Here is a 243,793-nt window from a genome sequence, read left to right as displayed (position 1 = left end):
GGTTAGTATGAGGCCAGAGCAATGCTCGACACACGGCACAGAACTTGGTTGCGATAACCATGGGCGTAATTATAGGGGGGCAGGAGGTTTTGTCCCCCCCAACTTCTCTGGCATGCCTTTTTGTCCCCCCCCATCTTTTGGAGGGAGGGCAGGGGGGGCCCAATCATCAATTATGTAATTGGACAGCGCAAGCCCGGTTGGGGTGCTCAGCAAGGCTTGCGCTGTCTCATTACATAGTTCTTAGATGCCTGGCGCTGCAACACAATCATGGCTGAGATGCCCTGCATGGCTCAGTCCCTCACCCTGGCTGGCCTGACTCAAAGTCAGCAGCCAGGGGGCTGAACTGGGTGTTTCAGGGCCTGGCACCTGTGCTATCACGCTAGCAGCAGCACTTCCGGGGGCCAGCGGCACAGAGCATCGCTTTCCGGCTTTGTGTTTGTGCAACACACAGACAGGAACTACAAAGTTCATTCAGCTTCCTGGTTGTGCGAAGAGGTTAGGTTGGAGTAACATGAGACGTGGCCCGGACAGGATTTGAAAGCAGAGCAGAGGTACTTTTTATTTTTACATCATTTTTTATTGTGTTTGTGTAGGTTTGTTAGGGAGCTCTGTCCAAGCCCTCGGAGTCAAACTACATGCAAACTTCCGAATTAGCATATGGATTGCACCAACAGAAGTGACTTCACAGAAAAGGACCTTGCAAGGCGCATCATCAGTCTTTGATACTTGGAGGCACCATGGAAGTGACTTTAGAATAAGTTGCCATAAATAAGTCAAGTGACAAATAACTTTGTGGTGCAAAATACCTAAATTGCACTATGTTCCTGACCTATTTACTGAGTGGTGAGTAAGATAGATGGATGACCTTGGAGACGATATGTACACAGGAATCGATATTCAGCCTCCAATTCCATCTCCCCCGAGTACAAGACTCAGGCTTCCCTCAAGAGAGGGGCTCTTCTTTACAACGTACCTCTCTGCTGTTTCTATTGGAACAGGCAGAGATGTCAGTTGAATAAAAGAGCGGCTAGAACACACACTGCCAATACCAAAGCTGCAAAGGAATACAAAGATATTAGACAGTGCTGAGAAAATAAGTAAGCAATCAAGCACAGTATGGGATCGGAAATACCTATGCAGGGATTGGAGTGGAACTTTCCCCGGAATGGACCTACAAGTAAAGAAGTAAACCCAAATGAGTGAATTAATCTAATGGATTCTTCCTATAGAGAGTTTTAGCGAAAACTACAGACCTGAATTGTGGGACTCTCAAGGGTTAACGATTTCCAGATTGGAGAAAACGACAGGAAAAAATAATAAACAGGTAGGTTAGTACAGGGAAGTAAACCCGGGCGGCACGAGGGTCGCGCTAGAGCCGGGTTGGTGCAGGATCAGGAGAGCATCAATATGCACTTTAAAAATAAGTTAATGGAGTGTTGCAGTTCAATGAATGTCCCAAATCCAGTAGGTAAGAAGATACAATAGTCAAAGATGGCGCCGGCAGCAATAGAAGAAAATAAACACAGTTGGTTACCTGAAACACACGCTTCCCAAATGAGGGTTGGAGCAACTGAAGTGTTCCGAGTAACTGCTGACGAATGAGTTGCAAAGACAGCAGGAGCAGGGAAGGACAATCCAAGTAACGTTCTGTGTCAAATACGACAATGATAAGGGCATAGAGAAGGCAGTCCAGGGGCAGTCCAGGTCGATACCGTAGTGGTCAATGAAGTGCCAATAGAATAGGAGACGTAACAATCCAAAAGTTCGGGCGAGGGTCGGAACCAGGAGATCAAGTTGGGATTTCGTGACAAGATTTCACGAAGGAAAATGGACGTAACCGCAAATAGTAAAAAACACTAATTAGCAGCAACAAGCCTGCTGGAAGATGGTAGTTTTAAACCCGTAAGGGGGGGCGTGCCTTGTTGTACGTCCTTCACATACGAGACGTGTCAGCTGACATGGGTTCCGCCATAGCTTGTACAGACGCCATGGCAACCTGTATCTGCTCCACAAAGAAGCCTGTGAATGGGACGTACACCGCAGGGAAGTTTTTCTCTGCCGAAGTGTAACACACTATAGTTATATGTGGAGCAACTCTATAATCATTGGGCTTTTCCATTATAATAACATGATACATAAACATAAGCTTTGAAGTGAATCAGAATCACTTACACAGCTGTAGATAAGGCACAATGTGATTAAATAATTTGCTCAGGATCACACACTTGGTTAAATGGTGAAACTGGGATGTAGACAATTTAAATGACCGTGCACATCTTTACAGGCTTAGTTGATATAGATATTTATTAAGGTTTTGCTTTACATTTCATGTGCTTATTATCTATATAATACATCTAACATATAATTATTTATAGCAATGCATTGGAAGCAAACCACATTGCATAATAAACGTGCCTTTCATTGTAAACTAACCATACACTATATACATTGTCATAAAAAATGTTGAGCAATGGGAGTATGGCTTTATTTTCATTCTCCCCATTCTTCATGCAAAGTCACAATAGCATCATGCAGATTAATGTGAGCCTACCAAATTCTGCTTGGGTTTTAAAGCCAAAGCCATAGTCTATATTTCATAAAGCATGCAACAATATGCACCCTTCTCACTTCTGATCGCTCCGTCCCATTCAAAAGTCCCTGCTAACAGTAACACCCCCCTCCCCCTCCCTCCCATCAGTGCCTAATGGCTCACATTGTGATACAGAGCAACGTGAGGACCCTCTGCTGCCCCGCGCTCCTTGGGACATTGTTCTGGCAGCAGAACACTGCTACCATTCGGTAAAGGTAAGGTGTCCTGCTGCCAGGAATTTGCTCAGCACACATTGGGCCTCATTATGATATTGGTGGTAGCCGTGTAAAGCCGTCACGGCTGCCGCTGGTATCATTTTCTTTCCGGCACCCACAAATGGGCATTAGCCATGTCATTATGTCAGTCTAGAAAAATGGATACCACTACTTTGTGACCACAAATGTATTTTGGTGGCCGTGGGCCAACCATCTCATGCACGATATGACAGAATATAGGTTTTCGAGTTTACCAATGAACGGCCATTTTGATGTAACAAGAATCGCCACTTTGTTTTCTAACCATTGCTCATTGCTTTCTGTTCCTATTGCTTAGCAGTATATTTTCTGCTTATACTGCTCGGCTGTAAAACATTGTTGACTGCACGTAAAAAGGACAAGGCCGCAGGGCCGTGAGGATAACAAGAGTTTTTTGAAACGCAACGTAGGCAGCGCCAGGAAGAATGCCCGGCTCCCTCCCGAATGTAGCCTTGAAGCTGAGCGCCAATAGATAGCAAGGTCTGGAATGCAACTCTTCCCCCCGCCTCCCCGTATGTAGCTCGCTTCCAAGAACAGAAGCGCTGTGTTCTATTCAACAACTGAAAGATGCCTCCGCACTCACAAATTGCAAATTGTTACTAGATTAGATGTTTGAAGGTGTCATAGTTGTCGGAGATGTCCATCATCACACCAAGTTCAAAGAAACACAATAAAGGGGGGTGTTAAACATGTCATAGCTGATTGTTGGATATGCATTTTGTATATATGTAACTGATGTACGTAATTCGTCCTCTTGCGTCCCTCGAGGTCTAGAGATACACGTTGCAGGGCGTGAGACTGAGTTGGCCAACTTGGACTTTTGCTTTGCAATAAACCCTTGCTTTGGGAATACAACCTCGCGTCTGGCGTATCTATCGTGTGTGGTGACTTGCCTTGTTTCCATAGACGTTAGGGACCCCTTTCAATTATGGCCTTGCCAGACCTTGTAATTGCCCATTCATGGGTGCTGAAAAATATTCTTCCCCATTCACATTTGAGCCCCTGTGGGGCTCAAATGTGAATGGGGAAGTCGGATGCACCGGCACCATTCGCGAATGGTGCCGGTGCATCTGACATGCTCTGCTTGCAGTTACTGGTAAGGCACCCACGAGCAGAACTTGTAGTTTGCCGGTCCGGTAGTCACAGCGCCGGTAGCTTACCGGAGCCGTGACTACCAAACCGGCAAACTTATAAGGAGGCCCCTTGTCCTGCCAGCGGGACACTTTTGCCATTGGGAACCCTCTTTGAGGTGCAGAATGGGAGAGGTGTCCCAATGACAAATGTCCCGGTCTGGCTCTTAAAAGAGCTACGGGGAGGGGCAGGTTGACCACCCCCTTGTCACTCTCTCGCTCGGTACTCCACTGCTTGGAGCCATTTAAACACAGGAAAACATACCTTAATTTATATCAGTCAGAATCTTGTAGAAAAATCTATCAGCACGTCGACATATAAGGTGCTGTGCAGAACCTAAGTTTGGAGATAAACATCATTTAAAAATCTATACCAATTATACTTGGTTACCCACTGCACTGCATTAACCAATGGTTTATGCTTTTGAATGAAAGGAAAAGAAATCAGGAAATGTGCTGACATTCCAGTGAATCTGCTCCTTTCGGCCATGGCTTTATAGTTCAGCTGTTAGGAAAACCCAAAGGTCTTACTGGAGGTATTGGAAATTGCATCATCCCTATTACCTAAAACAGAAACCAAGATGGTGCCTATTTGGTTCCCTTTTTGTGAACCAGCAGTGCAGGTCTAGTTCTCTTCAAGATGGCGACCTCCTCTCTCCCAGTACCATATCTTTCCAGCACGGGAGCAGGTAGGTGCCTTGCTACTCGCTCCACACCTTGTGCAGCTACTTGCATCACACTCGCTTGCTAAACAATTCACTTTTACCTTTCTTTCATTCTGACTTCGGTCTTTCTAATTCTATATCTCTGTTATATCCACCTTTTCATTCTTTCTCCCTCCAGGCTGCTATTCTTAGCTTGCCTTATCTACCATTCCTCTGGACGCCTTGCCTATTTGTTACCTCTCGAGCACCGCCTCTCTGGGACCGGCTTATTCGCCTCTGGCGTCTTCCTTGCGGTACTGCTCCTGTCTCCCGGAGCCTTCCTGTTACGGCAGACTCAGCCCCTTGCCGTGCTCTTCTTCACTGTCAAAAGCCTCCTGAATACAGGGTCCTGGTTCCAATTGCTGCGGAGCTTGAATTATCTCCTGAACACCTGCAAGAACGCCAACATCGGGTTTTATTCCCCGGAGGGTTTCCCCGAGGGTGCCGCCCACGAGGCGCTGGGAGCCCAGACACTGGTCTCTTCAGCGCTTTCTGGGAGGCATACCATTACTTCAAACAGAAGACAGGAAAAGAAATTCCAGTGGAGGAAGAGACAGCCCCGTGAGTACCAATTGTTGTGCTATTGTTAAGATCAGCTAGGCCAAGTCAACATATCCCAAAATTTCAGGTATCAGGGGGTGATAAAGTCTGGTCTGCTCAATGGACGTTGTGCCACTCTTTCCATGTGTTATTCTAAAAGTACATATACATTTTGTGTGCACAGTGTATGTCAGTGGAGGTGCTGGGTGCATTTTGTGTGTGAGTGAGTGTGTGTGCAAGAATATGTGTGTTGACTTTTGAGTCTGAATGAATGATAAATAATGCATTGTTTGTATGCTCTAGTGGAATTAATTTTGTGAATGTTATGTTGTGTCACTGCTGCTGTAGTAGTTTAATGTTATACCTCAGGGATTTAGGTTGTTTGACCGACGTACAAAAACATGGCAGAATTAAATGTAGTTATTTTCGCTGTGAATACGTTTTAACCTCGGAACAAAAAACCAAACCCATGTCCCCTCAAACTGCCAGTACACCCATAAACCCCCCCACTTACCCTTTCTCCATCCGCTGCCTCTCCTGAAATCTGCAGCGTCAGATCCATCCCTTTAATGCGTGTCGGATCTGATGCTGCAGCATCCCTTTTCTTTTTTGGGTCCCCACCACCAATGCTGAGGAAGCGATGGACACCCCCGCAGCCGAAGCTGGGTTTACAGTTCCATTGTCAGCATAAAGCTTGCACGTACCTGCCTGTGTAAAGTTATCTTTGGTCCAGTTACTGCTAACAATGTGGGGATTAGGCTCAGGGTAAATTCACCGGCCAGCACCACATTTCCCCCAGGAAAAATTGGCAGGGCCGATTACAGCTTTCCCTTTTCAGCTGCATGGTTCACAAAACAGGTTTCAAAGAAAAGCCCACTGTTTGCAATAATTGCACAGTATCTGTGCCTTCCACGCCTGCAACTTATGGTGTAAAAATTAAATAAAAGCTGTTGGGTTTGTTAGGAACTTAACTATATGTGTTCTGTTGATGTTAAGTTTCAATTCATATATTTCAACAGGTCAGAAATGGGCCATTTACTGGTGTGTGTGTGTCTGTGTCCCTCTCTCTCTCTCGTCTGGACCAAGATCATAGTCCATGTTTGGATGCAAAAGTTTTGGATATGTGTGTATGTTTTTCCAGATATACAAATCCACACCATTGAACCCACTGCTACCAAAGTTTGCATGGATTCCTCATTTGTCTGCAGTAAGATTCAAGTCTATGTTTGGATGCAAAACATTCACTCTGTAGACACCCTCATTTACTGATGCTCACCCAGATTCACTACAATAGGTACTAGAAGGAGGCAACATTTTGAAAAGTGTCTGAAGCAATATGTTCAAAGTGTTGGTTATTCCTTTAAAATGTATTACTACTGTATACAGTTCGAAAGTGTTTATTAAAGCATTTTTAAAGGGAATAAAAAAGGAATGTACATTTTTTTTATCATGCCACTCCAAATATGGGAAATGGCAAGGTTACTTAAGTTCCTTCACAAGAAGAGAGCACAATCAATCAATCTTTCTTGGACATTTTTTCAAATGTGCTGAAGCCATTGAGTGACAAACATCCCTCACAAAAAACGAACATCACTTGTAAAAGCTCCATCTGATGCAAAGCAAAAATCAATATCAAGAGCTTCTGAAACACAACAACAAACAGCAGCACAACCTGCCGACCAGAGGACAAGAGCAACGTTCTCCAGGGCAAATGAGATGCCAGAGCAAACTGAAGCAAGACTTGCTGACATGAGGACAAGAGCAACATCCTCCAGGGCACATGAGACACCACTCTAGTTACTGATACAAGCTGGCAACATTCCTAATATAATGACCACCTTGTCCTCAAAGGAGACAATCATCTAGCCATGAGCTACTTTTAAGAGTGAAGGGAATAAACTGGGTTAAGACATTTCTGGTTAAATAGAATCGTGTTGACCCAACCCAAAGGGACACCTTGAGGTGGGTGAAAGGCAATGGTAATGAAACCGGCAATCTCTAAAAAAACATGACAAACATCTTTGGTGGCTGGCTATTGCTTAATCCCTTTTTCTTTATACCAGAACTAGAACTTAGTGATGCCCCCGCTTTGAGGCCCAAAGCAGGACTTGGAATGTCCATAACCGTTGTCCTCCAGTAACAGCTTTAAAATAAATATGTTGGGCATGTGTTTGTCTCTGGGGATAAAGCCGTTGCAAGTGACAACAATCTTCTCAGGCTTTTCTGTTTGGATTTGTGAGTGAGACTTAAAGCTTGCCTTGGCCGGTGATGTCGTAACAGCAAATTATTTAAGTTTAATATAAAGCTATGCGCAAAAACAGCTGAATACTTTGTTTTCCCACTCTGGTGCAAGGGAGTAACATTGCACTGAGGAGGAGAGCAAAATTCACAATCTGTCTCTTCAACATCCAGAAATATAAGAAGTGTATAAGTAGTTTGAGCTAAAACAAGCTGTTTGTGCAGAAGGTTTAGTGAACAAGGGTGTCCATATTTCTTGTTGCATCCTATTAAGGCTTCTCATCTGCACCTGGTCACACGATTCTGTCCCAAATGAGGACAACATGCCTGGGAGGGACCAAAGTCTTCTTCAGCAAGGTCCTTTACCCAGTGTTTGACTGACATTGAGATCTGCTTGATGCATCCCGTAGTAAGCGGATAGCTGTATAGACCACACTTCCCTTCAGGAGGGTGGACTGAAAAATCATACATGTCGTTCAGTACTCTTAAAACAGTATCAGTATGTAAAAACCAAAATTAATTATGAAGATTCAATTATAGATTTACATTCATCCTAACCGAACATATGAGCAGCGATTATTTCACATTCGGACACCAGCTTAAGCAGTGCACTACTGCAGTGAAATAAAAAGAACATAAATGCAACCAACAGATATAGTGCTTATTTATTTCCAATATTCAGTATCCATACTTTTATGTACCTAATTCACCAAGCATAGAAAGCAATTGTCTAATCAAATTCAAATATTTCATCAACAAATGATCTGTTTGAATGTTTAGCTGTACGCTTATGTGATGATGTAAGAGGAGGCCATGTTTGTAAGTCTTCAAATATAGGGTTAGTTCATACCCTTTGGCCAATTTGCGTTTCAACATAGTCTCTGAAATTGAGCTCATTGCAAATATTCTGACTTGAGCATTAGCCTGACAAGCAGCACAGAAACCATTGTCTTCAGCTGTGCAAAATGTATAAAGGAACATGGGCAGTTAAATTCCACAAATTAGCAAACAACAAAGAAACAAACATTTTTTTACCACTATTAAAAATGCTTTCCTTTAGAGTTGTGCAATTGGCTTTCTATTCCCCAGTAGGGGTCCTTTTGCTTCGGATGATACATTTGTGGCGGGTAATTATCAGGTGATAAAGGCTCCTCCTTCAGTCTATAAGATTTAAATCCATTGTTGGTAAATATTGCCAGAGAGATTATGAAGACAATGATGCCTGTGAGGTAATCGAAAGGTCTAGGTTCAGGGTGCTGGCATAATGTGCCACGGTGGGTAACGTTCTGCCCATGCCTAGGCCTGGCTGAGGTATCGCTTCATGGGGTTCTCCTTCCACTCAGGCAGGGTAGACAACTTCTTGCAGACCTCATCTGTAAGTGGGTATGACCAAGTCTTGAAGAAAGGTGCCAGGTTCATTTTCACCTTCAAGGAGAACGTCTCTGCCCAGAGGTTCATCTTGAAGGGGTTCTCATTCTTGATGTTCGTCATGGTCTGGTAGTCGGAGAAGACCTGTATGAGCGTTTCTCATCCAAAGCATTCCTGCAACTGGGGAGTGAGGGGAAAAAAGAAAAACATTTTATACAAATATGTTTTAGAGGCCTCAACATTTTTAATTAGTCTGATTTTCATAATCACCATTTTCTACCCCTTTCCCACACTCGACGGCCTGAGTAAGTGAGGACACTATTAAATGACACCAAGATTGACATCACCTGTATAGAATAGTGTAGTCTGTGACTTTGGTGATAAGAATTAGATTAGCAGATTTCGAGCAGAGTCGAGCAGTCTTTGCAGGAGACACCCAGGCTGCCTCTCTCTCTCTGCTCAATTCTACAGCCACCATTTTGTGGGAGGACCTACAAAAACTTACCCAGCACCGCGGAGCGGCTTACCCAGCACCGCGGAGCGGTCGCGGAGTTCGAGCTGAGTTGAGCAGTCTTTGCAGTCCTTGTCGGGGCTGAAAGGCTGTCAGGCTGCAAAAGAAATGAACCCAGAACCCGCGTACCCCCCGCATTCTTTGCGGGGGAGACCAACAACAGAGGTTGAAGAACCGGAAAAAAGATATCTGAGGAGTACGGCCCGGCTCCATCAATACTTCAAACTTCTCAACCAATAAACCAACTAGCTACAAAACAAGCACCTTAAGCACGCTAACCAGTTCAAGCAAATCCTGGCCCTAAATCCCCCCGCCCCCACACTCAACCACCCCAAGCGGGACCCCCAGCGGACGCTCAAACTGCATCTTTAACCCTGCAGCACCAAAAAAAGCCACATCACTGGCTAAAGACTTTCAAAGCATTCAGCCGTCGTCTGCGACCGAAGCCTGCGTGACAACGCATCACAATTCGGCCTCTCGGCCGCAAATCCCAAAAAAAACAAATGCGGACGAAGACCCGACCTCGCGCCAACTCCCTACCGCCGCATGTCGGAGGACAGGCTGCGAGGGGTTTTGCCCCAGCGGGGGGAGCAACCGCGGATGAGTCCGCTCACAACAATAACACGAGCGCCGCAGGAAACCGAGAAATCTCACCGGCTCCCAGCACCACCTGTGAAGGATTAGCACACAGGCTCTTGACCAGGTCGCCGGCGGCTCCAGCTCCCGCAGAGAGACCGGCTCGCAGCACTGTTGTAGCTATGGTTCACGTGTCAGAGACCGCGGAGGAAGCAGCAGAAGCTGAGGGCTGGGAGAATTACAGCACGGCTCCTCGCTCTAACGCTCCCACAGTCTGGAAGAGCACCCCTAGTGGTGATCGACGGAACTCAACCAAACAGTGTTTGGGAAGAGTTCGCTCCAGGCAAAAAAGTCACACCTGAAACAGACTCAGCACCCGGCACAGAAACTAACAAGACAAAAAAAGGTCCGACACAGCCTGCACAAAAAACACAGAAAACTAAGCAGGCTAATGGCAGCCAGACAAAAAGAAAAACTAACAAAAACCGCAATCAGCAAAAAACAAAAAAAGGGAAACAGGACCCCTCAAATGAAGCACTACTAAAAATCACCTTCTGCAATTCCCTGAAAGACTTTCTCCAGACAGGAGAAGCGTAAACACGATATTCTCAACGAATTAACTGACAACGAGATACTGGAGGCTCTAATAGACCCAGTGCCGGCACCAAAAGCCTGCAAAACGATCCCCAAGGTCCTAGAGTCAGAGGGAAAAATGTTAGACATCGCCAAGCAAGGAGACCAGCCTAGTCAAAACTCAAACAACATAACACAGGACCCAACAACTCCAATTGGCAAACTCATGGACAAACTCCCACCAAAAGCGGCAATCATAGAGGAACACCCACAGTACTCTATCGACCCTCTGCCTCAAAAGGAAACCAAGTCGCAGCTGGACAAAGATGCACCCTCCCTAGCCAACGGAACCCACTCAGAAGCAGAAACAATCATTGGCTCCCAAAACAAGCTGCCGGAATCCCAAACTACCAAAACAGCAACACACAAAATCAAAGAAAAAAGACAAGCCCCATCAGCTCCAGCAGTCGGAGCGGACTGGGAAATTTTGCTAACGCCCAGACCCATGAGAACAAGCACCCTCCTAACGAGGGACCAAAGAGCAAGTTATCTGCCACACAACCAGACACAAGAAAGATCAAGATCTGAGCAGCCCCAAACATCACCGGCTAGACCTGCCAGAATAAGCCTCCCTCAAACAACAGAAACTCTGTCGAGGAAACCAGACATGATGACCATAATGTCAGCGATAACCATAGCTCTAGCTCCTTTCGGAAAACTTTACGAGACCCTGAATGACACGCTAAAAGACAATACAACCTTAATTGCTCTCATGCATACGAAATTAATTTTTCTAGAAGGCTTCATCACGGCCAATGAACAAGAAATAAAAAATAAAGACCATACTCCGAGAGCTGAAAAGGGAGAACAAAAACATTACTCGACTGCAGAAACCCAAACAGAGCAACCATTATGCTCCCAGATCTTCAGTTTCCGAAGCACACTACTAGAAGAGCCCAAAGTAAAGAAAATTCTGGGAACCAAAGGAAAAGAAACGCGCAAGAAGAATCAGTCACCCAACAAACTCTATACAACAACAGATCCATCTACTCGAATCTCAGAAAAGAACACATTGGCAGAAAACCGCACAATGACCAAAGATTCAATTACTGATCGTGGCAGACCAGAAAAAAACACCTCTTCCCAAACAAACTACTTTCAATAATCAGCAACCAAAATCACCCCCCACTCATCAACTGGGACAACAATCTATTCAAAAATCGCCAAGAACAACGGAAGACTTCTTGGCGGATACAAACTTAATGAACCTGTCCATACATTTAACGTCAGATCAAGATGCTGAAGAGGTCTCAACAATCAGCATCGACTCGACCCCACCAAAGCAACAAGCAAAAAGAAGACGAAACAGCGTAACACCACATCGCTACACCCCCAGAGTGAGTTTAAGATATCCGAAAGGACCGAATTTCACCTCCCAACCAAAGCCAACCCTGCCAGTATCCCAAAAAAGTCCAGCCCTATTCTTGGATGAAAGACGCAACGTCAACAATAAAGACACCCACCACCTTGAAAGAAATAAAACCAGGAGGTCAAAAGGAAAGAACCCCTCGACGCAGACCAACAAGCCGATCCCGATCAGAAAAAAAGGCCCCTTGGAATAAGCCCAGAAAGGAATGGACCTCCCGCGCATTAAAGAAAAAGAATGATGAAAACCACCAGACAATAATCCTCAAAATGGAACAAACAGATCACAACTCTGAAGCAGTAACTCTAAATAGAGGAACGATAATGAACATTTTCAGAAACATCAAGTCCCTTAGACACCGTATACCAGAAGACATCCCTCTAGTAGAACCATACCACAAAGCCCGCAAAGCCCGCAAAGCAAAAGCATACATACACAAAAAAGAACGCAGGAATCACCCTGTCTAAAGAAACTGACACAGATCTACGACAAAAAGGCTAACTTCTGACGGAACACTGGGCCGACAATCAAACACCCAACCAGCAGAGCCGGTCCAGCCCGGACAACTTCCAGTTGCACCGCCTCAGAGCTAACAGAAAAGGTGATAACATCACCGGAAACACCCCGCAAAAAACTTGTCATCCGATGCTGAAAACCAGTCGATAAGGCAAGAAAGAAATACCCCATCAACTGAAACAGAGAATACCCAGAAAGAAACAACCACGCTGGCAACGAAACGACAGCAGAAAAGCTCCCAACACCAAGAATGAACCTTAAAGACAAAGAACAGAAAAAGACAACCAGACTCTCCCTTGGACCGATAAAACAGCTATGGGCCTGGTTTCCCAAAACAACCCCAAACAGGTCAACTAAATAGCAATGACCAACGAGAGCAGAGAAAGATTCACCCTAAGGAAAAGCAACAAACCTGCTCTCAACGACAACTCTGAAAATGGCATCGTGGAACACCCGAGGATTCAAACACCTGATGAAAACAGGAAAAACAAATCTAGGAGACTTCGATATTCTAGCACTACAAGAAACCTGGCTCACAAGCTCGCCAGCTTTAGATGGCTACGAATTGACAACCTCAAAAGCTGTAAGAGGAAAAACGGGCCGCCCATCTGCAGGCCTCCTGACCGCAGTTCGAACAGGCAACGGTCTGGAAATAGATAAAGAGCTATCTTCCTCACAGAACCATCTATCAATTAAGGTGTAGTGGACCCGACAAAACACTATCACGAACAAAAGCTGGGAAACCCTGATCATAATAACAAAAACATACTGGAACCCAGACAAAATCTCAGATGACGATTTTCTTCGTACAATCGAAACAGAAATAGACGAGACACAAATAAACTCCGAAACCACCAAATTAATTATCTGTGGCGACCTGAACGCTAAATGTCCCCACAAAAGTTCTCACCCAACAGCACCCAACAGCGAGACAAGAGGAGACTCAAGAGGCAAAAAATGGCTAAAATTAATGAACTCCAGAAACCTCCACAACACGGCACTGCTGTCAACAACAAAACCCCAAATTCCAACCTGGAAAGAGCATCTCAAGCGGGAACAATTGACTATATATTCGCTTCAGAAGGCATGCTAGAACTCATAACCTCATTTGAGGTTCTACGCACAGAGGAAAGCGATCATAACATCCTCCAAATATTAAAATATTATGGACCACACAACGCCCAGTCAAACACTTAATGTCGGAAGAGGTGGAAGTAACAACCCAAGGCAATCGCCTAAGACTGAACGCTGAAAGGATAAAAGATCTGGCACAAAACTACAAAAAGAAACTTGCCAAAGAGCCTAACAGGTGCAAAACGGAACCAGACTACCAACCCCTGTTAATTCAGTACCAGATAAACCCCACAACGGGCCAGAAAAAAGACAAACCCAAGGACACCACAAGTACGACAAACTTTTGGTACTCGGGCGCCGTGCACTAAGGAAACTCAAACGCCTTGCAGCAAAATCAAAATCGATACTTATGGAAAAAAAACTAAGAAGAAACAGCAAAATACAAAGCTTGGTTAAAATCTTACTGCATCCTACTATACCAACAAGACTCAGAAGAAATGCTCAAAAAGGTAATGGGAAGAAATTCCAGCGACTTCTGGTCACTCATAAAAAAGATAGACAGCAACCAGGCCAACAACCTAGCCAACACAGTGAGTGAAGAAAGATGGACAACCCACTTTACCACCCTATTCCAAAGCCCCAACGGATCACAAATCATAAACACCGCTAATGATAATTCAAATTGGGAAGATATCTCCGACACTGAAGATATAGAAGATGCAATCCGCAAACTAAAGCTAAGTCGTGCGCCCGGACCAGATGGAATAACAAATGTAGACTTGAAAAAACAACCCAAAAGAATGGGCCGAGTTTATAAGTCGTGTTTTCGAAATGGTAACAACCTCAAAATCGATACCAGGCTCATGGACAAAGGCCACGGTGGTACCGATCTTTAAAAAGGGCGACAGAACTGAACCCACTAACTACCACCCAATCGCACTACTAGATACCATCGGGAACATTTTTGGCTCATTGTTGCTAAAAGGCTTGCAAAGGTGGGCTTCAACCTCACCCAGCCGGGATCCCCTCCAATCAGGCTTTACGAAGAACACTGGAACACAAGTAAACATGATACTCAACATCATAAAGAACAAAACTCAAGCACAGCAATGTAAGGTCTTCATAGCCTTTGTGGATTTAACACAGGCCTTTAACAAAATTGACCGAAGCAGGCTATGGGCCAAACTAGAACAATGAAAATGCCCACCCCAATTACTAGAGCCTATAAAAGGCACTTCATCAAGACACATCAATGAGGGTAAAACTAAACCACGCTGGAACTCTATCAAAAGAAATTGCAATCAACAGAGGCGTAAAGCAAGGATGCCCGTTCGCTCCAGCACTTTTTACAGCTTTCATTGGGGATTACAAAGACTCCGGTAAAGATCTCAGAACCTTCGCCCCAAAACTGGGTGACAAACTCCAAGGCTTCTCTATGCAGACAATATTATACTCCTTCATCAAACCACTGTTGGGCTGCAACGCCAACTAAACTACTTAGTAAACTACATCTCAGAAAACAACCTCAAAATAAACAAGGAGAAAACAAAAATTCTGATCCTCGAGAAATCAACTGCTAGAAAGAAAAACATTCCACTAATCAATCGAGAACACCAAAATTGAAGTGGTAAAAGAGTTCAAATATCTTGGAGTACTAATTGACAGCTCAGGCAACGAAGTAAGAATGCAACACAATCTTTGGGAAAAGACCAGAAAACTTACAGCTCAGGGTCGAACAATGGACAGGAAATTTGGCTGCTTCTCTTTGCTCCCAATCAAAGTTCTTCAAGGGCAAAGTGGTCCCAGCCCTGACATATGGAGGGGAAGCCTTCCTGACAATCCCAAAAACCATCTGGGACAAGTTGGAGGGCTACTATTGGCGAGAAGTAATGCAATTCCCAAAATCAACAGCGATAGCGGCAATCAGAAGAGAACTAGGACTAACTTCATTGAAAGCGATAGTGGATGCAAATGAAATTTTGTTATACAGGAAAATAATCATGCCAGACGCTCCAAGTCAGTACAAATTGATCAATCAAGAAATTGAAAGAGGAAACTGAAAATCGTTATCCGCCTGGGTGACAAACAAGGAAAATACTCTGATAGAATTTGGTTTCACCAAAGAAGAACTTTTCCTCACCCCCAACAAAATCAAAAAGAAAATGGATCTACAAGACTGGATACTTACGCAAGAAAAAGCAGCAACAAATAAACTACTCGCCCATTTGCCGCAACACACAAATAAAATAAACGATCACCCACTAATCGTGAGAAGATTTCCTGACAAAACAACAAGACAACTGTTAAGGGCACGACTAAACCTCTTACCAACAAATGAAATTAGACCATTGATAGGTCTGTCCAACGTGAGTACTTGCAGACTGTGCAAAGATCCCACACAAACCGAAACAATACGCCATCTTTTAATATCCTGCACAAAAACAATCGACCCAAGGCAAGCCTTTTTACTCCCGCTACTAGAGCCCTCTGATTTATGAGAAGAAGAAGTCTGGTGGAACCGACTCATAAGTGGAAACAAAACCTCTTGGACGATTGCAGCAGCAAAGATCAAAGACTTATCCTTAGCAAAATGCCTCAAAGAAGATAACCTTCAGGAAAATTGTCAAGGAAACTTAACAGATGACCGACTTCAAACCAACAGACAGCATCTGTAAACCAAATGTTTATACTCGCAGAGTAACTCACTCCCAACACAAAAGAAGAAGATCTTTCCTGTACAGACCTAGCAGCATTTTGTATAATCAAAGAAATTTGATAAACACAAAATAAAAAAAATAAATAAAAAAGAAAAAAAATAGTGTAGTCCTGTACCGATGCAGACTTTCCCAGCCAGGATTGTAGATGCATTCAATGTTCTTTGGGCATTAATGAAGGTATCAGTTGAGCTCAGACAACTCCCTATTGCACCTCCTACTTTGTATGGCTTTTTAGTATCCAAGCATCGATTTGTGTTCTTTGTTAGATTACTTAAACCAAAATGGCTGCACCAAGGTTCGGATTAAGGGAGGGACTGGATTCAAGATCCTCATCTTTTTCACTGTCAAATTAAATAAAGCGAACGACAATAGGCTAAATTATTGAGTAATAACGTTTGTCTGCAGTATTGGCAGGTCAAGCATTTAGTCAATTGGTTCCACAAAAGAGTAAAGTAGATGATGAAGCCCCCAGGTGGATTTGAAAAGATTATTCATATTGTGATAAAGGCTCTGTTGGATCTCACACAAGCCGATCTTACCACTGTGCGGGTATGAGTAAATTAAAAGTCTTACATTCCTTGATTAGCTTTAAGTTTAAGAAAACAGCCTTTTATGGTAATCGCTTTCTTAAAGCCACGTGCTCTTCTTGGTGGTGGATTGTGCCTGACAGTGTGACTGATCATGGAGAACTTGCCCTCGAGTCTGATCCCCCTGCTTGAGTCAGTGAACCACTGCATGGCCAGGTTTATGCATCCTTCATTGCACCCAACTGGTCCTGAGGTGAACAACAAACACTAATTTACATGGACTGCGGATTGGTCTACCTGACATAGGAACACAAGACACAAGTTGAGGACATGCACATATTCTTCAAAGCTTAGAATGGCAATCTCAGCCTCACTCATTGCCTGCACAGGTGCAGGCAACCTTTGGGGCTGTAAGGAATCCAAATTTGCTGATCTGCAGAAAACTATGTTTTACACTCATTTTCTTTGCATCCACCCTCATCTAAATGAAAAGCCCCCTGTTATTTTAAAATGGCTCTTGACAAATACACCGCCCCCTCCCCCCCTTTGAGATCTCATAAAAGGGAGTAGTTTCTTACCTGTAACTCCATTTCTCCAGCGTTGGTATCTTTCATGGATTCACATGCTGTGAATATTCCCCGCCGTCAGGCTGGGAACCTCGGTCAATTTAACCTAGCGTTGTCCTATGGAAAACGTCAACACTTTACTGTCCTATCAACGTCCTTTTTGGGTGCTTTAGTCCCCACTAATAGGTACGTAGGGTATGAATAGCCCCCTCCCGTGGCTTCCCTTCAGATTATAACCTCCAAAGTAGAGGGAACCCGAACCAGGTTTGCCTACAGGGGCGGCCGGTGGGCACATGTGAATCCATGAAAGATACCAACGCTCGAGAAATGGAGTTACAAGTAAGGAACTACTCCCTTCTCCAGCATTGGATCTTTCATGGATTCACATGCTGTGAATAGAACACATAGCAGTACCAATCATGCATGGCAGAGTGTAAAAGGCAAACCAATGAACAACACAATCACATATATGAGACAACAAAGCCATCAAGTGACAAAGCTCAAAATAAACACCCTGAAGCTGCAGGGCTTACCTTATTGGAACAGGCGCTGCAGGACTGCATGTCCCACCTGTACATCATCACCATGCTGCTGCCCCAGACAGTAATGCCGGATAAAGGTATGCAGCACCGCCCAGGAGGCCACCTGGCAAATGTCAACCAGTGGAATCTCCGACCATAACGTTGCCGACGAAGCCGTGCACCTCGTCGAGTGAGCCTTAGGAACCGTCCTCAAAGGCTTCCCAGCTTTAGAGTGGCACAATGAAATAGTAGAAGACACCCAACGGGAGAGGCCTTGTTTAGAGATAGCCTGTCGCTTGCTGGACGGACCATACGCCACAAACCGCTGCCTCGACTTCCTGAAGTCCTGAGTTAGATTCAAATAAAACTTTAACGTCCTCTTAATGTCCAGAGAATGCAGGACTCGTTGTGCAGGTGTGGATGCTGAAGCAAAAAACGAGGGTAAAACAATAGAAGAGTTTGTGGAATGCTGTAGGCAGTTTGGGGATAAAGTGCGGGTTAGTGGCCAGAATAACCTTATCCTTCAGAAATCTTAAGTATGGAAGATCAACGACCAATGCCTGCAACTCCGATATCTGCCTGGCCGGCGTAATAGCCACTAAAAAAAGCCACCTTCCACGACAGAAACTTCAAAGAAGTCATCAACATCGGCTCAAAGGGAGGTTTTATCAGAACCGAAAGTACCACATTAAGGTTCCATACCGGTGCAAACTTCTTCATAGGAGGAAAAGTTTGAAATAACCGCTTCAAAAAAGGCTTTACTAACCGGTCACTCAACAGAGGAGCCGCATGACGCCTCAGAGTAAACCTTGATATCGCTGCCAAATGCACCTTAATGGAGGACAATGCCAGGCCCTCTTCGCCCAAATGCAACAGGTACGGGAGAACCTGCTCCAGGGAAATGTTCACAGGGTCCATCCCAGGCTGGGTCTGACACCACACGCAAAACCTTTTCCATTTCCGTCTGTATGAGATATTTGTAGACTGTGCCCTTACTGCCTCCAAAATTCGTCTAAAGTTCTGGGAAATACCTAAATGGCCGAACTCTGAGTAGTCAGGAGCCAAGCCGTCAGGCTGAAAGAGCCCGGATCATGATGGCACACTCTGCCCTCGTCCTGCGACAGGAGATCCGGAGCCGCCCCCAACCGATCGGCTCTTCCATCGACAAATGAAGGAGAACGGAGAACCACGTCTGCCTGGGCTAAAACGTAGCCACCACAATCACACGACATTGCTATCTCCGAATCCACTGGAGGGTCTGCCGAATGAGCGGAAATGGGTGAAAAGCATACGCGAACCGGCCCGTCTGCGGTAACGAAAACGCATCCCCTCATAGACTCTAGATAAGCCCTTCTGCCGGTGAACTCCCGGCACTTCTTGTTTTCAACGGTTGCAAAAAGATCGAAAGGGGGATGCCCCCATTTCCAGAAGATCATTGAAACCTGTTGCTCCTTCAGCTTTCACTCGTGGAGCTGGCCGGCGTCCCTGCTGAGCGCATCTGCCTGCACATTCAACACGCCCGGCAGATGGTAGGGTCATGATCTCTGCTTCCAAAAGATCAGGACTTGCCCGACTCCCTTGGAAGCAGACCCATAACCCCGGTTCCGAGTGCCAGCCAGTCCCAATTGGGACCTTTTGGACCCTGTCCTGGCGCCAGTGGCACTAGGCTCATAAAGATGCCCAGTCCCAGCGCTGGAAGCGCCAGGCTCATAATGCTTGGGTGGACTTACCTGCAGCAGACCATGCTGCTTACTTACCTGCCAGTTGAACCCCTGATCCTCTTCTGTTTGGGACTACTTTTCCTGTTGGGTGGGGCAGGAGCCACTCCCTAGGTTCAGAACACTGGAACTCTTCTGGAAAGCAGGAACTCTTTTCTTACCTAGGCGTGGCTGTGGAAGGAGATACCTAAGCACTACAGGAGGCTATTTAAACCACACCCGATGGATGAATCTTGCTTTGCGTTATTCTGCATTCTCTGCAGCAGAACGCTCATCGTGTCTTCTGCTTCTGATCCTGGGCCTAAGGGAACAAAGGCTTACCATCCTGGAATCCAGTCTTCAGCAGCACCTGTAAAGAACAAAGAAAGAACAGGTTAGCACTACGGTCTTCAGTGGCAGCGCATCTCTTACCTGGTCCATCGGCTGTCACCAACGCCTCGCGCTGCACTCCGGCATCTGAAAGACAAAGGCTTACCTACTCTTCGCATGCTCCGGAGGTCTTCGCACTGCATTCCGACATCTGAAAGACAAAAGCTTACCAGCTCTTCGCACTCTCCGGAGGCCTTCGGCGCTGCATCCCGCATCTGAAAGACAAAAGAATGTGCGTTTAAAGACATTGGGCAACTTTATTACTCACGTGCCATTACTCCTTCCCACACCGGATCCAGTGGGTATTCCAGCACCCTTCAGCTTCTCTAAAGCTTCGAACTTGTACCTGCAAGATAAAAGGGACAGTTAGTGCGCATCGTGAAGCAGGCTACAAGCGCTTACTTAAGTGCTTCCAGGCGCTTCTATTCCTCACGCGGGTTCGATCCTCAACTCTCATCAGCCCGCCATCCGCCATCGCCGGAACCCTGCAAAACAAGAGATATCATTACAAAAGACTTTTAAGACATTTGAAGTGCCCAGAACTTACCGTCCGTGCAGTTAACGACGGACAGCAGTCCTCTGAGGCCAAGAGGCCTGCACCCTTATCCAGTGAAGAAACTGGTTACGGCACCCTGCCCCGAGGCAGATGGAGAGCTCGGCGTTCACTTACCTAAGGTGAGGGCGTTAACCTTTGGGGTTCTACAGGAGAAGAGAAAGGGAAGAGGAGAGAGGCACCCAATAACCCCAGTTCATTAATCCCATATTTTCTATCTGCAGACATCTTACTCTTCTAGTCAGACATACAGTGCACAGAGGTCCAGCCCAAAGAGCCAACCGTGTGTTACACATCACCTTTGAAGATACGGCATTCACCCAGTCAAGACCGGCGCCTCTGCGGGAATCAGGTGAGCGTTACAGGTAGGCCATAATGCTGATCTCGTGAGCCTGTTCCCAATGTCAAATGTCCTGCGCCCCCTTCGACAGGACTCTTGAATGTTTGCCCCCCCAACCCCTGTTTCCTTAAATAAAGCATTGTGGTGAAATTGTCCGTCAACACCCTCTTCACCGAACCGCGTATGCGCGGTAGAAATGACTTGATTGCCCAGTGTACTGCTCTCAACTCTAGCACATTGATGTGGAACAGATTCCATCCGAGACCACAGTCCTTGCACCTGTGAATCACCGAGATGAGCACCCCCCATCCCGTCTGAGAGGCGTCTATCACAATTGTACATTGGAACTCTCGCTCCAGCAACGGCATGCCCCTTACCAGATTGGCCGTGCATGTCCACCAGCGAAGATCTTCCACCAGACTTCCTTTGACCACCAATTTGTCGGACCAAGATCTGCTACTCTGTGCCCACTGTTCCGCTAGGAACTCTCACATCGGCCTCATGAAGAGACAACAGTTTGGCAGCAATGGAATACACAAAGAAATGGCCCCCAACCGCGATATGTAGCCTCGAACCGACACCCTTGTGCCATCCTTCCATTCTACTTCCCTTTGCAGCAACATCATGACACGCTCGCTGGAGGGTTTCACCAGATTGTGATGAGTGAGAAACTCTGCCCCCAGAAACACCAATTCCTTGGACGGCATCAGAAACAATTTCTCGAAGATGATGGCGAATCCCAGTCGTTGCAACAGCTGCATGGTAGCTCCGATACTGTCTTGCGCCCTCCCTGGTGATGAACCGCTCACCAACCAGTCGTCGAGGTAGGGGTATACATGAGGACCTTCTAGTCGGAGAAACGATGCCACTGGGGCCAGACACTTTGTGAACGTGCTGGGAGACAACTTCAAGCCAAACGGGAAGACCCGAAACTGTTAGTGTTCCTCGCCGACTTCAAACCGCAGAAACTTTTGGTGCCGTCGATGCATAGAAATGTGAAAATATGCATCCTGTAGGTTCAATGACGCCAGAAACTCGTCTGGTTGTACCGACCGGATGACCTCCTGAAGAGTGAGCATCTTGAACTTCAGGCGTTGCAGAGTCTTGTTCAACGCCCGAAGATACAGAATGGGTTGCCACTTGCCGTTGGGCTTCTTCACCACAAAGTAGCGGGAATAAACCCCTTGGCCCCTCTCTGCCACTGGCACCGGTTCTATAGCCCCTTTCTCCAGCATAAGAACCACTTCGTGCTGCAGGATTAGAAGATGTAGCTGCACGACAAACACCAGTGGATTGGGAGCTGGGGGACACTTGAACTCCAACGAATGGCCTAGATGCACCGTGTCCAACACACAGCGGTCCAATGTTATTTTCCCCCACTCGTCCATGTGCATAGCCACCCTGCCCCCCCCCCAGTCGATTGCCCTGAAGGTAGTCATTGTTGCTGCTTACTCTGCCTCCCTTTAGAAGCGGAGGACTGCGAACCCTGCTTCCGCTGATCCTGGAAGTCCTGACTCTTCTGCGCCGACTGGGCCGACTGTCGATACCCTTGCGAGGGTAAACTGGAACGACTGTAACCACGGTCCCTCGTGGAAGCAAACCGGGCATTACCTGAAGCACCCCGGAATGGGCGAAAGGAGCGAAAAGAGCGCCCACTCAGGAAGGCACATAAGGACTGAGCTGTTTCCGTGTCCTCCTTCATCCCTTTCAGGGCCTCATCGATCTGTTCCCCAAACAAGTGGTCCCCTTCACAGGGCATGTCAATGACTTTGTATTTTACTTCCGGCCAAAAGTCAGTGCATTTGAGCCAGGCCTGTTGTCGAAGCACCACCTCATTATTAATCTGTTTAAACACAGACTCTGCCAGGTCCACGGCAATATTTATGGTTTGGTTGGAGGCCTCTTCCCCCTCACGCACCAACAGCATGGCGTCCTTGAGCTGCTGCTCTGGCAGATATTCCAGAATAGGCGCCAGCCTATGCCACATTTCGCGTTCATAACGGGCCAAGATCGCCAATGAATTTGACGCCTTAACCATCATCGCCCCAACGGTCAAAACCTTCTTCCCAAAGGCATCCTGTCTCCTGGCCTCACTATCCAGAGGAGTAACACTTGTGTTGACTTCTGGCCTTACAGCTGGCAACCGCCGACACCACTGATTCAAGTGTGGGCTTTGACATCAAGCATTTTGGGGTAGACTCCGGGGCCTTGAACTTCTTCTCAAGCCGACCTTCGACAGCCGACTCCGAAAATGGATGGGCCATCGTGCATAGTCCCTCCTACCACACATGGTCCAGAATAGGCACAGAGAAGACAGCATTTCTTCTCTTGCCCATATGAACAGGAAGCAATCCTCCCGCTCCTCCTCTGGTGCCAATCCAAACTGCACACACGCCTTAGACATCATGGCGTGGAACGCCCCAATATAATCTGATGGGGATGGTTGCGCCGGACTCCGAGGCAGTTCCACCTCCACGTCTGTATCCATGCGTCGTCCCTCGTCGGCGAAGACGAAACCGTAGACAAGGTATCCTGTGGAACACTCTCTGGCTCAGACTCGGGTAGTTCGCCCTCTTCTGGATACAACAGCAGATGACCTTCCCTCGCTGGCAACGGCACTGGCAACCGTGCCAAAGGAGAGTTCCTCGGAGGGGCCCCAGGAACCTCAACCACTGGCACCACTGGGTCCACATTCGGAGGAGGCAACCTTGCATCCAGCTGACCTAACAATGACTGCAGCATGGACAGTACTTGGAGGGACAAAAGAGACTGGGTTAACCAGCAGATAACCTGCCAGACCAGCGCCCATTCCACTGGACATCGAAGGCCCCAAAACTTTGAAGGCCCAAAGCAGATGGCCCTGTTATATCCACCCTACGTCCCGCAGCGCGGTGACGTAGGGCCTCTCAATAAAAGCCCCGCCCCCGACAGTGGGAGGCAGTTCCGGGCGAACCCAGCACAGCGTGTGGGTGTCTCCTTTTGTTCGTGCTGCTGCCGTTGCCGCGCCCCAGGCCACGCGGCCTCCTGGACCGGTGCCAGCCCCACGTGCGGGGCCTCCCGAGCACCGGCATTTAACAATGGCGACGAGGAAGTGAGCGAGCAACCACGCGCTCCACATCACCTCACACGCGGACGCCACACGGACGTCCCGCACACATTTTTGGACACCCGGTGGGGGGCCACCGAGACTACGTGACCCCCACCCCAAAAAAAAAAAAAAAAAAAATTTTTTCCTCTCGTTTGCTCCCTATCCAAAAGGGGCCGAGAATTTTTTTTCTGTCTTCGTGTGTTTCTACTCCTGCTTGGCGCACATGCTACAAGGCGCCCATCGGTCGGCGCACAAGTGCCAGGGGGCACATTCACCGCGAAAGAACACTCCTCAATGCAATGTGCGGATGAACTGATGAGGCAGGACGACATCAGGCCAGCACGACAGCATAATCAACAGACCGAGGGTACGTGACACCATGGCGGCTGGGTCATCAACTCCTGGACCTTCCACGCCGTCCAGGATCGCGGCAAACCTGTCGATGGCGTCGCCACAACCCCGCTCGCTGGGCAGTTCGTCGACGTTGGTTCAACCGTTCGACCCATTCACCGACCGTCGTCCAGTGGACCCAGATGGCAGTTATGGCTACAAAAGTTCGAGATGGCCATGGAATGCAAGGACATCACGTCATCCAGAAAGATGAAAGCTCATCTGCTCCTCAGTGTGGGAGACGAGGTGCTACGCATCTTCAACTCCCTGAATGTTGATGATGGCCAGGACGCGTACCTGAGTGCGAAGGACGCCTTAACGGTGCATTTCCTCCCGCAACTAAATCCAGACTATGAGACTTTCATTTTTTGCACGACCATCCAGGCCACTGATGAAACTCTAGACGCCTACCACACGAGGTTGAGGAAACTGGCCATGTCGTGTGAGTTCACGAACACTGAGAGGGAGATCAGACGACAAATCATAAATGGCATACATCCGGAGAAGCTGAGGCGTCTCGTACTCAGTGAGAAAGGAATCCCTCTACAACGCATCCTGGAACTGGGTCGACAGAGGGAGCTTGCCCACTCCAGGGCCGCCAACATGGAAGCGACACTACAGAAACGGCAGCCGCCACTCTCAACAGCGATGGTCGGCCAGATCTCCGTAAGACCATTTACGAGAGGTGAAAGCGGCGGCAACCACACCCAGAACAGGTGGCAACCTCGAGTACCAGGACCCACGGAATGTGGGTGGGTTGGTGGTCAAAGACACAGAAGGTGAAACTGCCCGGCGCAAGTCACCACGTGCGGAGCGTGCGGCAGGAAGGATCACTACGCGAAAGTGTGCAGATCAGCGAACACGCCACTGCAGCCCCCACAAGACACTCAGGATAAGGGGTCCCAGAAAAAAAAGAAGCAAGCCAGCGCAAGGAGGGTCACGGTAGTCAACTCCTCGACGGAAGAGGAAGGCGATGATCTCTCAGCCCTACGGCAGACGGCAGGCATGGAGAGCGAAGGAAAGGGCCGAAAGGCATACCTGGTATCCGCACTGAACCATGGGCCAGTACCGCCGAAAAGAACCTCCAAGCGACGAAAATGCACGGTATCCATCCAAGGCCAGTACGTACAGATGACCATTGATACAGGAGCCTCGGTAAACGTCATGCCAACCAGTGTCTTCCAAACTCTTACACCACCACCTGAGCTCAAATCTACAGACACTCGTCTATTTGCCTACGGCAGCCGGAGACCCCTGCCAGTCATCGGGAGGTTCCGCACCATGCTGGAACATGGCGAACAGAAGGTGTGGTCAAAGATATATGTCGTGAAGGTGGGGATCGAAAGCCTACTGAGCGGAGATGCGGTTGAAGACTTGGGCGTGGTCAAATTCATCTGCCACATTGACTACGCAGCCGAAGTCGAGAACTTTCTCAGGCAACACCCCAAGCTACAGAAGGGGATAGGCTGTCTCAAGGGAAAGACTATCAAACTACACATTGATCAATCAGTGCAACCACGTGCGGTGAGACACCGGAGGACACCGTTCCACATGAGGGAACAGGTAGAGAAAGAGTTAAAGTCACTGGAAGCTGCCGGAATCATTGAAGAAGTCACAGGACCAACACCGTGGGTCTCCCCGATGGTGGTCACTAGGAAGCCCAAACAGCCCGGAAAAGTCCGGATCTGCATTGACATGCGTTTGCCTAATGCGGCCATAAAAAGGGAACGACACAACACCAATAATCGATGAAATCATCACCGACCTCACGGGGTCATGTGTGTTCTCGCAGGTAGACCTAAAAGCGGGGTACCACCAACTCAAGCTCCACAGAGAGTCGCGCTACATTACCACGTTCTCAACCCACCTGGGCCTGAGGAGGTACAAGCGCCTGAGCTTCGGCATCTCCTCGGCCGTGGAAGTTTTTCAACAGACCATCCAGGAGGTCATCAGAGGCATACCAGGGGTATTGAACGTGAGCGATGATATCCTAATACATGCACCTGACACCAAGGAACACATCACGAGCCTGAAGACACTCCTGGGCAGGTTGGAAGAAGCCGGACTCACAATCCATCGAGAGAAGTGCGAGTTCCTCAAATCGGAAATAACCTTTTTCGGGTACAAGTTTGACCGCACTGGCATCTCACCTGACCCCCAAAAAGTGGCGGACATCCAAGCTGCTAGTCCCCCAGCGACCCCCACCGAAGTACGCAGTTTTCTGAGAATGGCCACCTACTGTGGCAGATTCATTCGAAACCTAGCGACCTTGTCTGAACCACTACGGGAACTCACAAAGGTCAGCACCAAGTGGGTCTGGGGGCAGGAATGCCAGGAAGCTTTCGAGAGCATTAAAGACTCCCTGTCGACTGATACCAAGATGGCCTACTACGACACGGACCTACCGACAGAACTATTTGTGGATGCCAGCCCAGTAGGACTTGGAGCAATCCTGATGCAAGTCACGAAAGAGCGCGAAAAAAGACCGATCGCATATGCATCCAGGGCACTCACAGCTTCGGAACAAAGGTACTCCCACATAGAGAAGGAGGCCATTGCCGTACTATGGGGGTGTCGACATTTCCACATGTACCTGTATGGGCGTAAGTTCACAGCAGTCACTGACCACAAGCCCCTACTACCAATTTTCACCGGGTCATCGGCGCACCCACCAACCAGAATCACCAAGTGGCTGCTACACCTCCAGCAATATGATTTCGAACTCGTCTATCAGCCGGGCAGTAGCAACCCGGCGGACTTCCTTTCGAGCACCCACGTCCAGCCACTCAGCAGGAAGTTCTGATCGCCGAAGATACGGAGGAACACATTTGTCAGGTGGTTTGCACCATGAGGCCCAAAGCGGTGAACATTGAGGACATTGCAACTGAAACCCTAAATGACCCCTGTTGCGACCTGGTAAAAGATACCATCATGTCAGGCAACTGGAAGGAATTCATGACGCACACCCACAACAGAACCGAGGAGGCTAGGGAGTTCCTGGCCGGCATGTTCACGGTTCGACAAGACCTCTCAATCACCGAAGGAGGGCTCCTGCTGAGGGGAGATCGTATCATCATACCCCCAAATTTTCAAGACAGGATAGTAGCCCTAGCCCATGAGGGACACCAGGGTCTCGCAAGAACAAAGGCCCGGGTCAGACACAGGGTGTGGTTCCCGCACATCGATGATCGGGTCGAAAGCCTAGTGAACACCTGTTTACCCTGCCAAATAACGGGTAGGCCCCCCAGATCTAGAACCGATTCTGTCGGCCGAGCGCGGCCGGGCACGATGGGAAGCGATCAGCATTGACTTTTGCAAAATCAGAGAGGGTCTACATCTACTGGTGGCAATCGACGATCACTCACGCTACCCAGAGGCCGAGATACTGGAGTCCACCGCCGCGGAGGTGGTCATCCCGGTGATAGAAAAGATGTTTGCCACGCATGGTCTGCCCACAACCATTAGAAGTGACAATGGACCCCCGTTCACAGGGGAAGAGTTCAAGCAATACTTACAGGAATTGGGAATCAAATACCACCACATCATGCCGAGGTGGCCACAAGCCAATGGGGACGTCGAGCGGTTTATGAGGACCATCAATAAGGTGCTCCGAGTGTCAAGGGCAAACGCCAGCCCGTGGAAGGTCGACCTGTACCGTTTCCTGCGGAACTATCGGGTCACCCCACACAGCACCACGGGCATACCACCTGCTGACCTCATGTTTGGAACCATCATCAAATCGTCGATTCCCCATCACCCAAGCAGGACCCCCGATGACGTCGACAATGCCCGCCTGGAGATGAGGAGAACACGTGCCAATGCTCACATGAGTGCCAAACGAAGAGCAAGACCGTCCGACCATCGGGTGGGTGACCAAGTCATCATGTTACGAAACCCCACAAAGTCCAAGCTAGACACCAGGTACGAGGAACTGCCATGGACTGTCAGTAAGCGGCGCGGAACCATGATAACAGTGACCAGGGGGCGTCGGAAAGTGACAAGGAATGCCTCCTGGTTCAAGCCCGTGCCCTGCACTCTCTGGACGGACGGCGAGGGAACTCAAGACGACGACAACCTACAACAAGACAGCGAAGAGCTGGCGCAAGACTCAGAGGAAGAAGCCGCATGGGACCGCAGCTGGCAACCAGAGAGCCTGGCCGGCAGTGGGGATGCCTGCAGTGAAGGTGAGCAGATTCACGAGCCGAGCGGGGACAGCTTCCAGATGAAGCGGTATAGTCTGAGAGCCAACACGAGGCCGCCCGCGAGGCTGAATGACTATGTATGCTGAGCAGACACCGTCGCCAAGCATCCCAACACAAGAGGGAGCTGGCACAGGGTGTAAAGAGAACTGTGTCAGGCGTTTGAAGTTGAGTATGTTGATTGTGTTATTGTTAAGTTTATTTGAAATAAAGGAGGAATGTTATATCCGCCCTACGTCCCGCAGCGCGGTGACGTAGGGCCTCTCAATAAAAGCCCCGCCCCCGACAGTGGGAGGCAGTTCCGGGCGAACCCAGCACAGCGTGTGGGTGTGTCCTGTTGTCCGCGCTGCTGCCTATGCCGCGCCCCAGGCCACGCGGCCTCCTGGACCGGTGCCAGCCCCACGTGCGGGGCCTCCCGAGCACCAGCATTTAACAGGCCCCAGCACAGGATCCTGGTCGTCAACCTCCGAAGACACTGAAAAAGTCTCTGGATCTTGATGCATAATGTTGTCAGGCACGAGTGAATCAAAGGTGGAAGACTGCCACGCCCCACTCGTCGACAACAATCCGTCCGTTTCCACTCGCGTGGACGAGAACACCATCGGCACACTGTTAACCACAGACGTCGCCTGAACTGACGACACCACTGTCGACAACAGAAGTGTAGCCTGTAGTACAACCGTCGACAACCGGCCCACAGTCGACGAGGTCATCGTCATCACTGCCTCCCTCGGCGTTCACTTCACCGGAGACCCGGCCTTCTTGGCATCACTGGACCGGTGTTTAGAAGACTCCCTGCTTGAGGATGGCCGGTGATGGTCCCTGGAAGATGAGCGCTTCGATGACGATTACTTTGGCTTGGACAAGCCCTTCTCCTGCGCCGCCAACTCCTCGGGTCTACTACCAAACCCCCGGGAATGGTCAGACTGACCACGCTTGGACGAAGACGTACCCTTCAACAGCTGCTCACTAGAAGATGATCTACTGCTCTTCCCCACCTCCGACACTGGCACAGCAGAACAATGTTTCTTGCCCGGAGGTTCGGCCGCCGATGCCGCATGGCGATGTTCTGCAGACTTCACAGGCCGCTGCGAGGACAGGCTTCGGACCGACCCCGCCTACGGGGCCGGGCCCTCATTGAGCCAACAGATAAGCCGCCGATTGCGGTCCAACAGTCTTCTGCGAGAACCCTTGACAAATCTTGTAAGTGTCTGCCGAGTGATGGGGTGAAGGCAGTAGAGGCAATCCATATGGCCGTCATCTTCATACACCTTCTTCAACCCACAAGTAGCACAGGGCCGGAAAATAGACTTCTTCGGAGCCCCTGAAGTCATCTCAATTCTCAAGTATCAAGACTCGTATGCAAAACACGAAGTACACGAGGTAATCCCAACAGTTTGGAGACAGTTGAAATCTGAAGGGAAGCCAGGGGGGCGGGGCTATTTATACCCTACGTCCTATTGGTGGGGACTGAAGCACCCAAAAAGGACGTTGATGGGACACTAAAGTGTCGAAGTTTTCCATAGGAAAACACTAGGTTAAAGTGACCGAGGTTCGCAGCCCGACGGGGAATATTCACAGCATGTGAATCCATGAAAGATCCAAATGTTCCCCGATGCGGTTGTAAACCATGCATGTTTTGGGTGCCCAAAATCCCTTTGTGTATGACTGTAGTAGTGGGTTACAGCCTGCTGTACCCGAACATCTTCCTATTGGGAACCCCTGTGCAAAATAAAGTATGGTGGCCAACAGTGAGTGAGATACAGATGTTGCCATATATGGTTAATGAAGCTGCCTGCCTTGTACAGAGAGAACTGCAGTTGCAGTACCAGATATAGCTGGATGCTTCAATTATGTTTGACTCTGAATCCACTCTCGCATCAATAAGATTCATGGGGAAATTCCAATGGGTGTAGTGACTAATTCAGGGAATTCCTCCCTTTTCCCTCGGGAGAAGGGACACATTCCTAGGATTTGTCACATAGCCCTTGTGCTGGCTTTGGGTTCCCTTCTACATGGGTTGCCACCCTGGTTATAAGTAACCTATCATATCATAGCACATCCCTGTGAACACAGGTTATTCTTTCAGCCCCTTCTAATTCTAGATTGATTCCAGCAGCAAGAAAACAGCCATCCACTAGGATCTAGTCAATCAAAACAATCAAGGCATTGGTCCAGGTTTGATTCAGACCGTTTCTCTAGTTTAGAAGACACTGGTAGTGCAGTGGAAAATATCTGCTTCCTCCGTTTTGTTCCTGTTTTCCTCCCATTTATTCCATTCCTCTATCCCTAACCAACTTAGTTCCATGGGTTCTTTGGGCAAGCTCTAGTGAAATGCCCTTTTTTTGCCACAGGAGAAACAGTCTGGGGTTATAGGAGGACTAGGCTTAGTTCTAGCCATAGCCTCTTTGGTTATCCCACAGGGTTTAGAAAGGGGTAGGGCTGCTTGCCTCGTTATTTCGTCTTCCTTTTTTTTGGATGAATGAGGATGGAATTGCTCAACCCTTGACAAGGGGAAGATGAGGGTCTTTGGGAGGGGGTTTAATGTCTCTTTTGTGCTCAAATGGGTTTTCTAGGATGATTTTTTATAAATTGGAAAGACTGAGTGGCCTGGGCAATCTGGATGGCCTTCTCTAGAGAGGATTGGGGGTGTCGTGAGATGACGCTCTAGAGTTGGAGAGGCAAGGAATTGTCAAATTACTCTAGAGTTAATGTCTCCAGGACCTCAGGTAAGATTTTCTTCCCCAACCATTGATTGATTAGGTTTTGGATTCTCCTGGCTGATTCCATAGGAGTCCTGTTGGGGAGTAATTGGATGTTCTGGAGTTTCCATTGGAAGAAAGACTGTCCTATTTTGCCAGGATGGCTTGATTTATTTCACTGAAAGGAGTAGCCCCGCTGGCATCAATGACTTGATACGACAGTTGTATTTCCCTCTTAAATATAGGTGCTATGTAACACGCTTTAAGGGTGTCGTCCCAATGAAACTGGGTGGCCAGCATCTCAAAACGGACAAAAAAATCATCCAAGCCTTCCCCTTCCAGATATGCTTGTAGCCCTACATGGGGGAGTTCTGAATTTCTTGGGACCCCACTTAGTCGAGTTTCTCTTGGTGCCACTGATCTGCTCTCAAATGACTAGCAATGATCCTCTCTAATAGAGAGTCTAGAGGGTTGCCAGACAGTCCTTGTTCGAGGGGCTCTACACAACTGTCACTAGTGGATGAAATAATTTCGGGGCCCGAGGACCCAAGCTCTTCCTCGTCCTCCGAGCTAATGTGGAGTACACTGGTTAGGGGAGTATCGGGAGGGACTAGCGAGTGCTCTTCCATAATTAAGGAAGGTTGCTTTCTGGTTGTCCTAGGGAGGGATGAATCCCCCACCGTCTTATCGGGACTAGCTCAGCAATCAGCCTGGACACGTAGTTGTTGGTCAGGTGTGACTCTGACAAGTTTTTTAAACCAATTGTACAGGGAACACCTAGACGGACTGTGAGAAATTGATCACCAAGACGGGGTGTGAGAAGCAGGACCCCAAGTGAATAAAAAAAAGCCTACCAAACTGTCAGAAAGAATGAATACTCCAAAAAGTGGCGACAGACAATTTTATGCAGGAAGGAGAATCTACAGGCCATCGAAACAGAGACTGGCACCCAAGCAGAGAATATAGAGACATTGGGCAAACCTGAAGTATGAACTGTACAAGCAGGCAGATGTTCTGCAAAAAGATATAAAGACATTTGGGTGGGGGGCAGAAACCATCTTCCGTTGCCAACAGTAGCGGGAAATCCCTTTCTGAATGAGTTTGTTATATTAGTATAATAGTGGTAGGGTCAGAATATAAGTAGATTAGGCTTTTGGACAGAGGACTGGTTTTGATTGGAAGACATCTTGGCAAGCACCTTTTTATTGTTTTCATTAAATAGGGCAAAGATCCCCTGTAGAAGTAGGGATGGATCAGGTGTTACTTTCTTTATTACAATAAAATCCCACTTACAAATATGATCTCTTCTCCATCTCCTGAATCTGATCTCACCACAGGGTAAAAGAAAAAAGAACCAAACAATGAATTGTGTAGACGTTCAGCTTGCTGCCTCCTTCAAAGTCTGCTTCTGATGGCAAAGCTCTGCCAGTAATTCAAAGATCAGCTTTTTTTCCACCTTGCCCGGAGAGTGGCTTGGCATAGTACTCTTGTTCTTTAACCCAAAAAGCACAGCCGAGTAGCCCGAATAAAGGACATTTACTTTCAGAGAGATCTGCTGCTATCACAGTGCAGATCCTTCACGAAGAGGTGGAGGCATCAGGACTCCAAGCATTGCTAACGGCAACCTCTGGAGCGGGTTTGTTACTAAAAAAAAGAACCATCACTAAACTGGTTCGTCTTGGATCTAGTGCCTTCCAGAAGCCTTTGTGCTTGCCCTGGTGATGAAGAGCTGAGCACACCTGCACAAAAGACGTACAGAACTTCTGCAGATTGCAGTTGCAAAACACATCATGGCTGATTTAACCGTATTTGTATGTTTTTATTATATTTTTTAGGCCCTTCACACCTAAGCAGTTCAAATAAAGAACAAACGGTACAAAAAGGGGATGAATATTTCAAACAATGAAACCAATAGCTCAGTGAAAAAGCAGATGGATTGTAATATGGGTTTTGAAGAGGTGAAAGGGCGATAGAGAACGTAAAGAAAGGGGGCAGGGAGTTCCAGTGTTGAGGTGCGAGCAAGGTAAAGGTACGGAACTGAGGAGACTATGGGGGAATGGGGAACAGTTAAGAGGAAAAGAGATTGTGAGAGAAGTGAACGAGATGGGGAATAGGAGAAGATCAGGGGTGAAAAAAGGACAGAGCAAGGCCATGGAGACATTTAAAAACAATGCATATAAAGTTGAAAAGAAGTCGAGCTTAAAAAGATAGCCATTGTAAAGAAAGAAAAGCAGAAGTGATAGCATCCTGAGGGGACAGACTACAAAGAACATGACTAGAAAAATGGTAAACTGAACGAAGATGAGCAAGGTGAGAAGAAGGAAGACTGAAGAAAATGGTAAAAGAATAGTCTGGAGAAGACAAGAGGGGAGATACTGAGTTTAGAAGCAGAAAAGGTAAGGCGCTGAGAGGCCTTACGGATATTAAGCAGACAATAGCACAGGAATGGGTGACAGAAGAAATGCGAGAGGAAAAGGAAAGTGAGGAGTCAAGAATGACATCAAGATTATGAGCAGACATGGAAATAGAAAGAGAGGGTGAGTGAAGGGGGAAGGATACAAGAACCTCTGTTTTAGCGGGGTTAAGGTGCAAATAATGGGAAGATATCTATGTATAGCAAGAAGACAGGCGACAAAAAAGAATGGATACAATCAAAGAAAGAGGTAAAGGACAGGAAGATTTGTAAGTTATCAGGGTAAAGGTAGGAGACATCAAAAGAAGAGAATAGGAGGCAAGAGTGGAGGTTTAATGAGGGAAGAGGAGAGGGCCAAGGACTGAGCCTTGGGGACACTGTGAGAGTGGCATGGTAGGAGAGGGGTGACCAGCCTCTGAGACTGAAAAAGGGAAACCCAAGAGATAAGAGTGGAACCAATTGAGGACAGAGTCATGAAAATCAACTTCAGCAAGAGATGAAAGACAAATAGTATGGTTGACCAAATCGAATGTGGCCAACAGATGTAGAAGAATAAAAAGAGTAAAGTTTAGAGTAGCGAGACATAAAGAGCAAATTCGTGACAGCCAGAAGAGCAGTTTCGGTGGAGTGACACATCGTAAAGCCGGATGGGAAAGGAGGCAAAAGTGAGTGTAAATTTATCAAAGAAGAGACCTGAGAATAAACAAAATGCTCTAAAAGTTTGGCGAGGAATGGGTGAAGAGAGATAGGATGAAAATTAGAAGACTAAGAAGGATCAAAGCAAGGGTTTTGTCAGAATGGAGAGGGTTGAAGTGTGTTTGATAGAAAGGGGAACAGAAGAAGAAGAAAGAAAGGAGTTAAAAAGCCACTGAGATAGGGAAGAAGAGTGGAGTAAATAGGCAGTATTTGCAAGGAAGGAAGAGGATCACTAGGAGAAGAGGTAGGATGAGCCTTAATAAGAGCAGAAGAGATATCAAAGTCAGTGAGTGGATGAAAAGATGACATCACGTGGGGGGGGGGGGTGGCAGGCTTAGAAGAAGAAGAGGGAGAGGAAGAAGAAGTGGAAATGGACGAGTGGGGGGAGAGACATGTTGGATACGAAATAGCTAGCAAAATGAAATGCAGAAAGCAGGGAAGATGCAGGAGGGCCGGAAAGGAAGCAAAAGCAATTCAGATGTTTTTAAAAGTTGACGAGAATGGAAGGCAAGTGAAGTGAATAGAGTGTTGGAATATTGCTGTTTAGCAGAAAGAAGCAGTCTCATAAGTGGCATGAAGAGAGGACAAGAAATTGAGGTCAGGCTCAGTTCTGGACTTGCGCCAGCAGCGCTCAACATGTCGTAGAGAACGTTGGGTGAATCAGAGAGTCAGCGACATCCAAGGCTGAGAAGGTCGATGAGGTGGAGAAAATGGAGCAGAAGAATAAAGATCATCAAGAGAGTCTGCCAGACATATAGAAAGGAGAAGGAAAGCAGAGACAACGGAAAGTGAGGAAAAAGATGAAAGTGAAGGGAGAGTAGAAACAATAGAGGAAAAGGAAGCGATATTAAAGGATCAAAGCTCTTGATGGGAAAAGGTAGAAGAGGATCAAGGAGGATGGCAGGGAGAAGGGGAAAACAGAAACTGACGCCAAGATTGGAACAATAGAGGAATTAAGGTCGAGGGTGGAGCCTGAGATGTCACAAGGTGGCATTAGATTTGATGAAGGGAGTCCGAGTTGAGAATAGAAAAAAGGGGTACAGTGGCATAGGTGGAAGAGAGATGGAGATTAAAGTCGTCTAGAAAAACGAAGGGCAAGAGGGTGGAGAGCAGAAGGTCAAGATCATCACAGAATGTGGAAGCAGTATGTGGGGGTGACAAATGACAAAGGTGGAGTTCCGGGCAGAGTTCCAGTTTGCTCCTGCTCGCATCGCGTGAGGACGTGTTTGGAGTTTCTTCTGCTTCGGCTTCTGCTGTCAGGAAAAACAAGCCCAACCTCCATGAAAACCCTACTTCCACGCGGAGCGCGCGCAGAGTTCCGGGCAGAGTTCCGGGCAGAGTTCCGGGCAGAGTTCCGGGCAGAGTTCCGGGCAGAGTTCCGGGCAGAGTTCCGGGCAGAGTTCCGGGCAGAGTTCCGGGCAGAGTTCCGGGCAGAGTTCCGGGCAGAGTTCCGGGCAGAGTTCCGGGCAGAGTTCCAGTCTGCTCCAGTCCGCTCCGGGAGCTGGGGGCTGACTGGCTGACCGCCGCACCAAGGGAATTCCAAGGATACAGAGGTAGGCGCTCATTGCCCTCATTGTCCAGCGGCACCCCTCTTCGACCTGCATTTCTGCCTCTCTGTATTTCCTTTCTGAACTGAACTGAGAACTGAAAAATTGGGGACTAAAAGTGAACTTTGAGCCCTCCTTGGTCGTCCCAAGCCGTCTGATCCCTGTTATCTGGCGGCGACGCTCCGAAACTCTGCCTCGGTCGCCGCCTGTTCTTGCCTTCTCTGTCCCTTCCTTACCCTCCGTTCCTCTACCTCTGTCTCCCTATCCTGCTCCGCCCCACCTGCTCCCACCCTTCCCTCCCGGTCCTTCGCCCTCCCCTCCTTCCTCCCTCTTCCTCCCCCGTCCCCTCTCCATCCTCCACCTGAGATGGAGGAAGATCCAGATCAGCGTCTACTAAGGAGCCACACGAAAAGGACCCCACTTACCTCGAGTCAGCCCGCATCTCTCAACTACAAGGTCTTCTCAGTTAAAAGCCACAGACTTCTCCCAGGCCAACGACAAGGTCCGGCAGCATCACCCGGTGATGGCCGCCCCCTCACCGCTTCGGCGAGTGATCCATCCTGTGCGGGAGCCGGAGGGCCCCTGCCAGGGGGTCTGAGGGTGGCCACATCGGCGACGGCAGCCGCTCACGAAGCTCATCTTCCCACGTCCCCGGCTATCACCCCAGAGCCGGCTACCTCTGATGCGTCCAACACCCAAGTAGGAACGGGGGGATTTGCACCGGCCCAGCTTTCTCCGGAGGCCTTGAGCTCCGCCCAGCCTAACACCAATCTACTCGTCCTGGAACAACACCGCAACTGGCAGAAGAGCCCGACCCACCAGACCACCACGGCCCTGATTCACCCGGCTCTGGAGGACCAACTGGGCAGACCCGGCCTGGTCGGTGCAGCTCACTCACGGAACCTCTACACCCAGTGCAACTGACGAGGCCACCTTCTACCCGACACCCAGCTTGCCCGTGTCGCCTTTGATGGTAGAGGCCACAGTGCCTCCCTCAGACTTAAATGGAACCCTGGAAAACAGGGCATGTGCTGTCACGCCCTCAGATATCCATAACCAACCCTCGCCTACGAATCCCCTGCAAGAGGAGAGTCGTGATTCAGATTCCGACAACTCCTCTGCTACATCGGATAATCTCAGTTGCAAACTTTCTTCTAACCAAAACAAAAAAAGACCAATATACAGGAAAAAAGGCAAACTGGCACTTAAGCCCACGGCTGCAGCAGCCACAAACACCAAAGTGGCTGTCTCTACAAAAAAACAGCAAAACCCAGCGGCTAGCCTTCCAAAAACTAACAGTCAGATTAAAAAGGTCGCCCCACAACAAGCCCAAAGAAAGAAGGGCTATGTAAAACTTGCCCTCTCCACCCCGCTTTTGTCAACTGCATTGATGAACTATTTTAAGACACAAGGCAAAAGAAAATTATCCAATGAGTCCGAACTTTCAGACGCGGAAATCCTGGAAGCTCTTGACGAGACCCCTCCAGCGCCTAAATCCAGAAAAACTACGGGTGCTATCGGGACTCAACTACCCTCAGTCGGGCAAGCTCCGCCACTGATCACTCCCCTCCTCGGACTCTCACCGGATGCGCCAGCCCCGCCCCAATCGGGCTCTGGTCGCCCGCCTAACAACATTCCAACTTCACCTTCAGACTCTCAGGCGAGCCCCACCACCACCCACCCCCCGAGCGGGTGGTCTCCTCAAATGCTGATCCAATTAACACCACTCGACCGCCACATCAGGGTCTTTCAGACATTCTCGACCTACTGCAACCAATAGCCGGGCCACAAAGAGAAATGCCCCCCCCATCCGCGGGTAAAGACCCACTTAACTCCTTCCATGCTCGCGGCAAACCAGCAAGTCCCTGCATCCCAGTCGTCATGTTGGGACGATCTCAATTCCCAAATGAGAGTAGCAGCACCAAGGCCTCCCACCTCGCTTGACATTGGAGGCTCCAACCACACGCGCAGGCATTCATTGGCGAACCCTTCATCTCTAGGACCAAGAGATACGCCACTGAAGAGTGGAAGAAGATGGGACTTCCCCTCACCTCCCCACAAAGAGTCCCCTAACAATAGAAAGGACCTGACCACAATCATGTCAGCCATAACCATCGCTATGGCCCCATTTTGCAAACTTTATGAAACGCTAAGTGACGTCTCAAAGGACAACACAGCCATTTTAGCGAACATACAGTCAAAGCTTACCTTCTTAGAAGGATATATAACAGCCATCGACCTGAAGTATGACCTTCCGCACACAGCAAGACAGGAGGCAGTCTTTGCGTCGGCCGCGGCTCCCTCTTTTTCCAAAAAAGGTTCTTCATCAGACACATCAACGCACAAGTCAACTCAGACCTCCCAGCTCAAAAACCTTAACGAATTTGCCACAATATTCGCAAATAAGCCACAACCATCGCCAAGTGTAAACATGACTACATGCAAGACAGTTCTAAAACTAGCTACGAATGATCAACCACCAGACTCGGCTTGCCAATCAACCCAACGCAAGCTTGAATCTGGGGTACTGACGCCTAACCATTACACCGCTCTCGGAACTGCAGCCCAGGGTCCCATTCGAGCGGGCTCCGTGACGGACCTGACCAAGTCCCCCGTCTTATCAGAAGAATGCCTAAACTCAAGTCTCATACTGTCTGCGTCGCCTCATAACGCTCAAGTATCGCCTGAGAAAGGTCCCTCTAAAGGCAATCCCCCACCAACATCTCCTTCTACCTCCAACTTCAAACCTACAGCGGACCCTCTACTCCAGTCATCGGTGGTCCTGAGTCCTCACAAGTCCACCCAGGGCCTTCGCAATAACGACCCTCCAAGACCTGCGCCTGGCCTACACAGGAGATGAAGACCAAGAACCAGATCAACAAGATCTCCTACGCCAGGGGCACGCACAATCTGACACCAAACAGAAAAACACGCTGACCACACGAGGGACAACCCCACCCGTCTTTTCAAAATAGAGCAAATTTCCAGCAAAGACAAATATGTCATCTTGGACAGAAGAACTGTGTTAAAGATAACATCGTCTCTACCCTCCCTAAAGAACCTAAATTCGGCAGATTTTAAGTGGGTCGAGCCTTACCACAGAGATAACAAGGCTAAAGCCTACCTTCACATCTACTCCTCCGCAATACAAGACATATGTCGCCAAGCCGGTGAAGACTTAAAAGCACAAGGCTTGCTGCTTTCTGAACTAACAACTCTGGATCTCAAGAACCCCCATCAGGGAAACATATCCTAAAAAAGGAAGAATCCGCGACCACAGCCCATCTCAACGACATGCCGATCGAAGAAATGAACTGAAATCTTACTTTACAGCTCCATCCGGACTCCGAAAACGCACCCAGACGCTCCTGCCCGCCCACCACGCCCAGCACGTGACTATTCTGATCTGAATCGAATATCACTGAAAATTCACCATCCTAGCAATGGCAGACAAGAAGCATCTAAGAATCGCCCACCCCATTCTCAAATCCACAGATCCCGTCCAGATCAAAGAAAGCAAAGCTGGAGAGATCAGTCCCCGCGAAGAGACCCGCTCAACTATAGATCCCGGACGCAATTCAAATCATCCCCGCCGATCGCCATGAAAAACTCGACAACTCCATCCGGCCCATGGGAATGGATAAAGGGTGCCCTATCCTCAAAACACCTTAGATAGCAACTACCAAAAGAAGCCGACACTCAATTTCATCAAAAGTCCTTATCGTTGGCCTCTTGGAACACTAGAGGAGACACCCATCTAACTGACCACAATACCGTCGACCTGGGTCAATTTGACATATTTTGTCTCCAGGAAACATGGCTCCAGGAAAAACCGTCAATGGACGGATACAACATTGTGATCTCGCCAGCTGTCAAAGGTCTCCTAGGCCTCCCCTCAGCAGACCTTCTGATTGGAATTCGGTCAGATCAAAACTTTAAACTCATCAAAACAACGGCAAGATCCTATGAGGTGTTGGCGGTTTTAATTGAATGGAACCCTGCGCCTGAATTCCCGAAACAACATGCAAAGCAGTCCTCAGCACTACCACTCGCTTTGGTCACTACTTATTGGAATCCTCAAAGGTCATCGACACTACTCTTCTGTCAAACTATGGCTGAGGCAATCGACGAGATTGTTACTGAATGGAACACTCCTTTCCTACTTATTTGCGGGGACCTCAACGCGAAATACACACAACCGCAAAACATCCCCTTAAATCCCACCGTCACCACAGCAGCGGAGCTCAGGGGTCAAGCTTGGATGACCCTTATGACATCCAGGAACCTGCACAATGCCACCTGGATTCTGGAAGGGCAGTCCCACCTACCGACCTGGGAGAGAGGCCGGTCTTCAGCTACTCTATACTACATCTTCGCCTCCCCAGCACTGTGTGCAGTAATCCAAGATTTTCATGTAGTCAAAACTCTACCAAGCGACCACAACATGTTAACGGTATCATGGCCCTCTACCGGCCTCATTCCATCTCGCTACCCTGCATCGGTCGAAACGAAATCCCAACAAACTCGCCTTCGTTTGACATCGGCCAACATCAGACTGATCACTCAACAGTACGTCTCGTAAATTGAGTCGGAACTGGTTCTTGATCCACCACCAAGGCCGAACTATCTGCCCATGCTTCTCAAGTACAAGCACCACGCGACACCTGGTCTGGCGACCCCAAAAGCCTATAATGACCAGTATGACAAACAAATAGCATTGAAAAAAAAACCCATTAAAACAGCTCAGAAGACGCGCTAAGGCTGACAACACCATTGCTGCATGGGACTGCTGGAAAGATGAAAACAAAATCTACAAACCATGGATCAGAGCGCGCCGAGCCATTTTATACCAACATGACGCTGAATCAATGATGAGAGTCTTAACGACAAAGAAAACAGCGGACTTCTGGTCCCTGATAAACGCCTCTCAAGGAATCACAGCCTCAAGCATGATTAACTCAGTCCCGGAACAAGTCTCGGTCACTTTTTTCACTGATCTCTTCGCCAGTCCGATCCCTGCAACAAATACGTCTTTCGATACCACTGCTGCCCCTTGGATTGACTTGTCAGCCCCAGCAGACATAAGTGCAGCTATTCAAAAACTAAAAGCGTCAAGAGCCCCAGGCCCAGACGGCCTGACGAATATAGACTTAAAGAAACATCTCACTGAATGGGCCACCTTCATCGGCATTCTATTTGACCATTGCAGAACCACCAGAAAGATTCCATCATCGTGGTATAAAGCAACCATCATTCCAATTTTCAAACAAGGAAGCAGGGAAGCGCCCGCAAACTATCGTCCAATCGCCCTACTGGACCTCATGGGCAAACTTTTTGCGACTCTTCTCTTGGACCACTTCAACCGATGGGCAAAATCGGCCCCTTGCAGTGACCCATTCCAACTAGGCTTCAAGAGAAATGGTGGTACTGCACTAAACATCCTCATACTTACCATCTTGAAAGCCAAAATAAAACAAGGGTCCCCCACAGTCTACGTGGCGTTTATCGACCTCTCACAGGCCTTCGACAAAGTCGAGAGGTCAAGACTGTGGAGAAAGCTGGAAAATTGGAATTGCCCGAACGATGTCCTACAACCAATAATAGCCCTTCACACCAACACTACACTCAACGTCCGGTTGAACAGACAAAGCGCACTGTCCAAAGAAATCCAAGCACACAGAGGAGTAAAGCAAGGCTGCCCCCTAGCCCCGGCGCTCTTCGTGGCTTTTTTGGGGGACTACAAAGACTCGGAAGCCCAGGTCCGAAGCTTTCCGCCGAACTTTGGCAACTGCACCCTCTCCCGTCTTCTCTATACTGACGACTTGATTTTGTTTGACCAAACCCCGATCGGCCTCCAGCGGCAGCTGGATAACCTGGCAGTCTATATGAACACCAACAACCTCCAGATCAATCAGACAAAAACGAAAATCATGATCCTCTCTAGATCGGGCCGCTTCCAGACAAAAACCCAATCTTGGTCAGTGTGTAAAACCAATATCGAAGTGGTCCAGCACTTCAAATATCTAGGAGTGATCATTGACGGGACTTCGCAGGAACTTAAAATGCAACAACGTCTGTGGGCCAAAACCAAACAACTGACCTCCCAACTAAGAGCGATGGATAGAAAGTATGGCAAATTTTCGCTAGCGCCGGCCATTAATTTCTATAAAGGAAAAATGGTTCCGGCCCTGACTTACGGCATGGACGCCATGTTCACTGTACCGTCCAAACTATGGAGGACACTGGAGGGCTACATCTGGAAATCCCTCCTAGGCCTACCCAGCGCCATTCCAATCGAAGCCATCAGAAGAGACCTGGGCCTTCTATCATTAAGTGCCACCGTCAGCAGGTCCTCACTTGCCCTCTTCAGGAAGACTCTTATCAAAGACGGCTTGCCAATTCTCAACATCATTTGACAGGAACTCGAATCAACGAACTGTAAGGCTGTTCAAAAATGGATACACCTCCAAAAAACCAAACTGGAGGACCTGCAATGTACACTAAACGACCTGATCACGAACCCGCAAAGAGTCAGTGAAAAACTGAAATCGCAAGACTGGATCAACACTATCGACAAAGCGGTTGCAACCAAGTTCCTAAACCATCTTCCACCAACTTACAATAAATTGAAACACCCCATGGCGTACTGTCTGAGATTCCCGGATAAAAAGCTATGCTCTACATTTCTAAGAGCGCGCTTAAACTTGCTCCACACTCGAGAAATCTTAGTGATGAGAAGACTGTCCACCGTCACCACGTGCAGACTGTGTAAAATTCCGGACTCTACTGAGACCATTCGCCACCTTCTCCTAAACTGCCCTGCTTTAACTCAAGTTCGTACAGCTTTTCTCACTCCCCTATGGCTCGACTCGGTACTGATCGATGAGCAAACGTGGTGCTTGATATCTGGCGAAAAATCCCGCTGGGCTGCCGCCACGGCCAAAATAATGGAAGCTGCCTTCATCAAAATCAACGCTGCTACCTAGACGTCTCTCTGGCCATTGAACTTCAGTGCCCAGGCACCCAGTAACTGATGACCGCGCCATAGACAAACTTTGAGATCGCTATTGCACTCGACACGCCTTGACTCAGGCTCTACAAACTTTAAGCTGTCCTCACTTCAAAGGACGCATCCTTGTAAAAATCACTCCCTGTGATTATACACAAGTGAATAAAATAAAAAAAAGAATGACAAAGGCATGTGGGGAAGGACAAGAAAATTAAGAATCTTGGTATTCAAAAGATGAGAATTGAGAGAGATTAGTAGAAAGAGAAGTTGAGACTGAGGGCACAGAAGAAAGAATACCGACACTGCTGCCACGTCCAGATGGGAGAAAGAAGACTGGGTAGAGGAAGGTGCAGCTGGAATGGCTGTGTTGGAAAGACAGCCATGTTTCTGAAAAACAGAGAACGTGAAAACAGAGCCGAGAACAGAATTCCAGGGCAGAGTGGGCCTTATTGTTGAGGGAACAAGAATTCCAAACTGCAATATTAAAAGCATGGGACAGATCAACAATGGGAGGGTAAATAAGATTAACACAGGGGAGCCGACTTATGAATTTCCCGGGGGGTGCACAAATATAAGAAGTGACATCACCAACAGTTAAATGACCGCATTTACATGTAGTCGCCAACTTGGTGCGATGGGTTGGGGGGAGGGTGCAGAACAGTGGAAACATTGGCTAGCATGTTCTGCATATACACAAGTCATGTAAGAAGGAGGTTTAAGCATTCCAGTTGCATTCCAGTAGGCCAGCACTGCCCCTACTCCACCCCTCTATAATCATCCAGGTTGTAGTAGCCCTAAAAAGGCAGAGCAACAGAACTAGGATGGAAGAACGAAATGCCATCCCATCCTGTGAGTGTGTCAAACCTCAGAGCAAAGACTGTGCGTGTGTCTCCTACCTTGGAGCACAATCTCACTAATTTGGTGCAAATCTATCAAGTGGGTGCATCGGAATCCCATGCGTGTGTGTGGGCTGCAGACCCCGGATCACATTCTCACTTCTTCAGTGTGAAACTCTGGCCATGGCTCTTTGGGCAAGCATTCAGGATGGGTCTCACACCTTTAAACAGTGTGATATATTGAGTGGTAACCTCACTCCTTGGCGCGTAGTATACAGTTGCTGGTAATCTCACAACTGAACGTATAGTTTCACTCTTGGTCATCTCAGTAACCCCATGTATATTAATGGAGTCAGTCTCCCATCTGGGAAGACAGTTCTATTTCTGTTAAAACACTCTGAATTCTCACTCCAGTTTTCTCGATCTATAGATCCATACCATGTTCATTGTGTGTGCAGGGGTGATTACTTATGTCTGAGAGAGCTCATTCTTTCATTCAGGAAAGATAAAGGGGTATCATAACAACCCCCTGTATGTGGGATCAGGCTCATTTTGCCCCATGGCCCCTCGCTCCAGAATGAGTGAGCAGGTTTTAAGACCCTGCTGATTCTATTATCCTACAAACTCGAGCCTTCTATCCCATACCCCATCACAGCTTCCAACATCCGGAGCGGCAGCTTATGTACAGCAGGCAGCTCGAGACATGCCTGTTGCCAATGGAATGTAGCCAGATCTACTATTTAGACACTGGGAGAGTGCCATGAACCCACATTGATGGTGAAGAAGCACTCAACATACAGAATATAATGGTATAGTGTTGCAGTCCTGCTGAGAAATGACAATTCGGTTTGTTTAAATGTAAAGCAGAGTGGCTGAGAAGTACACGCACTGTGCCATTAAAAATAAAGCAGCTGTGGTGGGTGGAAGTGCTGCTTCGGTGGCATCAAGAGTATGCAATTCCCTGCGGGTCGTTTTGGTAATTTCCTGTTGACGTATAGCAGCCCTATTGAGAAGTGCCATTAAAGGTGAAGCTGTCCAGTGGGCTGCATCAGTGCTGCCCATAAAAGGCGTAGAAGCCTCTGTGAGAAGTGGCAGTAATGTCCCAATGGTGGGAAGTGTAGTATTTTCACATTAACTGTGCTTAAGCACTTTGGGTCATTTAACAGTGCTGCTACATTCTGAGTAATTCCATCCCTTTAAACATTTTAGCTCTTGTATAACCACAACAGTGTTGAGTTATTCTGATGATTAGGATGATGTTAGACTTGCTCAATAGTTCTGGTTCTGTATCATTAAATGTACTTCAGATCTTCAGAGGATAGCTCAGGGGCAACGTGCTCGCCTTGGAAGCAAGACGACATGGAGCAACACAGGTTCGATCCCTCAGTCCGCGCTTAGAAACCTCTGGGGATTATGCGCATTATAAATTACCAATTAAAATAAAAACAAATAAATCTGCTGAGAAGTGCTGGGGCCTTGTCAATAAGAGTGTAGCAGCTCAACTGAGAAGTGCTGATGTTGTCCCATCAAAAGTATAGCAGCCCCACTAAGATGAACTCGCATTGCCTCAACAAAAGCATAGTATTACAATTATAGAAGCCCTGTTTAGCAAGCTAACTGAGGAGTAGCTGCATTGCCCCATTTCAAATATGGCAGCTCTAGTAGAAAAGAGATTACACAGCCCTGCTGAGAAGTGCTGTTACTGTCTATATAGAAGCCCATTAGCTCTGCACCATTAGGCCGTGCAAGTACTGTCCCATTGAATACTATTACACTGAACAAGGTCAACAGTATGGCATGGTCCATACTGGATTCTATGAGATAATTCTGCATTTTGAAGAACAAATACAAAAAAGACCAATTTATTTCAGCCGATTTGTGTGGTCTTCAAAAGGCCGAATTATCACATTCTACTGCCCACCCTGCTAAACCCTCCCCCCCACACAAGAAGGTGATCCCACCTCACCCCACACTCCCACCCTCTCCCACGCTGTTACCTTCCTTAGAACTCAGGGGAATTACCTCCCTCAACGCTGCCATTCCCTGGCCATAGCATAGCATTCACTCTCACCACGCACACACTCGGAGACATGCAAACAGTCTCATTTGCCCTCTCCCTGCCACCTCCGTCCGCAGATGCAATGCAAGAGGGGTGCACAGATGTACAAATACATCCAACCCAAAAAGATTTTTAGAAATTGAGGGACAGACTTGCTTTGCATCTGTGCCTCCATTTCTAAAAATCGTTTTGGGTTGGGTGTACCTCTACATCTGTGCACCCCTCTTTCTAAGAGGGGTGCACAGGGTTTCCTAGGGTAAGGTTTTGTCTAAATTGCAGCGAGATGCTTCATGTCAAGGGAAATTAAGATTTGATAGCGCTACAAGAGTCAAGTCTGGAGTTGCTGATTTGGTTTCAGGAAATGAAAATAGGGAAGAGAAATTAATATTAATTGTTTTAAATAAAAATGGAGTAATGGGTGTTCATGTTTAGTGTTATCTAAAGTGATGTAACAGTTTTGTGGTTAAAACTCAGGTTTGACATTAAGATGAAATGTGTGAGGATGTTTGATGTGTTGCGCTTGTAACCTTTAGTTATGGGCCGCAACGGTGTGTTGTGCTGATGCCCATTAGAACGTTCCTATTTCTGTGCGGTGGGCACTTGTATCGTTTGTTTGGGCCATGGGGACCAGCTGAGTCATCTGCAAGTTAAAATATGGTGTTGGCCAAAGGGACCTGGCCTTAGGCAAAATGTGTATCACTGTGTGACATGCTAATAGATGTGATGTCATTACGCTCTGGCCATAGGGGCGGAATGCGTGGCCAAAGGGGCCTGCCGTCAGGCAATATTGTGAGCATATGCTAAGCCCAAAGGGGGCGTTATGGTTTGTGTTATGTCCAAAGGGGTGGTCATAGATTTTATTATTTAGCTAAAACATGCTTATCTTCAGATAAAATCATCATTTCCATCTTCCCACTCTCCTGTCCCCCCCATTTCCCCCCCACTCACCCTGTTCCAGCTTAGGCCTCTGGCCGCCTCCATCGCTTTATCACTTCCACCGTTTTTTCTCTGTAACTGCTCACCCGTCTGGCAAAATGTTCAATGTAACCAAGAACCACAGACAGGTGCCCATGTCTCTTTCTCTCTGTAACTAAGTAAGCACTGCTGTAACAGCGCCACGATGCCCCAGGGCCGCTTTGTGCGCTTTAATAAATCCAAATAAATAAATAAAAGGGGGCAGTTTTGTGGCAAGCTGAAAGTGGGCATCGTGACTCCTGTGCAAAAAAGTGGGCGTCCTAAGAGTTATCAGTTGCGTTATGCGGCATGATGCTAGAAGCCAAGGGGGCTCATTCTAGTTGTGTATGCTTTCATTGGCATGAGTTGGCTGTGCGCTCTGCGGAGCAGCAGTTGGGGAGAGAATGTTTTTGCTCTCTTCGTACTTTGGAAATGGTTAGGGTTTCCTTGGCTGAGCGGTCTGCAGGTATTACGGCAGTCGGGTTGGTGACCTGCGGGTTTCTTCTGCTAATTCAGATGGACTTGCACTTTCAGTGCGCTAAGTGTAGCGGCTGTTGGGGTGAGTGATTTCTGTTTGGCACAGCTTCATGTGTGGTGTGACCAAGTCGTTTAGTGACCAGGTTGGCTTTTGAGAAATTGCATTGTTTTTGCAGGATTTGTTTTACTGCATGGTTGCGGGCACTATTTAGGGTGTTGTGTCATGGATGCTGGGTTGGTTTTTAGTAGTGACATCCATGTTTTCTATTGAGTTTTTCTTGTTGATTTTGAAGGTAGTGAGTGGTGTGTACCTTGGGGTCCTAAGTTCCGGATCGCAGCGTCTTTTACTGTGAAGGCTACACATTGTGTGCCTGTTGCATGTGCATAGTTGGGGATTTTGTATCCTTGTGTTCTAGGTCTTAGTGTTGCGGTTTGAGTGCTGCGCACGGTGTGCCTGTTGCATACCTATAGGTTAGGGATTCCAGAATGTAGAATGTTGCTATTTGACTCTGGCTTAGAGTGTACCGGCAGTTTAGAGTGTGGAATGATGTTGAAAAGAAAACATAACTACACTATTGTATGTAATTGCTGTTAGGAATGTAGTGAGGTGTGTAGCAATGTCTCCTGTTCTTGTTAAGTGTGTGAATTTATTGGGTCAACCGTACATTACTTTTCAGTGCAGTGGGGGAGTGAGTTCACAATGTACCATGTTAAAGCTACAGCAAGTTGTACTGAGTATTTGTACGGTCTTGTGATGATATTTCGCTGTTATTGTGGCACTCTTTCTCCTTCCGTGGTATAAAGGGTAAGGCGGAAGGAGTGTAGTGGTCACTACCTGCCCCGGTGATGCCATGGATGGTTTGAGATTAAGTGCTCCATTCGGGGACAGTTACGGAGAGGCTGAGAGAGAGTCAAGACCGGCCTAGGTGGTGGCGTGCCGGTCTCCAGGATTGTATCTAGTATCCTGTATTTACAACTGACTGCACACTGATGATTAGAAGACACTAAAGTAGACCAGCTTTGCACCCATTTGAAGTCTCTTTATCCGCCATCTTAGTCACAACAAACTATACTCTTGCTCAAAACTATTCATTCGCATGTCCTCCCTCACTCCCACTCATTCACCAATCTTCATATTCATTCACCCTCCACCAATCTTGCACCTTCTCTCTAGTCTCTCTCTCTGCTTTTCCTTCAACATATTCCCCATGTGCCTAAGTGCGTCTGTGTGAGCTTAAACTATTGTCATCATGCAACAGCTAAAACTATTGGTTTTGTCCATTCTTGGTTTACCCTATGTGCACATGTTTAAACAGCTATCTTTCTCATGTCTCGGGCTAAATGAACAGATGGCTTGCTCCCTGTTGTCCGTCTGCGATTTATTTTCCTTACACTTTTTCAAATTTTAAATGTTATGTTATGTTATTGGGCATTTGAATGCCGCCTTTTATAGAAGTGTCTTCCAGAGTCTTGGTGTGACAGTATTATCGTGCCAATCTGGAAGAGAGACCGTGCCAACCCAGGAAACTATTGCCTGTTGGCAATGCTCGACCCATCCTCTAAGCTTTTTACGGACATAATTCTCGCTGGGCTGTGGTCCCAAACGTTTAATCAAACCAGTTCTCAAAAGGGCTTGAGCACTACCACAAACTGCCTTGCCCTTCAAAAGGTTATTTAGCAGGCTTGGTTTTCGTGCAGTTGTACTGTATACACTGCGTTTATCGACTACAGCGCAGCGTTTGACCCAGTCAACCGCAACAAGCTTTGGGCTAAACTATCTGCCTGGAACATCCCTGCAGGACTGTTGGCCATTCTTGTTTACCTTTATTCTGGCACACGGGTTAAAGTCAGACTGGAAAAATCCGGCAGCACCACCGCATGGATTCCAACGACCTGTTGTCTGAAACAAGGGTGTAGATTAGCTCCCCTCTTGTTTAATTTATATCTGGCAAATATAGTTGAGGCCTTGTCTAACCTTGTGTCGATTCCTCCAAGGTTGGGCATATCCCCACTTCAATGGATGGGATACGCGGATGACATCATCTTGCTGGACATGACTCCCTTTGGTATGCACGCTGCCCTGGAGTCAGTGAAGCAATACTCGGACTCCTTGGAACTTTCGATTAATATCCAGAAAACCAATGTTTTGCTGTTTCACCCCCCCCCCCCCCCCAAGGCCAGCAAAAGGTCATCATCCCATGGCATTTGGGAGGTGAAACCCTCGAGGTGGTAAGGGAGTATATCTTGGGTATCTTATTTGACAAGGCCTTACGTGGTGGATCCCATTGTGATCACATTAAAGTGAGGTGCTCCTAGGCCATCTGACCTATGTAAAAAGTCCAGAATTGGAGAAGGTTATTCTCTTGGGATTCTTGCTAAATAATTTCAAGCTAAGATTAGTACCATTATAATGTATGGGGCAGTGCTTTGGCACCTGGGCAATTTGGCAGCAAACTCCAAATTGGAGGCCTTCCTCCTTCAACGGTTGTTTCGGCTCCCTACACGCCCCCCTGTCCACTCCATCCAGCTTGAACTCAGCATTGTCTCATCCGCAGCAAGGCTGAAACTTTCATTTTGAATATTCTATGGCAACTTACCCACACTGCGGCTGGTACTTTGAACTCCCTTATCTTAAACGTTGGTCTGACCAAGGTTCATCGTATGCAGGGCACTGCCATACATCATGTCCTTCCAGCTGGCGAAGGATGGCCGTCTCTGGATTTAGATGATGCTTTACACTGGCTTCACTCGCAATTTCCAGTGTCTGTGAAAAGGGGTGTCCACAGCTTTTATCCCGAGCAATACGTTATGCAACTGGGAGCAATGTCAAAAAGGGCCTTGTTTACTGGTTATATTCTTGCACGTGGAGGGCTACCCAGATATATCGACCTCTTTGTGGGCAACTCATTGGTATGGGATTACCTAAAAATCAAACTCAAAGCTGTTAAGACCTTTGAAATCACAGGGCCTGGTTTAACATCGCAAGGCCTACCCGCACGTGTCGTATTTGTGGTGATGGTGTTCTTGAGTCTGCTCAGTACTCGTTTTACTGTATGTCATTGCAACCCTTCAGGAATTTCGCACTTATTGCGGCTGGGCTGAGCACGCAACTCGCCCCCGAGGAGCTTTGGGACACATCCATGGGGGGAAAATCACAAAGCTTGCATCATATACTTCACCACCTTTTGGAAGCAAATTGTGCCCATTTTTGAGAACATTCCATAATTGTGTGTTGGTGGGAAGATGAGAGCTCGGAAACCGTTTCCTTTTTATCCTGTGTGTCAAAAAAAGCTGTTATAATATACTGCTATATGACTTGAAATAAAACAATTAAAAAGAATAGCACCTTTTACAATTGATATGATTCAAAGTGCTGTGGGTTGAACGCTCTCGCAGACCGTAGTCCAGGTCAGTGGCGAGAGTAGTGTAGTAAAAAGTGCTTGGGTGCACTCAGTATGTGTGCAACTAGAGCGGATTAAGTGGTGTGTAGCTACATTCTAGTGGCAGTCATGGTCCGGTGGTCATGTGAGATCAGTAGAATGTGTGCAGCAAGGCCAATTGGACTTGGGTAGCTGCATTCTGGCATATGTGGAGTTTGCTAATGGGATTATGTGTGCAGCTAGGCCAAATTAATCAAGGGGTATAGCTGCATTCTATTGTTTGTTGGTACAGAGGAAAGAGTTTGCATATTGTTGTGTTTGAGTGTCTATGTGGATTCGAGGGGACCCTGTTTCTGATGAGCTTCCAGTGCCTGTCGAGGGGATGGTATCTCCCTTTGGAGTTCAGGGCTGTTAGGGTAAGGTCCTCCCCGTGTCTGGTTGGGTCTGCAATTACTTATTGGGGTTGTCTGTTGGACGATGATAGCCAGATCTGGCCCAAATCATATTGTTTCAGTATAGTTGCTAGAGAGGCCCTTGGTCAGTAGATCTGCTAAATACATTCCCAGATAGGTAGGATTTGCAAAGATATAACTCTGTATGTAGTTCTACCCAAAGATTTCCAGATGAGTACGATTAGCAAGGTATCTCCTGGACTGAGAACGTAGTGCATATTTGGAGGAAGAAATTATCAAAGTCATTGCGTTAGTACATAGGTGCCATTCGTGCTAGCGTTATGAGTCTAGCACAGTTGATCCAGATATTTGGAGATGGACATCTCTTGGCATCAGAGCATAGTGTATACCCGATGAAGGAAACATGATTCAACTCAGTCATGGCGTAGGTACATAAGTGCTCCCACGATTTAGGTTTCAAGTCTAGGGCAATTGCTCCAGATAGTTGGAGATAGATATCTCCTGGACTAAGAGCCTATTAAATAGTGAATTCTGCGATGTGTAACCTTTGAAATGTGTCTTTTCACTTCTTAAATATGGTGTTAAAATAAAGTTTAACTATACTCAAACTGCAAATTTCGTTTTTATTCTCTTCATTTTTAGTGAACGTTAATTTCCAACTACTAGTTATAGTCTAACTGTGTACATTTAGTCTAGAAGAGAGGGTCCCGCAAATGCCCCTCAACACCCCCAGATTCATGTCAAGACGAAGAGCAATGCTTGCAGCCACCCATCTTATTTTGGACGAATCCAGAGTGCACCAATTATTGCCAAGTACACAGAAAGGTATCCTCTCAGCCAGCCATACACCAAATCCTGTACACATCTTCACAGATATAGGAGAAGAAACTGAAATCGTGGATGGAAATACCCTTATGGACAGTCTCGACTAAAGCGCCAAGAAGCCACAATGCTGACATCATTAGTGACACCATGACATAGCAGCGTTAGACATGAAGCACATTCACGGTCCTGCACCATCATACAAACACACATTCGCATACATGAAGAACATGCTTACCCAGTTCTATAGCTAGAGGACCCAAATATACTGTCAATGCTTTATTATTTTGTGCACTAACCAAATGCAGGAATGCAGAAGAGCAAGGCACACAAGATCCTGAACAAGCTTGCAGACGCTTAACGCGAACAACCCTATTGGACTACAGGGACATATGTATATGGAACCTGATAGGACCATGTGTGACTAACGTATAGAGTACTTAAAATAACATGAACATGTAGACTTTATATTATACGTCTAAGGAAAATTACAGAACGCCCTAAAACCACAGAGTCTGAGACGAGGAGAGTTGATTCAGATGGCACAGAGCATGAAGCAGGCTCACAGCCAAGGTCAGAGATATGCAGACACATTCCAATGTCCCGACGACAAGAGGACCAGCTACAGAGAAACAGAATAAATCCTCATAAAAGCTGAAGAGCTCAATTTTGTGGTCATTAAGCATGTGGTACAGCCAAACGAGACAATGGACAGTCACCCATGGTCGGAAAGCAGAGCTGATCCCAGCAAGTCAGCCGCAGGCGGCAACAAGTGTTGCAACATAAGGAGCGCACTCTTATAGGCAACAGTGGCGCACAAGTTACAATGCAGACACAATCATTCACATAACCTTGAAGAGCTGCACAGAGGGATGAACCTAATCGAGTCCCAGGTCAGGGGAGATCAGCTCTAACCAATCATAGGTTAGAAAGCCAGGGGTGGATGGCAAACGGTACGAACGAATGGTAAGCCCATTACTCTGCAACAATGTAATAGATAGTTGCTTGGGGACGGGACAGGCCAGCCACCTGACATCAAGGACCAATACAATAACCTCTATAGGGCTCTCCTATAGGTAATAGTACTCTCAATACCCAATCCTCTTAAATGATAGGTTTTTTTTGGGTAAGGGACCAGGTAACGACGACCTTCTTGTACAAAACTGTACCGCACACCATGGAGAGCTGAGATGTACAGGAGAATTCTCATAGTCTTGTAATGATCTCTGTTGGTTTTATTTACAATAAACTGCAGTTCTGACTTGCTGTTGACCGAGTCCTCTGTCTATTGTGGGGAAGGGTGTTGGGGCCCTTGAGAGTCAGGCAACCCCCAGACCTCTGACATGCCACGGGAGAGATCTCCCCCAGCAGTCTGATTAACCCACCAGTAAACTTTCTGTCATATTTTATTTTTAAATTACATTTTTGTTTCTTTTAAAGTTGCGTTTGAGATCGTTTACAAGACTATTTTCTACCAAATTATTAATAATGTGCTGTAGTCAAGTTGGAGTCTGGTTAGATAAATAGTGTCATTTGCATATGAGAGTATTCCAGTATCATGCCTGTGTAGTATAGGAGAATATTCCAGACTCTCAATAGATACGAAGGTAACTCCATTATATCAAGATTAAAAAGGAGGGAGAAGGTGGTGGCTAGGCCGGCTCTACATCACTATTTGTTTTAATGCAGCATGATCACTTGTTATTGCTATAATGGTATATTCTCACCAAAGTCCCAGAGTGAAAGGCCATATTCATTTTAGTCATTTGAATAGATGTGCAGAAATAACCAAAATGTTACATTGTTGCCATTGACGACTTCTTGTCACAATGTGGAATGCTGTCGAATATTCACTAAAACAATGATCCCCGAACAAAAAATCTTAGGTAGCAAGGAGAATGTTTTGGCAGAACCCAAAATCAGAAAGGAAACATTTAGCGAGTTCCACATGAAGAGAAGAGGGTGAAGTGTGAGCCCCGGATCAGGGGGCAATGTAGTGGATTGAACCTGAGAGCAAGTGTGAGAAGAGCGGAAACCCATCATAAGCATTATCCTCTCTGTCCATGTGGCTTCCCCCTCCCCCATTACATATGCTGCAAATGTGCCATGTTTACCTGTAGGTAGGTAGGTAGGTCTCAAGGCAGGTCCACACCGACCAGTCCTTCAGCTGGGAACCGTTCTTCAGGAATTGCCCAGTACCTTCTCATGGACTTACACAGACCACAAGTTGCAGGTGGCCTCGGTGGAGTTGGGAGAGATTTCGCAGTACCACTTCTGCTGGTTGGGTCTCAGCTCGTGGATGGGTCCCCACAAGCCAACCTTCTGGATCTGTTTGGCATCAGTGATATGCTTTGCGGATTGCAAGTGGCCCATTATGGGATAGCCAGAGTGCATCGACCCTGCAAAAAAGAAGATATGTTCGGTGAACAATAGCGCACCTTCCGGGCACGCATTCTTCCTTACTTTAAAAAACACAAATCATAGTTCACTACATAGGGTCAGATTGTCCAAAACTATGGCAAAAAAAACAAAATCTGCAGTGCAGAGGAGACCCTTTTTTTAAATTTATGGTTGTTGGAGAAATTCACAGGTCCCTTTATACTCAAGTGACCTGTGTTTTTCGGCGAGGGCTGTGCTGTAGTGCAAAATACGTGCTGTCTAGGCCCTTTGCATAGATAAGTGACAGGATCGTGCTCCAAACACGAATGTATTACAGGATTCTAGCACCCATGTGTGTTGTGGGAACACTTTCACAGTGACAAACGCGTAATGGTCTTGTAATTGTGAAATGCAACAAACAGATTTTTTTTTTAATCTAGCATTGAAGATTATAAATGTACTGATTAATTATCCCTCAAAAGACGGATGGACCTACCCACAGGAAAAGGGCGCGGTCCGGGACTGGAGAGGGCGAGTCAGGTGTCAGGACTGCGCCGATGAAGAGATTGAATAAGTATAATAAGCATTACCATTAAGTAATCAGAACAGTACTAACGTCTTCTCTTCCCCGTACCAGTCCATACATAAGAGTTATACGAAAGCGCTAACTTGAATCAATCTTTTCATGAAAGAATACAGACCCATTATATGCCGCATCAGCAGATACACCTTTAATTAGCCAAGAAGCAGAGAAGGGTCTCAAGGAAGCGCAGCCCGTAGTACAGCAGAAGCGTAGTCCTGATGGACCTTGCCTGGCAGATGGATCAAAAGATGGTGCATGAATGCACTCGGGGTAGCACAGAGAGAGGCCCAACAGATATCGAGAAAATCCCCCTACGCTAAGAGGACATCATCCCCCATAGTGGATCTTCACGCAGTGGCTCCAATGAGGGAGAGGAGCATACAAGGGAAACAGTGGGCATCATTGCAAGTATGGCAGTCTGGAAATAAGGGTGCCGGTAGCAACGTACTTGTAATGTCCAGTTTGCACCGGGATCTCAGGCAGCGGAAAAGGTGTTATGAGTCTGGCGGCAACGCGCCGGTAGCACCAGCGGGTTATCGCCGGACTTGTAATGAGGCCCCGTGTCCCTAAGCCAGTGACTGATGGGGATGGAGGAAGCATTTTGACTCCCCCCTAATCCCCCTGAAAGGTATGAACAAGCTGTTGGAGGAAGAGAAGGGAACAGTCTGATCCAAACAAATTAATCAAGTGGAGCAGACCGCCAGAGGGGCCAGGAGTTCACCCTCCACATGAGAAAGATCTACAAGGAGAGCAGGGAAGACAAGGTTCTGTCAGAGGTGGAAGGTGGAGACCACCTTTGACCTACAGGTGGATCACATATGAGAGCAACCACCTTGGGGTTGCTACCGGGTAGGGTGGATTATAAATAAAATCACCCAGCTCGCCCATTCTCCTGGCCAAAGTAATTGCTGCCAGAATGAACGTTTTTAGTTAGGTAGCTGTGGAAGACGAAAGCTTGAAGTTGAAGACTTGGAAAGCCCGGAGTAGTAGAGGAGGGCCACAGAGAGCAGTGAGGGACTTGATCCTAGGGTGAGGGAGAGAAAAACTCCCAAGTAGCCCGGAGATGGTGTCATCTTCTGGATCAACATTACCAAGGGACCTTCAGGAATTGTGAATAGCTGTCCATTGAGCCCTCAGGTAGGAGCATGCAAGACCCAAATTGGAACCATTCTAGAGAAACTCACCAATGCCAGGAGTACCACACGCCAGAGGAAATAAATGATTCTGACTGCACCAAGCTACAAAAAGCTCCAGGGCTAGGCATAGGATCATAGAGTGGAAGGCCGCCTTGACCCCTGATGGCTAAAATAAGGGAGATTCAGAGATCCTGTCGCTGAAGGTCCTCCCTTTCAATGACCAAACCCCCTAATTCTGTCTACTGGTTTGCTCCAAGGAAGAAAACTGTAGCCAGGCATCTGGAAAAAGAGGAGGATCATCAGAGAGCAGCTGCAGCAACAGGAGTACCACAACCTCCTGGCCCAGTAAGGTGCTATCAGGATGGTCTGGAAGCTGTTCTCCCTGATCCACTTCAGGACCCTGGGGATCAGGCTAATCAGATGGAAGGTGTACAGCAAGTCCATCAGATAGATGCAGGCTAGAGCATTGCTTCCCCAGGCACCCATCTCTAGATCTCTTGAATAGAACAGGGGAACCATGTGAAGGAGGGAAAGAATTTGAAAGAGGGAGGGGTGATCCTCAGTGTCACATGCAGGAGAAAGGTCTAGAAGAATGAGAACGGAGGAGTACTAGGAGTGGTGGGCCATGGTAAGAGAATTGGTGACACAGATGAGTGCAGTTTCAGTGGAGTGCTTCGACCGGAACACAGATGAGAGGGTCAAGAAGTGAATATTCTCGAGATAGTTGAATATACGGTTGAAGACAACCCTCTCCAGTATTCTATCGTGGTTGGGAAAGGAGAAAGACAGGCCTGACTTTTAAGGGGTTGTTGGGGTCAGCACTTGGTTTCTTTAAACGAGGTATGCCTGTGGCTGTTTTTTACAGGAGGTGAAGATACCAGACGAGGGAGCTAGATTGAATAATTAAGAGAGTTAAACAGAGGTGCTGCAAGTTTCTTAAGAATGTGTGGGGCAAAATGATCAACTGTAGCACAGGAAAGGGTTGACAGAGCAAAGAATGAGGGTATCAGGTGATATTATCCCCATATATATGGTCGCCATAAATAATATCACGGAGAAAAGGTTGCAGCGATATTATATGGGTGACCATTTATATGGGGACAGGGGCAAAAAAAAAAAAAAGAAAAAAAAAGTTTGGGGGTTGCGGGGTTGTCCCCCACATGTTCCATGCAAGAATGACGCCACAAAAAACGGCCATTTTTCGGCGATATTTCTGCATGGCGAGATTTTTGTGGCGACATTATTACATGGAACCAGAATGAGTTGATGTTTAGTGTGAGAGGTGGGGTTGAATAATGATAGAGATGAGAATGAGGGGAAGATGGAAATATTGGGGAATGAGGGAGAGAGTGGGCGAGGTAGTATGGTGGATGGGCACTATTATTCTGGTGATTTTAATGGAGAAAGTGGAGGTCAAGTTATTGACAGAGAGAGAGGTGGAAGTTGTATTCATTCATTATTTGTTGATTGTCTTTCTTTGTGTTGTCTTTCTTTGTGTACATTTGACCAGTTTAGGTTTTCCTGTCCTTTTTTTTAAATATTGGTATAGTTCCCTTTGTCTCCTGTTACAAAGTTCCTCTGCATAGCCTAGCTGATGGGTTCCTAGAGAACCTGGGGGCCGCTTACTGCACTATGGTGCTAGCCCTGGAGTCTGTATATTGGGGAACCCTCCAGGTCTTTACCCCATCACTGGCCATTTGGGCTGACACACACATAGGGACCAAGAACCTTACTCATGGGTTCAAACCATAAGTTGTAGTATACATCTAATTGGCAGAAAAGTACTTGACCCGAGAACACTGGCTCACAAGCCTCTGTTCGCTGCACACCATGAGCCTCATGGTGTACCCATTTGGTGACATGTAACAAGTGTGTAAACTTGGCTCACACAGCAACCCATACAGCTTCCCAGCTACAGCAGAGTGTATCTCAAAATGCATGCCAGGGGTCAGTGAGCCACACAGAGAGAGGCAATGCAATGATATCAAATGGCACCACCATCAGATGTTTGGGTGGCCATCAAGACCAGGGCACCTAGGTCCAAGATGGCGGGCCAGCCTTTTGAGCCTTTGGCCCATGGAGTTGGCTTGATTCACAGAAGAGGAAGTACGGCAAACAATCTGGATCCACTCAGACAGTCAGGTTTACCACAAGATTCAGGTGCACCCAATCAAGCTCTTAGTTCTATAATCATGGAACTTAAAGAGAAGGGGGATGGAGAGTGAAGAGGGAGAGAGAAGGAAACATGGGGGGAGTAAAATCGTCGAGAAAGAGGGGCAAGATGGAATAGGAGAAACACTTAGAGACAGATGGGGAATTTGAAGGCAGTTTGAGGGACAGCGAGAGGAAAGTGTAAAAGAGGGATGAGGGGAAGAAAGGTGGTAAAGTGATAAACTTTGCCAGAACGGTGCTCCGGAGCTCATGGAGCAGGGTGCAGCACAAAGGCAAGCAACAAGTAAAATATAGAGAGTGGCACAGAGGAAGATTAGTGGACCCCTAGGAGTAGAGGGGCTGCAGAAAGCCGTACTTACCAGGGGAACATGAACGTGTTATGGGGTCCAGCTTTTGTTGAGGTGTCTGATGACTGAGCTCCATCGGACAGCCCAAGTAGGCCATGGTGTTGGTGCCTTGGTTGACAGAGTCCAGGAGGACCAAAAAGATATCTTGATGAGTCATGTGTCAGCAAAGCAAGACACTAACCAAGAAAAAAGTGCTTGTCAGCATTTTAAAATCCCAGAGAATGAGTGACTATTTGATCTAACCAGGGCATCAACCGTGAGCCAAAGAAGAGAAACACAGACTCAAATGTGCAGTCCTAACAAAGCTAGAAAGCTCAGTAGAGGCACCTACAATTGGTCTTTTTACGCAAAGGCCAAGCTCTGATTGCCTTAGCAATGCCTCGATTAGTTCACCCATAAGGAATCATCCATTAGCCCACAACCGTTGCCATTATGAGTAGAGAAATAAAGTAATTAAGATACCTCTGACTGCTTAGGTGTCCCCTGTTGATACCTTGACAATAAACACCCCTCATGAAATGTGTTTTTTACAGTGAATTTGAGTTTAGTTGGGGGTCATTGCCCAAAATGGCTCAATTTTATTGTCTTGTACCCATGGCCTCCTTTCTAATGTTCAACGTGCAAACAGTTTTGTAAGTCCCAGGTGTGGGCACTCATTTTGTCATGTCGCCTATGATGTACACCTTAAGGTCTAGTCTTGCAGACTGCCTCTTGATTCCACAGCTCTTAAGGTGTGAATGGGCGAATGATTTGCAAGTTGTCCATTTTTCTTTTCAAATTAAACTCATTCTTTCCATTTGTTTCTTAATTTGTCTGTGGTTCTAGGATTTAGTTTCGTTGACTTTGCTTGAACTCTTTCAGCTCTGTTGCTCTCTGTGGTAAATTGCCATGTGGCAATGGTGTGAAAGCCCTAATTTTTTATTTGTGTTAAACAATAACATAATACTGGTAATTCCATCTTTGAAAGGGAAATCTGCTGACCGGATTACCGTTTCATAAGCTCCATGTCAAAAGCATAGCAAGTACTTGTACCCTGCTGCACCAGGATCCCAATTCGCAGCACCTGCTCTACCAGTGGCACAGAGCAGGTTCAGAGGTAACAGGTGTCCTCTTAGCAGCAGTGACAGCTGTTAGGCAGAATCACCTGCAGTACCCTTTGGGAACACTACAGGTATTAGCACAATTTCACCTTTGGTACAAGCCTGTACTACACAGTAAAGTGGATAGCGATGGCTGAGCAGCCAGACTTACCTCAAGCGTTTAAGCGAGCAGTAGAACAAGTTACACAAAGGACCAACCAATACAGTGATTCAAGTAAACACTTACTCAAGGTTTCTCAGTAAAAGAATATACATTTATTTACTCCATCATTTATAAAACATTACACTAGCATAAGCACCTCAATATCAACAATAATACACCACAAAAATCCAACCGGTAAGTAACCAAACAAGTTTAGCTCAAAAATGAAGTGTGAGCAAAATGGCACTTTAGATACTTCGAAAAGGAGGGAAAAGACACGATTATAAGAATAGACAGCCCAAATAAAATCATAGGCAAGGAAAAGGGTTCAAGTTAAATACAACCAGCAATTCTTCTCAATGGGGCTGGGCCAAAGTAAATGGTTCAGAGTCTCTGGTATAGGATAGCACAGTTCTGGTATGTAACGGTTAAGTCTTTGCCACCGATTTTTAAAGGATTTGGCTAGGCGAAAGGTTTGACGAATGTTTAGGGAAGGACAAGCCTTCGTAGTTGAGGAAAGTTTCACACACTTTCTCAATGGCCGAAAAGATTTCCAGACCGCGTTTACACAGTACCTTTTAAATGAAGAAAGCTGTAGCTGAGACAGTTGTTCCTGGCAGTTTGAGCAGATCTTGCTGTTCCTGTGCTTCAGTCATGGGGACAAGAAGGAGTACGTCGGGAGGTTCCTGCACTACCCAGGGAAGAGGCCAAAAGCTGGAGAAAGACGTCGGTTTAAGGTGCGAGTGCCTTAAAGTCCCCCTGGTTTCCTTCCCTCTGGCTATCCGGTTTATAACAGCACTGTGATAAAATTCGACCAGAATAGGATGGTGCCCAGGTGGCTTGCGAGTTGGTTGTTCCCACCAAACTCAAGGGAAGAAGTTAACCTTGAAGGGCTTCTCTGTCATCGGAGTTTCAGGCAATTCAGACCTGCAGCAGGGCATCACTGGTCATCCAGGAGTTGCAGCAGTCCTCTTCCTTCCTCTCCTCTTCGGTTCTTTCGTTCCAGTGGTCGACTCTGCTTTCCAAGTCCCAGAGACGTGCTTTTAAACAGTTTTCCCCCCATTCAATCAGCATGGCTGTCACTCACACAGCAGGGTTGCTGTCCTTGCCGGACAGCCAGCCAGCCAATCACACCAGAGTGCATTCAGGTCTCCTAGGAGACTAAGCACAGGGAGTTTCGGGCTCCTCCCTCACATCCTGTCCACCCCAGACACTCTGGCACCAGAGGAGGGCTTCAGCACAGAAGCCTGCCAAAGGGCACGAACAAAGGGACCAAACCTGGTGTGGCGCGCAGAGACAAACACAAGAAGGACTTTTCCTAAAAGAAATGGCGAAAAAAGATGACTGGAGTCTGTTTTTACAGTTAGGTCTGGGGCGCCATATTGAAAAACATGGCTACCCCTGATAGCGGTCGTGCAAAATCACGGTAGTTGATCTAAACCACTGGCACCAGCCATTTAAAATAGGAAAAGGTACCATTTTACTGTTACATGAGTGTTCTGACTCAGGGGAAGCTAAGCAACCCCTCCAACACTCTTATAGTAAGATAGGGTGTGCTGGGTCAGTAAATTTAAAAAGACTAGTAAAGTCAATTTAACTTTACTTATCCTAAGAGACAGTAGTCATTCTCAGGGAAGGTAGTTAAACCTTTGGGAATCTGAAAGGACACTCCTGTGCCAATGCACTGAAGGTGCTGTGTGACACACAGAAAAAAAACTCCATAACCAAAGAACACAAAAGTAAAACACATCCAAAATACATGAAAGAATGGGGAAAAAGGCTCACACTCTTTCCAGGTAAAAAAATAAATCTTAGAAATCCAGCAAAGTTGCCGGGGGTCTCAAAAGGTAAGGGAAATAAGCTCATTTGGAGAATTCTCCCTAACAGCCAAGTTTCTTCTGGACAGATACTGCATTTAAGATATGCAGCCCTGTTCCAAACTGTAAACTGGTGAACTGTAAAACTAAGCTATACCCAAGTTAGGGTAGGGTGGCCAACATCTCTGATAGTTATCCCTGCCACATTAAATTTATATCACATCTGTGTTAGCCTTTTGGTGCCATTTAAACTGTGGAAGTATTATGTGTATTCATTCCAGGCAAGGCTCCCCCCTGCTCACCGGCAGGGGGGAGCGTTAGGGGATTGCTTCTCTCTGTTCCTTTGTTAGGGCAGGTAATGCCCTTTCCCCAGAAACAGCAAGTCCACAGGAAGCTAGCCTAGGAAGAGGAATTAAAGGGCACACCCATTCATCAAAGGCTAGGCCTCACAACAGGGTGCTGCATATCTAAAGGCCTTTGATTCCATTGAGAAGGAAAGGGACGGCGGTGAGTGTAGACAGAGTGATCTCCAGAGTTTTGGGATAGTAATGGCATCTTGATTCAGTCTGCCTCGCTTTCCTGTCCCTTCTGCTTACTGTAGCACAAAGCACTTTGAGTGTGATGTCAGAAGGGCATGGTCCACTCATTTAAAGGGCAGGGATTGGACGCCTATAGCAGGCTAGATTTAGTCCAATCACCTGTGGACATTTTCTTTTAAAAGAAGATTATTTACACCACTTCTTTGAACACTCCTTTGGACTCCAATCTTTAAAGAAGATTTCATTGGACCCTGCTGAGAGAACCATCCTTTCCAAAGCCCTCCAGTTGTGAGGCAGGTGTTCCAAGGCAAAGGTGAGCTATGTCCTGTTTCCTAACCATCCCCAGGGACCATTTGTGGTGAGCTTTGCTGCTGGACCAAGACCTCGCCTCTTCCAGCCATCCTGCTGCCTGGGACCTCACCATGTTGCGGGACCCTTGAAGGAGTGTGCTAGCCTCCCCCATGTTGGTGAGCAAGAGAAAAGGACTAATCTCGGCCCATGAGACCCGATAGTGTGACTCGCAGCACTTCGAAGCCAGAACAGCCAAGACTCCTGTTGTCAACGCCGACCCACTGCAAGTCGTGACTCGAGCGCATTCGACACCAAGCCAGCTATCAAGACACTTCGATGCTGCCTTTGGCATTCATTGTTCTTCGAACCGCCACTTGCCTGTTCAACTCTGTTCACAGCCGAACCACACCAGCTGAAGCGTGTTGTTGCTTCGGCTTACACCAACAAATAACCGCTGCCTTGCATTGCCCGAGGCTCAATCCTGGTGTTTCCCGAACAGCATCCTCCAAGCTGCTACATAAAATCACCTTGCCTCTGCATCCTAATACGAGCTCACCACTGTCAAACTTGGTTGTCAACCGAACCTGGTGACTGCCTTATCTGCATAGCACAAGTAGATGATTCGAGGCTGCAGCCACTTTCCATTCAACCCAGACACCTTCCATTCAACCAGACTCGAGAGCAGCTTGCCGCTGGACCACCGCACCTGCTCAATTGTCGAATAAAGAAATCGCAAACAATGCTGAGAAGTCTGATTCAACACTGTCAAGCCGCCAATATCTTTGCAAAGGTGTTATTGACGGATATCTGCCACCATGCTCCACCTTGGGCCCCTAGAGACTGGATAGTTCATTTATATCCCTTTTAATCTCAAGAACATATCATATGAACATTTCAGTCTTTAATTGACCTTTACGCCCCTATCTCATTACCCAGAGTCCTGCATCTATTCTATCTCTGCATATTCAGTGTTCTTACATGATTGATTAAAATACATATTTGTATAGAACCTTGACTGTAGATTACTTTATTTTGGAGTGTTATACTTCATTGTTTGGGTTGTTACTGAACCACATTCACACCTCTTAAGAGTGTAGCCTTCCCTCGGCCCACGTTACCACAAAAAGGTGAAGGAGGTATATCTCTTAACTGTGCCCGTTTTACCTTTGTGATTGTGTTGGCTCTTGGTTTGTAGAAGCATCAGGGCTGAATGGGTGTTTTGCCTCTACTCATCCTTGTACTCCTGAAGTGCAGAAGTCAATTTGTCACACTCTTATACATATGTGGTTGATATTTGGGACCATTTCCAATAGGAATGTTTGGACCTTTCCCAGTTTCTTGCTTATTTCATTCGTAGTTTCCATATTTGGTTCTTAGATGATTCTGCCTTAAACATGTTTCACCTTCATAACTGATTTTGATGGCTTCTCGCCGTTTGTAGCCATTGAATCGTCACCTGGTCCTCCGAAATGAAAGTGAGTGGCATTCAGCCACCACGTGCTGAATGTGGGCCCTCGGCTCATGTCTCTCGCTTGGCTGCCAAATCATTTCTTTCTAGCTCTGGTCCACCCTCCCTACTTAAGCCTATGCACCTTTCATGTACTGCTCTATGAATCCTGCTCCAGGAGGGTACTGTGTTCACAGTGTGAAGGCAGAATGAAGCAAGACAGACAACATATTCAAAGTTCAAAATGGTTTATTATATCAAATGTCGGGATGGTAGAAGGCCTAACTTGCCCCATGCTAAGGTGGGATTTTCCACCTGAACAAAACTAAGGAAAGTCTGAGTCAAAGAGTTCAACTTAAAAGTCTGTGTCCAAGACTTATCCTTGACCTCACAACTAAAGCTAAAAAATGTGTAGGGATGTGTTGGGCAGCATACATCAGGAAGACACCAGGAAAAAAATATAAGAGTATTTATTAAGATACACAAGTAAGGACCCCAGCTGCCAACATGCAGCCTAATCCCTCTTAAGAATAGATCAACTGACAACATTAGAACTCTTCAAAGGTAAACACACCTCATTCTAAGCAGATGGAATCCTCCTGTAACATCATTCCATCCGATGACATCACTGAGCTCACAGCATCTGGAGCCACATCATAACAGGATGTCAATAATTAAAGAAGTGACGACCAACACAAAGTTCTTAGCTTCCTTTTCAACTCCCCTTCCCCAAGTTCAAGAAAGTTCCACAAAAGTATCAAGACTACCTTTCCCAAGGTCAGGTCAATACAGTTCCACACAATCTTTGGGGTTCCCTTCCCCAAGTGTCAGGTAACGCAGTTCAAAAGAAAAGGGTATTGAGGCTCCATCCGCAAGACAGCATTTGTAGTTCATCATGGCCCAGGGTTTCCTTACTCAAGACTTCAACGTAGCAACTGGTATTTGTTTCAGTCTTTCAAAGTTCAACACAACTCTACGTCAACCTGACTCGCCTTCTTAAAATGCTTCTTCTCAGTTGCTTCCACAGTGTCTTTGGTTTTCACACTTTAGGGCTCAAGGCACAGTTATCAGACCACACAGTCCACCCAACACAGGTCACACAACTAGGACCCCCCAGGCTATTCATCCCCCACAGGTTCTTCTATATCTGCCCCTGTGTAAAGATTCACATTCACTTAGCTTCTCTTTGTCGGCCTCTTGGCTTTATGTGTAGCTTCACACACTCCTGGTTTCTCCCGATTAGCCTCTTGGCTTTGTCATAACATGTCACACATCTCTTGCCAGTCTTTGGCCTTGCCACACTATCTATTCATGAGGTTCACTTTGTGGTGGTCTCGTTAATTCCCCACCTTTCTGTCACACTCTTTCACACTTGCGCTTTTTTCCGTAGGTTGCTTTCAATAGGGCCCTTTCCCTTTTGGCTTTCAACAGCTATTCGCTTTGCCCGTAAAGCTTTATTCAGTTCAGTGTTTTATTTGTTTAATTACAAGTTTTTATTCAGTTCGGTATTCAATATAATTCATACAGCACTTAGTCACTCAAAGCTGGGGTGCTCCTAGAAGGCTGCGCATAAATCACATTCTCTGACTCACTGGTTCTCAGTGTTTCTCTCCGGCGGTTCCTGCTGCTTCCTTTCTGCTACTCGGGCTGGTGGGCCAGCCTCTGCAAGCCTCGCTCAGACTCCGGGTGCTCTCCTGCCGGCAAGCAGCGCTTCTTCTGCATGGATGCAGACGACGTCCTTTCTTCGTTCTTGCTCGCTCACAGCGCCAGCTGCTCTCTCCCCAACACGGAGGCTCCAACACCTGTGGCAGCCTAACGTGCCAACTTGCCTTGGGCTCCACAGGTCCTCTGGGACATATGCCAGCGTCCTGGATTCCTCTCAGGCCTCACCAAGGCTGCTTCTTCACGAGAAGGGTCCCCTCCTGGTCTCTCCCAAACAGGCCTCCCTGTTGCCCTCCTTGCTGCTCCACTGGCCTCCCTTCGTACACCTTCAAGCACTTGACAGTTTTCAGGTGTGGACTCACATTTGGACTTGCCTGACCATAGTTAAAGGGACATGCCTGACCCTTGCAGTACTCTGCAGACATCCTCCTCGTCCCAGGACTAGAGTGCTGAAATTAGGTTTTAGTGTTCATTACTCTGTCGCCTCTTCCTCATCCCGGTACTGTCAGAGGTCAAATGTGGGAAAATTAGGGGAGCTGTTTTACAGTAGCCTATAAAAGGACAGGGAAGGGTTATGTTGGACTTCAATAGGAAAAGGTGGATACCATGTCTCACCTGTGGGCACCCCAATCTCGCAATCACCAAGGACCCTCCACCCAGGTGATCCTCCCTTGCTTCTCCACCCACAGGGTCAGGATCTAAACGTGATGACCTTTCCCTGGCCACCTGAAAAAGAGGATCCAGGTGGAGTAGAAGTGGGGATACCCTCAGGTTTCTCACACAAGTCAGAATTGTCTAAAATGCTCTCAGATAAAATGACAGAGGATCATTATTCTTGACCATATTCAAATGGTATACTCCTTAAAAATCTACTAATAGATTAGGATGTACAGAAAGTCAGTCTTGCTGATGAGCATTATTGGAATTAATAAAAAACTACTTTATTAAACAGTGCTTATTGTGTTTTATCTTTATCAGCAAAGTATATTATCAGACCAGAAGTCCTTCTCGATATCATTGAAAGCCAATGTGTTGCCCCGGATTCTCGACAAGCCTTTTTTGTTCATATAATCTAAATTCATTTCTAATCAATTACCTACATAAAAATTAGAATTCTCGTCTCTTAGCAATTATGATTTGTTATTTGGTTGGTTTTCCAGTTATCCAGCGTTTTGAAACTATAGTTTACATGCCAGATTTCCATGTCTCTAGTGGATCAAACTAGGGAATCTTCTTTATGTTATTGTGTAAGCAGACTTAAGAGAACCAGAACCTCACCACAATCAATTTGAATGGGGAAGAACATGAGCTTTCCTTTTCTTTGTATGGTACTTACCCACTAGTTGACCTAGATACTTGCTGGATATCCACCGTGGATAGAAGCTCAATGTGTTTCCATTCAGAGTGGCGAACCAGTTATTTGGTGTATGGTGTATTTTTATAGGTTCAGTGGCAGCCCCTTCACTGTCATCTTGCTCCTCCACAGATAGGATAGTGATGTCAGGGACTTATGTGTTTTGAAAATGAGATTACACCTGGTCTGGATGCATTTCAATTAGGTGAGAAGTACTTCTTAAACTGACATAATTAGTGCTTCATTGAAAGTCTTCAACGTAAAACATTCCCCAATAAGACAGAGGTGCTCTGAGGAGACACAACTATTACTTGATTGGTGAGTATGTGTTGCCCTATTTGGATTTCCAATTTGGTTTTCCCAGCTATTTAAATTGCCTCCTCCTCAAAGATGTGTCGTTCTCCAAGGACGAGTGTGGGGTAAAACTGAGAATGTATAATTTAACTTCTATGGCCAAATGACTCAGGGTTTTTGTTATCTTTAGATGTGACAGGAACTAGAGTCCCTGAGGTCTGACCCATCTGTAAAATATACCCCCATTACTCATATGGTGTGGTAGTATTGACCGTGACCATGATGCAGGTGCAAGACTTGGCCATGGGGAGATCCACTATAAGGTCTGTTGTGATGTGGCTCCAAGGACGAGATGGAAGAGGTCCTTGTTCCAACAGACAGATTGGTTTTCTGGTTGTGTTTACACTCATGGCACAGGTGGGGCATGATCTTGTATACGCTTCCACGTCCCTCCTTAAGTTAGGCCAGTAAAAGGAGCGATGGACCAGGTCGAGGGTACCCGACTGTCTTCTATGACATGCAGTCTTGTTGTTTTGACAACCAAGGATCGTCCTGCGAAGCGGTTTCGTGGGTATAAACAGGCAGTGGCCCCGAAACAGCAGACCCTCTTTGTCTTCCAAAAAGGCAGCCGATTCCCTGGGAATAAAAGGTCGTTCGAGGATGGTGGCTTCTTTAACCTGCTGCAGGAAGGTAGTTAGGTGTGCTACTATCCTGTTTCTGGGAAACAGTCGTTCTGGAGGGTGGATAACAATCTCGTCTGAGGACCACTTGAGGGAGAGAGCATCAGCCAGGGTATTCTGGCTTCGAGGCAAGTATGTAATGTGAAAGTTGTATTGCGCCAAAAAAGTGCCCACCTGGCTTGGCGAGAGTTCCATGGACTGCAGGACTTGGAGTTTCTTCTAGTCGGTCTGGATCAAAAAAGGGTGAGCACCCCCGTGGAGAAGGTGGCGCCATTCCTTGCAGGCCAGTTTCATGGCCAGAAGCTCCTTTTCTAACACTGAATAATTGCGCTGGCTGGCCGGCTGTAAGGGTCAGAGAAAGGTAGGCAATGGGATGTTCTACCCCGTTGTCTTCTTGAAAAAGGACTGCACCTATGGCGGCAGCTGATGCATCGTATTCCACTACGAAATGCCGGTCTTGATCAGGGTGTCTTAAAATCGGAGATGAGCAGAATAGGCCTTTCAAGTGTTATTGGTGATGGAACCTGAAGTAAGAGGACTTCCGTCTACACCTTCCACCTTCTGTCCCTCCTTGCGCTCGAGTCTCCGGAGGCCTACCTTGTCTGCCCAGATGGTGTTGATGAAGTTTCCTGTTGCCCCATAATCCAGGAGAGCTAGGGAATCAATCTTGTATTGATTGATGCAGACTTGGACTGCTACCACCTGAGAGGGGAATCCTCCTGAGTGTCGGCCGAGGAGACAGAAAAAGAAACGTAGGGACTGACACGAATCGTACCCTCGGTAACCTGCCCCTCCTAGGACCGAGGTCGTCCGTTTCCTGTACAGCGGTGAATCACTTATGGACAGTCTCAGAGTAGGTGCCTATCTGAACCACAATAGGTGCAAAGACACTTCTCTCTGCAACGTTTCCGTTCCTCTGGCGTGAGGGGAGAGCGAGCTGCACCTATCTGCATGGGCACTTCAGGAGAAGGATGGTGAGGAGGGAGCAGAAGAGGGGTTGCTGAAAGTAGTTGCCCCGGTATCTTCTCCTTTTGATTCTTCCTTTATGTGGGCGGAATTCTATTTGTAGAGCAGGGGACAGTAAATCAGAGAAGGTCGAAGGTCTTGGTGAGCGTGCCAACTTGTCTTTGATGTCTTCTCTTAATCCACACCGGAAGATGGCATACTGGGCTTGCTCGGGCCAGTCTGCTTTGGTGGCTTGTCTCTTGAATGTGGTAATGTAGGACACCATGTCCGTACAGCCTTGGCGCACATCTAACAATTCTTCGCAAGCTGTACAAGTAATTTCAGGTTGCTCGAAGGTCTGCTTAAGCAGGGCTAGAAAGCCCCGGATGTCGTGCAGTATCGGGTTGGCGTTGATAACAAGAGGCATAGCCCAGGCCAATGCATTGCCTGTCATGTTGGATTTCATGTATCCAATGCGCGCATGGTCTGAAGTAAAAGTGGTTGCTCTGAAAGTAAAGTAGACCATACAAGCATCCAGGAATTCCTTCAATTTCTTTGGTGTCCCGTCCAACTTGCCCGAAGGTAGGGCCATACGTGGCAAGTCGGTTGGGTGGTGATCGCGTGCTGTTACTAGCTGATGTAACACGGTATTCTTGGTCTTTAGGTTTTGGACTTCCTGGGACAATCCCTGGACTGTGGCCAGGAGCTCTTGAGCCTGTTTGGCCATGGCCATACTTGCTTCTCGGCGTTGCAAACTGTGAATTCCCTTTTCTTCCTCCCCTGACCCACTGTATTCCAACACCTCCTCACCTGATTCACTGGTGTCTGGACTCAAGTGCCGTCTTGAACAATAGTCCTTTTTGTGAAGATAGGACCTTCCTCGAGAGGAAGCCAATGTGGCCGCCTGTCGACAGCAGCCCTGTGGGCCCTCTCCTGAGGAAGACCAAACACGGGGAAAAACCCTGATAGGCACAAAAAACCCTGGTATAGGAGATGACTTGCGGCGGTGAGGTGTCTTGGAAAGTTCGATGTCTGCCTGCTAAACAGCGCAGGCTTTAAGCGGTTCACCGAAAGGAAAGCCCACAACTGTGTAGGACAAAACGTGCATACTGTGAGTGAGGGCTTTTGCAGTACGGACAGGTCCGCAGAGGTGCAAATATAGTAGCAGCAACGAGGAAATCCAAAGAAGGTCGGCTCAGGTCAGAGAGCAAAGGAGGAGTGAGCCGACCGGGCGAGGGCAGAAAAAACCCCTATGCGGCCATAGAGAATGGTAAGAGCACGTCTCCAAGAGAGACGGAACAGAAAGAGAGACCAGACAATGGGAAACAGCGAAGCCCGGGGAGATGGGAGAGTGTGTAGATGCCGAGCTTAAACAGAGAAAGAAGGATAGAGGGAGACCGAGAGGTAAAGGAAAAGAAATAAGGGAAGACCGGAGCAGAGAGCCCCCGAGTAAGGGTCAAAGGGAGAGAGAGCGGTAAAGCAGGGGCGAAACCCGCGAACAAAGAAGCCGGCAAAGGGAGACCGGCAAAAGCCAGGAGTGGCTGCGAAAAAAGGATAGGACGTTCCAAGAATAGGAACAAAGAGGAAAACTCACAGCGTATCGCAGCAACAAAGGACAACGGAACAAAGCGGTTCTAATGCTCCGGCTGCCAGGAGTTAGTGGGCTAAGAACCTCCCGGCAGCGGTCATGTTGGAAAAAGACAGACCGTAACCAGGGGACTGTGGAAAGCGTAATGGAACAAATCAATTGCGGCCCAATATCCATTCGTGCCATATGCAGCAAAGCCCTGGGCGCATGACTCTTAAAATCCAGTGCTTCCTGAATCCTGCAGGCTTATTTTCATGCTGTCCTTGCAGTTTACCTCTCATCTCCCTTGGATTATTTCCTATGCTGTCTCCTCTGCTGTCTTGCTTTTAGGCTTTGTTGTTATTCAGGCTGTCCTTGCTTAGGCCTGACTATGTTCCTCTATTGCTTACTCTGTAATCCTCTACCAAATAGCCTTTTTTCTCTCATGAATCCATGTATTTGTTGTGTTGACGGTTTCCTCCTGTGATTCTCTGTGACGTGTACTCAATGTTCCCACCAGTAACTCAGTGTGTCTTGCATTTACTGTTTCCTCCAGTTATTACTCCCTGTGCCGTGAACTCTGTGTCCTCAAGTGTCTGTTAGTTATTCACCATCTTAGCAGCGACTTAGTTTGTGCTGAAATCTGAACGATTCTCTTACGCCTTCCTACCCTTACCCGTACCCTTGAATTCTCTGAGGCTTTTTGAGACAAGCATTGTTTGACTTCTTGGTGTATGCTTGTATCTTCCATGTTTTCTAACTGCAGTTTAGTATTACTTGGTGGCAGTGCTCATCTTCACACAGTGTCTAGTTTCTACAATTCAGTCCTTGATTTCTTTTTTTCGCGCGCACTGAGCTAATCTCTCCAGTCCTCTTTTCCGAATCAGTCACCTGTTGTTGAGTGTGCTCCATATCCATAAACAGTGGAACTTTTGAGTTGGTCTCAGCTCCACAGAGGCATGGCCATATTGTGCTTCTGCAGTGTTAGGCAGAATCCTGTGCAGTGACCTTAGGGACCACTACACACAATTAAGACTACAGGTGGCAATACAAGTTTTACCTTTGGTACAAGCCTGTACTACTGTGTCAGAGTGGTAGCAGTGGTGGAGCAGCCAGGCTTATCTCAAGAGTATATGAGCAGTAGCAGAGATTACATAAAGGGACCACAATTACTGTGACTCAAGCAAACACTGACTCAAGGTTTCAGGTAGAAAAATATAAGTACATTTATTTTTAAACCATTTGTTATGAACACGACACTTCTATTAAATTCAAAAACCCACACGTAAAATATACAACTAACCAATTCACTTTGTACAGTATGTCTCAAGGTAAGTACCCGGTGTTTGAATGGACCGGTGTTACGAACAAAACACGTTACCGTGAATACGATTACGATCACTTTTTGACAGTTCGGTCTACTAAGTAAACGCTTATCCGTGACATGAAATGCTACCGGGGCAAACACACACTTAGCGCCTGAGATACCCAGAGGGAGTTGGAGGCAAAAATCACAGGCAATATTTTGGTTAGGTAGACAGAATCGAGAAACACTCAAAGTCAGGAGTTCAAGAGTCAAATGGCCGGAGCCAGGGTCAAGTGACACCGGGGGCCTGTTGTCGAAGATCACACAGTCAGATATTTCACGATTCAACGTAGCCAAGAACACTTCGATATTGTCAATGTTCGGAAGCAAAAGTTATAAGAAGGAGGGAAGACAAGGGCAAGCCTTGAAGAAGAAAAGGGGTTCACCCCGTTTCCTCAAGCAGAACACAGAACCTTATTCCAATGGTGTAGCTGGCGCCCTGGCAGTTGTTCCTGTTGGTTTCCCGCAGACCCACGGTTCCTGGAGCTTCGAGGTGAAGGACGACGTCTGAAGGGGGTCTGCACCACACAGGGATGAGGCCAGCAGCAGCGACAATGAATAAAAGGTGCGCTTCTTAAAAACAGGAGAGGCTCTTCAGGTGGCTATCCGGACCACTACAGCAGTGTGCAGCGATTTCGACCAAGAAAGAGGATCCTCTGGCTGTGGAAGATGAGCTGGTTATCCCCACCAGGCTCAAGGGAAGAAGACTTCGGACTGGATCTTCTCTAGTCATCTAAGGGTAGATAGCTCAGGACTGCAGCAGGGCTTCACCGGGAAGGGGTAGTTGCAGCAGTCGTCGTTCTCTCCGCTTCTCTTCGGTTCCTTGTAGTTCCAGTGGTGACTCTCTGCCTTCTAGCCAAAGAGACCTGCCTTTTATGCGCAAAACCCCCATTCACACAGCCTGGCTGTCAATCACCCAGCAGGGGGGTTGTCCAGCCTGGACAACCACCTCAGCCAATCATGGCAAAGTGCAACTTGGGTTTCCTAGGATACCCTGTGCAGGGGTGCAGGGGGTGACTACACCCCTCCCTCACATTCAGCCCACCTAGACACCCAGGCGCCTGGTGGAGGGCTTCTGAGCAGAAGCACGCCAAAAGACGGTGAACAAAGAAGGCGAACCTAGTTTGCCGCGCAAAGTAAAACACAAGAAGGACTTTAACAAAAAGAAATGGCGATTAAACCCAACCGGAGCCATCAGAAAGACAATTTGGTCAAGCGGGTTTATGTACAAGGCTAATATAATAGCCTAAAACAATACCACGTTTATCTAATATAATCGCGGTACAAAAGTTAGGGTAGGTACTACTGCCAGCCAAGTCTAAATGTTAAAAGAGCGAAACAATGCTCTACGAGGTACAGATACAAAGGGATACTAAGTAACCCTTTCCAGTACTCCATGGAAGATGGGGTGTACTGGATCTGTGGTAGATTGACTAAGTAAAGTTAATGGCAACTTTACCCTTTTCTAGGGGACGGTAGTCAGCCTCAGAAATGGAGTCGGTGGGAAGTCTCAAAGACAACCCTGTGCTACTGCACTGAAGGTGCTGTGTGACACACAAAAGAGGGCTACTGAAGTGGTGTACTCCAGAGTCCACAATCACAAAAACAGAGAAATACACATGGCAAAACACAGGTAAGAGTGGGGGAACAGCTCACACTCTTACCAAGTGGAAAAAAGTAAACTCCAGAAGTCCAGCAAAGCTGCTCTGCTGGTGGACTCACTAGGTGAGGGAAACTAGCCATCAATGAGAATCCTCCCTAACATGCAGTTAGTGTGTTGTTAAATGTAATCTGCTTACTTTGAGCCCAACACAATCGCTTACTACTGGAAATCTCTTATTTTACCTGTGGACCCATGATCAAACTTTGTTTTCTAATATGTAGGTTTATTTTCTGTTCCCTTATTCATTTACTGACAGCCAGCTTGAGACACTGGCAGCTCACATGATCTCTTCTCGCTTCCAGATGCCAATCTAACATGTACTCTTGCTTTTCCAAAGTCTTTGACATTGGAAACCCTTTGATATTTATGAGCAGAAGGAACCACGATTCTCCTCTCTGTAGATTTGATAAGTATACTCAGATAGAACCATGCCCTCCCCCTAAACCCTTGATATTTGTCAATGCACACATTACTAACAACTGTGGTGATTTCACTGGGACGGACCACAAGTACCATTTTTAGAATCCCGTTCAATCCCAAAAAGAGAATATAGAAAGGGTGGGAAATTATTTCCCTTCATAATATTAGAGGTATTCAAATCATCCCAACCATATTTTGGAATAGATTAGTGATATTAGAGCATGGACAGATAATGTTAGATTACATCGTATTACGCCCTCAACCTTTCCCCGCAGCTGCATCATACCAGTGAAGCGGACACCCACCGGCTGATATCTGAACATCGGTCACAATTCTCTCAGGCCTGGGGAAGCGAGGTGGGATTGCTGCCAGCTCAGCAACGGCACTCATCATTTGGTCCCAAAGAGCCAGCAGAGCATCGGGGTCCTCCAGCGAGCGAATGGAGTCAGCGGGGAGTTTTAGGATGATGTTTTCAGCAGCCAGCTCTGCCCAAGGTGCAGGATAGTGCCGGATGGTATACAGCCAGGCAGATTGACTGGTTTCCCCTAAAATGAGAAATATTCATGAAATAGGTTGGACGGGAGTTTGACAAGTCAAGGGGACCATGAACAATTGCCATTCTAATCCAGAGCAAACGAGTTGTGAAACCTACCCCGCCGAAAAAAGGGTGCTTGTACTGCACCCTCCGCTGAGAGGGGGATTTTGCCGAGCTGACATCCTGTGGGCACCACAAGGTAAAGCAGCCCTCCACACAGGGAGGAGACAGAGACTTTCTCTTCTTTCACATTATATCTCCTGAGCACCTTTGGGGCGCAACAGAACTGCGCAGCATTACTGGAGGTCATCCGAGTGGCATCCAATCTGCAACTGAAAAAGTAGGTGTTTCGTCAGTCCACTTTGTCTCGGAGGATCCCTGATAGATGGCTCTTATTGAGAGGAGAGGATATTTCTGTGAAATTGCCAATTTAGAACATTATCTGTCAACTAAGATCAATAAAGGACAAACACAAGAACTAGCAAATTACCTTTACATGTAAGAGAAATCATCGTCAGTAATGGGAACAATAACACATTGAACATCTAATGTAAAATGCGTCTTAAAAATACACATGCCTGTAATTTATTTATACAAAAATAAAGAGTTAAGTGCTCATCCAGGGAGCATTCACCAACTTGAAGCCCACGAATAATCCATGGAACTCTCAACCTTCAAATATAGATTTCTGTAATATCAATAACCCATTGATAAATGAATGATAGATTATTTGTATAGTGCCATAGTGCCTATACGCACGTGTTTGAAAGTGCTTCATGGCAAGGGATGGAGCAAGGAAAAATACGACGACATTCTTACAAGGCCTTGCGACATTAAGAATGTGAAAAAAGAACAAGTTACTCTCTTACCTGGTAACGTTCTTTCGATGGGATGGTCCGAAGACGTATTCCAGATCTATGACAGTAATCACCACAGCTGTGCTGCTTCGGAAAATCTTTCGGCGTCTGCGTCCTACGTCGATGACGTCGATACGCCGCTCTCGAGGACCTCCTCCGACGGCCGACGTCACTGGATGTTATAAGTAGGACGCACAACGCCCGTAGCCTCAGTTGTAGTTTTTTCCCAGAACGTGTGGCACCAGTCTTCTGCCAGTCTGACCACACAAAGCCTTGCGGAAACGTAAGCTGCAATCGCATAAGAAATTCTGTAGCGGGGAAGGCAGGGAGGGAGCGATATGGAATACGTTGTCGGACCATCCCATCGAAAGAACGTTACCAGGTAAGAGAGTATCTTGTTCTTCGAGGGGATTGGGTCCTCCGACGTATTCCATATCTGTGACAGACTCCCAAAGCAGTACCAATGCAAGGAGGTGGGAAAAGAATTTAGAATACAGAAATTTAGAATGCCCAATCAAATTGCGGAGCAAAGGACCGCCCTGCCAAAGGCGAGATCCTGCCCACGGATGGAATCGAGGGAGTAGTGACGTACAAAAGTATGGACCGAATGCCCAGGTGGCTGCATCACAGATGTTATGAATAGGAACACCCCTTTGAAAGGCCGGAGGGGCAGCCATCTCCCTGGTAGAATGGGCCCGCAAGCCGACCGGTGGGTCCTTACCCGCCCAGCGGTAACATTCAGAAATTGCCAGAATAATCCAGCGAGACAAAGTCTGCTTAGACACAGCTTGTCCCAAACGCTTTCCAGCGCAACCAATGAAGAGTTGATCGTCCACTCTGACCCGGGATATGCATGAAATATAAAAGCTTAAAGCTCTCCTAGGATGGAGGCTATGGAGCCTCTCCTCTTCCTTACCAGGATGCGGAGGAGGATAAAATGCCAGAGGAATAACCTTCTGGCCTAAATTAAATTCCGACACCACCTTCGGAAGAAAGGAAGGACTAACTCTAAGGACAACCCTGTCCTCATGAAATACAGTGAAGGTTGGCTTAACTGAAAGTGCCTGTAACTCACTCACTCTGCGAGTGGAAGTGACCGCAACCAAAAATACAGTTTTAAGAGTTAACAGTCTCAAAGGGCACAAATGCAAAGGCTCAAACGGAGCACCCATCAGAAACCTGAGGACAAGGTTCAAATCCCAACCGGGCACCTGGAAAGGTGACGCAGAGAACACATTAGCGAGCCCTTTTAGAAACTGAGAAATTAAAGGGATTTTAAAATAAGAACACTCTTCAGACTAGCGCTTAAATATGGACAGCGCCGCTAGGTAACCTTTAACGGTACCCACTTGCAAGCCCCTGTGGGCTAAAGAAAGCAAAAAAGACAGAACCACAGGAATGTCACATGAAAACGGATCCACATTCTTAACCCTGCACCAGTCGCAGAACTTTCTCCAACGGCACCGGTACAGGGACTTTGTTGCGGGCCTTCTGGCCAAAAGCAACACCTCCATCACGTCTTCAGGGAGGTCCCAATCCTTATACCTCAACCTTTCAGAAACCAAGCGTGAAGGTTGAGGGATCTGACCTCTGGATGGAGAACCTGACCCCCTCTCGTGAGAGCAGACTTTCTCGGTAGGGAAGACTACGTGGAGGGCAGATGGACAAGTCGAGAAGGTCCGGGTACCACATCCTCCAGGCCCATGCCGGAGCAATGAGGATCATCCGGGAACCGAACCTTCGCAACCTCCACAGCACTTGTGGGATGATGGGGACTGGAGGAAACGTGTACAGCAGTGGGAATGACCACTCCACCACGAACGCGTCTCCTAATGCTCCTTTTGGAGGAAAATCCCGCGAGCAGAACCTTTCGCACTTCCGGTTGACACTGGAGGCTAAGAGATCCACTTGAGGGGTCCCCCAAAGGGCGAAGATCTCCAGGAGAATCTCCTGAGTCAACTCCCACTCGTGAGAGATCGCGCTCTGCCTGCTCAGAGCGTCCGCCGTCTCATTTTCGTCTCCCGCCAGATGAACTGCTGAGAACGAAACTTCCTGCTGGATTGCCCAGAACCAGAGCTGCATCGCCTCCCTGCAGAGAGGAAGTGACCCTGCCCCCCCTTTTTGTTGAGGTAGTTCATGGCCACTGTGTTGTCTGTCAGGATCAGGACATTCTTTCCTCGCACAGTCGGCAGAAAAGCCTTCAGGGCAAGCCTGACGGCCCTCAGCTCCAACAGATTGATATGGAGTCTGGACTCTGACGGAGACCAACGACCGCTGACTGTGAACTCGTTGGCATGAGCTCCCCATCCGATGAGGGATGCGTCCATCACGATCGTCGCCTCCGGCCAGGGTAGCCAAAATGGAGCCCCCTTCATCAGATTGCCTTCGACGGCCCACCACAGAAGGTCCTGGGCGACCGAGGACGGCACCTGAACAGGGTCCGACAACCTGCCGGAGGACTGAGACCACTGGAGCTTGAGTGCCCATTGCAAAGATCTCATCCACAACCTGGCCTCTGGCACCAGAAGAATGCAGGATGCCATGAGGCCGAGCCATCTCAAGAACTCGAAAGCTGGGATACTCTGGGCATGCTGAAACTTGTGCACCATCTGCTGAATGTGATGAGCCCTCACCTGGGGAGGAAAACACTGCCCCAGGGACGTGTCGAGCACTGCTCCGATGTACTGGAGCCTCTGAGTTGGCGTCAAGTGGGACTTCTTTAAGTTGAGGGAGGAGCCCAGCTTGTGGAGGGAGTGGCAGGTGACGGACAGATGATCCAGGACTTGCTCGGGAGAGCGCGCCCTGATCAACCAATCGTCCAGGTAAGGGTAGACGTGAATCCCCCTTTCCTGAGATGCGCTGCCACCACTACCATAAGCTTGGTGAAGACCCTCGGGGCGGAGGTCAATCCGAACGGCAGGACCCAAAACTGAAAGTGCGAGTCTCCAACCGTGAACCTCAGGTACTTCTTGTGCTTTGGATGGATCGGCACACGAAAATAAGCGTCCTTGAGGTCGAGAGACACCAACAAGTCCTGAGGTTGAAGGGCCTGGAGGACTTGAGAAAGAGTAACCATCTTGAACTTGTCCTTCCTGAGGAGTTTGTTCAAACCGCGCAAGTCCATGATGGGTCTCAATCCCCTGTCTTTCTTGGAAATCAAAAATAAGGGGAATAACATCCCTTGTTCCTCTCCGCTACAGGCACCAGTTCTATGGTGCCTTTATCCAGCAGGGCTGACCCTCCTGCACAAGGAGCGGATCCGGACTCTGCAACGAGAGATTCCCCGGTGGATTGTCGTGAGGCCTCTGCCGAAAGGGAAGACAGTAGCTGTGGGCTATGATCTCCAGAACCCACACATCTGAAGTAATGGCACGCCATTCGACAAGATGCTGCGCCAGCCTTCAACAACCAGCGAACCATGGGACATGGCCTCATAACTGAGCTGAAGCGGCTGCGGCGTTGCCTGAGGGCAAAGAGGCAACGGCCCAAGCAGCCTTGGCACCTCGAGTACCCTGCTTTCCACCTCTGGCACTCCTACGGGGCCCCTTTGACTGGCAGCTCCTCTCACTTTACCAAAGGATGAGTAATAACGTAAGGAACCTCCCCTCCATTGCTGTCCCCTAGGACGAAAAGGTGGAGGTTGGCGAACTGCAGCGCCCAATGATTTTGCTGCAGCTTTGGGGGTCTGCAACCTCTGAAGGCTCTCGTCAGCCTTGCTGCCAAAAAGATGTTCACCGTCAAAGGGCATGTTGAGGAGCCGGGCCTGCACATCAGGAGCAAACCCAGACTTCCGCAACCACGCAAACCTGCGTATTACAGTGCTAGACGCCAAGGACTGGCTGATGCAATCTGCCATGTCCAAATCTGAACGGCCTCACACATGGCGTCCTTGCCCTCCTGGACCATAGCAAGAAAACCATCCCGTTTGTCCCCTTCGGGAATATGTTCAGCCGCTAAGGAAACAGTTCCACAGAGTGTGCGTGAAATGTGACAAGGCACATACGGAGTTGGCCACCTGAAAGAGCCCTACCCCCTGAAGAAAACACTTTCTTCGCCCAACCATCAAAACGCTTGTCATCCCTATCAGGAGGGATGGTAGGATACGATGCCTGCTTTGCTGGGGCCGTAGCCGTCTGCATCACCAAACTCGCCGGAGTGGGGTGCTTGGTCAAGTAGCAGGGGTCGCTACTGGCTGGGCAGTATTTTCGCGGCAAAGGCTTGCAAACTGCCGGGAGACTCTCTGGAGCAGTCGAAGCCGCCGCCACCCTCCTCTGTAGAGCCATATGGAATGGCAGTACCGGGTCAGTTGGTGGACCTTGGAAGAGGATATCCGCGAGGTCATCCTGAAAAAAAATCCCCTGGGGGAGGAGACCACCCAAGTACTCGGAGACCCTAGACATAAGGCGCCGGTACGAGGAGTCAGCATGGGTGCCAGGCTCCAGACCACTGGCGTCATGCAGGGAATGAAGCAGGTCCTCAATCTGGCTATGGCCCGAGAGAATCTCATCTGGCACCATATCAGGAACCAGGCCATCATCAGAGCCCTCAGCCACCTCCGAAATGTACTCAAGATGGCGGAAAGTGGGCACAGAATGGGGAACAAAGCCATGCTTGACCTTGGCCAGAGCCTTTCTAGGGGGTTCCACCGTGCCCCGGGATACCCCCATCGAAACAGCCTTGAAAGGCGTTGAGGGCGTCGAGTGAATCGGCGTCGACGCCAAACGCGGCGGCGACAGCATCGACGGCGTCGACACAGGCCTCGAGGGCGGAGCCCCGAGGGTGTCCCTCGACATCCTGGGCGCCGATGGCGTCAACGACTTCCTCGGAGGCGGAGCCTCGAGAGAGTCCCTAGACGACCTCGGCGCCACAGGCGTCGACGTCTTCCTCGAAGACATCATAGGCTCACACGGTCTCGAGCTAGTCTAGGACCGGGACCTGGAACGGGCATGACTAGAACGATTCCCCTTGTCCGAGTGGGACCGCTCCCGTGAATCGTGCCGACCACCCGAGCCCGAAGGCGTACGAGCAGTGTCTCTAGTCCGATCACGACCGACCCCACTTGGAGGCGCGGACGGACCAGTGCCCTGCGATTCGAGAATCGCTAGCATTTTCTTACCGAAGGAAGCCCATTCCTCTGGCGTCTCATGCTTGGTGGGATAAGCGACCCGCCGACGGGCGGAGTCCTCAGACGAGGACGGGGAAAGTGACCGATAAAGGCGCTTCCAGGAGTGCCTCAAAGAGGCAGAGGGGTGGTGGGACCCACTCCGGGACCGAGACCCACTGGACTTCCGACGATGATGCGGAAAGTAGCCCCTCGAATCGTCCGTCGAAAGCCCCGTGGACCTTGACTTTCGGGGCTTGGACACTTTACCGACTGACAGTTTCTTCTTGCGCTCCTGCAAGGCTTTGGACGTAAGCGACTGGCAGTCGACACGATCATCCGTGTCACGGGCCTCCCCGAGGCAGCAGAGGCAGGCGTCGTGCGAGTCCGTCACCGACATCTTGGACCCGCAGTCCCGCACTTCTTGAAGCCCGTACGCGGGGTGGAAGAAGAGGTAGACATCTCAAAGGTTTTTTACTACACAAACGAACAGGTTTGAAGAACCAAAAGAACAGACTCCAAAGAGTCGAGGAGCGCCGAGATCTCCGAAGCAAACACGTTCGCGGAAAAAACGGAACTGAGGCTACAGGCGTCGTGCGTCCTACTTATAGCATCCAGTGACGTCGGCCGTCGGAGGTCGTCCTCGAGGGCGGCGTATCGACGTCATCGACGCAGGACACAGACGCTGAAAGATTTTCCGAAGCAGCACAGCTGTGATGATTACTGTCATAGATATGGAATACGTCGGAGGACCCAATCCCCTCGAAACTAACGTACTAGGCCTGGCGACATTTCAGATAGTGCAAGAGCTTTGACAATGATAAGGGAGCGAGGGGGGTAGGAGATGAGAACACACAAGCGACTATCGTACTAGGCCTGACATTTCTGGTAGTGTCAGAGATTGACAAGAAGTGAGGCGGGATGAGGGGTGGTTGACTCAGGAACCCATAGAATACACAGCATCCCGCACACCAAATAATATCTCATTGACCAACCGTTTACCCATTGGCCCCTCAATAACCCATGCACAGCTAATCCTGAGAGCACATCATAAAGAATTCATCACTTATTAACCCATCTCCCCAAATAAGCCACAAACAGTTCAATAATCCGTAGACCAATTAACTACCCAGAGACGGTTTACCCACGCACCTTTGAATTACTCTCAGACATGCATTTGCTTTTCTTTACAAGTTATGTCCAACCACTTTCTGCGTTCATCAAAGCATAGTGCTGTATAAATGACATCTGTAACGAATATGTGCCCCAACATATACCCTTAACCCAAACCCCCCACCTATTATTTACCACACATGTACTAAAATACCTACTATTTTCAGTCATATAAATTCAGTAATTTCTCATTCTTTTTTTGTATTAGGTTATTTGTACGGATTCGATCTGTAACAATGTCACTCAAATTAAGTAAAGCTCTTGGATGATGTCTATAGTTCTGGCACACATTTCCTCCCTGTCCATCTGGTGATGAACCCCAGGAAGACCAAAGTAATTATTGTTTGCTCCTAATCTAATCTGTAGTCCTCAGCATGTTAATAAACATCTACGCCACTGCTCCCAGCCAGTAGATGCAAAGAGAACATTTTGCATTTCTCTGGGCTCCGATATTTCCTGCCTCAGATGATTGATGCACTTACCTGCACTGGTTTCACTTTAGAACACTCCGGTTTACTACCATAGTTGTGTTGCTTTCAAAATGTAAATGGTTTTACTTTCATCTAGGCGCAATTCCACTAACAGCATGTATTTGGACCTTCTTCATTACACAGTGAATAGGCCTTGAAGGTTTCAGAATGTGGGTGCCAGTGCGTTTCTGAATCCTACTTAGGCGGGGTGTAAAACTCTCCCCCTGTAGTTCTAAAGAGGGCTTCCATACACAGCAGAGTGCAGATTAAAACAAGCAGAAGATCCCATCCATAGCTACAAGATGGAATCCTACATGCCAAAGTGTCAACTTGGAACCTCTATCATATCCCTCCTTTTGGTTACAGTATTCAGGTGTGCCAGCATCGGATGTTGTGCTTACTCTGTACACGCGGCCCGTGAATTGCGCTGCCTCTCTATTATCAGGTCTGTTTATTATCATTGGAAGGTTTGCAGGACTATAATGACCACCTGCTATCCAAATATTGTCTTATGAATGTTTACTTGGGGCTTGTCCATTGCTGATGAAAGCTTTCAACATCAATGAGCACCAAGAGGACTCGTAAATGAGGATCTACGGACAGAATAAATCGATCGTAAAAATAACAGATGGACCATTAAATAAGTCAAAGGTATTTGACTAACCTGTGAAGCATTTAAAGAACTGAGAAGTACTAAACAACTTATTGAACTACAAAGCAGGCAATAACCCATTGGCAATACAAGCATTGACATTCAGTACTCGAAAATACATGGATTTCAGAATATTATTTTACTCCCAAAGCCCACCAACTGAAATTTAGCAACTTTCAAGAGGGTCAGCAAGGGTTGGAGTGCATTGTAGAAACTGTACCTGAATCAGAAACACCTTTTACAATTTCTTTTATTTATATAAACCTACATACAAGGAAAAAGAAAGTACTCGTGTTCACAAAGGAGCATACAAAGGTAAAATCGTATATCAACATGAAGTGAGCCTATTATAGTGGGGGGAGTTTGAGTGACGTAATGACCAGGTTTGAGAAGGGGTATATTGAACAGGGATATATTGAACAGATATCGGGAAAAATGGGAGGGAGGGGGACTTGCAGAATATCCACAGGAAGAGGAGTGAGTTGGGAGGTGGTGTTGTTTCAGGAAACAGATTTGACAAGGCGCCAGGTAGGACTCAATCCAGGCTAGGGCTTGATCAAAAATCTGCAGCAGAGAGGAGTTTTGAGGAGATCAGAGTGATCGACTATCAAAAGCAGCAGACAAGTCAAGGAGGAGAAGGACAGAGGGTAAATTGGAATGTCCAGCAGAGGCAATGAAGTTAGCGACATTCATGGGAGCAGTTTAAGTGGAGTGGCAGGAGCAGAGGCCAGCGTGGAGGGGGTCATGAAGGTTGTGTATGTCAAGACACTTCGTAAGGTGGTTGAATACAACTCTTTCGAACACCTTAGGGTATTGAGAAAGAAGTGACAGCGGCCGACAATTGGTTGGCAGGTTTGGATCTGCCCCTTGATTTTTCAGGAGAGGGATGGCCAGGGCCATTTTGAAAGTAGAGACAAAGCAGTCTATGGACAGGTTGAAGAGATTAGCGAGATGAGAGGCTACTTGTGGGGAATTAGGTTTGAGAAGTTGAGACACAAGAGGATCTGATGGGGCGCAGGAGGTGTTAGCCTTCATCAAGAATAGGGAGTGGAGAGAAATCCTGATTTTGGAAGCAAAGTATTCAGCAAGGTCACCAGCTGAGAGAGTTCAATTAATAGTTGCTGGCTGAGGTGAAGTAATGAGTGACTTCAGCGTGCTTTGGAGTCGGTGGGGATGGCTGGAGTGTGTCTCGATGATTGAAAGGTTGAAACCCCTTTTAGCACTATCAAGAGAAGACTTGAGATATATGGCTGCAGGTCCCATGAGAGTGCCTCGATCTGCACAGTGGGGAACGCGTATGAATGGAGTGACACAAGGTTGAGGACACTGGGGAGGACACTGGGATTTAGCGTGAAAGCTAGCAGTGAGAAGTAAGAAGAGAGCGAGCGGAAGTTGGCAAAAGCAGTGTCAGTGGAGGAGGGGGGCGGAAAGGAGGAGGAGAGTGACAGCCGAAGGCGAGAGAGGAAAGGAGGAATAGCAGAGGTGTTACATTTTCTTTTAGACATGGGAGTGGTCGGTGGGGAGGAAAGGTAAAAGTGGTGGAAACAATTGAGTGGTCCGAAAGAGATGGCTTGACAGTAGTGTTAGTTGCTGAGAGAGAGTTGGTGATGAACAGGAGAGTTGCCCACACTGTGAGTGGGAAGTTTATGGATAGAGTGGATAGATTGGCCATTGAGAACAGATTAAAGGTCAGATTTTTGCAGCGTGTTAATAGAAGGAAGGTTGAAGTCGTCTGGGTGCGGTGATGTGACGGGGAGAGTGAGCCAGGAAGCTGCCAGAGTTCCTCGTAGAATGATCCAGTGGGACCAGGAGGGTGACAGATAGAAATGAATGGAGTAGGGCGGGATGTGGATTTGGGGGTGCTTGAAATGTTAAGGCAGGAGTGAAAACAGTGCAATGTTCTGTTGCTGTGGCAGGGAGGAGTAGAGGAGTTTAGTGTCAGAGTGGGAGAGGAGGAGTAGGTAGGTGATAGGAGAGAAGCAGTCTGTTGGCATTTGTGAGATGGGGGATATAGTATCGAGATGGTGTAATGACAGTGGCGAGATGTGAGTTTAATGATAGGGATAGGAAAGGTGAAGGATGTGTCGTTGTTGGAGAGAGAATAGGTAGAGAATGGCAGGTTGAGGATAAGAAGGATGAGGAGAGAAAGTATTCTAGTTCAGTAGTAGCTTGCGGTAGCAGGCAATGTCTTGGGTGGGTTTTAGGTACTACCAAGTGCAAAGGAGTTGACATAAGGGCTCATTGGTGAAGAGGCAAAGACGCTGGGAGTAAAGGCTGGGAGATTGCCCTGAGCAGGGCAGGTTGGGAGATGTAGTCCTGGGCCTGCCACCCTGTCCCTGGCTCTCAGAGCCAGATGGATGGTGCAGTGGTCAGAGTGAGTCAGATGTTGGAGCATGCTCACTGTCAAGAGCCCACGAGAACCTGGGCTGTGGAGGGGCACAAAGAGTGACAAAGCCCTACCTCGGGATGATGAGTAGGTCTGGGAGAGGCCCACGAAGCAAGCAACAGAGTGTCCAATCTAGGGAGGCAGGACCAGCAGACAGCAGGGCAAGCTGGGATAGGTAGACATGGGCTGGCTGCCCTGTCCCTGGCTCACTGATTTTACAATGCCGTTAACGAAGCATAAAGTGCACAATTATATGACCATTTCTCACAATCATTTCACCTTTAAATTAAGAACAAAGGATGTGTTGCAAGTAACGAAGCAGTTAAATCACCTAACCATTAGTAGAATGATGTCCCCCACCTGGGAGGTAACACAAATGGTAAGGGGGTGAGGAAAATTACCTCTCAGTTCTGGAAAGTGGGTTCCCTTATCTCATCTCAATTGAGAGGTCACAACCACAGGAAGCAATAGTGCAGAGTAGAGTAAATGGTTCTAACCCAGGACCCAAAAGTTGATCCCAGCCACCCCAGGAAATATCCGGATGAAGGGAGGGTAGGTAGGCCTTAGATGTCCAAAGCCCATGCTCCTTTTTGGCTGCAAAGGACCAAGGGCATCGGTCACATGCACTCGCTCGGATAGACCACCTGTCGCTAGGGATCGCATGTTTTTTAAAGGTCCTATTTCAGATTTATGTACAGCATCATTTAGTTATCTTAATCTATTATATTAATGCACTTGAGTTTTATGTATACTTGCATTAAAAGGACTATTGTTAAATGGATCTATTTTGGATGTATTTTGTAATTGCAAACGTGAATGAATAATGCATGTTTTATTGTTGGTTTTGCAGCTGCTACATATCCGAAATACATTTTTCTTGACCTGCTGAAGCCATCCTTAGGAGGAAGGCAGGGGTCAGACGCAGTACTGGGCAGGGTGCACCATGTTTTCAAACATTCCCAACCCCCTCTACGCCTGCATTAGGAGGCAGGAATCAGGTGCTCTGCTGAAGAGGGTGCACCCCTCGTCAGGCACTGGGTTAGTGTAAAGACTGGAGGGGGTTATCTGTACTCCTGCCCTCTGTATGGCAGAGTAGAAGCAACTGCTGACAGTTTCAAATGGCATACAAATCAATAGCAATAAGGTATCAACCATAGACTTGGGAGGAAAACAAGTTGGTTAAACAAATGGCAGAATAATGGGTCCCTACCGCAAGACAGTTCTGTGTGAGGATCCCTTCCCCCACCTGGGCAACTTGTAAATAAGATATTGAGAAGCCCAGTCCATATATTGTTTAGCAGAGTCTTATTTCCTTCTACAAATGTTCTACCTTGAAACACCTGGTTTAGTAGAATTCGACAACTGGTCACTTAAGAAGGATCCATCGACAAACTCCTTTTAAGGCAGGAGCCACGGATCGTCGCGATCCCTTGAAGAAAAGGGTGACACAATGGCGTGGAGGCAGCAGTTTCGGTCCTGGCGGTGCTCGTCGATGATCGGTCGTGGACGTCCTGCAAAGAAGAGGCGTGTGGTGCATCTCGACGATAGTTTGTTGCCGTAAAGAGTCAAAGAATGTAGGCCCAGCAAAGGCGTCGGGTCGTCAGCGTTTTTGCATCGGCAATCGGGACTCAACCACAGCTAGCTTTTGGATCTTTGTTGGCGTCTTGGAGGACTTCCGGTAGTGGTAAACCCACCGGGGGATTTTCCTCGGTACGCCAGCGACCTTGACTTTCTCTGGCGGTACAAAGCGGTTGATGGTGATGAGCAAGGGAGTCCTTGACTCAAATGTTTTAGGCAATGGAGCGTTGCAGCTCCGGTCGATGATGGTCGTCGATTGCGATGGACTTCAATGTCCAGGCACTTCACTTCAGATTCCTCAGCGGTCCCAGTCTCTGGTCGGCAGCCTTTCGATGACTGACTTCCAGGGAGCCTTGGTAAAGGTTAGCTGTAGCTTGAGAAGAGGTCTCCTAGCCAGGTCCTCTCTTGGATAAGTTTCTTGAAGGCATGGCAGCTTTCAGATTGCCTCAAAGGGAAACAGCAGTAAACCTCCTCCTTCCGGCTCGGCTTTGAGATCAAGCATCAAGTTTCGGCTTGAGCTACTGAACAATTTCCATCAGCGAGAGGTCTGCAGATATACTGTTTGGTCTCTCATTCATTCTGCTGGGTCACACTCAAGCAACCAATCAATCAGAAGGGCATTCATGCAGGCGGGCAGCCAATCAGGCTCACAGTGCATTCTGGCCATTCTTCTCCCTCCAGACACTCAACACAGAATGTGGATTGGGACAAGCACCCAGCCAATCAGCACTCCACACTGCACTGCATTCATACCAGTTTCAGGCAGGGCTGTCTCAGTCATTGTGTCACAAACCAGACACCCATAACATGAAATGTATATTTATCACACACTGCATTCACACAGCTCCCACCCCAAGGGCATACTCACAACATACAGTTACTGGGAAGGGACCAGCTAGTCTGGCCTGGACTTCCCCACAATACCATATATAGAACTTCCACCGAACAGCCAGTCAGGGAAAGGGACAGAGTCGGGGCTTCGTAGGACTTTGGGAAAACAAGGTAACGGGTAATAGAAAGCAACAGGCCACAGGAGCCATCTCGTCTCTTATCAGGAATCAACGGATTCCAATGGCAAGGCCTGGGTATCGCAAAATGGAGGATATTCAAAGCACCTGACAAATGTAGCATGGAGCTACTTCCAGCCCATACCCTGCTCTGTGGACCATGCACAGGTGCCTAAAAACATACATTAGGGGTACAGGGTTCTACCCCCACCCATGGGTGCCATAAGGGTATCCCATGGGTCTGTTCACCAAACCAAAAAGAGAAAGAGCTGCACTGCCTGGAGTCCCACATGGACTCCTGTGCAGAAAATAACACAGAACACATATGATAAAAGGATTACAGGACATGGACATGGAGGCCCTGTCCCTCCAATGCTTTCCAGCATCACAGTTAGCAGAGGTTTTCATGTGCTGACCGGCACAAGCAGGGGTGGACTGTCCTCCAGGGAACTCCAGTGTTTTCCGTGTAGGTCTCTGCACCCTGTGCCTCTTTTGTGTGGTAACCTATTTTATTTCCAATTTCTCTCATAGGAAAAGGGTAGGGGTTGATGAAAATGGGCCCTCTTTGAAATGATTTCCAGGGTTCATTTTGGTTCCCAGTCCATTTCTGGTTACAGGCTTAAGACACCAGGCTGGAATGCACACTGCTGAACTGAAGCACTACCGCGCTGCTGCGCTCAAAACCGAATTTGCAGACCTGCAGTGATGAGGTTTCAGAGAAGTCTTTACAGGTGGGCAGATGGGAGCCATGCACCATGGACGTCATTTTGTGGTAGCCGGCAAAAATTGGTGTTTTACGGGTTTCACTGTGTTAACATGGCGGCAGGCTAGTATATATATTTGACCATATATAGGAGTAAGTGTTGTGGGTTTAAGAAGCCACATTGTATATGCATGAGTGCATGTTATGGTGCGTAGTCACCATGTCAGGTGATGGCTGCGTCATGGTTGGAAAAAAAAGGGGAAGTCTGCCCTTGCACGGGGTCAGACTCTCCCCGTAATGCAAAGACAACTGGCATCTTCATTTTACAGGCAATACTACCGGTGATAGAACAGCACGCCTTACAGCAACTGGCAACAAGGTGGGTAGGAGACGTTCCACACCTCCATCCGTCAGCGCATCCGATAGCTGCGTGTCGGAGTGGGCAGCGACAGGTTCTCATCTTGTTTAGCAGTGTTGGGTGGGAGTAGACCTACTGCTGCTCCTGCAATCCCCTGCAGGCACGGAGTCAGCGCGCAGCACAGCGACCCTACAGCTGCTGATTCCGGCTGCAAGGGGAGAGGAACGGTGCTCTCATTCCTGTGAAGCACTCTCAGTGCTCTCAGCTCCCCGGCAAGCAGCCCCATGAAGGGGTGCTCGTGCTGCCAGGGGGCACCTGGTACTCTGTCTGCTGTGTCGATCTGTGCAGCTCTCTGCTGGCCCTCAAACTGCACCTCTGCCAAAGTGAGTCTCTTTGGCTTACCCGGGCACCCTGGCTTGCGGCCTCCTCGCCAAGGGAGGAGGTGCTTGTGCAGCCAGAGGGTGGGGTTTGCGCTGGGGGATAGTCTGCTGCATCACTGCACTGGGTAGCCCGACAGAGCTTTGGACAAACTGCTAGGATGGTGGATGTCAACCTGGAGTAGGACCTTTACACATCTGTGTCCACAAAAGCCCTGCTGTCCGCGTCCCTTGGGTATGCGGGAAGGGGTAACAGCACCCGCAGGGCACCACTAGAGGATTCATAGGATGAGCAGTGCCTGAATTCAAGGACACGGGACACCAATGGGACATGTGGGACAAAAGGCTTGAAATGTTCTTCGACACCACCAAAGAGACTGATGACAAAGTCATGAAAACTATGCTGCTCTTTTACGCAGACAGTGAGGTGCATCAAATATTCAAGACGCTGCAGCCCAACGACAACTTGTATGATGCAGCGAAAGGGGCACTCCAGGAGCACTTCAGGCTGCTGGTGAACCGGGACTATGAGCGGTTTTGCCTGCGTCAAGCTCATCAGGAAATAAGGGTGAAGATCATACAGCACTGCTCCTCAGCTGTGCTACGAAGGCAGATTCTGAAGGAACTAGAGGATACTTGAGCTGTGTCACACACAGGAACTCTCAGCATCCAGAGCAGCACAGATGGAAGAGGCTTCCAAAGGAGGAAGGCCATAGATGATACAAGAAGTCTCGGCAAGAGGGTCATCTAGAGCCAGAGGCAGGTTTAACAAGCAGGCGATGTCCGGCCAACAGAAAGAGCCAGAAGAGCATCAGAAGCACTGACACCTGTGGAGGCGAGTTACTGCATGATCAAGCTTGTCCCGCAGCCAGAGGTCCTTGTGGCCCGTGTGGCAAACCAATTCACTATTCCCGGATGTGTAGACCCCCCTGGCCAGTGGCTCAGTCATCTTGTCCTCCCCTGATGCCACCAAGGCCAAAACATCGGCAGGTAGCAGCAGTGGACGAAGCTGGAAGGTGCTGTTGACATTGAGAAAGCGTTTTTTGTGTCAGCCATTTGTCTGGGTGGCTCAGGGCACCATAGGAAGCCACACTGCTCAGTATCTTTCCTGGACCTGGACATATCCATTCTCATGGACAAAGGGGCATCCATGAGCGTCATGCCGGCGACACAGATCCGGAAGTTCTGCCTGACCCTGACCTTGCGAGCCCACAAGATTCAAATCTTCATGCATGGAGAAGCGTTGCCATTACCTCTGGAGGGGGCGTTTAGCACTAAAGTGCGCCATGATGGGGAGATGCGTACATGTGAGAAAGATGACTCAGGCTAAATGATGACGGGGGGAAGTAAAACCACCTATGTGGGTTGGCCACCATCTACAGTGCCTTGGAGTGTGGAGAATAAATAAAGGCGGCACCCATGGAAGAACTTCGATTCAAGAGCATTGGGCAGGTCTGGGATATCTGATTAGGAGTGGCACTATTCCAGAGCTCCAAAATCATCTGGCTCATGTAGAAAGGGGAGATTGCACACACGAAGGCTGGTAGTTGGACATTTCATCTATAGAACCCACGTATTGGCGCTTGTTTTACTTCTTGAGATCATTAACACTCAAAAACGACATTTTACGTTAAAAAAAAATGTCTGTTGTTTAAATACACCTTAGATCATGGAGATTCCTTATTCCTTCACAAGAAGGTTCTATGGAATTCTCCGTCCGAAATAAGACTTAGCCAGCACTGACCAGTGGTGGAGAAAATCACAGGAGGTAAATGTACTGTGCAGATAGGATGGGTACAGATCCTCAGGGCAGTAGGCAGGCAAACCCGCATTTGGGTCTAAAGCCAGGTTTGGTATAATTCCCTCTCTCCCATACCACCATCGCCTCAGTCAGAAGGAGTCTGCTCAGAGATGGCCATATTTCAGCTATGGTCGCTCTGACTTGCAGGAGTAGGTCGTTGAACTTCTGGTTCAGAACAGTACAATTGTGTGTTATTCTGTGCTGCTGTGTGCCATCGAGCACGTTGTGCACTTGCTTGGGCGAGAAGGTTGGCGAAGTTGTGGGCAACTGAATGCATTATTTGTATGTGCTACTTAGTGCAGTGTTATGGCACCCACTGTACCTTTGATCTGTTCTGGAAAGTGTGTGCTACTCAGCACAATTATCTATCACGCAGTATAGTTGTGTGCCACTCATTGCCAGCTAGGTGCCCAACTATTACAGTTGTCTGTGCTACTTGGTGCAGTTATGTGCCACCCAAGTCTGTGTAGCACTCTGTGAAGTTTTTGGCTTCTCTGTGAATTATTCCACTCAATGCAGTTGCATTTGCACTCGATACAGTTGTGTTGGACTGGGGGCAGTCACGTGCCCCGTCCAAAAGCTTTTCTTTGTCTTATCTAACTTCAAAGTATTATCTAGTATTATTGGATGAATGTTCACACTTTGGATTAGCAGTATAGCTACATGTTAGCACAGTACTTCCAAGTGAGTATAAGCAGTATAGCATGCAATATTAATGCTTGAAAGCACAACAAGATGCATGCATTCATATGATATAGTTATGTGACGTCTAAATTTGCTGTGGGCTCTAGCCCCGGATCTTTTACAAACCTACCAACGCCCCTGCTGCTCCTCATATCCTAAATGTCCAGGGTGGGCTCTTACCTGGCTGGCCAATGAGAAGGTCTGTCCACTCATGCCTGTCAAAAGTAAACATCTCTCACGTACACAGGCACACCAGAAATTCTGGCACCAGTAGTGTGTATTGGGACCAGACAGTCCCAGCCCACAACCTAGGTACCCACACAATTGACATGCATTAGTCCACAAAAAGTACCGGCTTTCGCGGGAGAATGCATTCCCAAATTTGGACTCTCCGGGTCCCAAAGAGCAAGGGAATCGCCAAAGGACAAAATGGCCAAAGGAGAAGACAAAAGATGTCGTGCCACGGCCATGACGGACACTAGGCACAGTCATGCGGTAAGCGTGGTATTGCTCGGTAAAAGTTAATAAAAATACACAAAAAAGCTTCTACTGCCACAAATCTACACCTAGGCACATTGTCCAGATACCAAAATGTCCAGTGCCCAAAAACACAAGGACCCCAGTGCGCAGTACGGTAATGTACTTTGTGCACTGAAATACAGTTGCCAAAAGTGGGAACAAAGTCATAAGACTAAGGGAAACAATGTTTCCCAGTACAGACTGTCAGAAGGATAGGTCAGTTTTTCCATAACAATGAGCGAAAGCCCAGTGAAGTGCAGCTGAAGGATGTGCTTCACTGGCAGAAAGTCAGGACAGGAGCCTGAAACAAAAGCAAAACGTTGAGGGGGGGGGTCCACAAATATAGAGGTAAGTGAACTTTTACCTAACAGACCACAGAAGGGACACCGGAGCAGAGGAAGAGCAGATTTCACCTGCAGGCTCCGAGTTGGTCCTGTGCTCACACACCCTGTTTGGCTGTCGCAGCTGGAAGAAACAGGCAGCCTTTCCAGGTGCGCCTAAATGCTGTGAATGCATAGCTGAAGTTGTGCATCCAGCCAAGACCTGTATGTAGAAGCAAGCTGAGGGAAGCTGGAGAGGGGAAGACTCTCCCTTGGTCAGACTGGATCACTGGTGCCATAAAGGGGTGTGGATCCCAAGAGTGCCTGTAGCAGTAGCACTAGAAGAAACCAAGCCAGTAAGCAGAAGCAGCCCGCAGTCGTCGTGATTGAGGAATCAGAAAAGGGAAGCGCTGTACTCCAAATCAACAGAAACACCTTTCTGGTAATTGTAGCAAGCTTTATTCATACACTTGTATACCTCAAAGAGAGTATACGTTTTTTGCAGAAGTGTTAAGGCTTTATAACAAGGGAAATAGGGAAATTTAACATGCGCTTATGCTAACAAAACTGAAGTACCTGCGCGTAATGAAAGTATCACTATTGCCCATTGTTAGAAGTAACTTGTTGCCGAGCTGTCGCATGGCTCCTTTTAATGAGGCGAACGCTGCCGGTAAACTTTTTAAAGCAGAATGGACTATGCCGAAATGTTACAAAGCACAAATGTTACATGCACAATTTTATGTCCGAAGAGGTTGCACATAAAACGATGTTTCCCCAATAGCTTGGAAGCGTAATGCTGACAGAAAGGTGGGAACGTGCATGTGGCAGTTCACGGTTAAAATGAAATCGCATGTGCCCAATTTCATTTCCATTAAGAGACTTATCTTGTAACATACTGAACAATAAAGTAGAAGTTTTAGAAGTGGCTGAAGCGGAAAAAAGAACAAGTATTACCCAAGCCAGCAGACCAAACCTTGCTAAAGTGAATCCAGCTCATTTAAGAACTGCACCCCATTATTTTAGAGTTGCTGAAGCGGTTGTTAACCAAGAGTCCTCCAGTATAAGGGGGAAAAAGTTGTAACGCTCACCTGACTCCCACGGAGGCGCTGGCCTGGTTCGCGCTGCTGTGACCTCTTCTAAGGTGATGCGCAGGGTTCGGAAGACGGACTGGACCGGGCCCCCAAATCTGGCTTGTCTGGCTCGCAGAAGTATCCTTCTGTAGGCGAAAATAGGGGATTAACTGTCTGCGGGGTAATGCAATCAGCCTCCCACTTTCCCCTCTCACCCTCCTCGAAACCCTTCTGTGATTCCTCGTAGCGTCTCACCTTAGGGTCTGGAAGGACGAGCTCTCCATCCTGCTTCTGATGCAGGGGCGTGTTGGTATCCAGTTACTTCACTGGATTTTCGGATTGGTGAGAACCAAACTTGCTTGGCTTCCAGGTCAGTTTTTTGATAAGAGGTTCCCCTTGTGTCCATGCATTAATGTACTAATGCGAGTGTCTTTTTCCCCATAGGGGCCGGGGTACGGAATGCCGGGGAACAGGCACCGACCCGAGATGAGAGGTGAAATCCTTGTAGAAATCAGGTAAGTCTTTAATGAGCGTTTTTTGGTAATGTCTTTTCATTCGCTCATTAACGCTGATGTCTCTTTTTCCACTTAGGGGCCGGGGTCCGGAAATGCCAGGATGCGGCACGGACCCGAAATGAAGAGGGAATGAATCAACAGGTAAGTCTTAACATGGAGATTTAGCTTTCCTTATTCCCTTCTCTCTCTCACCTTTTGTTCTGGTCTTTTCCTCCCTAGGCGCTGGGGCGTGACTGCGAATCCGGATGATCACTGCTGAACATGGAGGCGCCCTGTAAAGGTGAGTGGAATGCGGCGCTGCAGCGATCGACGCGATGAGCTTTTAAATAAAAGTCTTCCTTTTCAGGATTGTCGGCGAGATGTCTCCGGGATGCGGATTTAGCAGGTAAGGACTTTTCCTTCTTCTGTTCTCTTCTTCTCTTCCTTTGCAGGTGATCCAGGATGCTGGCAGGCGTGGCAGAAGTCAGGATGCAGGAGCAGACACGGTGAGCGTCCAGCTGTTAGATGCAGAACAACGCGAAGCACGTGTGGCTGTTCGGGTGGGGTTTAAATAGCCTTGGAAGAAGTTCCAGGTATGTATCCTTCCTCCAATCAGGTATGTATCCTTCCCCGACCACGCCCAGATGGTAAATTAGTCCCACAGGTAAAGTAGTTCCTTTCAGGCCTCAAGGAGGCCGGGATCCTGCAGCATGGTCTGCATCAGGTAAGTGCACCCAAGCACTTCCATAATGAGCCTGGCGCCTATGGCGCTAGAACTGATGTCTTTTATGAGCCTGGCACCATAGGTGCCAGGACACTGTCCAAAGGTCCCCTATATGGGGTTGCTGGGTCCTTCCTTGGGGACTGGATGTCCGCTTTCGGAGACGCAGGGCTTGAACTGGCCCCCCGGGAGCGGGCATCATGACAGCCCCCCCCCCCCCAAGGCCCCTCCCAAGGTTGTTCCCTCCGGGGGTTTTGGTTTGTCTGGGAAGAGTCGGTGGAATTTCCTGACTAATCGAGGTGCATGCACATGGTCGCTGGGTTTTCCCACGACCTCTCCTGAGGTCCGTACCCCTTCCAATCAATTAGGTAGAACAGTTTTGACCTAAACATTTTTGAGTCTAAAATGTTCTTCACTTCGAATTCAGGCTCCCCATCTATTAGAATAGGTTCTGGAGGTTTGAGTAGTCGGGTTCCGGGTACCACTGGTTTCAGAAGTGACACATGAAAAACAGGGTGAATTTGCATACTAGCTGGTAAATCAAGTTTAACAGCCACTGGGTTAATTATTGCCGTAATAGAATAAGTTCCCAGATATTTTGGGTTAAAAGTTCGAGGCCCTTTGAGTGGTAAATGTCTGGTAGCTAACCACACTTGATCCCCAATCTGATACGGAGGTGCTTCACTCCGATGTAGATCAGCATTCTCCTTGTATCTTCTCTTGGCTTGTTGTAAATGCGTAGTTGCCTCTTTGAAGGCTTGGGTAATTGTAGAATGCAGATGTTCTACTGCAGGCATTCCGAGGTTCTGAGGTGAGTCAAGGTTTGAGGCTCGAGGGTGATGCCCAAACAAAGTATAAAAAGGACTGTGGCCAGTTCCAGAGTGTACCGAATTATTATATGCGTATTCGGCTATCCAAAGAATGTCTTTCCAGTTGCTTTCAGATTGCTGTAACATACACCGTAAGTATTGATCGAGGGTCTGATTTGTCCTCTCGGTCTGACCATCGGTCTGAGGGTGGTGACTGGTCGATAATCTTACGTCGATCTGCGCCATTTGACAACATTTGCGACAGAAGTGAGAAATGAATTGGCTTCCCCGGTCAGAGATTAGTATAGATGGGAATCCATGTAGCCGAACAATATTTTCGAGGAATTCTTTGGCTAGGACAGAAGCTGAAGGTAAACCTTTCAAAGGAATAAAGTGGGCCATTTTGAAAAACAAATCCACAATTACCAGAATAGTATTGTACCCCGAACAAGGAGGCAGTTCCATAATAAAATCCAATGATAGGGTGTGCCAGGGTGCTGGCGGTATGTCTAGAGGTTGAAGGAGACCGGCTGGTCTTTTCTTTTGACTTTTATTTTGGGCGCAAACACCACAGGACATGACAAAAGATTTAACATCTTTTCGCCAAGAGGGCCACCAAAATTGTCGTTTCACCTTTTCCTCTGTCTTGGCAATACCGGGGTGTCCCTCTATTAATGCATCATGATAACCGGAAATAACTAGTTTGTGTAATTTCTTATGTGGCAGGAATAAGCGTCCTTGGAAATAAGGTAAACCATTATCTATGGTAAAGTCTGATCCCTTTTGTATCCAATCCTGTAAGGTTGTAGGGTCCAGGAGTTGTTTCACTCTGGCTTGAATGTCTTCAAGCGTCTGTAACGAAGTCATGCCTAGAATCCTCTGTTCGGGAATTATTGGAACTGGTTCTGAGTTTGTATCAGATTCTCCCATTCCAATTCGGGATAAGGCGTCTGCTTTGCCATTCTTGCAGCCAGGTCGATAGGTAATCACGAAATCAAATTCAGCGAAAAACAAAGCCCATCGGAGCTGCCGTGATGACTGAGCCTTGGCGGTTTTCAAATACTGTAAATTCCGGTGATCAGTGATCACTGTGATGGCATGTCGAGCGCCAAGCAGATAATGCCGCCAGGCTTTAAAAGCGGACTTAATGGCTAACAGTTCTTTGTCCACGATTGCATAATTAATCTCGGGTGCCGAGAATTTTCTGGACCAAAATGCTACGGGATGCAGTTGGTTGGTTTCGGATCTCTTTGGGACAGGACAGCTCCCATGGCTAGGCTGGATGCATCAGTCTCGACGACATAAGGGAGATCTGGACGCGGATGTTTCAATATAGGTGCGGAGGTAAACTTAGCTTTTAAATCCTGAAAGGCCTGCTCGGCTTCTTCAGACCATTCAAAACGTTTATTTTTCCTCAAGAGTGCAGTAATGGGTTGTACCACGCGTGAAAATTCCGGGATAAACCTGCGATAGAAATTGGCAAAGCCGAGCATGCTTTGAACCCCTTTTACAGAGCTAGGTGATGGCCATTTGAGGATGGCATCCACTTTTCTTGAGTCCATTCGGAATCCTTTGGGTGTCAAGATGAAACCTAGAAACTCGACTTCTGTGGTATGGAAAACACATTTCTCCAATTTAGCAAATAGTTTGTGTTGGCGCAGTTTTTCAAGTACTGCCCTGACGTGTTTTCTGTGATCAGATTCCAAAGAGGAGTACACCAGAATGTCATCGATATATACGACAACACAAACATCGATGAGTTCCCGAAGGACATAATTCATGAAGTATTGGAAGGCAGCCGGCGCGTTACACAATCCGAAAGGCATCACCTAGTACTCGAATAATCCGTATTTAGTACGGAAGGCAGTTCTCCATTCGTCGCCTTCTTTAACTCATACCAGATGATAAGCCCCCCGGAGATCTAACTTGGTGTATATGCAAGCGTCCTTCACCTGGTCAAGGAGTTCAGGGATCAGAGGCAGAGGATAACGGTTTTTAACCGTTATCTGGTTCAATGCGTGGTAATCGATACAAGTTCTAAGGTCGCCTTCTTTTTTGGGCATGAAGAACAAAGCCGAGGATGCCGGGGACTTTGACGGGCGAATAAAACCATTAGCTAGGTATTGATCCAAATATTGTCTCAAATGCAGATTCTCAGGTTCGGTAAGGGCATAAATCCTGCTACAAGGGGGTTGTGCACCGGGCACCAGATCGATTTGGCAATCGTACGATCTGAGAGGAGGTAACGTGTTGGCCTGTTCCTTTTGGAAGACGTCCTGAAAGTCTTGGTATTCCGGAGGTAGTTGCATGGAGGCAGAGGTTACAGATGCTAGATTAATCTTCATGTTTTCTGGGTAGCAGGTTTGTGTACAATCCGGGAAGGTTATTCTCTTAGCTCGCCAATCAATTCGAGGATTATGTGTCTCTAACCAAGGGATTCCAAGAATAACCTGAAACTGTGGAGCCTTGATTACATCAAACACAACACCCTCCCGATGGCCGTCGGGACCAATAAGAGTCACCTCAGTAGTGGAATGTGTTACCGGTCCAGAGGCAATTTCAGTTCCATCGACTGTGGTGATGACATCTTTGCTGGTTTTAGGACGGAGAGGGAGGTTAATCCTAGAGACCAATTCACGATCCACATAGTTTCCAATAGCCCCACTATCGATGTATGCCTTTATTGCATGCAACCGCTTAGGCTTTTCTGGATCTACGAGAACCATTGGCACAATGAAATGCGAGGTCTGAGAGTTAGTTTTCAAGCTCGGCAAGCGGACCCCTACACTTGTCGGGCGGAGTCGTTTCCCGAAACAGAGTCTTCATGGTTATCATCAGCGGCTCCGACTGCCTTTCGGGGCGGTTTTGCCGGGCAATCTCGTAGAAAGGGTCCAGAATTCCCACAATAAAGACATAATTTTAACTGCTGCCTCCTTTCACGTTCCTTTTGAGTTAAGGGTCCTTTAACCCCTCCAATTTGCATAACTCAGAGACATCAACTCCCTTGGGATTAGCATGGGTCTTGACCAACACCCGGGTCTCAAACCTGGACCGATCTGCTTTTCTGTTTTGAAGTCTGTGATCCAATTGGACCACTAAGTCTATATACTCTGTGCATTCTTGGGGCGGATTTACAACTTGGGCCAAGACATCTTTAAGTTCTCCGCGTAGGCCTCAATAAAACAACGTGACTCTTTTATCCTCTGGCCATCCCGTTTCCACAATTAGTCTATTAAATGTTGCAATATAGGATAGGAGGTCCTGATTGCCCTGTCGCAGGGATAGAAGTTCGTCATCCAGAGCCTGCCCCTGAGAGTGTCGAGCAAATAAACTTTCCATGCTTGCTTGAAACCTTTGAAAATCACGGAGAATCGGGTCATCTTGAGTAACCAGTGGAACTGACCAATCGGCAGCGCAGCCGCTGATATGACAATACAAAGGCTACCTTGGTCTGATCATTAGGGAAGGCCCCAGGTCTGAATAGGAAGTGCAAACGACACTGATTCATGAATACGGCGAATCGTTTGGGGTCCCTAGCAAAGCGTTCGGGTGGGGCCAGCGGCATGTTTCCAGTAGATTAATCTGCACAGGGTTACTGGAAACCACAGGAGCGGGGTTCCCTCCGGGACCGGGTAGAGGAGTTTGCCCAGCTTGACCTTGCAAAAGCTGTCTGGCCAGGTCATCAGTTCTTTCCTTTGATATTATTAATTCTCTCCTGAGGGCATTAGTCTCTTGACGAGCGGCATGTACTTCGGCCCGTAATTCCCCCAGTAATTGGGCCAACTGATCAGTCTCAGACTTTCCATAGCGCCTGGGTGGGAATTTGTAGGAAGGCTTCACATTCTGTAACGCTCACCTGACTCCCACGGAGGCGCTGGCCTGGTTCGCGCTGCTGTGACCTCTTCTAAGGTGATGCGCAGGGTTCGGAAGACGGACTGGACCGGGCCCCCAAATCTGGCTTGTCTGGCTCGCAGAAGTATCCTTCTGTAGGCGAAAATAGGGGATTAACTGTCTGCGGGGTAATGCAATCAGCCTCCCACTTTCCCCTCTCACCCTCCTCGAAACCCTTCTGTGATTCCTCGTAGCGTCTCACCTTAGGGTCTGGAAGGACGAGCTCTCCATCCTGCTTCTGATGCAGGGGCGTGTTGGTATCCAGTTACTTCACTGGATTTTCGGATTGGTGAGAACCAAACTTGCTTGGCTTCCAGGTAAGTTTTTTGATAAGAGGTTCCCCTTGTGTCCATGCATTAATGTACTAATGCTAGTGTCTTTTTCTCCATAGGGGCCGGGGTACAGAATGCCGGGGAACAGGCACCGACCCGAGATGAGAGGTGAAATCCTTGTAGAAATCAGGTAAGTCTTTAATGAGCGTTTTTTGGTAATGTCTTTTCATTCGCTCATTAACGCTGATGTCTCTTTTTCCCCTTAGGGGCCGGGGTCCGGAAATGCCAGGATGCGGCGCGGACCCGAAATGAAGAGGGAATGAATCAACAGGTAAGTCTTAACATGGAGAATTAGCTTTCCTTATTCCCTTCTCTCTCTCACCTTTTGTTCTGGTCTTTTCCACCCTAGGCGCTGGGGCGTGACTGCGAATCCGGATGATCGCTGCTGAACATGGAGGCGCCCTGTAAAGGTGAGTGGAATGCAGCGCTGCAGTGATTGACGCGATGAGCTTTTAAATAAAAGTCTTCCTTTTCAGGATTGTCGGCGAGATGTCTCCGGGATGCGGGTTTAGCAGGTAAGGACTTTTCCTTCTGTTCTCTTCTTCTCTTCCTTTGCAGGTGATCCAGGATGCTGGCAGGTGTGGCAGAAGTCAGGATGCAGGAGCAGACACGGTGAGCGTCCAGCTGCTAGATGCAGAACAACGCGAAGCACGTGTGGCTGTTCGGGTGGGGTTTAAATAGCCTTGGAAGAAGTTCCAGGTATGTAACCAACCTCCAATCAGGTATGTATCCTTCCCTGACCACGCCCGGATGGTAAATTAGTCCCACAGGTAAAGTAGTTCCTTTCAGGCCTCAAGGAGGCCGGGAACGTGCAGCATGGTCTGCATCATGTAAGTGCACCCAAGCACTTCCATAATGAGCCTGGCGCCTATGGCGCCAGGACTGATGTCTTTTATGAGCCCGGCGCCATAGTACACTGTCCAAAGGGCCCCTATATGGGGTTGCTGGGTCCTTCCTTGGGGACTGGATGTCCGCTTTCAGGGATGCAGGGCTTGAACCGGCCCCCCGGGAGCGGGCATCATGACAAAACTTATCCAAGGCTCAAAGAGTGACATTACAGTTTTGGAGTAACTACTGGAGGAAAAGGTTTGTATGAACCTAGGGAAGGGAGTTGGGGACTTGTTCAAATGTCTATTGTTAGGCAGAATCCTGTGCAGTTCCCTTGGGGAACACTGCAAAAAGATTAAGACTACAGGAGTAAGCAGTAAACCCAATTGGTAGCAGTCTGTACCACCCAGATTTACCTGGTAGCTGTGGCTGAGCAGTCAGACTTCTCGCAAGAAGAGTAGGGCAGTATGTAGAGTATACACAATAGGGCTAAAACACAGTAGAGCAGACAAACACTGACCAGAGCTTTGTATAAAAAGTATATATGTATTTATTTAAAACACACATTATGGCATATACTAGCACTCTCAATCAAAAGCAAGTTAAAACACAGTCAGGTAAAGTATACACGCCTCCCTTAATAGTTATCAGACAAGTCAGGGTTAAAACACTACTATTTGTTAGAACAGATGTGAGCGCTTACCCAAGATGGCACTCTGATAAGGTAGTTAAAGGGAAAGAAAAAGGCAGAGCATAAGAATAAAACACTTTCCAACACTTAAGAGTTCAGAGCAAGGGGAGAAAGGCAGGTTATACTGTAGAGCCAAAGTCCATAGGCCAGGCCCACTTTAAATGGAGCAAAGCGAAATGTGCCCAGGATCACACGGTTTAAAGTGCACTGAAAGTCTTTGCAGAGTGTTCGAAAGAGGTTGGGGTGATTCAAAAGATATAGAACACCTGGAGCCAACCCAGTTTAGAAGCCAAGGATTTAAGGGTCACCTTTAGCAATCTGTAGAAAGGGAGGCCAGGTAAGACACAGTACCTTAAAGAGAAAGGAAGCTCCAGCGGGGGCAGTTGTTCCTGGCAGTGGTTGAAGTTCATGGTTCCGACCAGGGGAAGAGAAGATCTCGTTGAGGAAGAAATGTTGAGTCGTTGCACTGCACAGGGATGAAACCAGCCGCGGAGTTCCCGATTAAAAGGTGCAATCCTTTTATTCGCGGTCAAAAGTGGTGAGCTTGGCTTTCCGGCCGCCGGGGTGCTTGGCACGGGCGATTCGACCAAGAGACGTCTTTGGAATGCGAAAAGGGCGAACTGGTTGATCCCACCAGCGCAGGGGAAGAAGACTCGTCCAGCGGAAGATCTTCTCTTGTCGTCGGGAAAGTGGTGAGGTAGTTGCAGCAGGGCTTCACCGGTGGTGTCATCGTTGCAGATGATTCGGCTTCTTCCCTCTTTGGATTCTTAGGTCCTGTGGCGACTTCTGAAGTTCCAGTCCCAAAGGCCCTGCTTTTATGCAGAAAAACCCCCATTCATCAGCCTAGCTGTCAATCACACATGCTAAGTGGTGAGCCGGGCGGCTCACCACTGGGCCAATCAGAGTAGTGTGACTTGGGTCGCTAAGGCAACGCAGTCCAGGGTGCCAATTCCCCCCTCCACCCTTACTGTGGAACCCAGACAGAGTGGAACCATTTGGAGGGCTTCTGTGGAGAAGCCCGCCAAAATAGTGGAACAAAGGGCTCGACCTTGGTCAGAGTTACAGAGACGGACACAAACACCATTTTTATAATCGAGTTTTGACAAAAATACCCAACCAGTGATTTAATATTAAATAAATAAACCGGCGGTATTTTTAACATTGCACCAAAAGGTGGTGCGTTTAAAATCAATGGGAAAATCCCATAGAGAATAGTCTTGTGGAATATTTTGCGTGGTAACCACTGCCACCAGCCACAAACTCGACAAGGGGGGACTGGAAAGTTCCCTCTTGAAAACAGACCCAGGGGCAATCGAATTACCCCTTACCAGTACTTCCACAATATGATAGTTTGTACTGGTTCTGTTCACAATTTTGGACTAGTAAAGCCAATGGTGACTTTACATGCCCTGGGAGACAGTAGTCAGTCCCAGGGTATGTTGTCTATGTTTGGGGGTCACTGTGGCACCCATGTGGTACTGCACTGAGGGTGCGGTGTACCACACATACAGAAAAACAGATGATACCCTATGGAGTAAAAAGAAACCCCATAGCCCATAAGCACATAACAAGTCAAAGACATACCTCAAATCATGCCTAAGAGTGGGAGTAAAAGAGTCTCACTCTTAGCAGGAGAAACCCCCCCCATCAAAATTACAGCAAAGCTGCTGGGGAACTCACTAGGTTTGGGAAATTAGCCTTATAAGAGAATTCTCCCTAACATGTATTTAAAATTTGTAGAGCTGAAACTATTCCAGTGGAGAAGAAATAGTATGGAGGCTAAAGACAGATTTTGTGGTAGCTACAAGACAGAAGAAAAGGCAAAGAGGCTGTTCTTTCTTACCATACAAGAGGGAAGAGTGCCTTACCAACCTGTAGAGGTTGGCAAAGTCTTGTTGAAGTTGCCATAGCGAAGTTGCAGAAGTAAAACTGTGGTTGTCAACATGCATGTCAGAACTTGTAGCAGTTAAATGCAGTAGAAACAGAAGTCAACTGTGGGGCAAAGGTGCCCGCTCGCACAGTATCAATAGTAGAAGGGAGTTGCAGGAGAGAGAGCAAATCCAAAGCAGAAGCATCCTGACAAACAAACAGTAGTGGTACTTTTGTCTTCAACTTTATCCATCTTTTCCTGGGAATCTTTTCATTAAGCGAAGAAGGAACTGTTACCAGTGGATTTTTATTTGTGTGAAATTTTGTTTCTTTGGAACTTTTCAAGATGTTATTCAAGACTTTTTTTTTTCCATGGACGCGGTTGACTTTGCTGGGGGTGCAATATCTGCCCAGGACAAGTAAAAGTCATCCAAGACACTGGTTGTTTGGTATCCTTTTATTTATGTTGGTTTAAGGTTGCTTTGAATGTTTATGTTGTTTATGTGAGGGTTCGTTTTGTGTATGATAGGAGGTCTCGCTTAGATCCTAAACTAGGTAGGCAGTCCACTGGTAGAGTAAGTTTATTTAGGATTAATTTTATAATTTTGTTGGAAATAAAATGTCCAACGTTGATAAAACTAAAGTAGTGGTATGTGCCAACTGTTGACCTACTACTAGAATTTTGATGAATTTATAGACACTTCTTGATTCAGATTTATAAAGAAGTAGTCCCAGAAATGGTAGAATATCAACTTTGTATGATCTGCCTGCTTTTATGGATAGTTAGCATACAGTAATGCTCAAACCTGCATGTTTTTGTAACACTTACATTGACACTAAAGACTAAATAATATCTGACAGATGTCCAGGATGGAGCCATTTTAAAAATGTACTAGGAACAAACAGGTGCAAAACTCTCAATGAATTATGAGAATGTGAACATGATCAATTAGCATTCATACAACTGGATTGTCAATCATTGATAAAAAGTGGGCTTATGTCTTCCCACTTACAGAGTTGCAGATGGCTTCTGTTTACTTGCGCCCTACCTGCTGCCAGCTTCATTTGTTGGTGAACATACTCTGAATATTTAGAGCAGTTATCAATTAAGTTCATACCAATGTATGGACATCTTTGAACTAACCATTGCAATTTAGATACTCTCTGGCGCATGAAAGCTGTTAGTTGTATACATGACATTAGGTTCCCTGGATTTGTTCCTCCTAGTATTGGAATTCCCTTCACTCAGCATGACATTCAGAGACAACATACATGCCACTATTTTCTCTAGCGGCCAGCTTGCTCGGTTTACTTTGTGACATCATCACGCCGCAACGTGATGTCGTCTCCCTCTACACTGTAAAGAAAACAGGGCCATTTAGATGCAGGCGCGCAAACGCTGTTTTCCAGAAGAGGGATGAGAACGCTGTGGTGCTGAATGTAAGTCAAACAGAGCACCTTATGAATTGCCAGACTTATATTTTTTCTCCTGTTTCTCTTTATTTGAAGCTATTGTGGTACTGGCTAGCAGTCACATCCCATAGCCCTTACACTATGTATGTCTAACATAGAACCTTGGGAACTGCTATATTGATATATATTCTTTCACCCATTTCCTTTTTAGCTGAAGTTATGAATGAACTGTCACACTTACGTAGCCCTTACATTAATCTAATATTTTCACAGCCTCAAGCCTACGCATCCAACTGATTATGTTAATTGAAAGTGACTCTACACTACCCTCAATATTGTACATTACCTTCAAAATTGATGACCCACTTTTGAACGTACCCATGCTAGATTCCAGTTAATATATATTCCAGCCTAGTCCAGAGGTAAGATTCCCTTTGGGGCATATGGCTGTAGGATAAAAGTTGCCACATGTGTCTATAGAGCCTTGATTTAGGCCATTGATCCTAATCATGTCGTACCACATATTCCTCTTCCCAGATTGCTAGATATCACAGCGACCACTCATCTTGATGAGGTTTTCTCCTCTGAGAAATCTTTATACAACGTATTTTGACTCACTCCAGAATCCAGGTGAATAATGCTCATTGAACATGGGAGATTATATAGATCAGATTACTTGAAGTGTAATTAATCGGTGAACGGAGAGATCGGTATAATCCAATTCTTTTGACTATAATTTATTATATTTACCTTGTAGAACATGAAGATTGAAATTTTAATGGAACCGTGAAATAAGTTTGCTCCTGGCGAAGGGGGAATCCCGAAAAGCGTGGAGCTCTGTTCGTCATATTGTTTGATTAAAAAATGTATCTTTTTTTTAATAAAAAACAAGTGTTGCCTTGATTTCTTATACAATCAGAATATCTATATATTCTTTTGAATATTGACTGTATTGCAGTATAGTGGTGCATAGGGGACGCAAGGGTCCGTATACCTGGACTCTCCTTTATTTTCTTGTAACTAGTATTATAGGGCCATATAACTTCCCCTAGATTTGATTAAGCATCAATTTCTGTGGACCAGTAGCTAGACGCAGAGTCCCTATGGGTGGCAGTCACCAGCCCACACTCTGCTGATCTATCCCTTTTGGCAGGCACAGCCGTTCTCAGAAGGACTACAATATGTTCATACGAGAGTAATGCACTATTTAGCAGGGCTAACAAACTCTTAATATTACTGCACCATAAGTGGTCACCAGAACTGGTTTACCTTTAATCGTACACTGCTGGCGCTTAACTTCTGTCATCATAGTGGCCAAGGATTTAATGTCTATGCAGTGCACCCTCTCCAACCCTGATAAGTAGGTTTGGCCCGCACTCGTATCACTTCTCACCCTCCTATGTCTAATATTTTACTGACAGACACAGCCCCAGCCCCACAGGACTTAAACAAATATCTCATATGTTAGAGTGTTGTGCTTAGAAGATGAAAAATTGGGTTTTCTCTCTTTCAAGGATAGATATTGCAGGGTGGTTTTCACTTTATGCTTTAAAACCTGGAGGGATAATGTTTTTCTCTCCCTGCCAAGTCTATGTCTTAGCGGGCCTTCCGTTCCTGTAAGAAACACAATGTATGACTGACCTGCCATATCTAGGGGACGTCCTCATGATAGACTCCAAAATAATGCAATGAACTAGCCAACAGACCTACCTCAGTAACAGAATGGATGGTGTTTACTCCCTCTCACAGACTCGGACACGGACGAGCAAGCACTTAGCTCTGCACTCTATCCTTTTAGCTTTACCTAAAATTGCTAAAGCACATTCCAGCAAGATCAAAACTTTGGTAACTTTTATTAAGAGGAGTTTGGGTTTTATTAACAGCGCCCTAGGAAGCCTGGGTATTTTCAAGAATGTAGCTCTGGATTAATTCTGTTTTGACCTCAAATAGAGCTTTGAGTGTTAAAGTCTGAGTGTCCTCATGAGCATAACGGAAAGTGAGTTTTGGGACTCATCAGGAACCATTATTTAACTCAGACTCTCGTTATTAGAGAGGGATTGGCTCTTCATGAGCCTGTGTTTTGTCTGGGGCTGAACTCTGGAGTGAGCCTGTGCTTTATCATGGACAGGGTTTGGGGTGGTCTAGGGATTCTGAAGAATAGAGCCTTGAGTGAGTCTGGATATTATATCAAGAGTAAAGCCTTTCATACACGCCAGGGGTCTGCAACTTGATTATGGCTCCCATGATCCCTTCCCATTGGAGTAGCTGCCTAGGCCTGTTGGTAGTTGCATTCCAAGACATTTGGAAGGCCAAAGGTTGCAGGCCTCCGATATACTCATAGTACACAGAACCTTGCAGAGGCAGCTCATTGTAAGACATGTTGAGTTTTAGCAACAACAGTCATTGTTTTAGCCAAGCTCTGAGTCAGGCTCAGTGTTATCAAAAGCGGCCGTCCTAGTGACTCCACAGTATGAAGGGCAAAGCTCTGAGTGACTCTAGATGTTATCAAGACTAAAGATATTAATACACTTGGAGTGTAGAACCTTGCAGAAACTGACCATTTAAACTCTTCGGTACATTATTAAATGAATAGGTATCTTTCAAAAGACGTGTTACTTTGGAAATGAAGCATGCAGTAAGAGTCAAACTGTTGCATCATCTGATAGACGAACAAGTTACTCTTACCTGGTAACGTTCTTTCAATAGGATGGTCCGACGACGTATTCCATATCTATGACTGTAATCAACACAGCTGTGCTGCTACGGAAAATCTTTCGGCGTCTGCGTCAATGACGTCGATACACTGTCCTCGAGGGCCTCCGTCGAGCCGATGTCACCGGATGTTATAAGTAGGACGCACGATGCCCGTAGCCTCAGTTGTAGTCCCCCTCCCCCCAGACGTGTGGCACCAAACCACTGCCAGTATGACCACAGAAGGCCTTGCGGAAACTTAAGCTGCAATCGCATAAGAAATTCTGTAGCGGGCACGTAGGGAGGGAGCGATATGGAATAAGTCGTCGGACCATCCCATCGAAAGAACGTTACCAGGTAAGAGAATAACTTTTTCTTCGAGGGGATTGGGTCCTCCGACGTATTCCATATCTATGACAGACTCCCAAAGCAATACCAACGTATGGAGGAGGGAAAAGAATTTAGAATATAGAAATTTAGAATGCCCAATCAAATTGCAGAGTAAAGGACCGCCTTGCCAAAGGCCAGATCCTGCCCATGGATAGAATGGAGGGAGTAGTGACGTACAAAAGTATGCACCAAAGCCCAAGTGGCTGCATCACAGATGTTACGAATAGGAACACCCCTCTGCAGGGCAGTAGAGGCAGCCATACCCCTAGTAGAATGGGCCGTAAGCCTACCGGAGGGTCCTTACCCGCCAAGCGGTAACATTCAGACATTGCCAAGATAATCCATCTAGACAAAGTCTGCTTAGTCACAGCTTGTCCCAAACGCCTTCCAGCATAACCAATAAAGAGCTGATCGTCCACTCTGACCCAGGACATGCGAGAAATGTAGAAACTTAAAGCTCTCCTAGCATCCAACCTATGAGCCTCTCCTCTTCCTTACCAGGATGTGGAGGAGGATAAAATGCTGGAAGAATAACCTTCTGGCTCAAATGAAATTCCGACCCCACCTTCGGAAGAAAAGAAGGACGAACTGTAAGGACAACCCTGTCCTTATGAAACGCAGTGAAGGGTGGCTGAACTGAAAGCGCCTGCAACTCACTCCCTCTGCGAGCGGAAGTGAACGCAACTAAAAACACAGTTTTAAGGGTTAACAGCCTCAAAGGACAAGAATGTAAAGGCTCAAACAGAGCACCCATAAGGAATTTCAGAACAAGGTTCCAATCCCAACCAGGCACCTGGAAAGGTGCCGGCAGAAACACATTATTAAGTCCTTTGAGAAACTGAGAAATTAAAGGAATTTTGAAATAAGAACACTCCTCAGACGAGCGCTTAAATATAGACAGCGTCGCCAGGTAACCTTTAACAGTACCCACTTGCAGGCCCCTGTGGGCCAAGGAAAGCAAAAAAGACAGAACCACAGGAATCTCACATGAAAAAGGATCCACATTCTTAACCCTGCACCAGTCGCAGAACTTTCTCCAACGGCAACGGTACAGGGACTTTGTTGCCGGCCGTCTGGTCAAAAGCAACACCTCCATCACGTCTTCAGGGAGGTCCCAATCCTTATACCTCAACCTTTCAGAAGCCAAGCGTGAAGGTTGAGGGATCTGACCTCTGGATGGAGAACCTGACCCCCCCTTCCCGTGAGAGCAGGTCATCTCGGTAGGGAAGATGACGTGGAGGGCAGATGGACAAGTCGAGAAGGTCTGGGTACCACATCCTCCGAGCCCAAGCCGGAGCAATGAGGATCATCCGGGAATCGAACCTCCGTAGCACTTGCGGGATGACGGGGATTGGAGGAAAGGCATACAGCAGTGGGAAGGACCACTCCACCACGAACGCGTCTCCTAAGGCTCCTTTTGGAGGAAATTCCCGCGAGCAGAACCTTTCGCACTTCCGGTCGACACTGGAGGCAAAGAGATCCACCTGAGGGATCCCCCAAACGGCAAAGATCTCCAGGAAAATCTCCTGAGCCAGCTCCCACTCGTGAGAGATCTCGCTCTGCCTGCTCAGAGCGTCTACCGTCTCGTTTTTCGTCTCCGGCCAGATGAACTGCCGAGATCGAAACTTCCTGCTGGATGGCCCAGAACCAGAGCTGCATCGCCACCCTGCAGAGAGGAAGTGACCCTGCACCCCCCTTTTTGTTGCAGTAGTGCATGGTCACTGTGTTGTCCATCAGAATCAGGACATTCTTTCCTTGCACAGTCGGCAGAAAAGCCTTCAGGGCAAGCCTGACGGCCCTCAGCTCCAACAGATTGATATGGAGTCTGGACTCTGATGGAGACCAACGACCGCTGACTGTCAACTCGTTGGCATGAGCTCCCCATCCCGTGAGGGATGCGTCCGTCACGATCGTCACCTCCGGCCAGGGTAGCCAAAACTGGACCCCCTTCATCAGATTGCCTTCGATTGGGCCACCACCGAAGGTCCTGAGCGACCAAGGGTGGCACCTGAACGGGGTCCGACATCCCGCCGGAGGACTGTGACCACTGCATCTTGAGGGCCCACTGCAGAGATCTCATCCCCAACCTGGCCTCCGGCACCAGAAGAATGCAGGATGCCAGGAGGCCGAGCAACCTCAAGAACTAGAACGCCGGGAGACTCTGGGCATGTTGAAACTTGTGCACCATCTGCTGAATGTGATGAGCCCTCACCTGGGGAGGAAAACACTGCCCCAGGGATGTGTCGAGCACTGCTCTGATGTACTGGAGCCGCTGGGTTGACGTCAAATGGGACTTCTTTAAGTTGAGGGAGAAGCCCAGCTTGTGAAGGGAGTGGCAGGTGACGGACAGATGGTCCAGGACTTGCTCGGGAGAGCGCGCCCTGATCAACCAATTATCCCGGTAGGGGTACACGTGAATCCCCCTTTCCTGAGATACGCTGCCATCACCACCATGAGCTTGGTGAAGACCCTCGGGCGGAGGTCAATCCGAATGGCAGGACCTGAAACTGAAAGTGCGAGTCGCCAACCGCGAACCTCAGGTACTACTTGTGCCTTGGATGGATCGGCACATGAAAATAAGCGTCCTTGAGGTCGAGAGGCACCAACCAGTCCTGAAGTTGAAGGGACTGGAGGACTTGAGAAAGAGTAACCATCTTGAACTTGTCCTTCCTGAGGAGCTTGTTCAAACCGTGCAAGTCCATGATGGGTCTCAATCCCCAGTCTTTCTTTGAAATCAAAAAATAAGGGGAATACCATCCTGTGTTCCTCTCCGCTACAGGCACCAGTTCTAGGGCGCCTTTCTCCAGCAGGGATTGAATTTCCTGCGCAAGGAGCGGATCCGGACTCTTCAAAGAGATTCCCTGGTGGATTGTCGTGAGGCCTCTCCCGGAAAGGAAGACAGTAGCCGTGGGCTATTATCTCCAGAACCAACACACATGAAGTAATGGCATGCCACTCTACAAGATGCTGCGCCAGCCTTCCCCCAACCGGCGAACCACAGGACATGGCCTCATGACTGAGCTGAAGCGGCAGTGCCTGAGGGCAAAGTGGCAAGTGCCCTAGTGGCCTTGGCACCTCGAGTACCCTGTCTTCCACCTCTGGCACTCCTACGGTGGCCCCTTTGACTTGCAGCTCCTCTCGATTTACTAAAGGATGAGTAATAACGAAATGAACCTCCCCCTCCATTGCTTTTGAACATGGCCTCTGCCTGAATGATAAGACAGTTACTCCTAGTTGGCTCACCTAACAACCTGCTCAAACTAAGTCCTCGCTATACAAGCATCCTCATTGATGGGAACAATATACCCGTAGCTAAACATGTAAAAACTTTAGGTTTTTACCTCGATGCACAATCTACCCTAACTAAACAGATAAACATGACCTCATCCGCCACTGGCAAACTGATTAGAGCCTGCAGACTTTTTCTATCCCCCACCAGCTGCCTTACACTGGCGAGAGCGCTCATACAATGCAAATTGGATTACTGTAACAGTCTCTACCTAGGTGCCAATAAAGCCATTCTAAATAAATTGCAGATCAAGCAAAACATCGCGCTCAGAGTAGCGTTAAATATTCCCAAAAGAGAGCACATATCAGAAACCAGAAAGCAACACAAGTGGCTCTCTATACATGATAAAATTGACCTAAAAACTATCTGCCTCACTCACAAAGCGCTTAACTACCAAGCCCCCCCTATCTCACAGACAAGTTCACATGGAAAGGGTTCCAACAGAACCACTAGATCATCTAACAGACCATGTCTGGTGGTACCCAGATATAATTAAAAAAGAGTCAGTGGCACTAGCTTCCCGGTATTAGCTGCCCAGCTATGGAACACCCTCCCTCAGAATATTCAAACGATTCAAGCATTCAACAAATTCAGAAGCCATGTTATCACATGGTTGCTCAACAAAATATAAATACCACAGCCTTAGATACCATTGACCTTGGTGGACCGCATAATTTGTATATACGTTGCCCTGTACGATTGCCATGTATAATATGTATATATCTACCTGTAATCTCACCTTGACTGTTCTATGTAACCATTAATGTCCTAACAGCGCCCAATTACCTCTGGGTCAGGTGCACGATATAAATAAAATAAAGAAACAAGCTGTCCCCTAGGATGAAAAGGCAGAGGTTGCCGAACTGCAGCGCTCAACGACTTCGCTGCAGCTTTGGAGGTCTGCAACCTCTCAAGGCTCTCGTCAGCCTTGCTGCCAAAAAGATCTTCACCATCAAAGGGCATGTTGAGGAGCCAGGCCTGCACATCAGGAGCAAACCCAGACTTCCGCAACCATGCAAACCTGTGTATTACGGTGCTCGCCGCCATGGACCAGCTGACACAATCTGCCATGTCCAAACCCGACTGAACGGTCTCACACATGGCATCCTTGCCATCCTGTACAATAGCAAGAAAACCATCCCGCTCCTCACCTTCGGGAATATGTTCAGCCGCCAAGGAAATACAGTTCCACAGAGTGTGTGTGAAACATGACAATGCACACATGGAGTTGGCTGCCTGTAAAGCCATACCCCCTGAAGAAAACACTTTCTTCACCCAGCCATCAAAACGCTTGTCGTCCCTATCAGGAGGGATGGTAGGGTACGACGCCTGCTTTGCTGGGGCCATGGCCGCCTGCACCACCAAACTCTCCGGAGTGGGGTGCGTGGTCAAGTAGCAGTGGCTGGGCGGTATTTTCGCGGCAAAGACTTGCTCACTGCCGGGAGACTCTCCGGAGCAGTCCAAGCTGCAGCCACCCTTCTTTGCAAAGCCATATGGAATGGCAGTACCGGGTCAGTTGGAGGACCTTGGTCGAGGATGTCAGGTCATCCTGCAGAAAATCCACAGGTGGCGCAGACCACCCAAAGTATTCCATGACCCTCGACATAAGGCACCGGTACGAGGACTCGGCATGGGTGCCAGGCTCAGGCTGACAGAACTCCACCTCCGGAGAGGTGTCCAGACCACTGGCGTTGTGCAGTGACTGACGCAGGTCGTCAATCTGGCTGTGACCAGACTAAATCTCGTCGGGCAACTCCTCAGGCACCAAACCTTCCTCAGATCCCTCATCCCCCTCAGAAATATAATCCAGAGGTTGGAAAGAGGGCACAGAAAAAGGGACAAAGACATTCTTAGTCTTGGCCAGAGCCTTTCGGGGGGTTCCACCGTGCCACGGGGTACCTCCGACAAAGCAGCCTTGAAAGGCGTCGAGGGCATCGACTGACTCAGCGTCGAGCGAGGCGCCGACAACTTCAACGGCGTCGACAAAGGCCTCGAGGGCGGAGCCCCGAGCGTATCCTTCGACAGCCTGGGCGCCGATGGTGTCGACGACTTCCTCGGAGGCGGAGCCTCGGGAGAGTCCCTCGACTACATCGGCGCCGGAGACGTCAATGTCTTCCTCGAAGACTTCACAGGCTCTCGAGGGCGTCGAGAACCGGGACCTGGAACGGGCATGTCTAGAGCGACCACCTTGTCCGACCAGGACCTCGAAGGCGCCCGGTGGTCGCGATGACTTTGTCTCTAGCGCGGTCACGGCCGGCGTCCTTCCACAGTGCGGACGGACCGGAGCCCTGCAATTGAAAAATCGCCATCATCTCCTTTCGGAAGGAATCCCATTCCTCAGGAGTGGAATGCTTGTTGGGACAAGCAACCCGCCGACAGACGGAGTCCTCGGATGACCTGTGACGGCGCTTCCATGAGTGCCTCGAAGAGGCAGAGGAATGGCGAGACCGACTCCTGGACCGAGACCCCCCGGACTCACGATGACGATGCAGAGAGTCACCCCTCGAATCGTCTGTCGAAAGTCCAGTATATCGCGACTTCCGGGCTTGCCCACCTTACCCACCGTCAGCTTCTTCTTACGCTCCTGCAAGGCCTTCAATGTAAGCGACTGGCAGTCGACACAGTCATCCGTACCATGGTCCTCCACGAGGCACCAGAGGCAAGCGTCATGCGTGTCAGTCAACGACATCTTGGACCCGCACACCCTACACTTCTTAAAACCCGACTGCGGGGTGGAAGAAGCCAAAGACATCATTTTCAATACACAAACTAACAGGTTCGAAGAACCGAAAGAACAGGATTCAGTAGAACCGAGGCGCGCCGAGATCTCCGAAGCGAACACCTTTGCGGAAAAAACGGAACTGAGGCTACGGGCGTTGTGCGTCCTACTTATAACATCCGGTGATGTCAGCTTGATGGAGGCCCTCGAGGACAGCGTATCGACGTCATCGACGCAAGACGCAGACGCCAAAAGATTTTCCGAAGCAGCACAGCAGTGGTGATTACTGTCATAGATATGAAATACGACGGAGGACCCAATCCCCTCGAAGACGTTGTATGAGGGGGTTTTGGTGTCAGTTACAATTACAGAGGGTGTACTGCAGTCCCATCCTCCTAAGCAGCTTTTAAAATCCCCATAAATAACTGATTTCCTCAGGCCCGTTGTGAAAATCGATTAACTAGACTTCCTCCTGTAAGTCGGCTGTTAAGTGCTTTTCTCTGGTGACGCCTCGGCACCGAGAGGCGTTGTGACGCAGAATGTGCTCTTATTGAAAAATGCCACCCCACCATACCACATTTTACTCCATACCTTGTTAGATATGATTTTGACCACATCACTGGACTTTATGGTTAATAAAATATCTCGCAGAGTTACCTTACGCGTGCATTTTCAGACAGGCGTCATTGTACGGGCCCAGACCAGCTGGTTAATTTATTTATTTATTTATTTTATTATTAATGTGATATAGTTTAGTACAAACGTACAAACTTTACACATAATACACAAAATACATATAAAATATATACAACATTACTTTAAATATAAATCTCGTAAGAAGACGGACGAAATATTCCTCCACATAGAATAAAACAAGTCTTTGAATCTAAAATCATCAGCAATAAAATCATAAAATCCTGCTGTATCAAATCGGATAAACATTCAGAAGGCACTTTCATATCGTTCTGTAGCTAATAAAAACAACCCCTTCATAAATTCACCTTAGCATTATATCCAGTGATATCACACCTCCAAAATAAGCAGACATCAATATACAATGGGAAAAGGCATATTTCGTGCTACTTATTCAGTCCCTCAGACCCTCTGCCGTTCCGCTGTAAACAGACAGATGCTTCAGACCATACCCGGAATAGTGCCATGTGGAGTTTGGAGTTTAAGGTGTTAATACATTGTATCCAAAAATCAGGCTGTTTTACAAATTCTAGATCATGGACAAAACCTCCCAAATGTTTAATACAACTCTTTTCCATCCCCAAGCACCGAGTCAGTACATGGCGAGCCGTTTCAAGTTCATTTCGCACATTACAGATTCTGCAATACCTCTCAGATTTTTTGAGTCCTATCTCCTGTCCCTTACTTGCCAGTACTGGAAGATGGTTTATACGCAGGAGTAATATAAAGCGTCTTAATTGATCTGACGGGCACAGGTTTAAATACAGTTGCGCCTTCATAAATGTATAGAGGATATAAGGGACAGAGTTATAGCTTTTCAAATTTTCCAGGTGCGTATAATTACATTGCCAGTCCCACAACTTTAGGCGATACCCACATTTACTGATCAAGCTTTCATTATCTCTGCCCCACTCCGGAGTCCAACTTAACTCTTCAAGTAATGTTTTCAAGTGGGATTCATATTTCTTCAATTTGCCAGCCGCAACCTCCTTGTTAATACACATAAGCAGTTCGTTGGTAGGTTTATTCTTAAGACGAATATAAAATTCTATCCTTTTTTTCAGGACCAGAGCCTTGAGGGAGCAAATACCCAACTCCAGCCTAATGATGGCCATAGGAATACATTGGGGAAGCCCCAGAATTCTCCTCCAAAACCTGCCTTCAACCAGCTGAAGCCAGCCAAGATTCATATTGTACAGGGGGTCGAGGCCATACGTAACCATCGGTACAAGACACTGCAGATACAGTTGGCGTGCCGCCCATATAGAGAAACCACATTGTTCCTTCGTAAATTTGGAAATGAGGGATGTGAGTTGGGCCGCTTTAGCTCTTCGAGATACAATACAATTATGGTAGTTCCCTTTGTGGTCAAACTCGACCCCTAAGTATTTGTAGCTGAATGTATAATTTATTTCAATCCCTTCCATCATCATTCGTGGTCTGGCAACTTTACCTGCTGAAAATAGTAAGAGATTGGTTTTATTTATGTTGATCACAAGTTCATTAGTCTCTGCATAGTTCCATATTTGTTTTGCAGATCTCGACATGCCGCTGAAAGTGTGATCTAAGATCACTAAATCATCAGCATAGGCTAATATAGGGCAGTGACTATTTCCGATCTTAGGTGGGCAGTTTTTGATCCCACGTAGACATTCAGGAGCGTCAGAAACAAATAGGTTGTACAAAGTAGGAGCCGTAACACACCCTTGCTTCACCCCTCGATACTGTGCCACCGGTAAGGTGGAAGCTCCTAGATTATCGAGTCGTACCCGTGATGTATTATTTGTGTGAAGTAGTTCTAAATAATAGAGTAGAGGTTCGGGGCAGCTTAATCTCCTAAGTTTATTCCAAAGCAGGGATCGATTAACCGTATCAAAGGCTGCCCTAAAGTCTATGAATAGGGCATAGATGGGGGGGTTAGTATAAGATAAAGCCTTTTCCCTTAGTGAGTTCATTACAAACAAGTTGTGAGAGGTAGAATAACCAGGCCTAAAGCCACTCTGGAATTTGTCCAGTATGCCCTCAGTCTCAACCCATTTTAGCAGTTCCTTCAATATAAGGGCCGCAAACATCTTGCCCGTACAGTCGAGCATAGACAATAGTCTGTAATTCTCGGGTTCGGTTCTATTACCCTTTTTATACACAGGTATAAGTATGGCGGATTGCCATGTGGCAGGTATTTGTGCCTCACTTAGGATCTTTTCAAAAAGGATTTTTAATAGGCCAGCCCAGAAGGAAGGGTTTTTCTTGAGTACAGCATTAGAAAGCCCATTCGGTCCGGGGGCACGGGAGGAATTCAGATTTTCTATTCTACAGTGAAGTTCCTCAGTAGTAATTGCAAAGGGAGGCGACTTAGGTCTACTACACTCCCGGCTAGGTGAATTTTCAGTTCGCCCCCCATTACGATTTTCTAAGAAAGCAGTCCACTCGTTATCACTTATAGGGTTGACAGTATAAGCAGATTTCTTCCCTTTAGCATCTCCTAATATAGTCCAGATTTTCCTGGAATTTCTACTACATAGGGTGCTGACCGTATGTTGCCAGTTTTCTAGTTTCCTTAACCTTTTATGTATCTTCAGCCAACCTCGATAATCTTTCTTCAGTTTATTAGTTTTTATCCTTAAGGCTATCCTTGATACAATTCCTTTCTTGGCCCAACGGATATCCCTTCTTAGTGATCGTTTCCTATCACGAATAGCCCGATCATAGCTGACCTCTTTCCCCTCCTTCCCCACCATAGTCGGCATTTTACATGTACCATGCTGGCCTGTAAAGATGCTAATCCAGTCCTCAATTAGCTCAGGGGTTAGTTGGTTAAAATGGTCAGCCCAATTTAGATTCCAAACTCCCAAAGCCGTCGTAGCCTTCGCTATATTCCTCTCCGACCACATAATACGGTTTAGGGAGTGATTACTGAGCAATTGGCCTAAATTGGTCTCCATTGTACTAGGTAGTGGGGCACTTAGTATCATGATCAGAGGATCGTGGTCGCTCCACTCATATTCATGCACCTGCATATCATACACATTCCTAGCCACCTCCCAACTTGTGAAGAAATAGTCGAGGGTACTTCCCGATTTTCCATTGCTCCAGGTATTTTTACCCGGCCTATCACTAAGGGTTCGGCCATTCATTATTTCCAGTTCCCAACACTTAAAAAAGGACAACCAGCCCAATCCCTCCTTGTCCGATATTTGGGAGCCCCACATGCTATTCTTAGAGAGGCGGGGGTTATTGCCGATGCCACTACCCCTATGGATATGGCAGTTTAAGTCCCCAGCCACTATAACAAAGAAATTCTCTTGGTTTAGTTTCCAGTCCACCAGGAGTTCATGTAAGGATCCTTGGATCTGTTCGCTTAACTTAGCGCCCGGGGGATTGTATACATTAACCAACAGCATATTTTCATTCATACCGTTCATATTCATAATCACTTCCACTGCACAGATATAGTCACATTCCAACACTGGTATCTTTTTACTCGGGATCTTATTTGATATTCCAATGGATAGGCCCCCATACGGGCGGCCCCGTTCCCCTTTCTTAGCCAGGGTATGGTATGTCACATAACCATCCATGTCAGTGGGAGATGTTAACCAAGTTTCTTGTAATAATATAATAGGATGTTGGTTAATAAATGATAAAGATCCTTTGTCCGAGAGGAAGTGTTGGTGGCCGTGGGTGTTCCAGCTCACCATAGAGTAATCTCATGGTTGTTGCAACACCCTTGGTAGTGATTCTGCTAACCACTTCAGAGTATTCTGGATATCGACTAATTGTACCTTGGCCGTAGTTGGTTGCGGAGGTATTCCAGAATTACTCTTAGGTGCAACATAATCCTTACTAGGAAGGGAGGGATCTTCCTTTTCTTTGTCAACGTCCACATCCATACCGATCTGTCTCAGTGATAATCTATGTTTGCGGATTAGTTGGGCAGAGGCCAAAACACAGCAGTGGAGAGCGGAGACATTCGGGTTACGCACCTCCAATGGTTCTACAAAAAGGAAGTCTTCCGATTGAATCACCCGTAGCTGAGGGATCATATGTAGTTTGGCTAACATTTCAGTTCTGTTAAGCCACATATCCCTCTTTTTCTGATTGAGGTTTTTAATTATACAGATTTTACTTGTATAGTTTTCTTCCACCTTTGTCGGGGTCTCTACAGCCATGGGTACTTGGATCGCTTCCTCTTCAGATCCCACGCTCGTATCAGGAATTGAGCATTTGGTCGATTCACCGATGAGACTAAGGGACATTTCCGATTCCAAATCTTCCTGTATTTCACTCGGAGCTTCATGTATTGGCTCCGGGATAATCCAGCCTGATAAAGGACCCGCACCTTTCTTTGCGCGTTTTTTTGTTTTCTTTCCTCTTCTTTTGCTCTTTTTGGATCGGACAGCCACGGGCAACGTGGCCGGTAGAGGGGAGGCAATTTCAACCGCCACATTTTTCGCCGCATCACGTTTCTGTTGCCTGCGCTGTTTTTTTGTTAGCGGCACTGCCATCTCCAGCTCCACCCTTTTTCCAGGATTGGCCTCCTCCGAAGGCACCACAGGACTTATCAAGGCCTCTTCCGTTATTGGTAAAGATGGTGAAGGTGTCATGGTATCATTCGGAGGTGGTAAGCCCATCTGAATGATGGTGTTGGTGTGGATTCTTCCGCATAGTTTTAATAGGATTTTCATTGCAAATTGAACAGAAGCCATTGAGGCCTGCAGCTCCACTATAGCAGGCCCGTAGGTATCTTCATTTATTCCACTGTTCCCCACCTCTATATGCTCCAGTTCTTCCTGCTCATTGAAAAGACTAGGGGATGCTGATAAACGCCCCAGCGTGGGCATTGCTGAGACGCTGGGAGTGGGTTGAATGGAAAGTATGCCCGATAAGTCGGAGATCGATCCTTCGATATGTTTAGAACTAGGAACCCTGCTATCACCTAGCTGTTCACTCTGAGCCGGATTCAAAACCTGTGCCTCTATCACCATAGGGCTTTTTACAACAGGGGGGGCGAGTCCATTTGAGGTAGCCATAGATTTTTGAATGGATAGGCAAAGGTCCAGTAGTGAGTTATTATCAATGTCAGTGTAGTTGGTGGAGTCCATAACATCATTAATATTCTGTGGGGATGATAAGATCTCCTTTCCGGATTCTGCATTTTCCAAACCCTTATTCCTTGTGGAGTTGTTGTTTCCAAACATTGCGGGAATAGTACCCTTTACGGGTAATTCCTGCACCTCTTTACTCGGCGTCTTTTTGACACCCTTAGTTGATTTATCCTGATTTCCTTTGCGTAGGTTATACCGGGCATTCGCTCCTTTGGGTTTAGTCATTGCCAAGGATCCTTGCTCACACACCCACCACAGAAAACTGCTTCAGGGATAGGAGTATTATGTACGTATGCCCAGTGCGCGGCACACAACACACCGTAATTACTGGATCAGTGAGGGATCGAAGAAAAGTAAAACCCTCCACAAACTTCCGGTTCGTTCTACACACTTGCACAGTAGATACAATCCTTACCGCTCATTCGGCGTTGTATGGTGATCCCCGAGAGGTCAATTTTCTGGTCCACTTCCACCGCGAGCCACCAGTGACCACCAAGGACCACTTGTCCTCCCACTTCTCCGCGCGCGCTCCGCGCTAGGAATGGGTTTATGTAGCGTTGATGCTGCTCACTGCTACTGCTGGGCTCCGCCTCCAAAATTCACTTGCACAAACAAAGGACTCGAGGGAACCACCAAGGACCACTTGTCCTCCCACTTCTCCGCGCGCGCTCCGCGCTAGGAATGGGTTTATGTAGCGTTGATGCTGCTCACTGCTACTGCTGGGCTCCGCCTCCAAAATTCACTTGCACAAACAAAGGACTCGAGGGAACCACCAAGGACCACTTGTCCTCCCACTTCTCTGTGGCAAAGTGACGCAAATTGCCCGCACCCCACTGTGAAAACTGCTCCAGCACCCTGATGTTCCTCCATTGATCCTATAGTCCCCCCTTCACCCTCAGTGTCAGAGGCATTGGACCTCTCTTCACACAGAGCTCCTTCCTTCCCCTTTGCCATTCTTCCCCCCTGCCTTGCCCTCCTCTGCCATGCCTATCCCAGCCCCTCAGGCTGCTTCGCAAGAAGCGCACATAGCTTTAGAAGCCAGAGCACAGCATTGTCACGTGCATGGCATTGATCAGCAAGCCAGAGAGTCAGAGAAAAGCTGAAACATGTCGCTGCGTAATGAAGCAATGTTTCTGGGAATCTATTTTTAGGGGTAGAATGCATAAAGTTGGCATACTGATCTCCAAGGCACTTTTTAATTCGATGTCTTTGTATGTGCATAACGAACAATTAGATGTATGACGCACAGTGGTTTCATAAATACTTTCCTTCTAAGACAAATGTGTTCAAAGACTCAAAATGCAGATGCATATGGAATACATCTGGAGTCTGCAGTCGCAATTGCTGCCAAACCAATTACCATATAGGACCAGAATCTGAGTGCTAGCGGCTACACTCCATCAGCAGTGATCCGTCGCCTGCAGCACTGGGTCAGGGGTTTCAGAGGGTTGACTATGGAAGGGCAGCGCAGAAGGATAGGGAACACTCAGCTGAGGGTCTCAGTTTAGTTGAGGGAATGATTAGGTTGGGGGTAGATCAGCCTGGTGCTATCCTGCTGCTCCTAATGGCAATACTAAGTAACCGCAGCCGCATGGAAGAGCTGAGAGGGCAGAGCGGTCTGAGAGGCAAGGAATGTTATATACCCAGAATGGCTGCAGTTGATAAGACCGACATTAAGGATAATTGGGTTAATACTTCAATGGCACATGAAATGGACAAGGCGCTCCAGGGAAAAGCAGGGCAAAGCCAACCAGGAATGGCCATCCGACCAGGCCTTGGGGTTAGTAAAGATGCTGGCAATGGTAAGGTGGCAGAACAAGATCAGCGAGGAAAGGGCCAAAGAATAATGAGGTTATGATTATGATTGATTACAACACGCAGACCCAATCTTGCTTCCAAGGCAAGTGTTTCCCCTCAGCTATCCTCCCGAGAGGTTAGGGCAGAAGGTGCAGGAAAGTTAAAAGGTTGCATGAATTGGGGGGTCAACACTATTGCTTCCAAATGCCAAGGTTCAGGCCGCACTACAAGTCTATTGGCCCAAAACCTTCTAAACTGGAGCGCGAAGAAGGGTATAATAGCAACGGGTAATGAAAATAGTTGGAGGTAATGAGTAAGGAGGAGGATTGTGGAAAGGCGAGAGAAAATTGAGAATTAAGAGTTGGGAGATTACAAATGGAGAGAAAAAGTAGAATTGGGAAAAAGATATGGAGAAAAGCAAGAGTATAAGTGTCATTGAAAGCGACGAGCAGGAGGGATCGGTAATACAAGAGGCCTGCAAGAGAGTGAAGGACAAGGAAACTGGCATTCATGACAAGGTAACAGAGTTGCTGAAGAAACGCAAAGGCCAAACAGTGAAGGGCAGGACAAGTAGTAGAAGCAAGAATAAGAGCGACGATGACAGCGAGGCTTAGGAATCTAACAAGAGCAATTAAAGGAAGGAAGATAGTGAGCATGGAACGGGGAAAAACAAGGAGGCCCATGCAGAGAGAGGACCAGAGAGTGAATGGGGGGAAAGCATAAAGGCAGAGTTGCAGGCAATGTTCAACCAGTTGGGCAGGGTGCGAAAAGCATAGGAGAGTAAGACAAAGGGTAAGAAAAATGAAAACAATAATTAAAAGGACCAGCAGGCACACAGGACACATGAGAGTTGACTAAGTTGTCTGACCAAGAAGAATTGGGCCCAGGTGATGGATTGGCATTTCAATAAACTATACAAGGAGAAGTTGCAAATGCCAGGAGCGGGCCAACCTTCAGGAGAACATGCTGCTACCCATGTTTCAATAACCAGATTCGTAAGGTAGGATATTTCTCTACCTTTGACTTGCTTCGAACGGAGGGAAATAAACTGGCGTAGGTGTGCATGGACAGCTGAGAAGATGGCTCCCAGGTGAGTCTAGTTAGGACACGTTAGAACTGGCACATGACTTATCATGCCTCACTGAGGGGCTTTTTCACCGTCAGCGGCAGGTTCAGAAGATGCAACATAGGCACAAAGACGATGGGTGTTGTTAGTGTGGTCCAGAATTTCGAAATCAGAGGTATATGGCAGCCAGGTGGGACAAAATATGCCCTCACATATTGATGGAAGTAAATGACAACTCAATAGGGACAGAGAGAGATGTGCAATTCGAAATTCGGAGAAGGAGGGTGTAGGCAGCTCGATTTCGAGCAAGTTCTTGCTGGAGGTCAAACTTGTAAATACCTCCAGAAGTGCAGTTCCTGTGGGGGATTGGCGGGGGGGGGGCGCCTTAAAGCACTCTGCATACAGCAGCATAAGGCTCAAGGGGCTGGAGTACCACACTGCAGCAGCAAGGGCTCACCCACAAGTGGGGGAAGCAATGCCACAAAGACAGAATTCCGGGAAGCAACAGGAACATAAGAGAAAGGGCTTCTAGGCTTCCCCTGCGAATGTTGCTCCACTACCATGGGAAGGCTTTAAAGGGTTTTTGCAAACCAAAGCCAGAAGGGTTTCTTCAGCTTGTTGGATTATCAAAGGATTTTATCATTCCATGTGGGTGGTTCAAGGTGGCATACATTGTAGTCTGAGAGGGAGTTTCCAGAGGAGCTGCTATTAACAATACATAAAGGTTCAGCCTTCTTAGTGGCAAGGGCAATTCTCATTACCACCACTAGAGGTGCCAACCCGGGAGCTGGTGCCAAAAGAGGGCACAGGCTAATATTTATTGATCCACCACCTGCCTCTCCCAAAGCAGTAAATCAACACCTGGCCAAGGATGTGAGGTGGTGTTAGGGAGAATTCTCAGAAATGTGCTAATTCCTCTCTATCTTAGAGACCCCGAGCACTTTTGCTGGACTCTAGGACTTTTTCATTTTTAACCTGGAGAGAGACATCTTTTTCTCACTGTCTCATGTATTTTTCTGTGATTTAAACTCAGTTTCTTTTGGTTACGGAGTCTGGCAAACTCCATAGGCATCTTTTTACATTGTGTCACACAGTAACTTCAGTGCAATGCCAGAGGGAAGTCTCTCAGATTTCCCAAAGGTTTAAATACCTTCTCCTGGATAAACTACTGTTTCCAAGAGCAGTGAAGTGAAATTAACTTTACTTACATATGTAACTTTCTAGACCCAGCACACACTATCTTACAATAGGGTGCTGGAGAGGTTACCGAATATTTTACCGGTAACCTTTTGTCTGACTTCTCATGTAACATTTTTATGTTACCCTTTCTACAATTAATGGCTGTGGTATACTTTTAACTACCATTGGGAGTTTTTACAGCTGGCTGCATTGACAGCTGCAGTAAAGCACCCATGGGTGCCCATTCTACCAAAAAATAGCCCCGTCTTCTTTTTTCGCGATTTCTTGTTGGAAAAGTCCTTCTTGAGATTTACTCTGCGCGCCAAACCAGGTTTGGTCCATTTGTTCATTTGTCTTTATCAGGGTTCACGAGTGAAGCCCGACTCTGGCTCCATTATGTCTGGCAGGGGCAGGAAGTGAGAGGTGCCTGAATCTCCCTGTGCTCAACTCCCTTGGTTACAGGAATGCACCCAAAAAGTGATAGGCTGGCTGGCTGTCCGGCAAGGTGAGCCACCCTGCTGTGTGATTGACAGCTAGGCTAGAATGAATGGGAGAAACCTGCATAAAAGGTGAGGGTTTTTGGGTTAGAAGGCAGAGTCTACCACTGGACGAAGGAATCCGAAGAAAAGCCTGCTGCAACTCCTGGGCCGTTGATTTGCCCAGTGAAGCCCTGCTGCTGTGCTGAAGCTCAGAATTCACCGCGACTGGAGAAGCCCTGCAAGGACGACTTCTCCCCTTGAGTTGGTGGGACCAATCAACTCCAAAGTTAACTTGTTGGGACATCCTCTTGAAGCTGGCTGTACTTCCACTGCTGCTGCTGGAACCAAGGTGCCAGGGAGAGGAACACCAAAATCAAATGGATCGCTTTTAAGTCAGACCCGAGTGCAAGGAAGATCCTCCAGACTTCCCTGGTGCCTGACTGACCATGCCTGAGCCACCTCAACCGAGTGCTGGACCCTATAAGCAAGGAAAGTCTAAAGTGGTATCCGAGAACCGCAGTGTTGCTATTTGCCGTCAGACGCGAGGAGCTGAAACTCTGAAAGGCCACGGAATTTAAGTTTGCCCGTTGCGGTCACCAACCGCCACGCTTTGTTGCAGAAGTCCCAGTCCCCAGAGGTCCTCCCTCTTTTCCCCACAACTGAGGCCCAAGAACAAAAGGATCTGCAGAGCCACACAGGAACAGAAGCCAGAACTGGAACCATTTCATCTAACCAAAGGTACTGCCCAGTCTAAGAGAACTTCCCTCTCGTCTTGTAGCCCTACTTGTTATCAGTTGAGACTTGTCTTGGCGGCTTCTGTACAGTTGCTTGCATCTTCTACAACTCACAAGCCTCCCAGCTTGTGGCCCTACTTGATTCTACTTTTTCTACAAAGACTTCTAAAACATTGTGCAAGACTTTTACTTCCCTGCAAGAAGTGCTTCAGCTCATCTAGACTTTTGCCCAAATGAAATTGGCTGGCCTTGATGAACAACCTTGTACATGTTTATCTGTCCCACACTCTGTCCAACACATAGTACTTCTTGGACGGTCGTTGTGGGCTGTTTGTCTTTGTCTTAAAAAAAAGCTCACCCCAAATAGAGAACACCTGCTATAGCACTGTAATGGCAATCTGCAGGACTTGTTTGAGCTTTGAGTTCTTAAATTAGAGCTACCCTAGGATGGTTCGACCTGTCTACGGGATATTAAAATAATTTGGACCCAAAGTAGAAGGTCGACTCCCTTTTCCTTGTTCTTCAGCCCTAGGTGTTTGACTCTTTTTAAACACTTTTTCACCCATACCTAACCAGGAGGATAGCAGTGACTTGGGACATACAGGAGTATAACAATTCTTAAATTGTTACTATTTTTCAAAAATGATTTCTCTTTGCCAACTTCTCCTGTCCCTATTTTTGTAAGCATTGCACCAGCGCTACCTAAGGAAAGTTTTACTCTAGGGATCAGGCAGGGACAGTAAGTTGTTCGATCTATCCTTCTGTCTTCTAGATTTCATCCTGTATCTCCCCGGTCACTGTGCACCGATGTTCGTCTCTGGTTGAGGGATTATTCACTGCTCTTTGAAAACCATACACAGTGTTTGTTGCCCTCTGTCGTGTTAAAACACTAGCCTGTTAGGGCTTCACCCTGTACACTGCTATTATCAGTGCCCCCCTTTGTTATGACTGGCTCCCTGAATGACTCTTCTCTCCTCCGATTGTGTGTTTCTACCTTCCTTCCAGGAAAGGGTTAACTTACTTTGCATTGCGGGGTTTAAAAGTACTTGCCTGCTTCAGAATATTTGTGTGATCTTGTGTCTTATTCTGAAACCTCTTTTCTTTGACACCAACTTTAGTATTACTTTAAATGTACCAGTGATATATTAATGTCCGCAGTGTCCCAACTATTTAAGTCACCTGAGGGTGTAGGAAGTGTCTGAGTGCCATCCCAAATGGGTACTTGATGATTTAGAGAAACCAAGTGTGTATTTTGAAGTGTATTTGCGTGTTACTATTACATTGCCCCTTCTGAAGAAGGCTTACTCAAACTGACTGTTAAATAAGTTAATGATTGTTTAATCAAGAAACCTTGAGTGTGTTTATTTGGATAATTGTCACTGTGAATCTCTGTGCAACTCCCCTACTGCTCACATTGACCCTTCTTGAGATAAGCCTGGCTGCTCAGCCACACTACCAACCTTTGTAGTACAGACGTATACCAAAGGTTGGGTTCCTACTGCCAGGTGGTCAGGGTTGTTGTAGCGCACTCAAAGGGTACTGCATACAATCGTGCCTAACAGGTGGTGGCATATTCCTTGATTAATTATTTGTTTTTTTAAATGTTGTATTGGTTTCAAACTAATACAACAAATGAAAGTAAACAGAAACCTTTAACACTGTTAAAAAAAAAAGTAACACTTCCACCACCTCAAAAAAAGAATATGTTGCCGTTTAAAAGAAAACAGATAAACACAACACAAGGAAATAATCACAGTTTCGGTCACCAACACCTCCCCCAATATTGAAAAAATAAAGAAAGGCCAAATGTCAAAAACAGAATCCCATCCTTACAGCCTTGCTTTAAACATACCCTTCATAACCCCTCTTCTCTCTGCAACCTACTACCCGGCAAGAGGGCGAGTTCAGACTTCTGGCCAATTATAAGGTCCACGAATTTAAGCAACCCCCAAGACCGGGCCAATCTTCTGCCCCATTAACGGACAATCCCAAAACTCCTCCATAGATAGCGATTCAGTTCTTTTCAAGTGTGGTCCCGTATGCAAGGATCTAAGCTCCACTAAACCCGGGCACTCCATCACAATGTGAAAAAGTCACTCAGCTGATTTCCTGTTTTCACAAAATCTACAAAAGCCGTCCTCTGCCTCAATCTGATGGCGTTTCAGCAAGACCTCTTGCATGGGCATAACATTTAGGTGGCATCACAACAGAAGATCCCTATAATAGGCACAGGGGAATTTTCTGAGGTAAAGAGGCAAATCATTTAGCCCCTTTTTTTCTACCCAGAGGTCAACGATCCTTGCTTCACTAGTTTTAATCCAGTCCGCTCTCTTGACTGACTCCTTGACCTTGAGGGATTTACCATCAACAGATCAATATACACCTCACAATTAATCAAAATCCTCTGCGTTCTTTCGGTCAACAAATTCAAAGACCTCACTTGGCTTATCCAAAAATCTCAAAATGGAAAAAGGGATAGGCCCGTCAGACATGATGCATTTTCGTTATAGAGAAATCGCCTTCCAAACTATAGATACCGTTGAGTTTAGACTTAATCCATGCAGAATGGTAGCAATTGGTAGGGACTTGGAGTCGTAATACGCTGCACCAAAAATAGCCTTCCATCAGTGGCCACACTTTTTCACTCAAACTAATCGGCGTTTCAGCTCTATATGCAAGTACCTGTATAACCTTTTACCTACAAAAGGACAAAACAGGTATCATGGAAAAGGCCCCATAGTGCCTATGGATGGCAATTCCCTGATTGGTCAGGTTTCTGAGTTTATTTCTCATCCATTCCTACTGGGCACTTTCATTTATGTTTTTATTTATTTTTACTCCCAAAAATATGATTGTTTCTACCACTTCTACATGTCATTCTACAAACTTCCAAGTGAAATGCATCCTTTTTTTACTTCTACCCGATGATATGATTAAGATTTTAGATTTTTTTTACATTCATTTTCATGCCATTGGCATTTAAATACTCATTAAATGCTGAGATTATGCGCTGCAGGCCTATATGTGTCCGATTGAGGAAAACTATATCCTCTGCATATAGCAGCCATGGCAGCAAGCAATCGTTCAGCTTTGGTGGGAAGGCTCGAATATCTCCCTGTGAGTTCCCAAGGTCAGACAGAGAGAGGCTAAAAACAAAGGGGCCAATGCACAACCTTGTTTAAGCCCACAAAATGTTTCTCTCTGTCTAGACAGCAGTCCCCCTTCTCCAAACCGAATCTGAATGGATGTCTCTGTATATAACGCCTGAATGGCTTCCAGGACACGGCTGACAGTTCCAATTTATCAACTTGGACCACAGACGATTACGATTGACCCCATCAAAAGCTGGATGTAAATCTAAAAAAGCCATATAGCCATTCCTCGACTATTGAGGAAGTACAGGTTGTGAGACAAAGGGCCCTCTTGGCCACAACAGGCACTAAATCAGCCTTCAAGTAGCTGCCAGTGCACCCGGAGAGTCAACTACTTTTGGGATTAATGACAAATGACACATTTCATTACAGCAAACGTTTATCTATAGGGTGTGCCATTTTATGTGTTCTATTTAAAAGGTTAACCTCCACCCTTGACTGGAGAAGTAGGAAGGAAAGTGGCCTGCATGGAGTACTTTACTATCTACCTGGCTTCCTTTCAGAGTTTCCAAACTCCAGTTTTGAACCTCAACCTGCGCCTTCTCCACTAAGGCCAGCGCCGTCGTCCTACCTTCAATCTGATGAACAGTCATGTTCATTGTGGAGTCCTAACCAGGGAGCCTGTCGCACCGAGAAATTCTCCACAAGTTTTCTGTGGTGAGCAAGTTATTTAATACACACACAACAATATACCAGAGGTAGCAATATACAATTTTTACCCTGTCTTCATACAAGCCCATCGCCAAATTGATTACTTGTTTTCCAACAAACATTTCCTTGTGTACAAAGTCTTTGTCGTTACTAATTTGCCCAGAAATGTCCAGAAAGGAAACACAACCGCACCAAGAGGACTTTATATTTACTATTTTCCCTTTTTTTTCTCTCTTGGTTTTTCCTGTTATATGGGCCGCTTAATTGCCCCGATGAAAACACAAATCCCTCTGACGCAATTCCAAGATAGATGTTATTGCTGCCGAAATGTTAACTTTATGCAAGGCGGGATGAATGTACCTACTGTTTGGGGTTTCTTGGTTGATATTGTTTATGTAATTTAATGCCATTTGATGGTTAAACCAAATACTTACCCCCTTCTACGTTGGCATATGACTATCAGGATTAATTTCCTTTTTGTAGAACCCATTAGAATAGGCAGATCCATGACTGCTAAAACTTACCAGGCACCTGAAACATAAGATGCATTCCATAAAAGCCCATGCACCAGATACTTTAAACCTGGGCTTTTATTTTAGGACACAGATTCTCACAGTTCCTTATAGGCACTAAATTACAAGTGCATTTGATCTATACAGGTTTCTTTTACGGTTTATCATGCGTTTTTGAAACCCGACTTTTCAGACAACATTTATGCTTTAATTTTTAAGATGCATTTTGGATTTCTTTCCATCTTCACGAATTCAAGAATCACAACATGTTTCATATTGTTTTACTTGTGACTCCAATATATGTTTTTGTCTACAATTTGGAATTTTGTTATATATGTAAGTGTTCATAAGAGAACTTTGCTTTGTCTCAAAACAAATAATTTATATTCACAGCCCCTGATGTGTGTGTTTTTTTTCTTCCTGGACAATTTCACGGGCTGCTAACTTGGGGATACATTCCATTAGTATAATTGACAAAGGTTCCCCGATACAACCTATATGTTGTGCTTCATTCATTGACAAAAGTTGGGTTGAGCCTTCCCGAGTAGCAATACTACCTCTTCTGTGGTGTTCCTTTTTTTTGCCCGAGTCTGCTACCCGTCACCACAGGCATACCGAACCCATAAGTGTGTCTCTTTCTCACATGCCAGAGACACTTGAAGTGCCGCTAGCTATGGGCAAGTGTGAATGACACGTCACATGTCTCTTTTTTTAAAATGTATTTTATTATTTTTATGAAAAGTACAGGGAAAACAATGCATTTTTGGCACAAAAATGTATACAGTTCTTTTTAACGTTGATTTATAGAGTGGATATAACAGACTTGGAAGCTTTTAAGCGGGAATCCAGGCTACCAGCTTGTAAAATTGCCTCATTCGTGGCAGCGGTTAGATGCATCTTAATAAGTAATACAGCAACGCTGTCGAAATGGCAGTCACTAGGTAGGAAAAACAAACAACTTTGCAACCAGTGTAGTTTCTCTGGGAAGAGATTTCTTTCGAAGGTTGGCAAGGTAGCCTGCTGGCCAGAAGCAAGGCATTACTGGCAGCAGCGTCAACTTCCGGGCTCTGTTTCCCATACTGGCAGACGTACAGATTTGGGGTTCCATCAAGAACGGTATAGTTTAACGTTTTTTGGTTAGGCAGCCTGGTAATTTGTGCAGGTCCTCAGCATTCAAGCCGCTAGGTGCCCGAATTTAATTAGCATAGTAACGACTTAAATATTAAGGGGTTTAATTGAAAGTCTGCTATAATCTAATTTCCTGCAGGCTGAAAGTTTAACCACATTTCCCATTTCGAAGGACCCCCAGGAAGAGTTTAAAATGTCTTGTGCTATTCGGCTCCTCAACTCAAATGGTTAGCAATAGCTATGCTATAATTGGTTATTTATAATGTGCTTAATACCCGGAGGTTTTAAAAGTGCAGACCTGGGGATTGAACCGGTGTTGCTCCCCTCCTCCCCGAGACTCTTACTCTGCCAAGCAGAAGTTTGAGGTGGACAGTGATGCATTCAATCCAAGGCATTTTCAGGAATTTATGATTTGTTGTCTGGGCTTAGGGCAAATAAAAGTTCAAAGGGCAGCAGCACTTAGATTTGTAGCTAAGACCAGAAGCAGAAAGGAACTGCCCAGAATGTTCTTTGGTGAACGGGGATAGGAGTGATTTAGTGCCCAGAGGTACTGCCAATCCTACTGGGTACCCAAGAACTCGTTTGACTCTGGACATCCCTTTTGATTTACGGGGTAAGATTGCGAACCTGAACTATGACGAGACTGTCCAGACCAAGTCTACCCACCTGTAATCTGCAACTTCTTTACTTATCACAGAGGATAACTTATTATTTAATACTATCTTTGTGTGGACAGAGTTGACCTTGACTTCTCAGGTGTCACAACCACAGCAAGCCACAGCGTCAAAGAAAAAAAGCTGGCACGCTCTTCACAAGCTTAGCCGTGGCAACATAATTACTCAATCTATTCTGAGATGTGACATCCATAATGAGTTCTAGAAGAAACCATTTCATTTGGTTTGCGTAACGAACAATTAACACATATTGTGACACACCATGGTGTCATAAATCCTTTTCTTCAAAGAAAATAAATCTGGTGAAACAATCCAAGTGCAGATAAATACGCTGTGGAGTCTGCCATTGCAGTTGCTGCCAATTCGTAGATCCTTTGCCCCCGGGTCTTAGAACTGCGCATTATTCCGTTAATAAAACCTGTGGCTGGCCAACCTATCAGGACGTCCTAAGGTTCTACGGCTTCAAAGAAAGCGCTTGGAAGGATCCAGTGGGAAGCTACAATCTTAAAGAAGTGTTTTGCCAGTGATGCTACTTATACAGCACAATGAATGCACTTGATGACCTCCAAGAGCCTTTTACTGCTATTGATAAAGGATTGTGTGTTCGGTCCTTTAAGGAAATTATGTACCAACAGGACAAACTATTTTCTGATATGGCTTTCGACAAGGTCATGTCTGCAGTGTTGCCTATGGGGACTTTACTGGGAGTAAGAAGATTGGAACGGTGCTGGATCACATACGAATGCAGAGTTAAAGATTCCCTTTCAATGACTGGGATTATTTGGTGAACAGTTTGGGCAACGAGTCTATAGTGTAAGCAAGCTGTGGTCATCAGATGAATGACAATGATTGCAATATCTCCTTTAAGGTCTCTTTCCTCTCTTCCCCGCGTCCTTTAAGACATCAATTCCGAAGCACAATCTGACTCAGAGTGAGAACAGGAGCCCCAAAAGCTTTAAAAAAGGTGCATTCTCCACCTAGGCCTCAGCATTCCTGAAAAGCATTCCAGAAAGTGCTGAAGGGTCCCCCGGTGAGCATGTGGCGGCAGGGGAGCAGGGGGGCAGGGGGGCAAAATAAGCCATTGCGCAGCACGGTTGCCAGACGACCAATTGATGGATGTCTCCCTGGCCTTACAAGCTGATCAGTGGCATGGCGCTTCTGCAGGCATAAATAACACATGAAGCGATTGTGTGTGTTCCAACACCCCAGAGAGGCAGCAGATCAAACTTTGTATTATTTTTCATTGCATAACCTTTGGGATCTATTGCTTAGAGCTTCGATCGTAAGAGGGTCATCATCTTCATTTGGATGGGCATTTTCAAGATGGAAATCCTTCAGAGGGACATTCCTCTGATTTTAAAGAACAATTTATTTGGATTTGTGGATCTTATGGATGTATACTTTCATAACCCCTTAGAAGAGTAGCCACACATTCCAACGATTCACCATAGGAGACCTACATTTTCATTTCATCATAGTATATTTTGGTTTGAAAAGGGCACTAAGAATTTTTACAAGGGCCATGGCTCCTTTTGTTTCCACTCTCGATAAGGAAGGAATTGCTGTATATCCTTACTTGGAGTATTGGCTGATTGAGGCTACCTTGTCAACACACATGGTAGGGGGAGCTCTGAGGGCTTTTGAATTACTAAGAACCTTGGGTTTCTCCTGAACAGGAAGAAATCTCATCTTTCCCTGTGCAGGATCTCACATTTATTGGGGTTTAATCTTTGACAGCGGAACTTCTAGTGATGGTGCCAGAAGGCCGAGCCACAGGCATGCAATGCAGTCTTGTTTTAGCAGCAAGAAGTTCTGGCACTTCAACAGTCCAGGGTCGTATAGCCTCATGTATGTTGATGACAGTGGGACGCTGATTTGGAATTGCCTTGCTTCACAGCATCAGACTATATGCAAAAATGTTTGGGTTGGTGTGTCAGGAGTTCGGCTGAACACAGATTGATCTGTTTGGCTTTCCAAAAATTGCTCCTCTTCCCCTTTTGTGGTCTAGATTTTCAGACCCTCGAGCCTGGGGCTCAGATCCATGGCCACAGTCAAGCCTGTGTGTGTTTCCTCCCATCTCTTCGGTTCACTGGGTTTTCCAAAGAACCAAAGACAGTTCAGCCCAGTGGATCCTTATAGGTACTATTAGGTCAACTGATCTTATTGGTTATGCCTCCATCATGGTTTCATCTCAGATTTTCCCTCACGGAGACTGGTTCCTTATTCATGTCAGACAATTATCAATTGGAGATAGTTCAGTCTGGAATTTTAGTTGGAAGGGCTTAGTAGACAGTGCCTCACACTGGGGACAGAGCTGTGCAGAATTCCAAGTGACCCTATACTCACCTTTGAAGGTGGAACATCATTCAAAATACACTTCCTTGTGGATGTATTAAAGTTAGGATTTTCTACCTTCACAATTCCAGCCGAGTGGGCACAATGTGTGCATTTAGGGAAGCGCAGGGCAGGCTCTCCGCAGGAAAACTCCTCGAGATGATGCACTTCCCACTCTGGGTGGACATTTTGGTTTCTGAATATCTCCTGGGATTTAAATTTGGCTTTATTGCATTGCAGGACACCCTTTGAACCATGACGTCTTGTGGACATAAATTATCTTACCATGCAGGTTGTTTTTCTTATGGCCATTACATTACCCGAAAGGATTGACAAATTAGGATCCTTTTCATAAGGCCATTATGTGTCTACATTTCAAAGTGGAAGAGCTATACTCCTTACATCCTTTGTCCCTCCATCATCAAAGGTGCTGCATCATTCTTTAGACATTAAGGCTAGCTGATCTAGCTTATGTAGAATGGAAAGCTGCATTTTGCAAATATGATTGTCTGTTCAATACCATTTGTGCTTGAGGTAAGGAAAGGAAAGCCTCTGCTGTTGCATCACTTGGCGGTTTAGAACCATGATTGCCTTAGCTTATACTCTTTCTGATACCTTTTGCCGCAGACCTTTCAGGCAAGTTCCACCCAAAGGAATATCAGCCTCCGGAGCACAGGTTCATGGAATGCCACTACAGGAGTTATTTAAGACAGCTACCTTTGGGCTAGCTCCAATACATTCATCCAGCTTTATCATTTGAAATAAGATCATTTAGATGATTATACCTTTGTTGCACTGTTTTCCTCGGTCATTGCTCGCTGACACGGAGAAGGCTTTAAGGATTTTTCCCAAACCATGGTCAGCAAGGTTTCTGTTTAATGGAGACACAAAAGGCTTTTGTCATTCCATGTTCCGGTCCCAGGGGTGCAAGGTGGCATATTTTGAGAGCCTGCTAGGGAGTTTCCAGAGGAGCTGCTATTAACAATACATAAAGTGTTCAGCCCTAATAGCGGGTATGGCATTTCTCATCACCACCAATAGAGATTCTAAGTGCGTCACCTCTTGTGCCAAAAAAGTGCAAAGGAGAATCTAAATTGATCCATCACCTGGCTTTCCCATATGGAACTTTAGTAAACCATCACTGGGACAAGGATGTATGCTTTGTGCCTTATTGCATAAGACAGTGGTGATCGTACAGAACATGGGACAAAGCTGTTTTAGCTATAACAAGTGTTAAATCATCCTTCCAGTCTGCACGATTAAGAAATCCTTCTGTAAATTGATTGCATAAATTCTTGTGTAATTTTCAATCGTCTTGATCAGTTTTTCGCTTCTATAGTCCATTCAGGCCAATTATTTTCTTGGGTATGCCTTACAAGTAAGACCTCGGATGAGATAGAAGGAAGTGTGGGTAATGCCTCCATTACTTACTTCTACTCTTCATGACACCTAATCCTACGCTTTTCGAGTTATAGTACTCTCATCTCTCCATCAATGAGGAGATGAATTGTCCCATGGATTGTTGGCATCATTAGGTCCATTATGGGTCAAGAGGAGGTATTTATACTTCTATGGTGCATAGAAAGGGGCTTCAAAATACTTGGGGAAAAATGTCTTTTTCAAAAAGCAAGATGTCACAAATACATAAGGAATTGAAGAGTAGGACTTGTATAAGAGTAGATTACAGAAAATGTATTTAAATGTGTTGCCGTCTCTGTGGACATCTAAAGAGTTACGTGAAGATAAAAAGTATTGACAGTAATCTTGACAGCACCAAGACAACATTTGACAGCATTTGCTGGCAATGTACATGATCGATACAATTTTTAAGAACATTAAGCTGGAACGAGCCTGCCTTGTAGACTTCAGCCATTTAACAGGCTAGAAAATGATTGACACCGAGAGATAGCCTCACTTTGTATTACAAGGGAGGACATAGTACCCTTTTCCATATCAAATGGACTGACTTCCTCAAGCCATGCATTGGCCCCATAGTAGCACCTACCACAAATATGATGCAGTAAGGGCTTTAAAATATCCATCTCTCTATATAGTGTCTTAACACAGGTCTAACCTACCACTTCTGTAATTTACCAAAGTGACGACATAAGAATAAAATGTGCATCTTGTTTCACTAGAACAGTCATCACATGAGCAAATGTGATTATCATGATTGTTTTCCCCCCAGCGTACTTTAGTAATTATCAAATGAAATTAATGCTGAAGCCACTTATTAAGCTTGAGCTGTTCAGTTACTTCCCTTGAGAAAGACACCACATGTTACCACAGACATAGTTGGCTGTCTTGGCCATCATCAATGAGGTGTAGTATGCGACTCTAGGCAAAACAAGTGTTCAACCCATGTCTGTGCATACCTGTGCCATGTAGAGTGACATTGCAGTGCTGAAGAGTAATATAAGGAGAAAGTTTGTATTACTAATAATCGCTGACACGTCCTCTGGGTAGTCTTCGATTTCACCATTTAACAGCCTGCTTTACAATAAGACAAGGGGAAAATGTATATGCAAATCAGGCTCGGGCCCATCTGAAAAACTGCTAGTTCACATCCTTTGTGAACAGGATGACAAAGAAACTCAAACATGTTTCAACATTATTATTTTTTTTAATACGGTTGGTTTATTTCAAACCTTTCATAAAAACAATCCATTACATTCCATCACAAAATAAAATTGTTACACCTGTCTTTACAGTCTTTTCCATTGCCTCTCTCTATTACAGGTATAAACATCAAAGTATTTCATTTTACAATCACAAGTTCAAACAATTCCTCCATAAACGTCATTGTGGTCAATGTCCAATTGTGATCATATCCCACCAATCCTGCAAGGTTAAGGTTTTATAACGGTTAGCCATCTCACTCATATTTCCTTCTCATCGTGTCGAGGCCATTACACTCTGTGAATAGATGTTGAGAAGTTTCCACATTCTCTTGGCTCCTGCAAAATCTACAGGAGGGGTCATTATCTTGTAATTGCTTTCTCTTCCAAAGAACTTCTCTAGTTGGCAGAATGTTCAGTCAGCGTTGCATAAAGAGATCCCAGTTTCTGAGACTCGGAAATTTGAATGGGTATTAATGAAGTTGATTTATTGATTTCCACTCGTGCTCCAGATTCAGCGGTAGTCTGTAAGAACTTCTTTTGTGTTAGAATATCTATCCAGTCCATTCACTTTATCTGGAGCTTAACTTTGCCAGAATTGGTTGCAAAAATATCTTCCGTTAAGTCGAGATTCTTTAGCCACTCTATACAGGTGGCTTTGCAGGTATCCAAAATCCACCCCCCCCTCCAATTTCTTAGAATTTCAAGGGGGGGTTTTCTCCATCTGTGCATTTCAGGAATAGGTGCAGGGAGCTCCACCTAATTATGGAACGCAAAGATTGGAGCCCCAATTCAAACCTAACCAGGGAAGTTGGAAGGCATTTTGGAAGACCCAACACCCTCCTCCAGAAAAGTCCCTCGAGCTTGTCCCAAAACCCCATAGGGAGGTTAGGCACTGATTCTGCTCCATATATGAGAATCAGAGTTACTTTAAGTCTATAGAAGGTTATTATCGGTGCTAGAATAAATTGACCAAATCTCATATTCATAAGAATCTGTTTTATCTGGGTTGCCAGTCTTATGCATTTTAGTCTTAAACCATCCATCCATAGTTTCTCATTCACACTGCAGTTGATAGGGACTCCTAAACACATAATAGATTCTACACACTATTTCTACAGAGCCCAGGTGAATTTGGGGTTCTTTTTCGCACAGGCATTAGCGAGCACCAGGAGTTTATTTTTGTATTTATTCTCAATTCATTTACTTTTAAGTATGCTTCTAGTTGGTTCAATCTTTTTTGTTGCCCTATCAGCATTTGGCCATTAAGGACGATTGTCCGTGTATAAAACCCACGGAATGAATTGGTTGTATAACTTTGGGGAGGGGAGGCATAAACTCCCACATATTTTATATCCGACAAGTACAGGTTGAATGGCTCAGGGACCAATGGGTGACCCTGTTTCAAACCCCTGAATATTCGGATTGCTTTTGTAAGTATTCCCTTGGCAGACATCCTTATTTGAACTGTGGTTGACGAGTACAGCACATGAATTGCCTCCACCAAATCCAGCAGGCAATGCCAGTTCGTCAATTTCTCCTATAGCCTTTATCCGCTAATACTGTCGAAGGCTTGCTGCAGATCAATAAATGCTAAATATACTTTCTTTGTTCTTGATCACCCTCAACTTCAAGATGTTTCGCAGAAATAGATTAAGATTGGTACCTACCCCTGGGGCAAACCCAGTGGTCTTGTCAAAATATCCAGAATCTCTCAGCCCCTTTTTTAGATGTCTCAACAGAATAGACACAAACATCTTCCCAAGAGTATCCAAGAGAGCAATGGGCCCATCTTTTTTAGGATTGTCTCCATCTTCCTTCTTATAGATGGATACAATCAGTGGAGCCCTCCAAGAGGGAGGAATCTCTCTTGCATGTAGGAAAGGATTAAATAGAATATAGCAGACATCAGCCCGATCCTCCAGGTTCTATTTAAGCATGGTGTTATTTAGGCCATCTGGGCCTGCAGCTCTGGAGAAGTTCAGCTTCTTAATTGAAACAACTATGCCCTCTCGCTTGAGTTCAATGGACATGGGAATACTAACCTTTCCTGGGCTTCCAGGGTCTACTGGGGTTGAGCAGGCAAAGAGATCAGCAAAATACCAAATCCAAGCCTTCTCAGAGACTGCTGGAATAACAGTAGCCAGTTGGAATGGTGCATCATTATTGATTAGCGCCCAGAGTTCTTGAGCGTTCTTATTAGAAATAATCCTCATTATCACTTCCGCATCTGCTTGGAAGCATTGGGCTTTAGTAGCTAGCAGCCAATTGATGCTTCCACTTCTTTTTTTAGGGCAATTTCATCACCAATCTGTAGACGGTCTATACTTCGAAGATCGGCTCTAAAGGATTTCTTCGCCTCTCTCAGATCTCTATTTGGACAATGCAATCTCTTGAAATTTTGTCTTCCACAAATATTAGATTTCATTTGGAAGCTTGTCAAAACACTGGAATAGTCTACCCCCAAATTTCTAGATTCCAGAGCGTTTTTATACTAGGCTGTAAGCTTTCAGACCTCCCTTGGGCGTATTCGTAATCAGTTGCTACCCTGATTCACGTTTATTTTATCTCCCTTCAGATCATCACATTCCCGGTCCAAAGCTTTGAGGTTAAGGCTAAACAGTTAGTGATCGCTATTAACCATTGGTTTGATGTTTAGAGTCTGTAGATATTTAAAAAGACCACCAGATACAAAGTAGTAGTGAAGGTGAGCTTTCTGGGAGCCACAGGACCACAAAGCGCTACCCGGAATATCACCTCTTAGATGGCCGTTCACCATACTCGTTTTGCTCTTTTTAAATCCGATACCCATAGGGCTGCTTTTTTAGAGATATATATATATATATTTATATATACACACACACTCACACCTTATATTAAGATCCCCACAGATAACTATATGGGGACCATTCAATTCCACCCAACAGTAATCAATAGGATGGGTAACAGGTCCCACAAATCCATCTTCCCCGATCTCCAATAAAGGTTTAAAAAAAAAAAACTAGTGTCCATGAGCTGTTACCAGAACCCTCTCCCAATTTAATAACACCAGCTGAACAAAGGGATTTGGGTTCCTCATTTCCAGAATATTAGGGTTCTGCCCCAGTTTCACCAGTGTCAAAAGGGCACATGAGGGCCTTCCTGCTGGTCTTATCTGGGCTGGGTTAAGACTTACTTGAAAGCCCTCACAAATCAGCTTGGAAGACAACCAAGTTTCCTGCATGCATAATATGCCATACTTTGAGAAGTCCAGACCTTCCTATTGAAAGATGCATGAAATCTCTGGTATTCCACAAGGCCATGCGTAGTTAGACACCCTCTTGTGGCTCAGAGTTACAGACCCTGGGCCTCAGCCAGTGAGCCCGCCAACCAAGACCAGTCAGCCGGAGACCCTATTTCTTTCCTTGGCACACCTTCACCATTCGGTCTTCACCTTTAGCTTGATCAAAAGGTAACTTTGAGTAGTTGGCACTTCCACTGCCAGCGTGGGGTGGTTGGAATCTCACCTTCGTCTTATAGAGAACACTTTTGGGCCATCCCCAGCTCCTGAATCAAACTTATTTACAAGAATTCCTCCCAGCGAGCCTTTCAATTGGCTGACACCAAGCTTCCTGGGGACCTGGGACTTGAGTTGGGAGCCATCAGATAACTCAAAACACACAGGAAAGCAGTCCAGAGAGGCTTCCAAGAGAGCATTTCTCACTAATATAGTGCAGATGCAGAATCACCAAATGCCACAATCTTAATGTCCTCTGGGCGGATGAATCTGAGTTTAGGTGAACAATGCAGCAATTTGACTACATTTTCCTATTTATGATTAGACTGTCTCTTTCTGGAATCAGCCTCTCAATCGCGTCTTGAATTTTCACTGTTGACGCCTTTTCTATGTCCTATGGTAGTAGAAGGAAGTACGATTAACGCGCTCTATTTTCTCTATCAATGGTTGTCTCTTTAGTTCCAGCGTTTTAAAAAGGGTACACCCACTACCCCTGGTTGTTTCCAACCGAGTAAGGGGTTGGGGGGAGAGGGGTGAGGGTTTGCAGGTGTAACTTGAGTTGGGCCGGTCTTTTCGTCTTTTCTACTGACACGATACTTCTGTTCTGATTCAAATGTTAAATCCCTCCGATCTTCCACCTCTTCATTCATCTCACCCAAATAGGTTGATAAAATCATTAACAGGAGGGTGTTCTCATCAATTGCATTGCACGTGCCTATGTTCTCTTGAGACACATTGTGCTGCTGGAAATGCATTGGACGGACAGGGCCTCTCTGTCCTTGTCCTGTACTCCTTTTACATGTGCTTTCTGTGTTATTTTCTGCACAGGAATCCATGTGGGACTCTTGGCAGTGCAGCACTTCCTCTTTTTGGTCTTGGTGAACAGACCCTTGGGATACCGTTGTGGCATCCATGGGTGGGGGTACAACATTTTACCTATAGTGTATGTTGTTGGGCACCTGTGTGTGGCCCACAGAGCAGGATATGGGCTGGTGGCAGCTCCATGCTGAATTTGACAGGTGCACGGAATATCCTCCATTTTGGGATACCCCGGCCCTGCCATTGGAATCAGTTGATTCCTGATAGGAGACAAGATGCCCCGTGTGGCCTCTTGCTTTCTATTGCCTGTTACCTTGTTTTCCAAAAGTCCTGGGAAGCCATAACTCTGTCCCTTCCCCCGACTGTTGGGTGGAAGTTCCATATATGGTATTGTGGGGAAGTCCAGGTCAGACTGGCTGGAGCCTTTCCAATGACTATGTTGTGGTTACGCCCTTGGGGTGGGATCTGGGTGAATGGAGTGGGTGACCAATATACATTTCATGTCATGGGTGTCTGGTTTCTGGTGTGTAATACAATGACTTAGAGAGCACTGCCTGAAACTGGCATGAATGCAGTGTGGAGTGCTGAATGGCTGGGTGCTTGTCCCAATCCACATTCTGTGTTGTGAGTGTCTGAATGAATGGCCCGCTGAATGACTGGCTGCTGAGCCTGGCCCAGTAATGTGAATGAGAGACAGAACAGTATATCTGGGGACTTCTCACTGACTAGAATCATTCAGAAGCTGAAGTAAAAACTTGATGCTTACCTTAAAGCCAAGCTGGAAGAAGGCTTTGCTGCTGCTTTCCTACGAGGCAATCCGAAAGCTGTTGTGTCTCCAAGAACTGATCCAAGAGAGGACCTGGCTAGAAGACCTCTTCCCGAGCTACGAGGGAACATTGTGCACCAGCTAACCTTCATCCAAGGCTCCCTGTAATTCAGCCATCGAAAAAGGCTGCCGACTGGAGACGGGAACCGCTGAGGAATCTGAAGTGAAGCGCTCGGTTATTGAAGTCCCTCATCATCAATGACCATCATCGTGACCAGAGCAGCAATGCTCCATTGCCTAAGACATTTGAATCAAGGACTCCCTTGCTCATCACCCTCGACAGCTTTGTCCCACCGGAGAAAGTCAAGGTCGCCGCCAAACCAAGGAAAATCCGCCAGTGGGTTTCCCACCACCCGAAGTCCACAAAGACGCTGACGAAGATCCGAAAGCCAGCCGTGGTAGAGTCCCAATTGCCGACGCCAACCGCTGATGACCCGACACCCTTGCTGGGCCAACGTTCGTCACTGATCCGCTTTGCGGCAACAAACTATCATCGTCGAGGTGTACCGCATGCCTCATCTTTTCCGGATGTCCAATACCGATCGTCGATGAACATCAAAAGGACTGAAGCTGCCACCTCGACAAGATCATTCAACCTTTTCTCAAAGGAATCTCGACGATCCGTGGCTCCTGCCTTAAAGGGAATTCACTCAAGAAGGATCCGATCAATCAATTGATGACCCGTTGTCCCGATCGATGACTAGTCGTCGAACTCTGCTAAACCAGATACATTGGGGTAGTAGAACATTTGTAGAAGGAAATAAGACTCTGCTAAACAAAATATGGACTGGTCTTGTAAATACTTCAGTTACAGGTTGCACAGGTGGGAGAATCCTCACCCAGGACTGTGCCTAGTGGTAAGGGCCCAGTATTCTGCCAATTGTAATTAACCTGTTTTCCTCCCAAATCTATTGTTGATACCGTTTGCTATTGATTTGTATGCCATTGGCAACTGTCAGAAGTTGGTGCATTTTAATGAAGTCAAAGAGTAATTGTGGTACCACATATAAATTGTACATTTATCATTATAGTATTTCCTGAGCACAAAGTGTGTTATTGTGTGTATATAACTTGAACCTTATTTATATAAAGAACTGTGTATCACTAACAGTGTGTGGACATTTCTTAGTGGGGGCTTGGGACTACACTGTACTTAAGAACCAGCCTGCATCACCTCCTGAGAGCTTAAGCCTCGATTGCTCGTCCATAGCTACTTTACAGAGAATCTTGGTTGGGGTGTTCTGTGCTTCTACTCTGCCATATAGAGGGCAGGAGTACAGACAACCCCCTCCAGTCTTTAAACACATCCTTGAGCATGACTGCTTCTCTGGAGACTTCAGGGGTGCAGTTATCTAGATTCAGATGTCTTGGGAGTGTATGGTTTCTGTATAAAAGCTCTGGAGCCATTACATTTAGCTTTCTTGGGCATCTGTTAGTTTTTAGATTTTGTTTGTTGCTTCACAACTGGTTTTAAACCTTGGTCACCCATACCCAGGTTTCTGAAAACGGAATAGAGCTTCCTACGATCTGTCCTGAGCACACTGGAATGAGGATTTGTCAGTACTATGACAGTGTTCTCAATTTCAGTGACGGATCCCACTAATTACGACCGGACCATTATAGTTTGATCGTGGTCTGATCCCATCCTCACTTGGTCTTGTTTGTTCCCCTCTTGATTACAATCCCTTGCTCTCCGCACGCAGGAAGGGCCCCCTAGTCTCCATTGGAGGCAGAACATTGGTGAGGGCACTAATCAAGGCCCCTTGCTCACTTACTCCCATCTGATCCGGCTCTTGAAATCCCTTCTGGTGTCTTAACCATTTCAATTTTTCCAAAATTGAAGTCATTAAAGTTGTTTTCTCTGCCTCTTCTCCTAGATCAAAATGTCTGGCTTGCCATTGAGCCGATATTTCTGCTTCTTTATTGAGCCTTGACTACTGATCCGGAGAAGAATTCCAGAAAAATGTGGTTGGTGCGAATCATAGGTAACAGAGGAGCCAGGTCCTTTGTTTTTTCATTCAGAGACTCGTTCAGTTTCACAAAGGGATTAATTGTCACATTCAAAGCTGCCATTACCAGGTTCTGGGTTCGATATGATCTATTCCTCCACTGCTTAATGCAAATTGGCCTGTCCATTCCTCATAGGGGTGAAGCTCACTCGGGATTCAAGCAAGGATTATGAAGATGAAAACTATTCATGGGCCACCCTTGAATTTGGTGCATCTTGAAACTGAGTCCTTTTTAAGATATTGACCTTTGGAGAAGTCGTCGTATTGTTAGAATCAGACACCTCCATGTTGCCCCGTACCAAGTCACTTATTGGCTTCTTCCCTAGTGATGTTTTAGTGACATGCTGCATCCCTTTGAAGATTTCAATGAACTTCGGTGTAGAGCAGTTAGTGTCAGCAATGTCCTGGGCTAACCGCGCTTCAGGAGCCGAGTGCTGGCACTCCAGAACATTTGCTTGCAAAAAATTAAAAGCCAGGGGAGGGGACTTCATTGCGATCTCTGGGGGCCACAATGCGCCATACTCTGGGTGGTCTGGACGGTTAAAGACCATCTCTAGGTAAGCTGAATCTTCCTCGAATTCAATGTTCTCTGCGGCCATGTTTCCCAGGGGATCCACCCAGGCATCGGGATTATCCTGCGAGACTCGCAGAGGCAATGGTGAGGGATTCAGGGCTGGAGGATAGATTCCCATTCTCTCAGGGTTGAATGGGACTGTCACAATGCGAGGCGCCTGGCAGCAAGGAGACTGAATTCCCTCTGCTCCCCCACCACCCTCGAGAGACCTTATCTTACAGGGCCGTTAGGATGGCGGTGTGGACAATTTCCACCCAACTTCCATTGCCACCACTTAGTAGGTTTTCTTGGGAGATCTGTTCATTCACTTCGGCTATGGGGGGCGGGGAGTCTGTCAGCCCGTTTAGCGTGGAAGTTATCATCTCCTCTCGCAACTTCCCCTGCCGTCTAGTGCACGGGCCAATGGGTAGCATACTGCTTCACCCACTTGCCGAGGGGACACTCCGATTATAACAAAAGTCAATATGCTGCTCAGGTACGGTACAGTACTTTCCGTCACACAACAGCCATACTCTTACCTTTGACCGAAATCCAATTGTAGCATTGCGGACAGTCTTTCCCAGCTCGCACAGACTGCAACAACTGCACACCCCAGCACACCTCAGCTGCACAGCTCCGCGGCGGGCTCCGCACTGTCTCCCAGTTGATGTAGGAAAACACTCCCCTTCGAACAGCAGAGAGCAAAAGCAGACGCTCCTCTGTACGACTGCACCCCTCAGCAGCAACATTATTGCAAATCATCAATGACGTGTAATTTGGAATTTTAAACACAGCGAACTTCTGATCCACATCTAGTCGTAACTGTCACTTATGACATTCTCACAAAACAGTCTGATAACTAGACTGAATGACTGTAAAGAAACACTTTGAATTAATCATAACCACTGGGCATTGTTGTGGCCAGTCCTCTATTGCATTTCAGACTGCTCTGCCATTAGATAAGGGGGTTACAAATATGCAATATTTAATTCAGACCTGGTCCTAGACCAAAAGGGTCCGTCCCAAACTGCACTACTAGGCCAAATTGCTTATACTTGAGGCCAAATGAACACTGCACACGTTTCAGTCTTTTGAGCATTATCATTAAGATACAGACTTGGGTTCCAGGCACAACGAGCTTGGCATGCGACATACCCATGCCACTTAGAGAAACATTTCTACAATGAAGATTGATCAGTAAAACAGCCCTTTTTGTTGCTGTGGGCAGGCTTCAATTCCATAATTATGCGGCCTGCATTACCATTACAACAGGGGACAACAAATCATAGTCAAATCCGACATGGTTCAACCCCAAAAGGAGCAGTCCAACCTGGACTGCTAGGTTGCCTCCCTTCTGCACAAGACAACATGCAACCTGGGGTCATGCTTAGGCTTTGCAGGGCAACATCATTGAGCTGTAGCTTGGGACAACTGTTGCCTATCCACTCAAGGCAGATATGTGCTACCAGCCTTTCTGCAGCTGTAGCACCACATAAACATTTAGCTCCACATGTCACAACAGTTCTGCCAGCCCTCAAAATCCCCAGATATGTCCAATGTTGGCATATCTGAGTTTGGGTCATTGTGTCTCGCCTTGTCTTAGTCATCAAATTGTTCAGAAGGAGAACCTCTCCTTTTCACCCCTTCGATTTCTATCAAGACAGCGTGTAGGGCTGAGACAATGAGATACTGGCTGAGAGACTGAAAGACTGAGGCCGACTTAGGGTGCTAGGCTGAGACTAGAGTACTGAAAATGATTGAAACTGAGAGACTGGGAACCGAGACTAAGGCTATGTGACTAGTACAATGAGGCACAGAGACTGAGATAGTGAGACTGAACCGAAGACACTGAGAATTAGATATTGAGACACAGGGACAGAGATCAAGAATCAGACTGGCACTTAAACTGAGACCGGGAGCTTTGAGACTGCGCATGAGAAAGTGAGAATCTGGCAGTCTGAGCCACCGAGAGACTGAGACTGATGTAAAAGAGTGCCTTGGAGGAGTTATTCTATTGGACCCATTGATTCATTGGTTCCCTGTGATTTACCAGTTTCCAAGCACATCCCAATCAACCAACTGTGGTCCAATTAACATGCATACACTGAGACTGAGATGCTGAAACACAGAATAACAAAAGCAGACAAACTCAGACTCAAAGACAGACTCCATAAGCACAGACGGGAGTGGGGGATTTGCACTCTGCCTTTGCAGGGAAGGAACTCACCAGGGCATGTCTTCTAATCGCCTTCCACTTGGACTTTCTTTTTTTTACTTGGGTATGTCCAGGAAATACGGGCAGAAGAGGGGCATAGCTTACAAGGAACAGAGACACCTCCTACATCTCAACTTCTTATTGGCAGATATTTAATAACATAACTCCTCATTGTTTCATATGGTGGTAAAGACAAAAAGCAACAAGAGCCACACTGCACACTTCATGCCACAGAACTGTTAGATGCGATGGCAAACAAATGGCATTCTTCTGAGCACCCCTTCCCTTCTATACTTCCCTCTAAGATTGCTTTGGGCAAGAATGTAACTTAGCTGATGTAGACAGTACAACGGCAAATGCAAAGGAGGGGAACGTCACTGTGCTTGCATTACAACCAATAAGTTCTATTGATGTGACATCATTAACTATCTGAAATGTTGACATACATGTGCAAAGGAGAACTACGTTCAGATAGCAATAGAGGTGATGAACTGTAAATTAAAGCAGTGAGAGTTCACATCTACAGAGACTGTTTCTAGTTTCATGTTGAAGATATGTGAAGCCCATTGAGTGATGTTTTTTGCGTGGAATTATGGGACTTCTAGTGGTCCTATTTTTAAAATAGGAAAGAAAAACTAAAAGTCCCAGAATCCAAAAGGTAAAAAACCAGGACTGCATGGCCACCGAAAACGTGAGCGCACTGTGTGAAGTTCAGCTGGGCTAAGAGGAGAAAAAGCTGTTGACTCGTTTGCAAATGCATGTCGGTGAGCACTGGGTGAGTGCAGCCTAAGGCAGCCAAGAAATGTGGTTGGATGGAGGAGGCGCCATTTTGGGTGCCCTGCCTTTTCACCATTCATTAATCCACCTCTGCAGACAGGGGATTAATAAGCAATTTCTTGATTAAGATATATGATAGGATGATGTATTTATATCGCGCTTGTACACAAGTGTTTCAGAAGGGAGGGGAACGGGGGAGAACAAAACAACGATCTTACTAGGCCCAGTCACATTGAGAATGCGCAAGTGCATGGGAAAGGGAAAGAGGATAAGTGCATGGAACAGGGAGAGTGGAGAGCGCGAAACAGAATAAATAATAATAAATAAAAATAAATAGATAATAGAGGCAGTAAATCGTGGTAGTGCAGCCAGCAAGTGGCAATTGCTGTGTTTAAGGCAGCAGACTGGGTAAGTCTGATAAGTACAGAAAGAGAAGAAAAGGGGTGTGGGGGACTGTATGGGTACAGATACAGTCCCCAGTGCAAGGGGTGGCCATGGAGGCAGTGCAGGAGGGTGGCAGGGTGAGCAGGTATCTGGGCTCAGGAGACAGAGTGGCCATATGCACGGTGCCAAGAGAGAACAAATCAGCAGGGGAGAGGGAGAGTGAAGGCAGAAGCAAAGAGGAAGGTCTTGAGGTGCTTCCAGAACCGGAGATGGTTCTCCTCAAGTTTTAGAGTGGCAGGGAGGCTGTTCCAGAGGGAGGCCCCAGCTAAAGACAGAGATCTACCCCCAGCTCGTTTTTTGAAAAACGACTGACATTGAGGGAGTTATAGGTAGAGGAGCGAAGAGCTTGAGAGGGGAGGTATTAGTGGAGGGAAAGCTGATGGAATTTAGGACCCAGGCCCCAGAAATCCTTGTGGACAATGTAGAGGGTTTTGAATTTAATCCTTGCATCCACTGGGAGCCAATGGAGAGATTTCAGAGCTGGACAGTACGATCCCCAGGCTTGAGGACAAGGACAAGTCTTACAGTCCTGTTCTGGATTAGTTGCAGAGGGCGCAGAGTAGTATCAGGTTCTCAGGTAAACATCATGGGAATTCCACATCTGGAGGGGATTCTGGGCACAAGTTATCCACATCCAGTACGAGACGGCATGATTCCTCTTTATCGGCGACTGCATCTCCACGTTTCACTAAACGAACAAGCTATCGTAGACTCCGTGGTTGCTGGCGGTTACCTTGGGGATGATGGCGTCCCTTGCACAGGTACAGGACGACATTTTCGTGAAACGTGGGAGGTGGTCAGGTGACTAGGGTATATTATCTCCTACACAAACCTCGCTGCTTCTGAATCTACCTACAAACTTCTGTTTCATTCAAGTTGCCGACCTGTGTATTTTCTCTGTTTGACCTTCCCTCTTGCCTATTCCTTGCTTGCCCTGTTGATGCTCTGTTCGTTATGACATTGGATTACCTTGTTGATCTGTCTTACTCCTGTTCTTGACCGCTACCTGCTGACTCAGACAGCTTACTGGATTGGGCTGCCAAACGTTTTGTACTTCACTGCTCGCCACCTCACGACTCGGATTGATATTTTGACTTCTTTTGTCTCACATCTTCATATTGCCACAACACGAAGATACTGACGCTGCTGTACTCTCTCTGTCAACGGACAAATGGTACGAGACTAAGGATTGCGGGACATCAATCCTTTCCGCATACCCAACATATCGGAGCACACGGACTAGACACTACCTGGTGTGCCCTTACCTTTAGGCATCCGCGTGCCGTCGAGATAGGTAGCTAACTTTAGGCGTCCTCGCGCAGACGGTTTTAGGCATCTGGATAACATCAAGCTCTAGACTCATTTAAGACTCTTCAGGATCCAGTACGGTAAGAACCGTTCTTCTCGACTCTGTTTTTGCTCCTGCTTATCTTTCTAGTACTTATCTGTCCTTATGTGATTTAGAGAATCTCTACTGCTGGCAATACCCTTGTGTCTTACGAATACCTGAATTCTTTGTGCTCCATCCTATACTGGGACAGGTTAGTTTGAGGGATGTGGGAGTCCTTTGTACTGTTATTCCATTTAGAGTACTAAATTGTGTATTACCTTTCCTTCCCTTGCAGCCATCGGTGTCTCGTCTGGATCAGCTCTTTCAATTAATAGATCTTTCTGTATGTTGATTTGACCATCCAGAGAGGTACATTAGTGGGAAGAATTCTTCTTCACTACGGGTTCAACATATTGAAGGAGAATTCTGACAAGTTAGATTTAGAATGAGGCTGTTGCAATAGTCCAGCCTAGAGAGAACCAGAGCTTGGGAGACAGTGAGCTTCTGGGGGAAGGAGAGGAAACCACTGAGGAGGTGCAGTAAGAAGTTTGACTTTTTAGAGACATCAGAGATGTGGGCGGAGAAGGGAAGTATGGAGTCAAATATGACCGAGGTTCTTAGCCTCACAGGATGGGGTAGGAGGACGAACAAGGGAGGCCAACCAGAAAGTGAGGGGAAAGGATGGTGAAGGTGTGCCAATGAGGAGGATCTCTGTCTTGCTGGCATTCATTGGCAGCACACCAATCTTGAATGGCAATTAGGCAATCAGAGATGAGAGGGAGAGGAAGTGGCTGAGGGCAGCCTGAAAATGAGCTGAGTGTTGTCAGCGTTGCACTGGAAATTTGAGCAGAGAATGGCAATGCAGTGGGCGAGAGTTGCCAGGTATTGGTTGAAAAGCCAGGGCGAGAGGTTAGACCCCTGGGGAACACCAGAGGTGAAGAGGGAGATGGATGATGGGAAGGAGCCAAGTTGTACCTGGGAGGGTCGATCAGAGAGGAAAGAGGACAGCCAGGCCAGAGCCTGATCAGTGATGCCCAGGTTATCATGGAGACGGTTGTGCAGGATGGTATGGTTGACCGTGTCCAAGGCAGAAGAGAGATCGAGTAGAATGCAGACAGATGGAATGTTGGAGTCAAGGTTGGAGAGCAGATCTTCACAGATGTTTACAAGAGCAGTTTCCGTGCTTCTGGCAGCTCTGAAGCCAGACTGCTGGTCATGGACAGAGCCAACAGAATCAGAATGAAGGTTAAGCTGAGAGATGGCCAGATTTTCTAGGTGTTTGCCCAGAAAGGGAGTAATGGAAATTGGGCGATAGAAAGCTGGACTAGAAGGATCAGCTGTAGGCTTCTTGAGAAGAGGATGCACAATGGAGTGCTTCAGAGGGGAGGGGAAGGATCCTGAGGCAAAGGAGTGGTTGCAAAAATCATCAAGGGCCGGAAAGAGGGTGTCAATGTGGTGCTTGATGGTTTTAGAGGAACAGGGATGATTCTGTTTTGACAAGGCTTTCATATATCGAACTTGTCTAGCGACCTTGTCAGGGGAGGAAAGAGGAAGGGACGAGAAGGAGGGTGGAGGGTGGAGGGGTGGTTGAAGGAGAGTCAGCAAGCACAGACAGAGAGAATAGGAGGGGTAGGGGAGGAGGGGGTGGAAAGGATGTCCTGGGTTTTTGAGCTAAAGTGAGGGGCAAGGGCATTGCAAAGAGCCTGGGAGGCAAGGGGAAGGGTAGAGACTGAAGCAGGGTTGGCAAGCTCCTTGCAGATTTTAAAGAGTTTGGCCAAGTTGTTAGATGCCGCAGAGACACGGTCATGAATGTGGACTCTCTTCTTGGTGCGGACAGAGTCGGTATTGCCTTGGGAGCAGGCGACAGGCCAGTTTGTCAGAGGATGAACACGAAGCCCTGTGACATCAAAGGTTACCGATAACAAAACAAAGTGGAATTTTTAGCAGCCCTTCGGCCAGAACCATCTTGCACATACAGCCAACCAAGCAGGCCTACGTTGGAGCTCACCACACGAGAAGCGCTTAGAAGATGCGAGAAACTGAGCTAGAGGAAACTGTCGTAGGTTAATAAACCAACATTTCTTATGCTAATGAGCCAGACAAAGAGCACAAAAGACACTGAGATGGTTACACATTCAAGAAAACGCAGGGAAATGCAGAACTCTATATGGCGGAAATAGCATGCATTTAAATGTGGTATTGGTGCCTCAATGTGATGGACCACTGTTGACAATTAATCTGAAAGAAGCTTAATAAGACACTTCACCATTAATTTGTTTAATTAGATAAGCAATGGGGAAGAAAAACCTCAAGATAATCACACATGCTCATAGGATTACTGTTCTAGTGAAACAAAGATGCACCTTTTATTCTTCTGTCATTACTTTGGTAAATAACTGAAGAGGAATATTGTAACTGTGTTAGGACATTCCATAGAGACATTTTAGAGCCCCGACTGCATCTTCTGTCAACCCTCCTATCCCTCTGATGTGCTAGTACTCCCCCTTATATACAGGGTGGATTGATTTGCATTGAGTTTTTCTTCCTCCTTTTTATGGTACTGCAAGCTGGAAAGTGATGCCATGGAAGGCTGCTCAGAGCGATTAACATTGGTTATGTTCATGTTAAAGGATATTTGTATTGTGCACTATCACCACCAGAGTGGTCCCTTTGGCGCTCTAGCGGCTCTGAAAAGGGAAGGGGGCGAGTTAGTGGGAATGATTAATTCAAAGCTTTCCCCATTTGATACTAATGTACCAAGATGTCGATATCGAGCTGTTTGTGCATTGATTCCCAAGCTACATCAAATTGATGATGCCTGATAAGCAACTGCAGATATGGTTTAGCCTTGAGGTTCCATGCAGAAGGGGATTGGCCTGTCAGAGATGGATTACCCTTTATTGCTGGGCATATCCGGCTTGCCCTGCGGCACAGAAATGTGCTAACAGGGCCTTGAAACCATCTGCTCTTACACGCAATGTCCCATCCTTGTGGGCAGGTTTGCTGAATCCCTGTACTCCTAGGGATCGTCTCTCTTGGCACCGGCCATGTATGTCAATTCTCATGCTCGCATTTCCCATTGTGCAAGGTGCCTCTTCCACTTGGCTTGTGAATGTTTAAACCAGCAGCAAACAGCTCCACGAGAAATTGATCCAAGCAGAACAGGAACCGGTTAAATAAAATGATTTGTGAAGCCACTGCTGATGAAATGGATGCTTTTGAAAAACAACACTTCCACAAATACTGTGCTTAGAAGGGACAGCAAATACACCTTTTGGTCCATTCCGAGACAACATAATGCAGTGTTCCCATATTTTTTATAATTCCATTTATTTACAGTGTAATTGGTTAATTAAAACCTTAAACACTTATACAACTGTTAAAACATTACAACATATCCTATCAAATTCATATTTCATTTCATTACATATCATATCTGCATTATATTTCACTTCATATCACAATTTCATATTTCATATTACTGGATTCAAACTATTGAGTAACAAAATTACAAACTGTACAAAATTGATACAGAATTAACATGGCTCCATTCAACATTTACTCATGTTTCCATAACCCAGAACAATCAGTGTTTCCATATTCATATGCATATTCCTCTAATAATAGTCTTGTATTCTCAATCAGTTACTCATCAAGAGAATATTCGCCTAAACCTTTAAGAATATCATATAAAAGAATAACATATAAAAAAACATATTACACAAATAAAAGAGAAACCACCATTGCTCTGATTAAAAAACTTTTCAACCCTAATCACCAATCTTATTTCTAATATCAGGAAATGTATCCAACTTTTTTAAAATTTCTCTCCATATGTATTAGGCCGCAGAAATAAACATCACAGGATCTGCCACATAAATACTAGACCAAAACTGGTCTGTAGCAAACATTCTCAAATCACAAGTGAGGTCTTTATAGCCTCTGTTTTATAATTCTAGTCATCTATCACAGTTAGTTAAGAGGTATCTTATTATTTAGATCTCCCTTAAACATAGCCTACATATTCTTTTTTCTCTTGGAATACCAATCCAGCCACTAACATATTCACAGCATGGGAGAGTATTGAATCTTAACAACATGATAAATCTTGTGAGTTCACGATTGCCTATCTTCTATATATAGTTGCAAGGCATACATACTATCGATCCTTGCAAGCTGTATGCTTCATATCTCCTCTTTTTGCCACTGGATCGCTTTCCTCTTCATTATGTTAAGAAAGCCATTCATATTTATCTGATCTCTAGGATGATTTACCTTAATTTCACTCAGAAAGTTAGTAGCAGTGTTTGCCAGATCTTTCAAAGTAGGATTCATGTTAATATTTCCAACCATACAGCCACCCATAACGTTTCAATAAGCTGACGACATTCCCACTTTGCATCAAAAAGTTTATATATAGCTTCCAACACCTAATTTTACATAACGTGACCAAAGATTAGAGTCCCAGCTCACATCTTATAGCCTACATGGGAGTAGATTTAGCTAACCTCAGTGCAGGTCTCCATAATTTCCCTTCTATTTTACCCAAATCTTCCAAATATCTATCGGCCAAGTCTCAGATGCATACAAAGTCCCTGGTATGATACAGTTCTTATACATCTCTATCAGCCCTTCCATTGAATGTCTACCTTTCAAAGTCATAACAGAATATAACATTCCATTTTTTTATTACTTTACTTTCAATCATCTTACAGAAATAATTATGCAGTGGATTATCCCTTATTAATATGCCCAGATAAGGGTATGACTCTACAACCTCGATTGGTTCCATATCAATTTTCCATTGAAACTTTTTTTCATTTTTATACAACTACCAAACATCATAATCTTAGTTTTCTCTACATTGATAATCAAGTTATTCTCAAGAGCATATCGTTGCAGCTCATCTAGAGACCTTTGTAAACCGATCAGAGTTTTGTCCATTAATACTGTGTCATCAGCATATGACATCCAGCTGAGATATTCTCTGATCTTCGGTGGGTGGTTATTAATGTTCACAAATATGTCCCCCATATCTGCTACACAAAGATTATAAAGTGTTGGAGAGGTCACACAGCCTTGCTTGAGTCCCAAATTTGTCATAATTGGTGATCTATTTGCGCCTTTATTTAAGCAAATGGCGACAGTAGTGTTACTATACATTCCTCTTTATAAATGTAGTACTAGGGGGCTGAGTTTCCAATCAGCTAACTTGCTCCACAATTTGTGTCACAAACACAACTTAATGAAAGGGAAGAGAGATCGACACTCTCCCCCGAACCACGGAAGCCGAATGAATTTGACCCTCCCACCGTGGTTGGCACAGGCGCCTGGTTTAGAGAACAGGTCACCACGTGACAGTCAGTGGGGGGAAGAGGGTTAGGGAGAGGTTGTGGATAGGGCAGGGGGAAGTTAGGAACACCAGATAGAGGGTAAGGAACTCCTACAGTGGATAGGACTGGGGAAGCACGGGGAAAAAACCCTAACCTGTCTAATAAATAGACATATCAGTAGTACCATTACCGGACTACTCAAGAACCTCCAGATCCTGCCTATCATGAAAAATAGCACACCTTAATACATGTACTAACCCTAACTTATGCCCACATGACACATATAGCAAGCGACAGAATGAAGCAAACAATAGGGATTACTCCCAGCATGATCATACAATTACACATGGCCTTTTGGGCAGCATAAGCAACATACACAACAGATATTGAGCCCCCACTAGTTATTTGCACTAGCAAAGCTTTTCCATAGTCTTTTTAGCTATGCATTATGTGTGAACTTCGTTGCACATAGCCGTATTCATTTGCTCCCATAAGTCACTGATATTGCAAACCGAAACTGCTTTAGAACAGCACATATAACATTTGCCCATTAACTAGAACACATAGTTAGCCCAAGTACTTAGCTTGAGTCTAGGAGCCCCTCAGGACTTCGCAGACGCGAAAAGGCATTGCAGTAACTCAACCCGGGAAACGAAACACAAGGTAATTCAGTGAACCACAACAATTTTCCCACTGTACTTATCTCAGGTCTGGGAGCCCCACGGGACTGCCCAGATGAAGGATGCTGTGCCGTGATTCACCCGACCGCTCTGCGGTCCCTTCTGCTGCTCCTGATGCCGTTACCGTGCTGCATTCGTTCCGCGTTCCATCGTGCCTTTTCCGGTGTGCGCCATGCCTGCTTCCCAACCGTCCAACAAAAAAAATAAGCCACACCTGCCACTCGCCGTTGCCTGCTAATAAGCTGTGCTTAATTTCAAACAGCTGGCAATGCGCGCGCAAGCAGGACTACCCGGCATGCTGAGTTCGCTGGGAACTGTAGTTTTAAGATCCTATTAACACTCCTGTATCTAAATATGCATATTTAATCACTCCACGTCTCTGCCAACCCTTATTCCTGACATTTTGTCTCTGATGATGCAATCAAAAGCTCTTATAAAGTCAACGAAACATACATAAAGAAAATCTGTTGAAGTAGGACTGTAAGTATCTCAGCCCACATGGTAACTTTTCTAAATGTGATTAGTCAGCTCATCAGGACCTAGGGGCACGGAAATTCTTAGATTTTATGATTAGGCATTCAACATCCTCATAATTGATATGTAGAGTACATTCTGATGAATCAGAGGATGCCAGAATTAGGGTGTTCATTTTGCATTTAGAGTATATTCTTTCATAATGCTGGATCCGTGCATCCTCCAGTAAGGAACTAGTTTGGAAATGTGCTTGAATACCCTGGCCTGTATTCATTCATGACCAGAAGTAAGCTTCTTGCATGCCCAAAATAATGCTTGTTAACATCAACTGGCTAGTTCTATAAAACATATAAGATTTGTAATTGATAATCAATTCTCATAGCCCTGTTTTAGGGCCAAATCATCTTTCCAATAAGAAGCACCCTCGATGTTCGCTTTAGACAAAAGCCTAAGAATTCGGTGCAATTCAGTTTTTGAACAATGCACTAAATAATCATACCTGTGTTTTTTAGTATCAGGTTTGAGTTGCTGATTTCCCTGATGGCAATTAGACACTATTAACATTGAATCTTTTATTAAAAAAAAGGTTGAAGGATGCAGGGGCCAATAGATAACGATTTTCCATGTAAGATAATACATTTTGGAATGCTCCTCAAATGCCAAATGATGTGATTACCTCTCACAGGGGTTCTAAGAGGCAAAGGATTTGTTAAAGTAACTTGGGTCTCCAACCCCAAATTGAAGGAGGCCTGAATCCAGTTATGGTCACAGATAGCTGTTTTAATTACTTCCAAATGCAGGCAAAGTTCAAACTATTTGAGAGCGGCAAAGATATGATCATCATGAGAAAACTGGGCACCATTGTACCAGGTCGGGCTTGGGGGATAATTCCTCTAATACATTCCGATTTAATATGTACATACTCCATAGATAAAAAATATTTCCCCATCTCAAGTTGTGTTCAATTAAACCCTCTTTGTCTTACAGGATAGTGCTTCGCATCCAGGGCCAGACAGTACTTAGTAAGTTGACCTCTTAATATAATGTAATGTTGGTGACCCTCCCCCATACCAAGCTAAATGTTCCAAGAACACCTCCAAATCAATTTGAAGCTGGTTCCAGTAAACGTTAATTAGCAGTAATTTACTACATACTTGGGATTGTTTCAAAGTCCATTTCACTGTAAATGAACCAGACAAGGATCTGGCATACCTCAGCTTTTGCACTCAGTTCTGTTTTTGTAGCTTTTAAGAGGCCCCATGAGTGTCGGCCCTTTGACCCACATACAGCTTTCTGTAGGAAGGTCATGTATCCCTCTCAAACACACCGCATGTAGCAAAATAATGTCAAGCAACTTAGAATTCAGGGATTCTGCTAAAACGGTAGATCATGATTTATTGCCTCGAGAGTTCCATGATAGGTCCTTTAAAGCTCTCCTGTAAAAGGTGTATCACTCCAAATCTACTGGTCACCATATCGGGTTGTAAACATTGAAGACAACCAGGAAAAATCATTGAACAAGGAAGCTTCATGCTGACCGTTTAGTAGAGAAGTCACTAACATGAGATTTGAAGAACCCCAAAAGATAGGTCTCCAGATACATTCTTCTTCAAAGCAAGTGTTGAGAAAGTGGGTTCTAAATTGGCACATTTACCATCACTGGGTCAAAATAAATCATAACCTAGAGTCCGAAAATGATGGGACTATTTTAATAACATTGCTGCAACAATTCTTGATTTCAAGTAAATAAAAATAATAGCAGTACGATTGTCATTCGTAAATTCTATAGAGTCCAAATTCCTTAATCTGAGTATTTCGTAGAAGAGGCAGAACATTCCCCCAAAACTATTGTCATCCCACTGGATTCAATACATTCCAAACCCTACTTTGATGGTTGAGGGTTGTAAAGGATTCCAGTGGTTTCTTCTGCAACACACTTCATTGTCCTGTCTGGGGTGGTTTGGAAGGCTGGAAGACTGTTTTGGTGGTGGCTTGAGCAGGAGCAGGGCTGCCACGGACTTCATTGGTGGAATTAGTTCAGCTGCATATCTTTAATATCTCTACACTTATCCTGCCTCAACCAATGCTATCGCTAGTCGGCACTGGTGTGCCGGTTATCTAACAGTGGATAGAAAAAGAAGAAACAATTAAAACCTCTTTGTAACAATGGAAGGTGTTATTGGTAGTTTATATAATTGGGGACCTAATAATTACTTGTAGTCAGCATTATCTCATTAATTTTCTGTTACATTTCAACCTCAAATCTCCGATTCAATGTTAAAAATCGCAATAGGTAGTCCCAGGGTACTATCTGTGGCAAAGTGTCTATTAGCCAACAGTCCAAAGGCCCAATTTATAACTAAAAACAGCAAATCTTTAAAAGTGTCTGAAGACCCATCTAATCTCTACCAAGGGGGACAAAGATTAATTAATCCCAAAGGTGATCAGAGTGATGCACTAATTTGGTAATAGATCTACTGTATTTGGTTATCTACATACAGTTAATTGGCTGGTTTCAGTGGTACACTATTGCTTCTGCCCACCTTCTTCAGGACGTTCTTCTTGATGACAATGTCGTATATCATCCCCAAAGCAACTGTATTACAGAGAGGGTGAATAAGACTCTCGGGCAATACTTTGCTGTTTTTCCACTGAAGTGCATTATGATTGGGTCACCTTCATTCCAGTGGCTGAGTTTGCTTACAATATCTCCAATCATTCCTCCTTGAGGAAAAGTCCCCTTTTCTGCAATTATGGATTCCATTCCGCAGTCTTTCCTTCAGTACCTTCTGGATCCAGTTCTGTTCCCTCTGTGGACATCTGGGTTTCGGATCTAACCATGATTCATAAACACGTCAAAGAGCATTTGATCAAAGTCAGAGAAACCGTCAAAAAATACACTGATCTGAAACGTCTGGACTCTTCCCCCCCTATTCTGTGGGAGACTTTGTGTGGCTGTCATCTAAGTACCTACCTAGACATTTATGTCCCAGCAAACTCTCTCCTCGCTTCTATGGACCCTTTCCAGTTGACAAGGTGATAAAGCCTTCATGCATAGCGTCTCCCCTTACCTCCTACCTGGAGATGAATAGATCAGATTTTCATACCTCGTTGTTGAAACCATACAATCCACCTTATAGGAAGGCGCTTGTGCCTCCTCCTGTGATGACAGACAACCAACAAGTGGAGTATGAGGTTGCCAGATTGTGTGACTCAAGATACAGAAGGGGTCATCTCCAATACTTGGTGGAATGAAAGGGTTATCCCCCAAGTGAGCGGTTATGGGAGCCCGCTACCAACATTTATGCTTCTATTTCTCTTTGTCACTTCCATCATCTACATCTGGGCAAACCTGGGTGTTACAAGTTCTGGAGGCGGCATGCTGTCATGCCTTACCAACCTTGGTAACTTGGTGGGAGGTCGGCACTCTGAATGCTAAGAGTTAATTCTCACGTGTTTTGCAACGAGCATTAACTTACGGTCTGCCTGCCTTTGTTCAAGTGTATTGCCATCTGAGTGAATGAAGCAACGAATGTGTGCTTAGATAACATTATTTGAACTGCCTTTTGCCGCTTTATTTAAAGAACACTTGTGCTGCCTTTACGCACTAAGCGACTGCTTTGAGCTGAAGAGCGTGAACTCAGCAACAAGATTCACACGCTTAGGAAAGTACTTACTTGTGGGTCCTCAGGCACGGCAGGAACGCCCAGGAGATCCTTGCCCCCGAGACCTCGTGTTAACTACTAGCAACTGCAGCCGCTTTGCGGTGCACTAAAACTGTAACCTATAGTCAGCGAACTCGACACGGACTCCTGCTTCAGCCTCTGCCATTGGCTAAGCAGGCTTACGGACTACAACTCCCAGAAGCACCAGCGCCCTTCATAGGGAAACGTCAGGCGCTTCAGGGACAAGCCGGTCTTGCGCCGGTCGTCGCCGTCCACGGCGTCCAGCGCACAGCACGCTGCCCAGAAACCACTGCTAATCAGAAACCATGGGGTTTCTACCTTTTGACATAGTGGCCAACATCAATCGTAATTACCAAAACACAAAGCTTGCCAAAGCAGCTTGTGACGCAATCCTTGAACGAACCAATCCAGATGTTAGTCTCCCCTCCACAGAAACCCTTGCTATTAAGAGACGTGAGAAAAGAACACCATCGAACACTTTCCTCAAGAAATCGCCACCCCAACCTCCTCCAGATCTAAAGATCTGTCTCCTCAACACCCGCTCCCTCAACAAACATGCCATCAGCGTCCATGACATGATATCCGAGGAAAAAATAGACATCATGTGTATTACCGAGACCTGGCTAAAAGAACCCGTCGGTCCCACCTGCGACCTAGCAGTCCCAGAGGGCTACACTATATACTACACCAACAGGGAATCAGGACAAGGGGGTGGCGTGGCCGTAATCGCCAGGGACACCATCCAACTGTCCCCGATCAAAACACAATGTAACGGTTCAGAGATCCTCCACCTTAAACATCTTCAAACCAATAATAGCAGCCTTAACATAATTGTAGTATACAGACCACCTGCCACTATGCCCAATTTCAACGAAGAAATCACAAACCAGCTTAATATGATTAAAGGACCCAATACCTCCACTCTACTCTTAGGAGATTTCAATCGGTGGCGGGGGGACCCGAAAGACAGAGAGGCCATTAAATTGGAGAAACTCTTGAACAACAGACTACCAAGTAATGAATACTGCTCCTACCATGGATAACGGCCACCTACTTGACTGGGTTGTCACCAACAACCTCACATCCCAAGATTACGAAACTGACCCATGTATATGGTCAGACCACTATAGCGTGACCTTTCATATCTATCCCCCTGCACAAAGGCCCAAAACTCCCAATCTCCCTATCAAAAAAACACTGCGGAACTATAAAAACATCAATGAAGAGCACCTGATGCAATGTCTACATGCTCATGAAATTGAGGGAAAAATTGAGGATACATGCGAAACCACTCTATTCAACCTACTTGGCCAATTACAGGCACTAGTGGACCGTGAAGCCCCACTCCAAACCAAAACCTCTAGACCTAAAAAAAATAAAACAAGAGTGGTTTACAGAGGAACTTCTCGAACAGAAAAAGCTTAAAAGGAATAGGGAAAATGAATGGAGAAAAAAACCCACAGTGGACAATAAATCCCTCTGGAAAACCATTGAGAAAATCTACAAAGGAATGATAACCGAGGCTAAGAAAAACTACTATGATAAACAGATTTCTGTAGCAGCCAACTGCACCAGCAAACTTTTCAATATATTAAAATCTATAGATAAGCCAAAAAGCTTAACCCCAGCCTTCTCGCCCACCCAAGAAGAATGCGACGCAACACAGATCGCATTCTTTAATAAAATTAACAAGGCCAGGGATATCATAGCCAAATCCCAAGCAGCCTCTAAATCCTCCACCAAAGACACACCAGAGGAACTTGTACACCAGACGACCCAATTCAAATTCCATCCCATCACCACCAACGACATGATAAAAACCCTAGCATCCATGAAACCCACCACGTGCGCGGAAAACATACTCCCGGCCAACCTGATCCTAGACCATCCAACCATCTTTGCACCAGCTCTAACCAAAGTAATAAATACATCTTTCCGTGACCAAAATGTACCTAAAAGCATAAAAAGGGTAACAGTCACACCCCTTGTAAAAAAACCTAACCTAGACCAAAGGGACCCAAACAACTTAAGACCCATAACTAACTGCAATTTCATACTTAAAATCATGGACAAAATTGCCACCACACAACTTCAGGAACATGTAGAAAGCTCTGACCTCCTCCATCAGCAACAGTCAGGATTTCGACCAGCACATAGCACAGAAACAGCTATGCTGGACCTACAGACTAAGATGCTTAACATTATTGATCAGGGAAAAGCTGGACTACTAATACTTTTAGATCTGAGCGCGGCCTTTGACTTACTAGACCACAACTTACTTAAGTCAGCTCTAAAAGAAACAGCAAATTGCTCAGACGAAGCAATAAGCTGGATCATGTCCTTCTTACAAGATAGAACATCTAGAGTACATTGGGGAAATCTATTTTCAATTGAAAAAGTAATTACTTGCGGAGTCCCCGAAGGCGCTAGCATGTCCCCACTCCTGTTCAACATATACCTTAGATTTCTATGTATAGTCCTTGATAACATCAACACGTTCTTTACCAATTATGCAGATGACACTCAACTGGTAATAGAACTAAGTGGAGACCATCAAAAGGACAACAAAAAACTTGACAAGTGTATAAAGCAGTGGAAAATTGGATGGATCAAAATTGGATGTGTCTAAATGGCAATAAAACCGAGCTCATGGTTTTTGGTTCCAATTTGGTCAGATCCAAGCTCCACCCCGCATATAACACCTTTACCATCAAAGACACTCAAATACAAGTCCTTAACAAGGTTAAAACCGTGGGGATGATGTTGGAAGCATCCCTAGGATCCGAAGCTCAAACCCTCTATGTGAAAAAAACATGCTCCTACCATCTCCGCTTATTGAAAGCCATCAGACCCTATCTATCGGAGGAAAACAGTGCCACGATTGCAAGAGCCACAATTCTATCTCGCCTCGATTATGGCAACGCGTTATTTCTAGGCTCTAACAAAAATTGTTACCACAGCTACCAAGTCCTGCAAAATAATGCAGTAAGAATCATCAAACAAATTCCCAGGGACCAGCATATTAGCGAAGCTAGGAAAGAACTACATTGGTTGAAAATCGAGGAAAGAGTCCAATTTAAGTCGCTCACACTCACACACAGATGTATATATGGCAAAGCCCCAGCATACATGAAAAATAAAATCATCCCATATAAGCCCTCCAGAGAGCTAAGATCATCCGAACATGGTCTGATTACGAAAGCTCCTTTCAGACTCAAAAACGGAGCAGGCAAATCCTTCCCTGTCACAGTAGCAGGCCTTTGGAACAATCTTCCGGGCCAGATAAGGATGGAAGCCAACTATCAACGTTTTCGAAAACAACAGAAAACTTACATCTTTAAGTAAAACATATAAATCTTTCTGGCCCAGTTCGACATCCTATATATATCTGTCTTGTGCTTTGTGTTAGTTACCCGTCACTTGTTTCTCGTGTGCCTGTTTCTGCGCCCCGAAGCTTGCGAGCTACCGGCGCAATATAAATAAATAAATAAATAAATTGGTTGTTGTGGTCCTCCTGGAAGCTGAAGTATCGGGTGCCATTTTTCCTTCCAACGTAGCGCTCCGCTTGTCCACCGAGAAGCAGATTGAACAATCTAGTCTTTTGAACAATCTTAATTCGGCTGCTTGAGCCCACAGTTACTTATCAGAATGTTGACCGAGAGTTCATCACGTCTCAACGCTCAGTAGTCTGTTGAACCCAGCTCAGCGCTTCTTGTGAAACTCTGCTTGTTCATTACTTCCTAGCTTTTCCTACCTTCCAGATGCCTTCTTGGTTTGTTTCCTTCTGCTCTGGCTCCTTTACTCTGCTCCCTCCTTGTGTTCGACTCCTAGTTTTTTGTTTCCTGTGGATTCCGGACTACTCGTCATTTCTGCTTTCCTGCCATCATCTGCTCCATTGAGTCATCACTCCCGCTGCTGCTTGCAGGTTTTTTCCTTCCTTTGGAAGGTTTTTTCACTGCACTTGGTAGTTCCTCCACGGGTCACCTAGCCTGAGCAGACTCTTGCCAGGCAGGGTGGATTCTGGGGAGGCTCGCCCATACTTACATGAGTAGCGTACCAAACAGACGAGTCGTCAGGGAAAGGAGCACGGCAAGTCCTCTCAAAAGAAGCCACAGGTGAGCCAGGTCTGACATCCGGACGATAAAGACTGAACTGGTTACCAGCCACAGGCTAGCCTATTTTGACCCCATGTGGGAGACAGAACTCAGTGGTTGCCAGCCCGGTGGGATGGGAGCAATCTTGGCCCAGAGTGAATCAGTGAAACGACTCAAACAACGCTACGCCAGCAGTCTTATCAGCCACCGAGTTAGCATACTCTCAAGCTGAAAGGGAGAGCCTTGCAGCAGTATGGACATGTGAGAAGTTTCATCATCGGCTGCCAATACACCCTCGTCACTGACCATCAAACACTCATATCCTTATTTGGGAACCCAAAGACCAGGATGCCGCCCATGCATAGAGAGATGGGGCATCAGGTTGCAGGAGTACGAATTCCAGATTGTTCACAAACCAGGGGGTGGGGTGTAGGGCAAATCCAGCAGACTATCCAGACACCCAGAAGACCAAGCAAAAGACACCCTCGAAAGAGAGGCTGAACACTAAATTCAATATCTGTCAGAGAAGGTGCTGCCCCCGGTGCTCACCTTGGCAACATTCATGGACAAGAGCAGACTAGACGCCACCATTAGGGCTGCAGTTCAGCTCACCAACGTAAGCAAATGGAACCACCACCAGTGGTCGAAGTGGGCTCTTTTTAATTCTTTTAAATAAGTTTCACCGTCCCTATACTTTTATTTTAAAAAGAAACAGTTCCGGAACGGTTTCGTTTTAAAATAAAAGTGTGGGAAGAAGTTTAAACTTGCACTTTCAGTGCACTGCACTGGACGTGCCCTTAAACAGCAGGTGAATGTGTTTTGGGGTTTGTATTGTGCATGGGAGGGGGCACGGCAATGGGGTTTGTGGGGAGCGGTGCAGGCCAGTAGGGAACATAGTTCCACTACTTCTTTTCGTACACTTCGACCACTGACCACCACAGACACGAGCTACAACAGTGGGAAGAGGTGGACATGAAAGAAATTGAGAGGATGGCCAAAATACAGGGTCACAACCTAACAAGAGATTCTGCTTAGAGGGAATCACCTGTTAGTACCCAAAGCACTACGGAAGACTGTGGTGAACCTGGCCCATGAGGGCCACGGGGGGCTGGCAAACAGAAAAAAGATGCTGAGAAATCAGCTATGGCTGCAGTGGCAGATAAAATACTAACAGCCAAGCATGTCAGAGGGCAGCAGAAAATACTGCCCTTGCCCCCCGAGGATGGTCCCACTTCTAAAAGGCCCATGGCAACAGGTAGTGATAGACTTCTATGGACCTCTAGAAGAAGGGGTGCACATATTGGTGGCCATGGAGGACTATGTACAGTTCCCAGTGGGGAAGTTGGTCCGGTCCACAGCATTCCATAACGTGGTAGGAGTCTTAGACAAGTTATTTAATGAGTGGGGCGTACCAAACATCATGAAAACAGACAATGTGCCCCCATTCCAAGGTTATAACTTCAGAAAGTTTGCAGCACGCTTGGGATTCCAGCACCAGGAAATTACACTGCTCTGGCCACAAGCAAAGGGTATGGTGAAGTGATTCACGTCTACCATCAAGAACACCTGCCAGAATGCACTAGTCAATCTAGTTCAATTCCCACAAGCCTTGTACCAAATGTGAAGAAGCTATAGGAGCACACCCCATGAGCCCACAGGAAAGGCCCCGACAGAGATAATGATCAGATACAAGCCCTGTATTCGACTGCTGCAGTTTGAGGACTATACGGAGAAACAGGACACTGAAATCCAGGAGCGAGATGCAGAGAGGAAGAGGAAAGCAAAGAGATGGGTTGTCAAGTGAAGAGGAGAGAGAGAGAGAGAGCCACCACTACCCATCAGAGGGCACGTTCTAGTACGCCAGAGACAACCGAGAAAGACAGATACTAGGTACGATTCTGAACCCTTTCAAGTAACTGAAGTCAAGGGGTCAATGGTAACCGCAGCAAGGGCAGGACAGACTATAACCTGAAATGCTTCCTTCTTCCACAGACTGCATGCTGATGCCTGGGAACCACCAAGAGGAATTGATGAGTGGACAAAGACACCGGAGGGAACACCAGAAGAAAGAGTGACAGAACAATCAGTGGAGTACCTGGCAGGGACTGATGAAGGGGGTCAGGAGAGACTTGTGATTCCCCCGGGTGGCCCCATCTGGTCATTCGGAAGCCACCCCGGCTCATTGAACAAATGTGACCCCAAGAGGCATCATGATAAATTGGAGGGGTGGTGGGGGAAATGTTGCGGAATATAACATACACTGGCCTCTTTAAGAGCGGGGACACAAGGGAAGGGAGGGCAAATGGGAGCAAGGGGAGGGCATGAGGAAAGGGAAGTTCAGTTGGTATAAGTTAAAGAATAAAGAAGGTTGAGTTTACTGACTGGCTCCGTGTACGACATTGAGGCCGCAGGGCAAGGCCAACAACGTGCTCTTCTAGAGCATTTTATCACAGTTTGCCACTGGCCTTTTTGAGCGAATATTTTAAAGGCTATAAAATAACACGTGTGAACTGTCATGAGAATTAGAAGCATGTCTATCACACGATATGCGCTTGATCGAAAGAACAAACGCAACGGGGGTGGGAGTGGACTGTGAATGCTTTCAATAAAGGGAAAGCAATTTTCAAGGATTTGGAAAGGTTTGCAATGATGTTTGAGCATTTTCTGTCGCTCATATAAAGAGCGGGTCAGGGCTTGTTAAAATGTATCCATGTTACCTGGCTTATTGGGGAGAGCTGCTTCGACCTGATAAAGGGAATTGCAGATACGGATGGCATACCCGAGTGCCCTCGATTACGGGGTGTGGATGGAATTTCCTGGCTGGCATGCCGATAGGGACTAATGCACTGCTGACTTCGGGAGAATTATAGGGGAGCAGGTATATGTGTTCACCATCAGCTTGGGGGAGGATAGCAGCATACTTGGGCCGTTCCCCGCACAGTGAACATGCAAAATATCCTCCACCTTAGCCCACTGTGAGGCTACACCAATGCAATAATGTTGCATTTCCTGAAAGAATAAAGATCTTTTGTTTTAATTTAATGTGCATCAGTCAAATATATCACTTTTCACATATAAAATACAATCATAAAATGAGTCGGAAATACAATTGCATAAAACCAAAGCTATACTCTAACCTAACCAGTCCTCTAGTCACACTCCTGGCCGGTATTACACAGCGTTACGAAACCCAAACACTTCAACATCTTTAATATACCTATATAGCTAAGAACGCTTCATGAGCAGAGGACATTCTTTGCCAAATATCCATTTTCAGCCAGTCCACGTTGTTCAAAGCAATCTAAATAGTGGTTCCTGATGTCATCAACCGCTGGACAACCACTGGACATTGAATGAAAATATCCTGTGACGATTGAGCTATGGCCAGCATTCACCCACTGATTTCTGTTCACTGTTACACATTGACAAAATGTCCCCAGTTGGGCAACGGAATCTTAGAAATTCGTCTGTCCATCTTGAATTGGGAAATCTTCACAGGCACAATGGGATTGACCCGCTTGGTTTATCCAAGAGGGAGAAATTATTGTGAAGATTATAAGAGCGCATGGAATCAATTGTCAACCTCCAGTCAATTCTCGTAATGATGTAGATCCTGATACATCTCACCTGCTCCCCTTTTATATTGAATATCTTATCTTCTATATTTCGACCAGTCCTTGACCTTTGCGAATAAATTATCTACTCAATGAGTGAGTGAATAATACAACAATGTTTGGACATATAGTCACAAGAGGTTTGGAGCACATCCATTGAGTAGATAATTCATTCCCACATTAAGCTGTGTCGGGCACTGCCTTCGGCTGCGGAATTGGTAAAGGAATATGCACAAGGTAAGGGATCACATCGATCTCGAAAAAGCGGTTTTACTTTACGATGGAAGCAAAGGATGGAAATGCTTCAAAAAAATGACATGGTAATGACACAGGATGCAGTAAAGCGATGCCTTGCTTGCAAAGAAGAGCAGTGGCAGCCTAAGCATTATCGTCATTACAAAAATGAGTTACGCCTAATAGCATGAACGCTCCCTTGCACTTTTCGAATTAGGTACGTTCCTTTAAAAAATACACCCATGCACTAAAGCTGTACTGTTAACAGAATACTTTCCAGTACACCAGCCACACCAAAAGAGGAATTAGTAAGGTGCAGACAGTGTAGGAGTTTAATGCACTGTCCCTAGGCGGTAGCAGTGCACGGTATAAATCAACATAACATAACCCTATCACAAATTGATTTACAGCAATCCCCTGTCTGTAGGAGCACGCTGCAGGGAGACTTTCACCTGCAGAAAGGTGGGGTGGCATCCAGGCAAGGGCGGTGCAGTGTGGTAACAGAGCTAGCATCTACTGGGCAGGGCACAGTTGAGCATATCCTTGTATATGCATGTCCCTTGGTGCAGGAACACCCAGTGCTGCAAGGCTTACATAGATGGAGGAAGTGTAGGGCATTCCTCCGCAGATTAAAGAATAGATTGTAAATGTGAGTGTTAGGAGTTCAGGGAAGGAATACAGTTTTGCTGAGTAGGAACTAAAGGAGGCCAAAGTAGCAGATCCCACTGAGCAGGTAGAGCTATCTCTGGAGAGTAGAAGCACGGTGCGTCACTAATACAGCTTCCATATGAGATCCAAAGTTCCATTTTGCCCTTTATACATGATCTATTATGTTTGAATCATCTTCCAGCTGTGCCCCTGAGGTTTATTATACCCATTGCCTAGCAAACACACAGAGTTCATAGCACATGGCTATGTTTGTGTGGCACCAGTTGGCCTGGGGAGTTCAGCATAGCTTCTGGTAGATGTTGGTCTGAAGCTAACTAAGATTGTTTCTAGTATTTAGGGACGGCACTGAAGAACTTCCAGCAATGTCCAACTCTGGGAGATGCAGGAGTTTACGATGACATTGTTGTAAAGGGACGTACATGAGGTAATGACTATGTCAGGGGTGTTGCTAGGCCAAAGACCTGGGCCTACGCTAATGTTGGGGCTAGCTATTCCTTTGGTTGTAGCTCCTGAGCTTCTATCTGGGATTACAACAAAAAGACCTGAGGCTAAAGCCCCCCACCGGATCTGCAGTATGCACAACAAACGGATATTACAAGCACAATCAAACTCAAAGGAACTCTTTAAGATCCTCAAGGAATTAGAGTCTCCAGTAGCCCCTCTTGATACGTGCACCCCTTACACTGCTTGGTGTAACAACATCCAAAAGGTACTTTTAGAAAAAAATCGCTACGCTTCAAGCCAAAATCCACGCCAAAAGAAGCCACCTCTCGGACTCGGCAGGCAACCCCCTGTCGTATTACATCTCCACGCCTAAACACTCATTCAAACCATTTAGCTTTGCACCTCTCTCTATTGAGGAAGTTGAAATTATTATTAAGAAGCTCAAGCCATCTAATGCCAAGGGGATTCCTGCCCCCATCATCAAGGAGGCTGCGCATGATCTCGCACCCTTCATCACCACCTTCATAAATGCCTCTTTCAAATCTGGTATTGTACCAGATAACCTCAAGGATGTGTGGGTCATCCCATTAATCAAAAAACCTACACTTGATCCGGTTAACCCATCCAATTATACAGGCCCATCACCACAGTGCCTTACCTACTTAAAATCCTGGACCGGGCGGCTTATCTTCAAATCCAGGATTACCTCGAAACAAATAATCTATTAGGGCTCAAACAATCGGGCTTCCGACCCAGACATGGGACAGAGAGAGCTTTGATGGACTTAAAAACAAAAATTGAAGATCTGAAAGACAAGGGCAAGCAGGCACTCTGCTTCTTCTTGATCTTTCAGCAGCTTTTGATTTGGTCGATCATCAAATCCTTTGCCACCGCCTTAAAATAGCTGCCCACTTCTCAGATGCAGCCACATCTCGGATTAGCTCCTTCTTGGCTAATAGAACCATGAGGGTTTTCTCACCTTCTGCCTCAGCTGAACCAGCACATGTCCCGTGTGGAGTCCCACAAGGATCCTGCGCATCTCCCACACTGTACAATGTGGTTACTAAACCACTCTTTGATATACTTGACTATCTGGGTGTCTCTCACACCAACTATGCGGATGACACCCAGATACTCATCCCTATCACAGGCGACGATATAACCGATTCTAAAGCACTCAATGCAGCCTACACAGCCATCCAGACCTGGATGGCACATCATGTGCTTTGCCTTAATGATGAAAAAACAGTTACTCATTCTAGGCTCCCCTACCAAACTTGACCCAGAATACAAATCTTTTACTATTGACGGGAACATTATCAAAGTGTCTAATGTTACTAAAACACTTGGCACCTACTTAGACTCTACACTGTCTCTTAACAGATAAACTAATGCTGTTTCGGCTTCGACCTACACCTCCAAACTCATCACCGCCTGCAGACCATTCCTGACAACCGACAATGTATTATCCTCGCCAGAACTCTCATGTCCAAAATTGATTATTGTAATGCCCTCTACTTAGGGACTAGCCAAAGAAACTTGGACAAGTGCAGGTCACTCAGAGCAATACCATCAGGGCTGTCCTCAACATCCCGAGGAGATCACAAATCTCTGACACAAGACGCAATCTTCACTGGCTCCCTGTTGCACTTCGCATATCTCTCAAAGCCCTCGCTCTAACACACAAGGCCCAGAATAACCTGGCACCTGCATACCTGTCCAGTTGCTTCATGCGGCACACCGCATCCAGACCTCTGAGGTCTGCCCATGTACACACACTAGCTATTCCCAGCTACAAGCTTCTGACAGCCGGAGGATCGAGTTTCCCAGTCCTCGCGGCCAAACTTAGGAACACATTACCCAACACTCTCAGAACAGAACCTTCCGTCCACTCCTTTAAAAACAAAACTAAACTTTGGCCCCATGAACTTGATGCTTCGGCTTCATCGTCCTGAGCTACGCGGGCCTCCCATGGGAAGATGCGACTTGCAGTTGCACTTCCTTATCCTGCCCTCCCAAACTGTATCTAGATACTCTGTTTGGCATATGCTGTAGTATACCAAAATTCCCAGGAATTTCTCTTGTAACCATTCTACATTGCTGTTGTCTTATAACTTGTTTTTTCTCTTAATCTCTGCATTTTGTATCATTAAGATGTACTATTTGCCCGTGGAAAGTTGTTTTTTGATTGCTTGTAACCTTTGTAACCACTCCCCTCAAATCATGCGCCCAGATGCCTCAAGGCAAGGTGTGCAATACAAATAAACAAATACAAATACTATGTCCTTCTGCTCTTCCAAAGATCAACCTGCATATTAACGGGGCACAGGTCGAGGGAAAGACGTTTGCAAAAGTACAGTCGAAGTGAGTGGCTGGAAAAGAGACTACACATTGCACGAGGGAGGTTATTGACTTTTTGCATTAAAGGTGAGGACTGCCCCCTTTTCGCCCCCTCCCCTACAATTGCAAGGTGAAAGGTTAAAGTTGCAGGATGCAAACAAGGCATGAGAGGGGTTAATCTAAATGCGAGTTTTCCACGAGCACACACAGTTATTGCTCACAAAGAGTATTGGGCCGTGGCGAGTTTAGGAGATGGAGGGCAGTGAAGGGATCACGGTGTGCTGCCCTAGTGGGGATGACGCAGGGGGCCCAGGTAGCTCCTGTTTGAGTGGTGGAATTTGCGCAACACAGGCACTTTTTTAGGCACCCTCACTGGTAAGGATGCAAACATTGACGGTGTTGCAAGGAGTGATGCCATACATATATATTTGCGTCAAGACCTGTTTTTACAATTGGGTGAGGACTCCTGGATATGCAGGTAGCATGCAAAGGTTGGGTTACAAGTTGCAAAGTTACATGTCAAGCAGTAGGGTTTCAAGGGATAAGAGGGACTGGTCTCCTCAAATAAATGCCAGTTCTCCGAGTAAACTGCCAGAGCAAATTGTTAGGTGAAACTCTGCAAGTTACTTAAAAAAAGAGGTTAAAAGAAGCGGGCAGGTGCAGCCTATCAGATCGAATTATGCTGTCAGGTAAGGGGCCGTACTGCCGCATGAGAGATCAGTGCACTTGGAACGTGCAGAGCAACCTCGTGCAAGTTATGATGCATTTCACGGCAACATCCTTAGACTTGTGCACCAAAAGTGAGCACTTCAGCTAATCGAGGTCAATGTATCACATTGCAAGCCATTGGCCATGCAGATCATTGAATTGCCACCGGCAGGGGTACCCATTCTCTACATGCACACAGCACATCATTTCTCACTCGCCATGTGGGATTATCACACAGCAAGGCCCACTACTGAGGGCCTATCCTTGCGGACCAATTACAGGTCATGGAGCAGGGCAATGGGCATTGCACTGTCTTCCAGTTCCTTTGCCCTTTGTTGATCTGCAATGTGCTCCTCAAAGGGTGTTTAGGGAGTAAAGTACACAGAGGGAAGGTTACTGTGGATAGACATGTGCCTATGCATTGTGGCATCCCTTAGCAGTGCGAGGTGTCCTTTGCTATTGCCCCTGCGAGGCAGAATCGTTAGCAAGCCCAGGGAAAAGAACACACCAGGAATGGTGTACAAACTCGTAGATCATGGCTGGGGCTATATTTAACGTCTAACCACATTAGGTTCCAAAAAGTGAATCATGAGGCAGCGAAACGTAGGATTTCTACAGTAAAGAGGGGGTGTGATGCTGGACTGCCTCCACACTTTACTGTCTCGTGACCCGATTCTCAGGCCAGAGCTTAAGGGCCAAGTGTGAAAGATATTGGCACCCAGGCACAGAGGAACAAGACCACAAGGGGCCATAATGGTTGGTGCCAATTGTTACTTTCTCCATTCAAAGGGGGTGGGTAGGGGCTAGCCCCACTAAGAGGGTGCACCCCTGCCATAGTGGGTGATAGAGGTGCAGCCTGAACAAAGGGTGGCCCCAAGCCACCTCCACTCGTCCTGGAGAGTAGACAGGGAGAGAAGGATTTATTATAATGCATTTTGGGGGGTGGGAAACGTCTGCCATGCACCCACACCAAAAGAAGGGTCTAGCGGGCAAGGACAGATGAGGTTAGGTTATGATAGGCAGTGTCGGATGTTACCAATTGATTTTGCTTTCTTGGTTCAATGATTGGCAGAGTCACAGGTTGATCCTATCTGAGTGGGGACGTTGCAATGGCTGGCAGCCGCAATGATGACTCTTTGGCCACAGAGGATCTCACCCATAAGGACAGTTGGACTCCTCAGCAACTGCAGAGTGGTCTTGTCTATACTCTGTACAGAGTATGGCAGGTCTTAACCCAGGAGTACTGTGCCTGGAAGCCATGTGAAACCTCAGCAGGATGTATATCCTGGAAGGCCAATGCTCCAGAAGTAATTAAAACCAGAAGTGAGCCATGTCCCCAGATGTTGATGCCCAGGAATGGCAAAGGGTGACCCAGAAGTAATGGTTGGAAGCCTGCTTTATGGGAAACCAGGCAGTGCTGGGATCACACGTGAGTTGACTCTTAGAATGCACTGTGGCCTGTTTTTACTGCACTCAAGCTTCGTGTCAATTATTACTTTGCCCTAAGGGGCACTGACTTTGTCTAGTCGCACTATGAGTGTCTTGCTCTTTGTCTTGGCAAACTTGAAGCATGGCCTGGTGGGAGGGGAATCATATGCTCTATGAGGAGTAAAATCGATGACAGAACACGTAATGGACTTGCCCACTCCTTTCTATTACTTGTATGCTTTGCTAGTTTTTACATTGGAATATTGCACTTGACAAAGGTTAATTAACGTTTTTGAAAAGTAATTACTGACTCCAAAGAATTTCCGTCCCAATCCGTGTCTTATTAGTCACCGGGCTCTTTCAGGCACATCCCGGAGAAAATGACTCAAAGTTCTCTCTAGTCTGTGCTGAGTTGGTACCTCTCCACCTTGGTGATTATCCAAGATATTTTCGGCAACACATGTCATTTCCCAAAACCAGTTCCACACGCAAAAATAAAAGAGCTGGCTGCTGTGAGAGCCTGCAAGCAATTACTGTAGGGAGGGATGCCTGTAGAGTTAAGGAGGCAGGGAATGGAACAACACAGGGGGAGAAGAAAGGTAGCAGTGGTGAAGGCGGAAGAAAAAGAAGGTAGCTTTGCTATCATATTGCATCGATCAATCAATTTGTAGAAAGTGCTCAATGCTCTCTTGATAGGCTTTCATACTATTAAACTCTACATATATACATAAATTCAACGAGGACATGGAGAACACTAAGACCACAGGGGATGAAGCAAGTGGGGGAATAAGAGGCAAATGATGGATGGAAGAGGTCCTGGCCGTGTCCCTCCAGTCAGATAGTCCCCCGGGAGCCCTGAGCAGTCTGTCTACTCTTTTCTTCAGGTGGAGGCAGAGTTTTTCTACCAACACCTGCGGTTGTAGCGGAGCGTGATGGAGTCCTGGACGAGTGCCTGCAGTCAGCGCAGTCTGAGCAGGCTGCAGGATTTAGGAAACACCACCTGGAATTTGTTGTCAACATCTCAGCCAGCCCCGCTATCAGAGGGCTTAAATCCGACTTCAGGAACTGGATTATTGGAGATTGTTCTCTGACTGGCGAGTGTCTGTAGCCTGCATTTGTGTGCCTCCCGGCTGCGGTAAAGTCATCCGAAAGTCATTGTAAAGTTATCTGTGCGGCACAGAAGGTGGGAGCAAGGTGGGGGAGACAGACTTTAGCAGCCCCTATAGCCGTTGGGTGTTCCTCGCTCCGCCGGTCATTGTGGGGCATTGTGAAACAAGGGCAACCTAATTATATACGCAGACGTGAGGAGGTTAGCTCTCTTCCCTCTCCAATCTTTCTTCACTATTACCAATGCATATAACCCACCCTGAAGGAAGCTTTTTACTAAGGTTGCCACCTGGTACCAGGCTTAAAGGGTTAACATCTACGACTTGTTCCTTATTGGAATTAATACTTTGATGAAGTTGCATTTATTTGCATATTTCTGCTGAACTGTTCCTACTAATCAGACTCTTTGGTTGAAGCGGGGGACGGGTGGCGCACTACGGCAGCTCCTCAAGCTATCGGGCGTTCCCTGCCTAACAATCACTGTGGATTTGGGTTCAAAAGCGTGCTTTAGCAAGCTGCAGTGATCTGCACCAAGAGGGCCCCTTTTCTGCGACACTTTGCAGTCTTTTATTACCTAAGGACCATCGTTAGACTTATCTGACCACTGTGTCCCTTGAGGGCTGCGAGCTTGCTCTCCCTCACAGCGGCCTGGTGGCTAACAAAAAGGTATTTCACACTAGGTCCGTTGGTGGCTTTCCTTGATTGCCATCTTCCAGATTCAGGGACTCGGAACACTTGGAGAGTTGCCCCAACCAACTATTTTACACCAAGGTGGCTATTTAATGTTACATTTCTGCAAACTTTGCACAGGGTGCTTCTTTGCTCCCAGCCTCAGTTTTAATCCTTTAATGTGGATTTTATGAACTAGGAATTTATTAATTTTATTTGCCATCATCAATTTATAAGTGTTAATTAGTCTCATTACATTTTAATACAGATTTTCACATTGAATTTGTGTTTGAACATTAACATCACAACTGTCTATCCCCACTGGTGGCTAACTAGGGCTATTATAGGCGTGGAGGGGACTATAATTGTGTGTCTGCTCTAAGGGGTATCAACCATGGTGAAACAGAAGGCAACTACTAGTCTCCTTGCCACGAAGGGCTCCAAGAATGTCAGAAAGGCCAAGGATAAAGATAATCCCCCTCTGCTGGAGAAAGCAGTGGGACTGGAGTGTGCATCTCGTGTCCCGCAGCGCTCGAAGATGGGGGGGGGTGAGTCTTTAGACTCCTACTTACAAAAGGTGATTCATCTAGATGAGATCAGCGTGGCAGAGTTAGCAATTATCTCCACAGGGAGATGAGCCACCTTGCGTAATTCTGTCCCACCAGGCACACAAGGGACAATGAGTATGGACCAGAGGCAGAGGGTCAACGAAAGTCCAATGATGGCTTCTCATTTGTTGCCTGGGCTGGACGGTGCACCCGTAGTCCAACCGCTGATCACAGCCACAAACACTCAGGAACAGGCTAACCAGCATAATGCTATTCAGGAGGGCTTGAGTAATAACCCCTCCTTAGGCAAAGGAGGGGGGGGGGGGCGATCGAGGGCCCAAGCATTGACTTATTGTCACCGGTCATGAATTTCTTAATAACCTTTAAAATAGAATTATGAATACCCTTGCAATCCTGGATGACCAGGTGAGGTCACTAAAAATGAGGTTGAGGTTCTGGACAAACGGGTCAAGCAAAGTTTTGCTTTGTAACCCATCTGGGAGCAGGGCGGATCAGGGAGAAGCCCCGGAAATGTATGTGGGAATAAATGGGGAACAGGCCAGTGGTAACGGACCGGTGGTTCCCATGGAGATACATCTCCTAAGGCCATCCTCCAAGTCAACACATGCTCACTCAGGGGTCAGAATGTTCCCACCCACTAGCTCTGCGCTTGAAACCTATAAGTACTCTAGGCCGGGAACAAGTTAAAAAGAACTGCTGAACAGGAGAAGCTAGACTTAAGGCAATATTCTCTACAGTTTCCACCGGAAGCACACCCGCTGGTGGGTGTAATATTAAATCTACCCACTTTGGGAGCAGGTTGCATTGAAGATTGTGGGGCCCTGATTAACAATTCAGCTCAGTGGGTTAACTCACATATTGAGGGAGAATTTATAGACCCGCACATGTTCTTAATGGTCCGCAGAACACCTTTTGTGGAGACCAAGGATAGGTCAATAGTTGGCGTCTGTGTGGTGTTGACTTTTATATTATAAAATATTTGGTGGAATACAACCTGGGTACTCCTAACCAAAATCGCAGGGCCTGGTTGGTGTCACTAAATTTCTTCTACACCCAAGATAGTGAGAAGTGAGGGTCAAGACATACAGGTGTACAAAACAGGTCCACTTGCTGGATTACCCCCACCCCCCCCCCGCGCCCCCGCAAATGCCCCAATTCCTATATGGTGTGTCTCATAGTGAAAGGGGGGTGACTGACAGGGCTGGTAGAACACCAGACCCGGTACTGTCTAGGAATCAGTTTGCTTGCCTCACTGATATGGATGATATTGAATGATGTCTGTGCCCGGGGGTGGCCCAAGGGCAGCTGCTAGAGGCAGTACAGAACGCCTCTCAGGGCATCCCCAGTGTGGAGTCTATGGATGGGGGAGATACTCTGTAATTACTGTCTTGGAATGTGGCTGCAATAAAAACTAGATTAGCGTGCACAGAGTCACTGAGGGTAGTCAGCGAGATAGACATTGCGTTATTCCAAGAAACATGGTCCACGGATGAAATTAGTGTGGATGGTTATGTTTCACCCCAATGGGTGGCAGAGAAAAATAAGAGGAAGAAGTTCTTTTGGCTATGTATACTGGTTAGAGTGTGCATCCTGGCAACTCCACTGCCCTTTATGCTGGTGGTTAAAACTCGCAGAGCTAGTCAAGTGGATCTTTTAGGGGTGAATTTTTATTTTAGTCCCACAAAAACATGAGAATAATTGTCTGGTTGTTTTAGCCCATGTGTTGGAGGAACTTGTTGTAAGGTCCTCCGTGAGCAATATGTGTTGGGTACTTGGCGGGGATTTTAATGCTAAATTGGGGGGTGGCCGGGTGGACAATTTATACGATAAAACGTAAGTTGCCGTGGCAGGGATTCCTCTGCCTGCAATGATAGACACCAGGCTTTGTGTGGAAGGCTTGCGCCTCTGGCACTATCTCTACGAGTGGGGATTACGGTCCACAAATGGGCAGTTGGTCGGGATATTCCCAGCAGAGTTACTTTTTCCTCAGCAATGGGTAGTTCCACGATAGATCATTTTTGTATGCCGGTCATGCACTGGGGACTTATAAAGAGGTTTGAGGTATTGGTTGATATTTGTAGTGATCATTTTCCTACCAAACTGCAGATAAAGTCAGCTGTAGGGGCAGTCATGCTGAACCAAACTTATATGCTAGAGCCATCTCTTGATACCTCTCAGCGTAGACTTAAATGGAAGGACAATGTGAAGGTTGAGCCAAGGAAAAAGGTAGTATTGCCAAGCTCATGTGAGCTTGATAACTTGCTGTCTGGGAACTTGGAGAATGAAGGCATACTTGAGGAGTTCGAAAGTATGCCGACCCAGCTCTCCTGGGTGTTTTCTTGTCCCCAAGGCAAGCAAGGAGGAAAAAGCAGGTGGAGCTGGTTTCATTTCGATTGCACCAGAGCAGGCCCGGCTCCAGGAATTTTCATCTGGGGGTGCCAGGGTTGTAATCAGGGGGGCCCACATTCCATTGGGTGTGGGTCTAGGAGTACCATAAAAAAAGTGCTGGCGTTGATCCAGATTTCCCAGATCCGTGACCAGCAAAAAATGTCTTCCCAGGTCTGCAAAAATACATTTGCACCCCTCTATAAAAAACAGTACATGTCAAAAGATAAGCAAGGAAAATGGTGTTGCAACATCAATCTACCCATCTTCCCTTCCCATCTGCTCTCCCCTTTGTTATATCTGACCCTCCTTCACTTTTCACCGTCCAGTCACCTTCCTTCAGCTGCCCCTGCCCACCATTCCCATTTATCTCCACTCCCACCTACTCCACCAGCACCCAGCATGCCTTTCCTGGCCTGGCTTGGGAGAATTGAGGGTGATGCCTCCTCTTGCTCCTCTGAGAGGGCTGAGCAGTGAGGCCCCCAGTCTTTGTACCATCTCAGATGGTATCCGCCTAACAATACCTTGCTGAGCACTGTGGCTACTCCCAAGAGGCCCCGGAGGAAATGCTGGTGCTCCCTCCATCTTGTTGAGAAAGACATACCCCCTGCACCTAGAATACCGAAGCAAGGAATATGAGATTTTGTTTCCTATAAAATTACATTTTTTTTCCAAACTTCTTTTCATTTCAAGGACAGGACATAACATGTCCAATCAATATAGGTAGCCTCGTTGATCTTATGAATATTTCAAGCACAACAACATATCCTCCAATAATAAACACATGTATATACAATTCTCCCTTCACCCACCCATTCCACAACCTCCTCCCCCTCCTTTCCAGCTGAACCCCTACAGTAGTCCCATTCTAAATGTCTCCCATCAATGGTTCATGTCCAAAATTACATTTTAACCACAAAATGTTATTTTGTGTTGCATTTTTGCAGCACATTTTAATTGAGTTGAGAGAGCAAGGGCTGTAAGGGCTGCACCAGGAGGCAGACGGTGCTGTTTGAGAGGTTTGCAGCCTCCTGGTATCACTCCTGGTGGGAAGTGCCCCTATACATCATTTTCTGGTACATACTGTTAACATACTGGTTATAATATGCAATTGTCCATGATGACTCTTTTTGTTTGATGTGTTTACTTTGATTTGCTATTGAATGACAATTCTGTTCAATACATGTGGCCCAGATATTTTCAAAGTTAGATGTGTGTGCATCCTAATGCCTGTGCTGCCCATCTATTAAACCATGAGTGAGGCTTTTTGGAATAGCTTATAATGCAAACTGAATCACTTCTAGGGGCACCTAATTTTAACAGGTAAGGCATAGTGAAATTAAAAAATATGCCAAAGATCACACACTTTCGTCAAGTCGTAAAGCCATAATTTGAGCCTAGCCTGATATTTAGATACTTGTCCACACATCTTCCAAGCTCAAGTTGGTACAAATATGTGTTGAAGTTTGGCTTTGAATACCTAAAATAATACTAAATGCTTTGCAGATTACTTTAAAAATGCACATGTCACATGATAAACCAACCTGACAATGTATTTATCATTGTAGAAACATATTGATGAAAAGATTAAGGTGGGAGCATTTTGTTTTGAATCCTAAATTGCACTGAGCGGAATTCTCCTGTTTGCACCTTTTTTTGTAAAAGGGGCCATTCATTAATGTTAATTGTTTTCATCAAGTACTGGAAAAGTAAAGAGTAAAACAAAGGTGAAAATTGCATTTGCTCCTTTCTTTACCACTATGTGTCTGGAAAAGGGTAAATTACTTCCACAATTAACAATTGTGGGAGCTATCCACAATGTATTCCTTTGGACTCTGCCCGCTTTTACCAGGTGTAAAAGTCAGGCAGATCCCATAGGAATCCATTGGTTTTCTGCCAATGTAAAAATGCATGCTGGTGGAACACCAATCGGATTTAGCAGGGGGACCTTGTTAAGTCCGATTTGCTCTCCAACTTCGCCTGTCAAATCATACAAAAACCTGCAGCTCATAAAAAGTGGAACTAAATGCATTTAGCGCCACTTCTTCCACTACGCTTGACCTGGAATTTTATCCCCTATGACTGTAGCTTTATTTTCCCTATCCTGAATGGAAGCCTACAAGCTCCAGCATAGCAATTAATGAGAACTTACAAAAAAATTCATACAGACTTTACTTTAAATTATTTGTTAGGCACAGCCAAAGTGTCCCAGAGGCACACGGGCGCCGAAGACAATAGTTAGCAAGCAGTCAGATTGTAGGAGTCTGAGGACCCCTTTATTTAAACAAGAGTGTTTTAAGTTTGTTCTTGAATAGCTAAAGTGTCGGGCAGTTTCTAAGGCTTGAAGGTAGAGCGTTCTATCTCGCCGGGGCAGCTGCCCAGAAGGCGCCCCTTTTAACGAGTTCCAATGAGGTTTTTGGAATTTGCTCATTTTTGCCATCATTAGAGCGCAGACTGCGCGCCACCTGTTTGTACTTCAGTCTGTTTGATATATAGGCAGGAAAGGATCCATTGAGGGACTTATACGTGATAGTAAGCAACCTAAATTCAATCCTTTCTGCAATAGGTAGCCAGTGGAACTTTCTTCTTATCTCCGATACATGTGCAAACTTACATAACCCCATGATGGCTCTGATCATGCTGTTCTGCACCACTTGAAGTTTACAGAGTTCTGTTTTACCCACTCCTATGAGAAGGGAGTCACAGTAATGAATTTAATCACTTGAGCGATCGTTTCGCAACCCCATTGGGATAAAAATTGACAAATATGCGCAAGGAGCCTGATATAAGAGGCCGAGGTTGACACTAGGCTATTAACATGATCGAACATATTCAAGGCCTGATCAATTGTCACCCCTCGGATTTTTATGTTGTCCCTTGTCGGGGTGTCGTGATTCGCAATGCAGAAAGATTCGTACTGTGGTGCAAGTTTTCCAATGCTAGGTCTGGATCCGATGATCATAAGCACGGTATTGCTATGATTCAATGCCATCCCACTCATTTCCATCGACAAATTCAAATGAAATGCATGACAAGGTTGTTTCACACAGCTTGCTCTGTATCCCCTTAATTACTTATTACCCAACAATCCCACTTAAATAGCTTCTTAAAACCCTATATATATATTTTTTTTAAAGTGCCACAGCAATGGTCACTGCCTTTTTCCTTTTCTCATCTCCAATAATTTCCTGTTGTAAATAATCTGTCTCTGAGACACGTTAAAAAGATAAGATCTCACTGGTAGGGCCTGTTCAGCACTGCTGTTTGCATCTGATGGGAGGGAAATCCATCTCTGATTGCACTCTTTAGAATATATTTAAATACTGCTTTTTATGTACACCTTTTATTCTTTGTACGTAACATTTTAGAAAATTCTGTTATTTTACAGGTGTTCACGTTTAATTTCCGTCAGTGCCTAAACACCCAGCACCCAGGATTTACATCATACTTTCCAAACAAATCCCACAACACACATGACATATTCTGTTTGCATGCAAACTCTGTAAAGTTAATAAAACAGAATGAGGTTATCAAGGCAGTACTTATCAGTTTGAATCATGAAACGTTCTGGCAGAGTAGACTATGCTTCCAAACAAAGATACATTCTATTTAGGTCAGAGTCTCACTGGTAAGTATGCATTAGAAGATCTGAAACTGGTCAATACTTGCCAACCTAGTCTTATTTTCAGGTAGGGCCTTGTTGGACCAGCTCAGGGAGGTGCAGCTTGATTCCATAGGCATAGCAAGCAAGACACCAACATCTGGGCATATGCACATTCACTTAGGGAGACAGAGACAAACTCAAGGCAACATACATTGGCCTAGCCAACAGCTTGGGCTTTTGATTAGGCATGGATTGGCATTTGCAAGGCACTGCCATAAGGTTACCAGCTGGCCATAAAATGGGAAAAGCTGGAAAATTGTGTCAGTAATTGGGCATATGATGGCAAGGAAAATGTCTGCTACTACCTATACGCATGCCAAAACTGCTGGCTTTGTGATTGCTTGTTTAAGACAGGACTTCAGTGCAAGTCAGAAGCATTGACAAATATATTGCTTATAAAATCAACTTGCTGACACACATTAAGAGAATTTTACCACAGCAGGAGCTCATTTACAGAGGCAATTAAGTAATTAAACCCTCAAAAGAATGCCTAGATATAACACTGGCAGGCCCTATACAGCAACACGTTTGTTGTTACTTTGTAATAGAGCTTGCTCAAAGGGTTCTGGAAAGGTTAGATTTTGGTGGTGAGGCATTAACATAGCCATGGCTAGTAATTAGGTGGGTAAATGACCAGACACACCCATAAGATGTGTGTTTCTCCTCACAGTTTATTGCCATCCTATCTGTGGTCCACAGCATGCGTTCTGGTTGTACCCTTTAGGTATAAAGTCTCTGAATCAATTAGAACCACCATCATTGCTCTGGCTAGCCTTCTATAACATTGTTTGCATATCAGTCTTGGCCCTGTCACTAATGTCAGAAGCCCTTCCAAAACTGCTAGACCACAGGGACAAAAAATTAATGTGGTTGTTTGTGTTCCAGTGCAAATGGAACACGGCCTAGCAATTGAGATTCAACTGAGCCTTTTGGTGGCAGCAACAAAATGTAATTTGCTGATGGCTTTTTCCCTTCTCTAATCACACAGACATACTACACAATTATGGCATGGAATGTTGTGCAAAGCAACGGTAGTGGTAAAGTTTAATTCAAAGCATTACATCTATCACTTTTTGATTTTACTACACTCTCCCCTCCAAAATTAAATTCGTGTTACTACCAACCTTATCTTTTCACTTAAACTCAAGTAGTTATTGCAGCAGAATATATACTATGAATGTAATTTGTAAGTGCCCCCCTGTCAGTTGACGCACCTTCTGCAGAAATCTGTGTTAGCAATTTTACCTGTCATTTATTGTTTGATATAGTTAACCATTTTATTACGCATGATGTAAAAAAACACTTTATTCCCGCAAACAACAAACATACTTTAAATTACGGAAACCAAAATTGTGATTTTAGGTTTCAGAAAATATTTGTAGGCAGCCTGTTTGAATAAGTGTGCTACCTCACTTAGAGGTGTGAATGTCCCTCCATCTCCCTGGTCATTTGTACTTTTATGGCTTTGTGGCATAAATCATTGTCTAGGTTAAGAAAACAAATCCTGGCCTGGCCTCCTGCAATTCAGCCTCTCAGAATGTCTCAGAGGTTGCTGCTGAATGTTTACAGTGACATCCACCTCCACTCCCTCGTTTACCAGTAGTGTATAACACACCACTGACATGGCCTCCTTTCTAGGGGGGGCCAGAGGCTGGCTCTGGGGGGGCCTGGCCCCCCTGCTGGAGCCGGGCCTGCACCAGAGCCAGGAAGAATTTACTATATGCTCTGGGCAGCATCAGTGCATCTAAAGCTACCATTGTAAGTGCCAGAGCAAACTGAAAGTCCTAGCCACCAGAAAAAGAGAAATGGAGCAGGAAGCATGGGTGATAGCCGCAAGAGACAATTATTCCGAATTGTTCTGGGAAATAGCCCAGAAGGGCCATTTTTATAAATCAACTATGGAGACTATGATTAACAATGTTACAGATAAGGCTTGGTTGGACCATTTCTCCTCACCTTTTAATAAGGGGAGCAGGGTGGAGGGAGATGGACACCCAGAAAGGGCTAGGCCGGAACATAGTGATGAGATGGGCAGTGAGGCTAGTATTCTGTTCTCTGAGGATGAAATAAAGAAGGCCATTGTTGCCAACGAGGCAATCTAGCTCCGGGTTCTGATAACATCCCGGCAGACCTATTCATTATGGAGACAGATCTCTGGGATATGTTTCTGAAAGGCACAGGGAACCCCACACTCCAGATTAGGGTATTAACATAACAGTTGATTTCGGAAAGAAAGTCTAGAGGGTACAATTTGAGAGTGCAGTACCAAGGATTTTATTATACCTGATACATTTTTCATTATGTGAGTTCACGATTTAATCTGCACTTGAGCAATAATTTTACATAGCAGGAAAACATTTTTAAGATCACAATAATTTCATAAAATTCATACTATTAAATCATCCAACCATTCATCCACATACATTCATCATACATCAATCCACTCATACCAAACATCAATAGGTATAAAAACCTATAAAAAGTATATATCATCGCAAAAAATTAATCAATAATTCAATTATACAAAAATGTGCAAAACAAAAAAATGCATAACCACAAAGGATTATATAAGTGGTCAGCAATTCGGATGGGTCCCAGAGATCTTCACGGACTGCCACATCCCAAATTTCTCCTACTGCACTCTCAAATTGTACCCTCTAGACTTTCTTTCCGAAATCGACAGATCTCTGGGAACCAGTGCACACTCAAGGGTTTAACGCTGTATGTGCGGGAGGAGCTATTCCACCATCATGGTCCTCTGCAGTAATTCAGCCGATTTATAAGAAGAGATCCCGGGCTCCCTCTGCCTCATATAGACCCATCTCACTCCTGCACTCAATTGTCAAAATATTGGACCATGCCATATTGGCCCGACTGGAGGACTGGGTGGCGAGTAGTGGAGTTATTTTCCAGGTTCAGTGGGATTTAGGCCAGCGTTGGGTACAGCAGAACAGGCACTCAATCTCTACTTGGTATTGGCACACTCACTCTATTTGAAGGAGGAGCCAATGTATGTGGCTTTCATGAAACTGAGCACGTCATTTGACAAAGTCAATCGTGCCAAGCTCTGGAACATGCTCAGGTCCATGAGTTTCCCTGGTGCACTGGTGGACCTTGTGGCGAGGATACATGGTAGCACACAAGCCTATGTGAGGAGCGGGGTCAATGGGCACTGCACAAGTTACTTCAGAGTAGAACTGAGGGTGCGCCAAGGATGTGTGCTGGCCCCTCCTCTATTTTGTCTATACATAAATGGTCTTTATAAGCACCTACTAAATTCCTTCCCCGATGTCCCAAAGCTGGGTGGCCACCCACTACCAGTTCTTGTGTATGCGGATGATTCTGTACTGATGGCCCGCACTACAAGGGCCTTGCAGGCACTCATTTCAGAATATGCAGTCTTTGTGCGGGGCCTGGATCTGGTTGTAAATGCAGCTAAATCAGCAGTAATGTCATGTTGGAAGGGGAGTCGAAGGATTAACCTTAGGGCCATGTACTGTGGGAACATTGTTATCCCCAGGGTTGACCACTTTGATTACTTTGGCTTTAGATTCTCTGCAAACATGGGTGTGATGGCCCATGTAAACAAACCGGCATTGCAGTTCAAGCAGGCGTTTGGTGGGGTCTCTAGGGCCATTTACATGTTTAAAGCAAAGCCAATAGCCCCCTGATTCAGTTGTACAAGGGAAAAGCAGCATTGGTTGCAAAATTCAGGATGGAGCTGTGGGGTAATTTCAACAGATTCTGGAGAACCAATTCCTGAAAAACCTGCTAGGGCTTCTGACTTCTGCCCCCAATTTTGCAGTGTCTATGGAATTGGCCTGTACTCCAATTAGTGATATGATTTCCCTGCTGCCAGTATTACACTAGCTCAGATTGCGGGGTAATAGTAGAGCGACACTCACTCAGGAGCCGATCATCTTCCTGATTGTCAAGGACACAGGAGATACGATCCCGTGGTTGGCTAGCATCAGGAAGCAGACGCAACTGAGGCGGATAAACTGCACTCACCTTTATTCACCCACTAGTGTGCTTTCCAAGGTAGGTATCAATCGATGGACTGCTAATTTCTATGAGATGGTGCACCTGGATAGAGAAAGCAGTGAAATCATGAAGCCAGAAAATCAAGGGTTGATTACTATTATGTCTCTGGGAGTTCAGCATTACTTATTATGGCCAGAATTCCCCAAGGATCGTGTACTTCTATCTAGGGCAAGGTTTAATTGCATCCCGCTAAAGGCTGTGGTGGCAGCATGGGGCAGGGGGTGGTGCAGAAACATCTTGCCCAACTTGCAAAGCCTCATACAAGAATTTGGCACATCTGATTCTCTTGTCATACGACCAATACTATGGGGAAATGGGTGCTGTGCAATACAGGCCAGCTTTAACTTACCTGTTATGGGCAAACTCACAACAGGTTGGCTGGTCGCTACTTTCGTATTCAAAAATAGCACTCTGTGAAAGGAAATGACTGCTTGATACATTACCCCGATAATGTGTTTTTATATACTGATCAATGAAACAAACCTTTAATTTTTTCTCTTCTCCCCGCTGTGGTTTGTCTTTATTGTGCTCGTGATATGGTATGTTGCTATTTTGATCCAATTGTATGTATTTTGTGATGGTTTTATGGATTATTTTTATATGCAAATCCAAATAAACTTGATGACTAAAAGATTCCTTTAAAAATATAATAAAGCACAAACCCATCCTTCTTCAGCTTCAAGCATACACACTTCATGATTTTGGCCAGAATTGGGATGCTAGTAATTTGGCTTAAATTGCCAGTTCCTCAGGGTACAAGTTGATCATTTTCAAAACAAGGTTTATTCTTAGATTTAAGGCACAGGACCATCTCACTAAATGGAATCAAGATTCTAATCCATAGTTTTCAATAGCAGTTCGGCATTCCCAAACATCACTGAGTCCAGGAATGAAACTCATTCAGGGGTAATGGTTTTACACTTCAAAAGGCAGTTATGTTTTAATTGGATTGTTTCAAGCAATCCATCAGCTTGCCATTTCTTTCAGCTGAACTATAATACTGCAATACTGTGCTACCATTTTGTATTTATTGTATTTTTATTGTATCTAAGAGTAAGGATACCATTTTGAACAGAAATGACTAACATAAAATATGTTACAGATGACAGAGGTAAACCCTGGGCGGTGTTCCTCTACCCTATCCAGTTACAATATTGGGTGACAGCCCAGGAACAGATATACATAGAATATTCATAAAGGGCCTAATGCCATAATCTATATAGGACAATATACATATTTACAATTATGTGTGGCATTGTTGGAAAAGGCAGGGTAGGGGTCAGTTTGGGAGTGGTAGCGATGTAGTTTGCTGGCTTTGAAGGCTGGGGGTGGGCTGTTGAATCGGGTAAATGTGTACATAAGTAAATACATTGTTCTTCCATTGCAAACATGTCTAAATATGTTATTCTGCCACTTCACCCTTCAATGTTTGCAGCCCATGGACTGTACAGTAGAACACATTCCTTTCTGGAATGGAACATTTGGGGCACAGTTGTTGGAGAGAGATGTTATGATTTGGAGGAAGAATGCAGACTGATGAAATGGCAGGTTGGGGCTGCTTACTATGTGAGTGACGAGAACTTGATGGAAGTAATAAATGCCTTTAATTACTTCAATGTGCCTCAAGTGTGCATCTCATTACTGGCGATGAGGATTTACTGAAGAACCCCAGCCTGAGCATACCTTTAGTCATACTGCAGAGGAACTGTGGAGGAAACTAAGCAAAGATGAGAAGTGCAGGCAGAGAAAAATGAAGCGAAATATCCACACGAAGTGACGTGGAAGTCCTGTTGAGGTCCCAAAAGCAAAGCGGAGACGGTGCACCATTTCCAGAGGTGCGCCTCATCCATCCAAGGTACTGAGTGCCAGGGGCCTGGGGGACGTGCTGACAGCCACAATAAGTGAAGTGTGAGGGTGTGCATATACGCGCCTCAGCCCAGTCTAAAGTAGGGGAACAAGGAGCGCCAAGACTTAAGTGAGAGATCGCTCACAGTCACGTGAAATGATGCGACAGCCATCTTGAGATTAGGCGACCTCATGACATTGCAAGCAAAAAGAGTGCAAAACAGACATTGCAAGATCAGGCAACCTCGAAAAAGTAGCAGCAGCCATTTTAAAGTCAGGCGTCATCCAGATATAGCAAGAAAAAAGGTGCAGGGTGGCCATCATATGGTCAGGCAAACTTAAAGTGATCTCAGACAAAGAAAGTGCCAAAAAAAGGGCTGTGCAGCCACTTTAAGGTCAAGTGACCTTGGAGTAAAGGACAGTTTACAGAAAACAAAAAAATTATCATCCACAGATAATATTATTTCTACCACATCAAGCGGAACCAAACGTGAAATGGGAGGATTCAAAGGAAGGTTTCATCCGATATATACATGGGGTATATGGCAGCAATTTCACTAGAGATGGAAAAGACTCCTTGCTTTATCATTGCTTGGGACAAGAAGGACAAGCAGTATTCAAGAAACTACCAGAACTGCCTGCAAGTGAAGCTGAAGGTTGAACAAGCTTTGAACAGAGTCTAGCCAAACTGGACAAACACTTTGTTGTCAAAGAGAATATGTTCTTGGCAAGATACCATTTTGCCATGCGAGGACAAAAAAGAGGGCAATCCATTGAGGAGTTTGTAACAGTGCTTGGCGGCTTGGTTACAAAATGCAAATATGATCACTGTAGGGATGAACATATCAGTGAGCAACTAATGATAAGGTGCAGCGACCAAAAGGTTAGAGAAACTCTGTGGCGGCAAGGAGGATGCACCTCTGGCTTTATGCACGGATGTCAAAAAAGAGTTGGAGCAAATGTTAATTGAAGGGATCATCGAAGAAGCAGCAGAGTGGATAAGCCCCATAGTAGCAGTATGCAACCCTAATGGAAGTGTGAGACTATGTACTGACCTGAGGGGTTTAAATAAGAGTGTGTTAACAGATAGGTTTCCATTGCCAAAAATGGATTCTCAACAGTAGATTTGAAAGCGGATTACCATCAGGTCAAGCTACACCGTTCTTCTATGGATCTTACAGTATTTATAACGCCTTTTGGTTTGTATGGGTGCAGGAGGATGCCATTTGGTCCGATTTCTGGATTTAGCGTATTTCAAAGAGTAATGACTAAATTGCTCAAGGGAATAGAAGGTGTAGGGTGTTATCAAGATGATATCTTAGTGTGGGGAAGGGATATAAAGGAACATGACAAATGTTTGAAAAGTGTGTTGGAGAGGATGGACAAAGCTAATTTGACTAGATCAATGGAAAAATGCAGGTTCAGAGTGAAGAATGTACAATATTTGGGATATCCGCTGAAGGAATAAAGCCAAAAGTGTCTACGGTAGAGGCAATCTGAATGATGAAACACCCAAGAGACAGGAATGAGTTAGCTTCATATTTAGGTTTCATGGAGTATTATGGTAAATTTGTTGAAAATCTGTCAGGAAGAACAAAAGGAATGAGAATGCTGGTGAAGAAAGGAGCAAAATAAATTTGGTGTGAGGAATGTGAAAGGGAGTTTGAAGTTGTAAGAAGTTGTTTGATGCAGGCACCCATCTTTAAAGGATTTAAAGAGGATTGGGATGCAACATTGTTTAGAGATGGAGCCTCATTTAGCACATGTACATCAGATGTCTGGAAAGTGCTCAGGGTACAATATCCTGATACATCAGATATGGGTGCAATTATGGCACGTAAGATTTAAGATGAGATGATGAAGATCCGCTTGCTTATATTCAAAGTATTCAGCAACGGTTGACTCTTGAAACGAGGGTGCTGTGGCGAAAATCACTGGCAATATTTTACCACATTCTTCGTCAGTGATTGCGGAAAAAGTACAGAAACAGCTCAAGAAATTAGTGGGAATGGAAGCAAAGCCATGGGCAGAGATACAGTTGACTATAGTGCAACACAGTCAGTTGTTGCACGACAAAAATAAGAAGGAAAAGGTTAGAAAACTTGAGGAAGTTAGTTCAGAAAAATTGTCAAAGTACGACATACAAGGGGTGGTACTGACAAGTGGAGAAGGATTGGGAATGCAGCAAGCAGTGGGTATATTGCAGTCAAATAAACAATGCCAAATGATGATCAAGGAGGGAATGGGTTAATGCCACCAGCCAGAGGAATGGGCTACAAAGGAAGGGGTGGGTTTCAGAATATGCAGAATGATAATCAGAATATGCAAGGATGATTTTATATAAGGGGACAAATCAGAAGAGTTCCTCCTGTATGTTGGACATGTGGGATGACAGTGCACATCGCGCGAACATGTGGAAGCCAAGGGTATGTACAGAATGGGCAATTCTCAAGAGGGGGGGGGCAGGTTATCCTCCAGCATATAGCTCACAAGTTAGGGATGGGTTTCCCCAAGATCAGACGGTATATCAAGCACAAGCACCGCAAATACAACATGCATTGCAGCCACAGCAAGCACCATTGAATCCGTTGCAAGTGGAGTCATAGCACGCACCCATTCAGATACAGCAAAATGCAAACACGGGACAGCTACTGACACCTAGAGTAGGGGGTGTTAAAAGGTGGAAGGAGGAAGTCCTTTTACAGGTACGGGGATAAGTATGTATCCACAATAGGACAGCTCACAGAGCGACTTGATGTGTTCAGTATTATCGGTGACACCAGACCCCCAAGAGGAACCAAAGGTTGATGCAATGATAGGAGGCAAATCTTTTTCTTTTTTAGTAGATACTAGGGCTACTCGCTCACGTATACGAGAGGGAAAATACCCAATGTCAGGAAAGCTCAAGCATTCTCTGGAGCTACAAGCAGAGTTCCTTTTACTGATGAATTGCCAGTCTCCGTAGAAGAATGTGATATGTCTGTTCCATTATTGTATTCACGGCAGACACCAGTTAATATTTTGGGAAGAGACTTTATGCCTTCACCAGTAAAGGATAATCATCATGTTAAGTTTTGTCATTGTGTGTTCCACTCCAGGGATACATTATATGAACATGGGTGAATTTATATTGGTATTTACAGGGCAAATGGCTCTGCGAGGAATGCCATTAGAGCCAAAAGTCTTTCTTTATGGGGTACGCATTTTGTTGACATGGCTACCCGGCTTAGTGCAAAGGATTATGAGAATACCTGAAGAGTTTTTGTTCAGGCCACAGATACCTATGGACGATGAGGGGGGACAGATTATTAACCTCGAGTTAAATGCAGCCATAGCACATGGGGAGATGACGATGCTCGAAGGATCTGATAAGGGCAGGCATTGGAGGACAGGGATTGCCATTGGGGAAGTGTATAGACAGACTGACGTCACAGACGAAGACATGTTCAGAGATGATCCATCAGAAGATGAAGTGATATTTAAGATAAGTATTACATATTGGATCAGAATAGAGAAAAGAGAGATTCCACAGTGAATGGTTATAATACGACAGCGCCCAGAATTTTTTGATGAAGATTTGGAAAAGGTGCCAAACTCTTTATGGACTACAGGCCCCTATTACGTAGGCCTATTGAAGGGGATCGGGAAGGTTAAAATTAAGCTGAAACCAGAAGCAATTTTACCTCGAGCAAGGCAGTATCCCATGTCTCGAGAGGCGGATGAGGGTATTTTTAAGACTTTTTCAGTTCTAATGGAACAGGGTATCTTAGTGATGTCAGAGTCAACTTGTAATACCGCGGTGTACCCTGTGAAGAAATCGAAGCGTGGGTTGTGGAGATTCATACAAGACATGAGACCGATTAAACAGATTGTAGAGGCAGAGTTTCCTTAATTTCTGAATCCGGCGAGAATATTATGTAGTATCCAAGCAGAAGCACAATATTTCACGGTGATTGACTTGAAAAATGCGTTTTTTTAATTCCCGTTGCATAAGGACTCCCAAGACCTGACGTCATTTAAGTTTCGCCAAACTAAACTGACAAGCACTCATTTTCCCCCAACGGTACTGTGCGTCTCCACCGATCTTTAATGGGGTCCTGCTGATGAACTTAGGCGATATTGATTTAAAAAGCGTTGTGCTACAGTATGTAGATAATATTTTGGTTTGTAGTAAAACAGAAGATGAGTGCAGACAAGACTTGATTCAGTTAATGACTATTCGAGCAGACCAGGGATATAAAGTGCATAAAGAGAAGTTGCAATATTGTCAAGAAGAGGTGTTGTACATAGATCAGTTGATTTCACATGAAGTCAAGAGTCACACCTGACGCATGTAACTAGGGAAAGCCTTGCGGCGATTATGAAAACAGCAAAACCGCACACGCCAAAGCAAATGCAGCAGTTTTTGGGATTATGTAACTATGTTAGAGTGTGGGTATTTGATTATAGTTTGTACACAAGACCCCTTTTGCAGGCTCTGAAGAAAGCACAGGTGAATAAGGAAAGAATAGAATGGACTGAGGGAGTGGAGGGAGGATTTGAAGAAAGCAATTTGTACAGCTCCAGTTTTAGGAATTCCCAACTATGACTAGGAATTATTTTTATTTTCACATATTAATTGTACAGTCATGACAGCAGTGCTTATACAGAGGACTACATTGGGGTACAAACCTCAGGCATATTACAGTGGGATTTTAGATCCAGTTATGAGAGGGCACTTTCCTTGCAAACAGTCGCTGACAGCAGCCGCGTTCGCAATAGAGAAGTCCATTAGTATTGTGATGGGGTGCTCTATGACATTTTTTGTTGAGCATGCTTTGTTTGCCATTTTGGAGAAACCTAAGGGTACATTGACATCTCAGAGGGCTTCTGCAAATGAGGTGGTTATATCAAATCCAGCAATTAAAATAGTCTGGTGTAAAATAGTGAACCCTGCCATGTTTGTAGCTGAGCCTGTGGCAGAGGGTGAGCATGTGCATGATTGCGCTATGAGTTCTATAACGACATCCCGCACGTAAAGGAAAATGCATTAGCAGTGGGGATATTCTCTTCATTGATGGGTCTTCGAAAATCGATCAAACTAGTGGGAAAAGGAATTCCAGTTCAGCTGTGGTAAGACATGGAGCCAATGGTGAATTGGACATGGTAGCAAGTGCAAGACTACCATCTCACTTTTCAGCGCAAGCAGAATTGGTGGCGCTTTTTGGCACACTCGAAAAACATGCAGGCCAGGAAGTAACTGTGTATGGTGACTCCGCCTATGTGGCATCAAACGTGTATGCAGGGCTAGCATGTTGGAAAAGGAGGGGTTACCTCCGAGCGGATTGCACTCCAGTGCAACACGCAGCATTATTGGACAGGCTTATTGAGGCACTATAACTCCCAGTAGCCATTGCAATAGTTAAATGCGTAGCACATACTAAGCGAACTGACTATCTCTCGTCGAAACGAAGCCACAGACGAAGAGGCCAAAAGGGTTGCATATTCACCAGATATTTTAGGTTTTGATACTCCAGATGTGAAGGAAATGGTAGTTACGATCATGACAGTAAGGGTTTAATCATTTATCAAGCACAAAGTTGATGGAAGTTCAAGGCCGTGCGCCACAGGAAGAGCAGCAATTGTGGAAACAAAGGGGGTGTTCTTATGGCAACAGGAAAGCACTGGAAAGCCAGTGATGTCTGTAGCCTTTTTAAGGGTAGCGCTTGAACAGCTGCACTACCCCACGCATGTAACTAGGGAAAGCCTTGCAGCAGCTATAGCGGAGGACTGGTTCATACCGAACCTGTTAGAACACGTTGCATTTTATGTAGTAAATTGCATTGTATGTCAAAAGTTTACCACTTGGCATACACTGAGAACGATCAGAAGAGCGATCCCTTGACCAAATGGTCCTTTTCAGCATTTACATATCGATTATATTGATATGCTGCAAGTATGTAGTGGATATAGCTATATTATAGTGGTGGTGTGTCCCTTTTCCAGGTGGATCGAAGCAGGTCCCTGTACACTCCCTGATGCCACTTGGGCAGCAAAGTTTTTAGTCCGAGAAGTCTTTCCCAGATGGGGAGTATGTGAGGTGCTGAAATCCGACAATGGGCCCCATTTTGTTAATGAAGTATTTGAACAGATTAGCCTATTGTTTAGTATAAAACACTAGTTTTCTTCTGCTTATCACCTGAAAGAGAACGGAATATGTGAGAAACTCAACGGTCTCCTTAAAGAGAGAATTGCAAAATTAAAATCGACATTGAAGAAGGGATGGCTGTACTGCCTGCCCCTTGCATTATATGCATTAAGGAACCAGCCTGGGTTGGACCACGACCTCACACCCCACGAACTAGTGACAGGGAGGCAAATGAGAATGCCTTTATCTCATCCATCGAGGAGCTGAAGTGATGCCCAGAACACTGCAGAAATGTTAGAAATGAGTTACGTGCTTATTTGACATGTATGACCGCTAGTATCTCTCATTTCAGATCAAATCAAGAGCAAGGGGGGACTGTCTCATGACACAGATGAAGACTATTCAGCAACCAGAGCTCAAGAACTTTTATCTGTACCCAGACTATTTGTTGGAGACCCAGTTCTAGTGCGTAATTTCATCTGGAAGTGGCACGAGCCACGCTTTAGTGGTCCCTACATTGTTGAGAACATTACTCCCTCAGCAGTAAAAGTCCAAGAAAGATGCACCTGGATCCACCTAAGTGACAAAGACTTACGCAGGTGAGACCGACGCACCCCCAACTGTTGATTCAGAAGCAAGACAAGAAGAATTTGTATTTTGTATTTGTATTTTATTTATTTATATAGCGCAGCCAGGCCCAAGGGCAACCGGGCGCATATCTTGACAAAGTACAGTACAGTACAGTAATGGTTACACATGGGCTAAGGACCTAACACAATGTACGGGAAGTACCAAATATTAGGATAACTTTGTAGGGTGAACACAGTATATAAATGCAGTAGAGTTATACATAGTAAACAATATAATGTGCAGCAATATCTACAGTTACAGTGGAAAATATGCATAGTTTACAATGTGATGTGCAGCAATATCTACAATTTAGCATGAACATAAATACGGACGCAGGCAATTAACGATCCGCAAATGTCATGAGTGGAATTAGGCATTTAGAAATGTGTGGTGGATAACCACAGTTCGGTTTTTTGTTTGAAGATGGTAGGAGAGTATTCTGATCTGATAGATAATGGAATCAAATTCCATAGTTTGGAAGCGAGGACTGGGAAGCTAGCTCCCCCGGCTTTCTGCAATTTGTATCTGGGGATGGTCAGGCAATGTGCTTGAGCCGATCCGAGTAGCCGGGTGGACGAGTGGTAGGAGAAGTGGGAGGAAAGATAGGCGGAGGCCTGATTGTTCAGACATTTGTGTGTGAGGGAAACAGATTTCAGAGAAATTCTTTGTGTTACTGAAAGCCAGTGTAGGCTTCTCCTTGTTTCAGAGATGTGTGAGGATCTGGGGATATTGAGGGCAGCTCTAATGGCGTTATTTTGGGTAGTTTGTTCAGGTTACATTGGTTAGTCCCTAGATATAAGGCATTGCAATAGTCCATTTTGGACATGACCAATGTCCTGGCCAGGATAGTACAATTCTGTGTGGTGAGGAAGGGGCGGCATGTTGTGATAAGCTTACATGTGTAAGCGGATGCCGAGACGACTGCGTTTGTCTATTAAGAGATAGAGTGGAGTCGAGGTAGAGTCCTAGTGTTTTGGTGTCGGAGGAGACTTTAATAGAGTTACCATCAATGTTGAAGGTTTTGAAGGCCTGGTCAAGTCTATTCAGTCGTTGGGAACCCAGGATGAGGAGCTCCGTCTTGTCATCGTTAAGACAGAGGTCATGCTAAGCCATCCAGGCTTGGATGACTAGATAGATGTCATTCAAGGCTTTTGAGTCCACTGTGTAGTCACCAGTGATTGGAATGAGTATCTGGGTGTCATCAGCATAGTTGGTTTATGTAACACCCAGATAGTCAAGTTCATCAAACAGAAGTTTAGTGAAAACGCTATTATATTGAACAAGTTCAGCATGTGCAGTCTTGATTGATGACGAGGAAGAAGGACACCAAGGTTGCTGATTAAATAAATGCAAGTGTGCATTTGGACTGTGGCTCACCCTGGATACTCTTTATAGATATTATAGCAAGGGTGTGAACTAAGTTCTCGAGTCACAGGAATCTTTGAATTGAACTATTAGAAAGCATTGAAGTATTACAGATGGGCCAAATATAGTTTGAATTTGACGACTTGAAACATGAGCAGTTTCCAGATTCATTCCTCCCTGAGCTTTTTTTTGGTTAATCTGAGGTTGATGCCCATAGGATTCTTTTCGCTATTTTTGTTTACATACTTCAAGCTTATCCTGCTCTTGTTGGGCGTAGTACTAATATATGTGTTTTTCTGCCAGATCCTAAAAATAGCCCTGCAATCGGGAGGCTGCTTGTGGCAATAATTGAACAGGTCATGCAGTTACTTGACCATTTAACAGAGTTGCCTGATTAAATAGGTTTATTCCTTCCTTAAAACATCATACAGGCATAATGAGGACTGTCGAGAATTATACAGTTTTGGAAAATGAGCAAACTCAACGACGTGTCGAAAATCGTAAATGGTGGGGATTAATGTACTGGTGCATAATTTATGCATGCTCAGCATTTATCATTGTTTTCCTGATTTTGCTAATTCATACAGTCTACTCCATTGGTCCAAGCAAGGTAGGAGTCCCTTCGATTCTTCCCACTCCAGTGACTTCTGCTGATTTATCTATTACTGAAAGGCCAAGAACATTTGTCATTATCCCTACACCAGTGACACATGTAAGGCCATCCATTTCTCTGACAAGTGTTCCTATGATTCCCCCAGTAGGAAAGACCCTTATTGATGTACTTCATGAGCATTATGAACGCACCCTCCTTTCAAGAGGGAGACATAGGAGAAGCACAAGTGAAGATGATTATGAATTAAATAACTATTTAGACAGTACAGCACACTTGGGAAATAACATGTGGTATCAGCACATGAAAAATGTAGGCGAGAGAGCCTCTAAGGAGATGCCATGTCTGTGCTCTCATACGCAATGCCTTGGGGAATGCTAAGATATTCATAGCTATAGAAGTAGCAATACAGAAAGCTCATTGCCTGACGCAGCGTGCACTCTGCCATACGAGAGGTCAGTTTCAGGGTCGAACGGCATCCTTGGTATGGGTGAACGAAAAGGCTGCTCCAGAAGATGATTATGCGCAAGATTTAAAGACGAGAGAGAGACCACACACCAGAGATCATGTGATGAGATATGAACAGCCTGGAATGAATGGAGTAGGAATCCGATGGGAAGTAAACAAAAAGCTTGATTGTCAAGGTAGGAATTATGAAGAAATACAAAGATGTAAAGAGGCCAGCTGCAAATCAAGGGAACAGTAATTTCTCCAGATGGTTGGGAGGAATGCCTGATTGTGTTCAGAGCTGTAGCAATAACAGGATATTATGAACCAGTTATAGATACCATAGAGAAAGAATGCAAACATCATTGGCCAAAGATTGCAAAGTTGCTGACATGGGTTGATGATAAAGGAGGCCTGTTGCAGATAGTGCCCTGGGCTAGTGCAGAACTATGCTTCAGAAACAATGGCACAAGAAAAGTAGGAGTGAATCAGCAGTGCGGCCAAATTTTCAAGGTACCAGGAATGAAGGATGGAACAGTAGTGATAATGGACCACTACTGGAGCTGCTGATCGAGAGCATATATGAAGTTGCCCAAGGACTGGGGAGGACTGTGTTCTATAGTGATTGTCCATGTTCTAGCATTGGTGATTTTAAAGAGTGACCTCAACATTGAGGAGTTCCCAAAAGCAGATGCTCGCCTGCGAAAGAGGAGATCAGTTGAATTTCTCAATCGAACAAAGTTGGAGAACTATTTTTCAGCTAAATCCATGGAAGCTTTCGATGCTATTCCGTATGAAAACAGATTGTTCAGTCAGACTTCGGCAGTATTCGCAACAATCTTCATGCCAGGGATCCAGACGATGTCGAATGCTAAATGGTTACATATTAACAGATGGGAACTTCTGCAGCCTATCAACACTACCATAAAGGGATTCAACGCGATTGCGGAAGAACTGAGAGCCATAAGACTGATGACTCTTCAGAATAGATAAGTTCTGGACATGATTACAGCTATAGATGGAGGTGTTTGTGCCAAAATCGGAGAATCATGTTGCACATTCATACCTTCTCATGATGACGAGAATGAGACCTTGACAGAGGCCATAACAATGCTGACGAATCTGCACATCAAGATGTAAGATGAAACAGAAGATATTGCAGATGACAGCTGGTTTGCATCGATCTTCTCATGGGTTCCACAATGGATGGCGAACATTTTCAAGTTTCTCGGAGCATTATTTGTCATTGTCAGGGCTGGGCAAGTTGCTAGCATTACATGTGGCAAGCTAGTGTCCCACGGTTGCCAAAACCCTGTGAAGCCTTTGTTGCGGCCCTATATGCAGTGCATAAAGAGGACCTTTCATCTATATTGCAGGCAGAGCAGGCAGGGCATGAAAACAGCCAAGAAACTACATTACCCAGCAGGCCGTGTGCTTCACAAGGCTGCCGGGAAGAAAAGACTCACACGCGAGCCGCACCCAACGATCAGCGCATGCGCGAGCCGTGCCCACATTTCCCCGCTTGCTATTCAGGCTGCAGAGGAGAGCGGACGCGTTTCTCGGAGCTCCGTCCAGGGCAAGCTTGCGGGGCAATCCCCCCGCCTGAAACCTTCACAGGCCCCGCGTTACCTCTCAGATAAGTGCTTGGATTAATCCGCATACGGAGAGAAAGACTAACGAAGCGGCTGAAGTCGCGCTACACGCAAAAATAAGCATTTAGGCGGTTAGACCGCAACACATGGCTGTACATTAACCCGCATGAAGAGTGCACATTAGGGGTGACTGGCTGAGCGCCTAAGCTACATTCCGGGTGAAGTAACCCGAAGCGAACCATCTCCGAGCTTCCAACAGGGCAGGGCATGAGTGCAGAGCCACGGGTGAAGGTAACCCGGCCCGCGCACATCATCGGGTTCCACCTACCACTGTTTTTGGGTGGAAACTTAGTATAGAGCGAGTTGGCCCAGCACACGCTCATTATTCCTTTGGTGTTTTCCAGCGGAACTTCGCCGCTGCAGAACTATCGGAACTTCCTGAGCCGTGCTAAGGAGAACATGACTACGAACCGCAGCTAAGTGCAATTCCGATTCTTACTGAGTGTTAATTGTTTGCTACAAGGTGCTATGTAATGACACTAGGAGCTATTTAATACCAATTGAACTGAACTGTGCGAGTTAGCATTCGCCTAGTACTGCACACAGGTGATTTGGAAGGCAGTAAGTTGCACGTTAACCTCATCCTGGTAAAGCATCCAGTGGTTAGAGCTCCAAGTAAACGCTCCTAAGGGGTGGTTTCAAGCTCCACCAAAAAGGCTTCCAACTACTGGCAAAGGTGTGACTGTTGTGAATGGTGTGAGTGGGCGGCAAACACGCCACAAGAGTTATTAACGGAGGAGGCGGCAGGAGCTGAGGAGCATCTTTTCCTAAAATCCCCATTCCCATCCATAACCACTTCCTAACCCTTTTTCCGGTGATCCTACAACCCTCTACCCATCCATTCTACGGACCCTAACCCTCTTTCCCTGGCGGGTTGCGGAAGCCTGCGTTTCCACTTGGGTCCAGGTGCCAAGACCCTACGGGGAGGCAGGTGTTCGTGCTGCCTCTGCGTCAGACTGGATCGAAGACACCTGACAGTCATGATCATGTTTGGATTCTGTGTGATCAGAATAATAATCACACAGTGCAAGAAGACAGCAAAGAAAACAGTAGGAATGACGATCATGATCCATGTCGAGACTGGGTTTGGACCCAAAGAGTTGACAGATGAAGAAATCAGAAAATATATAGAAGCCAGCATTCTAGCACGTGAGGGAATGAAGTTTGTGTATCCGAGAAACCACAAGAAGTATGTAGGACGATGGATCTATTGCAGTCCGAATGGACAATGTAGCCACATGACCTGGTGTATTGATGAACATGTCAAATCAGCAGAAGCTCTAAAAGGAGTAATGAAGATATGGACTCCAAAAAAGCACTTTTTCAGACGAGGATGTCTAGATGTGAAGACTGATGAGAGAGTGGTCGATGAATCAACCAGAGGGGGAGTGTGGAGGAGAGCCAAGTGCCTCTAGCGGAAGTCACGCCCCCATTTTGCCTATATGTTGGAAGCCGGAAATTGCAACATGCACAACGCCAATAATGGTCTCTATACCGCGAAGAATCCTCGAAACAAGGTATCCATTGAGAAAGCCCTATATGATGTGCCCGTAGAGAAATGACAGTCTCTTAAAGGAAGTTCTGGAAGAAGTGTGAAAATGAATGAAAGAAGACTGGTGATGTCACATGAAGCCGAATTGGCATAGCCAGAAGGAATGCTAATGAGGAAGGTGAATAGACATTATAGAATCTGATGGCGAAGTGAAGAATTGAGCAACATTTCATGTGTGGAATGAAGATTGCACGTGCGGTGAGCACTGAAGAAAATGCAAGTCGTTTTATAATTGTACAGATGCTGAAACGCAAGTAGACCAAGTAATCATGAAGGCTGGCTATACGTAGTGAATAAACTGCAGGCGGTGCCGCCAAAATATATAATATATATATATATATATATATATGTATAGAAACTGGATGTTCCACGCACGTTTTAGCAAACTAGGACCCCATAAACAGAAGGGCTGAAAGTGTGACGTAGTAGAAAAAAACAGCTGACGATGGGGGAAGATTCGAGAAAGCTTGTCTGGCCCAGTGTCAAGGGTTGGGGCAGCCAAGAAACTGGTTATCTATTCGAGAAGATACAACGAACATGAGATGCAAGGTGAGCTCCTGTTGAGGTGTAATGGAAAAACACTAGAATCGCAAGGTTGTATTCATTTAATAGTGTTAAATACGAAAGAAAGAGCTCAAACACTGTCGAGATGAAAATAGACTTTGGGCACGCTACACAGAGACTTGAAGATAAGACCATGCTCACACTCTTCTATTCTCAGGCGCAGTGATACTTTGCAAGGCCGGGTTCAAAGACAATTCAAATGGCAGACAGCAGGAGGGATGATGGGCTAATTGGGTGGGAAGGCATGATCAAGTACACCCACAAGCACCTGGGGTACCAGCTTGCATGCTGCTAGCAAGTGGAATATTCCAGAATGGTACAAGTGTGCCAACCAATCATAGAGGGCAACATAGCAAAGAGCCTATAGTTTGAGACCCAATGAAACGTTGTGTATTTCATGACGGCGAAGATGACTTGCACAAGTTGTCCACCTGACTCTGGAGACCCAATCACTATCCTTTCCCCCATAGAAAGTATACCTAGATGTTCCCCGGAGACCAATCACACCCCCAAGTAGGTTTTATTATTTTGTCACGTTGTAGGACGTCAATGATGACACATTTTTACTATATAAATGTAATTTTTTATGAAATGCTTTGAGAACTCGAGAGAGAGATTTGGGCAAACGTCCGTTGATGTCTGTTGTACTCCCTGTTTTAGATAATTGCAAATTAAACAGTTATGTTTTGTCAAATTCCTGAGTCGGTATTATTGGTGTCAGAGTAATTTCTGCATCACCATCCATCTATAGATCGTTACCTCACTTAAAGGGCCTACGGGTTCAATACCATTCCATGAAGTGGAGGAGGTGTGTTGTATCAGGTAAATGTGTACATATGTAAATACATTGTTCTTCCATTGCAAACATGTGTAGATATGTTATTCTGCCATTTCAACCTTCAATGTTTGCAGCCAATGGAATGTACAGTAGAACATTCTTTTCTGGAATGAAACATTGGGGCACTGTGGTTGGACAGAGATGTTATGATTTGAAGGAAGAAGGCAGACCGATGAAGCGTCAGGTTGGGGCTGCATACTATGTGACGATGAGAATTTGATGGAAGTAATACATGCCTATATTACTTCAATGTGCCTCAAGTGTGCATCTCATTAAGGTCTTTCAGTGAAGGGAGACAAAGAGAGAGAAGGAGCGGAAGTGGGTGAAGACATGGGAGTTCAAGGGATGGAGAGATTGTGGGGGGAGAATGATTGCAGGATTTGAGAGGCAGTGTATTGAGAGATACAGTCAGCAAAAAAAGACAACTGATAGATTTGAAGACACGTGCAGCGAGGTGAAATGAAAGTCTAATACTGCAGGTAAGGGAAGTGAACTCCTTTAATAAGTTCCATTGACAAGCTATAAACATCAGGTAAATACAAGGTTAAGTAAGTAGGAAGATACACAGGGAACATCCACCGGCCTCCACTCTCACAGGCTGCTTCACTCCAGCTGACATTCATGGAACTTACATGGCACTCACACCCAACATCCCACAGGCATACATTCCACAAGGCATTCTCACAAGCAGGAATTCATGCAGGCCCAAGACAGGGACCACAAGATACAATAACAAGCAGTAGGAACTTGAAGAAAGACTGCTTTTGCATGGAGTGCCATTGAAATGAAGAGACTACAGTGACGTCTTCCATCTTCAGCCTTCAGCTGCAACTGACTCCCTCATTCCAGATCTCTTCTTCCATTCCAAGGTTGAACTCCAAACATTCCAGTTGGTTTGTCACATGCAGGCTGAACTGGCATTATAACAAGACTATTGCAAATGTATAACACTTCCTTTCCTTTGGACTGAATGCATACTTGGGTCCTGCAAGGCAGGTCTAGAAAAGGGGAAGGAAACAGACAATTGTTGTGTCCAACAGAGAAGCAGTGAGTAAATCATAGGGCCATGAGACGGTGGGGGCATCTCACAACCCTAAAGGGGAGAAGGTGCCGTCCACCGGTGGTCACATCAACTGTAACAAACTCTCACCACTCTGCTTATTCCAAGTATAATCTCTCTCCAACTGCACCGCACGCCCCCGGTCCTTCTCCACAGTTTTTCTTTGGTCCAGAAAATCTAGTTTCGCACTTCCTGCTCTTCCAAGGAAGCTACATTTTGTCCTGATTGCCAGCACTCAATGCTCTACTATTGCACCCATGCTTCATAACTCAACTTGGCTGCCTCACCAAACTCCCTTATCCTATCCCCCAACACGCCTGACATCCATGTCGATCATCTTGGAGCGATTCAACCAACCAGGAGTCAACAGCATATTGGGTTTGCAACCTCGCATAGCCTCGACCAGGGTAACACGAGTTGTAGGGTGGGGAGTCACCCTGTATTGAAACACCCTCCAGAGCAACTCCCTCTGCCAATCTGTATTGTTCAATACCAACAAAATGGGCCATCCATGACAGTAGGTTTGAACCATTCCATGCAGCAATTGCTCTGAGTGTGACACAAATCAGTCCTCTTCGGTACCACACCCTTCTCCTTCTCCTCGAGCCATGACTGGAACTCCTTTGAAAAAAACTGGGGACCATTGTCACTCAATAGCTCTTTAGGCAATCCCTCTTTCTAGAAAATATTCTCCAAGAATGTATTCAAGTTCCCAGAAGTGATTTCCTTGATAATGCCCCCTCAGGCCACCTGGAGAGAAGGTCCATCACAACCACAACATAACTTTCCGTGGAGCCAGAAAAATTCAAGGGACCAAGTAAATCTATGGCTACTGTCCCCCAGGGAACTTCGGGCACAATCATGGGGGAATCCTGGTTTCCAAAACGTTGTTGCTATTGTGTTACTCCTCATACTCCTTGACCCGCATCTCAAAGTAATCTCCACTGCTAGATGATTGAACTAGGGAAAGTGACCTGTGATCATTTGTGGTGTGATTCTATGAATGTGCAGGAAGTATATCCCCTGGAGTGAGGCCCACACCTTCCGTTCCATCTAAAAGGACACTGCCTGTGTGTGCATGATGGGCCTTTACCTAGGAGTTGCCATCTTGTACAAGTCTAAACTAGTACATATTGGCAAGAGCTTTTAAATAAGGAACATCCCCAAAGCTGCACCAGGCTTGGGAGGATGGTGCCCCACGATATCACTCACTGTTGGAATCTTAAAGGGCCTACTTCCATAATTAGAGAAGGAAGGGCAGGAAAGATGTTACAGATGTGCACACCATCACGTTAAATGGTTCCCAATCTGCTGTTTCTATCCCACGTTGATATCTTTTGTCTGGGCCCACGTCACCATGCTCAGTTAAACACATTTTGTTGATAAACGAAGATGCTCCCTATGAATGTATACAGAGTCTTCAATGTACCAGACATGAATGCTAGTGAAAATGTAATTAAACAAACATGAACTCATTATGTATTTAGGAAATATTGACACCATTCTAGATATATACTTATTTAAGATTCACGCTTAGTTCTACAACAGTAGGAATGTATTCAGAGGTATATACAAAGGTTCTGTAAAAAGTAAAATCTTGCTCCAGTATAGTAGAGATATAAATGTTGCTTTTGGCCAGCAGGGACTAGGAGCAATGTAAATTTCCAGTAAGCAATTGAAGTATGTCCCACTTCCACGTCCCAGTCCTTACTTTTGAGCTGTACCCAACTTCGTATTACTCCAAAACACAAAAATAAAATCTTCTGGCTACTGCCAGCATGTTGAAATTGTTATCTGAAGGACCGTCTGTGAAGTTGGTAATGGTGAATGAGTATATTGGGCTTTGACCCGGTTGCTGCCCTTAAAATATCCTGCACTAGAAGTAAGCCCCTTCCCAGGAGACTGCCAGCCCCCTTGCAGAATGACAATGGATACCCTGGGGCACAGCAGCTCCCGAAAAAGGTATGTAGCACACCATTAGTAGCTCTTAAACCTTCTCTGGGAATTGGAGGAGGCCATATGGCCCCAGCTTGATGCACCAAGAGTGTCCAAAAGGCAGTCCAACAAACAAAACAATGCAGTCAATGTCAGATAAGCCAACATTTCTGGACTAGGACAGTAAACCCATGCTCTGGGCACATTGCCAATATCTAATGTGAGATGCTATAAGAGATTCTCTGCATAATGGCCCCTCGCAAAATATAACCACTGCCGGGTCTGCACCTGGTGTCTGCTGGTGATTTGTATGTGCTAAATGCGTGGTATTGTCTGTCCTGATCTAGAGCTACCTTCTGTGTATCAAGGGAGATACATTCCATATAGCCAGAAATATTTCTACTAATTCCTTCCAGTTAGATGGCATCATTGAATCCCAGAGAAGACCATGTATGCTGGATGGATGTTTATGTCATCATATCACCAAAACCAGGGAATCTACCTCCATTCTGCTGATTAATGGAATGGTGCATTGAATTAAATGCCTGTAATCAGGCTTGCTGGGTGCATCCACCATTGTAACAATTCTGGATGACAGCTGGGCAGACTGGGATGAGGGCATTGAAATTCTGTGAAAATGTCACCAATGCTGCTGATGTTGACAAATCATCAATCGTCTTTGCTGAAGTGATGCCCAGGATTTTCAGAAAAAGCAGGGGCCCATGAAGTGTTCGACTGCTGAAGCAATTGTCCCAGAGTCTGCCTGAGCTTGACTGCTAGTGCCTCTGGAAGTCTCTGTCAAGGTCACAGGTGGATTGTCTCTTGAGTTATGAGAACCCTGTAGTCTGCTCACACTCTACAGGCTCTTAAAACACCATCTAGATATGGCATGATGTCTATGCCCTCCATATGAGGAATCACAAAAGTGCCAGAACCTTGGTAAAGACACTTGGTGCCTTGCTGAGACCAAATGAGTGGCCCATAAACTAGAAATGCAAACACCCTGTGACAAGCGCAGGAATCTGGGGTCAGACTTTCTTATAGGAAACTGTAGGTCAGCGTCCATAAGGTCGAGAGAAGCCATCAAGTCTCCTTTTTAATATCAGGGTTTACACTATGTCAGTTCCTGTCACTTCAAGATGGAAACTCTCCAAAGGTATTACATTCTTTAATGTCCAGTGTTAGGTGATAATCCCCCAAGCCTTTGCACCGGTCATGCCTGCTGGACATATCTCTGGACCAGGGCGACCTCTCCATACAAAATGAGATACACCCATAGAACCGCTAGACCATTCTATTCGAAATGGAGGTTGTTCGATGCATTGCCCGGAAAACGACGTCTGCATTTTTCACATCGTTAAATTCACGTGACTTAGTTCCATCACGTGTATCACGGCAGCACATACATAAGCAGCATGGAAACGTCGATCGCTGCTTCCGAGTAATTCATTTTTGGCGTTTTGTAGCTGAACTCCGGACCTGCGTCCTCGCATTCCCTTCAGCAACTTCTTTGGCCTTTTGGAGCGTGTTTTCCTCCACACGCTAATTCCTGGAGCCGTGTATCCTCAAGTTTTTAGTGGACAGCCATACCTTCATACCTGCTTTGTAGACAGGTGGAGGGATTCTATGAGCATCGGCATAGGTCTTGGCTCGTTTTTTAGCTTGCTCCAATTGCTGCTTAACTTTCGTCTGTAGACTCTTTAGATCTCTAATATTACGTCCTGCTGCAGGAGTATCCAAAGACAAACTGGAATCCAAAGGAATGGATCGGGGGTGTTGCCCATACAGAGCATAGAAAGGCAAAGTACCTATGGCACTATGGTAGGAATTATTATAGGCGAACTCCGCTGCCGGCAGGACATTGAGCCAATCTGACTGAAACTGCAGGCACAAACATCGCAGATATTGTTCCATAGTGCTATTGACTCTCTCAGTCTGTCCATCCGTTTGAGGGTGATAAGCACTAGACAATTTGTCATCAATTAGTAATGCCGAATTTAGTGCTCTCCAAAAACGTGACGCAAATTGTGAGCCTCTATCAGTGATTATCACTGAAGGTAGGCCAAAAAACCAAAATATATGCAGGATGAATAGATCAGCCAGACCAGCAGCTGTTGGTAAACCAATACCGGGGATAAAAAGCGCCAATTTTGTAAAGAAGTCCACCACAACCCATATGGTATCGTAGCCTTTATTTCTTGGAAGTTCTACCACAAAATCCATTGATATCATGTCCCATGGTTTTTTAGGAACAGGTAGGGACTGGAGTAAACCCACTGATTTGCCATGAGTGTTCTTGCATTGACTGCATATAGAACATGTTGAAACATAATTTAGAACATCTTGTGTTATAGACGGCCACCAACACCATCTTTTCAGCAACTCTAGGGTTTTCTCCTGTCCAGGATGGGCTGCAATCAAGGAATCATGACCCCAACTGAGGGCCTTGTTCCGTGTGGTACCAGTTGGTAGATAGAGTACTCCTTGTTTGAAAGGCAAACCATTGTATATATCAAGATTCAATTCCTGAATCAATTGTGGATTTAGTTTCACCCACTCCTGTAACTCGTTTTTAAGGGAAGGTTGTGCAGAACAACTACATATCACGTGATCTGCCAACAACTTATTTTGCACCGATGGTTCTTCCTTCACCTCTTCACCGATGCGAGACAAAGCATCCGACTTGACATGTTGTCTGGCAGGGCGATAAGTAATTCGGGAATCGTAATGAGCAAAATAAAAGACATGCCATCTGGCCTGTCTAGCTGTAAGACATTTCATAGTTTTGAATGCCTGAAGATTTCTATGATCCGAGTACACCAGCACCTGATGTTTGGCCCCAAGAAGATGATGTCGCCATTCTCGGAAAGCATCCTTGATTGCAAGTAATTCACGCTCAGTGACAGTATAGTTCTGTTCATATGAGGTAAGCTTACGTGAGAAGAAAGCAACTGGATGCTCCTCCTTGGTTTATGTACATACTTGCGAAAGCACAGCTCCTGTAGCGACACTGGAAGCATCTGCTTCAACGATAAACTGACAATCCGGATAAGGATGTTGAAGTACAGGTGCCATGGTAAATGCTTCCTTTAACATCTCAAAAGATGCTTGGGCATTCTGATTCCAACAGAATGGAACTTTGGCCCCATTGACAGCTTTAACTAGCTCCACTGTTTTGGAGAAAGAACGAATAAATCTGCGATAAAAATTCACAAAACCTAGGAATGACTAATGACTTGACATTGTGTGGAACGGGCCAATTCAATATGGCCTTCACTTTGGAACGACTCATTCGAACACCTTGATTGGTAATGTCGTAACCCAGAAATTCCACTTCTTGTGTATGAAAGACACATTTCTCGGCTTTAACAAAAAGCTTGTTCTCTCTCAGTCTTTGTAAGACAGCTAACACGTGTTTAACATGTTCTGGAAAAGACAATGAATATATCAAAATGTCATCCAAGTAAATCACCACAAATTGGTCCATCATATCTCTGAAGATATCGTTCATGAAGAACTGAAATGTGGCGGGAGCGTTACAAAGACCAAAAGGCATCACTAAATATTCATAAAGGCCGTACCGCATCTTAAAAGCGGTCTTCCATTCGTCTCCTTCGCGAATGCGAACCAGATTGTAAGCACTGAGCAAGTCCAATTTAGAGAAGTACTTGGAAGTTCCTAATTGATCTAACAGAACATTTATCAGTGGTAAAGGGTACTGATTCTTTATGGTGATGTTGTCATGAGCCCTGTAATCAATGCAAGGCCTTAGATCTCCTTCTTTCTTCGGAACAAAGAATAAAGAGGCGGCAGCCGGCGATTGAGATGGGCGTATAAATCCCATATCAAGAGCTTTATCGATGTATTCTTTCAAGACAACATCTTCTTTGGGAGTTAAAGAATAGACTCGACCAATAGGGATTTTAGCTCCAGGAATTAGTTCAATTGGACAATCATACTGCCTATGTGGAGGCAGCTGTTCTGCCTGGCCTTTGTCAAAGACATCAGCAAAATCTGTATATTCACTTGGTATATGTGTACCACTCTGATGTACCACACTAATAGTGGAAATTCCCTCCATAGAGGCCAAAATATGTGATTTATTTGACACCACCTGAATGGTAAAGCAATGTTCATTGCAAAAAACGGAAGGATATTGGATCAATCCCGTAACCCAGTCAATGGCGGGATTATGAAGAGTCAACCAAGACCAAGTAATATTTTGTACTGAGGAGCTGCAATGACATCGAAGACTATTTCCTCCGAATGACCATTTAACAAAGTCATCTGAATAGGTACAGTCTCCATACCATACCGGAAATCAAGACCGATCCATCCACAGTATTAACAGATTCAGGTTTGTTCTGGTCTACAAGGGGTATAGAACATTTCTTGGCATATGTGATATCGATGTAATTATTAGTGGCTCCAGAATCAACCATAGCCTTGGAAACCAATTCTTGATTATCAAAATGTAAAGTCATCTCAACAGCTATAGCTGCGTGCGCTGGAAATGTAATGGAGTCCGATGTAACACTCGACACAGGGACTCCTGCTACTGTCGAGTTTTGGCGTTTCCCGAAGGCTTAACTGGTTTTTTAGGACATGCCGCCAGTAAATGCTCAGATGAACCGCAATACATACATAAATAATTTTTTCTTCTCTTCTCTCTTTCTGCTCTAGACAACTGGCCTCTCACCGCACCAATTTGCATTGGTTCAGGATCATTCGAAGAAGCTGCCGGTGTATCAGAACGAACCGGTGCATGCAGGAAAGGTTCTCTCTCCTTTGCGAGCATTTCTTCGGGCATCAATTTGTAAAATCAAATCAAGAAATTCTGAAAAACCTGTAGGAACCACTGGGACCGTGGACAAGGCATCTTTGAGTTCTTCTGAGAGACCCTTGTAGAAAACAGCCGTCTTCTTGTCTTCCGGCCATTGGGTTTTGGCTGTTAATTGGTTGAATCGGGAGATGTAAGCCAACAGAGGTTGAGTGCCTTGTTGTAGATTCAGCAACTCCAGATCTGTGGCTTGAGTAGCGTAGCGCATATCAAAGAGTTTGTTCATAGCAGCCAGTAGATCATCGCAATCGTACAACAAGGGGCTATTTGATTCCAATAAAGGATTAGCCCAAGCAGCCACTGTACCCCCCAAATGGGAAAGCACGAATGCTGCTTTAGTAGTTAGATTGGGAAACGAATTAGGCCGGCAAAGGAAATGACGTCGGCACTGATTAACAAAAGTTCTATAGGTTATAGGATCACCTGTGAACCTTTCCGGGGGAGCCAAGGGAATCTGTGTTGGCATAACCACTTTAAGAGTTTCCTGTGATAATGATGGTGTCGTAGTCCCAGATCCAGATGCAGTGGCTATTGAAACCTGTGCTCCCTGAGGAGTGGCATGCATGGCATCTTGCATAACATCCATTCGATGCCGTAGCATGTCCTGTGCCGTAATCATTTCATTTCTCAAGTCAGTGATTAACTGAGTCAAAACAGTTAAAGGATCCGTACCCTCCATGGCTTCTGATTCTGTCATAAATCACCAATGCATCAATTTAAAAGGATACGGTAACCAAAAAAGGATACAATTGGTAGGGCTCTTCCGGATCCTTTTTCACATGACTTGATTGTAGGTAGGTCAAATTAGACCTTCCAAATGATACAAATCTCTGACTGATGAAACAGGCAGTGAGATGGATCACTGGAAAGGGCGTGGGTATTGTATCGGAAGTACGCCTAGGATAGATAAAGTATCATAAGAAACTGTCCCAAACTCAAATCACTATGATAGCACAGTATTAGCATTAATTCAAAAGACTGACCTTATGGCAAAACTGAAGTATTCAACGAAAGCCTCTTGAAGAAAACCAGGAGTTGAACCAACGACAAAGGAGGGGAAGATTAGTAAGGGAGACTTATCCCGAACGGCACGAGGCTCACGCTAGATACCGGGTTGGTGTACCGCAGGATAGCGTCCAAAGTACTGTGCACAATCACCTTCCAATAGTTCATGAAATACTTCCTTTCCCACGAAGAACAAAAATTAGAAGTTCACCTGTTAATTGTCACAGGTACCAAAGGTTCAAAGTAGTTCAGAAAACCACGTGCAGGATGCGACAGCATACACGCAGCCAGTCCAGCCGCGCTTGGAGACAGCGTTTCCGCGTGACGATTTAGCACGCAAACAGGATGCACGCAGCCCAGGACAGCCGCGCTTGAAAACAGCGTCCGCGTGTAGAGATTTGGCACGCGAATAGGATACACGCAGCTCAGGACAGCTGCTGGTCTGTCCTGAGCTGCGTGTATCCTGTTTGCGTGCCAAATCTCCACGCGGACGCTGTCTGCAAGCGCGGCTGTCCTGAGCTGCGTGTATCCTGTTTGCGTGCCAAATCTCCACGCAGACGCTGTCTGCAAGCGCGGCTGTCCTGAGCTGCGTGTATCCTGTTCGCGTGCCAAATCTCTACACGCGGACGCTGTTTTCAAGCGCGGCTGTCCTGAGCTGCGTGTATCCTGTTTGCGTGCCAAATCTCCACGCGGAAACGCTGTCTCCAAGCGTGGCTGACCTGGCTGCGTGTACGCTGTTGCGTGCAATCCTGCACGAGGTTTTCTGAACTACTTTGAACCTTTGGTACCTGTGACAGTTAACAGGTGAACTTCTAATTTGTGTTCTTCGTGGGTAAGGAAGTATTTCATGAACTATTGGAAGGTGATTGTGCACAGTACTTTGGACGCTATCCTGTGGTGCACCAACCCGGTATCTAGTGTGAGCCTCGTGCCGTTCTGGATAAGTCTCCCTTCCTAATCTTCCCCTCCTTTGTCATTGGTTCAACTCCTGGTTTTCTTCAAGAGACTTTCGTTGAATACTTCAGTTTTGCCATAAGGTCAGTCTTTTGAATTAATGCTAATACTGTGCTATCATAGTGATTTGAGTTTGGGACTGTTTCTTATGATACTTTATCCATCCTAGGCGTACTTCCGATACAATACCCACGCCCTTTCCAGTGATCCATCTCTCTGCCCGTTTCATCAGTCAGAGAGTTGTATCATTTGGAAGCTCTAATTTGACCTACCTACAATCAAGTCGTGTGAAAAAGGATCCGGAACAGCCCTACCAATTGTATCCCTTTTTGGGTACCGTATCCTTTTCAATTGATACATTGGTGATTTATGACAGCACCTGAACGATTTTTGAATTTGATACCTGTCAAATCTGATCAGTAGGATTCTGCTTTATTGCCTACTTCATTGCCAGATCCCAGATTCCTTGACGAAGCACTGCTCTATTGTGAGGATCTCGAGGGCCAGTATGTTATCCTGGGTTCAGTGCCAAATGTTGTCAGTTTTGTATCCACTCTGTACAATTTTATGGACACGTTGATCTGTGATGAAATAGGAGTAAATTACCAGTGCCTGGATAACTCTGTAGAACAACTTCTACCCTGGTCAGTAGAGCAGGAACTTGGGCAGAGAGCGAGTATTGCCCACATCTGTAGGAATGTCTGGTTTACCCCTAGGTGTGAATCTTTCTCTGATTGCTGAAAATGGAGTCTTGGCACTGTGCATAAAGGAGGGGTTCTTGGGCAGACCACTGGGATCTTCTCATTCCTTCTGAGCGCTCCTGCATGCCTATACTCCTTAGGAACTTTGTGGACCCACTTCTCCCTCTTATCCCCAAACAACAATAGCCATCCTTCGGTATCCTGGAATGTAATCTTCGAGCAAATGTTCTTCTGCAGCGATTTGGTATTCGCGTTGTGGTAATGGATGTGTCTCAACTGAGGCTTGCATCTTGAGTGCTGCAAATCGAATACCATCAAACGCAAAGTCCTACAGCAGTTCTCTGCTCGTCGATGGATTAACTCCAAGCAGGGTGACCTCCAAGCAGTTGGTTTTCTTGTCAACTAATTCCTGGTTGAGAGGAGACTGAGCTGTGTACGTTGTATACGGGATCCTCGGTTGCCGTAGAGGGCACTCAGACTTGCAAGGGTAGAGCCTACCTTCAGAGAGGAAGGAATGGAATTTTCATCTCTAGCTAATGGATGTAACATATCCACGAAACAAGAAAGACAGGTCTTATTAAGCTCCCATAGGCTGGTCCAAGAAATTGCCTGATATTTGCTTCTAAGGGGGACCAAGCTCCTCCTTTGCATTAAACCCCATCTACGGTGTGATATGCCCCGAACCCTTAGTTCAGGCTTTCCTGTGGAGGGATTTGCCGCCTCTTTCTCTGAGGTAACATCAGGAACATGAGAAGATGAAGGAGAATCCTTCCTCTTGAAGGACGTTCTCTTTTTTTGAGGGACTATATAATTTCTCAAAATGTTCTTTAGTATCTGCAGGATTCTGTCACCTGAAAGGGGATTGTGCTTACTTTACTGTTGTCGCTTAGATCTTTTATTATACAAAGAGGGAGAGGAATAATTATGTTCGGTCATCTCCTCCAAGTGCTTTCTCCTGCCTGCACTCTTTTTTGGCTGAGAGAATAGACTGATACAGACCCGGCCAGCTCTCCTGGAGCAACTGGCAATGAAGTGCCCAATATTTTCACTTGTACTTCTGCTTTTAAGCTTTAGTGCATGCGTCGTGATGGGTGGACATGAAGAAAGCACTTGCCATATTACTCCTCAGTATCAATAGAAAAGGTCTGTAATCCTTCAATCTGCTCTTTGCAGCTCTAGATTGGTAAATTGCATTGATCACAGGCTGCAAAAGCCAGGTCAAGATTCTGAGGATACCATTGCCTTTTGCTCAGCCTGGACACATCATCCAGTAGGCCCATAGGGAACACATCGACCCCCAATAGAAACCTCTTCTCATGTGAAGGACCTGCAGGGATCACCAAGGAGAGAAAATATGTACCCTCTGTGGCACCCTTTGTCTATTATGCTCAGCCAGAGCCACCCCTCACAATGCAGGGTCTTAGAAATCATTGTAAACAGCATTGTCTCCCTACTGCCAAGGAGTATGGGGATATCCAAATATGAAATGGAGCCAGGGTTCCCCCGTCGAGGAGATAGGAAGACAACATCTGGAGCATTCTGTGAAGAGGGATGTTTTATACTTCTGAGGTGTGCACAGTGGTTGGGGGGACGAACGTAGAAATAAAAGTGGAATGGGTTCTTGTGAGATACATGGGGGAAATTAATCCTGCCCACCCGTCTAGCCACACTGCCACTGCACATAAATCCAACAGTTCAGCTGAGACCATAAAGGTGACACCGAAATATTGCAAACATAATTCAGCTTCAGGAATAAGGCTTTATTCCACATAATGAATCCAGGGAATTCGTCCCTTCTTCCCAAGGGGAAGTCGCCCCCCTTGGGACTAGGAAGGGGAGCCCACTTTGCAATATATTACCGAGGTGACAGGAAAAGTGGGATCTCACTGGCAATGTCCCCCCTCTGGGGACATGGCATCCCCAAGCAGATATGCTTCCATACCTCCCTATTGTACTGACTCCCAAATCTTTGTAGGAAATATGACAGCTGAACCGTGCCATAACATGCAAGGCCCTTACAAGGGGATTGGCTAGGTTTCTGACCCTTTTCTGGTGATGCCCCTACCTGAAGCCGAGGACCAATGCCAATGTTGTTGTCTCTCTCGTTGCAGGACAGATCTGAAAAGACTTGAGGCTCACGCACTGGCAGAGAGAACCAATTTGTCGCTGTAGTTGAGGAGCCTGTGTCGGAGCGCAGAAGAGGGACTCACGCAGCAACCTGGCGGCAGGAAGAGGTGTGGTGGGAGGAGAGCCCGCGCAATGCTGCTGAGCCCAGGGAGGAAGCAGAGAGCATAGAGCTGCCTGACCAAACAAGGAACCAACCACCATCATAGCATTTTTTCAGCATCTGGCAAACCCCACGCCGAAGTCCAGTCAACCACAGACAGGAAACAAACATGAAGATCCAACAGCAAGGACATCAGAGTCATGGTTCTGCGGCAGCTGTAGCCACCGTCTACTCCGACATTCACCGCTGCCGGAACAAAGGTACGCAGCTGATGGGAGGAGGGGGGAAAAACATTGAAGAAGCCTGTGAAGGTTTGAAACTGAGAATAGCATATAAGGAACTGTGATTAAGCATAACTGACTAGGGGTGGGCCTTAAGAATAGCCAGAGAAGAGGTGAAACCAAAACTAGAAGCCAAAGAGGGACCGAGAGGAAACATGGGGGAGTGAAAAATAAATGAAGAAGTCCCCGAAGGACTGCTAAGGAGAACTTCCCATGAGGTGTGGAAACAAGTCAAGAACCCTAAGGCCAGAGAGGCAAACAAGTCTATGAAGGACAGAGATTGAGAACACCTCACAAGGGAGTAGAAGAGAGAACTGAGTGGAATGAAGGGTCCGTTAGCTCAAGCCAAGAGAGCTATGTACTATATCCCATTCTACCAGAGTGAAACAGAGACTTACTTGTGACTGTCAAAACAAGCAAACTAGCAGCCACTTTTACGCAGAAACAAACTTTTTGAACTATTGGGACAATATTCATGGGGGTCCCGAGTAACATTCTCAAGGCGGAGGAAAAGACTCAAAGGACCGAAATTTGAACTTGAACATTATCACCAGGCTGGGCCTTGAAAGAAAGAGAAGAACCAGAGAGACAACTGGGGTGAGGTCAGAAACCAGTCCGCTGATGCGAAAGTGTAGTGAAAGCAACCAATTTAGGGGAGTAACATGGTTTAGTTTTAGTGGTAGGGCGAGCAAAGAATCGAATAGGTTTTGGACAGAGGACAGCCTGAGAGCACCTGTTTGTTGTTTTCTTTGAAGATTAGGCAACTTTCATCGTAGACATAGTTGAGCTTTCCTTTCTTTAATAAACACCCTTGAATCATGCCTTCTTGTCCATCACTTACGTCTGACTTACCACACCCTACCGTGTGGCCATAAGCCTTCAATGTTATCCTTATGAACTCTGCAGATTTAAATGTTAACCACATGTGGTTTATCTTCCTTTAGTATACCACATTGAAACAGATTACACCAAATATGTTGTGGCCTATTAATCGAAAGATGGCCATTTTAGGTACCTGTTGGCACTGGTACCGACTTCAAGGGACAGTAATTACTAGAAAAGATTAAGGGGAAATATGACGCCACTGTGGATCAGCATGGAGAAAGCCTTGGTGAGTGATCCAGCTTTGGTGAGTGATGAGAAACATGTTTGTGGGTACATTCTCTGCCCCCCGCCACCCCTAGGCTTTTTATGTGGTGTTCATTATCGAAATGTAACTGAATAAAAACGGAAGTTCTAAAAAGAATGGCTTTTGGTGTGAGTCATTTTTGCATTTGTCTCACTTGTCGGCTTAGCTCAGAGCTCTTGGCAACTAACCTAGAGGCCTGCTTGCAAAACATTTTGATTAAGCGTGTATCTGCTGTGACTCAAAATGTACACGTTTGTATGTGACCATGAGACTGCCAGTCCTCACAGGCTGGCAAGGACACAGTGCCGGCAAGGGAAGCAGAGGACCTTAGCTACTAAGGGACTCCGAACAACAAAGCACCCCTGTAATAAATAAATCATATTTGGTGTTTTATATAGCGCTGCATACCGGAAATTCTAACAAGTAGAACTGATACACCAACATTTGAGGCACTCAATTTGAAATCTCGTAAGTATGAAGGCATGAGATGGCCTGAGGTGTATATCTCACCATTGTCGGAGAGGCGTGCATTCTGCTCCTCCTGCATGAGGATGACATACATTCTCAAACTCTGGCAGGAAATGAGGCCTACCAAGGAGCGGAAACTCTACTTCATCCTGGAGATTATTCATAAAATAGAAGACAGCAAAAAGTGCGTTGGCATCTCACCAAAAGGGACAGGACATGTGGTAAGACATGACATGAACCTGGAACGTTCCTGGAAACTGCAGCCAAGCATGGACCCACATTACACCCCTTGTTGCACCACAATTGAGTATCATATTTTAAGTGTTGTGTTGCATTGTTGTCATTACTAATTCTTTTCATGTTGCATAGGGAATCCAAAAAGGAATTGAACCAAGCGCTGGATTTACCATAAGGCCTTTCCCTAGGGCAACGGAGGGCAGTTGGATAGTGGCCGTCCTCCCTGGAAAGATGTGCAGGGCGGTGCTGACCCAGGATGTAGGGCCTAGAGATTGCAAAGAGGAAATAGAGAAAAGCGATATCAACCCACTAACAAGAACAGAATTGCACAAGCCTGTAACCATCCCTTATTCCCTCCTCCATTCCTTCGCCCGTCTCCTATGGATGACGCAGTACAAATCGAGGTGGCGTCATAGATAGCGATAAGGATAAAGCCCATCCATTCTCCGTTTGTCCTCTTGTCGTAACCCTCTACTCAATTATAAGCTGTGCTTTTGCTCTAAAGCAATAGTTACTTAAGTCCTCAACTGTATGTACACCTCTGGGGTATTTACATGTCTGATATCCCCCCTCCCTTCTCTACTGTATCGAAGCATTTAAATGTCTCTCACATACCCCACTTCCTCCTCCACTGCCCTTATACCATCTTTTTAAGGGCACCTATAACTCATGTCTACTGCTTTTATACTCGAGTTATTTTACATGTCTGAAGTCTACCCTCTAAATCCCAAACTTTGGTCATACTTTTGAGGTATTTTGATGTCTCATATCTTTCTTATATTCTACTTTTACCCCCCATTCAAATGTCTGATTTCTCTTCCCCGATCCAACCGCAACTCTTTATTCCGCCAGGCGTAAATCATTGTTATGTAGAAAACATGAACATACGGTTATGAACGCAGGAAGGAAATGGGAATTTGATCAAACAGTATTGCTTAAATTTCTCAAAGTAAATCGAACGGGTTTTAAATCCAAACCATGCTCTTTTACTCCCACACACACCGAACTCTATTGTATGTACATGAAACTCGCCAATATCTAAAAAGGAACAATGGCACTTTAGATTATCATCAACTCCATGTATCAGCAAGATTACTACACAAAAGAGACTCATTTTTAAGAGGAGCAAGAAACTATACATTACACGAATATATGGAGTGCAATGGCTACCTTCACGAAATTGTACATTTATATAAAAAAGAGAGGAAAATAGAAAACAGGAGGGGTGGGGAAGAACAGTTCCCATAAGATTAACATAAATGTGCTAATATGAATATAAATAATAAGTGATCAGTATGAATCTACCGACATCAGAGTAGTGCAGAAGTGGACAACACCTGGAGTCTTCAATTAAGGGAATTCAGAAATGGGACCCAAATATCAGTACATTTTGCTTCCAAGTCGTTGGCTCTATAGACAAGTCTTCCTTGACTTGCAAGGGCTGCCATGTCCTCTAGCCACACCTTAAAGGTGGGGATAGTAATTTTCTTCCGTTTACGGAGCATCAGGTCAAGGCAGCGACTATCCATCTACGCATATATTTATCCCGTTTTCCACAGAGACCAACCGCTACTCCAAATGCATCAGGTTTTAAATGTTTATCAGCTGTCCTTGGGTTCTCCAACAATGTGTCAATACTCATCCTGCATTTATATAATCTCTTTTACAAATGTATCCCTGGAGACTTTTGATTGTCTCTTTAATGTTCCCCTTTCCCTCATTGATTCTTCTCAAGTAAAGCACTGGCTTTAAACAAAGGTAATTTAAACTTTCCTTTAGATCAATGTCCACAGTTAAGGTTTTTGTGGCATGCCTTTAGGGAGAGGTAGAAGCAATTTGAGGATTTTGTTTTCAACTACCATTAACTTCGAGAAGTTATAATAACCCCATAATTTAGCACCAAAAGCGGCCGCCGTGCATGCTTGAAGATTAGAAACTTTGTGGGAGGGGCTAATTGCTTCATTCCCATGCATATCTGCAAATCTGACCAACGCATTGCAGGACCTTTCCAATACCAGATACCCTGAGTCACACCAGGTTAGATCCAAGGTAATCTCATCTAATTTTAGGATTACTCATACCACACGTGATTATCAAAAATATTTTCTTTTTATTTTTATTGTTATTGTTCAGACAACACATGCCTAAAATAAAACAGGCGTGCAAGCGCCTAAATCTGTAAAAACACTGTGCTAGTCACTTACAATCTAACTGGTGTAGACACACCAGACCTTTCAAAATGCCAAATTACATGGAGAAAAGTAACGGGAAAAACAGTGTATATTACTGCAAGCGTGGACACATGTAGTTTCAGGGAAGAATCAAGATATATTAATGTCTCCCAACTGTGATGTATGCCTCAAAGGTTTTATGACCAGAGCGGGTCTACTAGTTCTGTGCTTTATTTATTAGCCGCTCTGTGCTGATTTATCTGCGTTGATGTAGGGTGACAGAGTTGCTTAATACATATCAGCTACCCTTTTTGCAATTTACTGAAAATGAGAGATAGGAATCAAAAAAGTGAAAAAGTTCCTATTAACAAGTCGACATATGTTTCGGCCTTTCTGACTAATACGGAACACTCTCTTGGTGCCGTTGGTTCTGATGGTTATAGTGGCCGTCTTCAGGACAGAAACAATTTAACAATTTTGTTGTTTTCAGTAATAGATACTTTCCCATTAGTAGAACATCTTAGTGTTTCTCAATTTCTTTGGGAAGTATATGGTAACTTATTCGGCATTCTCATCCGGCCCCTAAACGGATGCCACGCATTCAATTTATTTTCATGCACTGTATCTTTAGTGATTAGACTTGTGACGCACTGGTGAGGGCAAAAAACTCCACTCAGCGTGGTTCACGGTGGTGCTGTATTCACACTGTTGGCACTTTCATCTGTTGATATGGATGAGCAGCGGCTGAGTCCAGAGGGGAGGAGGAAGTGATTTTGGAACAGTGATTTTTTTATTACTAGGAGGTGGACACACGATGGACGCGCTTCCTCCTAAATCCATTTAGGAGCCGGATGAAAATGCCGAATAAGTTACCATATACGTCCCAAAGAAACTGAGAAACACTAAGATGTTCTACTAATGGGAAAGTATCTACTACTGAAAACAACAAAATTGTTTCTGTCCTGAAGACGGCCACTATTACCATCAGAACCAACGGCACCAAGAGAGAGTTCCGTATGAGTCAGAAAGGCCGAAACATATGTCGACTTGCTAATAGGAACTTTTTTGATTCCTATCTCTCATTTTCAGTAAATTGCAAAAAGGGTAGCTGATATGTATTAAGCAACTCTCAGTCACCCTACATCAACGCAGATAAATCAGCACAGAGCGGCTAATAAATAAAGCACAGAACTAGTAGACCCGCTCTGGTCATAAAACCTTTGAGGCATACATCACAGTTGGGAGACTTTAATATATCTTGATTCTTCCCTGAAACTACATGTGTCCACGCTTGCAGTAATATACACTGTTTTTCCCAGTTACCTTTCACCATGTAATTTGGCATTTTGAAAGGTCTGGTGTGTCTACACCAGTTAGATTGTAAGTGACTAGCACAGTGTTTTTACAGATTTAGCCGCTTGCACGCCGGTTTTATTTTAGGCATGTGTTGTCTGAACAAAAACAATAAAAAGAAAATATTTTTGATAATCACGTGTGGTATGAGTAATCCTAAAATTAGATGAGATTTCCTTGGATCTAACCTGGTGTGACTCAGGGTCGTAAGGGTGGGGTAGGCAACCTATTATCCTTTGCTTTCAGCGTATCAGTCTCCCATTGATAGCGTCGTCCCCCCGATAACAAAAAACTGGGAGTACCCAATTTTGAAATACAATACCAGATACTACTTGTTCAATTGATCCTTCCACCCGCATTGCTTTCAAAGCTAATCCCCAAGTAGTCATAGTTCGAGACCTGCTCAATAACTGAATCCTCCGAATTAACTACGGCACAGGGTACTTTCTTTGCCGTGGTTTTATTTTGCTCGGTTTTGATTTCCAAACCATTATTAATACAAAAGTCACTGAATATTCTGAACTGGTCTCTCAAACATTTCAGTGTTTTTGAGATCAAAATCTCATCTGCGAAGAGGATTGCTATTTCATCATTTCCCGAATTAGGAACTTTATCAAACTCATATAGCAGATATTGCAGTCAAATGCCCAGTTTCTAATACCATTTGCCCTACACTGTGATCCTATACCAAAAACTTCAACTATATGCCAGATTATGCCTCGGTACAGCAATGTTCCGACTCCACGTGCCAGAATTTGTCTGAGCATCTTCCAGGAAAGGCAATCATTTGCCAGGCCTTGCCATCGGACACCCAGTAATTCATATGGTTTGCTTTGTAATACCATGATTAATTTCATACGCTTACCAGGGCTTGCCATCAAAAGCCAAGGTTCTTGCACAAGTATCAGCCATGGCTTCAAATACAAAGGTATTTGAAAGCACTGTCAGTTATTTTCCTCAAAAGACCAAGTACATGTACCACTGATAGATATTCACTAAAAAGGACCGGGCAATGGCACCCTTTGCTAGGTATGGCCAGGTAGTAGCTGGGAGAAGAGGGTTGCATTCCTATTCTGTGTTCTACTATACAGCCCACATCCCTGGCCCTCACAGAGGGTTCTGTCACCATCTTGGACTGCATGGCAGAGGTAGCTGGGATGCTGCCCTCCTCACCCAGTTCTAGCACTTATTAGGAGCCGAGCACAGTACCATTCACTCTGCCCAACTGAATACTGGACCAATTGCTTCTGGCAACAGAGCCGGCATAAACAGGTATGGTCGCTTTTCAGGTCCCAGTGCAATTGTCAGGGATCCCGAGGAGAGGGCCTGGTCAGGGGTAGGTCGAGCAGCAGTCAAACCGCAGGGTGCCATTTTGTTTTCTCACCAATCTCTGAATACAGCAAGGGGAAGCACTCCTGCTGCCTCACTTCCTTTATTTTCATAAACAGGTTCGTGGAGGTGTACATTAGGCCTCTGCAAATCCATGTATGCCAACATACATCATTGATATGGCCATTTGCTGGAGCAAGCTCCAGGATAGACCCCACACTAAAAAGGGGTATTCTGGAAAACAAGGTGAAAGCCGAAGCAGTCTCGACTATGACATGACTTCCATGATGCAGCTGAACACGCAACAAGGTGAGGAGATCACTACTTCAGCAGTTCACCAGCATTGAGGTGCATTGCAAACCGGACCCTTTATGTGCATTACATCATTTAATAGGTACAGCTCAGAGAAAGAAATGCCTGCAGTGTTTGCAGCACATGACATCATTGGTGCAGATCAAAACACTGAAGCCACGCCTGGCAAACAGTTTTAGTGACACTGCTCACAGAGAATAAATGTGCGCAGTGTACATTAGTCGTAAAGCTGAAACATTTCAGCCGTATCTGCAGTCACTGACTTCTACGGTATGCTGGAAATACAGCATCTGGGTGACAAATGTTGTGACGAAATTACAGGTTCCGGGTAATCATTTTATTACGTCACAATGGAAAAACACATCTTCCATCAGACAGTCCATCCGAGTTTTCAAATGACAATTCGATGTGCTGCTCCAGTGTGTGCTTAGCCCTCACGGTTATGGTCTGTGTCATCATCTGGGCTCAGTTGAGTTAGGGTTTGAGGGTTGCTGTATGAGCTTGGTGTGACCTGCTGCATTTGTGAGATGATGGGCTGTCTTCGGTTGAACGCATGTCAAAAGCGTAATTGCACAGGCGGAACCTTAGGTTTAGCTTGAGTATGGCCAGTTTGGGGGAGGTTCCCCAGATGTAGGTTCATGGAGTTCCAGAGTAGAGGATTAAGCTAACTGATGGCGTTCTCCCATGCGTCACAAAGCTGATCCTGGACTTGGCAACAAGGAATGTGATGGCCTCCATGTGATAAGCAGCAGACAGGCAAAGCATGGTCAGATGGTTGTGTACTTCTGACTGGAGTAGTGCCAGAGGACTGTAGTATTCCACGTCCCGAGGCTTTTTATCTCGAGGCCTCGAGCTGTGGTATGAGTGAATGTGGAATGCGGTGACGTGAGTAGGGATGGACGGTTGGGATGTGAGAACGAAGGTGGAGGCTGAGTACAGGGCGCCGGTTATTCATTGACTATCTTTATGTGCAGACAATAAAAAGAGTTTTACTGTTTCGGCTCGTGTCGCGTACTTCAAGGACCCTCAGTGAAAGCCACGAGTATGGATTCAGTGCCTCCGATGGGCCTTAATGCTGGCTTTGGCTGTACAGATCGTTTATACCTTCCATATGTACTCAGAGTTGGTGCATCTCCTCACCCTTCATGATTTTGCCTAACATGGAGTGGCAGCTAGTCATATCCTTGAGGTATGTTGTTATTCTAAAAGTGGGGTTACTATTGCCTGCTTCAGCCTCTTGAGAAAGGGTCTATTAATCAACTCGACCAATCAGGAGCGGAGGAGTGTTTAAGGTCCTTGATCAAGGGTGCAAGGGAAGGCTGTGCATGATGGCCCTTTCTGCAGTAGTGAACCCTTCAGGATGCTCACTAAAGAGAACATTGATGGAACGCTTTTAGTGTAAGGGGAGAATATGTATGGTTCATCTTAGATTGTATCTCGGGTTGCATTGACTTTGACTCAAGGAAGTATGGAAGATGCTCACAGTGCTGAGGTGGTTTGTGGGGTGCTTGTGGCCTCTTCAGGCCATGTCACATCTTCGGTGATATCAAAAACCTGATGGTCTTGGTTTCCCTCAGACTGATACAGAGAAGGGCTGAGGCAATGGTAAAAGGGGCAAGATCCCAAGTCCCCTTATTATTTAGCAGCTCCCAGTCCCCAACTTACTGTTGCCTGCTGCCTAACTTCTCTGTAATCGTTCTACTTCATTGTGGATAGTTTATGCATCTTGTGTGATTATATATGAAGGTAATGGACATTTATCCTTTCACATCCAATAATGTACATGGTATATGGTCATGGTTATGGTTATTGCCACCTTTGCAACATTCTGAATACTAGACAGAACTAAAATCAACCCATGTTTTATTGGAAAAACGATTCTCTAACTTCTCTTCCTCTGGGAATGTCTCCTCCCTCTTGGGCTGCGTTTGCCAAATCTGAAAGGAGTTGGCTGGCACCTACATTCCAATCAAACTAAGCTGGGCCAGGACACAACTCTCTGCCCCTTGGTACTCTGAAGAGCTTCAGATTAATGAACATATGATGATGCCATTAGAGGAACAGTGGTTCAAGGTATACAAACCAGAAGACCTCCTAGCCATTAAAGCCTTAAGGTCCAACCGTTTAACCCCCAATTGGAGCAGCCCCTAACAGGAGCAAAGGTAATGGAATCACAAGAAAAAAAGTGAGGCTGTCAATTCTTCGTCAACAAAAACCAACATCAGGACATGCATTGAGTCATCTAGGCAATTATAACCCCTCCCCCCTTCACAATCTCCCCAAGATCATGTTTAACCCTGTATTGACTTTCTAAAACATTTGCTTCCCTAATACCCACTGAACATCATCAAACAACGTAAAAGCACACCATGACTGTGCTTCTCAGGATACTCAACTCCTCTCTTAGTGAAGGCACTATTCTAGACAGACTAGAAACAGGGTTCATATGCCCCTCTTAAACCACTGTCAACACTTTGGATCTGGCAAACTATCGTCCAGCCAGTAGCCTTCCATTCACTGCAAAAGTAATTAGGGTGGAAGACGCCAATAAACTACTCGTTAAAACTGATCGACTCTGCCTTCTTCATGGTTATCAATCTGTCTTCTGCCCTGAATGGAGCACAGAGACAGCCACCATCCAGGTGGTCATTGATACTTTTCAAATTATTGATGAACGTGAAGCATGTCTAAAATGTCTCCTCATTAACATGGTCAACCATCACACACTACTGTCCCTACCTACTCACAGAATGGGCATTGCAGGCACCATCATCAAATGTTTTTCCTCATATCTGTCTGAGACACACAAGCTCATCAGGATGGGTTCTCTGGGGTCCTCACATCAACTGATGTGCTGTTTCTCCCAGTGCTCCCTCCTCTCCCGTCCACTCAGCTATTTGAAATTAATGAATTTGAGGGGCCAAATGAAGAGAATTGAGGTGCAATACTGCACATTTTCCATTCTTCCTGTTTTGAAATTCTATGTTGGAAAACTGACCCCTACTATTCTCTTTGGGTTGGAATGTAATTATCAGGCCTTTGATAAAGATTGGGACAAGATAGAAGGTAAAATCTGGAGAAGAACCCTGGCACTCCCCAAGTGTATTCCCATTGCTTGTAAACGATATGAACTGGGTTTAACATCTTTGCTGGCTATGATGGAATGGAAGTGGGTCTCCATATATAGGTTAATTCTAGCTCCTCCGAAGTAATCCTTATTTGAGGAAATTGCATTGTCAATGAAGAGTATGAACAATCGTTTCTTGAATGAATTGAGGACTAAATGCAACAATATATTAGTCAATTATGATAGCTCAATCAACGTGCTAATCCATAATCCTATGAAAACAAAGGAATTATTGAAGTGTATGGATTGGATAAGAACGATAGGAAAAATGAGAGCTGCAAAAGTTTCTCCATCCTTTACACCAACTGACAAACCAAGATCCTTCTTGGCTCTGTATTTAAAGAAATCTACGAACCAGGGAGTTAGGATGGAATTCCTGAGATTCAGACTGAATCTTTCTTGACTTTAGAATTTCAACATATCAGAGAGAACAAAAAATACCCTTCTGATACTTTGGATAAATGTGACGCAAAGGTAAACCAATTTGTCATCTCCTCTCTGAATGACCAGGAACGTGGAACCTGAGCGTGAACATGTTTCTAAGGTTTGTACATGATGTACAAAGCTTGATACTCTTATGTTTTGGCAAAGACTAGCTTCTGGAAGCGAAATGTTTCTCAGCAGGGAGGTAGTCTTACTCCTAAAATAACTAAATCTGATTGGCAAGAAGGCCTAGGTTAAAAATGACGAACTTGAGGTATAATGGACCACTTGCTCCTCTTTTTTATTTCTTGCGACTAAAGCACAATAAAAAAAAAGTAAGAAAAAAGAAGGTAGCGGTCCCCAATAGATAGCCCGTCTCAGAGAATGCCTTTGTACCTTTCAAATATGGATTCAAATGCCTACTGCAATACAAATCCTACCAAGACAGAATTTGCCCTCCTCGAGAACAAAATGTTCAGATTTATACGACAACTCTCCAACTCCACTAAATCTCTGGGATTCATTGATTACAGCAACCTATCCTTTCAACAACACATAGCTAAAAAGACCTATAGGGCCTAGCATCAAATCGCTCTACTTTGCCAGATCAAACCCTTCCTGCCACTCCAGGACTTCCAAATGGCAGTGCAGGCTTTGGTAATTTCTCACATAGATGGTGGAACGCCCTACTAGCAGGGCTCCCAGCACATAACTGGCCGCCCCTTAAGGCGGCACACCATGCAGTGGACCACCTCGTTACAGAGACAAACAAGTTCGACCACATCTTCCTCACCCTATTCCAGCTACCAACTATGATCTTCCTAAAATCATGCATTCATCACCTATTGGGCTACCTCAGCCAGCACACCAACTTAACTGGCGGCTAAGTTAAACACCTGTGGCGGGTTTCAACATATGTGCAATAGGACTATTGCCAGACTCAAGACTAGACGGACCTGTAAGGCGAAAACTAGGGAACTGCTCCCTCCCTTCACCTGTTCCATAAAGAGCTGAAAACCTGGTTATTTCAGTCACACCTTGACATTACCTAGAATCTGAGACTACACGCAGCAGGCATGGCTTGACTATCTACAAATCAACACAGTGCTACCATGTTACCTGTATGTACACACACACACACACACACACACACACAATTGTGTTACTGTCTGCCTCTCAACTCTCTTGCCTGTTAATGTTACCCAGATACTGCTGTACAGCGCTCCGCTGCTTTCAAGGGAGGTCCCCGTCATACACATATAACATATTATATAATATATAGAACGGGGAAACTAAACTTAAAATGAATTATTGTCCCGCAATTACTGTGAAATTACTTTTTATAAACAAACATTGCAATATTTGAGGGCAGACTCAATGTTTCCTGTGTGCGCATGCCAGATAGTTTATTTTAAAAAATCTGTAATTTTTTTAAATCCAAACTTCAAAATCCCGAGTTGTGCTCTAGACAATATTCAGTACTCTGTTTCATAGATCATCACCGTATAAAGTTGAAATGAGGGTCCTCACAAATTGTTGATCACAGTGGGAAATTGTGTATTGCGAGAAAACAAACATAACATTATAGCCTTATACAGGACACCCCCCAAGTAAGTGCTCAAGGGAACCCTTGCTGCAGGACTAATGTTACACAGGCAGAAAACGACAACTGCAATTCTGAAAAATTACTCGCACTGTAGCACTCACATATAACACCATCACTACAATAATAAAATATTGCGCTCATTGCGGGAATGAAAGAGGTGCAGCTCACTCAGGTCACGACAACATCAATACCAATGGTAACGGCATGCTCTACACATGCTAGCAACATACAAAAACATTAAAATATAAAAATGTGATTCTCATGTAGGACTGAAAGTGCACCCTACTCAGGACAGGAAAGCCATGACTGAAATACCGAAAGTTGTCCCTCACTGTACAACTACGAAATGTGTTCACACCCTTGACAAAATTTGGCTTCGCACAGGACTGGATACCACCAATGAAGGATTAATAAGAACCCATGATTGCAAGACTGCAACTAGTGCCACCACACCGGACACCACCACTGTAACGTGACCAGGCTGCTGTACTAAAACACGAACACCTAACAAAGACAGGGCTCAACTGCTGCAATACTGGCAGGCAGCCTCACTGCAAGATTACAACATCGAATCTCATTTGGAGACAATGACTACATTGTAATACGCAGGGTGCTTACTTTTTCTTCTCTTTAACTTACCACCTACCACCCACAATTGGCACCTGTATGTTTATTCCATTTATTACCCTCTTTCAGCAGTGTGACATCCATTTACCAACACTCTTCTGCATGGCACTCAGCTAGCCCCTAACCCGATTTATCACCATTGTTCCCACCTGAACACTTCTAACCTTGTTTGAAACTGTGTGGAAGGGTATTGTCAAAGAATTTCCCAAAACCAAGGAGACTCCACCCATCACCCGTCCCTTGACATTCCTTGAATCCATCCAGCCAAATAATGTAAGTAGGTGTTTTTACAAACGGCCTACATGGTATTTCCCACAACCCTTTCCTTCATATTGGAGTCCATTGACTTTCTTACACTGGATGTCATGATAACTTTCCTAAAGTTGCCAGCCTCTTAAATAGATAATATATTTATTTCCAACATGCTCCATAAAACATCTAAATATATAAAATGCTTAGGTATGTTTCCTTACTCAGCTGATGCAAATTCATAAGTGTTAGATTGCCTCTGCTGACCAAATGGCAAAGTGCACCTCTGTGTGCCCTTCCACTTCAACAGTAGCTATAATTGTAACAAACCGAATGTACTCTGTTCTATATGGTCACCTTCTCTTTCCGCTATCGCAAACATTCGGAAAAATTTGAAGTTACTTATTTCCACAACCACTACTCTTCACACAGTGTATGGCGGTTCCAGTGTCAATGAACAGTTAATTATCAGCTCCACGTTTCAGTCTCTAAAGAGTGAAATGCTGTAGGACGAATGCCTGCTCACGAGCTAAAGCTACAAGTAGATGCTGGAATTATGCTACTACTCAATCTTATGCCATCACAGGGACTCTGCAATGGAACAAGGTTGACAATTACGTGTCTACAAAGACGCATCATAGAGGCCCACATAATCTATGGATTAAATTTAGATCCTGTTCTTATACCACGCATACCTCTCATTCCATGTTCTTATACTGCGCATACGTATCATTCCGTCTGAAATATGCCTTTCAAAAGCAAATACAGTTTCCTATAAGTTTAGCCTTTTCAATTACAATTAATAAGTTACAGGGACCTGTGCTCCCTTCCTGGAAGCGATCAGTGGTAATTTCGTTATTTGAGAAGGGGACAGCAGTGACTCCATGAATTACCAACCGATATTGACCTTTAAGATATGTTAGGACGGCGCATATTACGCCGAGAACAGCTAGTGATCAATAAAACCCAGAAGCTTCACCAATAAATTGCAAAATGACCCAGCTCCTTAAAAGTTCCCCTGCATTTTGCAGATCAACATTTTGCAGTGATATGTTGGTCTGAGGTTGTGTGCTGCCCTTAGAGAAGAACTAATAAAAGTCAGTAGCGTATCACTTCTGAACTAGCTTGTCACACGTTGTCCTGCCATGCTCTCTTTGGCTGAGTCAGGCATGCAGAACATTTTCAAAGGTCCAGATCACCCTTTAAATCATTAGCGAGCATCTAGAAAATGTATGCTCTCGACAATGCTAGACATTAATGAAGGGGTAGTACATTTTATTTCTGTGATAACAGCAAGGGATAGCTTGTGAAAATATCAATCTAGTGAGGGGTCTGCTTACTTCAGGCCTCAGTCCTGGTGGGAGGTACAGGCACGGCCTATCAGCTGATGCCAGGGGGGAAATAATCCCTAGGAGTGTTTTTTCTCATGCTCTTCCTGGATGACCACATTATGCTAGATGATATAGTGCTGCATTGTCATTTTGCCATATGGCACTCCATACGTTTGGCTGGAATTTGAGGGTATTACCATTATCCAACAATCCAAGCTCCATGAGAAGCAGGTCCATTGCCGTAGACCACTTGACACCCAAAATAGACTCTAGAAATGTCTTTACATTATAGAATAGCCCCAAAACCCACAGCCACATGTATGAACGATGACAACGTATTTGGCGTTGTATAGTAACGGGCCTAAATTCCCCAACTTCCCAGCATTTTTCATGGAAAATCTGTGGATACCGCCATTTGATTGCACCATCAATCTGGAAGATTTTAAAGAATGGAGATTCCTCCATAAGCGAGAGGCAGAGAGTGCACCTATGCAATTGAAGCAAGGCGTCTGCTTTACAGCAACCCCAACGATTTGACTGCGTGGCTAGGCTTGGAGCAAAGCTCTACTGTCATATCTTTTGCTATGTTGATGCTGTGCTTCTTGGAGCTAATGATATCCACTTAACTAGCAATTACTGCCTGCTCAGCCTTTGATGCCTTCCAGATATAAAATTGAAGTATGAAGCATTTTCTATCTATACTGAAGTATTGTGCATTGACTAAATGGTAAGGTCATCATACTCCAGTTTTTACTTTTAAAGTGTAAGTCGTGATACTAAGTCCCACCCATCTTCCTGTCTGTTGCTGATCAAAGAGTCTCTCTGGTTAATGGATCTCCCTATGTGGCCCCTGTTAAAGTGGCAGGTCCCCCTTGAAGCTGCATCGAGATCAGAGTATGTGGCTGCTGCAAACCACATTCTCATTCGTTATGAATGGGGTCCCTAGAGGGTGGCTTACTGTAAACAGCAGTCCAAAACCACTCACTGTCATTGATACTGAGGGCCGGAGCTGGCTTTAGGTTGACACAGTTGCACAAGAAAGGTGGTTGTGTTTCCTGTCTCCTTTGTTAACCTTTGCAGCCATGACCTGTGTGGCCCTGTGAAGTGCATTCTCTATTGGTATGTTAATCGCTGTCACCAGCTGCAGGGCCAAACAAAAGAGCAGTGGGGATCCATGGAGCCTTTGTTAATCAGGCTGGCCATGGCAGGGACAGGGTTGGTCCGCTCTCTTCCTGGAGATGACACAGTGCACTCCTGGCTCTCACATTCCAACTAAATATGACAGGGTGGACTGTTCCTGTAGGGTGTGTCCATCCAGAGTACACTGGTCTATGCGTTTGTCATGGCTTAGCCCACACATTTCCTGAGGTTGGTCTAGCATCATTCCATTTAAATAAAAATTTCAAAAGCCCAGTCGAGCGAACGCCCACTATGCGGATGGTCGAATTCCTCACAACTGAATTCCATTTGAAGATATTTAAATGTGTTACCAAGAAGCTATCCTGTGGTGTCCCCCAAGGGTCCCCTTCGTCAACCACTGTTTTGATCATCTGTGCTGTAACTTTGCTGCATCTAATATAAGACATGGGTGTTCATGCCAATTATAATGTGATACACCCCGCACCCTATTAATTCAGCTAGTCCTCCCAAATAATGAAATTGGCTAGTAGAATGCTTGGAGAAAAAAATAAATAATCAGGTTGAGGTGGGTCACCTAGCAAACCTAACCGTGGAAACAACTGAGGTGATGTCATTTCAGTGCACTGTGTGGAAGTTTATTAACAAAAATAAGAGGCTTGGCAGTCTGTATTTCTGTGACAGTGTGTATGCCAACAATGACCACTTTTAATATGTATACTGGTTTGTGTATGTGGTTGGTGTTATCAAATGTGCATTTATCATAGAGCCAACGCAGAGTTCATACATGCTTTTCGTTCTGTACAATATAAGGTTTTACTAGAGTTAGGCCTTTCTAATTTTGTCGCTTTAAGTTGAAAAAAAATGAACAAATCAAATGAAAAAATGTGCATTTAAAATTGTAATTAAAAGAGTACAAGAAGTAGTGGAACCTCTAAATAAATAAATAAAACGAGACTATTGAGTTGCTTCTTTGTTCATAATATCAGTATTTAGATAATCGTGATGCAGGGGCTCCTCTGTGTGTTTACTGAAGTCTAGTTACCGGGTGCAATCCCTGTTATTACACCTGGTAACTCTTCCCCTGTATTCGACAGTCCCTTAGGTAAATACCGTGCCATGGTTACTACCTTCTGTGGCCTAAGAGCGCCGTAGTGTTTATCACCTTCAGGAGACAGTGCAACACAGCTATGCTGCTCCAGCGTTGCTTCAGCTGCGCCTCTCCTTTGCACACTGGACCCTGTGCATCACACAACTTCGGTGTCACAACTCAAACATGCATGATGTGCCTGGGTTCTTGTGAGGCAGCCCAAAATCACAACAGCAATGTGGCTTGTGCAGGACAGCAGTGGAAAAGCCCAAATCAGCAATGATTCAAGGCCAAACCCTCAGCAGTACAGCTCGCAGCGCTAGCATTGGGCACCGAAAAGAACTTCAGTGCATTTCAGACACATTTCGGTCTGTGTGGTGTATGACGTAAAAACGCAGCTGCCATGAGTGCAGCACGCACAACTTCAGTGTTACGGTTCGCGCACAGTTCAAACACACTGGCAACGTGTGCAGCACATCACATCAATGGTACCACTAACGCACACACAATGGATGCATAAAGCCGAGAGCCTCAGTTGAACAAGGTTCGTGTACCTGGGGCCGCTAGGGGCAGTGGCAGAAGCCCCACCATGCTCTGTAGGGCAGCTGTCGACTCCTCTACACGAACTCGTCCTCCTAGGCCTGTTGGTGACGGGATTACTTTTAAAGAAGCTAATGCTTTTCTTATGTAAAAATAACGAACTCCGCACCAATTTAAGACTCTCGCTCCCCGCAAGTAAGTGCACGGATTCAAATCTGATTCCAGGTCTGCGCGTGTGGGCCGTGTTCCTCAGCAGCACGGGCCTTCGCAGCATAAGCAGCCCACACACCCACCCTCAGCATATGATGGCACTGACTGTAGTAGTTTCTGGCATGAAACTCGACCTTTTGGGGACAACATATACGTTTTCTTTCTTTTCTATATCAAATGTGCTTAAATAAAATAAGACTTTCTATTTATTGGAATGATACAACCAAGTTTGGGATGGCACCTGCACAGGGTTGACGGATGAATTCCTGCACTAGAAGGGTGGCAACAGCAACAGGGGACATGTCCTTTCACCCACACTTTGACAAACCCTTACACCCTTATTAACAATCCCACCATTGTTTTATTGTGAATGTGACTGCATCTTTTCCCAGCTCGCAGGCACGGTCAGCAAGATATCAAGCATTGCTACTAAGTCGATATGGTTCTTTTGCAGAAACAGTTCTAGATATCTCTCAGTGGGTACTCACTCCATCACCAGCTTCACTGCTGGCACCTCTGGGGTAATAGGGAATACCCCTCGCTCGCCTTCCCTGGCTAGGATGTGGATGCCGGACACACTCACCACCTGGTTGCCTGGAAAGTGCGGGATCGCTTTTCCAGCGCCATGCGTGTAGCCTCAGTACCAGGCATGGCCACCGATGAGCAGTCCCCCACCGCGCTTCAGAAAGCTGATCATCTCTTTGGCTTGGCGATCATCGTAGGCGGTCATGCTGTACACGCCATAGGTGTCCGAGAAACTCCCACTTAGCTGGCCTGTGATGCCTGCCTTGGGCAGAAACTGTTGCAGGTTGGCGAGGCAGGTCTGGACACCCACCACGGCAGCATTCTGCATCAGCCGCTCAAATTTGGAATTGCACAGATAGCTCTCGTGGGTGAGCACCACTACGCTGCCCTTGCCATACCACAATGCTGCTGCCAGCACATGGCCCATAGAGTTCACCAGTAGCGGGAAGGGTTGATATCCTGAGAACAGCAGATGGCAGGGAATGGAAGTACTGGAGAAGTCCAGCGAGTCTACTCCGTTCACCAGGACTCGGTAGGCCTCAGCAGGAGTCATGTTTGCGCTCCTGAGTAACCGCAAAGATGAAGAAATCTGAGAAATTAGCAGAGAGCAGCGCTTAAATAACTGAGGAAGGACACATTTAATACATAATTGGAGGTTGAGATTGAGAGCCACCCTGGCACATCAGATGCAGCTGTAGGAATGAGCTAAGAATATACTCCTAGAGTTGGCAGGAGTTCTGGGCGATCACCTTGCACCCAGGGCTAGTTACAATCCACGGTGATGACTGCACACCTGGTGCGGCCTCATAGTTCGGCTCAGGTGGGGCTCTGCACAGCTCTGGTACAACAAGTTATTTCCAGCCATGTCACGTAAGGATCATTCGTGTTTTGGGAACAGGAGAGAAGCGACAGAAGGTTGTGCCATAGAATAGGCAGGAACAACCTCTGTAGACAGCAGCTGAGGGCCTAGGGACAGCAGCAGACAGACGTATCCAGGCTCACTCAGTCTCAATAGTGGCAAATCCCAATGGCCCGTTTCACAACATTGCAGTCCTGTGCCTCATGACCTCCGTCTGCTGGAGCAAGGACACAGCCCCACGAGCAGGGACGTCATTTGGGGATCGCAACTGCGACCCTTGAGGTCTCTCTTGCTACCCCTGTGGTCGTCTTTGCTACCACTAAAAAAAAAGTTTTTTTTTTTACATTATTTTTTTTTAAAAGATGTAAGCCCATGGACTGTGCCCAACACCATGTGGCTCTTTGTTTCTGAAGTGGCTGGCTTTCTTGTTCAGACCTCTTAACAAAAAACACAGGGGTTCCACAAAAGTAACACTTTGAGCAGTGACCCTGAATAAGAACGAACAGGGATACCACATCATTTGTCTATCTGGAATTCTATACAATGATTGCTACACTCATTAAAGGTTTATTTCAGGCACACTTCATGGGGTGAGTCACTGATTTAGTATGTTCTTGAACACCTCAACTCAACCTTTCATCCTTCCAAGGTCGATAAATGAATCCCAACACAGGCTGGATGATATTGTATGTATATTTGTTCTAAACAAAGCACTTAAGCCTAAGTGCTACATAATAACAACATCATTTGGCCTTGGACTTCTGCTTGCATGCACAGTCACTTGGAAATATGGGCCTACGCACACTGATATTAACGATACATATGGTGATCCATTCTTGTATAAAATGCATATCACATTATAGTGATATCGTAACCATATTTTTCATAGTGTGCTTAGGAACAATGCTATGTGATGCCACTTCCTGTTTTGTCAAGGGGCAAAAGGTTGTGTTCTGTCGCTTTCCGTGATGTCACTTCAGGATGGGTCAAATGACATCACTTCCTGTGATGTCATCAGAGGTCAAGGGTTGTGTGATGTCACTTCCGCTACCCATCGCATTTTGGTGAAATGATGTCGCTGTACTCGAGGATGCCAGAGGCCTGCAGATTGTTCTAGCAGGCGAGGAACGAGGTCGCATGTGAATCAGCACTCAGCCAACCCACATGTGGTTCTACTGAAGGAACATGGATGCACTGGGAAATCACTGGATTGCCCAACAAGCTAAAGCCTCTGAAAGACCATTAGGGCTGGGGAAGAGTGTGTCCCGTCCCGTACACATCTAATTTTATATATATATATTTTTTTCACTAAGCATATATCGTAAGTAAATACAAACGTTTGGCTTTAAAAGGAAGAACTTTTTTTTTTTACATCTCAATTACAAGGCCAAACCAGCTCCATGGATTTTTCCATTTATTCTCATGGTATATCAGTCCCTGGATTTCAGTTCTTTCGCCGTTTCTCTCTTGTTGGTATTCTTTTTCCCTCCTTGGTTTGGCCTCGATTTGGACACATTAATTGGGTTATGTTTCTTCCGCCATCATGGCATCATTTCTGTTTGTTTGACGAGTCACTTATTTATTTTCTAGTTTAATCAACATCATTTGTAGAAATATGCCGAGTGCTCTTGTAGCTTTTTGATTCGGGTTATCATACAAAGCCGACCACCACAAGTCTGAGTTAGTACTGGATGTAGCAGTTGGTCTCTTGTCGATTTTAACTCAGGACAGAACATTACCAAATGTTGTAGGGATTCTTCCTCCTGCTCGCAGAGCCTACATGTGGTGTCACTTACAATGCCATATTTCTTCAAGTTTATTTTTGTTCTTATAATGTTCAATCTGAATCGTAAGATTAGATCTCTGAGAGTAGGATTCACACTTTTTTTCAGGTAGCCGGGCAGGATTTTTGGTACTGAGCTGAGGCTTTTTGAAAGGGTGTGGAATTTGAAACTACCACGGGCTCTTTCTGTTTGCGCCCAGTCGACTGACAGTAACAGAGTCTTCACCCTCTTGGGGTTGTTACATAGGGTGTCTTCTGTTATCTACAGGTTCTGCAATATCTCCTTACATTTCTCTTTCCACGCAGTTAGAGGCCAGAATGGAGCTTTTTCGTTTTCTTCCTTTAGAATTGCGTATTGTGGTGGACAGTCTTTTACTAACGTCTTCCTAAAGGTTGACAGTGCCTTTCATGTGATTGAGGCCTGTATGGAATGGAGTCCCAGTTCATGGCGAATTATGTTCATTGGAACACATTGCGGTAGCCTCAACAATTTTCTCCAAAATCTGGCTTCGACCTTTTCCCAGGTTTCCCACGATATTCTGAGGGCAGTGTCACCAGCGTAAGGTATTGATGGGATTACTTTTGCATTACAGAAATCTACTGTTGGTTGGATTGAAAACTTGCCATATCTTAGTTTAGATTAGTGCTTGGGCTGTTAACTGGCTCATTTTATGTTGTAGATATTCTATCCATGGTTGGTCGTTCCAATCAGCGCTTATTATGGCTCCCAGATATTTTGAGCTTGTTGTTATCGGAATAGGTTCGTTGTCAACACACCATTTAAAAGGCTTTTTCACTCTTGCTCTCGCTGTTTTTATTATTAGAATTTCCGATTTGTCAGGGTTCATTTCTTGTTTGTTTTCTTTAACAAAGGCATCCAGGGCTTCAAGTTTTTTCTGCAGACCAATAGGGGTCTTTATCCACGATTATCAGATCGTCTGCATACAGTAAGTGGCCAATGGTTGTGGTACCTATTTTAGGTGAAAATGCTCTCAATGGTTCAAGCCGGTCCTTTATTTCCAAGATATAGAAATGATAAACGATGGCTGCCAAGGGGCACCCTTGTTTTAGGCCTCCTTTTGTTGGAATTGCCTTAGTTAGGGTCCCTTTTTGGTTTAACTGGACTTGTATGGAGGTGCCGGTATGCAGGGCTTTAATTGCGGCAACTAGATCTTTCAGGCATCCTTTCTGTTCCATCTTGGCCCACAGAGTTTTTCTATCTACTCTACCGAAGACGGCTGCCATGTCTATACATGCAAGATAGAGCTTCTGGTTTTCACAAATGGTTTTCGCCTTCAGTAAGTGTGAGGATACGCCGCCTCGGTTAGAGCCGCGGCATGTATCAAGCCCGCACGAGTCCGGAGACGCTGGACTTTCTGGCAGCATGTCCGTCCTTTTGTTTGAAGCAAAGGACGGGGAACCCGCTGCTGACAGCCGCGGCGGACCCGCGATGCACTTACCTGGTTTTTGCCCCGGCCCGGGGGAGTAGGAGCGGTGCTCACGGCGACGCCGGGATACGGGAGGGCAACGACCAACTCGCCGCCCCTGTGTTCCTCCTGACGGTGCCAGGACTGCCCATGGCTGGAGGAGGATGCCCAGCGTCCGGATGCGCCCCTACACAACGCAGCCACGGTCACGTGGCCAACGCGAACGCCCACCACCACAAGAGGGACGTTAATGGGGACACCCCGGGACAGCAACCCTTAAGGGGGCGGGACAACACCACATGAACCAATGAGAAAGGGGATAGCCCGGGCACTCTGTGATTGGAGGGGGCTTGAAACCTCCTGTCATGATAAAAGCGCACCAAACCAGACTAACGAGTTGCTCTCCTTCCACAGGATACGGAGAAGAGAGAGGAGGGAGAACCAGAGTGGTGGGCCTATCCGGACACCTCGAGATAAGACCAAGCCAGGATTGACGCCATCATCCTTTGAAAAGCCAAGACGCTGGTGAAGTTAACCGGGAGGACTTGATAGTATTTCTTTAAACAAACCGCTGCCCTTAAACAGTGAATAAATATTGGTTCAGCATCCACCTGTCTCCGAGTATAATTCCACAGTAAGTAAAGTATGAGTAGATTTAGGCCACAATAAACTTTCTCGACAAACCCTGCTTGCAGAGGATCGTAATTTCCTGACTGTTCGCTGGCATCCTCCTAAAGAGACTAAAAGAATGGATCGAAGATTTTACCCATTACATCCAACAAGGATATTGGGCGATATTTCTGAGGCTTCGCTCTATCGCCCTTTTTGTGTATGGGAATGATTATGGCTTTTGTCCATTTTTCTGGTACTTGTTTGTAGTTGTTAGGGAGAATTCTCATTTGATGGCTAATTTCCTTTACCTATAGAGTCCCCCAGAAGCTTTGCTGGATTTGAAGGGTTTGTTTATTTTTACCTGCTAAGCGTGAGACTCTTTCCCACTCTTAGGCATTTTTGCTATGTGTTCTAGGATAATTTTGTGTTTAATGCCTATGGGATCTTTCTCAACCCCATAGGAACCATCTTTACTCACATGTGTTACACAGGACCCTCAGTGCAGTGACACAGGGGTGTCGTAGCGACCCCCAAACAGACTCCATACCCTGGGACTGACTACTGTCTCCCTGGGCATGTAAAGTCCCCATTGACTTTACTAGTCAAATCCTATGAACTAAACCAGTACAACCCATCTTACTATGGAGGTACTGGAAGGGGTTAATAGTTTTTCCCCTATGTTCATTTTCGAGAGGGTACCCTACAGTCCCCCTCTCAAAAGTTTCTGGCTGGTGGCAGTCGTTACTACCATAAATATTGGACTGCGAATATTTCCCTATGGGATGTTCCCATTGTTCGAGGCTACCACTTTTTCTGACAGCCTCTAACATACCGCTGGTGCATTTTAATATTAACCATGCTCCGGTAGGTTTTATTTGCCAGAACTTTAATATAAGTTCTTTCTCATGTCTTTCTCTAAACTCCTAACCCAGGTCGGGGATCCTTTGTTCGTCCTTTTGGCGGGCTTCTACCGAGAAGCCCTCCTTTCGGCGCCACTGAGTCTGCGGTGGGTCCATTGTGTGGGAGGGGGAGTAGGACAACTGGACAGGGTTGCCTCTGCAAACCATGTCACACTATCCTGATAGGCTGGAGGGTCTCCCGCCAAGATGACCCCACCACTGTGTGAGTGACAGCTAGGCTGTATGAATGGGGATCATTTTGCATAAAAGCAGAGTCCTGAGGACTGGAAGAGCAAGACGTCACCACTGGAACTAAGAAGCCGAAGAGGAGAGAAGCCAAAGACATCTGCAGCGACAACCACCGGTGAAGCCCTGTTGCAGCGTCTCACCACTTTTCTCCGCACGACGAGAGAAGATCATCTGCAAGAGCCTTCTTCCCTTGAGCTGGTGGGGCCAACCAGTTTTCCAATCGCCTTCCCGAACCCGCTTTGGTCGAATCACCAGTACCCTGTACTTGGAGGCCAGATAGCCAGGCACCAGTCCACCCAGACCACGATTTAAAGGAGCGTACCTTTTATTCGTCGGGCAGCACCGCGGCTGGTTTCATCCCTGGGTAGTGCAGTAACTCGAATCTTCCTCCACGATGAGAGCCTCTCTTCCTCTGCTGGATCACCCGAACTGCAGGAACTACTAGGAACAACCGCCACCGCAGGAGCCACTTCTCCATTTTAAGGTACATTGTTCCGCCAGGCCGCCCTTCCTTCGCGGTAGCACTAAAGGTTTTAAATCCTTTACCTACCTGTTGGGTTGGCCGCCCCTCTCTCTTAACATTGTCTTTCGCCCTCTGCATCGACGTTTTCAATATTGTTAACCAAAGACTTGACTGCAGCTAAAATAACATTTTGCTCCTGGGCCCTTACCCTGTACCACTGACTCTGGCACAGGCCTACTGACTCAGGCTACATTTGTTAGATCTGCCTTCTCGAGATTGATTCTCCATTCGATCTGTGTGGTGCAACCCTTTCTTATAACTACTCTTTTCTTCCCATTGATAAAACTTGTGAAGTGCTATTTTGCTCAGTTTTCATTTAAGTATATGCTATACTAATGCACTGTCTGATTTAATTTGGTTCACAAACTCATGGGAAGTGTTGCAAGGGTGTGTAAGAAGCTATTTCTATACAACTTGTGCTTTCCCTCCCTTGTGCGAAATTGGTAGAGGATCCTTTGTGTGTTGTTTACACTGTCCCGTTTTGCTCAGTTCTGACTCTGGGTTATTTATTTATTTATTTTAATATTTATATTGCACCGGTAGCTCGCAAGCCTCGGGGCACAGAAATAGGAACACGAAGACAGAACAGACAAGAGGTAGGACAGATAGGACGGGACGAACACAAAAATCACTCTGACTGGGGGTTGAAAAGGTGGCAGTTTATTTGAAGACGTGGGTTTTTACCATTTTGCGAAAGCGGGTATAGTTGGGTTCCAGTCTTAGGTGATCCGGAAGGTTGTTTCAGAGACTGGCTGCAAGAGTCGGGAAGGCTCTGCCTAGGCCGCTTTTGAGTTTGTGTGGGGCCATTGCAATTTTGTCGCGTTGGGACGATCTCAGTGTTCTATTGGGAACGTATGATTTGATCCTCGTTTTTAGGTTCGTTGGTGTCTTTCCGTAAATGCATCTATGAACAATGGTTAAGGACTTAAAGTGCACCCTATCTTCAATTTTCAGCCAGTGAAGCTTCCTTCTGGAGTTGCCGATATGCTCTGTTCTAGATTTAAGCTTGACAATTCTTACGGCGTTGTTCTGTACAACTTGGTAACTTTGTAGGCACTGCTTAGAGGCACCCAGGACCAGGGCGTTGCCATAGTCGAGGCGCGACAAGATGGTGGCTCTTGCTATGGTCGCGCAGTTGTCCTCTGATATAAAGGGTCTGATGGCTTTTATTAATCGGAGGTGGTAGGCACAGTTTTTCTTAATGTAGTGTGCTTGGTCTACAATTTAACTTGGGAGTGTGTATATTTTTCCTTGACTTAATTTAACTTGCTTGATGACTGATAAATGTGTTTTCTTAGAAGTGTATAAAATAAATATATAACTACTTTTTAACCCTTTAAATGCCAGCGACGAGCCGGCTCGTCGGTAAAAAACGCTCCAGGTTGCCACCGACTAGCCGGCTCGTCAGTGGCACTTAAGGGGCTGAGGGGGGAAATGTTGGCGGGTTTGGGCGGTGAATACCGCGATTTAAAAAAAAAGCCATTGGCACTGGGGGGGGGAACCTCAATGGCACTTAAGAGGTTAATACAAGCTTTGGTCAGCGTTTCCTTGTACCATAGTACAGTAGACCTATTGTGTAAACCCTGAATACTGCTCATCTCCCTCTTGAGTTAAGTCTGACTGCTCAGCCACAGCTACCAACTAAATCTTTGTGGTACAGACTGATACCAAAGGGGATTTTTATTGCGCTCACCTGTAGTCCTAATCGTGTGTAGTGCACCCTAAGGGAACTGCACTGGATTCTGCCTAACAGTGGTTAATGATTCTTGTGAATAAAGTGTAGCACATGTCGGCCCATACTTCTGGGGCTTGTTTTAGTATGGCGTTTGACAAACCATCCAGCCCAGGTGCCCGGGAGCTGCTGGCTTTTTTAATTAAAGTACTGATTTCAGATTTCTCAAAAGGTATGTTCCATGCGGTCTTGTCAGTTTACTTGGATTTGGTCTTCTTCATGCATGCCGTTGCTGTAAATTTCTTGGAAATGTTGGATCCATTTTCCCTCATGAATGGGGTTGATCTGTTCCGCTCCTTGTGGACCATTTTTCTGATTTATTAGTGCCCACATGTATTTGGCATTTTTATTATTGGCTGTTATTAGCATTTGTTCAGAGTCTCTTTGGAACAATTGAGCTCGGTCAGATTTTGCCCAGTTTCGATAAGCCTTATTAAGTGAAGCTCTTTCGACAAGTGCAAACTGAGTATTCTGTTTCTTTAGTACTCTGAGTTTCATTCTGAGTTCAGAGTTGTATTTATGTTGTCGGGCTGTTTTAGGCTTTGGGTTGTAGCCTTGTTTTTCTCTAAAGACGGATAGACAGGCTTTGTATGCAACACCTGTGTTTGTGGCTGATTGCCAGCACTCTATTGCTTTTGTAAGAGTAGGTGTCATTTTTGGCGCCAATCTCAGTCTATTTAGGCCGTTGTTCACTTCAACTTTGGGGGGCCAATTTTTTGGGTAGATAGGGCCGCTTTCCTGTTGGTTTGCTGACAGTGAGCACGTAAGAACCAGTCATTTATGGTCGCTTTTTCTAGTTGGTATTATGTCCAAGACAGAGATGTTCTCGAAGGTTCCACGATCCACAAAAAAGTAATCAAGAGACGCGTTTGAATTGTGTGAGCTCCATGTCGCTGCTCCTTGAAGGTCGCCAGTTACATTTCCGTTTACCTGCAAGAGGTCCCGGCTGCTCATCTCTGTTAACCAATTTTGCGTGCGCGTTAGCTTCTGCTATTTTTGACCCATTTGTGCGAGTTGAGTTTTCTTTTTTGTGCAATCTATGTTAAGATCACCACATATGATTATTGTGGGAATTTCGAATTCAGCTCTCAGCTCGTCAATATGTTGAATCACAGTGTCCATAAATTTGTCACCGTCTTTAGCTTTGGTGTTCCAGTAAAGGTAGATTATAATTTGGAACCGCTTTTCACACAGTAGGCAATCACTACTTTGCTCTTGAATTATGGTTATTTGTATAAGTGGTGAAGGGGTCACAACACGGATTATGTTGCCCTTGTAATCATTCTTTATGATAGTCAAGAGCCCTCGGGAAGGTCTACCTTTTTGACCTTTGTATCCTTTGTTCAGTAGGCATGTTGACCCACTCATAGTTGGAGTCTCAAGAAGCCAACATTCTTGGATGCATATAATGTCGGACGTCAGTAATTCTTCATTTAGTTGTTCCAATAGATGTAAGTAGCCTCGTGTGTTCCATGATGCTATTCGCAATTTTTTTGTGACGTCCGGGCTTTCAGTCTAATAGTTTTTTTTTGGAGCTAGGGTCCCGGCTAGCCAGTCCCCATGGTTTTTCTGTATCGATTTTTGTCACGAGTACGGCTTCGCTATTTGCTGTGTGGTCCACCACCTTGTTTCCAACACTTCCTTTTATTCTCATTCGTAGGGCATTTGGTCCTCACAGAACTGTTGGTGAAAACCTTATTGGTTTAGCATTCTGGTCATCTTCAGGATGAAGTGCCCTTGTTGGAGTGTGGGTCGATGGGTGTTGAGACATCTTGTTCTGATTTGATCTATGTTCGTCATTTGCAGATTCATATGGTTTAATATCAAAACCGAGAGGTCTGAGTGCATCAGCGCCTGTCCATATTAGGTTCGTGACTGCTTTTGAAAATAAGTGAATACAGAATCAATCTGTTTCGTCTTCTTTTGGGAAAGCCACGATTTTAATATCTTTTGGCTCTACAACGCGTAGTTGTGGTACGTTGTGGAGTAGTTTCATAAGGTTAGATCTGTTTAGAATTAGACTGTCCTTTGCTTTCAGTACTCGCTCAATTATGAGTTTATGGCCAGTCTGCCTCTCCCCTCTTCTTCTTTGATCATGAGGGCGGATATTAGCTTGAGATCGATCGTCTGGAACTCTCGTCTCTTTTCTTAGGTTTTCACGTCATGGGGGTTCTCTCTTTTTATGGTGGTGTTGGTTTGAGTGATCCAACATTGCTTTGATCTCATTTGAGTTTGTGTGTTCGAACAGGTCCCTTTCTTCTTGGAGAGTGCAGAATGGGGGCGCTGTTGTCTCTCTGATTTAATTCCTTGTCGTAACCTTCCAATTTCTGCATCTCCGGTAGGCCTTCCTGACTATCCAGTTCTATGATGCTGTTATACTCATGGACAGAGTAGTAGTAGAGCGTCTTGGTCCTCGTTAGTGCTGGTGTCGGCTTCTTCATCATATGCATTTGTGTCCCCAGTGACAAATTCTCGTTCTTTCGATTTTTGACAGACCATCTTTTTTTCAGTGTTGATTGCTTGGGCAATTTGCTCAGGTTTATGGGCTGCATCTACAAGTGGTTTCAAATTCCGAATAAAGTGGCGGGTTCCTCCACTTGAAGTGTGTTTAGGCAGCAGTAGGTTTTAGTCTTCTTATTTTGTGTCCCAACCAGAGGTTTGTGTTTTTTAGAGGATCTCTCAGCTATTTGTTTGGGTCTAGCTCCCATTTCCTTTTCTTTTGGTTCGTTTGAGGTCTCTGGATTGAATAAAGGGAATGGTTCTTTATTTTGATTTGGTTTAGATGGATTTTCGACGTGGCCAGTCGTAGAGTTTATTATTGCTGCCTGAATGGCCGGTCTTGAGGCAGGTCCAGTATTAACTGTGTTCTCTGGGTTTTCCTTTCTATTGATATTTTGGGAATCTGTTGTCGTTGGAACCGTTTTTTCTATCTGAGTGTTTGTGTCCGGTATTTTAGCTAGTAGGGTAGACTGGTCTTTGTAGTTTTCTTGAAGAACATTGTATAGTTTAAGAAATGGTGCCATGGTTATTGTTAACATAGATCCAACTGCGGCCTGCATGTTGGCACAGGCCTCAGAGTTTGCTTGTAAAATTGCTGGAACAATGTTATCGTGGGCAGGATCTCTCTGACCCCGTTTTTTGGGGACTTTTGTTGGAGCGAACTCGGTTTCTTCAGCCAAGCCTTCGATTGCAATTGGGTCTGGATCACCATCTTTTTCTTTCTGTTTTGCGGTCTGTTTCTGGCAGCCATTTTTTTGGGCAGGTATGGGTGAATAATCAGGTTAAGTGTTTTTTTTGCAGTGTTATTGGATATTTTAGATTTTTTTTTTCTGGGGCCATCTGTAAAATGAAAAAGTTACTTTCTTACCTGGTAACGTTCTTTCGATGGGATCGTCCGACGACGTATTCCATATCTATGACAAGTAATCACGACAGCTGTGCTGCTTCCGAAAACTTTCGGCGTCTGCATCCTGCGTCAATGACGTTGATATGCCCCTTCGAGGACCTCCTCCGACGCCTGACGTCACCCGATGTTATATGTAGGACGCACGACGCCCGTAGCCTCAGTTGTAGTTTTTTCCCCAGAACGTGTGGCACCAATCTTCTGCCAGTATGACCACAGAAAGCCTTGCGGAAACGTAAGCTCCAATCGCATAAGAAATTCTGAAGCAGGGGCAGGTAGGGAGGGAGCGATATGGAATACGTCGTCGGACCATCCCATCGAAAGAACGTTACCAGGTAAGAAAGTAACTTGGTCTTCGAGGGGATTGGGTCCTCTGACATATTCCATATCTATGAAAGACTCCCAAAGCAGTACGGAGGAGGAGGCAAAAGAATTTAGAATATAGAAATTTAGAATGCCCAATTAAATTGCAGAGTAAAGGACCGCCTTGCCAAAGGCCAGATCCTGCCCATGGATAGAATCGAGGGAGTAGTGTCTTACAAAAGTATGGAACGAAGCCCATATGGCTGCTTCACAGATGTTACGAATAGGAACACCCCTCTGCAGGGCAGTAGGGGCAGCCATACCCCTAGTAGAATGGGCCCATAAGCCTACCAGAGGGTCCATACCCGCCAAGCGGTAACATTCAGAAATTGCCAAGATAATCCATCTAGACAAAGTCTGCTTAGAAACAGCTTGTGCCAAACGCCTTCCAGCGTAACCTATGAAGAGCTGATCGTCCACTCTGACCCGGGACATGTGTGAAATATAGAAACTTTAAGCCCTCCTAGGATCCAACCTATGGAGCCTCTCCTCTTCCTTACCAGGATGCGGAGGAGGATAAAAAGGTCGGAAGAATGACCTTCTGGCTTAAATGAAATTCCGACACCACTTTCGGAAGAAAGGAAGGACAAACCCTAAGGACAACCCTGTCCTTATGAAACACTGTGAAAGGTGGCTTAACAGAAAGTGCCTGCAACTCACTCACTCTGCGAGCGGATGTAACCACAACTAAAAATACAGTTTTAAGGGTTAACAGGCTTAAAGGACAAGAATGTAAAGACTCAAACGGAGCACCCATTAGGAATTTTAGAACAAGGTTCAAAACCCACCAGGGCACCTGGAAAGGTGACGGTGGAAACACATTAGTGAGCCCTTTCAGAAACTGAGAAATTAAAGGAATTTTGAAAAATAACACTCCTCAGACGAGCGCTTAAATATGGACAGCGCCGCCAGTTAACCTTTAACGGTACCCACTTGCAGGCCCTTGTGGGCTAACAAAAGCAAAAAAGACAACCATAGGAATGTCACATGAAAAAGGATCCACATTCTTAACCCTGCACCAGTCGCAGAACTTTCTCCAACGGCAACGGTACAGGGACTTTGTTGCAGGCCATCTGGCCAAAAGCAACACCTCCATCACGTCTTCAGGGAGGTCCCAAATCCTTATACCTCAACCTTTCAGAAGCCAAGCGTGAAGGTTGAGGGATCTGACCTCTGAATGGAGAACCTGACCCCCCCTCGCGTGAGAGCAGATCGTCTTGGTAGGGAAGACGGCGTGGAGGGCAGGCGGACAAGTCGAGAAGGTCAGGGTACCACGCTCTCCGGG

General features: G+C 45.8%; 1 pseudogene; it reads right to left on the bottom strand.

Annotated features, from left to right (window-relative positions):
* Positions 1–8,138: 8,138 nt before the first annotated feature.
* On the bottom strand, positions 8,139–231,211 carry LOC138447933 (TRPM8 channel-associated factor homolog; annotated as a pseudogene).
* Between the last annotated feature and the right edge of the window lie 12,582 nt (positions 231,212–243,793).

This window comes from Ambystoma mexicanum, chromosome 3q (assembly GCF_040938575.1).
Source record: "Ambystoma mexicanum isolate Mex_15411 chromosome 3q, UKY_AmexF1_1, whole genome shotgun sequence".
Taxonomy (NCBI): domain Eukaryota; kingdom Metazoa; phylum Chordata; class Amphibia; order Caudata; family Ambystomatidae; genus Ambystoma; species Ambystoma mexicanum.
The sequence above is the reverse complement of the archived record's forward strand: the minus strand, read 5'-3'. Positions and strand labels throughout refer to the sequence as shown.